At 40.6% G+C, this 257,630-nt stretch overlaps 15 protein-coding genes and 1 pseudogene across 20 annotated transcripts in view; 11 read left to right on the top strand and 5 right to left on the bottom strand.

Annotated features, from left to right (window-relative positions):
• Nucleotides 1-10,116: 10,116 nt before the first annotated feature.
• Nucleotides 10,117-21,162, top strand: gpr142 (G protein-coupled receptor 142). Its single transcript, XM_084937048.1, has 3 exons — nucleotides 10,117-10,229; nucleotides 16,147-16,301; nucleotides 18,217-21,162. Exons 2-3 carry the CDS (start codon nucleotides 16,163-16,165, stop codon nucleotides 19,173-19,175), a joined length of 1,098 nt encoding a protein of 365 aa, XP_084793174.1. The 5' UTR covers nucleotides 10,117-10,229; nucleotides 16,147-16,162; the 3' UTR covers nucleotides 19,176-21,162.
• A 9,973-nt stretch (nucleotides 21,163-31,135) lies between these two features.
• Nucleotides 31,136-41,439, top strand: gprc5c (G protein-coupled receptor, class C, group 5, member C). 3 transcript variants are annotated; one of them, XM_084937046.1, is made up of 5 exons: nucleotides 31,136-31,370; nucleotides 33,932-34,966; nucleotides 36,902-37,002; nucleotides 38,961-39,087; nucleotides 40,288-41,439. In XM_084937046.1, exons 2-4 carry the CDS (start codon nucleotides 33,994-33,996, stop codon nucleotides 39,051-39,053), a joined length of 1,167 nt encoding a protein of 388 aa, XP_084793172.1. In that variant the 5' UTR covers nucleotides 31,136-31,370; nucleotides 33,932-33,993; the 3' UTR covers nucleotides 39,054-39,087; nucleotides 40,288-41,439. The 3 variants fall into 3 exon arrangements, with proteins under 3 accessions (XP_084793172.1, XP_084793171.1, XP_084793173.1); XM_084937045.1 differs by having other exon boundaries at nucleotides 38,958-39,087; XM_084937047.1 differs by lacking the exon at nucleotides 38,961-39,087.
• An 18,449-nt stretch (nucleotides 41,440-59,888) lies between these two features.
• On the top strand, nucleotides 59,889-62,811 carry oxld1 (oxidoreductase-like domain containing 1). 2 transcript variants are annotated; one of them, XR_014800998.1, is made up of 2 exons: nucleotides 59,889-60,109; nucleotides 60,869-60,964. XR_014800998.1 is itself a non-coding variant. In XM_084937044.1 (2 exons), exons 1-2 carry the CDS (start codon nucleotides 60,059-60,061, stop codon nucleotides 61,214-61,216), a joined length of 396 nt encoding a protein of 131 aa, XP_084793170.1. In that variant the 5' UTR covers nucleotides 59,889-60,058; the 3' UTR covers nucleotides 61,217-62,811. The 2 variants fall into 2 exon arrangements, 1 of the variants encoding a protein (XP_084793170.1); XM_084937044.1 differs by having other exon boundaries at nucleotides 60,872-62,811.
• Nucleotides 62,812-68,421: 5,610 nt separating this feature from the next.
• pde6gb (phosphodiesterase 6G, cGMP-specific, rod, gamma, paralog b) lies at nucleotides 68,422-71,716 on the top strand. Its single transcript, XM_084937042.1, has 4 exons — nucleotides 68,422-68,531; nucleotides 70,073-70,294; nucleotides 70,390-70,430; nucleotides 70,516-71,716. The coding sequence occupies exons 2-4, from the start codon at nucleotides 70,149-70,151 to the stop codon at nucleotides 70,590-70,592; spliced, it is 264 nt and encodes an 87-aa protein (XP_084793168.1). The 5' UTR covers nucleotides 68,422-68,531; nucleotides 70,073-70,148; the 3' UTR covers nucleotides 70,593-71,716.
• Nucleotides 71,717-73,303: 1,587 nt separating this feature from the next.
• Nucleotides 73,304-105,009, bottom strand: LOC146381118 (uncharacterized). Its single transcript, XM_084938577.1, has 7 exons — nucleotides 104,656-105,009; nucleotides 98,206-99,517; nucleotides 93,326-93,512; nucleotides 84,697-84,886; nucleotides 82,277-83,431; nucleotides 79,009-79,194; nucleotides 73,304-76,825 (listed from the first exon to the last, which is right to left on the bottom strand). Exons 1-7 carry the CDS (start codon nucleotides 104,774-104,776, stop codon nucleotides 75,363-75,365), a joined length of 4,614 nt encoding a protein of 1,537 aa, XP_084794703.1. The 5' UTR covers nucleotides 104,777-105,009; the 3' UTR covers nucleotides 73,304-75,362.
• A 491-nt stretch (nucleotides 105,010-105,500) lies between these two features.
• On the bottom strand, nucleotides 105,501-110,139 carry LOC146381117 (uncharacterized). The gene is made up of 2 exons (XM_084937034.1): nucleotides 109,885-110,139; nucleotides 105,501-108,001 (listed from the first exon to the last, which is right to left on the bottom strand). Exons 1-2 carry the CDS (start codon nucleotides 109,994-109,996, stop codon nucleotides 106,824-106,826), a joined length of 1,290 nt encoding a protein of 429 aa, XP_084793160.1. The 5' UTR covers nucleotides 109,997-110,139; the 3' UTR covers nucleotides 105,501-106,823.
• Nucleotides 110,140-112,155: 2,016 nt separating this feature from the next.
• nploc4 (NPL4 homolog, ubiquitin recognition factor) lies at nucleotides 112,156-125,797 on the top strand. The gene is made up of 17 exons (XM_084937011.1): nucleotides 112,156-112,356; nucleotides 112,981-113,061; nucleotides 116,474-116,583; nucleotides 116,732-116,959; nucleotides 117,037-117,085; nucleotides 117,164-117,258; nucleotides 117,334-117,457; nucleotides 117,961-118,140; nucleotides 118,287-118,373; nucleotides 119,654-119,725; nucleotides 119,814-119,940; nucleotides 121,782-121,942; nucleotides 122,090-122,161; nucleotides 122,266-122,358; nucleotides 122,864-122,980; nucleotides 123,313-123,415; nucleotides 124,531-125,797. The coding sequence occupies exons 1-17, from the start codon at nucleotides 112,342-112,344 to the stop codon at nucleotides 124,689-124,691; spliced, it is 1,875 nt and encodes a 624-aa protein (XP_084793137.1). The 5' UTR covers nucleotides 112,156-112,341; the 3' UTR covers nucleotides 124,692-125,797.
• Nucleotides 125,798-125,890: 93 nt separating this feature from the next.
• LOC146381115 (uncharacterized) lies at nucleotides 125,891-132,061 on the top strand. Its single transcript, XM_084937043.1, has 3 exons — nucleotides 125,891-128,603; nucleotides 129,866-129,995; nucleotides 130,755-132,061. Exons 1-3 carry the CDS (start codon nucleotides 128,504-128,506, stop codon nucleotides 131,023-131,025), a joined length of 501 nt encoding a protein of 166 aa, XP_084793169.1. The 5' UTR covers nucleotides 125,891-128,503; the 3' UTR covers nucleotides 131,026-132,061.
• A 401-nt stretch (nucleotides 132,062-132,462) lies between these two features.
• On the top strand, nucleotides 132,463-167,042 carry rnf213b (ring finger protein 213b). Its single transcript, XM_084936991.1, has 65 exons — nucleotides 132,463-132,551; nucleotides 133,105-133,253; nucleotides 133,343-134,226; nucleotides 134,304-134,462; nucleotides 135,523-135,692; nucleotides 135,797-136,071; nucleotides 136,155-136,399; nucleotides 136,726-136,932; nucleotides 137,021-137,234; nucleotides 137,331-137,386; nucleotides 137,459-137,624; nucleotides 137,710-137,859; nucleotides 138,132-138,230; nucleotides 138,375-138,503; nucleotides 139,788-139,956; nucleotides 140,052-140,219; nucleotides 140,430-140,579; nucleotides 140,676-141,304; nucleotides 142,197-142,356; nucleotides 142,463-142,680; nucleotides 142,777-142,920; nucleotides 143,020-143,172; nucleotides 143,524-144,787; nucleotides 144,875-145,059; nucleotides 145,161-145,313; nucleotides 145,934-149,734; nucleotides 149,820-149,956; nucleotides 151,016-151,114; nucleotides 151,215-151,327; nucleotides 151,441-151,554; nucleotides 152,155-152,213; nucleotides 152,309-152,465; nucleotides 152,637-152,772; nucleotides 153,186-153,374; nucleotides 153,744-153,877; nucleotides 153,978-154,153; nucleotides 154,488-154,691; nucleotides 154,776-154,963; nucleotides 155,052-155,172; nucleotides 155,749-155,849; nucleotides 155,992-156,168; nucleotides 156,596-156,741; nucleotides 156,833-156,932; nucleotides 157,092-157,203; nucleotides 157,418-157,622; nucleotides 157,766-157,953; nucleotides 158,137-158,259; nucleotides 158,626-158,727; nucleotides 158,828-159,073; nucleotides 159,619-159,703; nucleotides 159,789-159,823; nucleotides 159,944-160,044; nucleotides 160,145-160,289; nucleotides 160,385-160,541; nucleotides 160,632-160,726; nucleotides 160,813-161,061; nucleotides 162,387-162,519; nucleotides 162,624-162,707; nucleotides 163,609-163,792; nucleotides 164,190-164,391; nucleotides 164,471-164,548; nucleotides 164,703-164,900; nucleotides 165,091-165,180; nucleotides 165,541-165,719; nucleotides 166,197-167,042. Exons 2-65 carry the CDS (start codon nucleotides 133,152-133,154, stop codon nucleotides 166,333-166,335), a joined length of 15,531 nt encoding a protein of 5,176 aa, XP_084793117.1. The 5' UTR covers nucleotides 132,463-132,551; nucleotides 133,105-133,151; the 3' UTR covers nucleotides 166,336-167,042.
• A 413-nt stretch (nucleotides 167,043-167,455) lies between these two features.
• On the top strand, nucleotides 167,456-190,837 carry cep131 (centrosomal protein 131). 3 transcript variants are annotated; one of them, XM_084936998.1, is made up of 30 exons: nucleotides 167,457-167,593; nucleotides 169,743-169,939; nucleotides 170,026-170,114; nucleotides 172,755-172,866; nucleotides 173,351-173,478; nucleotides 173,810-173,914; nucleotides 174,057-174,236; nucleotides 174,372-174,489; nucleotides 174,613-174,729; nucleotides 175,258-175,453; nucleotides 175,955-176,049; nucleotides 176,130-176,249; nucleotides 176,386-176,581; nucleotides 176,681-176,775; nucleotides 176,880-177,059; nucleotides 177,147-177,338; nucleotides 177,704-177,841; nucleotides 177,919-178,044; nucleotides 178,350-178,466; nucleotides 178,653-178,682; nucleotides 179,079-179,181; nucleotides 180,684-180,885; nucleotides 181,929-182,036; nucleotides 182,202-182,319; nucleotides 182,435-182,509; nucleotides 183,008-183,150; nucleotides 183,531-183,708; nucleotides 183,869-184,065; nucleotides 188,500-188,560; nucleotides 188,667-190,837. In XM_084936998.1, exons 2-30 carry the CDS (start codon nucleotides 169,754-169,756, stop codon nucleotides 188,736-188,738), a joined length of 3,777 nt encoding a protein of 1,258 aa, XP_084793124.1. In that variant the 5' UTR covers nucleotides 167,457-167,593; nucleotides 169,743-169,753; the 3' UTR covers nucleotides 188,739-190,837. The 3 variants fall into 3 exon arrangements, with proteins under 3 accessions (XP_084793126.1, XP_084793124.1, XP_084793125.1); XM_084936999.1 differs by lacking the exon at nucleotides 167,457-167,593 and adding an exon at nucleotides 168,366-168,483; XM_084937000.1 differs by lacking the exon at nucleotides 178,653-178,682 and having other exon boundaries at nucleotides 167,456-167,593.
• Nucleotides 190,838-195,587: 4,750 nt separating this feature from the next.
• On the top strand, nucleotides 195,588-212,722 carry st6galnac (ST6 (alpha-N-acetyl-neuraminyl-2,3-beta-galactosyl-1,3)-N-acetylgalactosaminide alpha-2,6-sialyltransferase). The gene is made up of 10 exons (XM_084937037.1): nucleotides 195,588-196,106; nucleotides 197,069-197,388; nucleotides 201,645-201,939; nucleotides 207,012-207,177; nucleotides 208,600-208,774; nucleotides 208,883-209,021; nucleotides 209,109-209,212; nucleotides 209,942-210,025; nucleotides 210,275-210,374; nucleotides 210,726-212,722. The coding sequence occupies exons 2-10, from the start codon at nucleotides 197,252-197,254 to the stop codon at nucleotides 210,894-210,896; spliced, it is 1,371 nt and encodes a 456-aa protein (XP_084793163.1). The 5' UTR covers nucleotides 195,588-196,106; nucleotides 197,069-197,251; the 3' UTR covers nucleotides 210,897-212,722.
• A 1,746-nt stretch (nucleotides 212,723-214,468) lies between these two features.
• LOC146381111 (uncharacterized) lies at nucleotides 214,469-219,624 on the top strand. Its single transcript, XM_084937039.1, has 2 exons — nucleotides 214,469-214,646; nucleotides 216,697-219,624. Exon 2 carries the CDS (start codon nucleotides 216,733-216,735, stop codon nucleotides 218,083-218,085), a length of 1,353 nt encoding a protein of 450 aa, XP_084793165.1. The 5' UTR covers nucleotides 214,469-214,646; nucleotides 216,697-216,732; the 3' UTR covers nucleotides 218,086-219,624.
• A 4,072-nt stretch (nucleotides 219,625-223,696) lies between these two features.
• Nucleotides 223,697-225,078, bottom strand: LOC146381110 (uncharacterized; annotated as a pseudogene).
• A 2,076-nt stretch (nucleotides 225,079-227,154) lies between these two features.
• LOC146381109 (uncharacterized) lies at nucleotides 227,155-231,141 on the bottom strand. Its single transcript, XM_084937038.1, has 2 exons — nucleotides 230,855-231,141; nucleotides 227,155-229,569 (listed from the first exon to the last, which is right to left on the bottom strand). Exons 1-2 carry the CDS (start codon nucleotides 230,964-230,966, stop codon nucleotides 228,311-228,313), a joined length of 1,371 nt encoding a protein of 456 aa, XP_084793164.1. The 5' UTR covers nucleotides 230,967-231,141; the 3' UTR covers nucleotides 227,155-228,310.
• Nucleotides 231,142-231,600: 459 nt separating this feature from the next.
• Nucleotides 231,601-241,521, bottom strand: LOC146381108 (uncharacterized). Its single transcript, XM_084937033.1, has 2 exons — nucleotides 241,117-241,521; nucleotides 231,601-236,718 (listed from the first exon to the last, which is right to left on the bottom strand). Exons 1-2 carry the CDS (start codon nucleotides 241,217-241,219, stop codon nucleotides 235,319-235,321), a joined length of 1,503 nt encoding a protein of 500 aa, XP_084793159.1. The 5' UTR covers nucleotides 241,220-241,521; the 3' UTR covers nucleotides 231,601-235,318.
• A 9,459-nt stretch (nucleotides 241,522-250,980) lies between these two features.
• LOC146381107 (uncharacterized) overlaps nucleotides 250,981-257,630 on the top strand; it is a 10,131-nt gene continuing 3,481 nt past the window's right edge. Inside the window, exon 1 of the mRNA XM_084937036.1 lies at nucleotides 250,981-251,215. Coding sequence (XP_084793162.1) covers nucleotides 251,095-251,215 — 121 coding nt within the window. The 5' untranslated portion in view covers nucleotides 250,981-251,094. The remainder of the gene's footprint in view (nucleotides 251,216-257,630) is intronic.

Below are 257,630 nucleotides of genomic sequence, written 5' to 3'. Positions count from 1 at the left end.
GTGACTCCTATTATTAATATTTTACACAGGATAGCAGTAGGAAGTGTCCCGAAGGTGTTCTAGTTTGGTGGTGAGGATGTTGAGTTTTTGAGTCTTTTTCATTATCAGTGTAGTTTTTTTTCCCAAAAATGACCCCAAAATAAATTGCATATTTACAGGTTAATATTACATTTTTTTATTTTTTAGAAAAAAAGATTAATAAATACTCCACTTTCAAAAACTTTACATTTTTTGTAATTATTTCGTGGTTCAGGATTTTAATGAAAAATGAAACTTGACAGTGTGTAGTTATTTATCAAGTGAAATAAAGACCGGTGAACTGACATATTTAAAGCGTAGCAGTTTTATCAGGGATATCCTCCCGCCTGCATTTACAAAAGTGTGTCAGTCTGTTCACCCCGTTCACCACATGTGCGTGACACAGAGACACAAGCAATTTATTCACAGCTCCAGGCTACAGCACGCTTCATCAGGACCGTGAGTAAGTTAAACCGTCGATAACTGTCTCTAATTAATCTCCTCATAATCTCCTTTTAAATATGTATAAAAGCAAACTAAAACTCACAGCCGATGTCTTGGCTGTTTATGTTTATCGTGTTTAGTGCAGTCGATCCTAAACGATGTGATCATGTGACTGTTCTTATCACGGTCTGACTCTGGATAGAAACGAGGTCTCTGTGTCTGGATGTTTGCCAGCAGGTCAGTCAGTGATAGTAGCCTTTTAGTGGCCTCGCCTTCCTGTAACATTATTTACTTAAATTATAGGCAGTCACATTCATGGGAGCAAACATTTCCATCCTTTAGAAGATTTACAACCAGTCGGGCTGGTCGTCTGCCTCCACGCTTCCAGGTACCTCTGATTTATGTCATAACATAATAAAGTGATAATGATAAAATTTCCTCCTGTGATGCTCACAGTTTTCTTTTAATTCAGCAACATTTCTTTCCATAAGTAATGCTTTCGTAAACAAGTACAACACCTTTTAATAAAGAGAGAATCAGACTAAACAGATACAAAGAGGGAAGCAAAAAACAATGTTAGAGGACCGTTCAACCTCATCAGCCAAAGCAACGGCAATATTAATGTCACTGGATGCAGAAAAAGGCTTTGACAAACTCTGGTGGTCCTTCCTACTTGGATATTTAACTCCACACCTACAGTCACCACATAGAACTGCTTGTTATTTTAGTACGTCAAAATTTCAGCATCAAAAGCTATTTAGTTTAAAACACAAAATTAATTTCTACACTGATCGTCATGTGGGCCAAACAGACTCAAGTGCAGATTCAAAGAACTTGGAATAAAAGTCAAAGGGTTTATTTAGAGAACACCAGGTGATAGATACAGTGTGCAGGGTAGAGGGCACCAAGGGTCCACGGGAAGGAGGGAAGGGTAACGCACGCTCGACTGCGACCACACACGCCATGCTCTTTCTCGCTCCACGCCACTCTGCCAAAACACTCACGCTCAGGAATCCAGGAAGGGAAACAAGGACAGGTCCAGGGTAATCTATATAAACAGACGATTATATCAGCGCTAGAAAAGCACAAGAGATGAGAGAGTTGAATTAAGCCAGAGCTACACTAACGCAGATTGCGCAATGATCCAGCGATGAGAAGCAGTGAGCCACTGCCTTAAGTAGTGGCCATGAGAGTCAGGTTAGTGAGCGGCAGGTGAGTAAACGATCACAGGTGTGTGGGTGCAAGGAGCCAGAGGAGAGAGAGAGAAACATATGCCAACAGAGTGTGTTTGCCGGGGAGACACAGGGACCATGACACTGATAATATATTATTGTATCTAAAAAAACCCACAAACTACATAACAACTTTATAAAAAATATCAGACTTTCTATAAACTGGTTTAAATCAATAATTCTTCCAATAACAGAGAAATCCTGGAATCCTGCACAGCAACAGCCACACTTCTCGTTCCCAACAGGCAACATCAGGTACCGAGCTATAAATGTCTCCTCCAGACTGTCAGATTTAGTTCACCTAAACGTCACTCCAGGTATTTATACAGGTAGTCCCATTGCAACCCAATGTCTCATGTACAAGAGAGACTTATAAGAGAGAAAATGGGTCTGCAGGCACTTCATTTTTAATAATACTAGCTAACCAGATCATCAGATGGACTCATCTCAGTGAAGCCCCCAACTCTTGGATAGATTGTAACAGCGTCAAACTTCCAGACCTATCCTTTATCCTTCTTCTATTAAACTCCATTAAAGTGTTTCAAGAACCCGATGAGGTTGGAAACCTGTAGTCTTGCTTCAATTTCCAGATGAAAAGCTCATGACAGCCTCTAATCTCATTCAAAGATTTGGATTGGGCAACAATCAAAGGCTTCCTACACTTCACAACCCTTCACCCTCTACAAACATCTACATTTGTAAAAGAGATCTCAAATCTTTAACTTTAACAAGCAAACAAAACTCTCTCAAAACTGTACAGAATAATTTCAGTCACAGAATCATTATCCATCTCCCAAAGGACCTTTCAACTGTCTTTGGAGCCTGATTTTTGGACATAGAAATTCACAACTCATTCAATGCAAAATCTTAATCACATAACACAGGTTGAATAATATGGGTTTCTCTGATTCTGACATTTGCGCTCAATGTACTTAAAACACCACAGCTGCATATTTCCATGCATTATGGCTCTGCTCACCTTTGCAGCATTTTTGAGTTGAAATCCCTGAAAAGATTTCCTCCTCATTTGTGCTTACTTGGTAGCATAACCTCAGTTTATCTTCCAACAAAGCTCTTTAATTTCACACTCACTGCTCTAACCATCTACAAGAAAAAAAAAAACTTGTTAACTAGAAAAATTAGCAAATGCTTAGTATTGATACCCTAATAATCTCCTAATTAATCACACATCAATGGAAATAGTTTTTGCCTCCATTAAAAAGAATCACAGCAAGTTAATTGGGTGAAATGAGATCTCTGTTTAACACACAACGTACAAACTACAAATATTATTAACTGTCAATGATTGTAAAGACGTATAAGTGTTACTGTATAAGACGGTAGCACTTACTGTAGTTACATGCTGCGTCCACTAGAGAGCAGACTGACTGCAGCCAACATTCAGGACTGCTGTGCGGGATCACTGCATGGAAACACCAGGGATGGAAAGGAGTGCAGCACTTTATCACTGTCTGACATGTAGCAGATCATGTAGCTGCAGATCAGCTGGAGACTTTGAGTCTGAATAGAATAGAATAGGCCTTAATTGTCGTTGTACATGACATTATGGGTGCTCCACAACAACTGTGCAGGAATAAATAACAAACCGGAGAAATATATACAAACCAGAGGAATATGTATACAACAAGACAAAGGAACACATTGGAGGACAAACTCCTTGGAAGTGCAAAAGAACTTGGTCTGAGTACAGAGACCATATGTGAGTGGACAGAGTGATGAGGGCCACTCAGACCATGGCTCAGATTGGTGTCATGGGTCCAGGTGACATCAGCAGAGATGTGGGTGCCCTGAAGGTGATCTAGTTTGGTGGTGAGGATGTTTGGTATTATGATACTGAATGCTGAGCTATAGTCCACGAAGAGCATCCTCATGTAGTGCTTCCTGTTCTCCAGATGGCTCAGTGCTCTATGAAGGGTGATGGTGATGGTGATGGCATCCTCCGTGGACCGATTTGCTCTGTAAGCAAACTGGTGGGCTCGGGTGAAGGGGGAAGAGAGGCTCTGATTTGCTGAGACACTATGTGCTCCAAACGCTTCAGACCTGAGGTCAGCCTGGTGAGGATCCCTGCCAGTTATAAATAACACTACAAATAAAGCCAAACCTTAAGGGATACAGATGCTTATGCAGTGTGAAATTCTCACACAGCAGAAATTCAACAGGACCTTAACAAAGCATCATAAGAACAGGAAGAACATAAATACTAACTGTCGAAAAGTCAGGTAATCATATGCATCTATATTCATTCAAAGTTAATTATGGCCATGTGAAATTAAAAAGGGAAGAAAAAAGAAAGAGAAGTAGAAATAAAGCTGTCAGGGTGAAAAAAATAGTGAAAAAAGGTAAGAGGAAAAGATGCAATGGTTTTAATCCCGTATCAACAGACTGTGATGGTGTCGGCTTTCTGTTTTGTGTATTTGATGAATATTCTTCCTTGTGTTGTCATATCTTATGTCAGTTTCTCTTTGTGGTTTGGATCACAAACACTGCTCTGCTTTATTTTGGTTACTGGTATTGTCTGAGTCCTGTGTCCCCTTTTCAAACTAACAAGGACAAAACTATTAACTGTCATTATTGATTCCTTAACATTAAAGTGCAGCAGCTGCTTTACTTCTCATGCATAATTAATTCGGGTTTTTTTTACTGTTAAAAATCAATAAAATTATAATTATGTGTACTAATGATTAGTAATGTATATTTATGTTGTGTAATAAATCGTTAAGATACACTATAGCATAGCTGATAAGAGGCAGTTACTATTACAGTTTGATATTTACACACAGATTATGGATTTGTTTACTTTCCCCCTGTGTCGAATATGCAGTTTAGTCAAAGTGAAATCAAAATCTGTCCGTTGTTGCTGATCTCAAACCAACCTGTTCTACTTCCTGTGGCTCATAAAGGAAAGCAGGTCATCTACGTCTGAACGCCCAATATCCTTGACCAAGACACGAACCCCAAGATGCTCTTCGATGCATCCATCAGCGTGTGAATGTCAAATAAAAAGCATAAAGTAATCTAAAAAAGAAACAACTGCTTGATATTGTTAGTTCATTTTTAATATGAGCATCCATCACTAAAACAGCACAGAAAAGTGACGCAGGTCCCCTATAAGATCATTTTTCAGCATAAAAGGTTAAAAATGTTTTTTAAATGGGTGCGTTTGGAAGGTTTTAGTTTCTACTGAGTTAATAACGCCACGTTAAGTGTTTTTAGAGTTTGTGTTTTGAACCCCCAAATACACTTATCATAACCCAACCAAGCTTTTTTTTAAAGGAAAAGAAAGGAAAGGAAAAGATCTTCTTTAAAGAAAACTAGATGAAGAGCATTTTAATATTCCCACATTTTTTACAGCACGGTCAGAAACTGATTTATAATTCCAGGTCAGTGTGGCTGGGATGGGGGACCCAGTTTTCCATGGATGCAGGCATGTTTGAGAGGGCTGTAAAACATGTGATTTATAAAACCAAAAGCAGCGAGTTGTAAATTCATATTTACGGACATTTAAGTCAGGGTCGTGTTTACATTTCTAAACTACCATAGATTTGGGACGAAAGGCAAATATAATGAAGTTCAAATTCAGAGCGAAATAGTTTTGCCAGAGGGCCAAATTTGGCTCACATGCCTTCCACTGTTATAAAGTCCTGTCTTATTATTAATGATATACTCAGGCCTGGTTGTGTTGTCCACATCGATGTGTTTAAATCTAACCGTGTAATCAGATTAAATAATGATGTTATCATGATGTGCTTGTTTGCTTTACTGCAAAATGTCACACAGAGGTCGTTCTTAAATAAATAACAGAGAATCGGTGCCAGATAGACTCAGTGCTTTGGTATGACTTGAACAAATAACACAGAAATGTAATATCAGTCATGGCAGGGGCAACTACTGATTACTGCTGCACTTACGGCAAACACACCAATTATTTTTATTTCATTTCGCCTCATATGCACATGTGCAAGCATGAAAAATAATATAGTATGAAAACACGCTAATGAATTCCAGCCAAAAGGAGAGCATGAAGTCATGAGTGTGTGCGTGAGCGGTGATAAGGTGGTCGTGTTTGTCTCACGTTTCAGCCTTTGAGAGTCTTACTGTCTGAAAGCTGCACAGAGTGACAGTGTGGGAAGCTGAGGCAGCATCCTGGTGGAGGTGACCTGTGAGACGGGCCCAGCCTCCGCATCAGTTTATCTCTCCGCGGCGGCTCCATCACTTCTGCTTCTGCTTTCTTTTTGGTCGTCCCACAGCTGCCGTTGTTTTCCACCGGTTGATCTACAGCATCCAAACAAAGGCTGACTATAAATCACAGCTGACTCTACAAGCATGAAATCAGCTCGGTGAGTTATACATCCTCCACAGATAAGGTGACTAAATAATTGAATACAACCGCCTGGTGTGTAAACACATACAAGAAATAAGAGTATCTTCTAGAAAAACATCTGAAGGGTTATCATTTCATGAGTAACAAGGAGCTATTAAAGACAATAACCATTAATAAAAAATACAAAAATGTCTGATTAAGACACAGACGTAACAAATCAGGGATAAGGAGACGAGGGAAGTACGATGCACATGAGACAAAATAAAGCAGGAAACAACTTACGCCAAGATAAAGACTCAAATATCCAAACGTCACATGGAAACACACCTACAAGGATGAGACTGGAGGAGCAGAATGGGAATTCACAAACCTTTAACCATGTAAAGCCAATAACTAAAGGCACAAATGACAAAAAGCACAGAGGAATATAAAATAAAACAGAACATGAACCGAAGAGCATGCACAAGCGGTGTGATATAAATGACTTTACAAAACCCAAAAGAAATCACAAAACTTAAAAATTGTGGCATTTTGCTGCCATGATTTTGGTCCGCTTGTCCTTTGAGGTTGAAGGGTCACTGCAAATCAATCCAAAGTTGTTCTGGGTGATTACTTCTGTCCAGTGACCAAATATTTCTGATCTGATCTTCTGGGATTACAAAGTCGTAGGGAACAGAGGGACACGCTTGATTAGGATAAAAGTGATGTGACTCACCAGATTTCAACCCAGATGAACACGTGTTGAACATTTTGAACTAGCACGTTTGACGAACTTGAAGAATATCCTTTGAGGAATGCTTTTCTATCTCCTCCGATTCGTAGAATCAATACAATAGCATGTGGAAGGTTATATAATGGAGCATGTCATTCTCATTTTAGAAAGAAGCAGGTCACTCCCCAGAAGTAAACTGCTGTACCCAGTCATATTAAGCAGATATAGGAAGGAAATTTAGTGGCCATTATCCCATTTATGATTACCTCTATATTACTGCTACCATGAATGTAGCTTTGTATTAGTACAGGCTGTTGCTTAAGTGATAAAATGTGGACGTATCCTGCCCATAAAAGGAGCTGCACCTCGGCTCGCTTCACCAAAATCAGCAGAAATGTGTTCTCTGTGCATCGTCCAGCAGGACTGATCAACAACAAGCTGCGTCTGTGCATGAAGGCTCATTATTTGCTCGAGTGACCCTCGGGGCCACGGCGGCGTCCGAGCTATAACACGCTATGTGAACTAAACACACAATGACATGCAGCTGCAGGGCGAGGGCAGCCATGCTGGGTCAGAGCGAGCTCACGTAGGGATCAGGTTTGCAGATGGTTTGTCAGCAGGCTTTGGATGAATTAGTTCTTGAGATCCGCTCGTTTAACGCGCTGTTTGCTTTGGAGCTTTGCTATCATCAACAATTTGCGGACGTGAGATGGGCTTTCTCAAAGGGTTTAGCTAAATTAAGGGTGCATTTGTCATGTACGAAACAACAAGTCAGCTCCCAGATCCCCTGATGTCAGTGATTTCCTCACTCATAATCATGCTAGTTTCAACTGCTGCTGAGAATAAATAGAGGAAATTAGAAAGCTGTTGCAGCTCAAAGCCATTATTCTTTCTAGTAATGAGACAAAAGGCAGCATACATCATAATAAAGACTCTTTGTTATTATATGTTTATTAGAATGTAATTGTTTCTTCTTTATGTGCTTAAGATTGTGTTTTGTGAATCTTTTGCTGATTTGGGGATTTAGAAATCAATCCTGACGTTAACGTTACTTGTTCAGTTATTTCTTCCAACATTTGATTTTTGTTACATCGCCGACAGCAACATGTTTGGATTCTCCATCTTTTCTTGCTGTAGGTGGAGTTTATGTTTTTATGGTGCACTGAAATATGGGCCACCAGCATCCGTCGACATCATCGTCAAATTTAATCTAATAAAACAGTAAAAACAAAATCATATTTTCCCTTTTTAGTAAGCGTGACTTTAAATGTGTCACAGGATAAAAACCTTAACCCTAGCATCTCCTGCCCCCCCATCAGTGGCCTAAACCTAAACGTGACCTTTTTGTTTCTAATAATGAAAATGAATCACAAAATTAACTTAATTTTTTATTCAGTTTGACTTCAAAGCCATAAACTCATCGGGAAAATGATTATTGAGGTCACAGAGAAATGGAGATGAGGGTCATTTTCTAGTAGACTTGCATACAATCCAAACTTTTTTGCATCCAGAAGAGTCGCCATCTACTCATCATTAGAAAGCGAGCAGATTTATAGTACTTCCACTTTATTTTCCAGTCCTGAAAACTAAACTATGGCCATCTTTTAAAAACCGTACACACTCAGGCCATCCTCGGATTTCCCCACACAACCATCTCTATGGTTTACAGAGAATTTTCCAAAAAGGAGAAAATGTGGTGACAGACATGTGGGAGAAAATATCTTGTTGATGTCAGAGCTCAAAAAATAAATGGCCAGACTGCTTCGAGCTGATGGGAAGGCAACAGTAACTCAAATAACCACTCTTTAAGTCAAGGTATGCAGAAGAGCATCAGGAGCAAAAGACCGCATGGGTTGCCACCCATCATGAAAGCATGGATCCATCCTGTCTTGTATCAATGACTAAGGTTGCTGGTCTTGGTGTAATGGTGCAGGGGAAATTTTCTTGAACCACTCGGGGGCCCTTAGTACCAACTGAGTATCATTTATATATCACAGCCTTTGAGTGTTGTTGCTGACCATGTCCACCCCATCTCCTGATGGCTGCTTCCAGCAGGATACCACACCAGCTGAAATCATCTCAGACTGGTTTCTTGAGCATGGCAGTGAATTCACTGTACTCAAACTGCTTCCATAGTCACCAAAGCACCTCTGGGATGTAGTCCAACAAAAGATTCATTTAATGGATGTGCAGCTCACACATCTGCAGCAACTGTCATGTCAACATGGACCAAAGCTCTGAAAGCAAGAGTGACCAATTCAATACCAATAAGGTGTACCTAATAAAGTGGCTGGTTAGCTATATATATGGTATAAAAGTGTATACTTTTATACCATATATATATATGGTATATATATACCATATATATATGGTATATTTATACCATATATATAAATATATGGTATAAATATATGGTATATTTATACCATATATTTATACCATATATGGTATAAATATACCATATATGGTATAAATATATGGTATAAATATACCATATATTTATACCATATATATATATGGTATATTTATACCATATATGGTAAATATATGGTAAATATATGGTTTATTTATTTATACCATATACACAGCGAGAGGCCTTGCCTGACAAATGTATTTTTGATTCATATTCCATTTGCTGACATGAAAATGGAATTATTACTGATGCAAATAATCTCCCTTTACTAATTCTCACTAATATTCACATTTTAAATGAAAAAAGAAATGCTGTGAATTAAAATTATACAAATGTTTGTGTCAGTGCTTCTGTGTTTCTGCATTTCAATCTCTGCATTTTAATAAGATAATAATAATAATAATTATTATTATTCTAACCTCATTGAAAACAATTCCTAGGATGGCCCATATTTTGCTGTATATTCCATCTGCTAACATGAAGGAGGTGTGACCAAATTCACTGCAACAGGCCTCTGCGGGGTGATGGAGACACTTCCGTTGGAGACCTGTCACATTTGTCATCAGTATTTAGTGTTTATGACGTAGCTGCTGCTTGGAAATGTTTCACATTCCCACAGCCTGCTTTACGTGTCGTCCCTCATGTTGTTCGTATATACTTTGGAATGTGGATCAATCCGACAGCTTTGACAGGTTATTTCGTTTGTCACATTTCCAGTGTGAACGCACTTCACACCGAAATCCCGACGAGAAGCTTCAACATGAGAAATGATCACTTTTTGTTCCCACTCGAACTCACTGTGGTTTTCCATCTTTTTTCCCCCCACCCTCTCAATTTATTTTGATCCATTTCCTGCTTCCTTCACACATCAGTTCCCTCCCTCACCCTCCCCTTTACTTTCACTCCCCTCTTCCTCATTACTCCCCTCTCTCATTCTGTTCACTCATAGCAGTAATGTACCGGCTGCCTGGACTCTTCTCCTCCTCCTCCTCGTCTCCTAACCGGATTGTCCAGCAGGGACTCTGTAGGAGCCTCTGGGGGGAGTGACATTGAAAACTGGATGTGAAGGTAAGTCTGCTGGCGATGAGACTAAGCCAAAGAAAACCCCTGTTTGTGCAGAGTATGTTGTAACAGGATAAAGGTTTCTGTTTGTCCTGCAATTAGACTTGTTCCAACTTCAGATGATGGATCAAAGTACAGTTATTATGAAGTCATTTGGAGAAGCGGGTCTGGATTGTGTTGCCTCCAAATGTTTCATAATTGGCTTTGCTTTGACCTGAAGTGTTTTTCTTGTTATTTCACCCCTTAATCTGCTACGAAGCAGGTGTTTCTCATCATACGTGCCTGTTATTTTCTGCCAAAATGCTCTTCTGGATTCTATCTTCTTAACAGCCACAGCGGTGACCGTGGCTCAGGATCTTGCAGCATCTGCGCTCCTGATCAGAACAGCTGGGAGATTTCTCTCCACTGCTTCCCGCCAGGTTCTGATTTTCACAGAAAATTATTTTCCTGATTTTAAACACCAAACGTCTTCAGACTTGCTGCCACGTGAAACCCTGATATGTTTGCAGTACAGTTATGCTGCCAGCATCTCCACGCGCTGCTCTTTCAGGTGCAGCATCTCTTGATGAATAATTAAGTGGAGTACAGATAGAGTTCATTTCAGCTTCGTGGGCACTGACCCCCCCTGCAGAGCTCCAATAGCTCCAGCTGCATTTGGATCCTGGGAAAACTGTCTCCCTTCAAAAAGATAGCCTTAATCAGAAACACGCCTCTGACGTGCACTGACTCTACTGTCCCGTCTGTGCTGCTGACGTACTGAAAAGACTGTAAATTTTAGGATTTAATAAAACACCTCTAAAGCTCTGAGCTGCATTCCCACCTCCAGAATCAATAGCACCCATGGGACACAAGGTGTAGATGTGAATGTCTGCACGAGAAATTTCTCAGCTAGTGGAGACACAGAACTCTCCAAGCTTCAGGATTTAAGAGGTCCTTGGCTGGCGTATAACACGTCTGCTGGGTTATTGACTGCCGGGAGTAATTACGGTCCCCTGTGCCACGTTTTTCTGGCAACCTCTCGACTTTCATGACGATCATCTTTCTCACTGCGGCTGCTGCAGGCAGCTCACGAGGAAACAGATCAGGTGTCGTAGCAGATAAGACCGAGTGAGTCTCATGGGTCCACAGTGGATATTTCACCTTTTTTCATATCCAGCTTATTTGGCTTAATCTGTGATATTACACTGTAGTTTCCATTTAACCTAGGAAGAGTACTTCTGCAATAGCAAACATTAACGTTTTGTCGGAATGCAGCTGTGATGTGGAAAATGTGATGAAGTGTAAAACTGTACCTGCTGCACGGTCTTCTGTGCATGTCTTTGATGGTGAACAGTTCCACCTGCTATCAGTAAGTAAATAGATAAAATGTCAGGGCTTTTATAGAAATAATTACACAATGTCAATACAATGGTGTGCATTACAAAACAAAGTTGATTTAGTGATAGTGTTCATAACTTGAGTCATTTTTTACACATAAAATTAACCAAAACAAAATAGAGAAACTAGATTCTTCTTCCAGTAACACTAAATTTCTGAACTATGATACGGTGGCCCTGAGGTAACAAAGCCAAACCCAACATTAAAACACAAAACAATAAGATCAAAAAGAGGAATAAAAGTAAAAAGTGTCATTTTGTTGCTGTTTTTCTTGTTTTTACAGCCACCGTATTATTCAGACAGCACAAACAGTTTGAAGGACTTAATAAGTTTATACTCTGTATTTGAAGTTAGCCATAAAAACATCTCGTTATTCATCTTCAGCGCAGCAAACATGCATCATTTTGTCTGAGGTCAAACACTGAATGCATCTCTGCATACACCTTACACCTCCTATGGGAGCTGAGCATCTATTAATACTAAATAAGACATCCTATCTGAGCACGTGGGAAGCGGTTCCATAACAAGCAATGACATAAGAGAATATTTCTAATTATAAACAAAAAAAGGGTTGTAATGATTCTATTTTGTTACTTCAGAATCTGGGAAAAGTTAAAGGACGCAGCTTTTAATTTATAGCCTGGACTTAAATCTACTTAAATGTAATTCTTAAACACAAACACTCTGGAGCCTTTGGTCATTTAAGTACAACACATAAATCCTCATACGTATTTCTTTTCTTTACTCTTTTGCTATGAAATTACAGAAGCTTCAGAGTTGAGGATTTTAATATATTTGTAAAATACCTGTTTTATATCCCTTTAAGTGTAAATAAATTTAATTTAACCCTAAGTTTTAACTTAAAAGATTCTCAAATATCTTTTTAGCAGGTGAGTGAAAGACTCTCGGGTGATGTTAGAATAAAATGTTATAGGTTGTGGATGAAATGTGCATATCTCTGTGAGTAATTCGCTGGAGAGAAGACCCAAATGCACTGAAGTAGGTTAAACAAACAAAAGAACATGCCTCTAACGGCTGATAGAAAAAATAATAATAAAGATGCACAAAGTCCAGTACGCTAGTGAAACAAAACAGGGGAAAAGGGGAAGGAGTAGCAGGACAAACAACAGAAGGACAAACTGACGAGTGACACGAGCAAGCAAGATCGTATTTACACACACAGGGTGTCATGAAGAAGGGATAAAAAGGAAGCACAAATGTTATTACCCAAATAATACAGGAAGTCACTGAGAAGATGAGGAAGACGTAAAACAAAAGCACACATGGCACTGGAAGGAAACCAGAAACTTCTAAATGAAAAAATAAAATAAAAACCCAATGGATCGCACAGGGACCTGGACAATCTCCAGTTACTGATTTCCACCATGAGACGATCACTAAACAGCATCCTGCCTGATCCCAATCTCATTCACAAAGTACAGATTATATCACGGACAGCTCTCTGATATATAAAGCTAAGAATATCTTTTCAGACTGTCCTTCGATTAGAAATGGTTGTGACAGCAGCCAGAGCCCGTCATAGAGCCCGTCATAGAGCCCGTCCACTTTACATTAATGCCATTATTTTAAAAAATGACTGCAGTTCACCTAGAGGGCGCTGATGAGACTGAAAGAATTAAATGCTGTCCTAATTAATGAAAACATCTCATACAAAAAGCTGTGTGGTGATTAAAGGTGATGTACCAACCAGCTGTTACTTACTTGACAGAAGAAATAAAAAGGGCAGATGCCAAAAAATGGTTCTTGGTGTTTAAACTATATACATTGTTTCTTTCCCTGTTGTCTAAAATGTCACCTCAACTTCTAGTGACCAAAGAGTTGGTGAAAGAAGGGGTGCTCAAAAAAATATCATAACATCTGGAAACAAACTACATAACCTATCCTAAAACAGAATTATTACAAAGCTAGCATCTGGAGTTAAATACAGATTACTTTGTGCCCAAGTCTCGTTTGGTTTAATTTTCACACGCTAATACTTTCATCGAGTTAGATTACGGCTTGGGTGTAACAGCATCCACCACAGCTAAAGGTAACATCAGACAGTAGTAGTCCACAGCAGTTTGTGGAGTGGGGTCTAGTATACTTCTTCTACTGTCTAAACTAAGACACTAATTCAGAAAACACTTCATATCATATCAGTGAGGTTTGGAGGACTTGTGGTGAATTTCCCGTGGGACTAAATTAAGACTCTATTGAGAAGAAAGGGCAGCAGGCAGCCTCCTTCATGTCGACCTCTCTCCTTTGTACATCATTGATCTTCATGATTGCGTTTCTCTCCTGCTGGTTTATCGGGCTGTGGTGAATTAAAGCTGTCGTGCACTAAGCTATTCGATGCTCCTCGAGTTTATGATCATATTCCTGCTACGGGCCATAAAATGTGCCAGTCATATAGTTTATATGCAGGGCTTTGGCACATAAATAGCATTTGCAAGGGCAGTAATTTAAAAATGACTACACGTTAGTGATAGTGATTGTCCCGCTTACATCATGAAAACACTGACAAATGGGGTGATTGTGGCTCTGTGATAATGTGTATGTTGGTTGAGCAACTACAAATGGTTTGTCACTGAAAGCTCGAGAGATAACGCAGTCCAAATATTGCCTCATGGATGAGGGAAGTAAATAAGGAAAGCAGGCAGATGGAGAAAAACAGGATGGCTGGCGCCCAGGTGAAAAGGTTAAATTGGGGACGGGAAGATAATGACCTGTGGTGGTGAGAGAGTGGAAGGGTCATTGCTGTCAGCCCATCTGCTGTTGTTGTCAACCTGCAGTTTAATTGACTGAGTCCAAACTAAGTGGATTTAGCATATTTTTGTTTCCATGGTTTATTTCTGAAACAGTTTGGCTGAGCAAACATCGTTTATCAGACGTCACCGAGCAACTCAGAGAGAGCGGTGCATCGTCTGCAAAAGAAGATCTGTCATCATCTTGTTCCTCCGAACCACATCCATGTAAACCAGATCATATCAAAGAAATATTCCACTATGGTTTAAATTGTGCTTTCTTAACAAATATTCAATATTCAACAATGAACACCTTTTGATATTTTAACATTGTTGTCTGGCTATTTTCAGCTCACCACCCAGTCTGCTGATTTTTCATTCGCACCTGGGGATTTTTGTACAGTCAGTGTGAGGCAGAAAGATGCCTGGTTAGCGTTAGAAAAATAAGATGAATACAATTTCTTGGTTTCCAGAATCAGGGATCCATACTGAGGAGTTTCAGGGACATCCATGTTGCAAACATCAATGTCTGCCTTCATATAAGACATTTAATCTCATTAGCTTGGGTTCTACCGTTTTCAGTTGTGTTATCAACTAAAAAAAAACCAATGTGAGGTTTGTCAACTCTGTTACAAAAACAGGTTTTTAGTCTCAGACACTCAATTTGTTAAAAAATAACTTGAAAACATGAAATACAGAGAATTCAGAAACATCCAACACTCTCTTAACTACAACTTCAGTCCTGCTCAGTGTTATAGATAAAAATTACTTTGGATGCTCCTTTATGCATTTTAGGGGGCAGCTCCACATATTTCATATGGCCGATTTTTACACCGGATGCCCTTCCTGAAACAACCCCCAAGGAATTTGTATCTCCTCCCAGGATCAAACTGGGGACTTGTTGGGTGATTGTGCAAACCACTGCACTGTGGAGCCACTTCTGCTCAGTGTCACAGATGGCAGGTTTAAAACACAGAAAAAGACTAAAGCCAACAACGTATGTTGGTTTTGTATGTTGGTCTGCAGACTGTCTGACAGCAAACTGCCTTTGGCTCTCACAGAAAGTTGGTAAATCTTTAAGAAAAACAATTCCACGTATTTTCCAATTACAGAACAAAATGTGCCAGTAAATGGAGTGTGTGTTGAGGACTAATTTTGAGCAGTGGATGTATCAAGATTTGTTGCTCTAGTGAGTATTTGAAAATAAACTAAGTTAACTTAGTTAATGTTGGTTAATGGATACGAAGGAACAGGTCACCCAGTGGAGCCTGGAGAGACATATTTAGACAGAGATGTGTCTTTAAATCTGCATTTGGTTGAAAATGAAAAGACACTTTTCCTTCTTAAAATAGTCTAGCTTGTGTAACTCAGTCATGACCATTTTAGTCAATCAAACGTTGTACAAAAAAAACAGCAAACATAAAGATGTATTTACATTTTAGAAGCAACGGTTATGTGATCTTCAATAACATGAGGGGTGGGTGGGTTACATTTTAATAACCAGTTTAGTCTGGTTCTGGCACAAAGAGCTCCAGGAGGGAGGTTTACACATGTTCACAGTGGTCTCCAAGGGTCTGCATACGTCTTCCAAAATCTGTGACTGAATGCACTTCAAAACTGAGCTTTTCGGTGTATTTAAGGGGGAAATAAGGTCTGCGTATGAAGTGCATCAACCCCAGATGTGCTGAAAAAATGCTGAAAAAGTGGACTGAACTTGTTTTTTGTGTTGAGTGACCCGATGTTTGTAAAGCTCTCCTTGCTAATCAATTGCAAACATAATTCTCTCTTTTTAACTTCGCCAGGGGAGCCGCCAAGGTCATGATCGACTGGCCCAATGTGACGGCGTCCGGCAACCAGGAGCTGGGCCTGAAACCCGAAGAGCTGCAGAAGTCCAAATGTGTCCTGGGTTTCATTCCCGTCATCTACTACAGCATTCTGCTCTCCATCGGAGTACCAGGTACACTTTTGAACCGAGCAAGCACATAAACCAATCAGAAAACAGGGAATCGCACATGACTCAAGAGATCAATATAAATGTGAGTTAGAGGTACATTAATGCTTCTATAATGGGGACTGGATAGTGGATAATACACTCAGGGATGTCTGTTTTCACAGATTATGTTAATTTCATTAGCTGATAATGAGGTTGTGTGGGAATTTACCCAATTATTATCCCTCACTCCAGCCAACCATGTTAGGATCAACTTGCTTATCAGACAGCACTCACACCAGCTACGGCTTCATTATCATGTTTCACTTTTACAAGTCAGCGATGACGTGAAATTGAGGCATTCAGATGTCCTCTTTGCTGTTTCACATAACTGTTCCCAAAGGGAAAAAACTCTCAGGGCCGAAGAGCCAACGTCTGCAATCCTAGAGGGTCGAAAACTATGATCCAAATAGCTGCAGTGGAAATATCTTACTGCTGACAAGATGTCTGAGATGAAATAGTACAGAGGAGATTGTGTGTCTGACAGCGTGCAGAGAGACAATAAAAACAGTGTCTTGTAACATGTTTTTTTTTAACAGAAGCAGAAACTCTGAGTTTGGAAAACAAGGATTTAAACAGAAACATTTAATGATTTATTATTAACTGTAACGTTTAAATATTAATGTGATCCATCTCAGTAATTTAGTCTCTCAAGTAAACTGCAATGCCAAATTGATTTAATTAACTTTTGGGCTGATTTTATGTTTCCTATGTGATTTTATACTAATGAAGACAAACTCACAGTCAAATGCTACACAGCTTTAGATACTGTGCTTTTGCCACTGACCTTTCATTGGCATCACCAACTGTTCTTTAGGCTTGTGTGAGGCCTTAACTTGGTTGTATTTATCCTTCCCAAAGACGCTGCCATGCCATAATGTATTTTTCTTTGCTAAGTTTGCTGTCATTACGAATATCCATAAAATACTAAACAACGATATTGTCATGAATTACAAGATGAGAGCCCAAATGCAGACTGTTAGCAAAATGAAGTAACAAAAGGCAACATTTCATTTCAGCAGATAAAAGTCTAACGAAAAATGAAGGCAAACAGCTGATATAAAAAAATAAATCTTCACCTGCAGTGTTGGTTTGTCCTTCAGGTTGAGGGCCCTGCACACTATCTTAGAGAATAAAACTGATCATTTTAAAACACAGAAGACAACTAATAGTAGTACAGCAAGTAAAACATGAAGAAAGTAACAATTACTAAGCAGCAGAATGCATGCACAAAAGTAAACTTAGCTTGATGAAAGCACAGAAGGAAAACACACCGGGGAAAACTGAGGGAATTAATTAATATAAACAGTAACTGGAACTAAGAACTAAAGACTCAGAAGACTGAGGAAATACACAAAGAAGCCCCTGCCACAAATGTAAACAACACGCAAACTAAGAATCAAAAAGAAAATATTTAATAATAAACAGAATTAGAAGGTCCAAAACCTAAAAGCCCCTGGGTTTAAGTCTCGGACTTAAACTCGGGATAATGGCCCAAATATTGATTTAATTTCCCCTCAAATTCCCTGAAAGTTGTGCAGACATGCAGCACAGTGCAGCGCTTGTTCTCTCCGCCTTTTAAGAAAAAGATGAAGTGAACTGTTCCTATTTCACAGATTTCTTTATGCAGCTAAACCAAAATCCTTGTAGGATCTAGTCTTGCCAGAAAATCTTGGGGGGTTTATTATTTGGGCCATTATCCTTAGGTTGCTTTATTTCAGTATTCACTGGGACATAAAAGTGATCACCAGTGTCAACAGTCAAATCGAATAAAAACCTCTTAAAAGGTTTATTAATCTACTCCAAAATACAGATTTAAAGAGCTTTTATTTTCATGACTTTTATCCTTTTAATCTCATTTCTGCTTCTTTGTTTGTCCCAGTAAACATCCTCACAGCAGTGGCCTTGTGCAGACTGGCGTCCCGCACTAAGAAGGCTCTGTACTACTACCTCTTGGCAGTGACAGCCTCAGATATTCTCTCCCAGCTCTTCATCATCTTTGTCGGCTTCCTGCTGGAGACGGCAGTTTTTCACCGGGATGTCCCCGCTCTCCTGCTGCACTCTGTCAGCGTCGCCGAGTTTGCAGCCAACCACGCTTCCATATGGTCCACCGTACCGCTCACTGTGGACCGCTACGTGGCGCTGTGCCACCCCCTCCTCCACCGGCAGATCAGCTACCCGGCACGAGCCAGGAAGATTATCGGGGTGGTCCTGGCAGCATCGATCGCATCGGGCGTGCCTTTCTTCTGGTGGTCAGACATGTGGAGGAACAGCCATCCGCCCACAGCGCTGGACGCCATCCTCATATGGACACATGTGACTATCATCTACTTCCTGCCGTGCAGCATCTTCTTAGTGCTGAACTCTCTGATAATCCACACACTGAGGGTGAGGCAGAGAGAGCAGCGCTGTCAGGAGGAGCAGGGGACCAAGTCGGTCCCACTGCAAAGACTCGGGAAAACCACGGCCATGCTGCTGGCCATCACCTCAGTGTTCTCAATCCTGTGGGCGCCCAGAACCATCGTGGTCATCTACCACCTGTACGTGTCCACTGTTCATCAAGACTGGCGCATCCACCTGGCCTATGACCTCTCCAACATGCTGGCCATGCTCAACACCGCAGTCAACTTCTTCCTCTACTGCTTCGTCAGTAAGCCTTTCCGCAGCGCCGTGCGGGATGTCATACTGCTCAGGGGGTCACCGCTCTACTCTCGTCGCGCTCTGCCCCAGCAGCAGGTCCCCACCAACGCCTCCATTTCCTCTCTGTACAGTGGGAACAGCAAGCGGTTTCAGCGGGACTTCACCCCCTTGTCACTTCATGGGGCCAGAAAGCCCTCATGACCCTGTGACTTGTCCTCTTAATCCAAAACACCCATCATCCCACGGTCCCGGTGCACTCCTCACCCCAGGGACGCGTACTGTGTTCCAGCTACGACTGTGGGCAGCGACCGGTCGGCCCTGGGGCGCTCTCAGAGGGCCTGATAGCGGCTTAGCATGATTTTCGTCTTACAGTGTTTGACCTCGTGTTGTTTGTCTATGTAAATCAGATAACGTGACAGCCTATTTATTTTTCTTGAGAAGAATCTGAGGAAATAAAAGTAGTTTTTATTTTCCCATAGATGGTAGTAATGTGACTGATTTGTTTATATTTTTACAAAAAAAAAACAGAAGGACAAAATCCCTTTTTGAACAATAATGCAAGCCCAGATGTAGATTCATGTTAATATTAAAGAATTTTTGCATATTAAGTGCAATCAGTGATCGTTGCTGTTCCTTTGGTCATGTAAAGTGGTGTGACATTCACTCTGGAAGCTGCAAAGATGTCAGAATAAGAGTGATAATGTTGAATAAACAGTTTTTTTCTGCAGTTGTATAAAGACAAGGAGTGAATCAATAGGCAGTGTGACAGGACTCTGTCACTGCACTGTGCGCCCAGCCATTAAAAACCATCCAACTTGACAAAGCCTCAAATGAAAGCTCAGTCTTTTAAGCCACAGGCCTGCTTTTCAGACAACTGTATCACTCACCAATGTGGCCTCAGCTCTAGCCTGATAGTCTGCACTAACACTAAGACTACACTCACAAGGAAGCGTGGACGCTTTTGCATGCACAGCCACTGCATTTCCACCAAACGATGTAAAAGTTAGCTTCAGTCGCAAATGTTCTACCATCTAATTGTAAATATGCACAAATTAAGACTGTTGTTGACCTTCAAGGAATTGAGTTCTATTCTCAGAGTTTATATGTAGTCCACTTTTGATGACAGAGTATATATTAAACATCGGCTGTATATAAAAACTGACCATAGCCACTGTGACATCCCCCATTGATCACTGAACATTAGTTGTAAAGCCTCAAAATAAGGCATTAGGTATCTTAGTCTTCTGAAAGTAGACGTGACTGCACACCCCTGTTTGTAATTTACCATAATTTACAAATGAGCTTAATGTTGTGTTCATTAAGACTTCAAATACGCGATTGAGTCAATGCACTCATCACAAAACTATTTACTGAAGTCCTATCACGAGGGAGCCGAGGGAGGTTTTCCCCTGGACATTTATATAAACAGATGTGTTTTGCAACCAGAGGCCTCATTTTCAGTCGGATGTTCCTGGAAAATCATTTACTAATCATTTAAATGGTAGAAAAAAGAAATAAATCAGAGTAGTTACTGTTCTGAAATAAAAAAAAATCAGCAAACGGTTTAAATTGTGTACAATTTTATGGACATTTTTAAATATTTTATGTACTAATATTTCAAGTGTATTTAGGACGTATTTGAATCTCGTTCCTCGATGGTGAGATTCTGTGGACTGCACACTGTGCATGACAGCAGCCTTCGCTCCCTGCACACACACAGCTCCAGTCATACCAGTTCACTCTGACACAGCTGTCATATAACCGTCTATTATGTAGGTTAAAGTAAACCTACTGCAGGACGGCACTGATTAGAAAAAGCTAAATTGGTACTGAATAATAATTAAATATGATTAATTAGCGTAATAGGCTCGTATTTCTCTTGCAGAATAGTGAAGGCAGCAACATTTTAGCATGTAAGTTGCAAAAAGGGCACATTTCTACTTGCAGTCTTAGAAGTTCCAGCCTTTATATACAAACTATGATATAAAAGAACAAATCATTTTCTTCCTCCACACTGCTTTCAACATCAAACAACACTGGAGCCTCATTTCATCCTAGTGTCCAAGGATTGAACGTAAATTATCAGTTTCCATGAACGAGCTCAGAGATGAGAACAACTAGTGTAACTTAATGCATTTGTCAGTTTTTTTATTTGTATGGGTGAATTGTTTTTTCTTGTGGTTGGATTTTCTTTGATGGTCAAAAACTGTTTGCATTCAATAAAAATCGAAAATATATTTAAACTGTCAAGAAGTCTTGACTCGTGTGACTTTTGAAATTGAGTGACAGAGGGGAACCCGGTCAGAGGGGAGGGGTCTGTGGGAAATCAGAATTGAAAATTGGTTGAAAATTCAAATAACTGTAATTGTGGGAACACTTCCCGCTTCTATCAGGGAAACTTGGCATCATATTTGGTATATGAGATTCAGCTGTGAGGTGACGGAGCGGTCTGCTTCTGTCTTATTCTACTGAGCAGTGGAGCAAAGAACAATGTCCCACACATTCTTTATTTTTACCTCTTCATATAGATTTCAGTTGCATTTTAACCACGTGATAAACAAACAGTTTCAAGAACTAAAAGACTTTACTTTTCAAATTCCTTACATTAATTTTAACCTCAGACTTCTTTTATAAATCCTCATTTGGGGATTCAGAGGAGCTGAAAGCTCCATAAACAGGTCACTGGTGACCGTGTGGATGTTAAGAGTTTTTGGATTCCATGTGGTTGCTTGTACTTTGCTGGAGACACCTGAGTGCTTCAGATCTGTCTCAGGATCAGGCAGAACAAGGTTGGTGATTTTATGCATTTTGTGTCCGCTCACATATTTGTCAATTCATTTTTAGTTGATTTACAGAGGTAGCTGTCATGGATGAGCCTAGATGTAATAATAATATAATACAGTTTTTCTCAAATGCTAAAACACATGTCACAAACGTTACCACCAGGTCCCCCAATGTCCAAACACAACACCCTTCTCTAAAGCTACATAAACACAACCACACCTTCCCACTGCAAAACTCCCACACCAAGAGAGCAGCTCGAAGCTGTCAAAACTGTAAACACTATACACAGCATTACACACTACAGCAAAACAATTGAAAACACAATGCTCAATTTGTGAGAAGGTTCTTTGGTTCATAACTGCCAATGCATATTTTTATAAACGTACAGTAACGGATCGTCATAGAACCCTGCAGAGGATTAGGCATTTAGATTTGTGAGTTTCACATGAAATCTATAAAAACATCCTGCATGTACGTACACTACTGTAACACAACTCAATGCAAAAACAGAATCTATCGCACACAACAGTACTCTCGGAAACATGATCAGGGTGTGAAGTCTTTTTTATTGTCTACACGGTCTTTTTACAGTATTACACACAGTCACTGTGCGGCATCATGTCGCCGAGCTGCATTGGGCCACATCACCTCATCCACATCACAGGCTATATTGTCCCTTGCTAGGCACCGCGGGAAAAACGCCCTGGAATGGCGAATCCATCCCTGGAAGGCCTCCACTGGGATGTCAGCACAGGCCAGCTCCATTGCCCGTACGAGGTTCTCTCTTGTGTATGGCTGTCTGTCATACACCTTCCATCTCCATGATGAGAAGAACTCCTCTATAGGGTTCAGGAAAGGGGAGTAGGGTGGCAGACAGACGTTTAAAAAGTGGTCACTGTTGGTGGTGAACCACTCTCTGATTTGGTGTGTTTTGTGGAAGCGGACGTTGTCCCAAATGATCACATACATGTGATGTGCTAGCCTAGGATGGTGTTGTTGACGGTCCAGGAGGATGTCTTTTAGCTCCTCTAGGAAGGTGAGGAGACGTTGGGTGTTGTAAGACCCAAGGACAGCATGCCGGTGGACAAGCCCCTCCGTACCCATAGCTGCACAAAGAGTAATATTACCCCCCCGTTGGCCAGGAACCTCAGTGATGGCTCTTTGGCCAATGATGTTACGGCCTCTTCGCCTTCGTTTCTGGAGGTTGAAGCCAGCCTCATCCAGGAAGAGGTACTCATGGGGTCTGGCCATCGCGTCCAACTGCATTATCCTCTGTGAACATGGAAAAGCGTACAGGTGTTCAGAACGGTCAATCAGGTAGCACAGTATTGTCCAGAAGTAATGTAGGCCACTAAGCAACACAGTATGTCCACTAACTGTACTGTGGACATGGATGTATACGTACTTGCACATACTCGTAACGTTGTTCTATGTGTCGCGCAGAGTTGCGCTCAAAGGGAACCCTGTAGACCTGTTTCATCCTCATCTGTTGGCGCCGGAGAACTCGGTCTATTGTGGACACGCTGACAGCATCAATGTTCTCAAAGTTTACATTATCTGCAATGACTTTGTCTCTGATCTCTCGGAGTCTAATGCAGTTGTTCTCACGGACCATATCTGCAATGAGGGTTTCTTGTGCCGCTGTGAATATGGCAACCCTCCCACCTCTATGTGGCATCCTTTCAGCTCTAAAGAAAGAAACATGTGTTGTCAATTGACTGATTTATATGTAAAACTACATGTAAAGTAACAGACCACTTTCACAGGCCTGTAAAACTGTAGTGTGACAAAGAAAGCAATAGCGTACTATACCTGTTGTGTTGTCTAAATGCCTTGATAACGGTGGCCACGGTGAACCTACTCAGGTTTGGATGTACTCTTCGTCCCGCTTCAGCCATTGTCATGCCATGGCCAATGACATGATCAATTACTGTTGCTCGCATATCATCTGTTATGATGGTGCGAGGTTGTCTTCTTCTCCCACCTGGACCTTCTCCTCTCTCTTGTTGGCCTCCTTCTCTTCCTCCTCTACTCCGAACTCCTCTTCTTCTTAGGCTTTCACCTCTTCCTCCTCTGATCTCAACCCCTCTTCCTCTTTGGCCTGCAGCTCTTCTCCTTCCGCACGCTCGAATGCCTTCATCCATTGTGATTGTTTGGCATCTTCACCAAACTATGCTTTTATAGGTGGGGTCACATCATTAGCAACAGGTGTCTTCAATTTTGAGTCGTTGTGTGTAGTGACTGACGCCAGGTGTGTTCCCTGTGTTCAAAGATTGGTGACTGTGGCAAGCATTTTGCATCACATGGGCTTTCATTTGAGAATATGAGCAGAGTTGTTTTGCAACATGTGTTTTAGCAAGGAAAAATGTGTTTAGATTTATGAGTACAGAGGGTTGTGTTTTGTGAATTGTGTCTTCATGTGACATGTGTTTATGGTACTGGAATATGGTGGCTACATTTAGTAAATGTGTTTAGACTACTGGTCATTTGGGTTACAGGATTGGCTTTTGTGTTTTAACATTTGAGAAAAACTGTAATACATTTTATTTGAGGGTGCCTTTCTAAAACCTAAAAGATATCACTACAACAGTAGATTAAAATAAATTTAAATGCAAATAACAACAAATAAAATTGAGAAAAACACAAAAAAAACAAATAAACAAGTTTTGAAAAGTAAGTAAGATCTGTATTAAAGCGAGTAAGCCAGTTTAAACAAGTAGGTTTTGAGCTGTGACTTAAATAAGAGGAGAGAATCTATATTTCTTAAGACTGAAGGAAGTGAGCTCCAGAGCCGAGGAGCAGAGCGACTGAAAGCTCTGTGCCCCACAGTGATGAGACGAGCAGAGGGAACAACAAGATGAGTGGCAGATCTGAGAGAGCAGGAAACAGTCAAAGACACACTGACATCAGTATCTGCAGTAGTGACTGTGACAACGTTATTAGTGAACGTGTGTGGGCTACATAAATAGTGTAACCTCTCTAAATATCAATAACTATCAAATCATACCAACATATAGATGACAATTTATTCATTCATTACATTCTTCTTCTTCATGGTTCAAAGTTTTTCTATAAAGAAAAGCATTAAAGTAATGGCCAAGTTTATGCTGACCATAAGGAAAACCGAAACATGAAATGTTTTCTGTCTTCCTAAAAAATGAACTTTTTTAGGAAAAATATTCCTAAATATTTTGAATTGATGGCAGTGACACAACCTGTATATACACTTCAGCCACGATGGTGCCTTTCCAGATGTGCGTAGGAATTAATGCACCCCTGTACCTTTGAACCGAGTGCTGAAAACAAGCTGGATGGTCACCCTGTTCTTTAGGCTGGACAGCATGGATCATGTTGCCTCAGTTCGTTTTAAATTAGCTTTTTCATGTTCACTTACTAGTGGCGTGATGGAGCTTTAACCTGCATTTGTGGACGACACAGTCAGCTGTGTTTCTGAGCCCGTGCGTGTCTGTTTTTGGTGCAGTGCTGCTCGAGGGCTTGAAGATCACGGACGTCTACAGTTTATTTCTGGCCTTGTCTCTTGTTCACAGACAGATGAATTTTTTTAAATTATGTACTGTGGCTGATACTGTCTACCACAGACATTTAAAGTCTTTGCAATTTTACATCAAAAAACATTATTTCTTAAATTGTTCTACAAGTTGTAGATGCAGTTTTCCTCTCTAACAAGTTCCTTTTATACCCAGTCATGCTAATGACCTGCTGCTAATTAACACCATTGGCTGCAAAATGTTCCTCCAGCTCTTTCTTTTAGAATCACTGACTTTTCCAGCTTTTTATTTCCCCATCCCACCTTTTTTGAAACATCCAGCTACCATCCAATTAAAAATTGAGTAAATACTTTTCTGGGAATGGAACATTTTCTTCTTTCAAACATTTGATGTGTGTTCTGTGCTCTATTGTGAATAAAAGATGGGTTTATGAGATTTGTGACTCACAGTATTCTGTTTTTATTTACACGTAATACAAAATCCCAGATGTGCATACTGGGTTTGTACATCTGGCCATCCTTTCAGGTTAAAAGTTTCTAATCCAAGCCCCCTGCTGACCCTCGTCCATCCTGAGTCTTCGCCGTGTTTACTGTAACAGTACATGACGCAGCGTTAGAGCCCCACCAGCAGGCTCATGTGGCCCTGCTGTCGGCTCAGGCTGAGTTCTGAGAGTTCGTACGGAGATGCAGATACAAACGGTTTCTTTGAAGATGACTCCTGCTGCCTCACAACAACAGAGGGGGGTGAGAGAGAGCGTGTGGTGGCAGCAACCTTACGGTGGTGATGAGAGTGGGAGTCAGAGATGAATGATCAAACATAATACAGCGCAAAGATGTCCAAGCAGGCTTTGATTTACTCGAACAGAGCTGCTGCTGATCGTATTAGGCAGCAGAGTGGTGACGCTGGGGGAAGGGCATTGTAGAGGAGGTAAACCCCGGCAGCCACACGGCCCCCGTCTGCCTGACACCTGTCCTTTGTGCCTGTTCAAACACCTGCTGATGGCCCCCCACTCTGCTCCTATTGAGCCCTTCCTGTTGCTTAGCAGGTGTCACAAGGAATCAAATGAAAAGACAGAGCACAGCAGAGAGTGATGGCGTCCTATCAGATGCACTTATGCAATAAACACAGGAAGTTTACGCTACAGAACAAAGGGAGGAAGTTTGCCCAATTTACTTACTTAAAGAAAAGTTCAGATTTTATGTAGTTTCAGTAGCAATGCAGGAAGTAACACTGGCCAAAAGACATTTCATTCACTTTTCCCTGAGGTTGCTGGTGCTAAAAAATGCTAAGCTGTTGCAAAGACTTGCATTCAGCTTGATTTCAGCCTTTCATCATTAATAATTTTATGCTTTGATGATAGGAGTTTCTGCCACACAACATCCACTCAAGAAAAAAAACGGCTTTTTAAATGTCCGTGACTTTGAATCTAAAGACAATGAGTGCATGTTGGTTTGAAATGTATCTGTCATGCAGAGTGATCCTGCATGCAAACACTGGGGTAGTTTCATATGGAGGGAAAATAAAGGTTTAACAAAGGATCGGTGCAGTTTAATTTCCATTGTGTCGTTTCAGGTGAGGACGTTGTGTTAATTTCAATCTGGACATTCAGACAAAAAGAACTTGTTTGAAATCTGGCCTTGTCATAATAATAATAATAATAATAATAATAATAATAATAATAGCTTCATTCATTCATTCATTCATTTATTTGTTCATTTCAGGCACAACAAAAATACATATATTGAACATAAAGTGCACAAAAAGAAAGAAAGTAGTATTGGTTCAATCTCATCAGGATGAAAATAAAGCAATGACACAGTTATACACCAATGACTTCACAGCTTTTGATCATATTAGTAATAAAGGAAGATGCCAGGTGATAAAATAGGTTTTATGGGCACTTTTTAGTCCAGCACAGTGAATCCGAATAATTATTTTAATCTGTCTTTACTTTATCTGTCTGCACTCTGACTTTTTCTTCGGTTTCAGATTTAATATCCTGTTGAAATAAGAGAAAAAAATCAGAGTGATGAAATGGGGCTTGCCAGAACAAAGAATAATGCATCACTATCTCTGCAGGGATTTGCTTTAACAAAATATGTCTGATCTTTATCTGGAAACAGACAACTGATGGACACCAGGGCTCTGCTGGAAGGAAGCAAAGAGATGTTTAGTTCTCAAAGAAAAACTGTTTGGTTCCAAGGCCAGGTGAAGGACCTAATTTTAGAGAATGGAAAACTGAAAGCATAATTCCTATCAGTGATAGCCAGATGGAGGAGCTGAAAAGTGAGAATGAGAATCGTGAATAAAGAAGCCAGCAGCCTCACTAAGGGTAAATGAGGCAGGAAGCATCCGAAGTTGATTTACAAGCATGAGGGTCTGTGTGGACTGGTCTTTTAATCATTCCCCCAAAACCTCACATGCACCTAATTCTTCACCTGTACTGTCAGCGCTTACACATCAATTTCAAAAGAGGTTTTTTACTCCATGAGAGTCACAGAGGGTTGATTATAGCACATATATGCACATTTTTCACCTGCAGCGAGCATCAAAACATTCTGTCACTGGTGAAGAGCTTTTAAGAATTTCTAGCTTCTGTCTTTAAATGTTGAGGCTTTAAATAATAAAAGTGTTGACATTTTGGCTGCAGTTGCAACAATGTAACAGTCAGAATGTATTATATTATCAGAGTCCATCCTTTTTCTGAACTATAGAGCGAGCTCATTGCTCCAGGTGGCCTGTAGCCTGACCCAGGACAGGTCACCGGTCCCACTGGTCACAGGGCATCGCAAAGAGGCAGGCTGCCTCATTATCTCACATCCATGGGTGATTTAGAACCGGTAATGGACCTAATATACATGTCTTTGGACTGCATGAGGAAGCTGCAGCTTCTTACTGTGAGGCCACAGTGCTAACCACAGCAGCTCTTTTTATCTGAGAAGCTGCATTAAAATGATTGAGAATGAGCAGAAAATGAGCTTGCTGCCCTCTCTGGGCTAACAGAGTGTGGCGGAGGTGTGGTCCCGGGCGCGGCTGCAGGGGAGGAGTGGTGCAGTGAGCTCAACGGGGCGGTGCTGGAGATGCCGGTGAGAACAGCTGATGGCGATTTGGACTGATGGTGGTTTCCTTCCCTTTTTATAGTGAGACGGAGAGGAGCGGGGAGAGAGGGAAATCAGCTGGGACCGACAGCTGTCAGACGGTGTTCTGTCATAACCCCGTGGAAACTTTAAATAAATGTGGAATCTAATGATAAAGACCTGTGTGTGTGTGTACCTGTGTGTAGTGCATTTCACACAGAGGTATTGCCAGACAGCAAAATAAAATAAAAGCTTTTCTTGAATTGTCAAAATTTGGGCAAACTGGCAGCTTATCACATAAACCATTTAATATGAAATTGTGCTTCGTCTTTATTGAATTCTGATTTACTTTTATTTATTAACTTTACTTGGATTTACTGTTTTTTATTTTCATTTGATGGTCAAGAAACTAAAAATGAAATGACGAATGAATAATGAAGAAAAGAAATAAATGTGCTGTCGTGAACTTTACAGCCTGCAGAGATGGAGCTCCTGGGTTTTTAACACCATTCTTCCCACAGTCCTGAAGGACAAGCTGGAGAACTCTGGAGTGGACCATCACCTCACTACATGGATTCTGGACTACCTCACTGACCAACCACAGTATGTGAGAACTCAGGGCTGCGTGTCGGACAGGGTCGTTTGCAGTACGGGGCCCCACAGGGAACTGGCACTGTTCCTCTTCACCATCTACACTGCAGACTTCTCCCACAACTCCACCCAGTGCTCCCAGCAGAAGTTCTCTGATGACTCTGCAATAGTCGACCTCATCACTAATGGGGACGACAAGGAGTACAGAGAACTGACCCATGACTTTGTGGACTGGTGCCAGCAGAACTACCTCCAGATCAACACTAATAAAATCAAGGAGCTGGTGGTAGACTTCCGCAGGCACAAACATCCTCCACTGCAACCACTGAGCATCCAAGGTATAGACATTGTGGCTGTGGACAGCTACAGGTACCTTGGTGTTAATCTGAACAATAAACTGGACTGGACTCATAATTCAGACGCCCTCTACAGGAAAGGGCAGAGCAGGCTGTACCTGCTGCGGAGACTCGGGTCTTTTGGAGTGGAGGGCCCACTCCTGAAGACCTTCTATGACTCTGTGGTGGCCTCAGCCATCTTTTATGGTGTGGTCTGCTGGGGCAGCAACCAGTCTGCCTGGGACAGGAAGAGACTGAAGAGGCTGATCCGCAGGGCCAGCTCTGTTCTAGGATGCCCTCTGGACCCAGTGGAGGTGGTGAGTGACAGGAGAATGGTGGCTAAGCTGTCATCCCTGTTGGACAACATCTCCCACCCCATGCAGGAGACTGACAGCACTGAGCAGCTCCTTCAGTGGCTGCGGCACCCACGGTGTGGGACGGAGAGATTTTGCAGGTCTTTCCTCCCCACTGCTGTCAGACTCCACAACAAAGACATCAACTGATTAAACACACACATCCACACATGTGCAATAGCAATAACACTAAGTGCAATACTCTTTCTGGCATCGTTGTATTATACTCATATTGTATATAGCATCTTATCTTTTTGAAGTATCTCTGAGCATTGCACAGTATAACCTTCGGGTGAATTTGCTGGGATGTCCACTCCTGGGAAGATTGTGCCGATGTGTTAACACACACCTGAATGCTTCAGACCAACAAACTGCCAAAACCTCTACAGAGGTGCTAACAATTGATAATGAACTGTTAATCAATTGATTAGAAGTACATTTTTCCCATGAAAAACGCAAAAAAATTCTCTTTTTCACAGGACTGCATTCAGATTTTCTGCAAAGGAGATTGGAGGAGAGATTCTTAAAGATGATTTGTAGGAATAAACACTTGCAGGTGTTGGCGTCCTTCACCTTCTGCTGAATTCTTCGAATCCTCCACTAGATGTCTCTACACACCACTCACACGTTCAGGTAGCCCAGCTGTTCACTCAAAATGTCTGTTTATCATTATCAGTGGAAGAGTGACTTAAGAGCTGGTTGTGAGCAGAGCCACATAAAATGGCCAATACTGAGCCTCTGTGTGTGACCCTTACAGGGACGCTTTCAGTGGGGAAAATGTGGCAGTGTCCTGGAAGCTACCACCATAAAGCAATAAAACAGAAACTGTTCCCATGAGTGAAGGCTGACGCTGAAATTGGCTGAGCTCACAGCTTCTGTGTGGAAGCCTTTCAGAGGAAACAAATAGAAACGGTGTCATTTAAGGTGTGAGGTACTCATACAGAACTGAGTGGCCTTTCACTGGAGAAAAACATGGTCATGACAGTGAAGGGGGCCACAAATACTTTTATTTTAGGAGTATTTTGTTGTTAAAAACTTTTATAGAGTATGATAATGACTTCTATCAAGAGTCTAAATGCTTCTTAAATTTCTTTGCAAATGAGTTATTTATACAAAACAGTATTTACTCTCTTTTTCTGAGAGTAAATCTGCACGCATTTCTAACACCCTAACACACCTTCTGCCGTTTTTTAAAGTTTTTAAAATGTGTTTGATTTACAGCGCAGCTGTAGCCTTGACGCTACAACAGATAGGAGTCAATAACATTCAGTGTGTTAGGATGTGATTCATTAATATTAAACAATATTTTAAAGACTGTTTGTGACCTGGTTTTACGGATATTTGTGCTCCAAGCTGTGTAACATGATACATAATATCCTAGAATATTTGATACAAATCAGATACTGCCGGGCCATAAACGCTTTAAGAAAATCATTCGTGGGTTATAAGTCTCCCGGAAGTGAGGGTAGGTCGCTGTAGTGTCCTTTGAAGTGATGAACAGCAGTGCGCGCGTGTGCGTCTCCGTGCGTGCTCGGAGAGACGAAGAGGGGAGAGGTGGAGAGGGGATGACTGTAGTCACACCGAGAGGAAAAGCTCGTGAAAGGATTCCTAAACTTGGGAGCGGTCGGATCAGCTGTGCCGCAGTTTGCTTCTTCTCCGAGTAATTTGTGGCCAACTATAGCGGTGCGTTCGCAGCAGGTGAAAACCAACGAGCCGCGCCCAGCAGAAATCTGCCGAGAACAGCCAGGTAGTTAAACTCCTCACAGCCATCACAGCCTTTATTCACGCTCACTGAAGCTTTACTGCCTGTTTCTGAGCTTTGCTTCAGATTGATTTCTGTATTTTCTGTGTATTTAGACAGAGAGAGCAGGGTATCATTTATGGAAGACCGTTTGTGCCACTAAATTAACAAGTAAAGAAAAGTTATTCACTGAAAACAATTCTATTAAAATAGATTTTAAATAGCTGTGTTTAGGGAGAAATCAACAGTTAGACACGTTAGCTCGTACTTTCAAATACTTAAGTTATACATTGTTGTGTTTGATTCTTGTACAGCTGAAAGGAGGGGTAGAGAATATAAGAAAGATTCAGTTGCATAATGTAGAAAATCAGATTTAAGTAAAGTTCATCCCGACCCTTGTTGTCTTGTAGAATTGCAGCATACTCTTCAGTTCATTTTCCTGATGGAAAACCCACTCCTGTGATCCCATGGGCTCACGATAAGGTTAGATATCAGTACGAGAAATACACGACAGAGTTATACCTAGACCTGAGGACAGTACCTGAGGACAGGACCACAGCAAATAGATTAAAGTGTACTATACCTGTGCAGGATGCAATATGTATTACCTTCAGTCGCAGTATTGTGTGTCTGCCACTTGGCTTGTAGTCATAGTAATGCTAAACTTGTCGTCCCATTTTAGTGTCACCTCTTAATTTTGACTCACTGAGTTATTCTTACTGTTATAAGTGGCTTCTTTCTTCATATACACGTTTTTTAAAGCTACAGTGAACAGGATTAGTAGACTTCATTAAAAAGGCCATATAAGTGTTTAAAGGAGTAGAGGAGTATGAGTTTGGATGCTAGATTGTGTACCTGGAGTGTATGTTTTGTCTGTGCTGGTCAAAGTGTAGAAGCCCGATTGAGTCTTGCCTGGCAAAAAAAAACAAAACATCTGGCGGGGCACAAAGTAGGTTTTACTTGTGCGAGTTTGTGGTAAAGTAGCTAAACATATATCATAAGTTGGAAAAAACTGAAGAACCTTTTGACTCTTGAAAATCCACTTTACAGATTACATTTCTGTGGTTACATTTCCAATTATTGCAACAATCAGATTCAATGTCTTGTATTAATTCAGGGATGTAGGCCACATATACCCCACTTTGATCCTAAGTGGGTCGAACGGGTGAAAATCCACTTTCTGTGAGTGTGAAGGAACTTAACTTCACATTTAAACCCTGGGATATTTCTATATATAAAAAATAAGTCCAATATCAACAGTACGTCTCAGTTTGTCCACATGATAAAGAAATGCTACTGACAGAAATGAAAGAAACCTGTCAGCATGACTTAAATTCTTAAAATTAAAGCAGTTAATGTCCAGAATTACAAAAAGTCTGGTAGCTCATTGTCCAGAATGGCCTGTTAGTATAAAGTTGGACGATTTTTCTAATTCACAGAAAAATAGAAAAAAAAATGGATATTTCTTTAGAATATAGTCAAAAAACAGGAATGTCTTTGTTATTTGATTGTTTTTACTTTATTGCTGTAGTATGAAAAAGATGTCACATTTATGAAAATAAAGGTAAAATCCCAAAATGTATGCCCCACATTTTCCAAAGATAGCCATCAGACTGTGTTGGAGTCTTTGCCAGGCCGACTCTGGCAAGACATCATTTGACATTCTCTAAAGTTTCACCGGCACAAAAATCCTCAAAAAAAGCCTAAAAAGTTTAGAAAACCAAAGTATTGAAATTGGAGATGTGCCTTAAATATGCTTATAATATTTCCCCCTGGCAACAGTTACAAAAAACAACTCAACAAATATTAAAATGAACGGTATAAGAACTTTGTTTGATCAGTGGTCACACCCTGAAACTGGGAGTAAATGTGTTAGTTAATTCTGTCTGTTTGAGGAGTGACAGAGTGGAGGACATGTAGAAAAAGAATATATTTGCCTCTTTGTTCCAGAAAGATCCGTCTTCCTGATTGAGTAACAGAAGGTCAGAAAGACTGAATATCTGCACGCCGCGTCTATCGATTTGACTCAGAGACCGTCCTCAGTTTGGTGTAATTGGATCTGATAGGGACGAAAAGAAACAGCCAGACGAGGCAGAAAGACAAAACCAGGATTGCAGAGATGTTTATTCACAAAACAGATGCTCAGATTTTATGTCATTCAGCAGAAAACACTAAAAAGCAAAACCTTTGGATTTGATTTGACCAAAGTTTTAGCAGGTGAGCCTCAGGTTCAACGCACTTTTTCCTCACTGTTGTGTAAATGTGCAGAAACAATGTCTGTTGACAGATGTGTTAATCATTAACATTAGAGTTGGGAAAAAGCCCAGCAGTGACATTCCTCCCACATTTTTGGAGAGTGATGCAGATCCCTGATTCTCTGAAGCTCTAAATAAAAGCAAAGCACCTTTTTATAGAACGTTTTCCAGGATAACATGACGACGTTCTGTCTGTTGACTCATGCAAGTGTGATATTTGCTCAGCTGGGTGTAGACAACTGTATCTTAATGTAGCTTTGGTGACGTGGTTTAGCTCTTTGTTCAAATCTGTCCCTATCGTGTCTCTCCCAGACATTCCCTGTTTGTCCATCTGAACAGGTGCTGCTAGAGTCCCAGAGCATCTCCCAGGCTCCATGGCCAGCAACATGACTCCTAAGGGCTGCGGCCCAAACGTGGATTCCATTTATTACAATCTGTGTAGCACTGAAGCTGCATGGGGCATCGTGCTGGAGGCCTTAGCGGCAGCTGGCGTCGTCTTCTCCTTCGTGCTCTTCATCTCGCTGCTGGCCAGCCTGCCCTTCCATAAAGACTACAACCGCAAAAGCTCGGTAGCTCTTCACGCCTTCTTCCTGATCTGCACTGCTGGTCTCTTCTGCCTAACCTTTGCCTTCATCGTGGGAAAGAACTTCTCCACATGTGCTTCACGGAGGTTCCTCTTTGGGGTGCTGTTCAGCGGCTGCTTCGCCTCCCAGCTGATGCAGTGTGTGAGGCTGAACATCCTGGCCAGACGAAACAGCGGTCCTCGAGTTTGGGTCTTGTGTCTTGGGGCATTGGGGCTGTGGCTGGTGGAGGTGATCATCAACACAGAATGGCTGATAATTACAATTGTGCCTTCCAACACCACAGCTCAAACTAGCAAAGCTATAGCCGTGCCTTGTGACATTGCTAACGAGGACTTTGCCATGGCGCTCATCTACGTGATGGTGCTGATCCTGGCTGTGGTGGTGGCGAGTCTGACCATCATGATGGGCAAACACGCACAGTGGAAGAAGGAAGGCGCTTGCATCCTTGTGACAAGCCTCTTTTCAGTGGGTATTTGGGTGGTGTGGATCGTCATGTACGTGTATGGGAATGGGAAAACCGGGGGTCCAACGTGGGATGACCCAACCTTAGCCATCGCTTTGGTAGCAAACGCCTGGGTCTTCATTATCATGTACACCATTCCTGACGTCTGCTGTCTGAACAGTGACGATGAGAGTCAACAAGACTACACAGAAGATCTTTACCAAAACCAAGGAGTCGGATACGAGACGATCCTGAAGGGACAATCCTCCCAGAATGTGTATGTGGAAAATAAGGCTTTCTCCATGGACGAGTCCAACCAAGGTATGTAGCTTAGCCTTGGAGTTGCTGTAGAAAACCTTCAAACAAGCAACTTCACAAGTACGCTTAACTTTAAAGGGTTTTTTCAGCTGTTATAAAGGGATTGTAACATCGTCATGAGTCTTTATGGTTTCAAAATTTTGCACCTTGTCCAAAATAGACCTTCAGATAGGACGCCTGAATCCACAAAGGCATAATTTAAAAGGGTCCCAGGACAAATAGACCCAAAGCTGGTTACAGTGGTCAAAATGACCTAAAATTAGATGAGGAACACAAGACTGAGCATAATTTTGACAAGGGGGATTATAAGAGTATAAAAAATGAGTACATAAATGTCAAAACCAACACGTGAGATCAGTTCTCCAAGTGCTTAAGACTGTTTAAAATACAGTTTACAGATTTTTTTATGGATGTTTTGGTGATTTTTTTACTGAATAGATGAATTCATGAATGACTCAGTGTCACATTTTTACAAACTTACAATTCTGAAACTTAAAACTAGTCTAAAGTTTAAAAATCATGTTTTGGAATTTATAAGCTATGATTGGGTAAACCTGTGGATCTCACATCAAGGCCAGTTTAAGGTAAACCAGAAAAACTAAAAATCATTTGGATTTGGGCAATACATGAATTCATCGATTCATCTTCTCTCCTTTTTGAAAGAGATAAAGACTACAAGCTGGGGTGATTTTGTCCTTGTAATTTCCAAGAAGAAATGTTGTGTTGCCTCGAGGTATTCAGTGTTATTTGTTTCATCAAAGCAAAATGGAGCTGATGTTTCTGGTGGTAGTTTAGCTCCGTCTTTTATTTCCTTGAATATGATGCAAGAACATTTACATAGCAGCAATAAAACCAAATCAAATATTCCTGATTTTCCTGCAGCAGCCATATACAATATGACCGTGAAATAAAAGTTCTTCAGAGCAGCTACGCTCGGTTTGTTTCCTAAAGGCAAACATTTCCCCGGTCAGCTATTTGTCTGCAAACCGAACTGTGTCTGAGCTCTTCAGTACATTCACCCTGACACATTTTCAGACAATAGCCATCCTTATGAGGTTCGCTTTAGTGTTATTACAAACTCTGCCTCTCACAATGACCTTGCGTTGATGAATGAATGTTTTCTAGCCCTCGAAAACACAAGAACAAACAAAATGTGCAGCAAAATGTCCTGAAAAGGTTGTTTTCTGTCCACATGATGACACCACAGAATCTGATCTGCTGATCTGAGCTCAGTCCGATCAGAGCAGTAAGTCTGATAGTTATCACAGATCGCTAATGGAAGATGGTTATTTGTAGCAAGGAAGGTGATGTGTCTCTGCTTATAAGCTGTAAGGGACTTTTTTTTGTATTATTAGGTAGCTGTGGTGTAGAGGTAGAAAGAGTAGCTTTGGCTTTGTGCTATTCTATTGTAAGGAAAATATGTTTCTATACAGATAAGCACAATGTGTAAGAATGCAGAGGTTCTGCCTCTTACATTTTTCCTGATTAGCACAGACTAATGTGTGTCATAAAAAGTCTCAGAATTTGCTTTGAGCACATTTGACTTTAATCATTAACTTACATTAAGTCCTACAGTATGACTAAACTGCCATTAACTGAAAATCATCATTCCCCACCTAAAATTTTACCTTCTGAATCATTCTTGTTAATAAGTGTCTGACTGCATCTATGAATGCTGTATCACTCCCACTAGAATCATTACGCCATCTGTTTGCGCTGTCTCCACGGCGACAAAGGTGTGGCAACTGTTTAATATGGGGGTTAGTTATATAGTGCCATCTCTGCAGGGCACTTTGTAAAAGATGGAGGGCAGGCAGGTTGTAATATAAAGATAAAGGGGATTATTGCCAGGTAGCACTTAAGAGGGCCACAGATATCACACACCGATTGTTGGGTGATTAAAAGATTTATTTTCTTATTTCTATCTGTTCATCACAGATTCCAAGCCCGTGTCTCCATACAGCGGCTACACCGGTCAGATGCGTAACTCGGTGTACCAGCCCACTGAGCTGGCTCTCATCAGCAAAGGAGTTGGAAATGTGAGTATAAAAGTGATACATTCACAGAAAAACACATTTGAATATGACCAGTCCACTCGCACACATACCTGTTTCCTGCACTAGGCAAATTTTTATGGAAATAAGTGGTGACAGTAACCTTTTACAGAGCGTGAAAACCTCATCAACACCAGATTCACATAACACCAGCAACCATCACTGCCAAGGTATTTTAGTCCATATTTGCATTTTAATTAACAACAGGCAAAGGAAAATGAATAAAACAGGTGGACATTTAAAAGTTGTCAGGAGCACATGTGGCCTAAATCACAGCTTTAATTCTATTGTCACAGATGCCAGGGGTTAAACATCCAGCTGGAGGCGTTTCCTCGGGTTATAGAAAAAAGTGCATTATATAATCACTAGATTCAAAATGGCATTTATTTTGTAAATTATGCGCACCGTTAGTGTCTGTAAAAACCACAACACCAGGTGTGCTTTAGGGTTGAGCCAACCTTGTGACTAAAGAGCACTTGTTCTTCTTAGAAAAGCAAAAGCGCAGAGGTCACATGGGAAGATTTTCAACTTCTGACCACAGTCGGTATATAAATGAGAGACTTACCCAATAAGGACACAAAATAAACATCCAGTCAGCATGTGAGGCCTGAAACTACTGACTAATATCACAAACTCCTTAAAAATGGTGCAATGACGTCACAGATTAAAGTAACTGAACGAGCTAACGTTGTCCACCATATTGCATGTGATATAACCCCCGGTTGCTAGTGAAATGTTTATTCGCCGGCTGGTTGGCAGTAGTTGGAGGTTTCTGGCTGTCAGTGGATGAAATGAAATTTTCTGCTCTCAGTCCCCAGCACCAATCACAACAATCTCAGGGAATGCTCATTTTTCCCGAACTACCTTTGGTTACTAGATGGTCGTGGATCGGTCTGTAGGCCTGTTTGCCTGTTTGCATGGGCACAATCAGATTTCCCCACGCTGGTGCTGTTCCTATGTCATTGTAACAGTTTTGGTCCAGGATCAACGTTGCAACTGACCAATCACATTGGCTGAGCAGTTAGCGTTAGCAAAGAAGTTAACTGTTAAAAACTTTCTAACATGACTAATATCAATTTGGCTAACAGCAAATCTAACTTGATGAAATATTTATTATACTCCATAAATGAATAAAGAAAACACTTGACATGCTGACCATTTGTTCCAGAAGAGCCCTTTATAGCATCTTTTTTCCCCCCCATGTTCCACAACTAACACCAACACCGGGATATCAGGGCATTATTCACTTGATCCGATACTGTCACCATGATTGTCACACATCCACAATGACCGAAGTTATGTAATGTAACTTTTTTGTCTAACCATAAAAGAGAATCGCCCCTGCTGCAAATTAAACAGAATGTCCACTTTTTATACAAATTATGAAGTAAAATCTGTGACAGAAGCTTTTTTATACAGTGTTTATGTCAGTGGTATCTGAGTAAGTGCTGGAAAGTGAGACTGAGTCCCTTAATGACTTTGTATACAAGGTCACCATTCAAATGCATTTTGAGTGTAGTATCAGTGCAGTCAGGGTTTATTTAGTGGAAAACACAGAGTTCTCAGTTAACTCCTTGCAGCTATCTAATTAGTTAATACTACAGTTGTACATGCAGAAATCATATACTGAAAGGTTTTAGTATATTTTTCCTTTCTGTGCCGCTTCCTTTGCAAGAAAAATAAAGTCAGCTCTGTCATACTTTTTCAAATGTCCGGTACCTGCTGCGGAAATATCTCAAGAGTTAGTACGCGATTTCTGTGAAAAGTTTTTTAAAAAATGACCCGTTTGTTTTTAAATGCAGTGAACCACCAAAGGCATGACGGTTATGTTTCATGTAAAAGCTTTATGAAGTCATTTGAATTCAAGCAGGCAGTTGTGAACACACTTCGTCCCTATTCTTGGATGTTTTTGTCACGGCCCTTGTTATGACTTCACGCAGCAGCAGCAGCTACCAGACCCGTCCTTTGACATCTTCATTCCCAGAGCTTCCATCGGCTCTGCGGCCAACAGCGGGAGCAGCACACCGTCAACGTAAAAGGAGACCGGGAACACAGCACGCACACACAAGTGTAGGTCGAAAGCAGCTGACTCGCCTCCTTCGTCACTCTGCAGTTCTCCTCTTAATCACCTGCTTGACTCCAGATGCTTTTCTCTTCATGGCCTCTGCTCATTTCCGACCTCTCAGGTCCTGCTGTATCCATAGCAACTTCTTCTACAGGTTGACTATGAATCACTTCTTTGTCTGGATTTTTTTTTTCTTATCTTGCGCCGTTCACTCTCTATAGGCCTTGTGTCTGCCTCTTCTGTGCATATGCTCCTGGACTGAGCACACTAAATCAAAGAAAAAGATGTTGATGAAAAAGGTAGTGCTTGATTTGGGGGACTGGTTTTCACTGTTTGTCGTTTATCTTTAAAAAAAAAAGTGAAATTCTTGCCTAAAGGCTTTAAAGGTGTCTCTGAAATGTGTGCAGCTCTCTCATTCATGGAGGAAGGCAGCTAATGTTTCTATGTTTATGGGCTACAAAAACGCAAAATTAGACTTTTCGTTGTCACCTTTATTTAATATAATTGCATTAGTTAATGTAGAGATTGACTTAAAGATGCTAAAATATGTATTTAGACTTTTTCAGGAGTGCTTAGGATTTCTTTGCAGGAAGTCATGATATCTATATGCAGGTGGGACTGTGAGCGTGACATTAGAAGTGTTGCTGGTTTGTTTTGGTTTTTAGATTTGCAAAGAAAAACAGCCACGCACGTGCTGCCATGTTTTAAAACATGAGCATGTGAATGGTTTCCAGTCAGTTTGTTATTTTTAAGTTTCTATAAATATTTCTTTTAGTTTTTCAACATCCAGTCAGGTTCAGGTTAGTTTGTATCCGTAGGTTTTTTTAGCCGACAGTAGGTGATCGTCCATCCTCACATGCCCAAAACTAAAATAATCAATAATGGTTAATGATCCACATCATACAATGCCACATTTTGTAGGATATCAAAGATGCTATTTGTTATTTGCAAGTTCTACAAGTAACTTGAATAAGTTTCTGTTCTTTACAAAGTGTGACGACAAACGAAAAAACAAAAAAAAGAATAAGCAAACAAAACAGTAATAAACCCACAAAGGGTGCAAAAGGGAAACTAGGGAGTGGCTGCCAGTGATCATGTAACTCATGCTGACGATATCCTCCATTAGTGAGCAAGCTGAACGCTTTTTAATCCTTCAGAGGGTATATAACACCAAAAGACAAATCATTTCTTTCTTATTTTTGCAGGGGCATGGTCTGCAGAGGACATCCCAGTGGTGAACGTGCCACAGCTCGCCAGACCCCATCAGAGTAACTTCGGTTCACATTTTCTCGTTTATACTTGCTGACCTTTTGTTTTCTATTGTTTGTGGTTCCCTAAGCTGGTCCTAAGAGGAACCTTCATCCCCAGTACATGGAGATGAATGGGAGGTCATCCCACTGAGGAACAGATAAACCTCCCATTGACTGATTTATTATGTTCCCCTGGGTATCAGACAGTCAAGAGCTTCATTTGAAAGTCAAAGCACGGAATGAAGCTGCGGCTTTGCTGCAGAACAAAAACTTGTGCAGTGGTCGGCTTTTTCTGACAGGGAAGCGTGAGCTCTCTGCTGGACCCAAACACACAGATGAAAGTCACGTTACTGATGCCACAAAAACCAGGAAATGTTTCAAGTGTCTTTGACTCAACATTATTTTCAATTTACGCATTAAAGTTAGATTGCATTCACTTAGATTAGAAGGATATTTTGCACAGTTAAATGTAATTATTGAAGTCATGTTTTTGAGCCCGGGTTGTGATTATTGTTGATAACCACAAAGTTAACACATGAAATGAAGTTTTTGAATTAATTTAAATGTACAACGCTCTCAGTGAGTCATGATGCACGAATGTACTGGATAAATGTATATATGTAATACTGTCTAAAGCACTGCTGTGCCATTTAATTATGTTCAATACATGTTACACTGAAGAGACCTGCCTGTGGTTGGCCTGTTTTGCTAGCTTATTATTAATCAGTATATTTCATCATAGAAGACTTTTTTCATTTCTGAAAAATCAACTTTTCTGTCAGTATTTTTTTGGATAAAATAAAAAAACATTTCAATTTAATTTGAGCAAAAACTGAAAAAATAAAAATAATAATTATTCTTGAAGAAAGTTTATCATAGAGTTGAATGTTGTAAATGTAACTATAAGAACTGCTATTGTATGAGCAAAATTGGTACTGCCACCAGAGAGGGGACGTTATTTAAATATGTGGGTGTTAACGACCAGAATCTGCCATTATGTCTTTTACATTTTAGCTTTCAGTTACCTTTACTAATAGTCTTATGCATTCTTTGTTGTACAGTAGTCGTCCTATAAATGTCATATACCATAAAGTGAACTCTACTCCACTGAAATCTGTAGTGCCTGTTGTTTTGATGGGTGTTCCCATATCCCTTTCACAAAAGCTCGAGCTTGAGCTGAGAGTCCAGCTGCTTTTTTTGGTTGTTTTTGCAGCTCACGTTAACAAGTGAATAATCTTCAATGATTTATCATCTTAACGCATACGTTTTCTCTCACCAACTGTCATGTGACGGCTGTGTGCAGGCAGGAATGGTGGACCCAAAATGCAGACTCACAGAAACGAAACATGAACTTAAAACAGCTTTAATGCTGAACTCAAAAAGGTAAAGCTAGGAATACAAAATAAGCGTACACAGACAGACCACAGCAAGATGAAGGTAGATCACAACACCGACAAACTGAAACACGGGGCTTAAATACATAGAGGGAGCAATCAGGGAATGGGCAACAGGAGGGAAACACAGCTGGGGCAAATCAGGCCTAACGAGACAAAGGAAGCAAAACCAGACGCATTTACATGAGACACAGACTTTCAAAGTAAAACAGGAAACATAACACAGACTGAACTTACAGACACAGAGCAGACAGGGGAGACAGCAACTAAGGATTACACAGAGACATAAACCATAAGACAGAACTCCAACAAAGAAACCAAAGACTAGAAATGATAAATAATATAATGAACTCAAAACCCTGGATCAACGACCCAGGCATCCTAACACTAACCACCTTGACCAGCATGTGATGTGGAGGAATTATTGTGCAGGATCAGGAACTCCTTTGGAACATTAACCAAGAAAATGTGTGGTTGAATAAACGAGCCAAGTTGAAGCCGTGGAGGCTGCATCCGCATTATAACATTAGCATATATGAGAAATAATTTGGTTGACTCATTGCAGTAAGTTTAGCTGTTTTACTAATACCACCTTTATTTTTCACTAACATTTTTAATCCCTGGATGTGGATGCGGCACTGATCTATGGTGGTGAAGAGAAGGCTGAGCGTAAAAGCAACCCATGTTTAATTCAGTACGATTTTATTTACTTCGTGTCAAATTACAGCAACAGTTACCTCGAGGAACTTTATATTGTAAGTTAAAGACCACCTACATGAGCTGTAGGTAGTGACGAAAAGAATGAGATCATGGATAGTAATGGCACAAAAGAGCTTCCTCTGAAGGTGGCTCTCCCTTAGCTATAGGGCAGGGGTGGGCAATCTCAGTCCACGAGGGCCGGTGTCCCTGCAGGTTTTAGATGTGTCCTCGAACCAACACAGCTGATTTAAATGGCTAAATTAGCTCCTCAACATGTCCTGAAGTTCTCCAGAGGCCTGGTAACGAACTAATCATGTGATTCAGGTGTGTTGACCCAAAGTGAGATCTAAAACCTGCAGGGACACCAGCCCTCGTGGACTGAGATTGCCCACCCCTGCTATAGGGTGAGGAGTTTAGTCATTTGGGAGGGATCAGAGTAGATCCACTACTCCTTAACATCAAAAGAAGCCAGCTGAGATAATTTTTCCATTTGACCAGGATGCTTCCTGGACTTCTCCTAGGTGAGGTGTTCCAGGCATGTCCTGGTAGGAAAAGTCGCCAGGATAGGATATACTGGAGATCTCTCGGATGGCCTGAGATCACCCTGGATGAAATGCAGATACAAGCCAGAAAATTGATGGATAGATTTTTGATTTAAAGTTTCTACATTTTCTTGTCATTTTGTCATCATCTTTCCTTTCTTTCTATGAAAGTCACCGCATTCCACTAGTGTGAAGAACTGCTACATTGATGCAACGATCAAAGATCAGTAACAACAACGGTGAGATTTAATGACATGAACAATGTGCCAGAACTATCTACAGTATATTCACAGAATAGGGGGTCATATGAGTATGGAACATTAGCACTGACTTGTTAGAGTGATGGCATCTTAATGAGTATGTTTTCTTCCTTTTGCTGCAAGCTCTGTACAGTTTAGCATCAAGCCTGAAGAGTTTGATTTGACAGTCCTAATTACAATGGATGTCAACAAACTAGTGAAATCTGTAACTACAGTCACTTCAGTGTGAAGTTGATGCCTCGTTTGAAAGAAGTCTTCAGTTTACAACAGCTTATGCAAATTCAGTTTAAATATTGACACAGAAACACAATTAAACATGAAAGAAACGTTTTCAGGGGAAAGCGTGTCTAACTGTGTTTAAGCAAGAGAAAGTGGACTTTACTGCCTTTACTATGTGGGATTACAGTCTGCTAGCACAGATAGTTTCTAATGTACAGCAAATAAAATTATCTTGTAATGTTAATTACATGAATTGCTCATATGTACACACAGTTTCTAAGAAAAAAAGATGAATAAAATGGCCAGTTGGACATGTACTCTACTTGAAGTTTGACTTTTTTCTATCGCAACAATACAAATAACATATCTGTTTGAATAAAAGTGCAGCCACTGGCTGTCCAGTAACATGAGAATGTAGTTGTTATCATGCTGTGTGGATGTTACATGAGAGACATAACCACAGGAGCCAAATTCAGTCATGTTCATCAACTGTTGCAAACCGATTGATTGATCCAGCATCCGACGGCTGGCTTCATCAGAGGAGTCTGAACTCATCAAGGTCATCAAAGGAGAGACATAATTGGTTCTGGTTTCAGTTATATTCCACAAACATCAGATGACTCTCTGTTTAGAAAAAAACAAAGCAGAGTGACATATTTCAATCAGCCAGTAGCCTCTAAATATTAAATCTGGAAGGATTCAAGGAGGTGCAGAGAAAGTTCACAGAAATCTAAAACAGTGTGATGTTGACAATGTCAAACAGCCTCACATGGTGTCTGTTTACTCAGTACAGTCCAGCATATGTGAGTCATCTCAGCTATTTAGGTGCCAAATGCCAGATCTCCTGATACACCTCGGAGCCTTTCAAAGGCAGACCTGCTGACTGTGTTGCACATGCCGTCTCTGAAAGCACAGATTAGATATGGTTATCATTAAAACTACATGTGCTTTTGTTTTTGGCTGTTAAACTGACAAAACAAACGCTTTGCTTCAAGTGTTAATGTTTATTGTGCAAATTTACTTTCCCACGAGACACAGCTTTGCATTTTTAACTGACCTTACTTTTTTTGTTTATTTTCTTAGAAGATTTTCCTTCCATACTTAAATATTTGTATATTTAACTTACTGCATTAAAAGGAAAGCGTAACCAGTGCTGCTATGGTTCCATAACCCTCAGCCATTTAAAGGCTGTGTTCCTCTGACAGAAACATGTGAGTGCACTTCCTGATTAGATACGATTCATATCAGACCCAGGGATGATCACGCTGCTCCCAATTTCCTGCTGATCTGTCCTCACATTAATTTTTCCCTCGGACATTTTCATCAATACGACACTTGACTTAAACCCACAAGAGATAAACATATTTACACACACACACACACACACACACACACACACACACACACACACACACACACACACATATATATATATATAGGAAAGGAAAGATCATTTGGAGAACATGAACATGATTTATTCAGACAGAGAGTTTAAATAAAATCTATGCAGTGATGAGAATTAGATGAAGCATCACAGCAGAGCTGAGATCCAGCAATGCTAGAAAGTGGAGCAGGATCTCCCAGAGTTTAGGTGTTGGTGGTGGTGAAGATGAAGATGGAGGTTAGGATGAGGCTTGGGAGGCTGGTGAGTCTGAAAGCCACAAATGAAAAAAGAGCATAGCAGAGACTGACTGGCTTGCAGAAGGCTGGCAAGCCATTGATTTAGACCTTAACACACTGGAAAGCAGGCAAATGAGTGAATACAGATTTTCGTTACTGAACTTACACATAGAAAAAAGAGAAAACCATACTGCTGTAAACACTAAACGAAATAAACGTGATTGTGTGGTGTGTGAGGGAGAGCTGCTGGGTGCACAGGTACAGGTTAACATTTGCAAACGAGAGACAGAGAAAGGAGGAAAGTGAAGAGAAATACATACAAAAACCCTACAACCTACAAATGCAAGGGTCGCAAGGTGGAAGAAATATAAAGAAATTAAAAATAAATGAATAATTTTGTTTTTCTTTCAGTCCCCACAATGTAGGAGGAATCTGTCTATGGTGCTCGAGGTTATGATGTCTGTAAAGAAAAAACTAACTGTGTAAATTTTTGTTTTCTTTTTCATATTTTTTGTTATTCATCCCTCAGATTTCCTGGAAGGAACTTTTATCGTCCTGTATGCCCCTTGTGGGGATTCATAGGTTAGTATCAGGTGGATCGTGTTAGTCATGAAAACAAAGAAATAAAATTAACTTTCAAAAACTGCTAAAGTAAAGGTATTATCATAATTATCATAATTTAGATGATAGATGTTTAAACGATAGTACATAAGAGTATATCATCTAGAGCAGGGGTGGGCAATTCCAGGCCCCGAGGGCCGGTGTCCTGCAGGTTTTAGATCTCACCTTGGGTCAACACACCTGAATCACATGATTAGTTCGTTACCAGGCCTCTGGAGAACTACAGGAGCTAATTTAGCCATTTAAATCTGCTGTGTTGGTTCAAGGACACATCTAAAACCTGCAGGGACACCGGCCCTCGTGGACTGAGATTGCCCACCCCTGGTCTAAATTATTACTGATCATTTGGGTAAGTCTCTCATTTATATACAGACTGTGGTCAGAAGTTTCTAGAGATCTAGAGTTTCTCCCAGGCTGGAAATAATACAGTGTTGATATCGAGGTGTTAGTAACAGCAGGCAGCACCTGGACTGTAAAACCTCTTCCCTACATCACTGATCTGAAAAAAGTCAGACTGGATACACTCAAGACCCAAGAATCATAATTTATTAAACCCACTAGTTTTTCATATTTAGTACAATAAAAACAACAGTTCAAAGGCGCATTTTACCACATTTTCAATGCTTTTACATAATTAGAGGCTAAATGCTTTATTTGATCCTCTTCCTGCTTCCCACTGACTGTATCCCCACAGATCTTGACTACCTTCCCTTATGCTCATATTTCACTTGTCTTTATTAAACCAGCTCAGGCCACTTGATGCTGTCGGCTGTGATTTATAACCGAGCCAACTGCTGTGGCCTGATAACCTCTAACTGTCCCGAGGCGGTGATGCAAGGCTGCGCTGTGGATCTATTTTAGGCTGAAAGGTCCCGCCTAACACACGTGTGTTTTCACCAGAGGTTATCGCATCCATATGATGGAAGGTGTAATAAGAATTCTGTTCAAAATGTCGAAGCTGCTGAACAGATAAGACAGGACAGGAGAACATGTTCTGGAAAGAGTCAAATGATAAAGCACTGACCTCAACTTGTTATTACTAAAAACAGAACTTACATTTTATGCAAGGTTTGCAGGCTCACAAGAGGACGTGTAGTTCTTCATTTGAATTAAATGAACTTCTTTTTGATAACAAAAGCACTTTCTGTGTCTCACAGAAAAACTGAAAATGAAGGTTGGCATGATGAGTCACCTTATCTCCCACCAAAGGGGACATTTTAAATTTGAATCCAAAAAATGGAATGAGACGAGAGCCCATCAGCTGATTGGGGGCAGTTTGCATTTATAACTGATTTCATCAGTCTGTAATACTAACACAATTTTTATTTAAATACACCAGCAGGTTAGAGAGTTTAATTTGGTAGAGAAGCCAAACATTCACATAGATACCCTAGTATCAATAAACATATACACTCACAGTCATACCTAGAACCAGTTTAGAAGCACAGATTAACCTAAATGGGAGAGAACCCATCCCAGAACCTAAGGTGGAACCCTTGGAGACAAAATTAAATATACAGCTGAAGGTGTCATGATCCGCAGCTCAGGGGTTTTGCGTTTTGTCATCAGGATGGTTCCCTGGCTACTCTCCTGGGCGGCGCCTCCTGCATCACACCTGAGCCCCATCTGCTGTCAATTACTGGAGGACTATTTAAGCCAGCGCTGCCTGCTACTCATCGCCAGTTCGTTCAGTCACTTACTGTGGTAACGCGGCCACGTCTGCCCTCGCCCTGTCTTTGTCTGTATCTCTGCTTCCTGGTGTACAGGTCTCTGCACCATCCCACCTTTGATTCACCGCCTGTTGTTCGCTTCCTCCAGTGCTGGCTTTCTCGTTCCACCTCCGTCATCAGCTCTCATTAAGGAAACCATCATCCAGTTACTTTCCAGTTACTCTTCAGTCTGGCTCTGCATGTAAGCCAACGTATTCTCCCTATCCCTTACCTGCCAGTAACCACTTCTCCCTCTGTTGCAGAGCTCCAGTGGACCCGATCGCAGCCTCTCGGGACGCCTTCCCTATAAGCTGTGCCCGTTCCCACCGGCTCCTGCTTCGCTCTTGTTTATCCTTGTTTTGTTCCCATTTTTTTTCTGTAAATAAAGTCTTGTACCTAATTCTCAGTGAGTGTATTGAGTCCGCTTTTGGGTCCTTGCACAAACCTCGGTTCATGACAGAAGAACAGTTTAACGTTCAAAATACAAAGACAAATGCTGTGTTACGTGTTCAGTCCACATGGACAGTGGTTTGGCACAATGGGAGATCATACATGCAGTCTTCCTGTAGCACATTTCATGCAGCCGTGTGCTGGATAGAGGATCAGAAAATAATGCTCTTGGTTATTATTGTTTACTTTGGCTTTTGAATCTAATTAGTTTGGCTTTTATCCGGTCTGCTCTGCGCTACGCAAATGTGTTGTTTGATCCCTGTTCGCTTGTTCTGTCCCGAATTTTATCAGCCTTGTGGTCGACTGTGAAGCACTTTGAACATTTTATTTTTTAAATGTGTTATAGAAATAAACTTTGATTTGATATTATAACTGCACAGATTATTAAATCATTATTGTATTTTATTGCATGTGATCTTTCTTTTTGTGTTTATGCTTGTATTGTATAACTGTTCACTGCTGCCCACATCAAAGATTTTACCCACTTCTACTCTTATTTTACATATATATATATATATATATATATATATATATATTGTATCTTTTGTTTGCTACTTCCTGATTTATTTTGGTAATTGGTTTTACTTCCTGTCCTTGTCTGTTTCCCTCCTTAATCCTTGCCTGCCTGCTCTCAAGTTGAATGGATACACTTATATACTATATTTATATCATCCTTCCTTACTCTGTGTATTTCTTCAATGTGTCCGTTTTCTCATTCCCATTTCTTGATTTTATTTTTTTTATTTTTTTTGCTTATTTAAACTGTTTGTTATTTTTTGTGGATTTTTGAAAATTGAATCAGTTTTAAAATCATTCTATTTATAGCTCAAGTTTGCATTTTAGTCTCCTTCTTGTTTGGTGGGGAAAAAAGGACTAGAAGCAGAAATGCAGCTCTTGAATATCAAATCACTGTTGTGGTGCATGCAACATGCAATTCAGACAGAGCATAAATACCACTTAAGGACTGGTTAAGAGCTAGTTCTTAACACCTGTGGAGCATCCAGGGGTGAGACCTGTTTTCAAGGATTACTTAAAGAGTAATGGACTGATTTACCCTCTCAACTCGACATGTTTGGTCTTTCCTTCCTTTATTAAAAAGTGGTGCATAAAACATAACAATATTCGACAATGTGAGAACATCTATGGCAAGAGTGAAACAGACTGTGAGCTACTGGCAGACCAGGTATGTGAGAGACGGAGCAGTCTGTCCAATCAGTCAAACACAAACACAGCTTGTTATTGAGCCTGAAAATAAACTGAGGCAAACAAGAAACGACGCTGCAGCTGAGCCTTTAATATCCATAAATGCCACTTAGGTTCTGTAAACACAGAGGATGTGACGTACAGTAATGGACTGTTTACACAGTGTGAAAGGCAGCGTCATGAGGTGAGGCACACTTTCCAAGGGGTGCATTAGCAGATAACCAATTCAAACACCCTAACAAGCATTTACCAAAATTCACAGTTTTCCAGAGCTGATACTCGCAAACGTTGCAGCACTAAGCATCTTTGGGATTTGTTTGAGTGAGCGTATTATTAATCAAAATAAGAGCTCTTGTAAGTCATTACATTTATTCTGTCTCGATAAATTCCCTTGAGATCTTATATCTCATTTTCATGGGGTCCAAACAAACATTTATAGAACAAGCAGTAATAAAATGATACATAACATTGAATATAACAGAGCAAAGACAGGAAAAAACAAAGACAGGGTCACAACACAAATAACAACAAACTTCATACAAAGCACGCCTGGTAATTTGTTCACTTAACATAAAATAGAAAGTTAGTGTTTAATTTCTTATTCAAACAAAACATGTTTCAGAAAAGAAATGACAAAGAGCAGATATTTGAAGTTGAAGCACTCTGAGAGCGCAAATCTTCACCAGCGCACCTCGCTCCCTTCTATTTACGTTTATGCAACAGTGTTGCATTAAATTTTGTATTTATTTTTCTTTTCTTTGGTTTTCTAAATGTAATTTAGGAAGTTGCAGCAAAAATCAGATAACTCTAACATGTCATAGATAATTAGTGTTGATTTGTAAATAGCTGCACATGAATAATTTGAGCATATTATAAACTACAGTATATTTCTGACTAACCAGGAAACTCATTCTCTTTCTCTTCACAAGACTTTATTTAAAGATATTTTGGGATCAACTTGATAAAAAGGCAGGTGTGAAATTTAAAAGTGAGGTCAAAGGTCATATGTTACATAATATTTGGATGTGGACTATAATGTATAATATATTGTATTATTTCCTTAATGTTCCAAATAGAAACAAAGATGGAAGAATTTTGAGCAGAATTTTAAAGAGTAAAGACATTTTATGACAATTTGACCTTAAAGAAGAGGTCAGAGGTCAAATGTGGCATGATATTCTTATTCTTTATATGGCACTTTCTGTACATACCACACTCGTAAGATGATATAAGGCTTTTTTCTCAATTTTTGACCAATTAATCGTTAATTTAACCTTGAATACCTCCGTGGATGTGAGCCAAATTTTAATGGATTGTTAACATGACCCCACTCATCACCTCTACATAGATTTGTTTTTTGCTGCCAAAAAATGACAAGAAACACATATTTTAAAGGGAATTTATTCCAACTGGAGCAGGCCTGAAACATAAAGGCTTTTTTTACCAACCTTTGTAGACAGAAAAGTTAATTAACAACTTCAAATACATAAAACTAAATTTAAAAAAAAAATTAGACTGCAATAAAAGTTAAAGTTAATACATTTAAAAGGACAGCTTGATCAGAGTCTCCAGAGTCCATTATATGTAATATTAAGAGGATGAAAATCAGTTTCAGATGCAGGCTAAACTGTCACTGGTAATAAAAGCAATGAGGCAAGTCTCTGTCAACATTAAATAATGTCTGTAATGATGCAAAACACCAACACTAAGGTCAGCTTCCTTCCAGACATAGTCAATATGTAACATAAAAGTAATTTGACTTTGTCCTTTATTTGTTCCAGGAATGACTGATAGACTCGGCTCGGTGTACTTGGCAGCCAGACCCATACTCTGCCACTTCACAGCTCCAGTCAAAGCACCTCTGTCCCTTCAAAATATCTCCCACCGCTCTGCTGCCTTCCAGCCCGTCTCACTAAACCAAACCGAGCAGGACATCACCTGGTGGCCTCACGTCAGCATTCAAATACACTGTTATGTTAACACTATAATAAAAAAAGATTAAACCAAGCCTGTCTTTCATGAACATTTTCACGTCCTGCTGTTCCTATCGAGATAGTTGCATCAAGAAAGGCATCTCTACCAGCTGAAACGTGCAGAGCTAAAAGTAGCCGTCTCCTTTAGTGATAGTGAACTGTGCTGGTGGCCCAAGTGTTAATATTTAAGGCACCTGGTTGGTCGGTGTACCTGTGCTTCCCTGACAAACACTAAAAGAATTCAGTTTGCTTTTGCTCAACCATCACTGACCTTCATGTGACCTCAGCGGCAGCGAATGATTTACCAGCTGGCGCACCTGAGGTGAAAACACAGAGTTATACCACAGTCTGGTTGGAAGTTCAGTCCGACACTATTTAAGTTCACCTGGGAAAGAAAAGTACAGACTTTTCAAAGAAGCTTTTTTAGCATTTATATTGTACTACAGTGGTGGATGTTCATATTAAACATGTATAACCCTGGTTACAAATGTTACAATAACACGATAGAAAAATAGAACAATAAAAAACATAAAATTGGAGGTCATAATGAGTAAAATTCTTCTTCTAACTAATTCATAAAAGGCAGATCAGACTGGCACTGAACTGACTGTATGATGCTCTGGACCAGGACATCGAGTGATGTCATGTCCTGATGTTAATTTCTTGTTTTAATAAATCTAACTTGAAGGGTCAATGCAAAACAGTGATTTCTGATAACATTTGATTGCTCATACAAGAAAAATTAACTCACACCGCTAATGTGGCTTTATTGGCTTTCACACAACACACCAATCTTATATTCTCTTATATTCTCCTAGATTCTCATAAAAGAAATAGATTGTAAAATACCGAAAGCTTTAAAAGGATTACGTATACATTTGTTTTACAGTGGCATAACTGCTACAAATGGTCAAAGTTTAAAATATTGAGGTCAGAGTATGAGCCAAAAGCCAAAATCTAAAGTTGGATACAGGGGATGAATGAAAGGGCTACACGAAGGCCCAGAATAAGATTAATAAGGTTTGTTTTGTTTTTTACTTTTAGCTGCTGCAATTGTCCAAAAAGCATACAGTAAACACACTTTAAAGCACAGCAGTGTAATAAAATAAATGTGACTACAGCAGCTGACTCTGAGTTCGCTTTATTAAAACTTGAAATGACAGGTGATCTGTTTGGAAAAAGCACTTGTTATATTGTAACACACAGTGTGCACAACCCTCTACCACACATATAATCTCCTCCTCCTCATGTATGCACTGCACATGTTCAAAGTTTTCAATAATGAAATTACACGATCACCCGGGTTGATGCAGCTGATGCGCACCTGCTGAAACTGTAGCAGCAAAAACAGCTCATTATGCTTGAGGTTTATCTTCTGACTGCATTTCTGAAAAGCTCTTTTCACCTGAAGGAGCTCCTTCCTCATTTGGGCTTAATTAGACACTTCCTCCGCCGCCTCGCTCTTGTTTACTTTGTTACTGCCTCGTCCTCTGAGGGAAAAACCCCTCATTGTGCTACAAAGTTCAGACAACATAAGTGCAGTGTGGTGTGTTTTTGTGTGGTGTGAGGGGATAAACAATATAAGCAAAGCAGATTTCAAAGACAGTTTTTACAATCATATTTTTGATAGATCACCTTTTTTAAGTTACTGCCTAACATAACACACAGACACCTGATAGATGAGGTGTTTCAGGCATGTTCTACTGCAAGGAGTGCCCAGGGTAGATCCACAAGGCACTGGAGAAATGATGTCTCTGCCCTGTTGCCCTCATGGGATGAAGAGCAGCAGGAGGATGGATGGATGGATGGACTTGTCAACGCTAGTTTAAGTCTTTGAAACTCTAATATTTGGGAAAATGTTAAGGTTACATGTCTGATCTGCACAGAAGTAACCTCTAAAATAACTTATAAACAATAATGTTGCCATGGATACAAGCTACCCAAGAAAAGACACTGGACTGGACTGTGTGCTGCAAACCAAGCCTTGCTTACATTTCAGATAACAGATGACCCTAAACTGCCTGTTACATGTTAGTAGTCATGACTGCAATTTGTACACTTCCATTCTGGATCCTGATTATCAGACATTTTCAGATAGTTTTGTCATAAATGAAAGATAATGTGCAATAAAGATGATGTAATCGGATTAGGTCAACAACCAGTTTGTGCTGTGATGTAGTTTTTTCCATCACCAACAGCAATAATTTACACTGATTTCTTATTCAAAAATACACTTAAATGCAATTCAACACTTTATTTGTTTTCCTGGTAAACTGACTCGCATACACAAATATTTTTCTGCCACTTCTGACCGTTCACTGTTCACTTCCTTGTGATTTTATGGAAGCAGCGGCTCCACGAGTGAGTGAACAGTGTGGTCTTTGTGCGCTCAGGACAAAGCTGGTGCTGTGAGTCAGCCATCAGGACCTTGAGGAAGGACACCTGAGCACCAAAACACCTCCATGCTACCTGTTAGACTGAGCTCATCGTCGCGGACTCACAAAACAGCGGGAGTTATCAGTGCCACTCTTCCCTGTTTGCCCAGACTGTTAACACACCAGCAGCAAGAAACTGTTTCTTCAGTCATGCAGTGCTGCCCTATCAGAGGTGCATTACCAAATAAACCTATTCTGCACCACCAACCCGTAGGAGAGGAAAATATGCGTGCCTCATATCTGAGGTCAGACAGCATGACAGAAATGATAATCAACACTTTGCTGCCAGTCTGAGTTTCTCTGTGGTCATTATGAGTCTTTTTTGTGCCTTTGTGACTGCTTTTAGTCTCTTTCCTGTCATTTTGAGCCTTGTTGAAAGGATAACAGAATCCAGCAGATGACAAAATCCAGGAGGAACCATAGAAGCAGGAACACAGAACAACCAGAAACATTACAGGCAGTGTTAACTAACGCACTGACAAAGAAATAGGAAAACTTAAGCTTGTTATTCACACGGAGCTACAAAAGAAAGTGATCGCAGCTGTGGGGAACAACAGAGATGCCGAAGAAAACCAAACACAAGGCACAAAAGACAACTGACAAAATAATACAGGAAGTGAAACGTGATAACTCAACAGGAAAACACAGACACAAAAGAACCCAAAACAAAGGAGCTGGCATGGGAGAATGGAAGTGAACCGTAAACAACCAGGAACTGAGAACAGCACCAACCAGGAAAAATACATAAAGATAAATATATCAAAAACTATGACCAGGAATGGAGGAAAAGAAAAACATGGAGCTAAAGACAGCGTAATCTAAGAAGATACCAGAAGATAATTACATAAAACCAAACTAGAAAGTTCATAAACTCAACTCTTGTTTTGGTCCCTTTACCTTCATTTTGAGTCTCATAGTTCTTGTTTTGAGACTCAACTTGTGCTGATTTTATTCTTCTTTGTGGGTTTTTGTGCTTTTTTTATGGCTATTTTATGTCTCCTTGCTATCACTTAGAAGTTAGTCTGTGGTTGTTTTATGTCTTATCACATTTCTCGCACTTTTATCGTTGTTGGAGTTGTGTGCCTGGAAAATATTTCCCATAGGGTGACAGCACCGCGCGTGTGAATGTGCAACAAGTTGTTAGAAATACTCCCAGACCTTTTGTGCACCCAGGCTTTCGCTGGGATTATCTGCGATAAAGCTAATCCTGCAGAAAGCCTGCAGCCACTGCAAAGCTGCATGTTGTTTGTGTCAAAGCAGTTTCTAAAAAGTCAAAATGATGTCTAAAGTTTGAGGCTTTTTTCCTTTAACCCTATTTAATTTCACTGAACACTTGTCAGCTGTTAAATTAAGAAACTCCCAATAAAATAAACCCAAACAAAAAATGTGCACACCAGTTTTACTGTTGGTTTGTTTTTTGGTCCTTTGGGCCCCTAATCCAAAAACTGAACGCACATTTTGCTTCTGTTTGGATATTAAACATCGAATCCCTGCTAATGAAAACGTCCTACACACAGAGAAACTTTGTTGTAGTAAAATAACTCAACACTCATCTTTGCAGCACCTCAGGGAATTCCCAGAAAGCCCAGAGGAGTGCTGAGACTGCACTTTGGGGCCATGTGAAACTTTTCCTAAATCAAAAATAGGGGTGAGGCTGTTCCTGAGGAAAGAAGTGGTGGCGCTCTTGGAGAAAACCGACCCCTTGGCCTCCACTGCACTCAAATGCCTGGCATACTTAAAAGGTTCTCAAAGCTCCCTGATCATCTTAACCATGACTTTGCATTCCACAAATGAATCAAACTTTTGTTTAAGTTCATGTAAAAACAACATTTTGTGTAATATTTATTAGTATTTGTTATCATGTGTGTATACTCCTGTGCACAGACTGCATTCAGTCAACGCAGTTTAAAAGGCTTTTGTGTTTAGTTTTGTGGCAGCACGTGTAGTGATTAGCAACCTGTGTCGGTGTCCCCGTTTCATCCCACAGTCCAAAGACATGCACGTTTAAATGGTGATGCTAATACAGCTGTGGGTGTGGATGTGTGTGGGTATCTGACTCTGTGCACTGGCCCTGTAATTGACTGGTGACTGGATCTATTTTCAGTTGTTTTCCATGTCTTGGTGATTGTGTCTCTTTGTTTGTTTTGTATCATTAATTTGTAACCTCTATTTTTATATATGTTGTCATTAAGGGATTGTTTTGTTTCTTTGTGGTTACTTTGTGTCACTATGGTGAGTCTGATATGTTTGGATCTCTCTGTGTATTATTTGTATTTCAACAGTTTGAGTGTTTTACCTGTGTTTTTATATCACTGTGGGAACTGTGTCTGTCATTATTTTGAGATTGTGTTTGTTTGTGGTCATTTTGGGTCTTTTTGTGATTGTTTTACACTTTTTGTCACCTTTTATGCCACTGTGGCCATAGTAACCGTCGCTGTTACTTTTTTGTGTCTTGGTGTTTCATTTGTCTCTTTTTGGTTGTTGTGTATCACTGTGGTAATCACGTGTGTCACGGTCTTTGTGATCATTTTTGCCTCTTTGCTTATCTTTCTGCATTTCTATATTACAGTAGGAGCTGATCAGATGACCCTGTGTAATGTAAAAGGCATCTTTCTATGTGCATTATGATGTGACTGCTTTAATTAGTATGTTCTTTTATTTTGGGAAGATCACAAACTGTCGGGCACACTTCCTGATAACAAAACCTTTGTGGGGTGGACTCTTTTTATGAAAACCATAAAACCGTTATGATAAAACGGAACTATTGAGCCATTTAAACATTGGGTGTGTAAACAGCTACCATTCAAAGACTAATTGTTACTCTTGTCTGTTTGCTCTTCTTTCAAATTAACATTGGCAGCCCTTAAAGTGAGCTTGTCTTTAAGTGGCCGAATAAATGTTTGAGTTTTCATGCAGCATGACGGCGGCTGAGGGAGCGCCTGTCCTCAGGATAAGTCACAGAGGGGACTTCTGCTGAGATAACATGCCCCACCACACACCTGGTATCTCATGCCAGGCTGAGCAGCTGCTGTGTTTCCACACACGTTACCATGGATGTGGACTGCAAACACTGAAGTCTGTGGGGACCTCAGACTCACACTACACACACACACACACACATATCCTCCATGCATCAGGGAACTGGTCAAACTGTTAAACCACGGCCATGCAGAGAACAACGACATCAGAAGGTTTGTCTTCACGTGTGGAGACGTTTCACCGACCAAATCTGCTTTACTGTGGCTGTAAAGCTCTTTCAGGCCACTGAGCCGTAATTCACCTAAATCTGGGTCATTGAAAATACTTTGTGGAGAAAGCATTTGAGCCTTTTAGTACAGTAACAAAAAGAGTCAGTCAGTAAGGCCGATAATCCAAACAAGAGGCAGGCGAAGGGCAGTGTCCATGAACGGGTCATTTCCACGCATGAGAAAATCTAACAGGAACTAAAAATGAGCAACAAACAGGAAACTTTTACAGAAGAATTGTGCTGGAAAACACAAAAACAGTTTAAAAGTTTGATATTTGCAGAGTGCTGCTCAGGTAGAATAAATACTGGAATGACAAATGATCTAATGCTACAAAGGTGTGACACAAAAGGGCAGAGCACAGCACAAAGGCTGTAAGAGAGCTGAATGAAGTGTTTGACAAACAGAGATTTCAAAATATCGCCCTGCAAAGCAACCGAGGTGCTTAGTCTGTGTAGATTCTCAGTCATCCAGGTAATGGAAGTCTTAAGAGCTTGAGAAAAGAAAGCAACTGGACTTCGTTGAGCTTGTAAAGATGTTTTGCCTCTCATCCACAGTTCAATTCAAAACAAAAGGTGGAGAGTCCCAGGTAGTCCCCTAGTGAGGGTTGTCCCCTTTGAAGGTTGTCCTGAGGGTCACCTTGCCCCAGATGAGCCAATAGGTCACATGATAGGGTGGGGTAAAGTCCCACAGTGGTTTCACCCTTAACCCCCTGTGATGAATATAACCCATCCCTTTTTTTACACCTTGGCTCATGTGCTGAGTCATATGATCAGCAGTAGGTCAGCGACCCCTCAGGACCACCGAGTCCAGGTGTTCTCTTTTTTCAAGCTCTTAAAACAACCGAGACACTTTGCTCCTGTCTTCAAGTAAAAGGATCATTTGACTTTATTCTTAAAGCATTTTGTTAAAAACAAATCAGTGTGTATCATCTCTACTTCATTCAGAATGAAAAATATACAATCAGTCTGAATCAAATACCAGACAAATCACCAACAGCTGTGACATAATGCAAAATGTAAGGATACATTTCAGAGGACTAGAGGTCCCACTACAGGGTCCCAAAAAGTGTTTTACATCAAGAAAAATCTCATGTTTATCCATTTAAACATAAATTAAAATCTTTTTATCTACACATGAATCCCCTGCAGAAATTTTGGATACTGCATTGTTTTATGTCTTCCAGTATAGCCTAGCAGTTAACAGACGGCCAGCTTGATCCAGTGAATTAACTTTCATTAGGTACTGAGATCATTTTGTCTGTCTCGGGAGCAACTGAGGCAAAAAATTTTAGACTCCAGTTTCCAATTACACACTTCTTATTTTTAGGAGTTTCTTCTTAATCAAATTTCTGTTTTTAGCCTGAGGATCTCAACCCCCTGATCCTTGATCTTAAACTCCACTAAAACACAAGGCCAAACGGAGAGATGAAGTTAAATGGAAAATCTCCCCCTCCTTTGTTTGTTTAAATGGGCCCGCTCTTAATCCATAGAAGGAAAGAGATAACTGTGTGTGGGTAAAGTGCACAGTGCATTGAAAAGAACACGTAACCCTCATCAAAATGTGGCGGCTGAATAGAAGCTGTCTGGCCTGATTGGCCACATGCTTTCTGGTCAGTTGGTTCAGTGTGTTTACCTTTGTATGTAAAAGTGGTGCACGGCAGTAAAAGCCAGTAAAGATGAACCAGTGTTACAGTGACTACTTCTAAACCATCTAATCTCTTCTTACTGTCAGAAACAGCTGATTTGTTTTTTAAATAAAGGTAAGTATACCTGAAGTACTCATCGCAGAAACAAGCTCCTCTGTGACTGATTATTTTAATATATGTGACATTAATGTGTGTGCCTGATTTCACCACTGTAGCTGTTGAAGACAGTAACTTTTACTAGTTTTATTTCAGTGCATGTCCATAATAACGTTCCACCACTAAGGATAAATATATATTAAAAATAATTATGTTCTACAGCATTCAGAAATTCACCAAGATAAGAACTTTATTCATCCCAAAGGGAAACGCTATGTGTATCCACTATCCCTCCTCTGCTCATGTCCAGACCATCTCAGCCTCGCCTCTCTAGCTTTGTCTCCAAACTGCTCAACCTGACCTGTCCCTTTGATGTATGTTTTCAGGCAATTTTTGTTTTTTTGTTTTGTGCATTTTATGTTCAATATAGGTATTTGTTGTGCCTGAAAATGAACAAATAAATGAACAAATAAATGAATGAATGAATGAATGAATCCACATCTAATCTTATCCATTCTGGTCATCTTCAGCTCTGCTGCCCCCAGCTGTTGTTTGGTCAGTGCCACAAACCGTACACCATAGCAAGCCTCACTACTATCTTGTAAACCTTCACTTTCACTTTTGATGCTATTGTTCTGTCATAACTCAATCACTCCATCCGGCCTGTACTGTCTTCTTCACCTCTCTTGCACACTGTTTGCTCATCCACTTCCACCTGTCTCCTTCTCATTCACACATATGTATTCTGGCTTCTCTTTTCAAAGTATACCTCCACGTCTCCAGGCTCTCTTCCACCTGGTCCCTTTTCTCACTATAGATGACAGTGTCATCTACAAGTATCACAGTCCACGGAAATTCCTGTCTGATGTCATTTCTCAACCTGTCACTAATGCAAACAAGAAGAGACTCATAGCCAATCCCTGATGTAATCTCATCCCCACCTTGAACCCATCTGTCATTCCTACCACACATCTTACCACTGTCCCTCTATATGTCCTGCACCACACTTACATACTTTTCTGCCACTCTTGAGTTCCTGTACCACGGCTTTCTCTGATTCACCAAAATGCAGTGAAGCTCCTGACCTTCTCTATACTTCTCCATCAACACTCTCAAGGCAAATATGGCATTTCTAGTACAGTAAGTGATCAAACACTATAACTATAAAATGAATACTGTAGTATTAATAGTAATCATCCCGTCTAGTGAATACAAATATTATTTTTGACTTTTAATGTGTGTCTTTAATATTTGTCTGGCTTTACTGCCGTTTCTGCTTTGTTTGTATTGTAGAATACTGACACCTGCTGGCCAGATGAGGGAAATATTTTTATGTCCCGCCCAAAAACCTAATCAATGCTTTCAATTGGTTTAAATTTTACAAAGCCCCCATTTAATTGGGTGATATGCTTTATATTGGCCAATCACCGCTTTTGTTTACAACCAGCCTCAAAAGGTCAGAGTTGAAAAATGGGAAGCAATGCAGCTTTAGCTCTCACAGCAGCTAACATGGTGGAAGTTTTAAACTCCAGGAAGGAACAGCTTAATTAAACATTCACTCTAGAAAATGAACCACACAGACGCATAACCGCCCGTCCTGCCCGACTCTGCGATGCTGCGTGCGGGTGTTAAAGCCGTGAGGTCGTCGGTGTCATTACGAAAGGTTGGTGGCTAAGCTAACGGTTCGTTTAACAGCTGATGATGTCCGTTATGTTTTTAACACTGGAGTAACTTTACACGGTCACTCGTTTGGGTTGGGAAAGCCCCGGTGTCCCTTCCAGGACAGCTGAAGGACGTTACTTGAGAAGGGAGCTCTCCTTAGACTGCCGAACCGAGATAAGCGACACAAACTGGAGGGAGGAAGGAGAGAGGATTTCAGAGAGGCTGGAGGGATTTACAGACCAGGATCAAACCTTTAAACCCTGTAAAGAGCAGATAGAAAATGTGTCATCCTTATTATTATTATTATTATTATTATTATTATTATTATTATTATTGAGACCATACTAGGATCAAGAAGTTACAAAGCCCCGGGAACAAATGTTTGGTCCTGCTTTCATCGTCAGGCTTTTTTTCCTTTCTTCAGTAATTATACTCCTATATGAAAGTGTACTTACTGTACATGTACACAGAATAGCTTGATTTTCACTTACTGAATCCACCACAATGCACAGTTTCACTAAAATGTTTACAGTGTCTTATAGAAAATGGAAGATAGATAGGACTTTTATAACCCTATTTCTAATTTAAGTATCTTTACATACACACACCTGAAATATGAAGAGATTATTTAATATTTATAGTATTATTATTATTATTATTATTATCATCATTAGTATTTAAGAGACTAAAATGTAAAGACAGATTGATGTGTCCTCACCATGTTTCACATGATTTTCACTGGTCCTCTCACTGTCCTCAGTAGTTATGGACGAGTCATCTTCACAGCGGGATTGTTCACCACCTCCCTGCAGGACCAGATTCGCCTGCTGCTCCTCCTGTTCTGACGGACTGTTCTGAGCCCGCCGACACAGAGCAAAAGCGTGACTCCATCTCCACTTGGACCCCCGCCCAGGGTCCCCCGCCGCCTCCCACGCACTGCTGCATGAGTGGCTGTCACAACTGCGTGTGGATCGAACACGCAGAGCAGCTGCTGGAGTACTACAACGATGGAAGCGAGCGGGCGCTCGCTGCTATTGAGGAGAACGTCCTCGATGAGAACCTTAAAACTTACCTGAAGATGGAGATCAGACTCTTAAAAAAGACGTGACCGTCGCAGCCAGTGGCATTGACCGCAGTGCTGCCAGAAACAGATTTTACAGCACACAGTGTACCTCCACATTTTCACTCCTCCTTCATCCTGTGGGGCCCACAGTATATGTCTCATTTTAGAAAGCTGGCAGACGTTAACAGATAAGACTTTGGGTCTTTGGTGGTCATTGTTATGTTTCACTTAACTAATATTTGCTTCTAAAAAGCAGGGAAAAAAAGGAGTCGCCATCTGGTAGGTTGCTGGAAATCATAAATATTCAGGATAAAAATACTCTTTGATTTTTACTGGAATCTGTTCAGACCTGCTTTGGCCTTTATTTCATTTAGACAGTGCAGATCTGTCAGGATGTCAAGAAATCTCAACCATGAAAGAAAAAACACAAACACTGAAATTTGGCTGGAGAAGCTTATTAGGATTATCAAACTACTTCATTTGAAAATGAAAGCAACTCATTGTAAAAGAGTTGAGTCAGGAAGTCTTTCTCCAAACTTCGAGTGTTTTTAAGTTATCTAAGGTTACAGCTTCCTCTGAGGCTCCACAGTGTACAGAGAACAGATGCCAGTCTGACCCTTTTAGATCTTGACATGTTTGTTTTTTTCTTAAGGAAGTAGGGTTCATGAAAGTCTCAGTGTGAAATGTTCTTTTTCTGTTAGAACCTTGTTTGTTGGTCCAGTTCAGTTGTGGTCTAATATTTTCTAAAAACGGTCGTATTCTGTGTCTCCGCCTGACGGTGCTGCTTAGTAACACCAGGGCAGATGTTACTGATGGAGGCGTTCTGTTGCAAAACTACAGAATCATGAACCTGGACTACAAACAGGTCCTCTTAGATTTCTTTGCTGGTCATGCAGGCTGACCAAAGACAATCCAGTGAAAATAGCACTTTATTACCAAATATTTGTCATAGGAAATGTCATTCTCTCTGCTGTCTACTCATACTCAGTGCAAGATTTTCTTATGTGGGTCATATGAGTTGTTGGAAGGTATTATTTCTTTTAATAAAGTGTGTCTTCTGTTAAAGGAGGTGATGAAGTATTAAAGCACATTTCCTTAGTATTTGGAGAATTCAGTGAGGTCTGATTATTGAGGCCTCACTCAGATAAACAACTTTAGTTTCCAACAGTCTAAAGTTGTGCACAGACTGCAGTCCCAGCCAGTGGTCTGCTTATAAAGCATAACATTGCATCATAACACAGTCCAACGATTCTCTACATGAAAGACCATCGTTACTGTGAATAAACATAAAACAAACTAGTCCAGTGAAGAAATAAAAAGCTCGAGCTTTCAGGGGTCTGAAACTGCAGCTTTTTGAAGGTGTGATGAGTTTTTGTCCCTTTCCAGTGGATGTTTGCAAGTAATAGTTATAATGTGCACAGCATCACGAGCTGACAAGAGGAGCAATGTTTTAAACTTCAGGGATGTCTGAATTGTTGTCACGTGCTGTTTGGCGTTTGATTGGTTTGCATTGTGTCTTTACAGCATTTGCACATTTGAAGCATCGAACAACACTTTGCCTCTCTGTATTTGACTTTATTTAAATTGTATTAGAAATTAGTTTTAATCCAATGCTTGTTAAATAAATATTTTTTATTTACTGTCAGATTCAGAGTGCTTTATTTTTATGCCGAGAATTGGTGCACACAACCACACGTGCAAGTTCAAGCCTGAAAAACTTTAATAGCCCCTGTGGCCACTAGGAGGAGCTACATATGCATAAGACTGTCTGCTGTACTGGGGAAATGATATGTATGACGACCTAACTTGTTTATTTCATCATCATATATTTTTATCCAACCAGCTCCAAGTGTTGTTTATATTCTAATGTGATTATAGTCCGAATATTTAATAAATACAAAATCTTTGTGGCTTCAGGAAATTAAACTTTGTTCTTAATTGATATTTACAGTAAGTATGTAAAACACTGCATTGTTCTCATGATGTTAATGAGATTTAGATCCATTCTTCGGTAATAATGACTGGTTGTGTCAGAGAAGAAGCCGATCACGTTCGGTCCTGCCACCTTGATGACGTCTTTAGTTAGCCTTCTCCCAGTCTCTCTGGACCAGTATCTGAGGTGACCCTGATCTCACTGAGTCAGCATTAGTCCAGTAATAGTGATGCACTATAAGTCCTGATTACTCAAGGTTCAGTGCTGCAGCCAGCCATACAGCGTGCAGAGTTATGCTTTGATCTAGGTTATGCAGCGGATTAAGAATGAGACGTTTCACTGATCATATGTAGAACAATGACTCTGACGTGATGGAAAACATTCAAGACAGATTATTGGCTGATGCCAAGGCTGCAACATGCCACTTTGCATCATCGCAGTGGGGAACGTTCTGTGAACAGTAAGCTGCAAGAAGTCACGAGTTAGCGCTAAACAGTTTTCTTGTTTCAGTTTCTTTCAAACTGGCATAAAATTGGACCTTTCTGTAGTTTAATAAAGGCAGACTGCCTGTAGCTCAAGAACTCATCGAGAATGATTTAGGCACCAAACGTAGTCAGATTCACGGGGGTGGGTGGAAAACATTCTAGTTCAACTTGTCAGTCATAAAACTGATAACTTGAAAGAATTAAATGTTAACTGCAGATGACTTCAATATTCCCTCTAAGCTGCGCGCGTGCGCAATTGCGCATTGCTGGCACGGTCTCTGCGCACAGAAAATCTGTGTTGCGCACAAAAAGAAATCTAACCTGAATTGAAATTAAAATTAAAACTTTAACAATTCTGTTTTGCAGTGTTAGTCAGTAAGTGACTGGATGTATGGGATTAGAACGATGCCACCTTATCCCATAGTCCAGCCAATGATGCGATTCACATTCGTATATACCCAGCTAATCAGCGTCGTTGCCAGGCTATGACAGCGTCCTTATGTGCCGACATCGGTGTTTTAGCTAGCAAAGCGGCTGATGTGGAGTGAAGCCACGTTAATGACAACGTGTACAACCATTGGAGATGTGAGCAGGACAGACGGAACAACTGACGGACAAAGTGTGGACTTTATACCAGTTTTTAAATTGTGTTGATCGGCCACGTAAAACCAGAGTTATGATAAAAATATCTGCAATGTTTGGTTTTCTTCCTGAACACTATCGTTATTTATATTTACTGCGGAAGAAACGGTAAAAACGGCGTTTTATAAGGAAAGCGCTCTCCGCCTGTGAGCAAAAACACCCCCCCAGCCTTTCCTATTGGTGGAAAAATGTACCATGTCGACCAATCAAAAATTGATATGGCAACATGGCCTTTAGTTGTTTAGGAAGGGGGAAGTTTTAGGAGTGACGGAGATGTGAGAGATTTGCGACGTTTAGCGCAAATCTTGTGTAGTTAGTGTGTAGTGTAGTCAATAGTTTTGTTGTGTGTGTCAGAACAATGAGGCGACTGCTGAATGTTACAGCAGTGATACATCTCCTGTTGTCAGGCCTGCAGGTATCAGGCTGTTGTTCTCCTTCATCTCATAGTGGACAGAAATTATTTTTTGGAGTGGCACAAATAATTTGTGTGGCATCAAATTTGATGCAGAACAGCTGATTGTTCTGTAAATAGTTTGAAATGTTTATTTAAAAAAACGCCTTGGCTGCATTTTTAGGTAAACAGCTGCAAAAAACTTTGTTTGCATAACTCAGTTACTTTTTTGCAAAACTCAGTTACATTTTTGCATAACTCAGTTACTTTTTTGAAGAAGTAACTATATAATTAATTGCCCAACATTGGTCATTATATACTGTAATTTCCAGACAGAGAGTTACAGACTCTCTCCCAGACCACAGACTCATAATACAGTCAGAGCTTTATTAAGAAAGAAAGAAAGTTGTGTTTTCAAAATTGGAGTTCAAGTTATTTTTACTTCCAATAGTGTTAACATGCTACACAGGTCATGAACTAGATTTTTAAAAATATTCATTGTAAGTGGGATAAAGCAGTTAATTAAAAGTCGTCTAACATAAATGTAAATGCTGTAATTTGATTATTTTAATAAACCATGTAACTTGGATGGATTCGATGCTGGCGTGACCACAGTGCACACGTCTGCTGTTGCTCACAGTGGTCCAAGGGATGTTTGTATGTTCGCTCAGACACGTGAAACATTAGAGGGAACATTGGTTCAAATGTATAAAACTGTGTCGTCTACAAAGAAAAGGAAGAAATGTGCCAAGAATAGGGCCCCGCCGAACTCCATCAACAATCACTTTTCTTAAAGGATCCTAAAATCAAGCTAATATTGAAACAAAGAGGAAGGATTATCTGATTCATTGTGATTCTTTTTTCATTAATTTTTACATTTAGATTAGTTTTTTCTTTAAAGCCACAAAAAGATATGAATCAAGGAGTATGAGACAGAACAGGGTCTAGAGAACGTGGCCAGTACTTCTCCCACATTAGTGTCTTTAAATCTAGAGTTGAAGTAAAAGTTTAAGAGATGAAGTAAACTCCTTCTCCTCACATGCAACATCTGATCCCATCACATCTTAAAAATCTTATAGCCCTTTTATCCCAACAGAGCACTTCCCTCTCAGAGTGCAGGATTACTTGTGGCTCCAGGTGTTTTTAAAAGTAGAACAGGAGGCAGAGCTTTCAGCTTTCAGGCCCCACTTCTTTGGAACCAGCTCCCAGTTTGGGTTCAGTCAGGCACCCTCTTTACTTTTAAGATTAAGGTTCAAACTTTCCTTTTTGATAAAACTTCTAGGGCTGGACCATTTGACCCTGAACCATCCTTTAGCTTAGGCTGCTGCGGGATTTCCCATGATGTACTTCTGAATCTGTTTCTTCTCAATTTGCCTCTTTTCACTCCAGATATACATGTATATACCCTGACTCCACATATTAACATTTGTCTTCTCTCTCTTGTAGTTTGTTATTTGTCCTGTTTACCTGCTCTCATTTTTTCTTTTGTCTTTTTCTTATTGTTTATTAAATTTTCACTTAAACTTACATGCATTGTTTTGCAGGTTTTGTTTAAAGCTGAAGGTCAAATGAGTGAAGGATTTCTCTAACAGTGCTTTGTGATGGATGGTTCCAGTTCAATTATTAAAAAACAAATCCGAGCTGCTGTTTGGGATGTCTCCACATGTTCAGTGTGTCTCTAGCATGAAGATAGGAGCTGCTGATGTTGGCTTAGTCCCCTGTTTAATGGAGAGTACTCCCACTGCAGGGTGTTACACTGACAATGTAAAATATTTCTGTGGGTTGGAGGATTGGAGGGTTTCACCTTAAGCAGATGGAGAGATTGCATAACAAAGATGGAGTGGGACTGTGGGGCTTTCGGGAAGCTTCCAGCTTCATCTATAATCTGTTTGAACATATTGTAAGCTGTGTGATCTCATCCTGCATCTTACTGACTCAAATCACTAATTGAATTAGCATTACCTAGAGGATTTCTAAAGACATTTCTGGAAAACTTCATTACAAATACTATAAAATACATAAAGATAATGTTTATATGGCAAACTGCATTTATCACAGAGCATCTTTCCTCCATAATCTATCATTTCCAAAGTGATTCTGGAAGAAATACTCAGATCCTACTGATGCTTAGAGCTCAGCATCAACCATTTATTTACAGATGAAATGTGTTTAATTAGCTCATTAAACAAAACTGTGAGGCTGTTAGACAAACGCTGCTCTAAAAATAACTTCAACTAATAAACTATGCAAATAATACATTTAAGTTTAAACTAGTTTTTAAAAATCCTAATATTAATTTACAAGATAAGCAAATTAAGTAATTTACTCTAATGATACAAATGCCTTTATCAATTTAAGCCATTTAGTGAGGTGCAAGAAAAAATGCTGTTATTACCTGAGTCCTGCATCAGGACTGCAACATAATTTGATCAATTTGCTGATATTCTGTCCTATTAACTGCTATTTTTCTCCAGCTATATAAGGGACACTTTTCTTATTTAACCTAATCCAAAATCCCAAACAGCATTCATTGTTGCACGCTGTTTGGCTCTGGTGGAAAAGGGAAAGCAGCTGGTTTTCACTCATTACTTGATCAGGTTTAAGCAACGAAAGCAATCAGTTTAGGAGGTGCAGGAGGAGACTGTGGCCTGGGTTTAAATCATGGACGTCACCACAGTAACGTGACCCATCGGCAGCTTTAATAGCATCACAGGGTTTTGGGAACCAGGTGTTACTATAGAGGGACATGCTAAGTTGTCAGCTACATTTGCCAGTTGTCTTAAAATATACAGGTGCAGTGCACAGACATATTTACCTGCTAACTGTTCCTAAGTAACAGGCTGATAAAATACTAGAAAATCACTGACCAAAACTGAAGGACGAACTTCAAAACATATTATTTATTAGATAATTATTTATTAGATAATTACCACAGAAATGCTCAGAAAGAGAAAGGCCATAGCTGACTGCTACCACTGAATGTGTTAATCAACGTGGCCTCATGTATGAGTTTAAGGCTTAACAAAATCAATCAGGTGAGTTACAAAAAGAGAGAAACTATTCATAGAGGCCAAAGCTTTGTAGCAGGCTGTAAACATGTTTACTTCTGCTTTAAATTTGCAAATGGAAACTAAAGGAACTACATTTCTGTATTATCTTCATTTTTCTAACATGATCCTTAAAGGAAAGCATTAAAACGCTAACAGCGATGTTTTTTTACAACAGGCAGTCTTATGCATGTCTTTCTGAAAGCATCAGTATTTATGTCCTGGGGATGGCACAGGGCTGATTTACACATATTGTGAAAAAGAACTTGGCGAGTGTAGATCAGAGGTCATCAATAATTTTAGTTCGTTTATGTTGTGTACAAGAATATCAGCTTTAGAAACCACAGCTGCCAGATAAATATAGTGCATTGAAAAAGTGCAAAATATCAATAAAATCAATAAAAAACAGATCATTTTTCCCAGTATGTTATCTTTTTAAAAATATTTCTGTAGTGTAGTTTCTGTAAAATACTCAAATTCAATGTATGGTTACAAAATATGAGAAAACATCTGTAAGACAATAATAATATCAACAATTGTATAATTTCACAGTGAAATTTCTCACTGAAATGTTGGAAGTTGACTGTAAATGTACACAGTTATGCTCCACCACTGTTCACAATGTGCACAATCCATTTTTGCACCTATGTACACATTACAGTTTAACCTAAACCTCAAACATGTGAACTGTCAAGAAGGGAGGCGGTGCCTCTGTAATCTCCCACGGGTGTCGGCTATAAGAGGGACCACAAGCCCCGACTGGCCCTCACAGCAAGCCTAGCATAGAAGTCCACTCATCTGCTAGACGGATCAGCGCTGCGCTCACACCCACTCGTCTGGCTGTTCTTCACCCAAGCAGCCGGTGAGTAGACCATCATCACCGATCAGTGCTGATATTCAGACACCGTCGGTGGGAAACTTTGTTGCTCTTCTGCAGCTCTGTGTGTCTCAGTGAAGAACATGGGTGTTAACATTTTTTCCTTTATTAGGAGAAAATAATCCAGATAAAAGAGTTTAGAGCTCCAGAAATCGTCCCGCTTGGGTATAAAAAAGTAAACAGCAATTTATGGTGTCGTTTGTAATGTGATTAAACATGACAGAGTAAATTAGTGCAGATGTTTCTGACGTCTGTTAATCAACAATTCTGCAATCTATAGACCGATGCTGTTTAACATTCAGTTATCAGTTATTTTTATAGTGTATCTAAAAACTGCCTATAGTGCAAACTTACTCCAAACCTGGATATAACAACTTGTTGTTTCATGTACAAGTTCTTGCTTCATTTATTTATCTGACAGATACATTTATCAGCAACCTGGACAGAAAAAATATTTAAAAATGATCTCAGAACAAGCACGTTCACTTCGGTTTGGCCTCTTTAAAGCTGTCAAAAAAGTTTCATTTTAAAACTGTGGCTCAAACAAAAGCAGATCTCTGAGTATGTGATATGTGAGTATATTTAACCCACACATACTCTTTTCTTTGCTTTCTTTCTTTAATTTACTTTCTATATCTTCATTTTTTTTTAATTGTCTAAAAATATTTACTTTTTTTTGGTTTAGTTTTTCTTAGTTTGTTTTGCCACTTTTATTGTTTAAATACACAGGGTGTTTCTCCGGGCAAAATTCAGAATAGAAATTACAGTTGAAACACAAACATTTCCATTAAAGCCTCCTCAGACAGGCTGTGATGGCAACTTTGACCAAACTGGAAAAACTAAAACTCAGGACGTTTGTTTGTTTGTTTGTTTGTTTGTTTGTTTGTTTGTTTGTTTGTTTGTTTGTTTGTTTGTTTGTTTGTTTGTTTGTTTGTTTGTTTGTTTGTTTGTTTGTTTGTTTGTTTGTTTGTTTGTTTGTTTGTTTGTTTGTAGTTAGCATCGTGCATTAGCTGTAATAACCTTGGTATTTATCCAGTATAACCACATTAATGGTTAAGACCTGTTCAGGGTTGTCTGTGTCATTGGGACATGGTGAGCGGATTTAATCGTTTAGACCTTCAGTGCACAGCTCAGCGTTTCTGCAGTGGTGTCCTTGCTTTAACAAGATTACAAGTTCACAATCAGCTCGAAACAGAGAAGGAGAGCGCACTTATTAACTTGAGCCAGGGATTATGGGTAATTGGGTCACCCCAGCAGGACAAGCTACAATGTGGTCCACCACATTCAGGTGCTGGGAAATATGAGAGTGTAAGTCCTGGCAGGTGCTCATCAGATCAGTAATAGGATTATAGATGATAATGTCAAACAGAGGTGACAGGAGCCGCCTGCTATCTGAGACATGGTTAGAGAGTTTTAGATCATTCGCTGCTTGACACTAAAAGGATTTGCAGATAATAACCTAGTGAGAGTTTCTCTTTATTTCTGTGTTTTTAATTGCTTTTTCCCCTTTGTTTCCAAAAATAAAGACTTCACCACCAAGACTTCAGAGAGGTGTCTAACGCTAACAGCCTGCACGCACATCCTCATACATAACTGCTCAAAATGAATCTTGAGCCACCCAAAGCTGAGATCAAGTCGGCCACCCGTGTCAGCGGAGGCCCCGCCACCCCACGCAAGGGACCCCCCAAGTTCAAGCAGAGGCAGACTCGTCAGTTCAAGAGCAAGCCTCCAAAGAAGGGAATCCAGGGGTATGCTGTGAATACTTTTCTTCTTCGGGGTCTTGTTAAAAACCAAATAAATCAAATCAAGTGGTTTGTAATTATTGCAATGCTCTTCTTTGCAGATTTGGAGATGATATCCCTGGGATGGAGGGCTTAGGCACAGGTAAGTGTATGCTACGGTTGAAACCATTGGCTTCAGTGCTCTGCAGAGACCTAAACAAGTTCACATCTGTGCTGTGTTTTTGCAGACATCACTGTCATTTGCCCATGGGAGGCCTTCAATCACCTGGAGCTGCATGAGCTGGCCCAGTATGGTATCATCTGAGCCTTCCCACATCTCCCTGCAATCCCCTGAGGATTACAGACCACCTTCATGCACTTCAAACCATCTGCCTCAGGATCCATCTCCTATCTTTATGTGGAACTACTGAACCATTATGAACTGTAACAAATACAAAAAAATGGAAAAAGAGAAAAAAAGCCACACAAAAAAAACTCTTTCTCTTTTCTAACTCTGGATTCTTTCTGTGATTCTGCATCTCACACACATCTGCTTATGTTTAGGATCTGTTCTTTTTAAATTCTCACCACTTCTCAAAGTAGACCTGCACCGTCGCCCGGCCGCTCTCCTCCTATCTTTCACTATCTCTGTCTCTCTCCTTCCTTTTTCTTCTGTCCTGTTGTCCTCGCGGACAAAAAACCAAACGAAACTTATGCAAGCAAGGCAGCCTCAATTTGAGTTTAAGTGACAGACCCATGAAGTGGGTGGGTTCCCATTTCATGTGCTTCGGCGCCTCTCTCGCCATCTCAGAGGCTTTTTCCATCGATGCCGAACCTATAAAATTCTAAACCTGACTTCTGTAGAGAGCAGACACCAGTTGCTATTGCTGAGCGTAACATTTCGATGGGATAAGCGTTAATCAGATATCCCTCTTTTCCCTCTGTTTTGACCTTTAACTGCACCCATCTTCACCAGGATTGCACAAATCTTCACCCTCATGGTATTTGGAAGTCTTCTGTTAGTTGACGCATGTGAAGAACAACCTGTCACCTTATTTTCACAACACAAACTAAGAAATAAACCGCTTTAATCTCACCTTAGCAGATTTTAAATGTTGAGGAAACCAGTTTCTTCCCTTCGACTATCAGGAGTGTGCGTGTCTCCATCATTTTCCACACTTTTGTTCTCTGTTAACATTATCCCTATTTGTATATCTCCCATATACATCAGTGTATATGAATCTATGTATTGTATATTTAATACTTGTTTATTTCTAATACTTGCACACAACACTACTGTGCCCTGTGTGTGTGTTTGTGTATTTGTGTTTTTAAGCTCATTATTTTTAGCTCTCATTTGTTGGTCTCATGTAGAGTAGGTTGTACATTTTTCCTCACTGTCCATCATTCGGTCTTATGTTTATTTTATTTCAACTCTACAGTCCTCTCTATCACTGTCATCTTTTTGGCCCATACCCCAAACTTGTGTCTTTCAAAACATTAATCTAATCAAGACAATGCTGGCAAGCTTTGATGATGTAAAGCTGGTGGATGCACTGTAGTAGTGAAAAAGATGGTGGAGGGATGAGTGGGATGGATGTTTCAGTACAGATCTGAAGAGATGTGTAGTGGAGCGTTGTCCTCTCTACAGGACGAGGGATAAAAATAAAGCATAAAAAGAGGAAAATAAAAAACAGTGTGTTATTTTTTCTATTCAGATTCTTTTGTGGGGGATTTAGCTTGGAATTAGCCCTGTTATGCACGTGTTTACAGCAGGTACACGCAGGGAGAAAAGTTACACTAAAGCACATTTAAGTATTACTGTATTACCTGTATTCACATGTATCAATTTATATTTATGGTAGTGCAGATACAAGTAATAATTCTGCACATACAGGACTGAGATGTGGACTTGAAAATATTTGAATCTACTGCTATAAATTTACTGGTAACAGGATTAAATGCACATTAAATCACAAAAAGCCATCCTGAGAATCCGAAATCCACATGAATATGAAGTCCAGAGGAGCAGAAAGACAAAAAGAGACCCTTTTTATATAAAGCCTGGCATACAGATAAAATGCTGTGAAGCGACACTATTTACACAGAGTGGACACGGGTGAAAACATGAGGATTGTGCTGGCAGTTACAAACAAAGAAGTGGAGAGAGGGGAAGAGAAAACTAACAGATCTGAGGTTACTGACAGGAAACTCTGGGAAAACATTAACATGATGCTAACATAAAAGGAAGAATGTCAATAAAACCAGTGACCCAGTTAACAAGAAGCCAGAACCCCAACATCCACTTTATATTTTACTTTATTGGTCAGCCTATTATTGTTATTATGTAGTGAATATACTTTAAGTTTTAGAGGTTATTAGTGTATTTATTGGAAGAAAATGACAGCTAATGTAATTTCAATTGATATTTTTGTAATGTAGGCTATTTTTGGTTCACTTGGATATAGTAAAACATTAAAAGTACTTGGGGGTATTCAAGTACACTTTAAGTGTCTTGTAGTATACTCAATTATCCTTCTTGTGATTAATTAAAGCACTGGATAACTAATTCTTTGGTGACATTGTGAGTAAAAAGAATAACTAGTTTGTACAGTGGTCCCTCGTTTATCGCGGGAGTTGCATTCTAAAAATAACCCGCGATAGGTGAAATCCATAAAGTAGTCAGCTTTATTTTTGAGACCATTCAGCATTAATGAATCAATGGTACAGTAGTAGAGGAAGCAAGAAGAATGAGTTGGGTAAAGTTTGACTTATGTGACTGTTTTGTTTCGCTTAATGTGCCTTATAATCCGGAAAATACGGTAACTTCTACCTTCCTTTAGGATGTCCAGAAGTCCACCTTTTTATGCGATGTTTGGCATCGTCATCTGCGTTTGACGGTGCAAAACGTTTTGTCGACACCAGCAAACACTGTGAAAAACCATGCATGCATTCTCCATGTTGATTTAACTGTTCTTACATTGTTTGACATGATATTCGCCTTAGCTTATGCAAATAATACACATAAAACATGAGTCTGTTCAAAGAATGGTGTTTTATTTTATTCACAGTTTTAGTGTGATTTATGTTTCTTTTTTTAACCTGAATGAGGTCACTATCTGTATTTGTCAGTGAAATGTACAGTATTGCAATATTTGCTTAAGAACCTGGGATTACATGAAAACAGTACAAAGACAAGTTATCAAATGTTAAGAAATTTTATTTGTGGACCTCAAGTCTACATCAGCTTCAGTCCATCAAGTCAAAGGAAATTAGAAACACAGTTGTCTTATACAAAATATTTATCAGGCAAATTTACCTTTAGAGCCATCATGAGTGGTTACATTGCATAGTAAAAAATAAATCTGGGAGCAATAATAAAAATCATAATACTGGTAAATAACAAAATGTGTATAAGGCTAAAGGAAGGAGTATTATACATTTTGATCAACACTGAAAGTACACTTTTTCTCGATATAACACTTTATTTTTAGCAATCGAGCTACACTTTCCTGCTGTTATTTGTTCTCCATCCAGCCTATTCTTATGTGCTTTCCTGTTATTAAAAGTAATAGTATTATTATTATATTTGATCTCTATATTAACTAAATATGTAGTCCATCTATCGTGTAAGGAGCTTGAGAAAAAAAGCGTCTGGACTTCTTTAAGTTGCTTGAAGACGTTTCACCTCGCATCCGAGAAGCTTCTTCAGTTCTAAGTTCAAATACCTTTGACCTTAGAACTGAAGAAGCTTCTCGCAACTTAAAGAAGTCGAGATGCTTTTCTTTCCAAGGTCTTTAGAATATGATGACCCAGATGACTGAGAACCTTCACAGACAGTACATCCATCCTTTTTCTTAACCACTTATCAAATCGAAGGTGACAAGGGGCTGAACCCAGTATTAATCTTATTTGTGTTACTAAATGGACTGCTCAAAAACATGAATTGACTACTATGAAAACGCGTCAGATCTCAATGGGAAAAAATCATAATGGATATCTAATACTGATATGGACTGGAGTAATGAGATAGGAATGAAAGGCTGCCTCATTGTTTGAGGAAATGAAAATTATCTTAAGGGGCTTAATTCAAAGACACCTCAAAAATTAAAGTGAAAAAAAGATGCTACACACTGGTCCATTTTGCCAAGGGCACCAGGGCACCAGTGTGGACCTGCCAATTCTGGTATTCGATGGCAACTGCCAATCAGGCACCACGGTGAGCACAGGGCCCAAGAGGACTTCAGGCTACCCTGATGAAGTCCTATTCTGATGGTTTGTTTAGAGACATTCACACCAGTGTCCTGCTGAAGATCATTTTGTAGCTCTGGCAGTGCTCATCCTGTTCCTCCTTGCGCAAAGGAGCAGATACCAGCCCTGCTGATGGTTTAAGGACTTCCTACAGCCCTGTCCAGCTCTCCCAGAGTAACTGCCTGTCTCCTGGAATCTCAAACCTTATGACAATGGCAAGTATTGATGTGCCATCCTGGAAGAGTTGGACTACCTATGTAACCTCTGTAGGGTCCAGGAATCATCTGCTAAGTGTAGTGACACTAACCCTTACCAAATCCCAAAATAGTGAAAAAAAATGAGATAAAAGGAGGGGAAAAAGTCATTCCTGTTTTGGGAGTTGTCTCATCATCGCCCTCCTGGTGCACCTGTTGTTAATTTCATTAACACTGACTAATAACCCCCTCTGCTACTTGACTGACCGGGTTAATATCCCAGTGGTTTAACTGACTTGATTCTATACTCTGATTAAAAAGTATTTCTTTAACTTTTTGAGCAATGCATTCTTAACTTGTAAAAGTTGTTTCACTCTACCATCACACGTGACTGGGGAGAATTTACTTCTTTCCATGGATGTTAACATTTTGTCAGCATCATCATTTACCTCATCGTTCTCTAGGATATTTCTCCCTTATGCATTTTTGTTTAAGCTTCAGAAGAGAGACAGTGGAATACAGTAGACCTGTCTGAGAGGTATCAACCTACACTCTCAGTTATCACGGTGCCATAAAGGAAATCCACTGCTCTGATCTGCACCAACACACTTTACAAATATTTTGGACAAAACCCTGTTACTTTACAGTTTCTATCGTGTGTGGACCCTCATGTGTCTCTTCAGGGTTCCCTGTCGTGAAAATGTTACGCCACAGACATTACAGCCAAATGGTTTCTCTCCTGTGTGAACTGTCATGTGTGCTTTAAGGTGTGTCTTTCGCTTAAATTGTTTTCCGCAGTCATCACAACTAAACGGCTTTTCTCCTGTGTGGAGTCTAAGGTGTCTCTGCAGACATCCCTTTTGGCTAAATCTTTTACCACACTTATCACAACCAAATGGTTTCTCTCCTGTGTGGACTCTCATATGCGCTGTGAGATCACTATGTAGTCTAAACTTTTTATCACATCTACTGCAACCAAATGGTTTCTCTCCTGTGTGCACTGTCATATGCGCCTTCAGAATTCCCTGTTGGCTAAAACTTTTACCGCATTCATCACAGTGAAATGGTTTCTCTCCTGTGTGAATTGTCATGTGCGCCTTTAGAATTTTCTGATGACTGAATCTTTTACCACAGTCGTCACAGGTAAATGGTTTCTCCCCAGTGTGAGCTGCCATGTGTATTTTGAGAGTGCATTGGTGTCTAAATCTTTTGCCACAATTATCACAACCAAAAGGTTTCTCTCCTGTGTGAATTCTCATGTGGATCTTAAGATGTGTTTTCTGGTTAAAGCGCTGTCCACAAAAATCACAACAGAAGGGTTTCTCTCCCGTGTGAATTCTCATGTGAGTGTTTAGATGTGTTTTTTGGTTGAACCTTTGTCCACAAACGTCACAGCCAAATGGTTTCTCTCCGGTGCGTACTGCCACTGATGAATCATCATTTTGTGATACTGTAAAGCATTTCTTTTTAGCCAAACCAGAGGAAGACATTCTTCCCCTCTCTCCCTGAAGTGACTGTTTGCAAAGAAAAGTTTTATTACATTCAGATACTTTAGAACTGTCTTGTCCTTTGTCACTATTTACACCTAATTCAGGTGTCCTGGTTTCCTTCCAGTCACTGTCACTGTCTTCAGTGTCAGGTCCAGAGTCTGATAAAGGCTCCTGCCAATAATAGTCATCATCATCATCCTTAATACTGACTTCAGTCTCAGATAAGCTGGAAGCCTTTTCATCACCATTTGGATGTACATAAATATCTTGATCTGGACTTCTAGCTGATTCCGGTCCTCCACAGTCATCACCATCAGTCTCCATTTTTATTCCTTTAGCTGGGGGGGCATTTAAAGCCTCTGCTTCTCTGTTGCATTTAGTTTTTCTTTGAGAAGTTTGTGAATACTCGGATTTCTCGTCACTGTCTTCATGTTTCACACTGACAGTATGGCCTGGAAACCTGGAGATATCCGCCACCTGCACCCCATTTAGCTGCTCTCCCACCTGACTGGTCCAGAGCTCCTCCTGCTCCTCTTTTATTTGGATGACCTCTGGGTCTTGCGGATCTGAGGTGGGGCTCCATTCAGGGGGAACCTCTTTAATTGCCAACAGTTGTGAGATATCTGCATGGAAAAATAACACAGACATGAGCATTATGAACAAAAAACTACAGCTGCAAAGGGAGAGATGCCAAACTGTGTTTCATTGTTCTGGTAACAGTGACAATAAAGATCTATCTATCTATCTATACTAGTGGTAATTAAAGTAAAATTGGTAAAAATGGTAGTGATAACGAAGTAAATGGAATGAAATTAATAACTAAAAAAACGTAGTTATAGTTATAAAGTTAATAACCAAGTCACACAGGAAGCTCATGTGTGACTCTGACGGTACATGACTGATATCTGATTTGACACTACTACCAGAACCACAAAAGAATGTGGCTGTTTTCTAATTTTACAATCCATCTGGAAAAGAATAAGAAAAAAATGTTATTATAGCTATACAGAAGAAGAATTGCTTATTTAGTGCTAGGCAATTCCACGTATGCTATGACACTTCTGATTTCACTACACAAGCAAACAGAAAAAGGAGAGTTTAACTGGTTTATCAGTAATAAAAAGAATAACTGCCCACTTGAAGCAATGAGAAGCACACTGAGAGGTGATCTGTATCAACCTCATACATTGGTCAAATCATATGATGCAGAAAAAAAATGCAATGAAATGATAATCATAATCCATTAATAACTTTTTCAGCATGGCAAAATTCCCACAAAGGCTGGTGAGGTGCAGACATTTTTAGCACTAATAATTGCAGATTCAAATGAGCTACATCCAAGAATAGTAAAGGGGGGTGGAGAATGAAAAAAAGAGAGCAGAGACTCTCAGCAGTTAACAATCTATTAAAGATCATTAGGATCCCACATGAGGAATTGGAAAGTGTGGCTAGGAAGAAGAATGTCTGCAATGCCCTGGTGGATGGATGAATGCCCTGCAGTGTGTGAGCTGCTGATGTTTTACAGACTTTGGCTTGTTTTCAGGTGATTACCAATGTCTGTTTTGATGTGGATTAATTTCTAAATAAAGGCCCATGCAAGAAGAAATAATTTGAATTATAATACTAGTACTACAATATACTGTGAAACCACCAGGGTCCTAAAAGTGCAGTGGCACAATTTTTAGGTCACACCACTTAAAGTTGAAAAAAAAAAAAAAACAGTCAGCAGAAAACAGGAAATAAAATCTGGACTTTGTTCTCAGTGTTCACTCTTGAGTAATCCATCCACTCCAGCCTTCTCTCTCTCTGCCAGTTTTTTGTCTCTACAGCACTTCCAATATATTTCTGCTTTAACCTTTTGTTATGTTTTTTTTTTTTTTTTTTTTTTAAGAAGAACATGGTTTTGGTTAAAGACGTCTTTTGCAAAAAAAAAAAAAATAACAGTCTCTTATTTGTTCAGAAGTATATTTATGCTGCACACAAATATTTAAGATATGAAGCCACCTTTAGTAGAGCCTTTAAGGACACTTAGAAGCAGACTGAATTTAGTCCGAGATTAAAGAGCTGCAGTTAGTCTAAAAACATTCTTGCCTACAATATAAACACCAGGCCTGAATTATTTCTAGAAATATTGATCAATCATGAAATGTGAAGACTAACAAAACATATTTACAGATTCAAAGTCCTCACAGTCATACACCTGACACATCAGTGATACTAAGTTCTGATGTCTGCACCTTTGCTCCACAGAAAATGTCCTGTTGTATGGAGGTTAAACTATAAATGGAACATAAATAAGAGACTGCAGGTTTTTGATGTAAACATTCATAATCTATCGTGTCATACAGGGGCACACTTAAACAATTAAAGGCAGTATAATCTCAGTAGAACAAGTACATGAGTTCATACTTATGAAATTCTTATATTTGTATTACACGCCTTATAACATATTAAAGGCACACTGACAGTTTGCAGTCAGGCATCCATTATGTTAGAGTCTCTTTGAGCTTTTAATTAAGTAAAAGCATATCACAAACTTTGGCTTGCACTGAGGCTGAACTACAAAATAACCCTGTTGTGTACCCACTGTAAACCGTCCGGGTGCTGCTCTGTACTGTTGCCGTTGAGTTCCGTCTTTTACAGCGTTTAAAAAAAAGGAAAAATAAAGTGAAAAACTGTTTTTGGTATTTGTGAACATATTCCGCTTTACAGAAGCTTTTTATGTGAATCTTCTTCTTTACTAAGCCCTAACGTCCGCCTTTTTACCAGTAGAAACACTCCACATTAAATCTGTGATGATCCTTACCATCTGTCTGCTTTACATGCAGCTGCTGATGGACTCCCAGCGGTTCACTGTCCGGGTTGTCTTTAAAACGAACACTTTCAGTGCCGTGCTGCTGACAATATTCCTCTTCGTTCATAGTGCCCGCATTTGTTCTGTTCTTTAAAATAAACTGGAGGCTCATTTGAGATGAACCAGGCCTGCGCAGGACCGATCACCTCCGCTCACAGTTAAAGAAGCGCTGGCTTCATTTTCTGTCCTGCTTCTACATAAGGGGATGTATTATATAAGAGCGTGATGCAGATTCCAACAGGGAATCCACTCTCCTGAATCCTTTTGTTAAAAGATTTGTTGCCGTCTCCGCTGGTTTTTGAGCAGGCATCGGCACGGACACCTTTAGTCTCCGTCACCATAGTAACTACAGGCCTTGCAGCAGCAGCAGTAAACAGTTACACCACATAAACGTACATGTCAAAGGCAAATATTAAAAGATAAATATATGTTTTAAATATATCATATTACTAGAAAATAAGTATTGTAAAAAACATAATATTATATATTAAATAAATAATAAAGAAACAAAATAAATTATAATATTATAAATACTGTAAAATAACAGTTAAATTCATTTTTTATTGTGTTTTTTTAGTTGTGTTCATTTTTAAGTAAAAAAGACCACAAATGTTAAATGTTTAGCTATGAACAAATTACATATTTACAATCATGTTGTTTGCAGCATTTGTGAAATTTTTCAGTTTTTATAGACACATTCAAAATTTTAGCGGTAGTCACTCAATACAAAAATGTTATTCCTGGTAGAACTTTGAATTAACAGGATTAAAAGGAAGTCGCTTGATTGCATTTGTGAACGTCTTCAGGGACGGACAGATCGTTTTATTTTTAGCAATGATACAGCTATTAAAGCTTCGGGGTTTTAATTAAGAGTTTAAAATAATATATTAAAATAGGCCCTATCCAGTCTATTTATTTCCCATTTATTCTTTCCAATCTTGCCATTTATTTTTATTAGTTCTAATTAGTAGCCCAACTAATGAGAATTTACTTACTTTTAACTCAACAGCTGAAACAATTTGGACATCTGTGATCCAAACAGTTCTTACTCTTTCCATTCATGTCTATAGAGCAAAACTAGTTTCCATCCCTTACAGTAAAATCAGGCCGATGTGATATTTCTGTCACTAATTTTAATTTGTGTGCTGTATCAGTCTCCATTATTTCCATAAACATTATCCACTGATTAACACTGATCAAAATGTGACTTCGTTTTTTTATTAATCCGACTAATCAGTTCTTTTCTCCATATATGTTTTATTGGAAGCCACAACCTCCCCTGTAGTTCAGGCAGATGTCGCCCTCTGCTGGCCTGCTAAAAGAAAAGCATGTGTCTTGTACATTTTCTGAAAGTACTACTCATATCAATTCAAATGTATCCTACCATGAATAAGAGGGGTGTGGCTGTCCTCTGACGTTTTCCGTTTTTGAATTAATTTATCATCCCAAAACAGAGAAAGAAAAACAGTGTATATGCTGTTCTTTACATAAAATATCTCATTTGAAAATCTGAGAAACTCTTACTTCACTGTTTGCCTCTGTAAAGGTAACGGTCCTTATTTCTCCATTCACCATGTACACACACAGTGGCTGGAAACAACACCTTTTCTGTCACTTCCTTTTATTTCTGGTTTTATTTACCAAAAGATTTCACAACAGTACAAAATAGACACATCTATATTTATGATTTCTATCCTCATTGTTTTCAGAAAGGCATCTTCTGATATACAGCACATTGGTAGCTACAGATTGGTGGACTAAGAGGACGTCTATTTAACTTAGGAATTGTTCAAAATCAATATTTTACTGGGTAGGCCTTGCAAATTCCATGCATCTATTTTTTTGTCCCTTTACCCATGTCAGGGTCATGGGGGTAGCAGCCTTAGCAGTGATGCTCAGACCTCCTCCAGTTCATCTGGGGGACACCGAGGTGTTCCCAAGCCAGCTGAGAGAGTCCCTCAGCTGGCATCCTCCGGTGGGATGTGCCTGAAGCGCTCACCCAGCATCCCAGTCACATGGTGAACCACCTCAACTGGCTCCTCGCAGAAATTAGTTCCTTTTCTGGATAAATTTTTTTATCATTGTACTTATTTTCATTGAAAATAAATACTGCCATTCATGAGAAAAGAAGATAAATTGCTTTCATTTACACATCTTAATGGCTCCTCAGCAAAGATTTCCTCCACACAGTGAAACTAAATTTCCAAATTAATTTCAGTCAGATGTTATTTTTAATCAGTTGCATTCCACTCAAGCTTCAAATACAATGAAGCTCATAAAAGCAAGGTATGTGCTAGACTTTGACAATTAAATATCAAATATTGTACCTGAGCACATTTGACCACCACAGCCCAGCTTGGTTGACTAGCGCTGACTAAACACAAACCCAACCAACCCAAGGAGGGGCATACTCACTGAGAGCACATCCTGAGCACTCTGAAGTACTTTTCAGTGTAAAAACAGACACACAAAGACTTGTTTTTTCTTTCTTAATTCCTTATTTATTGCACGCAGGCAAGTAAAAAAACCTTATATATATATATATATATATATATATATATATATATATATAAAATAAATCAATGTAAGACAATTAATTGTTGCATTCAGTGTTTCTTCATATTTCAACAAATTCAACTGAGAAGGATTTTCATCCAAGTATTAAAAACAATACTTAGAATTATATTTATGTTAAGTTGTCCAGTTTTGGGCCTCTGAAAATAGGGCACCAAGTATAAAATGGTTATGATTCCTAAACGTTTTTTTGTAAAACCTCTTGAAAGAAAGGTGAAAGTCAACCTCCAATCGCATATCGATTGATTTAAAATCCACTGTGCTCGTGTACAAAGACATCTTCTACTATCCAAATATTTATGGACACAGCTGTACATGACTCCGAAAGGTACAAAGGGCTTTCATTTACTTTTGTAAAGCAAATCTCTGATTTATACATGTACTTTCTCATGAAAGCAACATTAACAGAAGCTTGATTCAAATTTACTGCCAAAACACTTTTTAAACAACACTCCATTAACTGCAGTTTCTGCAAAGCAACTTCTTAAAAACTGACTTGACAATTCAATACATTTGTAGGACTCATCAAAATCAGATTGAAGGCATTTAAAAAAATTAAAATATTTAAAAACTCTGTGTGCTCCTTACCAAGGCACTTGGGTAATGTATCTTTCACAATGAACCCTGAAATAATGCAGCGTCTATCACTTGTGAAGCATCATGTGAGCCTTAAATCGTGTCTTTCGATTGAAGGTTTTTCCACAAACATCACAGCCAAACGGTCTCTCTCCTGTGTGGATCGTAACGTGACTCTTCAGATACTCCTGCCGGTAGAACCGTTTTCCACAAAAATCGCACCCGAACGGTTTTTCTCCGGTGTGCCGTCTGGTGTGCTCATCAAAATGCTTCTTCTGGCTGAAGTTGCTGGCACAGAAGTTACACTGATAAGGTTTCTCTCCAGTGTGGATTCTGATGTGTGCCTTGAGATGAGTCTGTTGGCTAAATTGCTTTCCACAAAACTTACACCCAAACGGTTTTTCCCCTGTGTGAGTTCTCATGTGTGTCCTCAGAACACCCTGCTGTCTATACTTTTTACCGCAGACGTCGCAGCTGAATGGTTTCTCCCCCGTGTGCACTCTCAGGTGACTCCGCAAGTTCCCCTGCTGTGCAAACTTCTCACCACAGACGTCACAACCAAAGGGCCTTTCTCCCGTGTGGGTCCTCATGTGTGTTTTAACGTGCATTTTGCGACTGAACTTTTTACCACAAATATCACAGCTGAACGGCTTCTTTTGTGGGTAGAGTCTTATGTAAGGCTGCTGCGTAAACCTTTCAGTGTTAACACTGTTAGGAAAGTGAGGCACATGCGTCTCCTTCTGATCTCCATCGCTGGTTTTTGTTTCAGGTCCAGGAGAGGATAAAGGTTCCTGCCAATCATCATCGCCGTCACTGATGTCAGTTTCAGAAGAATCAGAAGCGTTTCCATTTGCTTTCAGCTCTGCACAAATCTTTAGATTTGGGTTTCCAGCTGGTTCTGCTCCTGGATAGTCCTCTCCATCAGTTTCTGCTTTTATCCGATTAGTCTCTCTGTTGTAGTCATGTTGGTTCTGGTGGAGATCTTTAGTCTGAGTTTTCTCATCATCATCATTTTCAGTCTTCACAGTGGCAACAGCGAATGAGAACCTGGTGTTATCAGCTTCCTCCGACCTGTTAAGCTGCTCTCCCCCCACACTGGTCAGGAGTTCTTCCTGTTCCTCCTTTATTTGGAGGATCTCCTGGTGCTGATGGTCCACACCGAAGCTCCAGTCAAAGGGAATTTCTTCTTTAATCACCAAAACCTTCTGGACATCAAGGGGCAATACTGAAACACACACAGACATGGACAGTTGTGTAATTAACTGAACTATTTTAACGGAAACTAACTTTTTGCTCCTCAATTTAAAAGGACATTCTTTTTTTTCCTCTGCTACTCCTTTATTTCCCAAAGGGTCTCCACAGTGGAGTTTGCAGTTTACCTGGGTTTGTTAAAAGTACTAAGAGCACACTAGTTGGTGCTCTAAGGTTTGTCTCCTTCCAGCCTCAAGATGGGGATCTTTCACATGACAGCCAAACCACTACATCATGAATCCATGGGTGCATGAGACACACATGGTGGAAATTAACCTATTAAGAAACACGCAGTTTTACAAATATTGGAATAAATATTAGAGGCAGTGGATGCTGCTTATAAACAAAAGTATAAATGTTTCAAAAATGTATTTCGGGAAAGTAAGAGAGAACATCATCATAAGCAAACTGATAACAGTATTGCAGTTTTCCTATTAAAAAGTAATAATTAGGCTGGAAGCATGTGGTTAGCTGTCGTGGTATGACTTACATTTCTACAGCTATTCGAGTAAATATTTAGAGCTAATCCTTCCATCAGCCAAGATGTTAAAATCAAATCAAAAACATTCTCAAACTTCAAACATAACACACAGCTACGTTTAGCTTTGGGCTAAAATATCACATCTGTAAAGGTAAATCATGGTTTGGGGTAAAGCTATTAATTATGTTTTGTTTTGTTCTCAGATTTAAAACGTCCACATAAATAGACATAGAATTTGGAGCTGCATGTAGAGATGTTGAAAAAAGGCAGCTTATGGGATACAGGGTTTGTCTCTGCAGTGGGATGTGGTTTGTGGCTCAGCTGCAGAGGAGGGATGGAGCAGTGGGTTCAGGGGACAGAGCCAGGGAAGGCTGGCTGGCACAGCTGTTATCCATCACACTAACCACGCCTGCCCCAGTTCAGCATTATTTTTTTTTTTAAGTAATTAAAGCACAAACGCGCCCAAACGCTGCCTTGAACTACACTTGTGTGCACCCTTTAAACAGTCCGGGTGCAACACCGAACCCTCCCACTGACTTCCGCTCTTTTAAATCCGTAAATGTCATTAATAACTATTAACAACAACTGTCATTACCAAAGTCGCTTGATTGCATTTGTGAACGTCTTCAGGTTAAGACATAAAAAGGAAGCTCCGTTCCTACGTGAACAGTTCATCGACCCCCTAAAACGAGCTACCAGCCGCTAAGCAGCCGTTTCCTGTCCGAGAAACTCTCCACGTTAAATCTGATTATTCTCACCAGCAGTTTGGTTTACACCTTCTTTGTCCTGTTGAAGGACTGCGTGGAATTTCATTTCCGGGTTTTTCTCAGAAAGAAGACTTTCGTGGTTCTGTTTTTGAAGATATTCCACTGTGTTCATGGTGCCCGCTGCGCATTTGATCCTTTTTTCCAAAAGAAACTTGGAACGAGCGACGCATGCGCAGATTATCTCGCAGTTCAGTCCGTGCAGTCACGCCTCTGTTCGTTAATTAATCCACTGGCTTCCCTTCATTGGCTTCCTGTTAAATCCAGAATTCAAAATCCTGCTCCTCACATACAAGCAATGTTCCCTCTAAGTCCCCTCTAGTTAGTGTGTAGTGTAGTCAATAGTTTTGTTGTGTGTGTCAGATCAATGAGGCGACTGCTGAATGTTACAGGTGTTACAGCAGTGATACATCTGCTGTTGTCAGGCCTGCAGGTATCAGGCTGTTGTTCTCCTTTATGTCATAGTGGACAGAAATAATTTTTTGGAGTGGCACAAATAATTTGTGTGGCATCAAATTTGATGCAGAACAGCTGATTGTTCTGTAAATAGTTTGAAATGTTTATTTAAAAAAACGCCTTGGCTGCATTTTTAGGTAAACAGCTGCAAAAAATGTTGTTGTTTGCATAAATCAGTTACTTTTTTGAAGAAGTAACTATATAATTAATTGCCCAACATTGGTCATTATTTACTGTATTTTGCAGACAGAGAGTTACAGACTCTCTCCCAGACCACAGACTCATAATACAGTCAGAGTTTTATATAAAAAAAAAAAAAAGAAAAAAAAAAGAAAGAAAGTTGTGTTTTCAAAATTGGAGTTCAAGTTATTTTTCCTTCCAATAGTGTTAACATGCTACACAGGTCATGAACAAGGTTTTTTTTTTTTTTAATTTTCATTGTAAGTGGGCTAAAGCAGTTAATTAAAATTAGTCTAACATAAATGTAAATGCTGTAATTTGATTATTTTAATAAACCATGTAACTTGGATGGATTCGATGCTGGCGTGACCACAGTGCACACGTCTGCTGTTGCTCACAGTGGTCCAAGGGACGCTCAGGGAGTTTGTGCGTTTGCTCAGACACATGAAAAATTAGAGGGAACATTGCATACAAGGTCTTAAATAATCAGGCCCCATCTTATCTTAATGACCTTGTAGTACCATATCACCCCATTAGAGGACTTCGCTCTCACACTGCAGGTTTACTGTGTTCCTAGAGTATTTAAAAGTAGAATGAGTGGCAGAGCCTTCAGTTTTCAAACTCAATCTCTTCCCATCTCAAACACAGAAAACATGCAAGTTTACACGAAGTCTTACAGACTCGTGACGCACATACACGCCATTTCTGTGTTTCAGAAATGTTCGGAGAGGTGTCAGTGGCTTAACTTCATCTGGACTCGACTATTTCAACAATCTTTCTTCAGGTGTGAGTCTGTCACTGTTCACTCAAAAAGCACAGTTATTATCTGGAACATGGAAGCAAGACCACATATCTCCTGTACTGGCTGCCAATCAGCTTCAGAAATTATTTTGCTGATTCTTTTAAGGGTTGCACAGTTTAGCACCTTCTTACCTGTCTGACCTTTTCACTAGATCACCAAGGTCTGCAGATGCTGTGCATTAAAATACTGTGACTTCTGACTATAACTAATTTAATGTATGTACATGTAAATCTTCTGTGTATTTTTGGTGTGTAAAGATTGTAAACAGTGGTGCGTAAAATGTACTTGATTGATATACATTAAAATGATACCACATTTTCCTTAATGATTAAATAAACCCATTTCAGCTACTCAGAATTATTGCTTCCTGTTGACTGAGGGTGAAGGATCATTGTTGAGTGTGTGAAACAAACTGCCTTTCTCATCAGGACAACATTGGACACTTTTAAAATCTTTCTAAATGTCTTTTACTCGTCTAACTGTGCACGGTTTGGTTAACGGGTGCTGTTTCTTTTAATGTGCTTGAAAGTAAACTTGACTTGGCAACAAAGGAAAACCAGCAGCTGAGGTCAGGACCCAAAACTCCATCTGCACCTGAATGTAGAAACACATCAGAGCACAACAACTGGACCATTATGGCCTGATAAGCTTTCACTCATGTGCCTTTAATGTCTCCCACTGCTGTTGGGTGTGTCAGAATTTAACACAAAGGCAAAATGAGTGAATCAACGACTCTCAACGATCCAATCAGAAGATTAACTGCCGCCCTGCACCAGCTGTAGAGCCTTTGAGATCTGAGTTGAAGGGCTTCAGAAACTCAAGTCCAGTTGCCTCTTTTCAGCACAGTGTAGACCCAAATTCTCAAAATTATTTAACAGATTAATTAAATGATGTTTTTAGAAGCTCTAATCAGCACATGTGACATCAGGCACCACAAGAGGTTGGCGGTTTTTAAGGTTGACCTGTCGATCAACAGACGATGGTGAGTTTTCATTCATTCTGTTGTCTAAAACAACTTCCTGCTCACATTAACACGTAGCTGAGGAAATGAAATATTGCTTTTGTGTAAATGATTTAATCACATTAGTACTTGGACTAGTTATAGTGGACAGGAAATATTTGCATTCAATGTAATGTCCAGTTACGTTCAACCCCCTGCAGATTTGGAAACTAGGACACTGATACAAATGGCTTCAACAGCATCTTTAGCAGATAACGAAGATCCTTTGTTCCAGTGATTACATTAACATTTAAGTGTTCACTTTCAGTTCACGGCTGTGGTGTGAAAGACGAGTGAAGGAAGTAACGACAGTTATGCTGGAGTAACTGTTATTGTTCCAGGAAGCTGGACCCTGCCCCTCTTATCAGATACCTGCAGGGCATCCCAGACGACTCAGAGCATTTCACACCTTGACCGAACAAACCCAAATGGGTGAATGGGTGGGTCAACAACTCTCTGAGGCATCAGGAGAGGTTAAAAACCTGAGAAGTCACCAGAAGTCAGTCTGAACCGCAGGACGAGAGGAAAGATGTCTTCAACCATGGGTAAGTCCTGGCTGCCTGCTTTTTAGCACTTAGATGTTCCCTAAACTTAAGTCATTCTTATTACAAATGTACAAAGTGATTCTTTTAATTCTATCACTACTTTCATCATCATCTATTCCAGACCTAACCTAATTTCTTCCAAAAAACTTACCAAGTTCAGAAATAACCTTAACATTTATATTTTTCTGAAGGCTTCTTTTTAAAACAAAGTAGAAACATTTTATTTTTAATAGTTGCTGAGATGAAGTGATGCAAAACCATCAGCATGCACGTGATCTTGTCCTGTATCTTGGTGTTTACCAAAGAAACATCATGCAGGCGGCTTTGCTAATGACAGAAACGTCCAGTTTGAAGCTCCAGTCAGTGTACGAAACGATAACTAACGGCGATAACTCATTTTCCTAATGAGTAAAGAAACTTTGATTGTGTTTCAGGGCCACACAGAAGAATTTAATTTTGTTTCTCATTGCATTGTTGCTCATACATTTGTGATGTTTGTACCTTTCAGATATTCAGCAGCTGTTACCAATCAAAGAAGAACCAGATGACTGGAGCCCTGATATGGAGCTGCAAGTCCCACAGCTCCTCAGCATAAAGAAGGAAGAGGAGGAGGAAGCTGACATCACTGATTTCCCGCTCGCTGCTGCTGCGGTGAAGAGTGAAAATGAAGAGAAAGTGCACTCACCGTTTCATCATGTTAAAAATGAATATAAGGACGAGGAGGAGACTCAGACCAGCAGCTCAGGTAAAAAAAAAATTAAATTGAACTATGAAACTGCACCAACATTTTTTTCTCTGTGAGGATTCAGGTTTTATATTTTGTCTGCTTCTGTTGTGGCTTTGTTAGTTTCACTTCAGTAATGTTATTACAATATGGAGGGTATTTTTAGGGCGATATTTAAGAACAAGTGATGAAATCCATTGGATACAGTCACCTCACTAATTTGATTTGTTTTATTTTAGTTCCTCTTCGTTTTAACTTAGTTGGCTGTGATTAGATTGGATGATGTAACTCTGTGAGATGGGCTTTAGGTTAGAGTCCATTCTGCAGGATACTGGAAACCAGTGTCCCCATACACCCAGCATTTTGGCTTTTTTAAAATATGCTCATCCATCTGTGTGTACCTTGCAGGTGTCCATCATCTGTTTGATATTAAAGAAGAGGTTTCCCATGAATGGAGCCCGATTGAAGACTCAGACTTCTTGCAGGAAGAAGAGCAGGAACACTGCATTGGCCAGGATGGACTGCAGGAGGATGACACACGTGCAACAGCTCCCAGAACCTTTCCGATGCCAATATTCAGTGTTGCGTCCCGCAATGCATTGCAACGCCTCAAATTTGAACAGAGAGAAAAAATCAAATTCTGCGTGAAAACCAAGATATCTGTGAAGAAAACCTTCCAAATGCTTCAGGAAGTTTACGGCAGCAAAGCAATGAGCCGATCAAGATGCAAGGATTGGTATTTGCGTTTCAAAAATGGCAGAACATCCGTCGATGATGAAATGAGGTCAGGGCGACCCAGCACGAGCACAACTCCCAAGCATATCCGAGAAATCGATCGACTTGTGCGCCAGGATTTACGGATCTCTATGAGGGAGATTTCTGCCATTCTCAACGTGTCATTCGGAACGGTCCAGGCGATCCTGACGTCCACTTTGAACCTGCACCAAGTGGCTAACAAGTTTGTGCCCAGGCTACTGACTCCCGAGCTGAAGCAATATCGTTTACAAGCCTGCCAGGATCTCCGTCAACAGACGCGAGATGACCCAACGTTCATGTCCCGGATCATAACTGGCGATGAAAGCTGGGTGTACGGCTGCAAGCCTGGAAGAGGAAGGAAGGTGAATCCGACAAGGAGCAAGATCAAGGTCAAGCTCATCGTCTTCTTTGACATTCACGGGGTGGTGCATCGGGAATTTGTTCCCGACGGTCAGGCGGTTGATGCCCCGTTCTACCTCAGCGTTATGACGCGTCTCAGGAAGAAGATCGAGGCCAAACGACCTGAACTGTGGCAGAAAGGCGACTGGCTGCTCCATCACGACGACACACCCGCCCACGACGCACTGAAAGAGTGCCATTATTTCTGCTACACCGACACAAATCTCCTTCTTCACCCACAGCACTCACCAGATTTGGCCCCCTGCGACTTCTTCCTCTTCCCCAAAATCAACGCCAAGTTGAGGGGACATTTCTTTGACACGGTGGAAGAGCTCCAGCATGCGTCACTGATAGTACTGGATTCACTGGGAGAAGAGGACTTCCACGGAGCTTTCAGAGCGTGGCAGCAGCGCTGGGTGTGGTGTGCTGCTGTGCAAGGCAACCGCTTTGCAGCTGATGGTGGCCAGATTTGAATTGAATACATATTTTTGTATATTTGTTTCATTTTTTTTGTATTTCTATTCTTTTTTTTTCTTTTTTTTTTTTTTGCATTAGCATGCATTTTTACTGATGTTTGATCTTTTTTTTATTGTTTAAGTAGAGTGAAAATGGTAGGTGGTACATTGCCATTGTAAATATGTCAGCATGTGCATATTTACAATTGGATCACTTTATAAAATGTAAATAAAAACAGAACAACAACAAAAAAGAGAAGGATGGGTCTTATTGTCATGATCAGAGCGATCCAATATTAATTCTCCAGATCCTCTGAATCTTTTGATCATAGGTGGTGTTGATGTTTAGATTGGCAAAGTCTTCAGTTTTACATTGATAGTTATTCTGAAACTGTTCCACAACTTTTAGATGTTTCTTGTTGTTTTTTGCAGACTGGTGAAACTTTACTTGTGAAATGTTTTTTTTTTTATTCCAGTCATGTTGTTGACCTGTTGCTGTAATTAGTCATGAAAAAATTCCTCCAGCTGTTTATTTTTAGTCCCTCTTGCTCTTCCAGCCTCTTGTGTCCCTCTCGCAGCCTTTTTGAGATGTGCTGCTGCCATAAAAGCCAAACTGAGCGAATGTTTTTCATCTCAGGTCAAACATTTGATGTATTTTGTTCTTTTGTGAATAAAAATATGGATTTGTGAGATTCGGAAGTCACTGCATTCATTTATTTTACACAGCATAGTTTTAGTTTGTAGTTTGCTGGGCTCTGGGAACATAATAGAACATAATAGAGGGTAGATTTTGCAAGAAATTCATTAAATCATTCAAAACGTTTTGAATGACTGTCAGTAGGACTGAGTACTGCTCACACTCCTCTTCCACATAATGAGGAAAAAACTCTCAAACTCCCATATTTGAACAATCATATGCAGAGATTTTCTTCATGTGGTACCAAATCACAACAACTGTTGCCTCAAGGTCCTTTATATTGTGAGGTAAAGACCTTAAAACAATACAAAGGAAACCCCAACTATCATATGACCCCTATTAGCAAGCGCACATAGGGGTCAAGGAAAAACTCCCTTTTACAGGAAGAAACCTCCGGTAGCTCAGGCAATCAGCCAACTTTGACACAAATGAATCCCAGCATTTTATATCTGCAGTCTATATCTCCAGACAATCTGAACAAGGCTACAAGGGAAACAGCTCAGGGAAATAGGACACAGGTGAAGTCAATCAGGACAATAACAGAGGGGTAGCAAAAGTCAAAGCCACAAGAGACGACTATCAAAGCAAAAGAGGAAATAACCCAAAAGATAGCAAGAAAGCACAGAGGCAAGAACCTACCGCTGACCACGAAACACTGACGATGCAGGAAGAATAAAGAGAGGATAACTTACAAAACTGAGCGATCATCATGATTAAACACAAAGCAAAACTCAGTATTCCCAGAGATCCACAGCATACTGGAATTTAAATGGGAACAAATAAACATGAGCCTAAAAATACAATAAACAGAAAAGTGTAAACCTTGAACACTGGAGATGCAGGAAAACCGCAAAGAAGCTCAAATTCAAACATATAACCAAAAATGTCTAAACTCCAGAGCACAGTGAAACCCAGAGACCTGGTTTGCACCGACTAGCAGACATTTTTTCCCATCATTCTCCACTGCTGACTCAGTGTCTGTCCTCCACATGCCTAAGACAACATCCACACATCATTCTTTAATTTGGCATCCTCCTTATGTAATCTGTGACCCAGTTCCCTTCTGCTGACTCAGCTCGCAGCTGCCAGTGGGTTTGCTGCATACCTTGGCAGCGTCCATCCGCCATTTCTTTTCCTTCTCTTTGGGAACCAGACCTTTAAATCTCTCCTGGACTGGACCGGCAGCTTTGGTTAGCGTGGAGCACTTTCAGTGACCTTCATGGTTAGTGTCTTAGCCATTTATGACTCAGCTGCTGGAATCGCTGACGGGAAACATCGACTAATTTGATTTTGTCTTTTGGGAACATCTTGTGCAACATTTTCCTTCAACTATTGTTGTCAGTAATTTTGGGTGTGTGTTACAGTTGGAAAATGCACCGCTGGATCCCAAAGAAACCAAATCAACCACCAAACTGTACTGACTGTAATAGCTGCCACTGTATTCTTCACTTTCCCCTCATTTTTAGATCTGAAACTAGGTGTGTTACTGTCTCATGTCACCGACAGTCTGAAATTATTTATTCACATAGATCTCTGGTGGTGGCACCAGAATGAGAGATGTGATCAGAGGGATGCACACTAACACATCTGGAGCTGTGGGCCTGAAGCAGCTCACAGGCCTCGCTCGGTGTCTTGCACGCAGCCTTCTCAGGATTTCATGAGAACTTGTTTGCTTTACCAAATTCTCCAGAAATAAGAGAACCTGCACAACGTTTTAAAAGCTTTATTAAGCTGTATAAATACATTTACTTTGACTCACATCAGTACAGGTAAACATCACAGGTCAGCACAGCCGTTTTAATAGTTTACAGACATGTACAGTACTTAAAACATTACAGTGTCGTATTAAAATACAGTTACACGTTCGATTTAGTCTCCTTAACAGGAGCAAGTTTTAAAACAAACTGAGCCGAGCAGGTCAGGCCCGAAAACCCTTCACATCACATCAGTGTCGTTTAGAGCTGCGTCAGTTTAGTCGTTTCTAACGTAAACCATGTAATGTTCTCTGACATGTGAACATCTGCTGCTTTTCTGTTTTACTTGTTTGAGACAGCTGATTAGACAAACCGAGACTTTTGAAGATGACTTTGTTTTAGTGCCGTTCAAAGACCAAACCATTAACTGTTTAAATAACTGGTACAATGATGAGTTTCAGTGCATATACAGAGGAAAAAAGAAGAGCAGGGAGAGATAAGTGGGTTGCATTTCAGCTGAACACTTAATGTAAGTCAGCTCTGCTGCACATCAACACTTTTTTGAAAGAGTCTCGTCCTCTTCCTGTACACTTCTCATGTTGTTCAAAATGCAGTGCAGCCATTGTAGTCGCGCTGACGAGACAGTCACTTGTTTTTTTTTTACAGGAGATAACATTTCTACAGAATATGAACTTACAGCAACACTGCTGGTTTTACATGTTAACCTCATATTTCAGGCTTCTAGTTTTATTGCTCCGTCTTTGTTGGTGTTTCTGTCCCGGCCTGCTTCCATCCGACACTCGGGTCTGGTTTGAGGACGATGGAGAAGAGAATTAAGGCTTCCGGGGTTCAATGTTAGTCTTTTTAGTGCTTCTGGACTCAATGCATGGCTGGCGTCGGGGCGATCTGCTCTGCCGGTCCGGTATCTGCTGCTCCTCGTGCTGAGCTGCTCATGGCTCCGTGGTTAAGGGTGACCAGCGGCAAAGCGCTCAGCAGGGCCTTCTCCAGCTTCTGCTCCAAAGCATCCAAGCGGCGGTCCATGTGCTCCTTCAGCCTCTTCTCCATCTCCTCCAGACGGCGCTCCATAGCTGAGTCCAACTCCCTGAAGGGACATAAAAGAAACAGTAACACTTTTTGAGAAAGTTGGACTTAATAAAATTCACAAACCAATATCTCTGGGGTGATTGAATTGATAAACACTTTTGCAAGAATATCAGATTACTCAATTAACTGGTCAAAATCTACATCCTCCCGATTAATTGCTCCTTCTATAATTCTTCTTCTACACCACTGCAATCGGGAAATATAAAATATTTAGGTATTAATGTTTCTCCCAAGCTTGCAGATCTAACTAAATTAAACCATATCCCACTTTTAAAGAAAGTAGAAGGCGATCTGACTAGATGGAAATGTTTACCCATATCACTCATGGGAAGGGTTGCCGCTATAAAAATGATGGAGTTACCAAAAATAAATTATTTATTCTCAATGATCCCAACTAAACCGCCACAAGATTGGTTCAGATCTCTAGATTCATGTATGTCCAAATTCCTTTGGAAAAATAAACCCCCACGTATCAGCTTAAAAACACTTCAAAAGACCAAGGATAAAGGAGGATTAGAACTACCTAACTTTCAGCACTACTTCTTAGCCAACAGGCTTCAGTTTATCTCAGGATGGCTAAAACACACCCTCTTAGATGAACCTTGGCTAGATGTAGAACAAGCACTTTGCAATAATCTAGAGATTTCAGATCTACCATTTATCAGCTCAAACATCCAACGACATGAATGCTTCAAAAGCATCAGCATCAGCTCTTCTCTGACAGCATGGTGGGAGTTTCTAAAATTGACGGAGTCTTCATTAATCCCATGCAAACGTACACCTATCTGGAACAACCCTGACATATTACAAAACAATAATACGATAAACTTTTCAGATTGGAGTGGTAAAGGAATCAAATACTTAGAACATATATTAGAAGGAACAGAATTTATTCCATTTGACAGACTAGTTACACAATATGGGATCAACAAGAAAAGATTTTTAGAATATCAAAAAATTAAATCCATAGTAAAAAAGAAATTTAAACCGGGTCAAGTTGAACTACAAACACCACCAAGTGTGGTTCAATTTCTTACTCTTAAAACCCCAAAATTACTTTCCAAAACATACAGAATGCTTTCTAAAACAGATGAATCAATATCACTTCCTATTGCAAAATGGGAAGCGGATTTATCAGTTAACTTAGACCAAAACTTCTGGTCTCAGATTTGCTTAAAAACCTTTCATTTAATTAGAAATCCCAGTCTTCAATTAATTCAATACAAAATACTACATAGAGTGCACTATACAGGTCATCGGGTGTTCAAGATGGGCTTTACGTCTACCAACAACTGCTCACACTGCCAAACCAATTCACCGGACAGTTATATCCACGCTCTTTGGTTCTGTCCACCAGTTCAGAAGTTTTGGCGCGAGATATGTGAAGACTTATCAAAGTGTCTGAAATGTAACATTCCAACTTCCCCTTTAGTGTGTTTGTTGGGCAGCTTAGATAATGTCACTACAGAGAAGAATATAGCCCATATGGTTTTCACTGCCCTATGCAAAGCCAAGAAAACAGTCCTCATGAACTGGAAAAATAAAAATAATCTTAATTCTAACCAATATAGAAATTATCTATTAGATTACATTAGTCTTGATATCAAGATATGTAGGCTGTTACATCTTGCAGGAGCTCTCCTCTCTTCAGGAACTCACTCTGCAGGAGGGGGAGATACAGGAGAGGTGGAGGAAGATCTCAGCCTGGGCGTCTATTGGGGTCACTTGCCCCTCCCTTCCTTCTCTCCCCATCTCCAGCTGCCTCCCTCTTCCCGCTCCACCACAATCACCCACACATGCAGATCCTTGGGGTAGAGGTGTGTCACCAGGGTGCAGGGGAGGCACCCTACTGCTGCGGAGTCGGTGCGGTCTGCTTCTCCCCACCCCAGGGAAAAGGGTAACACTACCTGGGTCTGGGTGCAGTTTCCCCCTCCAGGGGCAAGGGTACCTAGACCTGGGGTATAGAGTACGCTTGGGGAGTGTGATTGTGTGTACAGTGTCTCTTTGTGTCTGTCTCCACGTTGGGTGAGTGTTGAGTAATTGCATATGAGAGCATGAGTGTGGGAATGGATGTTTGTATCTGTGTGTGCCTGTATGTCTGTGTCTATATGTCAGGTTGGGTATCAGACGCCACCCCTCTAGGGACATCTCAGGCCCTCCATGGTATGGAGGCCTATCTCCCCCCACCACTTCCCCTGCCAGTGGCAGACGCCCTCAGACATCAGTGCATTGGTGGTTCTTTGTGTCCAGGGATGGGCGTCCGGGTACGCACCGGCTCACTCCTGGTGGCTGCTTGTCGGGGCCTGGAGCCTGGGGCTCGCTCGGGCCCCTTCGGGGATGGGGTGCCTTCGGCCTCTCGGCCTGGGGCTCGGTCACTCTGGCACAGCTGGCTGCCGGCGGAGCTCACGGGCATATCACTGCAACCCCCCCTGGCTTCTGCTCCGCGGCTGCTGAGTGACCCCTCATCTGGGGCTCTCCTCAGCTCTTTCTGGGATAGTGGCGCGGCTGCCCCTCTGTTGGTCTTCCTTGGTCCTCTGGATGTCTGGAGTCTTGATCTCCTCCATACCTGCTTCATGCCCTGGAGGACGGGGCTGTGGCCCCCCCACACCCTCTAGCAGATCATTACATGAAGGAACCTTTTAAATACAAGCGCGTCCATGCTCACAGGTGTACACACGGGTGCTCACACACACAAATTACACCCTTTTTGGCTCCTACCTCAAAGCACACTGTGCGCTGTCGATCTTACGTGCTGCACAATAATGTTTAATATTTAGTATTTACTGTTATATTCCCATAGATCATCGTGATGTTGTTTATTATGTTGCTCTTCTTTTTTCTTCTGCTTGTTTTCTCTTTGAAAACAAGCAGAAGAAATCCAGGTGATCCAGGTGATTGATATATGTATTTTTTTGTCTGCTTATTTCGTTGGTTTTTGTTTTTTGCCCTTAATTACCGTTCCTCTTCCCCGCTGTTTTTCTTTCCCTCTTTCTTTCTCCCCTTTCTTTTCCCCAGTCAAATTTGTCCCGTATTTAGCAAGTGAAAATAAAATAAAATAAACAATAAAAGGTGAATCAAATAGACCAAGTAAAAAAAAAACACAACAACATTTAATGTACACCAAAATCATATAAAAAGCACAAATATGCACACATGGCAATAAAAACACAACACTAACATTCTTATCCAGTGACGACGAGTAGAATCTGAAATAATTATACATTCATAACACATTTTTGAAGTAGTTCTAAAAAGTGTTTCTATATTGAATACAAAATCTGGTATTTAATATGGAAATGCGTAATAAAATAATACATTTTAATCATTTCCAAATGATAACATGTCCCACAGGACCCTGACTGCTGTTATGCATCAGTGGGTCCTGTGGTCACAGACACAGGTCCATTCCGCACATTATGACACATTACATAACATGATTGATGATTTTGGTTTTCACTGAGAATTGTTACATTTTCTTGTCAAGAAATTTCACATTGTATATAGGGGTGGGTTTCAAAAATCAATTTTCCGATTCAAATCAATTTTAGCCAGAATCTCAGGTTAAAGCTCACAAAACTATTTCAACAACCGCCAAACAGCTAAAAAAGTAAATGCGAGCAGGTAAACGGATTCTGCACAAAGATGGATCGTTCACTCGATGGCATGTACACAGACACACCATCGGGGCTGAAATTCAAGTGTCACTCGCCAACCAAAATTCACTGAACCAGCAGCAAAAGAAGATCAAAACTACGCTTCACGTTTGATAAACATAGTCATGAATTCCCTCTTACTTTTGCTGTTTTGCTTCCACCATGATAAAAATCACACTTCCTGCACAGCTCTTTCTCTCTCAGTGTACTTCAAGAACAGCTTCCCATCTAAAATCTTTGTTTTCTGCATTATTTGCTTGCTTATTAAGCACCAGTCTACTGTTGTGTACAATGCTGCCAGGTGGTAGGGTTTTTTTTTTTAAGGACCTCCGACATGACAGTCTAATTTCTGCTGTTCAGTACTGAAGACATTAAAACTTTTGCCAAATTGCAAAACGCTGTGTCTCTAATTAAGCCTCTGTAACTTTGCTCTGCTTCAGTTCAGCAGCATCAGGTAATGTAGTTGTTGTTGATTCGTGGTTTTCTTCCGTTTTTGATCCACTGCAGAATATTTTTAAGGTTATCTGCTATAAAAAGCCAGGCCAGGAAAATCTCCTTTGTGTTTTTCTGTGTTTCATCGTCAGTTACTTTGACACAAAGGCATCTGCTCTGAGGCTTACACCTCTGATGAAGTCTCACAAGCGTCAGTACTGATAAATGATCAGAATTATAATATTTCTGACTGTCTGACTCAAAATTGAAGTGAATCGAATCGAGGATTGTAGAAATCATCGATACCCAGCTCCAATTGTATATATGTGACTTAAGATTTAAGCAGTGTATTAACTTACCTGTTCACAAGAATATTGATTTTATACCATTCCCCTGAAGTCTCTGATTTAAGCAGGCAGGTAGTGCTCAATTGGTTGATTTTATATGAAAGAAGGATGAGATAACATGTCAAACACCACTTTTTCACCTAAGCCTGGGCTAACGAAGAAGCTCAATGTTATGATATCAGTTACTTTTACATATCTACACCCCGTCACCTCCAAACGGGAGTTTTGGTTTTCTCGAGCCAGCTAACCAGCCCCTCATAAAGAACTCTCCTCGGTGTGAACTTTCATGTGTTTCTTGAGAAGTACACTTTGGTTAAATTTCCGTTCACACTTATTGCAACCAAATGGTTTCTCTCCAGTGTGGATTCTCATATGCGTTTTGACGTTACACTGATGTCTAAATTTTTTACCACAAACATCACAACCGAATGGTTTCTCTCCTGTGTGAATTATTCCATGTTTACTAAGCGACTTCTTTTCATTAAATGTTTTACCACAAATATCACAGTGGAACGGTCTCTCTCCTGAGTGGACTATCATATGCCTCTTAAGCCCACATTGAGCTCTGTAGGTTTTTCCACAAAGCTGACAGCCAAACGGTTTCTCTCCTGTGTGGCATTTCATGTGTTGCCTAAGATCGTCCTTTACATTAAATCTTTTATCACAAAGATCGCAATTAAATGATTTCTCTCCTTTGTGGCGTCTGGTGTGTCTTTTGAGACTGCACTGTTGTTTAAATCGTCTACCACAAATGTCACAACTAAAAGGATTCTCTCCTGTGTGAACTCTCATGTGTCTTTTAAGATTAAAGCGATGTCTGAATCTGTGTCCACAGTCATTGCAGACGTATCGTTTCTCTACTTTGCCTACGCTTGTCTTTGAATCTGCTTTCTGCTTCACCCTGGAGCATTTCTTATTAAGCAGATGGCTGGAAGGTGTTCTTCCTGAATGACTTGTCACGTGACTCTGAAGAGACCGCTTGGAGAGAAAGTCTTTATCGCACTCGGAGCAGCTGAAGGATGTTTTAGCAGGATTTGAATCCGACTCCTTCCGATTACTGTCTCTGTCTTTAGTTTTAGGTCGACAGTTGGACAAAGGTTCCTCCCATTCATCATCATCATCAGTAGCATCATCATCACTGTTGTTACCATCAACACTGACTTCTGCCTCAAAAGCAGCTGAAGCTTGTTTATCAGTATTAGGCTCTGAATCTCTGCGTGGATCTGAGTTTGTGGTCGTTTCTGGTGCTCCACCTGTTTCTGTTTTTATGTGATTAGCTGAGCTGCTGATTGGAGGCTCATCCTCTTCCTCTTTTTTAACTTCAACTTTAACCTCTTTTTTAAAACTTTGGCTTTGATGCAGCTCTGACAACTGAGGTTTCAAATCATCACCATCTTCACTCTTCACAGGAACGCCAGTGATGAGGAGCCCATTAGGTGGCTTTTCCTCCTGAGTGCTCCAGGTTTCCTCCTGCTCTTCCTTTATGTGGAGGTTTGGATATTGCTGCTCCAGAGTTTGGATCCATTCAGGTGAAACTTCTTCTTTTTTAATAACCAACAGCTGTGGGATATCTGCAGGAAACAATGAAAAATGTAGGTAAATTGTGTGGTGTTTATATGAATTCTACATCAGCACAGAGCTGTCCCATTATCTAAAAAGAAAAAAGACAAAATAAGAAATATTAACATATTTTAAAATATGGAGAAAAGAGCCTTGTAATGCATTTACGGTGGTCCTACAGAAAAACGTGTTTATAGGCCTGATGTCACAGTTGTTGAAGGAAATACAGAAGTAGCACAGCATCTCTTTAATGATCAGTCCAGAATGCTCAGAATGAAAAACAATAAAATATGATTCATTAAAGTCAGGTGAGGCGTGCCCGACATGTTCTCTCAGGTGGAGACCCTGGAGTAGGCCCAGGACACGTTGGAGAGATTACATCTCTCGGCTCGCTTTGGAATGTCTTGGCGTTCCCAAGAATACAGGGAGTGCAGAATTATTAGGCAAGTTGTATTTTTGAGGAATAATGTTATTATTGAACAACAACCATGTTCTCAATGAACCCAAAAAACTCATTAATATCAAAGCTGAATGTTTTTGGAAGTAGTTTTTAGTTTTAGCTATTTTAGGGGGATATCTGTGTGTGCAGGTGACTATTACTGTGCATAATTATTAGGCAACTTAACAAAAAACAAATATATACCCATTTCAATTATTTATTTTTACCAGTGAAACCAATATAACATCTCCACATTCACAAATATACATTCCTGACATTCAAAAACAAAACAAAAACAAATCAGCGACCAATATAGCCACCTTTCTTTGCAAGGACACTCAAAAGCCTGCCATCCATGGATTCTGTCAGTGTTTTGATCTGTTCACCATCAACATTGCGTGCAGCAGCAACCACAGCCTCCCAGACACTGTTCAGAGAGGTGTACTGTTTTCCCTCCTTGTAAATCTCACATTTGATGATGGACCACAGGTTCTCAATGGGGTTCAGATCAGGTGAACAAGGTGGCCATGTCATTAGTTTTTCTTCTTTTATACCCTTTCTTGCCAGCCACGCTGTGGAGTACTTGGACGCGTGTGATGGAGCATTGGCCTGCATGAAAATCATGTTTTTCTTGAAGGATGCAGACTTCTTCCTGTACCACTGCTTGAAGAAGGTGTCTTCCAGAAACTGGCAGTAGGACTGGGAGTTGAGCTTGACTCCATCCTCAACCCGAAAAGGCCCCACAAGCTCATCTTTGATGATACCAGCCCAAACCAGTACTCCACCTCCACCTTGCTGGCGTCTGAGTCGGACTGGAGCTCTCTGCCCTTTACCAATCCAGCCACGGGCCCATCCATCTGGCCCATCAAGACTCACTCTCATTTCATCAGTCCATAAAACCTTAGAAAAATCAGTCTTGAGATATTTCTTGGCCCAGTCTTGACGTTTCAGCTTGTGTGTCTTGTTCAGTGGTGGTCGTCTTTCAGCCTTTCTTACCTTGGCCATGTCTCTGAGTATTGCACACCTTGTGCTTTTGGGCACTCCAGTGATGTTGCAGCTCTGAAATATGGCCAAACTGGTGGCAAGTGGCATCTTGGCAGCTGCACGCTTGACTTTTCTCAGTTCATGGGCAGTTATTTTGCGCCTTGGTTTTTCCACACGCTTCTTGCGACCCTGTTGACTATTTTGAATGAAACGCTTGATTGTTCGATGATCACGCTTCAGAAGCTTTGCAATTTTGAGACTGCTGCATCCCTCTGCAAGATATCTCACTATCTTTGACTTTTCTGAGCCTGTCAAGTCCTTCTTTTGACCCATTTTGCCAAAGGAAAGGAAGTTGCCTAATAATTATGCACACCTGATATAGGGTGTTGATGTCATTAGACCACACCCCTTCTCATTACAGAGATGCACATCACCTAATATGCTTAATTAGTGTGAATGCTTGTAAAAGCATTCACAGTATTGTTCTTCTAATCTTTATTCTTCTATTTTATTATCTATTCCGTATGTTTTTTGTACTCTATCTCCTTCAAAACCGTTCAACTTAGAAAAACCATTAAAACACCATTAGATTCCTCTTCTTTTGGACATGACTGCTTCTACTTTTCTCATTTTTAACATTTATATTTTTAAAATTATTCAACTTTATTCAACAAAAATTTCCCATGTATTTCAATGGAGAGACCCTTCAAATTCTCCTTCAACTTACTCCTCTTTAAACTGTATCTACTTCCACATACATTGACGTAGAGCCACCATTCAAACATTAAAACGAAGACAAGACATTCAACTATTCAACTTGTATTTATCTTTTCAATATCTATTATACTTTTTCTTCAGTTCCAGTTTAAGTTTCATGATGTTTTTTCACCCGTTTCAGAGTTTATAATGGGTGTGTATGGGACGGAATGTTGGGGCTAGAGTGAGACAGCTCAACTGCTAGAGTGAGAGGAGCAAAAAAATGAATCTTAAAATCTTTTTTAAAAACTGCTGCTGTGTCCACAGCGTTTGGTCTACAGCCATCATTTTACCCTCAAAACGTAGCCATCGCTGTCCTCTTTCATCCAATGTGTGTATTTTTGTAATAGATGTTATGGTTCTTTCATAAATGTCACCAATGCACAGCCTCCTCCCTCCAACTCCTCCATAGACTCTAATGTTAAAATGGCTCAGAAGGTTCGTTTGAAAATGAGAAGAGCATGGTGTCTTTCCACTGTCACCACGTCCATATAATGAACTCCACAGGCATGAAAACTGAGAATTCAGTAGACTAGACATTGCTGTCGCTCACGGTGAAAGAATTTCGTCAATACGACTTGTACTTTTCATTTGGGAACGATTTGTTTCGGCCTGACTTTTCTGTTCATTTTAAGCAGCAAAAGTGAGGTGCATGTCTGTGTCCCTGTGTATGGAGCCATTGGGTGCAGTCACTATAGCAACCAGGCTCACACCTGCCTGCTTAACGAGCTCTGCCTGCCACTGTGCCAAGATTCATCTTAAACACTTCTCTTTCAACTGCTGCTGTGTCCACAGTGTTTGCTCTACAGCCATCATTTTACCCTCAAAACGTCGCCATCGTTGTTCTCTTTCCAACACAGTGTCTTTGAAAGCTCGGAAATGTATACTTTTTAAACTGTGTGGATCCAAGTGGAGGGATCACATTTGAGTCATTCAGTGATTCAAAGAATATGAACTTTTAATATTCATTCAGATGTTTTCTTTTTTGTTTTTCTTAGTCTAAATTACTTTTCTCATTTCTTAGATTTTTCTCATTTACATTTAAAACATTTTCAGCTATTTTCCAACTTCTTCTGTGTGGATGTCAGCTTTTAGCAGTTCAGCTTTTTTGTTTTCAGGTGCAAATTTCTGTATTTTTCATCTCATTCAACATTTTTAACTTAAAATTCAGCAATTAATTCATTTCAGTGCATACATTCAGATTCAAGCATTCACACTGCAGTTTCTTCAGAAAATGCACTTTCTAGTTGGTAGTAGGCTTTCGAGCCTATACAGCTTGGAGTAAGACAACATGCATGAAGAGGATGATGTGGACAAAATACTCATTTGCCTAATAATTCTGCACTCCCTGTAGATGTATGGATAGGTATCAGACTGGCACTCAATATCACCAAATTTCCAAAGAAAAGGTGTTTGTGTGGTCTCGGAAAGGCTGGATTCTTGCAGCCCTAACTTATTGTGATTGTGTAGTTCTTCCTGTTATGTTTCATGTAAATGGGTTAGTAAGGTTCTCGCTATGATAGAAATTCAAGCTAGGCTATCAAAGAGCGATATCGTTGTTGTACTTTCTATACTAAGTGTGTGAATTCCTGATTTGTTATATATGAAAAAACAATTCTCCCCTAAACTAATTGTGCAACTTTTGGCAAAAGCATCTTAGTCAGATTTGAGCCTGGACCACTGCAAAGGCTCCGTTTTGTTTTGCTTCTTTGAGCCATTCGGAGATGGACGTACAATACTGATGTGTTTTGGATCACTGCTCAAGTGCTCTTGAGCTTGAGTTTTATGCTAGATGTAAGGGAACTTGATTTAACAGGCAATAATCAGGCCTCAGTGTGGCCACTGAAATTGAACTCAGCTTTCCAAAAAATGTGATTAATCAGTTAATTCATGATTTTTTTACACTTTTCACACAGGGCCAGGTAGGTTTGGATATTTTTTTCCCTTGTTTTTGATGTGAAACGTGTAAATGTGACAAATATACAAAAAAATAAAATAAGGGGCAAATGCTTTTTCCATAGCATACACTATGACAATGTAATTTGAGTGCATTTTATTTTGTTTTCTAACACTGTACAGTTTGCAGAGACGCCATTTACCATATGTAGACTGGGGTGTACCTGAGAAGGAATCCAGTAGAATCTTTGTGTCACCTCTCAAAGAACTGAAGTAATGATTGTGGAAAATTATATCATGAAATATCACATTTTACAGTTACCATGGACTGACACGTGCTAAACTTGAACATTAATAAATTTTTAAAAATTTAATTAAATTAAAAATTACAGAAACATATTAAGGATTTTCTGAAATTACAGTTCAAAAATAATATAACAATGTGGTAATTTAAACTCATTAGACTGATTATTTGCTGGCTGTGCCTTTATTTTGTTTTTACAAAATAATTTTGTTTTTAATATATAGCAGTATTATATGGCAGTAACTGTGGATAAATGTGTGGACAACTTCAAATCCACTTCTCTTGCATATTTCCACAACCATATCCATAATCACATACTGTGTATGCTATCGTTGTATATAGTGTATTATCTTACTTATTTTATATTTGTTCGTATTTTATTTGTATTTTCCTTCTGCTATCTGTACCTGAGATGATGTAACACAAAGATTTCCCCACTGTGGGATCAATAAAGTCTTATCTCATCTTATCTTATCTTATCTTAATTTTGTGTGACCTTTTCTTCAGACAGCATTAAAATGTTTGATATTTTATTATGATGTGTAACATTATTAATTATAATGTATTATATGTGTCTAAACCTGTACTGGTCTAAAGTAAAGTTACTTTTGTAAATAATATAAAAATGACTGCTTTCATTGTGTTTCTGCATTAGCAGCACCGTAATGTCGACAATAGAGGAGCAAGAAAATTTGACTTCGCTGATGAGGGTAATCGTTTGCCGTAACGCGATGCAGCGATTAACCGCAATGAAATATGATTGTTCTTACCAGAGGTTTGGTTTACATTAGCGGCCTGCTCCGGCTGGACTCCGAGGGTTTTAATATCAGGTTTTTCTTCTAAATCCAGACTTTCTCCGCCCTGCTCCCGATAATAATCCACCTCCTGCATGCTGTCTTCATTTGTCTCGTCTCCAGAATAAACTGCAGGTTCGTCTGAGAGAAGCTGGGCCGCGACAGAACCGAACACTGCACAAACACATGCCGATTACATTCTTCTCCACGTGACTGTATTATCAGAGCCGGACACAAACAGAGCGCACGTTCTCATAAATTAGCACAGGCATCCGCACGGACACCTTTGATACCGAAACTTGTCCTGAAGCGAGGGTCTTTAAAAACCACTGTCACGTGACCAGTGACGTTTCACGTCATCAGCCCTTCACTGCGACTTTCTTCGGTTTGACGCTTCTGTTAATAAACACTGTTTATTAAACAGTCCCAGAAATAGCTGATAAATCAAACTTAATCTTTTTTAAACACTGTTATAAGACTAGACAAGACTAAGAAAAGAAAAAAATAAGACGTTTGGGACCCCATCATCAGCTGTGAAGCTGCAGCAGGTGTGTTTTTAAGTGAAACTTTTCTAAATCTGTTAAATAAGTTTAAACTGGAAAGTGTTTGCGGAGTATTGTTGGTGTGTGGGTCTGCATATGTCGTGTCTTTTTACCATTTTATTACCAGCTATTTAATTCAGAGACGACACTGAAGACTCAACAACTTGTTAACTGAAGTTAACAACAAAAAATTAATTTCAGTGTATGACAATGATGTATTTATTAATTAGAAATTAAAAACGGACACACGGTCTTTTCAGAACTTTTATTGATGACTTGAGATTGAAACAGTAAGCCGCGTCAATGTTTAAGTTGTATTGCCTTCAGTTATCCACCAGATGTCGCTGTTATTAGTGACATTTTTTTTAACTCCGCTTTAAACCACTGAAAACATAAAAAAATAATAATAATAAAGTAACAAAAATATGAAAAGGAAAAAATGCAGTGCATGGTCTTCACACCACAGGAAATTAATCTTTTCTTGCCGGTATGGTTGGCTTCATTTTATTTATATATGGATTGTCTGCAGGCTGTGCAAAACGCTGCAGCTAGGCTTTTGATAAAATCCTCTAAGTATTCACGTGACACCATTGCTATCTCAGGTACACTGGCTTCCTTCCCATTTTAAGATCCCGGTCTTGACATTTAGAGCCTTGCATGGACTGGCACCAGTCTACATCTCTGATCTGCTACAGCCCTATGTCCCTGGCAGGTCCCGGAGGTCATCCAATCAGGGCTTACTTGCTATAAAAAAGACTAAGATGAGATCTAAGGGTGATAAAGATTTTGCCACTGTGGCCACTAGGTTGTGGAACTCTCTCTCCCAAACCTTAAGAACTGTGGACTCAGTAGTTGTTTTAAAAAACAACTCAAAACTCACCTTTTTAAAACTGCTTTTGATTAATTTTTGCCTGTTTTATATTGTCTGTTTTACCATTTATTATCTGATATCTTATGTGCAGTACTTTGTGACTCTGTCTAGAAAGGTGCTATATAAATATATATTTTTATTTATTTATATACAGTTCAAGAAAGTGACCCCAGCTTTAAGTTCATACATGCAGTTGTAATGTTGTAATCATAAAATTTGTACTCCAAATACATTTTCCAAACTACACCTTCTATAATTATTCATAGTTGGACCACTGCTCTACATCAGAACAAACATCAGAAGCAGTAATGAGCTCACTGATTGTTCCATGCAAAAGTTTTATGGCAATTTTCATTTTAATGGAGAGAAACAGAATATCATCTAGAAAAAAACAAAAACACATTACATAAAATCTGTAAACTTGTCTGGATTCTGAATCCCACGATTGGAATCTGTGTCAACAAATCAACACATCACTGATACTTCTGATCTCACCTTAAGCACAGCTATTTAAATAATTAATACAAACTTATTTAGATATGACAAAACAAAGCTGGTATTTTTTTTAATAGGAAGGTAGAAAAAATATCTCACATTTCTTCTTTAAACATTATAAAAACCTTTTACAAAAACATTTCTTTCTCCAAATCAGGGAAAACTGATCATTTGTTTTCTTGCGTGTCGCTTACCAACACAAACCACACAGTTAAAGACACTTTGTGCAGTTTTTCTTATATGTGGACTTTCATGTGCTTCTTCAGATTTTCCTGTCGTGAAAATTTTTTATGACAGGCACTACAGGAAAAAGGTTTTTCTCCCGTGTGGACAACCATGTGTCTCCTAAGGTGTGTGTTTCTCTTATAACGTTTCCCACATTCATCACAAGCAAACGGTTTCTTTGTTTTGTCGCACACAATAGCGTGAACGTTCCTGCAAGCAGGTGCATGTCTCTTAAGGTGTGCCCTTCGATAAAAATTTTTATCACAAATATCACAACTAAATGGTTTCTCTCCCGTGTGGAGCACAGCGTGCCTCAGCAGACTTCCCTGTCGTGTAAATCTCACGCCACACTGACCACAGCCAAATGGTTTCACTTCTGCGTGCGCGCTCATGTGCACGGTAAGATCACTTTGACGTTTGAATCTTTTACTACAAGTGCTGCAACCAAATCGTTGTTCTTTAGTATGAACTATCTTGTGTGCGTTCAGAATTGCCTGTTGGTAGAACCTTTTACCACAAACACCGCAACTAAATGCTTTAACTCCTGTGTGAACTTTCACATGTGCTGTCAGACCACTCCGCATACTAAATCTTTTACCACATTCATCACAACCAAATGGTTTCTCTCCTGTGTGAATTGTCATGTGGCTGTTAAGAGATTTCTTTTGCTTAAACTCTTTCCCACACTCAGAACAGCTAACTAGATTTTTGTTTTTACAATCAGGTGTCCTGGTGTGCTTCCAGCTATTGTCAGTACCATCAGTTTCAGTTCCAGAATCTGATAAAGTTGTCTGCCAGTCTTCATCTTCATCATTATCATCATCAGTACTGACTTCACTCTGAAGAGACTCAGAAGCCTTTGTAAGAGGTGAATGAATGTCTGAATCTGGGTTCTTGGCAGGCTGTGGTCCTCCACAGTCATTTTCATCAGTTTCTGTTTTCATCTCTTTATCTGAGCTGCTGGGTGGATGCTCTGCCTCGCTATTGTTGTTAGTTTTGCTTTGGTGAAGCTCTAAGAATTGAGGTTTTTCTTCTTCATCTTCGCTTTTCACAGAAATAAATGCCTTTCCCTCCTGACCGTCCCAAAGTTTTTCCTGTTCCTCCTTTATGCGGTGGTGCTCTGGGACCTTCTGCTTCACACTAGGACTCCATTCATGAGACATCTCTTCTTTAATCAGCTGCTGGACATCTGCACGAATAAAACACAGTAAGCACATTTGTGCTCTCCATTCAGAGCTATTCTGTGTACATATATGTACACAGCCCTGTATTCTCTGTTTAACTGCTGAAGAAAGAGGGAAAAAATTGTCATCAGGCCAAACATTTGAGCTCAGCAGCCACATAAAGTGTGCTGCATAATTCTGGTAGTGCAATACTAAAGATTTGGTATGGCTCCGAAAACGAGTAAATACAGGGTCAATATTGCCGATATTAATACCAATACTTGTAACACATGAATGCAGCTTATTACGGGAGAGCAGTGTGTTGGATAGCACCATTGGTTAACATAATAAAACACACCTTTTTTTTTCAAAATAATCAAGATGTGCCTGTTTCTAAAGCACTTTGGTTCACTTTGCTAGTGTTGTTTAAATGTGCTATAGGCTATAAATAAAATGTAAAAATTTGCACATCTTGCAAACACTCCCTCTGGCGCCCCCCCCCCACACACACACAAAACATATTAAGGATTGTACATTAACATAAAGCTGTTGTACACACACAGAGATATGAAGAGAGAGAGAGTATACATAGTATGCAAACGGCTACCAGACAGCCATCATAATTCGTCATACAATGAGAACAGGACAAATCAACAATTGACAATGACTAATTAATATTAAAATCTGTAACATAATGTATTGTTTGCAGTTTAGTGTGTTACTGTTGCTATTTTTACCATTTCTTCTTGGAGCAACTGTAACGCACATAATTTCCTTAGGGATTAATAAAGTATTCTGATTCTGATTGTTTCAGGATACATGACCTGTCATTATCCAATGACACATCTGCTTACCTGTATCTTTTGCTCATTTCTCTTCCTCTTCGTTTCTCTTTTCGCTGATGGCTTTGACCTTTTCTTGTCCATCTTCCATTGGTTTTAATTTTGCACTCCAGTATGAACACCCATCCCTCAACCCAAGAATCACCACAACATAACCTAACAGACCTACACCTTAGTTCACAGATTCACTTTGTCTAGGGTGCATTTCTGGGATTTCACACAACCCAGGATTCAAATCATGAATACATGATGGGCTTGGATTTACAACATTATAAATGAAATGTGCTCTATTTGGAAGCAGCAGGGCCCCCCTCCCCCTTTCGACGGGTTGTGTGTGAGACTTTAAATCATCAAACTGTAAATTTTAAATTGTTATTGATCCCTTTACCCCTGGTCCTAAAGTGTATATTTATTTTCTTACTCTTCTTATATTTATTGTTTGTTTACTTGCACTGCTGTAACTGGAGCCTCGTCGTCTCGTCTCTGTATATACTGGACTGTATGTAGCGGAGATGACAATAAAGTTTACTTTGACTTCGGCAGCGAGGGCTCTCGCGCTCACTTTTCGTGTACAGAATTTCGAAAAAACATCGGTGCAAATTATAAGTCTGTATTATAATGTCTGGTGTTTTCGTGTTTGTTGGTTTGTTTTTATTTTGTTTTATTTTGCGAGCTGGTTATTAGATGCTGCTCCAGCCGGTCAGAGAATCCCCCGCCGCCCCGCCCTCTCCTCTCTGCGCCGCAAGCAGCAGGCGCACCTCGCAAACGGAGGGCGCCCTTACTCCCAGCAAATGGGCGATAGAAAACCGATCGGTGCCTAAGCAATTCCTAATATGCGCTGGCTGACGTCGGGGCAGCATACGAGCATTTTTTTTTTTTTTTTGCCGATGCCCGTGATGCCGCCCCCCACCACGATGCCGCCCCGGGCAACCGCCCGTGTCGCCCGTATCTAAAACCGCTACTGACAGTAAGACTTGTTGCTGTAGAAATCTCAGCCACCCCTACAACAGGCTAGCATCACGCCAGCAGTTTGCGCCATAAAATCAAACATCCGTGATTTCTCTCACCTGCGCTTCGTTTTATTTCGTCCTGCAGCTTTAGGGCTCCGAGCAGTTCCATCTCCGGCTTTTCTTCAGGATTTTGATTGCTGTGCTGTCGAAAATCATCCGCTTCGTTCATGCCGACCGCTTTTTCTGCTCTTCTTTAGTACAAAATAGGCCGTTTCTCAGGGTGAAGTTTTGCATGTTTGTTGGTACTGAGCAATGCCCCAGTGGTTACCGTGCGTAATTGTAGTTCAGTCAGTTTTTGTGTTATCCTGCAACAAGGAACTGAAACTGTACAACAGAGAAAAATACCAAAAGTTGTCTTGTCAAACTAAATAAATACAAATAAAAACTGATACATTCACTTAAAAAAAAATCCAGTTTTTCTGAATCTTAATTAGATTTTTTTGAAAAGTCCGGCAACACTTTTGATTAAAAGAGAAAAAGAAAGGCTCTTTATTCTGAATTAACACTGTAAAATAGTTTCTATAGACTTGAAAGATTGATTTCATCATGTGCACTCATATTTCTCTTTGTGCTGGGGAGATGATCCGATGAACATCCTGCTTTTATTAAGAATGAAGTTCAGCTACTTTCGGCTGCTCACTCACAGCTGCTCGCTCCGCATGTTTGATTTTTATGCCGGATGCTCTCACTGAAGCAACCGACCCCAAGGGAATGGTGTCTCATAATTTGTAATCCTAAAGGCTGCCACAACAGCATCAATGAAACCAAATTATTGCACACATTAGATTAATTTTGATTGTTTTGTTACAACTCACACTCTTCATTCATAAAGCACATTTCAGAATCAAAAACATAACAAGCAGAATTTATAACAACAGTGTGACATTCATAAGTGTAGCAAATTGTTCCTCTATACGTGGCTGAGCTATGAGGTCCGCTGACAGAGCTCAAGCCACAAGGTACCTCATATAAATGAGTTCCTCATGAGTCTTGTAGGGATTTACTGATAACACCGGTTCTCTAATTCTAAGGCGTTTCTGTCTTTTCCGTGGCCTCACAAATATTCTGCATATGCAAAGTACATAATGTCACGCAGGTACTGTGGTTTGTTCCCTTGATGTTGAAGGAACATCTAAGACCTGTGTCACTTTAACTTCATAATGAAGACATCCACATTTAAACAGGGGGCAGGTACTTAAAACAAGCCAAAACAATAATAAATGAACAGCGTGTAAAACTACAGGTGTTGTTATAATGGGAACTTTTTTGGATTTAGATTATACACAATACATGTCAAATACGAGGCTCAGTGCCAGGAATCATCAAATTAATTAAAAACACATTGATTTTTTTAATTAATTTATTTCAATAAATGCTGTTTCTTCTGTAGTGATGCTCTGGGAAATTTAAAACATTTTCATATCACATTTAAAATAGCAGTTTTACATACATGAATGAGAGAGGTTTGGTATCATAAATTATTATTCCCAAATACAGCTAGTGTGAGTAAGTGTAAGAGTGACCACACTGATGGTTTAAAAAGTACAAAACGCTGCAGAAAGTACAGTAAGTAACATAAAATCACCCTCCTTTGAACCTACAAATAAAAAAAAACTAAAAGTAACTGGGACATAAAACAGCAAAAACTAAGCAGAATATAAATTATCTGATTACTGACAGCTCAGTCCATCACATCTCCTTTAAATGCTTAATTACTGTCCCGTCCCTTTAAACACTGTACAAAAGCTTTAAAAGCCAGAGATTCCATATTTTCATGCCATAGTGTTATAGAGTTTAGGGTTTGGGCTACTTTTCATCATCATAGACCAGACAGTAGTCAAAGGAGCTTGCAAAGAAAAGCGTCTGGACTTCTTTAAGTTTACTTGAAGACGTTTCACCTCTCATCCGAGAAGCTTCTTCAGTTCTAAGGTCAAATGGTGGAGAGTCCCAGATATAAACCTAGTGGGAGTATCGCCCCACAGAGGGACAAAAGGACCCCCTGATGTAAAACAATGCCTCATATTTTATGATAGTGATTTTTTTAAATGAAAAATGTTAGTTATTGTTAAGAATTCAGAAAGCAGAATAAAATTAAGATAATGTTGTGCACTTACAAGGAGGGCTCAAACATGCTGTAGTGAGCCTCTATCTCTGAAAATGTTCAGTGTGAAAGGAAGATTTTGTATCCCACCTTTCAGCATATTTAATACTAAAAAGGATCTGACTCGGGGGGGGCTCAGGTGGGAGGCAGTCACTGACGGGAGAAAAAGAAAGAATGATAAAAGTGGAACCCTTGTTTCCAGCTCAGTTTCTTTGTTTCGACCGTGGTCGCTCCGCTGTGGGATCGATGGGGGCGCTAATGTGTGCAACACCCGGTGTTTGAGTTGCGGGATGGAGTTTCGCTGACACACACACACACACACACACACATACGACAGCGTTACGGGATATTTGTTTTGACCCTGTCTGTCCACTAACAAAGCCAAATCTACCGGGCGCACCTACCCGAGCAGCATGGCCGATAATATTGTAAGTACAGCGGCGGGTGGGCTCCGGCTAACGTTAGCTAGCCTGTTAGCCGGACTCCTGAGTGATGAGGCAGCAGAATTAGCTTGGCTAGCATTAGCCAGCTAACATGAGCTAAGAGTGACCAGGGCCTGTTTAGCTAGCCGGCTAATATGATAGCTAGTAGGCTAGCTGACGACATCCGAATGAAAAGAGTCATTGTTGGCTAACGGGAGAGCGACAATAACGGCCGGCTTAAAATGACTGGCATATTCTTTCAGCTCTTTAGCATGACAGTACCACGAATAGCTCGGTAACGATGAGAGCTGTGATGTTGCACATTCACCACGAAAGTGATATTTAGTTAGTCTGTGAATGAGCCAGTACACACTGACAGCTTTCCAGAGTAGTTCAATGTCAACATCGTCATGTTGCAGCTAAAAACCAGAGATTGATGAGCTAACATTAACCCGACTTTTCTTTCTGCACTGTCACGGTTGTCATAATACCCCGACACTGACACCGGAGGGGGGCAGAAAGGGGGTTGCTGCGTCCTGGTTTTGACTGACAGGTGTTTGAAATGCTACAATGGATTCGGGCTTGTACTGTAACGGCTGAATTGTGGGTTTATTTCTGTCCCTCCTTTAGATCATCAGGGTGCAGTCCCCAGAAGGGATGAAAAAAATTCCTTCTACAAAGAGGGAGACAGCTGCTGCTTTTTTAAAGAAGGTAATGTGTTAAATATAACAACACTCAAGCATCTTGTTTTCTTCTGTGCTCTAAGGGCTGGTTTCCAGCCTCAGGATTTATCAGTTTGGCCTGGCACTCCAGTATAAGGGGGTCAGTTCAGCCTTTAAATGAAGGTGGTGGCTGACTTCTGAACAATGCAGGATTTTAATTAGTCATGGCTGCTGTCTTCTTCCCTAAGCCCCATTCTGCCTTTTTATAAGGATCCCTGCTGACAAACCCACTGAATAGCTAAGAAAACAGTTTAGTTAAAGACACATTATAGTTTTAATTCAACTGTAGATAGTATGCTTTATTTGACGTTTGCATAAGATAATGAAAAATGATCTGTGAATAGTTGTCCAGCAGTTACAAACACAATAACATCTAAGCCTGGGCCATCATATTCTGTTCTGCTTATGACCTCTTTGGGTTTCCGAAGGCGTGGGAGAAGATGAGGGAGAGTGAGCTCAAAACAGTTGTCCTCAGGTTTTTCAGATGTAAAGGAGGGGAAACAGGTATTTTCTGTAGCTTGTGTTTCCATAAACTGCCAGGCACCAGCACTCCTTCACCTCAAGGCTTTGTCAGCTCATCGTTATTATTTACTCACTTCATCTCCAGTTCACAAAGATTACCCATGTTTGCTGCCTTCAGGGTACAGTGGTGCCACATTGTTTTAAATTTCTATGCATTGTAAAATTAAGCAAGAATAATAGACATAAAATAAAATGGTCACAGTTTTCTGGCTGGAAGAATGAAAGGCTACCTGAAAGCCACCATATAGTTGCAAAAAGACTTTGATCCAATAGAAATCTGGGAAAAAAACAACTTTTTGTTTTGACCTTTTGGTGACACCATGTTTCAAAAGGGGGGATTATCAGCTCTCTCAGTGGTTATTAGACCCATCACATGCAGTTACTTGTGGCCAAAACAGCAGGAATGTTATTCTTGATGCTTCAAAACAGGTCTTTTTAAACCAAAGGGCTATGATATGCTAGTCATGTTAATACTGTCAATCATAAGGATGTACTGATATATGAACCAAATATAGTCATTAGCTGATATTGGCATATCAGCAAGTACGATGGCATTTATCCACATCAGTAGCTGATATTTATCTGTTGTGTCACATCGGTCGTGTGCTGGCAAAAAAGCAAAGAATTTCCCACTCTCTGCTTTCCTCCACACCAGAACTGGATCCAAGCCTTCTGTACGTTATTTCCACAGTACACTGAAAACCTGTGCAGGCCTTTTATTTTTTCCACAAAGAAAACTGATTAGAAAATGTTTTATCTTTCAATCAGTACAGGAGTGTTATGTGTTGTGTGTGGGCTTTGTTTTGTTTTTTTTCCTCCTCTTGTGCCTGTACATGCATGAAGCTGTGTAGGAAGTAACAGAGCAGGTCGGTCCTCCACCGCTCCTGTGCGTTTTTGTGGATTGTGTTTGATGTTTTAGAGTCCAGGCATTGCTTCACATCACAGAAGGCGCAGATAATCAATTTTTTTATAGGACTTGAATTTTACTGAAGGCCTGTTAATAATTTAATCCACTTCCCCAAATCTAGTGCATAAAATACAGGAAATTCCTGTATCCATTTACAGCTGTCTGGTAATGTTGAACCCAACATTTGCACCAGTGGTGAATCACTGCTGAGCTGGACTCACATCAGATTTTGGACAACTCCTAATCTGATGCCAGTCCAACTCTGCAGGACTCTGAACGCCCTTTGGTGTTTCAAGAAGTTTGGCTGACACAAACAGGCTTCAGAGATGTGAATTTGAAGACCTGCAAACATGAACTGTAACTTAAAACTTTAAATCTAAAGACCTTCTTTACCAAAAAGGACAGAAGCCGGTGAAATGACAATAAAAAATGAAGTGATCTGCTTGATTTGTAAAATATCAGGTGTTCAGGTGACGAGAATCAGCAAAGCAAAGATAGGAAGTTTTAGCAAATTGACAACAAACGTGGTAAAATACAGTGTGAGGTAAGAATAAGGCACCGTAAGACTTATAGTAAAGCTGACAAATGGTATTTCTCCCAAGTTATACAAGTGTCACTTAGCAAAGGACTTAAGAGCCACTCTGTTTCTGGGGAAATTTTCTCTGTTATGCTTCAATTTTACACATGAGGATGGGAAATAATTACATTTGCATTTTAATCACTGTCTATGAAAAGCCTAAAATAGAAGCATATAACGCAGACAGAGCACTGCAGCAGCACCTCATCAAAAATGCATTTGTTAAGGCAGGACTGTGTCGCTTGCAATTCAATGGAAAGTTTTCACTCTGCACTGAAATGCAGCTATGAGCCAGACAGAAAAGAGAGGAGCTGAAAACAATGTCTGATTGTGTACTTTTCCCATAGTGATGAGATCTTACGCTGTTCTTTTGGTGTGTCATGAGAAAAGTGATCCCCAGACAACCTCTATGCTTCTCACTGCTCTTCTGTTCTCTGCTAATTTTATTAGTGTGGACTTTAAAGACTGAATCCTTCCCAACGTCATCAACTGGTTTAGATGTTAGAGGAGGGAATGTTCTGCTGAGCATTCTTTCTCCTGAGAAAATCGCTTTTAGGTGGTTGTTGAATGAAGTACTTTTCAGACATAGGTGTAGAGTTCTGGAGTGCACCGGATCAATGCCACTTTCTTCCTCAAAGTGATGAAATAAAATATTGGTGTTTAGCAAAATTCTAGTGAAATCCAGTTATCAGTTCAGTATATTTCATGTAAGAGAGCCATTAAAGACTAATCAGATTTGAAGTCAGTATTTTTCTCCTCTGTCTGTAACTAGTAAACGTAACAAGGTGCAAAATATGCAGCGCAACATGTCTCAAGTAAAACAGTGTTTATAGAATGACACAGAATACCAAAAATAACTTCTTTTTTTTCACACAACCCAATATGTAAGTTTTGGGGGGGGGGTTTACCATCAGTACAGGTTAGAGTCAACTATTTGGATTTGTGGAAGTTTCCTTTGGTTCTGTCTAAAGCCTCTTTATCAGATCTGAAAATGCGGAAAAAAGGCCCACACAGGGAAATGATCAGCATCCCGCTGAGTGTATTACAGTTACATGATGTGATGTAAAAGTGCTACGAGGGAGACCCTCCTGTTCGATCCGCTCAGAGTGCTTTTCTTAAAATGTTTTGGCACAACCATAAAGAGGTGTTCCTCCAGGCTGACGCTCTTTGCTAATCTGCTTTGAGTGATTGGTATCTTTTCAAGAGCAAACTGTCTTTACACAAGAACCAGCACATGTGATAAGAATTCACTCCCAGCAGCACAAGGCTTTGACATTTATGCTTAATGATGAATTTAAAGTGTCTTGATGGCTATCAATGTTTTTGTTCCAGGCTATATGAAATGTGTGTCGTATCGATATTCTTGTCAAAATCCGGTATCTGCTTCTCCCACAGGTGGCCAAAGAATTTGGGTTCAACTCTAATGGGTTTTCGGTTTATCTGAACCGCAACAAAACCGGAGAGCTCGTATCCCAGAACAAAACCCTCAGCCTTCTTAAGATCAAGTAAGTAGAAACAAACAAACTTTAACCTTTAATTAGAGTCTGAATTTCACTCTTGCCTCTCCGGGGAGTGTTGGTTTCCAGAAATACTGTCTTCTTTGTCGACCTCCACAGCTTTAATCGTCTTATTCTTCTCTCTCGTGTTTTGTAGGCATGGGGACATGTTGTTTTTGTTCCCTTCAGAATCCTCCACCTCCTCCGGGGAGGTTATGGACACGGCCACCCCTCACACATCTTCGTCGCTACCATCCGTCTCGTCCTCTTCTTCGTCCTCCATGATCCCCCGGTCCTTCTCAGCGCCCCAGGTCCAGGAAGATGAGATCGATCAGTATCTGGCCAAGCAAGATGGCAAGATCTACAGAAACAGAGATCCGCAGCTGTAAGGAAGAGGACCAGCTGCACACATCTGACCTCAGTGCAGATGTTGGATACCTAATCATTCTTTTCTTGTTCCAGATGTCGCCATGGTGCCCTTGGGAAGTGTGTGCACTGTGTACCGCTAGAGGTAAGATATTTCATTCCTGTGCTTTGTTTCTTAAATGATGAATGTTAGGGCTATAAAGCATGTTTCTTCTGATTCCAGCCTTTTGACGAAGACTACCTGAATCACCTCGACCCACCAGTGAAGCACATGTCATTCCACGCATACCTTCGCAAGCTGACGGGTGGCGCTGATAAGTGAGGAGCTGTTTTTAATTTTCCAGTTTGGTTGCTCATAATGTCAGACTCTGACACTGTTCTGATCTCCTGCAGGGGGAAGTTTGCTGCTCTGGAGAACATCAGCTGTAAGATAAAGTCAGGCTGCGAGGGTCACCCTCCCTGGCCGGAAGGCATCTGCACCAAGTGCCAGCCGAGTGCCATCACATTGAACAGACAGGTATGTCACGGTAACAAGTGTTGGGAGAAATATTCGTTTACTTCTTTTATCAGCAAATATGACACCGAAAATACTTGAAGCGAACCATCCTGTCCTGGGAGTACTCCATATTTCACCATATGAAAGATGGAATGAGCTCCAGAACCCTGAAGTGGTTTAGAAAATGAATGGATTGGATTACTCTGCAGCTGTTTTACTGGAAATGTGCCTATTTGCTTAATACTGCACACATTTGTAATGTTTTCTGTCCCTGTTAATAATTTAGATCACAGTAAAAGTTTGGTGCAGGCGCATTAAATGGCAGGTGTACATTACAGTTAGCTTCAGTACAAAGTGCTGAGCAACACTGGGAATTTAATCCCCAAGTATATTTTAGCATGCAGACTCCTCCTGAGCGGCTGCTTCCACATCTTCAAAGAAACTTGATCCATGTCTAAAAAAACCAAACAGTCCTGAGTATCACACCGTGTATGTGAATGTAGTTCTTCTTTTTTCCCCCCCAGAAATACAGACATGTAGACAACATCATGTTTGAGAACCACACTATTGCTGACCGCTTCTTGGACTTCTGGAGGAAGACGGGCAGTCAGAGGATGGGCTACTTGTACGGCAGATACACGGAGCACAAAGACATTCCCCTGGGCATCAGAGCGGAAGTGGCTGCCATCTACGAACCCCCACAGGTGGGACATTCTCACTGAGCGTATTACCGCCTGATTCTGCTCTGCAAGTGAAATTGTGTCTTAGTTTATTTGCTCAATAAGGTTAAAGTCCTCACTGAGCATTAACTGCATTTAAAACTATGCTGTTTTTCTCGGCTGTGTTTCAGAATGCCACCCAGAACAGCCTGGAACTGTTGGATGATCCCAAAGCTGCAGCCGTGGACGAGATTGCTGCCAAACTGGGCATGTGCAAGGTTGGGTTTGATTTCCCCTCAGTGCTCTGTTTGACCTCACATTGCTTTCATGTTTGCATACAGGCAGAACTATATGTATGCACATATATACCATATATACAAAAAATAGATGCCTCTACAGTCAGACCTTAATCCAGTGAATGGATTCCAACTCCACCACTTAGGCTGCAGCTGGCAGACGTCCTTGTTCTGCTTTGCAGCTTTACTGTGCTCAGTACTAGTTCTCCTCCTGGTAGAGTGGCCTTCCAGCTACTAAAGGGACTACTGTCAGTGTCGAGTTGGAGTCTGTCAGAGAGCTCAAGACACCTAAATGACCCTGATTAGCCTGTTGCTGCAAGTGGGGCATGGATGACCAGGGAGAAAAATCTGACATGAAACTTAAGGGTGTACTCAAAACAGGCGGTACATAACATGCCTGACCACAATTGTCCCCCAGAAGTCGAGTTAGTTTGGCTGTTGTGATCTCTATCCCCACCCACCCTCTTGACTCCAACACTTCTTTCGTTAAAGCTGCAGATTTTCTATGAAAATCTCTTTAATTAAATAACATCTGTAAGGCCTGTCAGAGGTCAGCCTAAGATTAAAAACATGGCAATAAAATAATGAAAGTCATGAAATGGATTATTTTTAATGACAGTTTCAAAAATACCTTTCTCTGCACTGTTTTTAGCTCATATTGTGCTATTTTTGTAATCATGGTGGTAGTTAAAAGAAAGCTTTCTATGGAGCTTGGTTTCAGTCTGATATCTCAGAGGCCACAGCACAGGCAGGCGTATGTCCAATCAGGTGTAGCTCGGTGTTTGGAGCTGTCAGTCATCTGTCACCATTGTTTAGTGGCTCACACATCATGTGTTTAGTACTGTGATGCACGGTGACCTTCACATGTAAAACGGGAACAGCGATGGGGAGACGCATGCTGTTGCTGTAATGATGCGTTAGTGTGGTGGGAGAAAATCATGCAGGGATATTTGGAGTATTGAGAAATACAAATTTATTTTAAAAGGTTGAAGAAGCACAAAAATATTTTTAAACTTCAAGAATCGGGCGTATGCAGTGATGTTAATCCTTGCATGTGTATGTGTTTTTTGAGTATCACCTGGTGTCTTGTGGTTTTTGTTTATCTAAGGACTGTTTTTGTTCCATTTGGATAAAAAGATGAAACTTTGAGAATTGAGTTTAACTTATAGCTTTGTTACATCATGTAAAATCGCTGAATATTCGAGCAGATAATCTTATGAGTGGACAAAAGTTGGTAATTATTATGTTTGCTTGTTCTGCAGGTGGGGTGGATCTTCACGGACCTGCTGTCTGAGGATACGAGGATAGGCACCGTCCGCTACTCGAGAAACAGCGTGAGGATCCATCTGACTCAAAGATGATCTGTTAGTCTTAATTGTGGTGTTTTCCTCTGTGTATCCTTAATGTCCTTACTTGTGTTAGGACTCGTATTACCTGAGCGCGGAGGAGTGCATCACAGCGGGATACTTCCAGAATGAACATTCAAACCCCTGCAGACTTTCTCGAGACGGACACTTTGGATCCAAATTTGTGACTGTGGTCGCGACAGGTTGGTACTGTTTTTTTTCTTGTGAGTGGTTTATGAATGAGAAACAGGGGAACATTTTCTTCATTACTTTATCAATGCAGGTATGGTTGCTTAATCATAAACCACAAAAAAGCATCTCTTCCCAAAATGTCCTTTTGGCTTTTCCAATGGGAACACAGTGGCATCAAATCCTCACGTCACACCCCAACTTGTCGTTAACATGGAAAATTATGTAGTGAAAAGCAGAAGGGGGTCGATGTCCTCTTATCTGCTGAAGTTATAAACATACTGGACAATTATGCAGGTAGATAACCTTTTTTTTTTTGGTCATATAACTCTACCACACCTGTAGAAAAATATTTCAGGTAAAGGTGGGCACACAGCAACTCATGCAACTGGATTTTTATTTCGTATTTGTATGTTTTTCAAATAGCAGAGCCCTTTATTTTTGAGCTGTTTCCATCAGAGCCAGTAGCGTACTGCAGTTTGGGGGAAGTTGTAAAGTTTAATCATTTCTTTTTGTTTGTGTCTGCTGTCGGTTATAGACCTTAGAAAAACATTCAGTATCTGCAGGTCACATTTATTTGGGTCAGTCTAATACAGGGTGTCCAACTCCAGGCCTCGAGGGTCGGTGTCCTGCAGGTTTTAGATGTGTACTTGATCCAACACAGCTGATTTAAATGGCTAAATGACCTCTTCCATGTGTCTTGAAGTTCTCCAGAGGCCTGGTAATGAACTAATCATGTGATTCAGGTGTGTTGACCCTGGGTGAGATCTAAAACCTGCAGGACACCAGCCCTTGAGGCCTGGAGTTCCCTGCCCCTGATCTAAACAGACTTAAATCATTCATTAATCTGCACATCCCAGAATGCAACACTCAGCATGTTGTAGCCTCTCCTTTCATAAATCCATACAACTCTTACAATCTTAAAGAAAACTGGTTTGGGTGTTCAGTTTACAGCTTTACTGTAAGGTCTGTCAAGTGTTAAACTACGACTTGTGCGTCCGTTTGAAGCCAGAGAAGCCAGACGTTGTGCAGGATCAGGGATGAATGTTTTCACCGCCTTTTGTATTGGTTCCAAGAAAACACCCAGCAGTGACCTCAACACTTTTATTTGCATGAGTGAGGCCCCGGCAGCCAAAGCTGATGTCATGGCTACACATCTCGCAGCAAGCAGGGGCGAAGTCCATCTGTTTTACTGTTTGTAAATCACTTGCATGTGTAATGCTGAACAGACTTTACACACTCAGTGTTATACACTAATACACACTATAGTGTTATTGCAGTGTGCATGATTTCCTTGTTGATATTTTTAACTTCTCATCAGGTTGTCCTTGCTTATTAAGATTGACTTTATTCTGCTTTGTCAAAGATTACATTTTGTGGTAAACTAATCAGCTTATTTATATATTAGTGGATGAATAGAAAGCTATTTAAGGAGAACTTAAACAGCTCAAAATCACTTTGTTTAGTTCAGCTTGAGCTGCTAAGGTGACTAAAAAATAGAGCATTCAGTCAGCAACATCTACTGAGAAAGGGTGAAACGCTTCAGGTTCTCAGGGGAACCTGTGGATTATTGATGGTTGGGTTATCTCAGGATCCCTGATCACCTGATCCACTTTATACAGCACATCACATGTCACTGCTGTCTTTGGCTCTCTTGATAGTCTTGTGGTTGTTGCACAGCTCTCCTAACGTGGGCCTTTGTTAGTGACTGGCAGTTGCCTTAGCAAGACTAGTTTTAAAATCATCACCATCCCTAATTTTTTTGCAATGGAAATAATATTTTTGTTTTTCGGCGAGTGGTTATTATTTATTTATTATTATTTATTTATATTTCTCTGTGCTGTTTTATGTGCAGGTGGTCCAGATAACCAGGTGCACTTTGAAGGATATCAGGTGTCCAATCAGTGCATGGCTCTGGTGAGAGACGAGTGCCTACTGCCCTGCAAAGACGCTCCCGAGCTGGGCTACGCTAAAGAGTCGAGCCCTGAGCAGTACGTACCAGACGTCTTCTATAAGGTGAGGTGCCGTATAAAAAGCTCTGATGTGATGAAGTGTGCATGTTTAAGAAAAAAATAAATATTAGGTACTTATTTTGGGGTTAGATGTTACTTATCAGCTCATCCAGATGTTGAGATTGATTTGTCTGATTTTCACATCCAACAGGACAAAGACAAATTTGGAAATGATGTCACGTTTCTAGCTCGACCTCTTCCCGTGGAGTATCTTATTATAGATGTGAGTATTTTTAATAATACTTTTTGTTTCTTTAGTGCAGCAAACTATATTCTGACACTAAATTTCCAGAAAACTTGTATAGAGAAATATTATTTTCTTCGCAGATAACCACAACTTTTCCAAAGGACCCCCAGTATACCTTTTCTTCTACGCAACGCTTTCCCATTGAAAACCGGGATATTCTTGGAGAGACACAGGTAAGTACTGTCAGCATGAGTTTGTATTTCCCTCATCCGATTCAACAAGGTATAAAAAGGCCATCAAAGTATTTGGTTTAAGGGGAGGATAGATGGTCCCAGTTTGGGAAATGGGTGTTTGGAAATTTAACTGATCTCTCATCCCCTTCGTCTTTGTACTGTTTTCACGCTAATGCATAAAGACAGTCGCTCGTCCGTCCGTAGTGTGGCTATCTTCTACAGATATCAGAGACACTGAAGAATCCATCACAAATCTGGCATTCCAGACAACCCACAGTGGAGGTTGTGGGCAAGCAGGGAACAACAAAATCCAATAGCTGAAAACACTCTTCATCTCCCGTGTTGTGGTAAAATCACAGAGTGCACGGCATAAGTGTTTAGAAAGGAACTCTCAGACAGTGTATTTAAAAATAGCAGCCATGCTGGAAACTGTGTGGACATGCCGGAGTGACTGACTGTGAAGGTGTGGTTTAATAATTCATTTGTTTTTCTTGTTTATTTGCAGGATTTTCACAGTTTAGCCACATACCTGTCCCAGTGCACCTCCACATCATTCCTGAACATCGTGTCAGACTTTCATCTTCTCCTCTTCCTCGTCACCAATGAAGTCATGCCTCTGAGAGTAAGTTCAAAGCCTTGACGCTTTCAGGTTTTCATTTGTTTCCCATTTGTAATGCAGACGATGGGTTGGACCGCATTCTTCTCCAGTCTGGAAGTAGTTACTCCTCCAAGGATGTTTTCACTCAGACCTTTCTGCTCATTTTCAAACCGGCCCATCACGACGGTCGCAAACATTGTTTTTCTGTAATGAACCGCTTGATCAGACTTGGATGTCCTACATAAAGCACAGACTTGCCAAACATAAACTCTCTGGTGTACTGTTTTTGCTTTTAACTCCTCAGTATCTTGAATAATTTTCAGCAGATAGATGAAAGCTTGTGTTTGTATCTGCAGGACAGCATCGGGCTGCTACTTGAAGCAGTGAAGACTTCTAATGAGGATCTGGCACAGACCTGGAAGAAGTCTGAGCAGTGGGCCACCATCGAGCAGCTGTGCAGTAAGTCAGGTTTTTATATGAACCACAGATTTAAATTCTGTTTTTGAGGGCCTCTAAACTTGGTGTCTTGATGGTACAGCTGCAGCTCATTATTAAGCTTACATGCTCTTTCTAAAGAGCGCCTCAAATAAACCATGACTGCACAAAAAATGTTCGATCACACGTGTGTGTGATATGGTTGGTATTAAATATTACTAATAAATATGAATAATTTACTATGGTTAAAAAACGAATGTGTCTCTGGACTGACTTTAAACTGCAGCAGGAGGAAAGAAGCTGCAGGCATTTCTATAAAGTGGAAAATCACTCAGATGGTGTGTGCTGCTGATTTGAGCTCATTAGTAAGCAGATTATTGGGGATTATTTAACTCAGCAGACCACAGAAATAAACTCTGCCTGCTTGTGACCTCTCCATCGTTACCACCTGTAATTTTCCAGGTTTCCACCAGTGTATTACAAGCTGTGTCTAAGGTGACGCCCTGTTAATACTAAGTTAGCTTGTAACTCGTTATCTTGGTGTTCTTGTTAACTGTTTTAACATCTATAGACAAGACTTAGGTTTCAGTTTAAAAACAGGGAGTAAAGAACCAAACAGATGTTATACCCGTATACTGTTTCAGCTGTTCAGCTGACTCACTTATATCCACTTATTACTGAAAGAATCCTGAATGGAAGTCTGTAGGAGAAGAAACAGCAAAGATGGTGGTAGCTTTTTCAACCTTATTTCAAGTGATAAGTTAATTATAAGATGCTTTAAGAGTGAGAGGACAGATGTGTTTCTAGGAGGATGCTGACTGTGTGTTACTCTGCCTTTGTGCAGGAAATGTGAAATGCATCTAAACATCTGTAGAAAGTTTTATTTTAATACTAGTTTAAATAGACTGCTGGTGCCACCATGAGCATGATCGGATTAACCAATCAGCTCCTGAAAATCACCCTGAAAGAAGTCCCTACAGAGTAGCTTCCTGTAGTGGGAACGCTCATAAAGGTGTAGGTCCACTCAGCAGTTGATCAGAGAAAAGATGGCGGCATATCTTCCCAGAGAGGCTGCTGCATAAAACCACTTCTACTCTTCACTGTGGTAATATCCTGATTTTCCTCTGCTGTCCTTCCAGGTACAGTGGGTGGGCAGCCCTCCAGCTCTCTGGATTACGGGGCCATGGGCGGCCCCTCGGTTCCTGCCTCCTCCTCCGCCATGTGGTCCTGCCTCCACTGTACCTTCATGAACCAGCCCGGCACTGAGCACTGTGAAATGTGCAGCCTGCCCCGCAGTTAAAACCCTTCGCCCTCGGCCCTGCTTCCACACCCTTCACCGATCGAGCTCAGTCACTGCACCAGGACCAGCTGCGAGACTCTGACGGCGTCAGCGATCTTTTCTTTTCTCGCCTCACGTCGAAGCCTCTGCCCTTCCCATCTCACAGGCTGCTGTGACGTGCAGAGGGATTTGCTCGTTTACATCAATTTCACTGAGTCAAAATAAAGTTGAATCAGAGTTTTTTTTTTGGTTTGTATCCCTTCACACTGTTGCTTTTCTGAGAGGCAGAATACATTTTAGATAAAGCACTCTGTGGCTGAGACCCCCTTTCACTCAAATAATCCCGCCGCCCTCCTCGGCTCAAAGAAATCCTGCTGTGACTCAGGACAACAGCGAAGACTCGAGTGTTTGGATTTTTTCTCACACCAGTGCCCCGCTCACTGTCACAATGTCTTCTGGAAAATCTTGCTGTGTATAAATACATTTAAGAGTTGATACTGTTAATTTAATTAAGCATTTTTCTTTTTTGGTTTTTTATCAGATTGTAGCGTATACTTTAACATTTTGAATCTTCAGAGTGGGCTCGGCTCCGTCAGGTTTTCATAGGTCTCTTTGATGAGCCCCTTAAAGTACAATCATCAGTCAAAGCTCAGACCTGGAAACGCTACGAGCTGCAGAGTAATCCCACTTAAATAGAGTTTCTATTTTCAGTATTAAATTTGAAAAGACGCCCTCCTCTGATCGAACACGTTGGTGATGATCGCCCCTTTTTTTTGAATGAGCCTAAAGTTGTTTTTTTGTGTTGCTGGTTTTTTGTAGCGTTTGAATTTGGTGGTTTGAACTCGAGCAGGCACAATATGTAGCTTCTTATTTTATCAGCTGTATGTTCTGTATCTCTGTTAAACTACATCCCCAGGACAACCACCCGCCTTCATCGTTCTCTTCACCGACTCGCAGAGTATCATCCGTGAGGTGCTTTAGAAACAACCGGTGCTCGCCACTTTCACCTCCCTGCCTGCCAGCCAGGGCAGAACTGATGTTCCTCCACTGATGGTCCCCTGCAGGTTTTCTTTTCTTCTTAATCACTCTGTGTGCGAGGGGTCGCAGGTGAACACGGGGGGGGGGGGGGGGAAGGGAAAAACACCCAATTTAAACCTGCAAACACGATGGCACCACCTCCCAAAATCCACGTTAAACCCAGATTCTGTTCATCCAATTTACAGCAAATTACTTTGAAGTATTATAGCAGGAAAAGCTTTGGGTGTATTAGTGATTTTTGAAATCAGTCCACCTGTATTTTACCTGCTTACACCGGCAGAGATGTCGGCTGTAAAAGAGGATCTGTGGAAGTAAAGGGAAGTTTGTGGTGCTCGGAAAATTCCCAGTACCTGTTAAAAATACCCTTAAAAATCTGACCATCGCTGATTTATGACGATAGTTTTCAATTTTATTTCTGCATCAAATATTGGGACCAAGACACAGCATCATAAGAAAAAAACCCTCCTTTGTTCTGGTGAACATGCAGTGCTCAAATCTTTTCTAACATCTAAGCAAAAAAACAAAACCAATTGATGTTTTTTTGTTAATAGTGTTGTTTAAAGGGAATTTTGGGGAGTTTGACACATGTGGCCAACGTTAGCTTTCACGACTTTGCATTTTTCTAGTACTTCTGGATGTTTTGACCTGTTTAATACATTAAAAAGGGACACAAACACCATAAAGCTGCACAGTAGCTAATGTACACCATCTTCAGACTGTACATAAAAGATGGACCTAGCCACAATATTTAAGTCCCAGCTGAGGGTCTCCTCTGCTGCAACATTTGCATCTGGAAACTGAAAGGGACTTGTGTAATCTGTTTGTGACTCTAATAACAAACAAAATTTCCTAAATGAGCATCACGTGTTCAAGAAGACCTCAAACAATCAGCAGAAAACTGCTTAATCAGGTTTTAGATCCATGGAGCTTCTATATATATGGAAGTCTTTCTGAGTCGCCCCCTGCTGGCCATTACAGAGAATGCAGGTTTAAGGCAGCACTTCTATGGCCAAAAGCTCCGTCCATCTTTTGTTGCCACCTTATAGGTTTAGTTTGGGTGTTTCTTTTTTCCCCACCCCAACACTTTTTTTTTTGCCCCAACAATGGTCCACATTAATGAAATCAGTAATCAGTAGTGTAGAGTTGAACTGCAGCTTTTGAAAATAGGGGGACGAGTCGTGGGCGCCAGATTCCTGCTATTTATGAGACGTGTGCTTCTTTGTAAGACGGTAATTCCATTGATGGAGTGAGGATATATTTTTAGTTGTAGATTGAGTTCTTTTCTTTTTGCCCGGTGGTATCATTATCGCCCCTCCTGAGCGTGATTTCTCTGATGTCATGCTGACAGACAGCGGTGACCTTTTCCTTTTGTATTGACCCGGGGGCCGTTTGCTGAGCAAGCATGCTCTTGGACTTGCAGCCGTTCCTCACTTTCCACAGAGCTAACCGAGGACCCTGAAAGTTGTATGCTGTTGACCTGGATTTGAAACAATAAAAAAGGAGTTGATGGAAAAATGCTGTCTTTGCTTTGTTGGTCTGCCTGGTTCAACATAAATCGATCTCTGGAGGATGAATCTATGCTTCATTTTTTTCAGTGGCACCAGGCTTATCCAGAGCCTTTCGGGCATCTTTTTCCTCTGCAACATTTTGCATTTAAACCTCAGTGATCCCGATGTGCTCCCAGGTCAGATGACAGGTTTTCTCCAAGTATTACATCCTGATCAGATGCTGAACCACCTCAGCTGACTCCTGAGATGAAGAAACGGTGACACCATACATTTTCAGAGAAAAATAATTTGAAATTCATTTGTGACATCGTTCTTTCAGAGCTGATGGTCATATGGTAAAATACTGGTAAATGGAAAGCTTTACCTTCTAGCTCAGGCCTTTGCAACTTCTGCATGACTGGTGACTGCTGGAAAACCGTCAGTGAAGCCAGGCAGGAGAACCTCGCTGGGAGCCCCTCCTGAAGGCAGACCTGGGAAGATAGCCATGTCTTGCTCTATGGCGCTCGTGAAGAATTAACATGAGTCTGCTGTCCTGTGGACAACAGCCTTTATAATTTAGTCTTACATTTGTTTTGTAGACGTTATTTTATAACTAGGTATCAACTGGTTTAATATTTCCACACATTAAAACACATTTATGTCACCATGAAGGCATCTCTCAGTAAATTCCCATGATATGAAGTGGTATGTTTACATGCAGATAAAATGCTAATAAAGTGACTTTGTTTAATTGCCATGATTAGACCCTGTGGAGGCGATCCGGGTCTGGCTGGTCTCCTGTGAGCTCACATGGACAGCAGATGAAGAGCAGGAATTTTTAAGCTGACCTTAAAACATCAAAGACCTCCGCTGAAGCTCTCAAAGGACTGAGATCATATTCCAGCTTTTACATTTTTACATATGCTGTTTTGTTTCCCTCCTCTCAACATTTTCTGCCTCATTAAATATTGTTTCTAAGCTTGAGGTTATGCAACCCTCTTTTCTTCTGTTATTTTGACCCCTCAAACTTAAGAGTTAACAGAGATAGAAAGCAGGTTTCCCTCCACTGTGAAATCCTGATATATGATGCTCCGGCTGATGGGAGTGAGGACTGAAGACCCTCCCTCTGCTTCAGATTAAAAAGCATCAGTTTTATCCAGATCTCTTTGTTTTACCTCTGACTGCCAGAACAGGTGGGTTTCCTACACGTTAACTACTTCGACTGCTGTTTTCCTTCATGGCTTCACACTCGGTGACTGAGAGCTCTCAGGGGTTCATTTGTGTGTTGTTGGGCTTTTTTTCATCAGGATGAGAATCGCTGGAGTTCTGATCGTGTTGTCTGCAGCTCTGTGCATCGCTCAGAGACAGAAAACAAGCTGGAGACCGGAGTGGGATTACAGGAATGAAGGCAAGTTTAACAGCTCAGTGTAATGAGCTCGACATTACAGGGAGCTTTTTGAGAATCTGCTGCTTGTTATATTTATATCTTCCATAGAATTTTAAGCATAACCTGATCACACTTTGGAGCACAAATAACCATTAAAATATAGAATATTAGTATTTAAATGAAACTGAATTCAGATATTTATAGTTAAGCATCTGAAAATGTTTACAGTTTCAAATAAACTCTTTTTACATACAAATCTGGTAGTTGAGTTACCATAATTTATGCATTTAGCCAAAAAGATTTGTTTCCTGGTTTTTTTTAAATGTCCTTCTTTCAGCAGAGCTTTAGCTCATTTTACTTTTTTGGGTTTTTTTTTGTGTTTTTAATCTGACTAAATAAATTTCAAATAAATAAATACATTTCTTATAAAACCCAAATGCTTAGAATAAATGTTACCAGAAGTGTGAGGTTTATAATTGTTTTCAAATAATTATTCTTAGTTTTCCTCATTTAATGTTTGTCCTGGTAATACTGAGTGAATATTAACAGATCTGAAGGTTTACACATCAAGAGGGTTTCCTGTTTTCAGTTTTGAAGTAACCTGCTGGAAGTTGTAAATGGTAAATCATTGATTCCAGTTTGTCAGCTATATTCAGCAGCTCAGTGTTTTTCAACAGGATTTCAAGCATCTTTGTGATTCTGTGTGTTTTTAAGAAGAATCTCATCTACCTAACTAATGTTAAGGATTAGTTATCAAAAACCTTTCTATTCTGAAGAAGCAGTGACTCAGACCTTTTAAGAAAAAAGAAATTCCTAGCGCTGGAGCTCGTTCTCTGTTATTGTGGCTCAGATTCATTGGTTCTGTGAACTTAAAGTTTGTATGTTATTTTAAAAAAGAAGTGCTGCTGAAGAGAAAAGACCTTCCCCTGCTAAGATGATGTTCATCTGCTTCCTTCATTTTCAAACATGTTTTATAATTCCCAGGAGAGCCGCGTCTCCACTAAAATCTACACCCATGGCAAGTTTTACACACCAGCCAGTTTATAGAGAAACTCATCCACAGTCTATGAAAACTATTATTAGTTGCAGCTCTGCACTGACTTCCCCACCACTCTTCCCTCCCTCTTTTTTTTTTTTACTTCTTTTACTTTTTTCTACAAGGTTACAATAATTCATGATACCTGTATGAATGAAGTCATGTACTACAGTACAGTTGTTGCTGATGTAATAAGTTCAAAAGCAGAAAATAATAAAGTTTGTTTTCCTGGCTTGCTCACCTGCAGCAGAGAGAGTGAACACCAGAGGATGTGCCAATCTCACGCTGGTTTTAGACAACTGGAAATACGCCATCATGACGCAGGTCAAAGATCTGCTGCTGCATGACCACAACACTGTGCTGCCCGACTATGGCAGGTGAGGTTTTCTGTTTTAGGGCCTTTTCTAAGTCTCCTGCGGCACAGTTACATCAGTCTGGGTCTTCGGGCTTTGCGCGTCAGTCGAAATGTAAAGAATAACTGTAACATTAAAAGGTCAGCTTTAATTTGAGCAGGTTTACGCAGATATAGAAAGTAGAAACGAAATGCAAATGTTCTTGTTTCTTTTCTTCTAAATGTGACCACAATTATTTTTTAAATTAACATTTGGTATTCAGTATGATTTCAAAGTAGCGACTGAGGCCATGAACTCATCAGGGCCTTTTTCTTACATGGACTAATGCAGCGGTCCCCAACCTTTTTTGCACCACGGACCAGTTTATGCCCGACAATATTTTCATGGACCGGCCTTTAAGGTGTCGCGGATAAATACAACAAAATAAAACTAGTACCGGTACCGAAAAAAAGAAAATTTATTCATAACACACTGAAAAGACCCAGGAAAACCGAGTAAACGATAAAAACGATAAAAAAATAACACTGAAAACCGATAAAAACCCTGAAAACTATACATTTCACACCTGAGCGTCAACTCTCGCGGCCCGGTACCAAACGACTCACGGACCGGTACCGGTCCGAGGCCCGGGGGTTGGGGACCGCTGGACTAATGTACTTGGACACTGCTTTCCACAACCAAGAGGTGAAAGAGAAGAGACAAAAAAGAGGGCGCAGAGAAGAAATATAAAACTGAAACTGTTGGAGAGGAAAAAAACACTTTAATTTCTTTGTGCTCTTTCAGGATCCAGCCTCTGTCAGAAGCTCTGGGAGATCTTTACAAAGAGTTCAACTCCCTGAAGGAGCGTCTCGCTGAGCTCACGGCCAAGTTTGATGGAGTGGAGGCTTTCGTGGACGATGTGAGATTAGGGAGGAGCCCTGCACCACTCCGAGGTGAACCCCGACCCCCAGGGTCACTGCCAGGGGAGGCAGATGGTGCTGGAGGTCGGCCCAGTGGAAGGAGGAGCCGGGTCGTAATTCGGAGAATCAAGAAACCTGCCGGCTCACAGGACTGAGGATACAGCATCATACTGTGAATGCCGGGCCGAGACGGGGTTACATGTTTGTCTTATATTTTACCTCACTGTGTTTTCTGGTGCAGTTTCACTTTAAAGCTGTGCAAATCACATTTATAACTTGGACTTGAGAAGGAGAGACTGTAAAATAAACTTAATTTACACCTTAACGCTTGAGTTAACACACATGTTAATATAACAGCAAAGAAAGCCCACACTGAGTCCACACGAATCTGCACAAAAAAGTCTCAGATGTTGGACCAAAAGCACAAAAGTAAGAACATAAATAAAGTGCACTGTGTTGGCACTCTTTCTGTTTTGTTCAGTCCATAGTAATCAAAACATGCTGCTTCTTATAGCATCTAACTAATTTTTAATAAATGGAAAATTACTATTTCCTCCAGAGGAGTTGTTATACTCTTCTTCACCAGCAGATGTCTCCCCAACATCACAAAGATCAAAACAGTGATTTAGTTGATTGAGAACTTGGTTTTCAATCAACTTAAACTTGTTGTGGTCAATAATAATAATAATAATAATAATAATAATAATGATGATAATAATGACATGGTTTTCTTATGTTCTTTCAAAATAAAAGCCTATTTGCTACAAGGATTGAGGATTTCTAACAATCTTCAATTAGTCAGTATCGGTGGTGTCAAAATAAAACATGTTTCAGTTTTGATTCTTCTTTACTTAGTTTTATCGGTGCGCAGTATTGTTTGGATCATTTTTGTGTTTGTATGTGTGTGCATTTGTTCTAGTTAATTGAGCCTAATAGCCTTAGTGCTACTTCACTTAACCCTTAACCAGGATTTTAATCAAGTTATCTACACATGCAGGAAGTTCAGAGGTTCATTAAATAAAAGTTGTTATGAACAATACTTACCCATGGTTATTAATACCATTCATCCATTCATTTTTTAAAAAGTGACGTCAGATACTATTAGTAGTAGTAGTAGCAGCAGTATCCTTTAGTGCGAATAATGTGGATATATTACACATATTTGATGTGATTTTTGTCTTTTTCTTCAAAATAAACCTTGTGCTTTTGACACGAAGTAGTTTGTTTTTACTATAGAATAAAACATAATAAAGATAAATGTAATTCACGGTAATAATGTCAGAGGCTGGGTTTCTTTGTTTTGGTACTGAAAGTGAAACTTCCGATCATCACCTGAACGCGGCATAAGTTTCTTCTTTGCAGAGAGTCACACAGAAACGAAACTGAAAAGGTTGCTTTCCGGTTTAGGGACGCTCAAGAACTTACCTACAGAAACAAGACGAAGAAATCTGTAAAGACTGCATTATCTAACCAACTGCTGACCTAAACGGATTTTTATAAAACCGGGTAATATTTTACAAATACAAACGTATATGTTAGATCAATAATGGGGAGATTGCGGGTAGGCTTGTGAGTCTTAACCTTTGGGGACGGTCCCTGTGTGTGGGCGGGTCCATCAGGAAGTTAAGTAAACGTTTGGCAGATTTTTAGTGTACGACTTGCGAAGCTAACATACAAACAGGTAAGCAAGCACATCATGAACTTTATGTATTTTTGTCTTTATTTAATAAATGTCACTTGGTTATTTCAGATCTTACGGTCATTCTTGTCCTTTTATCCAGTAATAACAAGTGTACTCGATTATTTTTATTGTATTCTTATTACCTTTAATGCCACAGTCGCTTCTCAGCCTGTTTTTGTGCATCTCTGGTACTTTTTGGTAGTTTTTACTCCTTGTATTAGACTTTATGATTCTATTTTGTCAAAATATGATGCTGTCATTTGCTGTTCTGCTTCACTTTATCATAAATTAATTGTTATCATATTCAGTTGTACTGCTGATAAGATGAGGCAACCTAATAGGGTGTTTTTATGACTATAAAGGAAGTCATTGCAGAGTGTGTGCCATGATATGCTGTGTGCAGTATTTTTAAGGTATTTCTGCTCTTATAAAGAAGACCAGTTGCACTAATTTTGCCAGCCCCTTATTAACTGTAATGCAACAACCTTGACCTGAATAGTAAGCCTCACAGGGATTAAAAGCTGTAACTGTGCCTGTATTTTTATATTTAAAGACAGTTCCCGCAGAGCAGGGGCTCACCTGAAAAAGGTGCCCCTACAGATGGAGGAGGGGGGAGGAAACCCCCACTGTGCCAGTGGGCAGCAGGTGCAAACCAAGGAAGCTGAGGATTCTGCAACCAAAAGACCACGGAAGACAAATACGGTAGAAATGCAGTCACAACAAACAGCTTTCAGGGGCCTGTTAGTGGTGTTTGAGCCGTCGTGAAATATATAAATTAATGTGTGTTCCAGGAACATGGAGCTGGAAACCCCGGCAGGAACAGTCGAGAGAAGGAGAGGAGAAGAAGGAGAAATCAAAGAAGAAAAAATGCTAAGGGAGAGGCAGATGTCAAAAGTGAAAACATACATAAGGATCAGAATAAGGCTATGGAGACTGAAAGCAGCCAAACACAGGACAGCGAGTCTTTAAAAACACAGCCTGAGGTTCCCCAGACTGAAGACAACTTGCAAAAAGGGGAAAACAGCGGTGAACAACCACAGAAAGATCCTAAGATGGTGCAAGCTCAGACTCGAACAAGGAAGCTCAAAGGCTCATCTAAATTCACACAGACTCGAGTTGTTACTCAGAAGAATCAGGAAACACAGACAGACTTTCCTGTGCCAAAACAAGAAGAGGGAAAGGGTGAAAAGATGGTGCAAGCTCAGACTCAAATAAGGAAGCTCAAAGGCTCAGATAAATTCACACAGACTCGAGTTGTTACTCAGAAGAATCAGGAAACACAGACAGACTTTCCTGTGCCAAAACAAGACGAGGGAAAGGGTGAAAAGACTCAACCCGCCACAGAGAAAGCTGCTGAGGTGCAAGAAGATCAGAAGAAGCACACATCTGGACCCAAGCTGCAAGGAGACAGCTCAGTTCAGACTCCATCAGAGCAAAATCCAGAAGGAGGAGCATCATCATCATCATCAGAGCCAGCCAAGAAGCAAAGAAGCGAGAAGGAGTCAAAGCCTAAACAGGAGAATCCCTCTGCAGAAGGTTCAGGTGTTGCATCTCAAACTGAAGAAGGTGCCAAACAGAAGTCTTATGCTAAAGCTGCAGCTGGAGTGGGAGGGAGTGACAAACAGTCCACTGTGGCAGCCACTAACACGGCAGAAAAAACATCCCAAATCACACGGTAAGAGTGATTTTAACTGTTTATTTAAACTCTGGAGCTGAAGCTCACATTTGAACGTTTATCTTTTTCACTCACAGTGATCGAAGCCCAGTGAGACCTCCACCCGGAGTTCCTATGTTCACCTTTCACATCTACGCTGTGCTGGACAAAGCGTTTAGATTCAACCTAGAACTCGACAGGCTTCAGCTTCAAAATCAACAAGGGTATTTCCCGCCCCTTGTAATAACACATTTTGTGTAAGTATCTATGATGTATTACATGTTGTATTTTTTATTGTTCTTTATGTTAGATTTTAGGACAGTAACATACACAAGAGGTTAATAGCAAAGCTCCTATGATTCCACAGTTTTTTCCTGCTGCTTAGGATGATAGTGTGATTCTATTTTGTGTTTGGCCTTTTTACTTTATACATCAAAGTTCCTGTACTAACATAGGTCCATAAAGAATTTCTTTCCTGGTTTGGTGTGGAAGGATTTCTGTGGTTTGATCAAACCCCCAATTAACCAATTTTTTTGAAAATATACATTGGGGCATTTTAGCCTCTTTCTGTTTTTTTGATATGACAACGAGGGAAAAATTGTGTGGTAGGGCACGTAAAATCACAGAACGAGGTCAATGCATAGTGAGGTTCATAGTGGGCAGAGGTCACCAACTTTCTGCAGAGTTATTTGCTACAGACCTCCAAACTATGTGTGGCCTTTAGATTAGCTCAAGAACAGTGCGTAGAGAGCTTCACCAGCTGCACCCAAGCCTTACGTAACAAAACACAATGCAAAGCATCACATGCACTGATGAAGTGGGGACAAATTAGATTGGCCCGGGGAGAGTCTGCAATCCAGCAGAACACCTTTGGGCAGAGACTGCTAGGCCAGGCCTTCTTGTCCAACGTCACTGTCTTCACAAATGCACTCCTGGAAGAATGGTCAAAAATTCCTATAAACACTCCTAAACCTTGTGGAAAGCCTTCCCAGAAGAGTTCAAGCTGTTACAGCTGCAAAGGGTGGGCCAACATCCTTTTAAATCCCGTGGATTAACAATAGAATGCCAATCCAAGTACATATGTGAAGAAAGATGAGCAAATACTTATCAATGCAGTGTATTTGGAGAGTAGCTTGTGTAGATTGTCAAGCATTTGAATATAGCTGTTAATATATTTTATTTTATTATATTGTTTTTTCCTGCATTCCACCTGAATAAGTTCTTTTTTGCTCCAGAGGATGTTGTGTTTTTATCTAGATAGATAAAAATTTGGCATGAATATCCCTTTCACTCAAATCTTCAATATTTTATCTTTAGTGGACTAAAGCAGGAAGGTTATCTGGTGGAAGCACGCCTCTCTGTTGAAGAAAGCAGCTTGCGAAGAGGCAACTGGGTGACTTATTGGTATGGTGTAAAGCAACGAGTCAAAGAGATTTCAGGAACTGCCAAAAGACATATTTACATTCCTTCAGACCCAAGTATTAAGGGTAAGACAAACACTGAGCTTGAGACTGTTATTATGTTATTTGTCCAATTCTGTTTCCTGGATTTCCACATAAACTGATCCCAAACCTGTCTGTGTTTTATACAGAGATGCATCTTTATGAAGGACTCATTAGCCGTTATGATGAAAAAGGTTTTTTGCACAAAATATTTAGCTGGAAGAACACAAAAGGTGTGGAGATTTCAAATGCCTGGCAGTCCTCAGCTACAACTCTGCTGAACAGAATCTTCCAGAAATGGACTCCGTCAGATAAACAGAGCACTGAGAGCTTGTGTCAAAATTTGAGGTATTTTATGGGGAGCCTTGGTTCTGCTCACACTAGGATGGCATACCCAGATGATTCACATCCTCCTCAGGTCAAGGTGTGTTCAGCAAAAAGAGAAAAAAAAAGAAATTATCTACAGTAGCTTCGATATACCACCGTTAATTCTGATTTGATTTTCAGGTGTCAGAGCTGATTTCAGAGAACTTGCTCCAGATCTTAAAAGGAGAGCCGAAGGAGAAGCTCCCGAGGTCCTGCAGGGACACTAGTCCTCTCGTTCTGGGGCTTTCTGTTTTCATGGTTACCCAAAGTTGTAGCATTAACCTTGGAGTTAAAGGCTGGGCTGAGCTGTGTCTCCTGGTCTCACAGTCTGCACTGGACAACAAAAACCTGGATGGGTCGCAGAGTTGTTTCACAAACACACAACAGTAGGTTTTTACAGACTTTAAGAAAAGTAATTCTTGTCCTGGTTAGACAACAGTTTCTCACTGACAAACGTTTTGTTTGTTTGTTTAAAAAAAAAATCCATCTAATTGATGTGAAATAGATGTTGCTGTTTGCTACATTTTATGGACTAATAAAAAAAACAGCATAGCAATTCAAAGGCTTTAATTACTTTAAAAACGAAATTAAATTAAATTAAACTCCACTTCTAAGTTAATTTAACCTTCATCTTTAAACATTATCTTGGTGTGCTGATTGAGGTGTTGACATTTGAGCTTGTATCCTCACATGGTTCGGTTTCCCCCCTCAGCACTGTGCTGGGTCTGATAAACCGCTGTGCCCAGTACATGGTGGCAGAGGTCGTCCTGCTCGTTCCTCTCCTCTTCAGACTCAGACAGCCTGGAGCTGATGCAATGAAACTGGGTCCCACTGTTGAAGAAGAGAACTGGTCTGGACTACAAAGCATCAATTTCAGTGGATTCAGAGAGAATGTCAAGTTCTTTCTGGACAAAAGAAGGTGAATCTGTCTCAAACCCATCGTAGCTTTCTTTATTTCCCTGAAGTGTTGATCTGATTTACTGAATTATTTTATTTTCCATCCACAGGAGGATGCTCTCTCTGATCCAGGAGCACTTATCACTGGCTACAGAGACGCCTCTGCTCCTGGTGAGCTGGTTATCTCTGGTTGCATTTGAGGACCTTCCTGAGTTTTCAGACGTGACAGGAGTATCTGCAGAACAGCTGATCCAGAGTCTGTTGTACAGACTGAGAAAATGTGGTGAAAGACCAGATTTAAAGAAAGAGGAAGAGAATTTAAAGGTGAAAAACCCAACTAACTAATATAAACTTGCAAAATGACCTTGTTCCATCTTTAATACAGTCCTCTGTGATCACCTTTGTTCTTCCTACATGCAGCATGCTCAGAAGTGCTTTACCCACATCCTGCTGAAGGTAGACAGAGAGAAGGACAGGTAATGACACCTGAAATGTGCTTCATACATTCTGGTGTTGTGCTTTTTGTAACTTTAACTTTGTCTCTGCAGAATTATTGAAAGTGAAACCATCAAACATGCGTTCGCGAGCAGCATTGATGTTGCAAAGAACACGTGCCGATTAGTGCGAATCGTCCCGTGGTACCAGGCCATCGTCCTGTCCTACCAGCTGGTGCTGAAGGTGGCAGCGATTTTGGAGGCTAAACAGAGAAAAGAGGTAAAACCCTTCATGTTATATGTCCCATAATGCCTCAGTGTGGTCTGTTATCTTAAATTTGTTATCTTTGTTTTGTGTCTTCTAGTCCAAAGAAGATGAGTTTGAGACCTTAAAGCAGCAGCTTCTGAAGGACTTGTTTGCAGTGCAGGACCGAATCAGAGAGAAGAGAGACGAACTGCTTCCAAACCCGCTCCTGACATCATCAAAATCACTCAGCTATCCAAGGGAAATCGAGGCATGTAGCAAACACAGCTGATAAAATCAAACTACGTTACTAATAATGATTTTTAAATGTATTTTTGTTGGTCAATAATTGCACATTCTAAAGACATTACTGAAATGTAAAAAAGGGATCCTCGATAATGTAACTATAATCTCTTTGCACTTATTTAAATGTAATCTGGGCTGATATTAGTAATTTATTCTGATTAGATAATCAGAGTTACCCATCAGCCCTGCCTCTAACCACTCAGTTCACCTCGTTTAATGCCTGTGATGAATTATCAGATGTGGGACGCGCTGCTGAAGGTCGAGTGCTCTTCTGAGGAAGTTTCATCCCGCTGGAGGCAGAGCCTGGAAAAAGACCTGAGGAAGAGGGTGTCCAAGGTCAGGACCCGTGCACCGATCGGTGTCAGACCAACATTACTGGTCTCGTTTTAGAAACACCTGAGCTCTATTCTTTCAGACTGGTGTCGGTTCAGCATGTAGATGTTTTCCCTCTGAACTCACCTGAGCTGTTTTAATTTACAGATAAGTGACGAGGACAAAGTCATGCTCTGCTGCCTCGAGTCGTCCCAGACTGCATTAAGTAAAAACCATGAAGTCATACAGGCCTGTTTGGACGAGCTGTGTCGCTCTGCGATCAAGGCAATCTGCCAGGTACACTGTGAATTAATAAATGACTCAAAGCACAGTTTCAATATTTGCTTTTAAAACCTTTAAAGAGCACTTCCAAAGTTATAGACTTTATTTTTCTTTTATCAAACACGTAGAGATTAAGATGCACTTTTAAGTGTTTTTAAGTGTCACCAGGCTCACAATGTAGTTCAGATCAAAAAGCAACCGTACTTTCACGTCCAAGTGACCCCTCGCTCTGTCCCACAGTCTGTGTCTCGAGCTTTGACTTGTCTTTTCCCTACATTACACTCAAAAACCTCAGAACAACAAATAATGTAACAGAGAGCTGGTTTAACAAATCAATCAGTTGATAGATATGATTTTAAACGTAACTTTTTATTCTATGGTGCCGAGCTAGGTCAGTTAGCTTTTAGCAGGTCAAATGTAAGATTTAGTTTTTGTGTTTTTAATGATGATCTCTGAGCTACAAAACTGATTAACTGGTTTCTCGTTCATTTTTATTGTTAGTTTATTACATATTAGTTTCACTATATAATATGATATAAAATTTATACATTGTAACAGTAGTCAGGAAAAGATTTAAGGAGTTCTTAGCAGGAACTACGCCCCCAAACTTCACTCACAGTAGTGTAGACGTCCATGTCAACACAGGCTCCTCAGACTAAGGGCCTGATTTACTGAGTACAAACTATTTAAGCTCAGTGACAGGGTTGTGTGTAAGAGAGAACGCAGAGATTTTTGCACCTGACTCTATTGTTTATGCATTTCAGAGAGTTCCTCTATCAGGACACCAAAAATAGGGCGGGGAAATTTAAAACAAAGGTGAAAATGACTTGCTGACATTACTGTTTATGACATGCAGTTTACTGCTGACGGCACTGATATTTAATGCTGAAAAAAGCATGTTTTTTGCACTTGATATTGCCTATAACATTGCCTGTGAGCTTTATTTGGAGATCGTGCACACTGCATTTTGCCCCAATCTGGCCATTGCTGTCTTTGCAAATATGACCCTATTAAAAAAGACTAAAACTTAAGATACATATTTTTTGTTTAAGTTAACTAAAAGGTTCATTTTTGGTTATAATAAACTTTTCTCTCTCAAAATTTGTAATTTTTCTCCAGTAAAATTCTTTTTATGTGAATGTAAAATGTCAGCTTTGAATAAATGTGTGGAGTTTGGACTTTAACACCACTCACTGGAAAATTCTCCCATTCACATTAACGTCAGTATTGATAATGTATGCTACACTGTATGTAGCATACATTATGAAGTAGGAGAGTAAACATGGGTTCTGTTTTTAGAGAAGGCAGGAGGGAGACCTGATGCGAAGTCTGACCTCTAAGGTCAGATTAGCACTTCCTGCTGCTGTTGTGTCTGCTGTGGTGGTCGAGTCAGCTGCACGGTTCAGAGACAGCGTGGTGGTTCAGCTGCTCGACCCTCAGTCCGCCGTGAGCCATCTCCTGATGAAGGGTACGTTATTTCTTTGCTCATTTATGTCTTCTTTAAATTTTTACTCGCTGCTGTTCGGGTTTCGTGATGGCTGCGGTGTTGCTGCTTTGGTCCAGGTGACTGGAAGGCGATCCAGGTGGACGACACCGCAGGGCAGGTGGTCCACAGCTGTGTGGAGGCCGTACACTCTCTGGTGGGGTCTCTGCTTCAAGGAGACGTGGCTCTGGGAGACCTGCAGACCTGCCTGAAACACCGGGAGCAGTTTAAAAAGCTTTTCCAGCAATGTGAGAACCATCAGAGTCTGCTGTTCCTTCATTCTGTTTTTAATAATGTCACACATCCTGTCCTTTATATAAATGAGATATTCAGAAGATTTAAGTACAAGAGGGATGCAAAGTTAATTAGAACACCCAAACGAATTTTCTCCGTTTGCCTCTTTAGCTCATGCTTGCAAACTGTCTTGATTAATATGAGCTGCATCGTGTTTTCCACAGACAGGACAAACACTAAATCTGAGAAGGTTCCTGTCAGTGCAGATGATGTTTTAGCTCAGAGAGAGAAAGATCTGAACACGTTCTTGCAGAGGAAACAGCAGATTGATGCTCTCATAAAGATGATAGCAAAGGTTACAGAAAGCATCACAGGTGAGTTGAATGTCGTTCATTTCATCATTTTAAATATTTTTTGCCGTGTGGTGGTTTAATGGCTTCTTCACACTAACGTGGTTCTTATGTAAATAGTTCCTGAGATGTTGGCCCTGGAGGAGCAGCACAATGCAGATCTCCACGCTGTGAGCCTGAACAAACTGATGCTTGTTCAGCCCTTTGATGCTGAAGGCAAATTAAAGAGTGCTGGCTCTCCACGCGTCCTCTGGTATAAAACCAGTATGAATGTCTTAAAAATGGCCACAGAGATGCACAAACTGCGAGACAGCAACCTGATTCTGTCCTCGTGGGTCAAAGGAGCTGCATCTTTGGCAGCCAGAAATCCCTTCCAAGCTCCTGTTTCAGTGAACCTAACACAGGTCTGCGACAACATCTGGAACCCCCTGCTCACCGAGTTTGTTGACCTCGCCGTGAGCATTGCAGAAGCAAATATCACTTTTAGGCAGCTCGATCAGGTTTTGCTTGAGTCTGGGGACCAGGGTGATGGGAAAATCATAAAAACAGAGCTGGATCTGATGTTGGAGATGTTTTCTGAGGCAGGAGGGTCCAAACCTGAGGTCAACTGGATGAAGATGAGACTCGATCAGATCCAGAAGTATAGACAGCTCCACGAGGCGGCGGCTGCAGCCAGCGCCGTGCTGAAGATTGCAGGAAAAATGAGGCTTTCTGGAAACTTCACTGATATCAAAACACTCAGTCAACTGGTAATACTTTATGAATATTACTATTTACTTAAAGCATGTTCTCAAAGTCTCGTCGACGTGGTGACCAAAACTGAAGACGTTTAATAGATTTGTGTAGGAAAAAAAAATATACGCTACATTTTCCAGAATTTGTTTTTAACAGTTTCTAATGTTGTAACCTGGAGTTTCAGTCAGGCATCAGTCTGGAGGGACTCTCGGGTTCTAGCCCTTACAGAGCCTGGAGGGGTTTTTTGGCTCATTCTCCTACTGAAAAAACAAATGTATTTCCCTCTGAGCTTGAACTAGATGAGACTGTGTGTCTCTGCAGGAACAGTGGTAGTAGCAAAACCCCCAGACATCATCACAGCTCCTCCTGCACATGTGCAGATGCCATTTGTTCACCTTCTCTGTGTCATGGCAGTTTTCTTTTTCTTTTTTGTCTCAAGAAGGCGGGGCATCACGTAGCACTTTCATCACACAGGCCTGCTGATACAGTCTCCTCCCAAGAGCTTTTACTTATATCTATTTGCTGCTTGATCTTTGAAAAGCAGAGAGAACATTTCTGGACCTACTGACCTTCATGTATTAATGTAATTACTGTATTTAAGCTCACTGAGCAGATCTTGCCACAATGTGCATGTTTACAGTAGCTGAGTCGCGCTTCTTTATTTAACTTCTGCACAACTGAACTGAAGTTCTTAAAACCATCAAGGAGCAACTTCACGTGCTAAATGTGTGCAAAGCTCTCCTCATAGTTTTGGTGTCTTCAGCTATCTTGACTCCTACTGTAAAAATAAATACTAAAACAAGTGATATTTGTTGGATAAACATAAGTTACACAGAAGCCCAAACATTTATATTGATATTAACTAAATAATGTTTCATTCTATGATGATATTCGTACCTTTCACAGGAAGAGGACAGCTTTAAGCACAGGCCTCTGAGCTCTCTGAGTGACGACCTGTTTCATGCCAGACAGCAACTCTCCAAGGTCACCAAGCAGCACACCGCCTGTCTGGAAGAGTTTCTAGCGAGCCAAACTCTTGTCACCTGGGTCAAAGAGAACCTTAAAAGTAAGGTGATCTCATGAAAAACACAATACGTCCCTTTTTTGGTTATAAATAATCTTGTGGCCTTGCAGAAGATGCCTCCATCCTCACTTTGTTCTCCCGTCAACAGACATGAGCGATGTGAAGGTTTACGTGGATCTGGCTTCCATATCTGCTGGAGAGAACGACACAGAGATCGATCAGGTGGCCTGCTTCCATGATGCAGTGATGGGCTATGCCCCTCTGCTCTACTCCCTCTCCCCTCAAGCTGGCTTTAATGAATTCATGAGGTGTGCTCGGCAGGTGTGGGACGCCCAAAGTAGAGATGAGAAGCTCCCTGACAAACTGGTAAAAACTGGTATTTACATCTTCTCTCTTATTTTTACGCCTACATCCTGGCTGATGTTGCAAAGCAGCTATAATAGTGTTTGGTTTGTTTTTCAGAGCGAGTCTACCCGCTTACTGAGCTGGCTAAAAGCACTGAAGGAGACTCACGGCTCTGTCGAGCAGTCCTCCCTCTCCTTGGCTTCCTCTATTAATGCTAATGGAGTTTATCACATAAAATGGTCTGATAAAAACACACAGAGGGTGAGTGCACAGTGTTCCTTTGACAAACAGAATATGGGGCTTACAAACTGAAGTGATTTTCAAATTCTTATTAGTCAGTTTTTTCCGATTCCTTTGCAGAGATGTCTTCAAAACATGGTGAAGGTCACAGTGAGAAGCAGCAGAGAAGAGAAGAGCTACAAGCTTGAGGATCTGCTCGAGCTACAAAACAAACTCATGCTCATGTCATCCAAAGGGGAGCACGGCAGAGAGCAAGTCAACAGGTTCACAGAGGTCAGCGGCTTTTAAACGGTTAAATTATGACTCTTCTTAGCAAAGGAAACTCACTGGAAGGTTCTCAGCTTCTTTATTGTGTTTCATCTTATTTGTCAGACTTGTGTACCTGTTGTGTCCTCGAATTAAAGCTTTGACTCCACCACTTTTACAGCTGAGATAATAGGATGCAGGAGATGACGATAAGTCATCATATCTGACACCATCACTAGTTTTTTGTGCAATAAATGCAGTTCTGTCCACTGACACTAGAACCTAAGCTAAAGAGAGTTAAACATTTTAGCTGTAGACCCGGTGTCTGTGGTTTAGGATAGTATTAACGGCAAAACTCCTGCTGCCATGTCCTTGTAGGTTTTTGAGGGAGTTCAGAGACTGGGCACCATCCTTCTTCAGATGCAAACATCTGGGAACATGCTCTTCAGAGACTGGCACGCTGTGGTCGAGTGCTGCCAACAACAGCAGCCATGCATCAGAGTCACCTTCTTGTCCCTGAAAGGTAAACAGATGACATACTACGGTGAGGTGACAGTGCAGCTGCAAAACCTTGCGCAGTCCATGGATACGTGCCAGAAGGAATGGCGTTCCTTCATCAGCAGCATGCGCTCCCGCTTTGGCTTGCTGAACCACTACACCTCGGAGCAGATGGTTTATTTGTGCCACTGGATACAAAGAGTGTGTCAACGCCAGGCGTCTGTTCCTCAGCAGTTATGGCACTTACTGTTTCCCATAAAACCCGAGTGCACGCCAAATGATGTCAGACACGCCTACAGTAATGCAGCAAGAATGAGCTCGAACGCTGATGAGTTAGAAGATGTTTCATCCGATGACGACGACATGTATTACAAACCTTCAAAAGATCTGATGCCAGCACAACAGGCTGAAGTGGACATGAAAGAGGCTTCCGACTTGATGGAGTTTTCTTCAGATGATGAAGAAGATGAAGAGGACAGTCTTGAGAATCTCTGGCAGCAATTCAAAAAAGACATGAGTCTTTACCTGAGTGAGTCGCTGGATATCTTGACACTAGCCAACTTCCTCTCATGCCTCTCTGAGATGAACCAGCAGCACACGATCAGAAACCTTCTGTCATTTCTCCAGGAAGGAAAGCCCAATCTCGTTCTGTGCCCCATTGCAGAGGTTTTTACCACCACCCTCTCTTTTTACATGGAGAGTCCAGAGCAGCCTCTGCCCTCTGTTGATGAGGTTCTAGTCTGCAGAGAGGAAACCACAGAAGAGGAGGTGGAGATCTTTCTGCGCTGTGCTCTGAGTCAAGGCTCCAGACAAAACTGCCAGAAGATATACTCTCTGGTGAATCCAGGGCTGCTGGGATATGATGTCAGTGTAGCTTTAGGGGAGATCTTCGACAGTCTTGAGAGAAGTGCCGGCCCGCATTATCGTCTGGTCATAGTGAGTCCGGTTGTGCACCAGCACAGATACGTGCCCTCTTTCTTCAGCAATGATAAAGTGCAGGCTGGTGTGGGTATAACAGCGGACACTGCCAGGAAATATCTACGTCACCACTTCACAGAAAACACGCTTCAGCGAAACCCCGTCACACTGGTTTCTCCAGACAAGCTCTCAGTCTGGATCGTGTCATCTGAGCGCCCTGCAGTCGGTAAGGACGACCCCTCCTTGCACTAAAATCCATTAAAAATGCAGTTCAGTTACAATATTTAAATGTTGGCATCTTTTCTTTTCTTAGGGAAATCACTTTACATTGATCGTTTGTTTGAGAAGTTCCAGCAGATATCTCCCAGAGCAAAACATATCAGCCTCAAGCTGATTGAGCCAAGCGTTGACATAGACTCACTGATTAGGAGTCTGTCAGAGAAACTGGAACCTTTGAGAGAGCAGGATCTTGTCATTTTGCACATTGACACTGCTGGAGTAAGTATGCAAGCATTTACAGCTGCAGGCCGTTTGTTCTGCTGTTGCTTGTGCTTGTCTTTGACAGTCTGTCTTATTTTTTCACTTTGGACACCTCTCAGGTTCGTTCAGGTTTGGAGGAGCTCTTGTTCCACCTGTTAGTTCTGGGGTGTTTGAACGACAGCCATGGCATGCTGTGGAGAAGAAATGTGGCTCACTTAATCACAGTTGAGGTCCTGAAAACATATGCATTCCTCCCAAATCATCAACAAGAGGTAATGAGCTTTTTAGACCCTCATTGAATAGAACTTCAGAACTCGTCACACGTCACATTTCATGTCTTTAAGAAAAACTCATCTTTTTAACTAGATTTTTTTTAAAAATGGATTTAACTTTGAATGCTAAAATATTTTAGATGGTAAAGAACTCATACAAAACCATCATGTGTAAATGATATTGTTATTGCCTGTTGGTTAGTGAAGTTGTGAAACCTCATGATGAGTCTTTTTGTTGTCACAAGTGAGCGGGGAATCTGACCACAGGACTCTGATTTTGAGGGTTGTTTAGACTTTTATATAGCTGGATGCTTTGCAACCGGAGGAGTCGCAACAGTAATGTGGTAGTGTAACAAATTACTTTCCCTACCAAGTAATTAAGTATTATATTGCATTATTTTAAATAAAAGTAACAAGTAATGTGCAATACATTTTTTTTGAGTAACAACTCCAACATTGTCTTTGAGTCTAGTATATTTTAATTCAGTGCCCTAAATCTGCAAGCTTATTATATCTGTAAACTTTTAAAAGGTTCAAATAAATCATTTGCCAATTTGAGAACATTTTGTGAATCTCCTGTTGATTTAATTTTTTCTTTAATGTTTGATTTTTTCATGCAGACGAAGCTTGGACTTCTTGATGTTTTGCCCACCATTTGTTGTAAGCCTCCAAGAGAAGTGATGCAGTTATTGGCCAATCGAAGGTCATTAAGAGTTAAGACCTTTGATCCACTGATGGATGGTCAGGAGTTTTGCAGTGAGGGAATTCAAAGACCCTATCAGTACTTAAGGCGTTACAAGGAGAAACAGGATCTGGATCATTTTAACTACCAGGAGGGTTCCAGAATGGGGGATCCCAGTGACTGTCTCAATCTCTTCCTGTCCTACTGTGGAATGCAAGCTCCATCATGGGGTGATCTGAAGAAGTTCTCCTGGTTCCTCAATGTGCAACTGAAAGACTGTGAGAACTCAATTTTCTGCGATCGAGAATTCCTTGCTGACCAGCTTCCTGGTTTCAAAGGGTTCATTGTAAAGTTCATGATTCTAATGGCAAGAGATTTTGCCTCACCATCTCTGGACATGTCCGATGAAAGTCCCATGCCACTCATGGAGAACAGTCAGGAAGAGGAACTTCTGGCCCGTCTGACAATTCGTAAGCGCTGGGAAAATGAGTCTCATCCATACATTTTCTTCAATGCGGACCACATGTCAATGTCTTTCCTCGGCTTTAATGTACAAAGATATTGGCAAAACACACTCAATGCAGTTGATCCTCGCAGCAATGCAGTCCTGATACACGATGTGATGTCACAAGAGCTTTTTCAAGGTTTGCAGCAGCAGAGGATATCTCTCACTGAGGACTTTGATCAGTTACCCCGGGCAGACAAAATCAAAAGGATTTCTTGCGTTGTTGGAGCAAAGAAAGGAATTGCAGACAAGCGATTTGATCCAGACCCTACCTATGAGCTCACTGCTGACAATGTGATGAAGATGTTGGCCATACATATGAGATTCCGATGTGAAATTCCCGTTGTCATCATGGGTGAGACTGGCTGTGGAAAAACCAGATTGGTTCGTTTCCTTTGTACTCTACAAAGGGAGGGAAGATCAGTCGAGAACATGGTACTTGTTAAGGTGCATGGTGGAACCACTGCAGAAATGATCTACAGGAAGGTGAAGGAGGCCGAGGCACTTGCTCACCAGAACCGTGTGAAGCACAATCTAGACACCATTTTATTCTTTGATGAAGCCAACACCACAGAGGCCATTTTTGCCATCAAGGAAATCCTGTGTGACCGAACAGTGAGAGGACAACCTTTGAAGGCTGACAGCGGTTTAAAAGTAATAGCTGCCTGCAATCCTTACAGGAAGCACTCACCTGAAATGGTGGAACGCTTGGAACGTGCTGGATTGGGATACCGAGTGAAGGCTGATGAAACAGAAGACCGCCTTGGCAAAGTCCCTCTAAGGCAGCTGGTCTACAGAGTTCACCCTCTGCCTCCTAGCATGGCTTCTTTGGTGTGGGATTTTGGTCAGCTGAGTGATTCAACTGAGCTTTCCTATATCCAACAGATTGTCCAGAAGAAAGTTGCTGACCATCATTTGCCACTATCATGCAAGAGCATCATTTCAAATGTGTTAGCAGCCTCCCAGAAATACATGAGAAGTCGTAAAAACGAGTGCAGCTTTGTGAGTCTCAGAGATGTGGAGAGGTCCATGAAAGTGCTAATTTGGTTTTACCAGCACAGCAATGTCCTTTTAAGCAACTGCACCCGTCTCAGTGAGGATGATAAAACACTGAAGTGCCTGATTCTTGCAGTTGGAGTCTGCTACTACCCATCTCTGGTGAACAAAGAGGAGTACCTGGATAACATTTGCAGGTACTTCCCGGATTGTTACCGCTCTTCAGATGCACTGCAGACAGAGATTTCTTCCTGTCAAGACTTCTTCCTTCAGAACATACAAACCAGGGAGACTATAGCCAAAAATGTTGCACTTAAAGAGAATGTGTTTCTCATGGTGGTTTGTATTGAGCTCAGGATCCCACTCTTTCTGGTTGGCAAGCCAGGCAGCTCCAAGTCACTTGCAAAAACTGTGGTTGCTGATGCCATGCAGGGACAGAATTCCCACTGCGAGCTATTCAAGAATCTCAAGCAAGTTCATATGGTCTCCTTCCAGTGCAGCCCTCACTCAAGCCCAGAGGGCATCATAGGAACATTCAGGAACTGTGCTCGCTTCCAGAAGGACAAAAACATGGACGAGTATGTGTCAGTGGTAGTGCTTGATGAGATAGGACTAGCAGAAGATTCTCCTCAGATGCCACTGAAAACCCTTCATCCTCTCTTGGAGGATGGTTGCATCGACAATGACAAGCCAGATCCACACATGAAGGTCGGCTTTGTTGGCATCTCCAACTGGGCTCTTGATCCAGCCAAGATGAACAGAGGGATATTTGTTTCCAGATGGGATCCAAGTGAGGATGAACTTGTTGAAACTGCCAAAGGCATTTGTTCATCCTCCAACCCAATTCTCCTGAAAATCAAACACCTCTTCCCAGCTTTGGCAAAGGCCTTTCTGAGCATCTGTAAGGAGACCTCCAAGAATCAGTTCTTTGGCCTGAGGGATTATTACAGCCTTGTCAAAATGCTCTTTGCTGCAGTCAAAACTACACAGCATGAGCCGGATGGTGAGGAGATGGTAGAGGCCATCTTACGTAACTTCAGTGGACAGCCAGAAGGTTTTGACCCTGTCATATTTTTCCAAGAGATTCTCCAAGACCTTAAAGAAATTCCAAGACCAAGCACCCTGCAAATGGTAAAAAAGAATCTTGATCATGGCACCACTGAGGAGAGCCGGTACCTCCTTTTACTGACCACCAACAATGCAGCTCTCCATATCCTTCAGCAACAAGTGTTTGCCAAAGGAGACTATCCACAGCCAGAAATCATTTTTGGTTCAGGATTCCCAAAGGACCAGGAATATGCCCAAATCTGCCGTAATGTGAACCGAGTGAAAACATGCATGGAGACTGGACGTACTGTCATCCTCCTCAACATGCAGAATCTCTATGAAAGCCTCTACGATGCCTTAAACCAGTACTATGTTTACCTCAGTAAGCAGCAGTACGTTGATCTGGGTCTGGGCTCCCATAGGGTCAAATGTCGTGTTCATACAAACTTCAGACTGGTGGTAGTGGAGGACCAGAAGAAGGTGTATGAGCACTTTCCAGTGCCCCTTATCAACAGGCTGGAAAAACACAGAGTGGATAGGAGCACCGATCTGGAGCCGTGGCAGCACACAGTTCTTGACAAACTGAGAGAGTGGGTGAAGGAGTTCTCCGGCGAGGCGTCAGAAGATTTCAAACAATTTGACATTTTTATTGGCTTCCATGGTGATGCCTGTGCCAGCGCTCTGTTGCAAGCCCTGGAAAGGAGAGCACTAAGAGTGGAAGACGCTCAAGAAGCACAAGGCACTCAAGAAGGACCGCAGCAACAGGGAGAACAAAACAAAACACTTGAGACAAGCACGCAGAAAGATGTAATTCAGCTGGAAGATGATCAGGTGGGTGATGCAATGGAAACAGATCAAGAAACTGAGACATGTGAAAAGAATGATGATGAATCCATTGAGGTATGTAATGAAAACAAAGTGTTGCCAGAAAGTGAAGCGATGATGGACGCAGAAAGTGATTTTGAGTCTGCAAGACAAAATGAGGAGGACGAAGTCTTGGATTTAGCCAAAGGTCTCTTGTTAAACTGTGCCACTCCTGATGCCGTGGTGAGGCTCAAGTATTCAGATTTAGCAAAGCAAGAAATAGACAAACTCCAGAGATTGTACTTCCAGCAACAGCATCACCACTCACTTCGGGATTTTCTGGAAGATTGCTTGAAGGTGTATCAGGAGTCCAGCAAGTTTCTGGAGGTAAGGCGCAAAACAAACCTCTAGTTTGTTCTTCATATTCCTTACAGTCTGTTTACTGCACTGTGTGCTTTGTGGTTCTGCATAGGTTACTACATTCTCCAGCTTGTTAACCAAATCAGATGTCAAGGTTGTAGCCCACGCTCTAGGACTGCACACAGACAGGATCCTACTACTGTCGCTCCACCAGTTCGACACTGAAGTCTCTTTCTGCAATAAGATACGGTAACGATTTTTCAAATAAAGCAGGATTTACAGCGTTTTAACTAGTTATTTTTCAATGAGATCTTTGTGCAAAATAAAGCTGCTCTCCCATGAGTCTTGACCTGCCACTGAGCTTCAATCATTTTGGACCACAGTTGGTATTCCTTGTGCTACTCTGCAGTATTGGAATAGTAACACGTGCACCAATTCTCCACTTGCTGCAGAGTCTGATTGGAACTGTCCTTCAGCTTGTAGCAGATCTCCAGACCAGAACAAGGACTACAGTCCAGGAGTTTGTTTCTGGGATATCCTCTCTGGGGAAACACATAAATGATATAAACAACCACCACAACAGTGCCTGGCCAGCAAGCCAGCTGGTAGAGAAATTGGACACTCAAAGGATGTCGCTGCTAACCAGCTTATCCCTTGTAAATTCTATATCTTTCTCCTGGCTGACTTGCTGCCCAGATAACTGTTGTGGTGCTTGTTGACATCATTGTTCTTCTCTGGAGATCTAATGCGAGCTGATGAGCTGCTCGAAAGATTTTAGTCGAAACCTTTCGAGTTTTCTTCTTGCTGTTATTCCCCTCCATGAGCTCTACTAGCAATGCTCCTCGTTTTTTCTTTTTTTAAGATCGAGGAGGATTGTGCAGCAATCACAGATGGTATTGTTATTGTAAATGGATGTGCAGTTGTTGTTAAAATATCTGATCAGCCTGCCAAAGTAAAGTCTACATGTGTAAAACATTAAAAATGTCAGTTATTGATTAAATCCAGGCTGCCATAGGGCGAGAGGCGGGGTGCTGGACCTGGACAGGTTGCCAATGTCTCACAGAGCTAAAGTGAAACCCAAGTTATTATTGTAATTGAAAAAAAAAACAAAACAGTGTAATTTCAAGTTTTAGTTGATGATGGCAGAGTTTCAATGTTGCAGTGTCTAAACACAGACAGTGATGCAGAAATGAGCAAGTTTGGCTTTGCAGGTGCTTACCGGTTTAGTTCAGAGTAGCATTTTCTTTGCAGCGGTATCAGAGACGCTGATGCGGATTAATCTTGCTCCTGCTCATCTGTCTGTATTAGGGGTTTCCTTCAAAACGCTGGCCACTCTCTTCATATTCTGCTAATCCAAATGGACCTCGAGGAATCACGCTGCAGCAGCGAGCTCATTGCATCAGCAAAGTAGGTCTCAACCTCAAACTCGTGAACAGATCTGATTTAAAGCAGGGTCGGTGAGAAACGGGACATTGAAGGCATTTGCGTTGTATTTGTCTGCCAACAGATACTGCACCATGAATTATCTGATGTCACTGGAGGATCACACGTGTTGGGTGATTTTCATTGTGAAGGTTTCAAGGATCCCAAGTCATTCCCAGTACATTGGTTTCCAAGGAGGTGAGGACCAAGTGGGACAACAGTTATTGTTCCACCACAGTTATTTGCATGATTGCAGCATTATGCTTGATGTATTACAATAATAACATAATGTTTTATCTTTTCTATCAAAGGAGTTTGGCACTCGGTGCATATTGACGACCTGAGAGATTCGGAGGACATGAGCCTGAACCTGTCGGCTTTCTGTGGAACTCTGATTAGCAGCCTGCTCAAACCTGCCCTCACAGGTAAACACTGTGCAGGAAGTATTATACTGTATCCAAACAGATAGTTTTAGATCTCTGCTCTGTAATGACAGAGAGTACGTCAAGGAAATAAAAACCTGTTTTCACGCTACCTGGAGCTTATTAATCATCATTACATACAACACTGTGTTTAAACCCAAAGTACCCACAGAATAACAAAGGATGAAAGATGCTATTGTTTATATTTCCTGGTCATTTAACCTAATTAGCTAGCTAGGCTAGCTCTCTTAACAACAGTACCTTTTATTTTTTACAGTTTCATTCATGTAAGTTTCTGCAATTTTTCTGTGATTTATCAAACTGTTACTGAGACGTTTGATGTTAAAGACTTTAAATGCAACAGGAGAAAGTGGGTGAATTACTTATAGTTACTAACATCTCACCGGCCAGCTTTAATAAGCCTGAGTGCCGTCACAGGTGTTTGGTTTTAATATACTGTTATTTATTCATTTAATCTAAAAAGTAAAATTAAGCTCTTGACTAGATTTTTAATAAATATATAGTTTTGGTTAGTTTTGCCTTCAAAAGGCAATTTAAGCCTCATTTTCTTGTTACATAAACAGTATTTTTAATCTTCATCAGCAAACCACGATGATATAGAAACCTTGAGGGGAGGAGAGGCCTCTAAAGAAGACAGACATGTGAGTTAATGTGAAATGAGATGATAATGAAACCATGTTTCATTATGTTTAAATGTTTACACTTGAAAAAATTATATAATTCTCTTTGCTTACAGAGCGACAGAGCGCAGCTTGACAGATTGTCTTTAGTGAGGTCTTGCATCCAGAAAGCAGTGGGTTTGCTGAGGGACCCCGACGGCGTGGCTCCAAGAAGTATGGAGAGGATGCACGTGCTTCTGAACCTTCTAGGAACTGGTGAAAACCACACAGGAGGTAAATATCCAATGCTGATCTCTATTTATATATCGCTGAAGTACGCTTTCAGTGCCTGACAACAAAAGATGCTCTAAATATGCAGAATTTTGAAATGGTTTGATGACTTATATCACTCGACTAATCTTAGATTCTTCATTTCTTTCTAATCAAACTGCTCTCTGTTTAAAGCTCACTTTCAGAGGTTGTTGTTGAGCAGACTGGTTGAGGCGTTGGCACAAAGAGAAGAAACGATGTGCGCTCCTGAAGAGTGGGTGTGCTTAGAGGCCAAGAAACGCCACGCTCTGCAAGAGGGAGGGACTCTGAGGTAAAAGTCTCCTGCAGATGTGATAACAAACCTCACAAGATCCTGTGAGGCATCATTAACTCAGTCAAAGTATTTGACTTTATCCCTGTCTATGCAGTATGAATCCATAATTGCAGTAAATCCAGTAAATTGATCAGTTTTTGGAGGTGAGGTGCTCCAGATAGAATTGGACATTTTTATTATTTGTTCATGCACTTGTACAAATTAGGCACACATATGCTATGATTTTCTGTTTTATGTATAAACAAAAAAATACTTGTTTTGATAAACAACTGTTTCAGAAAATGTTCAAGTAAAAATGTCAAAACAACACATTTTACGTTATTTTGTGCTCATTTCTATTGTCAGTGCAGTTCTCTGAGACATTTTCAGGAATACATATAAAATAAACTTGTCATATCTTTGGATTTAAGACACACCCTGTGGCGCTGTCTTCAGTCCGCCGTGACACCGATCCTGGCCAGCATGTTGGAGGTTATGGACCGGTATGCGAATCTGGATCTGCTCTCTGATGACAGGACCGGTCAGGGCCTGATACAGCTGTGGTTGGACATCCTGGGAGACTCGCAGGTTTTACACCTAACACCTCTCCAAAAACAAAGGTACTTTGCATTACCTCTTCTGTGAGTGAACATTATCACCACCTCTCTAACAGTTGCTGTTCGTCTTTTGTGTGATTCCAAAGCCAGCACGTAATGTAAGCTATGTTTTGGAGTTACACCACATGCTCCACTGTGAAAGCTTTGCACTTTCTGAGAAATCGGGAGCCGGTCTAACTTCCTCTTCCTCTTACATCTAACACATTCATTTTATTAAAACCAACTATTTTCTTATTGTCTAATATATCACAGAGATATTCACGTTTAATCATGTCACCTGAGAGTGGTTCATCTGTTTGGTTCATCTCTGTAATAAAAACTGCATTTTGTGAACATAAAGCAATTTTTGTCTCTAATTATAATATTTTCCAGTGAGTCTGATCAGGAGGTGCTTGTGCAGCACCACTTCATGCTGGATGGTGAAGAGCAGCCCTGCTCGGCCCCGTTCAGCTGGCTGGTCAGCATGCACCTCGAGACTCTGTGGGAAGAATCTGAATTTATGCCAGGTTACTGACAAACTCAAACACAAATCAAACAAATGAGGTAGATGTAGAGCGCGTTGAAATGGACGTCTGTCTGTCTGTCTGTCTGTCTGTCGCTCTTCAGTAACAAAAGAGGGTGGTGCAGAGAGGATTCTCCAGTTTGTGAGCACCTTCAACAACAGCAGGCTCGGCAGTCACCTCCAGAAACTCTCAGATGGGGACCGTTTGGATTACGCCCGCCGCTATCTGCATGACTTCCTGCTGCTTTCTTTGAAGATCAAGTCAAAGGAGGAGCTTAAGGTACAAATATTATCAGTCATATTTCAGTAAAACATGTTTTGGGTAAAATAGTCTTGGAGTTATTTAAGTTTTTGCAAAATCAAAACTCATTTTTGCCAATCATCTTTTTATCACAATAAGAGCTTCTTGCCATTAAACAAGCAATATACTGTATGTAAGGTGGTGAATGTGAAGATCATAGTTTAAAAAAGTCATGAAAACAACCATGAACTTTAAATTAATTTTGAGGAAGAGAAAGAGGGCCTGCAACAGCTTTTGTTTGTTTCAGCAGCAATGAGAAATGAGCCTGCTCTGATGCTTTTACAGTGGCCCTAATTATACGTGTCACATGCAGGTGTTCACCAAGGCCATGCTGGGCTGCGTGTGTGAGCTTCAGACGTCCACAGGCACCAAAGCTGACATCTCTCCTGCTTGGATAATGGCAGCTTCAAAGCATTTTGCACCCAGACTGGACACCCTCTGCCACATATTTCTGCTGCAGCCCCAGCTAGCCAATCATGTCGCTCAGCAGGGGCCAAACTGGGAGCCGGAGGAAATGGTGAGGATCATGTTTTTGGCTACATTTTAAACATTCTCGTCACACTTATCTGTTCTGTGTTCTTAAGTATTTTATTTCTGGCAGGTGGAGGACATTTTAGCTCTGGGTATCTGTGTCGAGGAGACCAAACTTCTGACCGTGGCTTCCCTGGACGAGTGTGAGACCTTTATGCGCAGGGTGGAGTTGCTGCAGCCGTGTTTGGATAGAGCATTCGGTCAGAAATACAGCGCCCTGTGTGGCCCTGCCAGTCTACAACACCTGGACTCTATCAGGTGAGTCAAGGTGACAAGATCTAGAGAAGGAAAAGAAAAACATTTCAGTGTTTCTTGGGTCCATTTTTATTCTCATCTGCCATTTCAGGTCACTGTGGCATGGCATGCTGGTCATTGCATCTTTCATCCAGCATGTCACCTATAAAGTTAAACAGGACGACTCGAGATTGAAAGATCTGGCTCTCAAACACTGCAACCTTCACCTGAACGTATGTAAAAATAGTTTCTGCATCTTCTGTGTTTCTCTGGATTTCACAGATTTATTGAGCAGATAACAGCATGAACACTTCTCTCATTTTGACATTTGCTGTTAGAAGGAACAGATCATGAAACTTAATGGCTTTTTTGATTTAATAGTTTCTTTTAAACAGTTTAAAAGCTGTAACAGAAAGTAAAAGATCAGAGAAATGCAGAGGTTGAACGTGACCTGGAATTTAACACCTGATGCAGGAAAAATGTCTCGCTCTGACAAAACTGCAACTAATTATTTAATGCATACATATGGCAGATGTTGCTGAGCTTAGAAATGAGTACATCAGAGGGTCGACAAAGGTAGAGAGGCAAGGCTGAGGTGTTGTGGACATGTGCAGAGGAGGGATAGTGGATATATTTGACAAAGATTGTTGAAGATGGAGCTGCCAGCCGGGAAGCAAAGAAGACGAAGATTTATGAAGGAGGACATGCAGAGGGTTGATGTGAGAGAGGAGGGTGCTGGATAGGAAGAAACAAAAAACTAATTGTTGATGACTCAAAAATACATGTTTCCACTTCTGATCTTCTAACAGCTGATGCAAGAGTCTCCTGATATAAAAAGCGTGGACACGCTGCAGCAGCTGATCCGCATCCTCAATTCTTTCCACGAGGAGTGCATCAGCAGGGACCTGAGGTCAGGCTCCAGACTTCAGTTCAAGACTTGATTTTAGGCCTAATCTCACAGCAGTATTTCTGTTGCATTGATGGTGTGAATCTTAAATTAAATAATTTCTAATAAGATAATAAATATCTTACCTGATCATGTTTCTGTGCAGGTTTGGCATTTCTTGCCCGGTTTGCCTCTCTGAGTTCAAAGAGCCGTCCGTCCTGCCGTGTCAGCACGTTATCTGTCTGCCGTGTCTCCAGCGCTGCATTCAGGCCCACAGGCGGTGCCCTAAATGCAAGAAGGAACTGCCATCCAACTTCAACCCCACTGTTTCTCCCACCATCAAGTGAGTGGGGAAAAATAATGTAGAATCTACAGTGGGTCATGTACCGATCAGTCTGTGCAATAATAGTTTAATGGACCACCTTAAAATACCACTGAGGGGTATTTTAAGGTGGTCATAGTGAGGTTTCACATTTATAACTCTCTTACTGGGAGCACCTGTCACCGCTGTGCTTGCCCCACCTGGGCCACAGCCAATCAGAATCCAGCCACAAATGTCCTAAGATGAAAACTAAACAACCACATACTCCAGGTATACAAACAAATAATCCTTCGGTTAAACATCTGTTCTTTGAGCTATGTAGTTTGACCCTGGATGCCATAATTTCATGTTAACTCTCATAGTCAGTCTTAAGTCAGTGATGCTGTCCTGCAGTGTTTGAAAGCTTTCTTCTGATTAATGGCTAACTGTATGAATTTGTGTGGCTCAGGAAATCACTAGAACAGCAGGCGGCCATCAGACGCTGCTGTAACGCCTTCTTCCTGGAGGTGGTGTCCAGGTTCTGCCTGTCGGAGGGTCAGAGCCCAGAAGAAGGGGTCGTGGAGCTACTCTTCTCTTTACTTGTGTTCGCGACCGGTCAGTGAGCAAATTACTCAGTGATATTAATCAGATAACTGATGATGCTGTGGCAGTGAGGCATTCTCTGTTGTGCCTCTGTGTGCTGCAGGAGACGTGTACAAGACCAGAGAGCTCACTCCCTTCCTGGAGTGTGTGGATAACAGTCCGGTGGTCCGATCTGTGCTGCTGAAGCTGCTGCTGCAGTACAGGTGAGGTCAGGGTAAATTAGAACTGACGCTGTAGAAACATGGCATGAAAACTAGAGTGTGAAAGAAAAACCAAGGCTCAAAGAAGGGATTTCATTGAACATCCTGTATGTGGAGATCTGGTAAGAATCTGTTCCTGGCTCATTGGAGTATATGTGTTAGCTTTGCCCAGGTGAAGTCTCACATTCACACCTACCTGAAGAACCTGGAGGAAAATCTTCTAGATATAGAAGACCGCACTGAACTCTACCTGCTGTTCGTCAACTGCTTCCAGGTGAAAACAGACAGACTCTCCTTCCCCTTTAGTGGAATTTTCACCTGGGTTGTTTATATTTGTATATTAAGTTCATGTAATTTAACAGAAGTGAATTGTTTCACATGATGAGAGAATTCAACTTTGAGTTTTTGTACATAGTCCTTCATTTCCCAGAAATCAAAATTCACATTTTGCACTAATTTTCAGCCTAAACTGTCTGTTTGCCACTCAGGATTCTCTGTTGTGCTTCAATGCGAGAGACGTGGAGAAGAGCGTAGAACAGCAAACACAAAGCGATATCAGCTTCCTGAGCAGAATCGCCAGGAAACAGACTCCAGACAGACAGGAAGACCCGGCAGAGTTCCTGCTCAACACCGCCAGGCTCAGAATCTGTTTGAGCACCGCTGCAGAGCTGCTGGAGAGAGCCACAGCTCAAGGTGGGCTACACTTTGAGTCACATATATGTATGCATGCGTGCATGCCTGAAATGTTAAATCCAATACTGTGGTGCTGTGAGCTCGGATCAGGTGTAAGTCAGTTATCCCAGGCAGGTATTGAGTGTTTCGTCTTGCATTCAAAGGTGGAGAAATGGAGGCTAATCAGTACCTGCGACAGGTGAGGGGTGTGTGCGAGTACAGCGGTAATGATTGGCTCAAGGTTTACCTGCTGCGAGCCCTCCACAGACGCTCTGGCATCGAGCGCATCCTGTCCCTGATGAACAGTCCGGCCTCAAGGTGGATCTTCCCTGGAGAGGTGCTTCGACTTCAGGTAAGAAAATATCTAAAACGACAGAGCTCCTTCCACCCATCCATCCATCCATCCACCCATCCATCCATCCATCCATCCACCCATCCATCCATCCATCCATCCATCATCCATCCATCCATCATCCATCAGAGGCTAGGTTACAGTATTTCAAAATTAAACATTGAAATCTTTTTTTCCTTACAGAGAATGATTCCGACTAGCGTGGATAATTTCCTTTGCTGCGGGGCTTCTTATCGAGCCATGAGAGACGCTGTAGCTCGAGTTCTTCTGGAGAACACCTCTGACACCTTTGTGACAGAGCTAAAGGTGAGGAAGATGCCAGGAGGTGGATGAGGATCTTATGTTGACTTCTTTTTTGGGGCAGTGTGCACAGTTCAGAAGAGGAAAGAGCTTTAATGCTGTCTGTAGATGTGTCATGTCTCCCTATGACCACCAGGGGTCAGTGAGGTCATTTAAAAGAGTGTTTGAAAGGAAATAATCAGTTAATCATTGAAGGAACATCAACATTTCATATTAACTCAAATTTTTAGCACTTAACATTTAACAAAAGAGATTTAGGATGATTTATTGACTGTTTTTTTCATGTGTTTTTAAATTCTACATTTAAAACAAGCTCCTACCTTTAGCTTGTTCACTTGTTTAACGTAATATTTGTTTTGTCTTTCTCTACAGAAACTTGAAGGTTCTCAGATCAGCCTCCTGGCCCTGGCCTTGTTCAGACAGGTCACCTGTCGCTACAAGTCACCTGATGTCAAAATACATCCCTCCAAACAGGTAAATGTCTGACTTAATCATTTATGTGTCTGACTAAAAGAACCTTGTATATTTAATGTCCATCTACAGTTTTCTGACGTGTTGCACTCTGAATATACAGGACACAGCAAGGCTGGAAGAGCTCCTTGGAAAAAACATCAAATCAGGGGAATTCAGGAATTTCTGCACTTCACTTCTTTCCAGTCACATTGGCGGACCACATTCACGTCTCCATATAAGCCAGAACCTGCCAGCTCAGAGGCAAACCCTCCTGGAGCTGCTGGTCCATCTGGTCTCTGTGCTCCTCAGTGAAAGTCCTTTGCTCGTTCCTCTTTGTCAGATAGCCTGCCAGCCTGGGAACATCACAGTAAGACACTTCTAACAATCACTTACACTATTTTTTGTCCCACCCTGCTAGAGTAGCTTTGCATGACTCAAGGCTCAAAATAATCATTATTTATTTGATGCTAAGCCTTGACTCTATCTGGAATATTCACTCTGCCTTCCTCTAGAGGCAGAAAAAACAGAGAAGCATGAATCCTGAGCCTTTAGCTCTCAGGGATTATCTGCACTTACAGTGACCTTATTGTGGAAACTTGAACCATGTTTAATGTGAGTGTCCACCATTGGAATATTGTATACAAAGGAAAATCAGAATAAATGTCAGTTTACATGGTTGTTTCATGTCTTCTGGATAACCTGAGAATGACATTTGAATTTTATAAAACCAGGAAATAAAAGATTCAGTTAAGTTTCATTATGTTGAATGTAGAATTTTGTTTTTTAAGGGAAAAGTAACTGCAGATTTTTAAATTGTCTCGTGAGGTCATACATTTGTGTTCATAAATTTAGCTAAATGATAAAATTCTGAGGAAGGGGATCAAATTAACTCAGTTTCCTTCTTCCCGGCAGAACGCCTTCCTGCCGACCATGCCGGATGATCACACAAATGAAGCCAGACAGTGGTTGACAGGCGAGAGGAAACTACAGACCTACAGTGAGTGATTCACATTCTGAAGTTTGTTACTTTTGTTACTGACTCTTTCAAATCTGTCTTTTTTTTCTCTTTTTTCTTATTTTAGCGTGTGTCAACGGGCATGTGTGTTTTGTGGGAGAGGTATGAACTATTACTCTTTCCTTAATGCTTGAATTAAAAGTAAATTATTTAACAAGTAAAATATTTCAGATTCAACAAAGCAAAAACAAAATTAACCAAAATCCATGTGCTGTCCCATAGTGTGGAAGACCAGTGGTTACATCAAAATGTCACTGTGGGATGCCAATCGGTGGAGAACGACATGTCCCAGTGTCTGGATTTACACAGCACACAGTGCAGGGGTATTTCTTTGTTCAGTTAAGCAAACTTGTTACAGAATTTGTCAAATATCTCTCTATATATCTAATATCTGCTTTCCTCCATGTTTGTGTGACATGTCAGAGATCAGACGCGGACAGGACACATTTTAGGAGAAGCTCATCAGCGCTCTGAAGCCCCAGAAAGGCAGATGACGTACGCTCAGTCCTGCATCCTGCGGCTGCTCACGCACCTCTCCATGCTCCAGGGTGCCATAAAAAATCAGAGAGTGAGAATTTACCTGAGTGTGGCTTTGCATATCTGTGGTTTTAAAGGCTTGCATCATGTGATAATACTCCTGTTTTTTGGCGGGGGTGTTTGTAGGAAGTCGGTACATTGATCCACCCCACACCGAATGATGTCTTTAAATTCCTGTGGCAACATCTTGAAAAGGACATGAAGGTTTTGGGGCAGACTCTGGATCAGAACATGGACAACACAGCGATTACAGTTCATCTGATCCTGGCACGATTCCCTGCAGGTGATACTGACTCGACCATGATTGTTAACATGCTGCTTGTAATGTCGCTGTAGAATAAACGTGTTTTAACTGTGCTGAACGTTAACAAAGGTTCCCGCAATGCAAGACCCGATCTGTCCTCCAGACAAGGACGGCAGCAGTGGGAGAAGCTTGTTTGTGATTCTGCCATCAGCCCAGTGCTTCAGGTAAGGAATACAATGTTTTTCGAAGACATGAAAAGACATTTTGTGCTTCAGATTGATAAAGTTTTGTTTCTTCTGCCTGTTTTCAGGATTTGCAGAAAAATCTGACTGAAGCTCAGAACAGAATTGGAGCTGATGATGGACTTGCTGGAAGCCCTTTGCTGAATCTCCTCTTTGGGGATCCTGGGAAAATGCTGTCCTCCTCCTCTAACTGCCCGACACACCGCTCGTCCTTCTGGACTCTACCCGAGATCATCACAGTGGAGCGTTTTTCTCAGTTGGTGGAAGAAAAACAGGGACAGAGTGCTTTACCTCTCCTCAGCTTGTTTCTTAAGAAGGTATCAGCCATCATCAGGCCGATGTGCACCACATTTCACAGATTTTACCTTAACAGATTAGGTACTGTGAGGATGGCACAACTCTCCCCTAAATTTCACTGAAATCTGCTGAGGAGTGTCAGAGAAATTGTGCTCAATATCAGAAAAATTCAACTAAGAAGAAAAAATCAGAAGTGATCCTGAACGCTTGTCTGTCACAGTAGTTTAGCTGGTGATCTGGCGAGAAGTGAATGTCAAGGCAGGTGGAACCAGAGAGGGTGATGCCTCCAGGGATCTACACACAAACAGAGACAAGATGTGCACAAACACAGAGGGAGAGGGCACAAGACCACAGCAAACAGCACCGGAGGAACAAGACCGCTTTTAATAAGATAGCAGAACAGTAGTTTGCTATATTATTGAGTCAGCATGTCACCATCAAGCTAAGAGTCAAAACAATGTGACTACGCTTTGAGGGCGTTGCATATTCAGCGGTTAGTTCTACACTGAATAAACAATGTCAGGCCTCCTCTTCCTCCTGTTACTCTAAACTGTAAAGCCCTTGTACTCTTTCAGTCTCTTCGATTTATGGCTTTCCTCAGACTCAGGCTTACACTATGCAAACAGTGGAGAGGACTTTCAGATGAGAGGTGAAACCTGAAAAAAGTCCAGTTATCTTCAGATCAAATGCTTAACACTACAATGGCCTGGATGACTGAGAACATACACAGGAAAGCAAGCCGTGAATATTAATGCCCATTGCATTAACAGGCTTTATACAGTATTTCCCATGTTTGCTGTTAGGGTGTTGAATCATAGCACTGATCTCTGTGCAAAGATCTGAGGTAAAGACCTGACAACATTACAGAGAGAAACCCAACAGTTGTCTTTGAGCAGCAGTTAGTGACAATGGGGAGTAAAAAAAACCCAAAACTCTTTTTTAATTGGAAGAACTGTGTGAAGCAGCTTAAGGCGGGACAAAAGGGGAAAAGAAAGCATATGCCAAAACGTTAAGGACAGCAACAACAAGAGCATACTTCTGCAAAGGCTGAAAATCCCCCCACACCATTAAGTCTCTGAATCCAAAAGCATATCTGGATACGGATGATTTTGTAATGTTTTGTTGGGAACATCAGGAGGATGTCTCTAAATGTGTCCTATTGGGTCAAGCCCCATATCCAGAGAAGCTTCGTGCATATCCATTTATTTATTATTTATCACCTGGCTAACAAACAGAATCGACTGTATAACCTCCTTGTCTCGGGGGATAATAAAATTCTCTGAGGTTGGTGGAGCCATTAACTTGCAGAAGAAAAGCTGACGCTGGCTTTGTGTGTTTTTCCCAGATTCACTGTGTGCGGCAGTTACATCACCTTCCTGAGCTGGCTGCTTTACAGTCTGACCTGCTGAGGGTGTTTCCTCTGGCGTCACACTCCACACCGCAGACTATTGCGCAGAGGTTACAGCAGATACCAGCAGGTACATCGGCCTTTCATCTGTGACTGATCAACACCAGCAGCAACATAACACAGACACAAACACACTCACAGACACAAACTGAATTCTTGTGTCATCCTCACTAGGGTACCAGAAGAAGATGCTGAGTGAGAGAGTGGGCAGATTCATCACAGTGTGGAACTCCCTCAGAGCAGAGGTGGCAAACAACTGTAAGCATCTGCATGTCTGCTTTAAACCCAAGCAACGAATCTCCATCTGATGATTATCAGTGTCGTTTATTTTATATTATAAACTGAATGCATATCCACCAATTTTATATATAAAAAATAACACTTTATCAAGCAAAGTCTCATTTAGAGTAAACATAAAGATGTAACTAGGTCCAGATGTGCTTCATAATAGAAAAATAATCACTCACTGGCACATATTTAAACATATTTAAAGCTCAGTCACGTGATTACTAAAAAGAAGTGAAGTGATTGTTGGGGTGTTTATTGAGTGTCAGAGCAGTTTTCAGTTCCAGCACAGTGTTTAATATAAACAGTGGGAAGTCTTCAGTGTTTGGTTTCATAATATTTAGTTAAACGGTGGAAACATTGCATTTTGACTTTTATTTTGGAAAATGAAAACCTCAGGTACAGTTGTGTTATTTGATGTCAACATGGTTTGGGTTTAGAGTTCGTATTGCAATGAACGAGAAGGAGATTTCTGTCTGGGTAATCGGTTTTCCAAAATCATCACCTGGGCTCATTCTGACAGCTGTGAAGGACAAACAGTCCAGTATTAGGAGACTTACAGTTTACGCAGGCTGGTGGGGCCAAAGAACATCCAGCTCCAGAGAGTACTGGTGGCACTGCTTATTGGGAAGAATGTGAAGTCTTCAGTCTTCATATGATTCTGGTTAATGTGCACATGTGTGACTCCTTTCAAATGAAACAACAAAATGCACAGATGATGAAGGAACACTGTGTTTCTTGGCAGAAAGATTCAGTTGTTTTGGGAAGATGTCAGAGCTACGTGTCAAAAATAAATTCGACTTAAAGAAAGATGTTTTTATTCAGCTGAGCCGCTGTGTGTTGTTTCATTCTTCTGACTTCTGTGTGTATACAGCAGCAGACTTGGGTGTGGATGTGAACTTGTGTGAGAGGGAGGTGACAGCCGAGAGCTCTGGGGAGTTTCTGACTCCGAGCCGACACGGCCCGGGGTCCGTTCTCCAAACTCTGATCGACTTCCTGTCGGAGACTCACAACAGCCTGGTGAGAGAGGCCAGGCGAATGAGCGGCACCGAGGACAGGTCAGTCCAACATCAGCTGCAGAGGCTCGTGGGCCACAAGACTAAATCAAAGTGCCGTTTTCTTCTCAGCTTCCTTAATTAAATAACTGTTAAATTACAGGTGAAGCATAATTGGCAAATAATCTTTTGTAGGGATCGCACTGAGATGAATTATCTAACAAGATTCCAGATAACTATATATAATCAATAAAAATAAATGAACAAAATTCTTGTAAATTGCTGCTAGATTTTGGACATTAGCAGGAAAAGAACTTGCAAAGTGATGCATGTGTTGCTGTGTACTTCATGCTTCAGAATGATAAAAAACTACATTTTGTCACCAGTAACTGATGTAACATCCTGTTAGACCCCCTCTGGCCTCTTTAACTGTTAAAATCTTCTCCTGTTTTTTCCTCAGTGAGTACAGCGTTCCTTTGGAGAGGATATCAGAAACCCAGCTGACACTGTGCCACCCAGAGAGAGAGCTGCTGCCCCTGGTTTTAGCCCATTGCCAGTACACCTTGAAGAAAGGGGGCGAGACTGACAGCAGCTATGACCTGCCAATCATCCAGACCCAACTGGCACGCCGCTTCCTGGCTGGAAAACCACTTATCAAAGCGGTAATAATCTAAAATGCACGTGGATGTCAGGTAAAGCCAAACTCTCTACTGACCTTTTGTCCTCTTTGGTCTAAATCAGGACACCTCGAGGTACCTGAACCGACACCTGCAGGATTTCTCCATGGTTCTAACTGAAGTCAAAAAAAAGATTCCTCAGGTAAAACCATTTTACACACTGCTGTTGTTATCTGGAACTGACAAATGCCAGCTGAGGAATGTTCTCACTAGTTCCTGTGAGGCCACTTTGTTCAAGTTAAATTCCTCCCCTGACGTTCTGCTCCTCGGGCCCACTGACAGCGTCTGTCTTGCAGGAACCGCTGAAGGGTTCGGTGAGCAGTGCCATGAAAACGGTGCTGCGCTCTTACACGGATGTTTGCGATGCTGTGTTTGTGATGGAGATCGGCCTCCGATTCCTCGGGAAAACAGGCGGAGAGCCCCAGGGTCAGCTTTTGTCCTACCTCACTGATTCACTGCAGATGGGCCCGCAGATTTCAAGCACCGTAGCCAAGGTATAATGTTGCAGATCTGCAGCTTTGTCCACTATGCAAAGAATGTTTTTATGTTTCTGTCTTTGAAAACTCCAATTATCGTTTGAATTTTGACATACATCTGTTCTGTAAATCTGAAGTATACTTGAGCTGTGACTGAGAGGTGAAAACAGCATTTCAAAGGTCTTTTAAAACTTCTGTTTCTATTCAGGGTCTTGGCCAAAGCAAACTGGAGCACAGCATATTCACCTGGCAGCTTCTGACTTGCTGGAAATCAGAGCTGATGCTCAACAGGAAGCAAGTAAGTGTGAAGAAAATCTTAAAATTCAAGGAATGTTCTCGGTGTGCTCGTTATGCAGTGTGCGGCTTCACCAGCGCTCATTAAAGAGCCACAAAACTCCACCCATGGTGACCACACAATTTGTTTTCGAGTCAGTACTGTTACTCGTGACCCCTGCTGGCTGCCAGGGACTGACCCCAAACCAAACCATGGAGAGTGAATTTTTCACGGCTGTAATCTGTGGAAAGTGTGCCGTCTGACACGGCAGGCGCCCAGAATCTCACCCCAATAAAAACAGAGAAGAATTATTTTCTCTTTAAAAACTCTCTTGATACCTGAAATCAAGCAGAAGGCTACATCTAATTCATGATCATGTTGCAGGATCCGTTTCAGAAACTGCCGTCTGAGTTCCAGGAGAAGCTTTCGGAAGAGCAGAAGAAAGACCTGAAGGCCTTCCTCGCTGTCACAGACGTCGACACCTTCTCTTTGGAGCTGCATGAAATTCTTCTGCTGAAGACGAGCAGCGCTGTGCCTGACCAGGCTTACCAGCCACACTGGGAGTAAGAGCGTACACATCACAAATGCACCATTTGTGAGATTAGTTGTTGTATGAGGTAACACACCAAATGGTAAAACAACACAAAAACAATAGCATTATTGATGTTTTTACAGCTGAGATTACCCAACAGCTATTTTTGGACTTTCTTTTTTTCAAAAGTGTGCCTTTTGTTAGCGTAAGATTACCACCCCAGTCTAAAGGAATCCATTGATTGTAGACAGCTTTAATGAGAGTAAAGTGTGGCGGTGTCCCCCCCTGGGATTTGGAGCCTTTTGACTTCCAGGGACAACAGCGTGACCCCTCCAGGCAGCCATCTGTCAGAGGAAAGCAGCTTAAGTTGTGTCCCCTCAGCCACAGGTCATTTCTATTGCAGCAGCAGCAGCTGGCTGGGAAGTGAATGGGAATGCTTAAGGATGACAACAATGGATGCAGTGCTAACAGTTGTTTTCTTCATGTCCTCCCTCCCTGCTGTGTGCAGCATCAGGTCCACCTTAGAGATCCATCTGGAGGTGAAAGACCTTCCACCCCTGCCGGAGCTCGAGTCTTTACCAGAGGAGATCAGGCTGGGACAGAGCGCTGATGTGTGGAGGGCAGCTGTGGAGTTTAAAAGGAGATAGAGAGCAGAAATGTTTCTAGAGTTGGCTGCCACTTATTATTCATTCCACATTATTGGATACGTTGTTATTAAATGTGCCTTTATACGATGTAAATATTGTAAATAATTACAGTTGTTAAATTTCTATTACTTAATTGTGCCACGTGCAATTAGGGAACAAGTTGATGAATAAATGAAGGACCTAATACAGATGAGGTATTTCCCAGCATTTTCACAATCTTTATTTTAAACTTTCATCACATGCAGAGTGATTAGAAGCCATGACAATCACTCACACACACAGTATGAAGCATCAGGCGGAAAACCAGTAAATCAAAGATAATAAAGAAATGTTAGCATGGGAACATGCTCACTTAATTTTAAAGATATTGCACACTTTTATTTCTTCTATTTTCCTTGAATGCAAAGAATGATAGATTTGGAGATTTAGTGCCAAATAAAATAGATTGGGAAAAAAATGGTCTGAGTCTTTTAGTATGAAGTGATAAATTCTCTTGGTGTGAACACTGCACATTCTTGCTCTAACTGTACAGCTATTGAATTTTATATACAAATTATAGACACATTTTAGCTCAACTTGAATGTCTGGCTTCTTTCTCACGCTCTTATTATGTAAACCAGACTGCTGAGGGTAACCTGTTATATTAGCCATCATAACCACAAGTACCTAGAAGGTAAATTTATAGTTAATATTTAATAATTGCTTATTAGTTGTTGAAGACTTTGTGCCTGGTCTCTTGCCTTTCCTGTCAGCAATACAAACAAAGTTAGTAGCATGTAATGAATATAAAGAATGAAGCCTTTATTCTGGAGCTGTATTAAAGGAAAACTTTATGTAATGCTAAATTAAGTTGGGTCAGCTCACTCTCAAAGCGTATAACGGTGCTATGTGCGGATTATTTTATAATAATTTAGAGAAAATCTTGTTTTTTCCTTCATGTCTCCTTTTTTGCAATGTCAACCTAACCGTGGTTTGAGACGCGCCCCCCCTCCAAGCCCCCTGAAATATGCGCAGCATACAGACGCCTCTGAACTACCAATCAGGTGCAAGAATGAGGAAGCTTTAGTTTGGTTTCCGCCAATCAGAAACGTCGAAGGGAGGCGACTATCAGTGTTGCCACAGCGATGATGTTAAAGCGTTATATTTGTGCTGTGAGTCAACGGACTACTTTCACTGGTTATCAGAGGATTGTGTTGGGGATTAACTATCAGTGAGGCGTCCTCAGGCTCTCCAGCTATGGTGCCATCCAGCTTTTAAAGTAAGTACTTGACGCTGACGTTATTGCTTTTACGACGGGCGTTTTTGGCAGGTTGATGGGACAACATTAAAGGAGTGAACAGTTAGCTCTGACCAGACTTCAGTTAAATAACAGCCGTTTTTATTTCTCTCCAGCTGAGCTACATCAGAGCTTTACAGATTTGATTTGCAAATCAGAAGCAGTGAATTGATAGATTATTGTGTTTTAATGCTTTTAAAGGGTAAAACAGACAAACACACCGATTTTCACAGGTTTAGCCAACGGGGAGACCAAGCTTACGCAGCTGTAATAACTGCGTTAGCTTAGTGTAACTAACGTTAGCGTGCTGGGGGTTTGTTTTGCTTCAGTTTCTCGTTTGTAACGACCAATAGAGACTTCTGTGGTTGAGAATAGACGTTTGGCTAATGTAGTTAACAAAGGTACACCTGCCGGAGTGTCGGGAGCGAGCATGTTGTAGGAGAGCTGCTCGGAAAGGTAAACATTCACGGTAGCTTCATGCCTCAAACATGCCTTATTTATGGCTAAGTGGGCCGAACCAATCTAAATAAATAAAAGGTTAAAAAAGAATTCACGGTACCGATACTGTCGCGTTATTTATAGCACGACGTTTTAATTGGAGGTATTTAAAACTAACGTGACTGGTGTTATTCTTCATTTGTTGGGGGGCATTGCAGCTGACGTCAGGTGAAGAGTCTCAGGTGAGCACCTGTGGCAGGAAGCACAGGTTGATTGGAGGTGTAATTAAAGGTTTGGGAGCATCACAGAAGATTTTCAGATTCCAAAGTTTGGGAATATTTTTCAGAAAAATTAAGATAACTGCGCGACTTTGTTGTGGAAGGTGTTTCGGTATTTTGACCTTCCTTCAGTCCAGTGGTTCTCAAACAGTGCAGGTGGGGAGCATTTATCATAAAATGTCATAAAATGACTTAAGTAAAGTCATTTTGTTTGTTTGTTGGATTCTTTTTTTTAACTGCTGAGTTATTCATCCACGAAGCAGGTAGATACGGTTGCTTTAAAGCAATTACTGAAAGAGAAGAGTTGTGATAAACTCCATCCCACTCATTTCTTAATATTTTGCTCCAATGACTCAGAATGTCTTGCCATTTTTAAAGTAGTCTTGAACAATCGTTCTCCAGGCTTTCTGAAGGTCGTTCAAATTGTTTCTTTGGGAGTGCATTTCAGCCAGTGGACTGTCAAAATTGATAGAATTATGCAGTAGCTTCTGGAAAAAGCCTGATTGGCAGTTGCTTCATTTTGCAGTAAAAGCATATCAGACTCAGAATCACAATCGGAGAGACTTTATTTATCCCCAAGGGATATGGAAAGAAAAACACACACTGTCATGGCTCAGTCTCCACAGAGCCTGGACATCAGCATTACTGAAGCATTGTCAGATCATTTTGACAGAGAAAGAAAAAGCAGCGAACATCCACAGAAGAGCTTTGAATGTCTTTAAGAAACCCAGAGAACTATTCCTGAAGATGCTTGGAAAAGAGTTAAGGCTGTGCTGAACAATACAGGCAGTCTTACCAAATATTAACTGTGCAAACTGTTTGGTTTTTTTTGCCTTTTATCATTGAGTTAATTACACCTCTAAATCATTCCCCTTTTTTTAGTGTAATGATGCAAACTCAACTAATTAATGGCTCTCTGGGAAAAACTTTGCCCACCCTTGATTAAGAGCCTGAGATATCTAAGTGCTTGTTCAATATTATTTAGCAATATGAGTCTATTTTTCTGTATTCAATCTGCTCAAATGTAAAGCTGTCAGTTGTTAGGATTATGGAAAGAAGCAATAATAGTATTTTACTTCTTTGTGATCCAGACAACTTGTGAAGAGCGGTAAGCGCTTTTCTCCTGTGTAGTAATCCTGGAGTAGGAGTGCATTTTAATTATAAAATTCACGTTATCAATGCAATATTACCACTATGCAGCTGTCTGTCAGGATCATTCGTTAGTTTTCACATCTCTCTCTGATTTTGAGCTGGTGTAAAAGTAGTGCGTGGTGGTGTTGTTGTTGGTTACCACGGGAAACAAAGCGGCCAGAGGAAAAAATGGCTGTTATTTCCTCTATTGTTGTGGTTTCACACATTGAATCCTCAGGGAAATGGCATTTGTGGCCGACCGTGTCGATTCAACTCTGTTCCAGGTTTTTAAAGGATGCATACAACACGCAGCCCTTCGTCCATCCCATCAGGTGTCTCAGGAGACGCCCTGGATCTCAGCTTGTCAGGCTCCCAGCTGTCTATGTCCAAAAGGCCCAGCAGTGCGTCGCCGGGGAAATACTTCTCTCGCTCTGTTTCGGTCTCTGTGGCGGGCGATAGCAGAGGCAAACGCAACACTTTAGTGAGTCACAGATAATTAAATCAGAATGTAGAAATGCTTGTTTCTGAATTCTTCACATAATGTCTGGAATGCTCTTTATTCTGCAGAGCGACACCAGCTTTGGCAGCTCGCGATCCATCAAGAACTTGAGGCGGTCCAACAGCACCACGCAGGTCAACCAGCAGGCCAACATCAGGTACAAACATAGAATCTGGGCACTGTACAATGAAGCACGTTCAACATAGCCAAGATGTCTTTTACTTGCACTTCTGCTGACATCAGCAATCAGGCTAAGCAGTCACGTGATTATGATTATTAATGTCATAAATCAACCCAGCTTTTATCAATCTATCTGTGAGCGCGTTCACATGAAAGGGACGATGTTGGCAGCATCTTAACTGGCAACAGAGCGACTGATTTTAACAAATGAAGATAAACTATTGGAAAAATATGTGGAGGTTAAACACAATACAGACTGAAAGTAACACAACTGCTGCAGGTAAAGCAGCAGGAATGTGAGTGTGTGCAAGAGGGAAAGTATAGTAAGTGCTGCTTGAATGTGTGTGGGCTTTACACAAAGAGCTGCTATCCTAATAAAATTCAGTCTATTTAAAGCCAGGAAGAAAAGCTGAATTTGTAAATTAACAAATTTAATTATTGGTATCACAGCTCCATCATTAAGATAAAGGCAGTTGCGTACTCTCTTAAATTCTTTTTTAGATGTGCACACAGTCTTAGATTGTATTCTTTCATCTGCAGTGACAGTGATGTTGAACAGTCTGTGGGTGAAGAATAAATACAAAAACAGAATTCAAATAGAGACTTAGCCTACATACATGATTAACAAGTACTTTAGTTACTTTTACTTATCTGGTATTCTATATTGAAGGATGGAGAAAATAAAATTGTTTGTAGCAGCAGAAAAAAGCAAAGCTGCACCAAAGAACGCAGAGAAAGGAAAAGACGTCTGAGGGACCTTCCAGGAGTGGTGATGCTGTTTTCTGGAGAACTGATTATGATTTGATGTTTGATGATTTCTTATCTCAGTAATACTGTGAACCAGAGCAATGCACCCCAGTAAGAAGTGCGTTAAACCTGGAGTTATCTGGATAAGCTCCTGCTCCTTATTACAAACCTCTGTTGGTAATAGCACACTGTGACTGTCCGACATTTGCAGCCCTGAATTTCTATTTCCTTATCTCTGACATTGACAATCTGCAGTTTATACAGAACACTTTGTACTGAGACACATACTCTGCTAATCAGCCTGGGAAAACCTGCTTTTGGGCTCTGTTAGATCATCAAGCATCATTCCACTAACGCACAAGATCTGAAATCTGAAGGTCATGTTTGTAGTCAAAAAGAATGCGTACATCTTAGATAATGTGCAGGCTTGAAGCCGTGTGTGTCTCTTTCACCTTTCCTCTTTAAACCAAAGTGTCTCTCTTCAGCGAGCAACAGCTGGCAGCCCTGAAGCTCCAGCAGCTCGGACAATGGGAATTTTGGCGCGCCGGCTCTTGCATGATAAAGAGCGGAGGGGTGGCGGGTGGCTGTTGCTGGGGGTTGCAGTGTGCATAGACTCGCTTTGTCCCTCATTAGAGGGGGAGGGCTGGTACCTCTGGGGTCAGGTTACCCCCTTCCACAAGGACACAGTGAAGGGAGAAGAAGTGTGTGTGCATGCTGTGGTTGCATTGTGTGGCAGCTGCCGCCCTCCCCTTCCTGCCTCTGAGGATGCAAAGCTGAGGAGCTTTAAATGTAAAGACATACTAAGCACTCCCCTCACCCTCCAAAAGTCTCCAGAGTCCTTTTCGGGCTGTCATTGGGTCACTCGCCAGCCCTCTCCCTCTCGGCTGCTTCCTCCTCCTAAAGCAAAAAGTAAAGGAATGTGCAGCCTGAATAGTGTTGTCAGATTTCTTTTCATTGGGCCAGCTGGCTTCAGCCCCCTCCCTCACAGACACACACGCTCATTTATACACTTACACAGACGGAAACACCAGCAGAGGCCGGGCCAGACAGGAGGTCACCCTACATCTGTGCCTCACGACGGACAGCTTGGTGCATAAAGCTATTTGAAGGCTGCATGATGAGCCGTGGGATCAGCATATGCATGCGTTTACATGGGATCCATAACCCAGCCCATACTCCCCCCAGCAGACGGTCATTTGCTGCATATTGAATTCCAGCGCTTGGGGCTACAAGAGTAAGGATGAGACACGTTTCTGCAGCTGTCATTACAACATTTATCACAGAAGCTCCCGCTAAAAGCCACAGCTCAAGTTTCTGCTTTGTGTCACTGCTAAGCCCCCGTGCTGCACCCAGATAGTGCTTTCAGCCACATTTAATGATGTTTTCAAGAATTTTTTGGCTTACGGGTAACATTTGAGTCTTTTAAAAATAGCAAAAAAAGCAAAATCAAGTAAAGCTGCAGGTAGTAGAACCAGAACCGCAGTTCAGTTCACAATTCTTGACCACTCTTTAAACATTACAGCTCTCAACCGACTAGCATTCTTAACCAGGTATTAATAGCCTGATATCATTATTTTGGGAAGTTGAGTCTACGAGTGTACGTTCGTGCCAGATTTAACCGATTTTGCTCTAATTTGCACATTATGGCACACCCGTAGCTACATTACTATGTTTTTTTATTTTGTCCAAACAGAAATAAAAAGAAAATCGTGGTAACAGTAGCAGTAATGCGTCATGTTGCAATGATAAAGTAATGTGAGCACTACTTCATAACACTCTGTTCTCTGTGGTATCCTTCCATGCAGATGTTCTTTCTGATATCATCTGTCTGTGTTCGTGGTCTAACTCCTGCCTGGTTTGTTTTCCTCAGTGAGGACCAGAGGGAGGACTACTTGGCCCTGTTTGACAGCAGCTCCGATGGACGCAAGAAGTTGGCGAGCCTGAGCAAGACCTCGCCAGACAGAACCACATGGAACATCCTGGTATTTACCTTCGATCTTATTCCCACTCTGTCGTCATATTTACACCTTTCATAGAGGAATTATTTACCGCGGCTCGCTGCAGGTTTCTCTTCTGCAAAAGTTTTATTTTGTCAAGTTTTCTGCTATAACTCCACAACGGCCGGCAGGGATTCTTCTCTGAAGCATTCAAACATTTCTCGTCTGGAAATGTTTGAATGCTGAAGACGTGATGAACACAAAGAGTGCCGATAAAAAGCTGATGAATGAGACGAAGCACTGAGGCACACTGTAAGGACAAGATCAAAGGCTGGAGACACTTGAATCTTGAAAAATGGTTGAAACAGTACGGCTTTACAAGCAGATACATTTCAGTTATTTGGCAGCTGAAGTAACCAGTAACAATGTTTAACAAACTCTTTGCGTCTTTCCAATAATACACACTTTCTAGATTGTCGTGTTTTGCAGTATTTCAGGGTGTAATGACTGTTTGTTTTCCACCGTTAAGGACGACCAGCCGAGAGCTTTCCTCCCGCACTCGAGCTCCCGCAGCACCGGCAGCGTGGACTCTCCCACCAGCCTGAAGAAACGAGAGCCTGGCATCGCTCTGGCTGCCAGCTTCACTGCCAACAACAGGTGGGCCTCGTCTCCCACACACACACACACACACACACACACACACACACACACACACAGTCCAGGTGTCTCCTTGCATTGCTGAATTCTCAATGTTTAGCCGCTTCTCGTATTTCATACCTGTTGATCACAGCAGCTGATATTTCCTCAGAAAATTCCACCCACACAGAATATTTCTTCCATGAAATATGTCAGAAAAAAAATCCTGCGTGGGCTGAGATTGTAATTGGATAAGAATATGTCTTAGTTATTTTAATGCCTGCGGGAGGATGAAGTGGGGAAAGATGAGCTGATGAGAGTCTGATTGTCCTGTTTTGTTATTTTTGCACAGGAGCAACAAGGGAGCTGTGGGTAACTCCGTCACCACCATCTTACACAATAACTACTCGGAGAAGCCGCTCACACCTAAGAGCTCCAACCAGAAACCTTCTTTCAAGTATGTCCTGAAATCAAAGAGCTGCTCCCTCACACAGCTTCAGTGACAAGTCGTCGATTATCTTCACATTTACAGTCCGTTTTGCGTCTCGATTAAATTGTTGGGCAGTTTTTATGTTTTTTATTTTCCGTTTTTCTTTCAGTAACATCCTGAAAGCCACAGCGAACGACGAGGTGTCGCTGGAGAGCGGCTCCCTCACTAAGTCCCAGAAAAATTTCTCCACCACCTCCCCCGCCTCCAACAACAAATCCCCAGTGTCAGCTCAGCGCGGCAGCCCTGTCCTGCTACGGAGGAGGGAGGTGACAGAGGAGGAGGCTGAAAGGTCAGACCCACATGACAGTGTTTCCACTGTGTGCGTGTGAGCTGCTCTGTTGTTTTCAGTCTGGGCGACCTGAAAGTATTGGTAAGACTGAAGTTTGTCCAAAAAACCACAAGCACTTCTCTTGTGTATCTGCAGGTTTATTCAGCAGGTGAATCATGCGGCGGTCACTATTCAGCGCTGGTACAGACACCATGCCAAGAGGCGACACGCTAACCAGGCAGTGCTCAAACGCATCCTTGACAGTAAAAGAAAGGTATCTATGTGCCCCTGCAGGCTGTCTCACAGCTCCCCTTTTATTCGGCGTAATATTAACTGGGTTTGTCTTTCTCCTTGTTTTGCGGCTGCGCTGAAACAATCTGCATCTCTCCTGTCGAAGGAGTGGGAGGAGAGAACAGAGGAGGAGAGGCGCCTGGAGCAGCAGCAGAAGAAGGACGAAGACAGGAAACGGATTCGTGAGGAGAAGGCTCGTCTTGCCCGCCTCGCTGCCATCCAGGTGCTCACCTCTGATTACACAGCATGTGGTTCCATAAAGCTATGAGACTGAAGCAGAACAGCCTCAGATAGCTTTAATCTTGGATGTTATATTTTATAATGCAATTGTGAAACATGTTTTGTTGGACCTTCGTAGTAAAGATTTTCATTTAAAAACTGCAATAGCAACCACAGACTGTATGTCAAAGATGGATGTCGCCACTGTGAGGTCACCCATTGGTTTAGGACTCAACATTAGTGCTTTTGCTGTAAAGTTGGACATTTTAAAATTGGAGTCTGTGGACTGAGTTGTTTTTATAGCCAGCCTCAATTATTGGATTTTTGGCACTAACTTCATTTTTTCCGGCCTGCTGTTTGCTGTTGGGTGTTATGCAACTGTGTAAAACTAAGAGCACCGTGTCTATATATGAAAGGAGGCTTTGTGGATCCAAGTCTACTTTGTAAAGACATTGATTGTCACTTTGTGTCTGAGTGCTGCACAGTTTTATCATCAGCATTACGTTAATCTCCCCCTGCTGGTCTGTTACAGGAGCTGCAGCAGAAAAGAGCTCACAAGGCTGCAGCAGACACACAGCACGCAGCAGAGGCGGAGCCTGAAAACCTGAGGCAGACCGCCGTGGTAGGCCGAAAGAAACTGCCCAAGATTTCCCCGACCAACAAAAGTCCAGCCTCACCAAGCAACAACAGCCCGATGTCGCCCACAGATGTTAAGACGAAGAACACAGGTCCACATTGTTTCACTTTACAGTGGAATATTTCTTATATAGTGCTTTTCTACTAACATGTCTCATTAATACACACGTTCATAAAAGGCCTTTTTCCTGCATCTGAGTGCTTTCTATCAAACATATCACACTCAGTATCTTTCAGTATCACGGTTCTCGAGCAGCAGGGGTTGAACCGCCATCTTTCCAATTAGTAGATGCCCTCCTCCACCTGCTGAATCCCACATAATCACTGTTAATGTGTTTGCAGCTCATTTTAGGACACAATGTCTCATTATTTTTCATTAACAAATATTATAGGAAGTAATTTATATTCAGTGGAAAATCCAATGTAGTCTTTAAAAATATACAGCGTATAAGAGCCCTGGTTGTTGTTATTCAGCACTATAATGCAAATATTACAGCTACCTACAGTCCTGTCTGATTGCCAGGAGAGTGTTATGAGTAAGCATGAATAAATTAGCAGTAATATGTTTATTGATTTATTGTTTGTTTCCACAGACTCTAATCTGAATGTTGTGGCTGACTTGGGTGATCTGACCTTCAGAGCCATTTCCCCAGCTTTGTCCAATCACAGAGGCTCTCAGTGCTCTCAGGTACCTGCTTAGCTCTCCAGGTAATCGATTCTTTGTCTTCCTTGTATTGATATGTTAAATAAATATTTTTGGGTTTGCAGGAGGACAGAGCAGAGGAAGACAATTCCCAGGAGCCACATCAGACAAGTGAGAGGAAGCCGATCCGTAAGGAGAAAGCTCGCCTGATCCGCCCCACTGCTTCCAAAACAAACACGCCTGATGTACGTGCTTTGTGGTAATCCCTACTTGAGTGTTTAAGTGATGTTTTAAATGAAAATACTATTTGTATAGTCGTGATGTAAAAGTCTCCCTCTGTTTAAAAGTTCTCCTTTGTCTCCCTCTGGTGGTGTGACACAGGGACTGCAGCACATAAAAGTGCAGCAGGCCGCAGAGACGCAGCACACTCTGGAGGCGGAGTTGGAAAATTCGAGGCAGACTGGTGTGGGAGGACGTAAAAAAACGCCCAAGATTTCCCTGACCAACAAAAGTCCAGCTTCACCGAGCAACAACAACAACCCGATGTCGCCCACAGATGTTAAAACGAAGAACACAGGTCTGTGATGTGTGTCTCGGTCCCAAAAGACTTTATTAAAGACTGAAACGAAATTGAACTACGTTGCATTTAACATAAATAGTGTCTTTGTTTCCACAGACTCTAATTTAAATGTTGTGGCTGACTTGGGTGAGCTCAGCTTCAGAGCTGTTTCCCCAGCTCTGTCCAATCGCAGAGGTTCTCAGTGTTCCCAGGTAAAAATGAAAATTTCCAATATTCCTTGTTTTACCATGCATTTTCTGTTGCTAATTCTTCCATCTGATCATTTTTAAACACATTTGCTCTCTTTGTGCTCCAGGAGATCCTGCAGAGGTCGGTGAGCGTGGAGGACCAGAGGCAGGGAGCCTCGTCCAGCAGGGCTCAGTCTAAAACCACCCTCAATGAGCTGCTGGACACCCTAAAGCTGTTGGAGGAGGAGCCGGAGAGGCTGTCAGAGCCGAAGTGCTACCGCAAAGAGAAATACGCCTGGATCGATGAGGTCAGCGCGTTACGTTGCACTAATTTTTATGGTTTTTCTTGTAAGAAATATTGTGAACTAACAATGACGCTGTGGCTGTAATTAAAGGACGGGGACTCCAACTCTTTGACCACTGATAACCTGGAGCGTCACGGCCAGCTGAGCCACCACCCTGCGCTGCCAGATGGGGGCGCCCTGCTCTCTGAGGCCAAGCTGCAGAGTATCATGAGCTTCCTGGATGAGATGGAGAAGTCAGAGCAGGAGAGGCCACGCTCTGTCACCTCAGGATCACACCGAGAGGTCAGAGTTTATTGGCTAAAGCGCCACAATGTACTTCATTTAGCAAACTGACACAGATTTGAACGTTTCTGACCAGTTTGGGTTCTTAAAAGGTTTGATTTAGAATATTTAACAGAAGTCATGAACAAAACATGTATTATGTTTAAGTAAAGGAAACACAGTTAGGTATACTGGTTAAAAAATGACCATAAATCTCTGTGGGCTGAGAATAAACAGACCGTGACTGTGTGCAGGTGTTTTTCCATATAATTGCTGAGGACCATCCAGTTAAGCCAGCCCATTTATGGATAGATGTTCTGTGAGTCTGTGCCTGGTTGTGTTATCTAAAACTGAAAGGTGACATGTTGGCTTTGCTGTGCTTTCAGGCTGTTTTGTCTGAGGAGGAGCTGGCCGGTGTTGAGCAGGCGTCGGCCACTGCTGCCGAACTCACCGGCTCCATGATGAGGATCAAACTGGAGCTGGAGGAAAAGAAACGCACCGTCAACATGCTGCAGACCGCTCTGGTAGGAGAGATTAACACTTGTCGCTGTTTTTACCTGCTTTAGATGGTCGCGCTTACAGCTCGTGTCATGTCTGTCAGGCCCAGCAGAGGGAGCTGACGATAAGACACGTGAAGGAGACGGAGAGGGAGCTGAGCAGGAACTTCCAGCTCCAGAAGGAACAATATGAATCCACCATCCAGAGACACCTCACCTTCATCGATCAGGTATGCACTCGTTTCATCTTTGTTATTAATTTATGTGGTTCGTCTTCATATTTGCAGCTATAAAATAAATTGTTTCCATATCTGTTCCATTTTATTGGTTTCTACTCGAATATTTTCAAACCTTGTTTGTGTAATCGGGCCAATAAAGGTTGATGTTGGTCCAGACAATGATGAAGCAATACAGCACACATGCAAAGAGTTGGTAAACAAGATGGGCTTGTCTCGACGGTCTTCGATGTTTTCCTGTTGAGTGTTTCAGTGTTTTTTTAAACATCACATCTGAAAAATGTTTGATGTTTCTTCAGCTCATCAATGATAAAAAGGCTCTGAGCGAGCGCTGTGAAGGAGTGGTGGGAGAACTGAAGCAGGTGGACCAGAAGTACACCAAGAAGATCGCACAGATGCAGGAGCAGCATGAAATGGTAAGAGAGGTCCCGAGCACTTCTGCAGATATCTCCTGCCTCTGCTTTGCCTCCTGCGTGACTATGTCGTGCTTTCTTGCAGTGCTGCTTTTGTTTAATTTTCTCTTTTCTCTCTATTTCCCCTCCTTCTTCTTCTTTACTGTCTTTCTTTCTTGTCTGTACACGTGTTTTGTTTCCTGCTTTTAGGTGTGGCAAATTCTCGGTCCCTTGTGCGAGGTAACTTTTCTTCCCCTCTTCTAACTTAGTCATCTTTGGAACAGTCATTTCCTTCATTCTTCCATCATTTGTCATTTCATTTTTCCACACACTGTTTCTCTTGGCCAGTCTGTTTGCATGTGAGTCTCTTTCATTTATCTCTACATTCAGATGAAAAAGCTTACACTTCTTTATGTTATTAAAGTTTTTCTTTGCCAAAGATTTTAACCCTACTTTTCCTTTTATTACCTTTCACCATCGCTGTCCCAGTGTCAAAGTCACCTAAGAGCACCCTACTTTGTTTAGAAAGACAGATACTGTGGTGCTTGTGTATTAAAGATCTTCATCATTTTGGTGGCGCTCAACTTTGATACCATAATTTTACCCTCTCCCCTTCCCGACTCCCTCGCTCAACAGGAGATCAAGAAGTTAAAAGACCTGATGAGTGCCACGGAGAAGATCCGACGGGAGAAATGGATCGATGAGAAAACCAAGAAGATCAAAGAGATCACAGTCAAAGGTAGCGCAGACAGAGCCTGGAAATCTGAGCTTACAGCAGCTTTACCAAAGCGCTGCTTAAACACACAAGGGAAAGAGGAAGAATGCCACCCTGCTCCAGGAAGACGTTTTGTTTTTATCAACACTTTTGTTCACTTTATATCAAGAAAATAAATATTTCTGATTCCACGCTCTCAGATTCACATATCGCCTTTTACTCATTCAGATTTCATATGAGATCTGAAACACAGTTTCCTGACAAAGGTATCAGACGGTGTCATGGAATTTATTTCCATTTAGTCCGTTTTATTTATATAGCACCAAATCACAACAACAGTCGCCTCAAAGCTCTTAATAATTAAGGTAATTATTAAGAGAAACCACAACCATCAGATGACCCTTACATGACCAAGCACTTTGGCAACAGTGGGAAGGAAAAAATCCCTTTTCAACTTACCGGTTGAGGCTGACAGGAGGAAGACAAGACGAACAACATGTGTGGATATATATTCATATATGTAAAAGCTCTGTTTTGGTTTAGTCTTAACAGGCCTTCAGCTTTTCTTCTGTGCTGATAAAGTCTCAGACTTTTCACGTCCCTGAACTTTGCAGGTTAATGTTGCTACGCACTTCAGAGATTCCGCCTGCTTAGCACCTGTTATATCACAAGTGCACAACATGACAGCTAAAACATAAGCAAACAGTGTAATGAAAGCAGCACTTCGATAAATAATCTCAATGCAAATGAATGCAATCAGTCTATTATGCTGTTTAACAAGATACCAACAGAGGGCGCTCCACTTATATAAGCGCATCCACTTCTTTCTTTTGAACTTGAAGGCCACAGTCAGCCTCAAAACTGGTAGAAACTATTTGAGTTCATTCATGTTCTGGTTTTGATTTGAGTCTGGGAATATAATTATTTTATTTAGAGAGGTGTGGTAAATATTAGCTTGTAATGCCTTGCATCTATATTTGTAATATAACACAGTCTTTTTCACTGTTGAGCTCTGCAGTGGTTCATGTCAGACAATTAGCTTTATGGAGACTAATTAAAAAGGTAATACTGATTTAATTAGATCGTTTAATGTCAAGGAACCTCAGAGTGCACGAAAGTGGACTTACAGTTGACCAAAAAAACGTCTTCTAGTAAGGATGTCTTGCTCTTTGCCAGTAGTCTCACACAGCCTCTGGTAAAATTATCTGCTGTCTGCTGCAAAATGAACAACAGTTTCCAAAAGCTGACCGTGCTGTTCCACTGCTCTGTCTGCTGTGGGCCGCTTCCATGAAACGTCACAGGCTGTTGTCAGCCAGAGCCGATGAGGAGTTTGTGGCAGGCCCGAGGATGTAGAACTGTATTTCAGAGGCATTTCTCTCCTGTGTTTGCTTCTACTTCACTAACACGTTCGGGTTTTTGATTAAAGAAGTGAATATTAAAAGTTTGTCCTGTGAGCTTTAAACATCGTGCAGACCCTGTCCATCTAAAGCTCGAACATTTTTTTCTTCCTCCTCTCCTCCTCTCAGGCCTCGAGCCCGAGATCCAGAAGCTGATCTCTAAACACAAACAGGAGCTGAAGAAGCTGCGGACGCTCCACGAGGCGGAGCTGCTGCAGGCGGACGACCGGGCCGCCCAGCGCTACGTCCGGCAGTGCGAGGACCTCCGTCAGCAGCTGGAGAAGGAGAAGGAGGAGCAGTGCCAGAGAGAGCGGGAGCTAGCCAAACAGAGGTGGGCATGTCACAGTATACTCTGTCTACCTGCCCAAGGCTCTCTATGCTCAAAGAGATGCAACAGAAACAGCTAACATCAGCATTAAACTGTCTTGGAATCAGTTTTCAAGACTGCATGAATTTCCAGCACACAATGTTTTATAAACTTTTAGATCAGGCATTTATGGGGGTGACACTCAGTGTGACATTCAAACCTTGGATTAGAGAAGATCTGAGGCAAAAAAACCATCCAAAATGCCCTTTTCTTGTGCTTGTGCTACAATCAGCTGACTAACACGTGTTCTATATTTGGATACATTTGACCCCATTTTGGTTTTAAAATAAGGTAAAACCTTCTTTAGTTGCAGTCCTCGTGATTTCCTTTTGGTGAAAGGACAAAACCTCTTTCATGGGCACCAGTGCTTTTATATGCAGGAAAGCCCTGCTAATGCAACGGCATCATTAAGGCATTAATACTTCCACTAATCCTTTCCTGTTTTTATAGTTTTAAATGGATTAATGAGATACATTAGCTAATCTAATGGTTGTAGCGCACACCAATAAAAACATCTCAATGCTGCAAAAAAGCCCTCAGTCAGCCCTTTGCTCATGCAGGGAGTCAGTGCTGGAAATCCTGAAGATGATGGAAAATGCAAACTTGGAACAATGGGCTTTCATTTGGTACAAAATTGAGACTTTTGTTTCCATTTTACATTAATTAAATCTTAAAATAAACTCAGACATTCAGATCAATGTGCTTACATAAAAAAGGTGAATTTTATTTACTTACGCAGGTTTAGTTTTAAATTTAAAGTGAGTCCAGCTGACGTGAAGATGACCTTCCATCATTAAAGTTTACTCTGCATGTTGCTGATGAATATTTTTAGAAGTGTTCACATGGCTCAGATGAGAGACAAAAAAAATATTCTGGCTTTTCATGTTACTCACATCATGGCACACACCAGTCCACGTTAGCAGCTGTTTCTTAATTAGACGCCTGCTTGTTTTACAGGCTTTTGTGCAGATTTAGTCATCGTCTGTGTTTGTGTGTCTGTCTCTCAGATATGAGAAGCATCTTCAGGAGGAGGAGGTGTCTCTGCAGCAGCAGCGCAGGCGTCTCTACAAGGAGGTCGCTGATGAGAAAGAGAGGCTGGCCCAGCTGGCTGCAAGGTAAGGTCAAAGGTCAGGTTTATCTGCACGAGCTATTTTAATGGATCTTTACAGGATCCTTTCCCATATAACGCATCCTTAATGAGTCAACAGTTTTTTGGCATATGGGATGAGTGTTGATGTTTCTGTCCATCTCCAAAGCACTGGTTTGTGTTTGTGTCACAGGCAGCGCGCTGAGCTGGAGGATCTGCGGCGGCAGTTGGAGGAGAACAGCTCTCTGGCTGGACGAGCCCTCAAAGAAGAGCTGGACAAGACCAGGGAGGAGCAGGAGAGGAGACATCAGGTGAGGACTGTGAACACTGCAGAGCCGCGTCAAGAGCCTGAAATAAGTCTGCGTTCTATCAGCATCACGAGCATCCATCTGAAAGTCTCACGCTGAGTGTTGTTTGTGCGTTTAGGTGGAAATGAAGGCGTTACAGGAGCGTCTGGACATCGAAAAGCAGACGTGGGAAGAAAACTACAAGAAGAAAGAGGTTTGTGCAGCCTTGTCCTGTAGCTGCTCTCATTCGCTTCTTCTTTTCTTCAGATTGAAGTGTGGCTGCTGTATACTCTGTCAGTGGGAAGTGTTTGACTAACTGACATGTAGATATCTAGGTTACCTTCTCTTGCTTGTTTGCCTGGGATTATTATCCCTTCCCTTTCCTTTTTCCAGTTTGTGTATCAGTTTCAGATAAAAATGTTGAAATGTGCGTGACTCATGTGAGAAAAGCGGAGCTTGTTTTTTTTTCCTTTTTATGTCACAACACAGGAATGTGGCAGGTTTCCAGCTGACCTCTACCCTCCAGCTTTCTTCTCAAATCAAACTGTGGATTTGTAGCAAAACACGAAACTGTTTCTCAGAGAAAGTGGAAACACTGACAGTGGAAAAAGAATTAAAAAGGGCGCGATGACAGATGAGGCTGAACTGACAGTGTTAGAATTCAGTACCATGTGTGTAGACTAACAGCATGCGTGTTTCTGTGTGTCCACAGGAAGCGTGGCTGCTGACCCGTGAGCGCGAGCTAAAAGAAGAACTGCGAAGAGAACGTGACAAAGAGATAGAGCTCGCCATCTGGACGCTGGAGGAGGAGACCAGCAAGGACAAAGAGGAGTGTGAGAGGGCAGCGGAAAACAGGTGTGTGTGTGTGTGTGTGCCTAATTTAGACAGTGTGACATTATTAGACATTAAATACGATACAAAAAAATATAGCAACCAATCGTGTTGTTGCCCAGTAAAGATTCACTACAGTTTCTGCTGTTGGTGGCAGATTTATCTGTGTTTTTTATCATAGATGTAAGATGTAAAGATGAAGGGTCATCGTTTAGTGAAATAAAAGTAAAAGTACCCTTTTACCTAAATTTGGATCCAAGGCCCATTTAGTAGCTGTGACTCCTTCTGTGTCAACATCATTTGTAATGTGGATGTGCTTTAATAGTACAGCATTGGGCATTTTTTTAGTTTGTTTTTAACAACTATATTAAACCTCACATTTGTGTTCTGCATTCCTTTTACAGGCTAAAGCGCGTGAGGGAAAAGTACGAGACCGAGCTGAGGGAGCTGGAGCGCTCTGAGAGGACGGCGGTGGCGAAGCAGCAGGACCTGAGGAAGCAGCAAATGGAGACGGAGGGAGAGCTGATCAGACTGCAGGCCGCACTTAGACAGAAAGAACAGGAAACTGAAGAGATCACGCAGGTGAGGAGCATCATTCAGAGAGAGAAACTAAAATTGCAGCTTAGAAGTGATTTGAGATTATTTGCCGTGTTATACATTTACTAGCCAGTGGAAAGTAGACACAGAAATAGAAAATATGTTTAGACAGATCCAGTAGAATTCCTCCAACTTCCCTCATCAGGCCAGGGACAAGTTGGCGGAGGAGCGCCGCAACCTGGCGGAGGTGATAAGGCAGGAGTTTGCCGACCGCTTGGTGATGACGGAGGAGGAGAATCACAGGTTGAAGGTGGAGGTGTCAGAAGTCCGAGCGAGGATGCGGCTGGAGGTGGAGAGGGTCACACGGGAGAAAGAGGAAGAACTGGCAGAAGTCCACCAACGGTAAGCTGGAAGGGACAAAATGATTTAAGTAAAATGGTAAATTTTAAAAGTGAATTGTATTATTTTTCAGTTTTAAACCCCTAAAAACACAATTAAGCTTCAAATATCAGGTCTAATTCTTTACTAACACAACCTTTAACTAGTATGGACCATTGTTGAAACTGGGAACTAATGAGAAACAACAAATATTACATCCTTTGGATTTACTGGGAAAATCCAACCTGATTCCTGAGTGCGCGTAATAAAAATCTCAGACAAGTTTGAATCTCAGTGAGCTCAAACTCAAGGTTAGGGTCAGAGGTCAGGTTTCCTGAAAATCTTGTGAATGTGATAAGTGGAGAACGAGGTGACAAAGGGTTTGATACCATAGTTGTACCTACTAGGACAGCGGTCCCCAGCCCCCGGGCCCGGTCCGTGAGTCGTTTGGTACCGGGCCGCGAGAGTTGAGGCTCGGGTGTGAAATTTATGGTTTTCAGGGTTTTTATCGTTAAGAGAGGAGGACGTTACTCTCAGTGTTGTTGGCGCATTTCAGGAGGACGCTGCTAATAAAGTTACACAATTATACAGTGAATTTGCGTTTATTATTATATTTACAACATACCACAGTTTTTGTCTTGGTCGTATCATTTTATTTTGTTGTATTTATCCACGACACCTTAAATGCCGGTCTGTGAAAATATTGTCTGACGTTAAACCGATCTGTGGTGCAAAAAAGGTTGGAGACCGCTGTACTAGGAGGCTGAGCGGTACCACTGGTCACCACCTGTAATTTTTAAATGATCTGTTCAGACATTAGCTTTATGTGTGTAACCATTTTGAAGCCAAAGCTGTGAGTGAGTCACCATCTCCAGCTGTCTGCCTGTGGATTTAGGTCAGCAGCAGTGTCCAAACATTCAGTAGGTCTTGTCAGAGGCCTGCTGGCTGCTTACAGATTCACCCTGTTGAAGGTGCAAAGAGGAATGTTGGCACGCGGCTTGAAAGTGAAGCTCAGACTTAATAAAAGGTGGAACCTTAAGCAGCTCCACTGAATGTCTGCCAGTTTGTAAGAGATGCGAAACACGAGAAGGACAGAGGGTTGGAGCAATTCTGAAGGTGACCTGATTAACGTGAACGCGACGTTCAGTGCGGCTCTGAAACGTTTGTCTCCTGAGCAGAAGGCCGGCTCTGTGACACTGAATCTGATTAATAAACATTCAGGTACTGTGGCAATTTTCCAGATGTTCAACCTGGCTGCAGCACTGGTGACATCCAACACTGGTGCAGGATGGCTTCAGTCGGCGTTTCAAGTCATTAAAGTAACAAGATGATTCAAGTCAAGGGATTCCTGGGAAACTGGAGCTGACTGGCTTACAAAGGCAGCACACACACGATTTCCTAAATTATCAGCATATTATTTAACAAGGCTCGCATTTCAGTTTATTCTTAATGTCAGGAAATGTCACAAGGAAGGCAAACATACTAAAGTGCAGCACCTCAGTTCATTCTCAATCTCAAAACAACGTTAAGCAGACTGTCTTCTCATTTCCTGTGCCTCACAAGACTTAAACAGAGTGTGGGTGGGGTTAAACAGAATAGGAAATGCTGTGTAAAGCCTGTGTACATACACTGGCCTCATTATTTGAAGCTTAGGCTGTGTTTAATATCAGCAAACTTCACTGTGACAGCATATATCAGACACACAGATTAGCCACTTAAACACATTCCCAAAGCACCTGGCAGTGTAGCTTTAGGAAAATATCCCTGATGTGTGACTGTGAGGGTCTGATACACAGTCAGGATCACTCTTTGATGCTTTTAATGATTTTTTTTAGTTTGAGGAACATATTAAGAGCTCTGCTTTCTTTTCTTTACTGAGGTTTAAATATGCAGACCAGATCGTGACACATGTAAACCAGGGGTGTCAAACATAAGGCCCGGGGGCCAGAATCATCCCAGCAAAGACCGGATGGCTTTGAAAAATGTGAAGTACCCCAAAGAAAATAAATATGAGACAAACAATTAAATTGGAGAAAAGCTCCAGCTTTTCACTGTTGGCTATAGAAGCTTCTGCTCGTTACAGTGTGTCCACAGTAAGAAAAAACAAAGATCAGTGAATTAATGGAAACTTTCTGTTTTCTAAGTACAGTCTGACACTGAGGCACCAGAACTGCTTCTGTAGTTCTTTCATTTACTACAGCAACGTTTCTTTATTATGTAGAAAAACTAAGAAATGCTGTTGAAATTACAGATTTCTGCTTTTATTTTTGTAATTAAAGTTTTTATTATTTTTGAACATTTAAACAAACATAACATAACAATACAAAACAACAAAAACCACACTCAGTGAGGGGAAAAAAGAGGGGGGGGGTAATTATAAATAAACTGTTGCACACACAAGTCCCTTAATTCTTATTCAGACTGTATCTCACATTGTCATCATGCTGTAGACCCATAAAAACAGAAGCTGTCCCATTGTTCTGTTAGAGTCTCTGTCTTGCTGCTCAGTCTTCCCAGCATTGTCTCGCATGCGGCATTTTCAGTCATTTTCTCCTTCCACACTTTCAGGGTTGGAGTCCGAGGTTCTTTCCAAAGTGTTAAAATAAGACGAACACAAGTCACAAGCCCAGTGTTTAACACTCTGAAGCCTGCTTTGTCTAACTGTGGCACCTCGCGTCTGTCCCCCAAAAGGCACAATCTCGGTGATCTAGGTCATTTAAATTTCACCCAGCTCTTCATATATTTTCAAACATTTTCCCATATTGGGGAGACCAGTGGACATTCCCATAAAGCACGTACTAGCGTACCTTTTCCTTCTTGGCACTTCCAACACAGGTCATCTTTACTAATTCCCATTTTATAAAGTCTCGTTGGTGTGTAATAGTACCTGTTGAGAATTTTATATTGGACACATTTACCTCTAGCTTCCCTAATGTAAAACCCATTTTCAGAGATGATTGAATCTCATGTTCCCTCGTCAAAGGAACAATCCAGATCTTTTTCCCAAATACTTTTAAGACTTTTACATGTGTTGTTTTTAACCCAGTGACATAAATTATACCATATTAATGCCTCTGTAAGTAAGAGTGGAAGTAGAAGGAAATTCTCTATGAGATTATCTCCTGAGACAACTTTATTTGATCTTTCAGTCTCTCATTTGTTAATATCACCAGAAATGGCCGGGTTCTTCCAAGTTAAACTTTAATGTCAGATCTTTAAAAGACATGAGTGTGTTATCTTCATATAAATCACTTATTAATCTTATGCCTTTTTTGTGCCACTGTGGCCAATAAATTCTTTTTGTTTACCTTTTCTATTTTTGGGTTGTGTCACAGGGGTGCATATTTTTGAAAGTATGGGGACAGATTGTTGCCACACCATTTTTGAAAACTTTAAAATAGGGTTATCTACTCTATTCCCTTTATTGTCCGGTTTTGAGCCAACACCTCAATGGGGGTAAATGGAAAGGCCGATTCGCCTTCCATTACGACCCAGTCCAGGTTTGAATTTGTTGCTGCCCGGTGTTTACACAGCTTGGACATTTCAAATGACATGCTATAATGTTTTATGTTGGGTAGGGACAGACCCCCTTCTTTTCTCAGTTGGTACAGTCTACCAAGATTGATCCGAGGTCCACCACCATCCCAAAGGAAGTGTTTTATCATATTATCATATCCTAAGAAAATTTGTGATGAAATACAAATTGGTGTCATTCCAATGAAATAATTAATCAGAAGAGCTACTGCCATCGTTATTGTATTTACTTTGCCCCATAATGTCAAGTGCAGCGTGCCCCACTTCTCCAGATTAGTTTTAATCCTAGTAAGTAGTTTTCCTACATTATCAGTCATAATCTCATCAATATTCGGATTAAGTGTTATTCCTAAATATTCCATCCATTTTGTAACAAATTAAAATTGAAAGCTGATAATGATTTTTTTTTTCTTTTTTTAAGATATTTCAGCTAAACGTGTAGTGTGTGTGTGTGTGTGTGTGTGTGTGTGTGTGTGTGTGTGTGTGTGTGTGTGTGTGTGTGTGTGTGTGTGTGTGTGGCACTAACTCTATCAGCAGAATGTGAAGAAACAGCTCCTGTGACTTTATACCCACAATTTTGTGTTTGTGTTGAAGAGGTATCAGCAGGAGCTGAACTATCGTTGGGGCTGTACATTTGTGTAATCACACTTCATACCACAAGATGGTGCAGCGAGTCGTTTAACCTTTGATCATTAAAAACACATCTGTATTTACAGCCCGCAGAGAAGGAAAGCCTCTTCAAATGGGGGCCAAAAAGAAATTAAAAACCCTTCAACACCCCCGCCACTCTTGCGCATATTTACAAAAAGCATTTTTTACCAGTTTAACATGTTTCAGCTCCCATTGTTGGGAAGTGAAATGAGCAAATCCAAACCTACGACCCAGCAATGTTTTATTAACGTCCTCTCGTCTGTGCGTTACCAGAGTGAAATCGGCCATCTTGAAGAAGGAAGAAACCGTCAACAATCTTCGGAAGCAGCACGAGGTAGGACGGGACGTGCAGTCTGCCTGTCGGGGCGTGAATGATATGAAAGCACAGTGATCAGGAATGACTGACAGACGTGTCTAAACAATGCTCTCTCCTCTGATAGGCCGCCCTGAAGAGGGCGGATCACCTGGAGGCCCTGTGGGAACAGCAGAGGAAGCAGCTGCTGGAGAAGTGACTGACAGGATGTCCAGTTTCATCTCTCTGTGGACCTTTTCATCAGCGTGCCCGTCCCCGACACGCCGGGGTCCAACCATTGCGATGCTGCTTTTTCTTTTGTTTGTTTGTTTTTCCTGCAGCGAGACAGGACCTGTGGACCCTTTGAAAGTTGAACAAGTTTCAGAATTTTGCCCTACCTCACTTTAAAAATACAAAAATTGGTAAAAGCACTGCATACCCCCCCTCGCTCCGTTCCCCCGACAGTCACAAAGGAGCATGTTGTGTTTGAACGTCCTCATTTAAATGCCACAGACCAGGTGAACTTCCTGTTCCTTCTTTTTATTTTTTTTTTTTTTTTTTTGGTGAATGTTCCTCCTCTTTCCTCTTCCTGTCTGGGGAGCAGAAATGTTCCCCACAGATGTGCTTCACCGAACAGTTCCAGATGTTTCTCAGACCAGCCCAGGCCTGCACCGGTGTGAAGTGGGACACAGTGGGGGTTGTTCTTCTTTCGTCTGGAGGGCCGCTCACAACCAAGGCCTGAGATCAGCCATGAGCATGAGAGCTGACGCAGAGCTTCTGCCTTTTTTTCTGTTGAGTCATGCATTTTTGTCCCAGCGTCCCCTCAAGGCCAGCGCTAATTACAGGACCCATACCTCCCCCCACTTCTCACTGCAGCCCAGCTCTGAGCAGTTTGTTTTTAATGGGTCTTCGACCAAACTTTAGACCTAACGAAGCGATTTGATGAAATTTACTAAGACAGATTTCAGACGTTAGATAGAGAGTGTGTAGGATGTTGTTAGAAAGAGCGATGAGACGTGTAGGCAACTTAAAGGAAACTGAGCTGAGGAGAGCTTGTGGTCAGATGATTGCAGAGTGGCTTCTGAATGTAGGGAAGAGAAAAAAGAGAGAAGAGGGACTGAGGTAGATGTTGGGTGAAGCAAAGGAGGAAAGTGCATAGAAAATGTTTATAGGGTTAGGAAAGCAGAGCTGGGACCGAGCAGGGTGGTTAGGTGGATTTAAGGGGGCACAAATCATGTGACCAGAGCTTCAAAGGCGGCGCTGTGACAGACCATGACTCAAACATGCGTAATATGTGCAAAAAAAAGTCACAGAAAGTCATTGGGGGGAGGGGATCTATCGGTTCGTAGACTGAGTAGGGGAGGGGTGTTGCAGAGAGAAACTCTAAACATGGAAGTAAGGCCTGTTATTTAGGTACAGCATGATGTGACTGCAAAAGCCCCGGCAGTCTCAAAATTAGACCCCAGATGAGAAAATATTTATTCTTTCATCTTGCTTTATTTATTTTAGGACTCGTACACGACCTTTGTGGTGTAATATGTCCACAGAAAGGTCAAGGTTGTGAAGGAAGCTTTTCTCAAACCTTCTCAAGACGAAATTGTATTTTATTCCTTCTGTGAGGAACATTTACACGGTTACTAAGTGTGACAGTGAGACCTTAACCGGTCCATTTTTAGTCGATCTAAATACAGTATGTCGGGTTTTTTCTGACCTCCAAGTCGTCCAAGCCACAATGTGTGAAACGTAATCCACCGGGACCCTGCTGGTTTAAAGTCGGTTTAGTTTGGCCACATAGTTAACCATTAAACCTGAATCAATGTTAACCCTCTCTGCTTAGCACAGATAATAATAATAAAAAAAATCCCACATGGGTGGCTGATGTGTCACACGCTCCCCGAGTTTCACTGTGAGTCAGCGTGGAGGCCTCGAAGCTGATCCCGCCACTGCGGCCGTCGGCAGAGCAGGCGGGGGGCAGCTGGGCTCGGACACGACAGGGGCGGCGATGTGAGTTGGCATTCCTCACGCATGCCCGTCCTACAAGTGCCAGTGAGCCTTTCTTTTGTGTGTTTGCATGTGTGTGTGTGTGTGTGTGTGTTTGTGTGCTTCCTCTCCTCCCCATTGTGACCTGAATTGACCCCCACACACACACATTCACTGCAACATTATACGAAGCATTCCAGCTCTCTCCTGCTCAGCATTACGACATCTATAGCTCTTGAATGCACTAGTTTATTTTGTTTTAGTCTGTTTTTTATGATTATTCATTGTGATTCTTTGAAAAACTGTGAAGAGAATAAAAGGCAAAGAATGTTTGGAAAACACGCCGTGTTCCTCGTTTCTTCTCGCTGTAGGAAAAAAGACAAATGTTTACTTGTTTCTGTCCTCCGCCCTCCCGTCGTTCCTCGCTCTCCATAACTCATGAGTAGGAGACGAAGAAGCCTTCAGTCTCAGACACGATGGAGTCCACATAATGAGGTTAAATTGCTGTCGGTTTGGAGCCTGAAATGATTTATTGACGCTTTCTAAACGTTTAATTACAGAATTTAATTCTTGAAATATCTGTAGACCAGTATTCCAGCTGTTACCACCCCTCCCATTCCCTCTCGTTAAAAACCAACTGGGAGATTTTTCAGTCGTTTCAGCTGGAACAATGCATGCACTGCTCCAACCAGCTCAACTCAAACTGTGAGAAGCATGTTGACTGTTGTTTCTCACTTAGCTTGGCTTAATTTTAGTTACATAAAAATGTAACTAAGATTAAATTTTGACAAAAATAAAAATAGTTGTTGTAGTTTAAACTGAGGAGTTTACTGAAACTGGGAGTCAAGTGTTTGGATTGTAACGCTTGCTCTATACTTCTTATATTCTGACCCTGATACCAATAATAATAATAATAATAATCTAACACCAGAGCTGTCATTTTAAGTATAAAGGAGAAAAAAAATCAAGTGTAAGGAAACATTTTTAACAGAAACTAAACGGGAACAAACAAAATTACTCAGGGAAGTATTCTGCAACACAAAGCATTATGTAACTCAAGTGTGAACACTTTAAAACCTTATTGTTACAGTTTTCTTTCAGTGCCACATCTCTTACACTTATAATGTTTCTGCTTTAAAACCGCTGAAGCAATTTTAGCCCCTGCGTCATGTCAAATAGACCGAGGCTATCGGTCATCGGTCAGGAATGCCCATTATCTGCCCAGAAGTGTCTGCAGCTGTGATATCGAATCAAACAAGGACGTATGTGCAAGTGACTGAACTGATACGGCCAGCTCTCACCCTCCCACACTCTGAGGCAACACTAAAGAAGGTCTTGGCGTTTTCAGATGCCCATTTGATAAAGTTTTGTTCTTCCGCTGGTTTAAGCCAATCCAGTCCAGGCCCTTTGCAGTCCCATTACAGCCGACGTCCTGCGGATTTATGCTGGCTGAGATTCTGTTAACGTGTGTAGAGAAATATTCCCACTATTTCATTAGTACAGTTATGCAATAACTAATAACAATTAATCCTCTCAGAAAATAAGTGTGTGTCAGGTGATGATGGTCAGCAGACCACAGCGGCTGTGCTGCCAGAGGCCTGACTGAAATGACGTGTAGTAAAGTGCAGAGTTGTTTTTTCACTTACTGTATTTAGTTTCATATTGTCAGCTTAAAGGTGGAGCTTCTTGCTTATTTCCACCCATCTCATATTTTGATTGAGGAGGAGGAGGGAGTGGGTGGGATTTTCCATATTTAAGTAGGGCAAAAGTTTTAGCTTTTAGCAAAAGTAAGAGTACTCATGCAGAACCATATACATGCATATCACTTAAATGTGGCTTCTGTAGATGTTTTTAATGACTTATATGTCACGGCGGGGTGCGCCGATAAGTTTAGTTTACAGGACCCAGAAGCAGACACTGAAAGGCGGAGTTGCTGGCTGAACAGAAGACGATCCTTTATTTGGATGTTGGCACATGAAAAAGCATGAAGCTATGAAAACTAAGAAAACTGTGAACACTCAGAAAACTAAAGGACTAAGAAACTCAGTGAAAATACTATGACAAACTATGAACACTGAGTAAACTATGACAAAACACTATGGGGATGCAAACAGACAACCTGGGCCCTATTTCAGGAAGCCGGTTTAGAAAACCCAGAGTGAAAAACGATACTCAGGGTTGAGTAACCCCGAACTGTCCAACTCGGAATATTCGGTTTCAGAAAGGCTGATAACAATTAGTTCAATCAACGCGGAGTTGCTTCAACCCCAAGTTAAGCGCGCGCACGAGGATACATAAAGCCCTGATTAGTGGAGCACAGATTAAGCGAGTCACCATGGAGACGGAGGGAAAGAAGGCGCGGTCAATGTATTTTACAGCGCTTGAGGCCGAAATTCTGATGGCAGCATATGCCGATAACATGCAAATTTTGCGGAAAAAAAGTAACACAGCCTCAGCTGCAAAAGAAAGGGAGCATGCATGGCAAAACATAGCCGACAGAGTCAATGCGTGAGTGTTAATTTAAACATTGATCTAGGGATTTCCACCCATTTAACACGTTATTTTATTTTATTTTATTTTGTATTTTATACATTTTATTCTGTGATGTGATGTGAGCGCAGGTGCAACCCAACAGGCCCAAACGTTCCTGGCAGCAAGTGAAAATGAAATATAAAAATATAGTCCAAACAGGTAAGGTGTAATTGTATTATGAGCCATAGTGCTTGGTCTGTTTGTCCTATGTAAATCAATTGCAGTTAGAGGCTACATTAATATTCTTTCTGTAAGCACTTATTGAAATTATCTGAGCACATTACAAGTACATATTTGCTTACTCTGTATGCTCAAATGTGACCCGTTATAGCCAACAGAAAAAAAGCGGAGGCCCGAAAAACAGGTGGGGGTCCTCCACCACCACCACTCACAGAGCCTGGCCACTTGGCTTCCGCATTTGTGATAATGTTGGCAGCATCACATATGATCGTCACAGTGCAGAGAACACAAATTAGCATCCATTACTATAATGAAATAATTTGTTAGTTTGAAATGCTACAGGGAACTATGTACCTGTACATTAATGCTGTGGAAAGACTTCCTGTTCACATAGTCTCCTTCATTTACTGAAGGAGCAATGATTGGAATGTGAGTGCCATCTATACAGCCAATCACGCCTGGGAACCCTGAAAATAAATGTAAAATTTAAGTAGTAGTTCAAGTATCACCACATCATGAATTAAGTTTTGTTCATCCTGATACCTGCAATTTTGTGGAATCCCTCTTTGATCAATCTTGTGGGTCTGTGACCGGGGAACACCACAAACGAGTACAGGAGACGTTTCAGTGCAACTGTAACATTCCTGACTGCCCGACAGACGGTAGCCTTGGAAACGTGCTCAGCGTCACCAATATTATACAGAAAGGTCCCGTTTGCAAAAAAACGAAGTGCAATACAAATAATATGTACAGAACTGAGAGAATGTCCGCGATGTGTCACATGAGCAATATTAGGCCTGAGGATGTTATTCAAATGAATTATAGATTGTGCTGAAAAACGGTAACGTTCACACAGAAAATCATCAGGAAATGATAAAATGTCCAAACGCGCTCTAATCACTCTCTCCCGGCGGAGAGTTCTGCGGAGAATTTGGGCTTCAACATCTACTGGCTCTTCAAGGAAGGGGCACGCCATGTCTGACACTTCCTACAGTCAGGTTTCCGACAAAGAGGCGGGGACAGTCAGGGTTAGTTGCAGTAAACCTGCTAGGGGGCAGGTTAGCTTCACGGAGTGTGTAGTCATGGTGACTCACTCAGGCTTCATCTGAACTCGCTTTGTGAAACCGAAGACCCAGAGTTTTCGTTCACTCAGGGTGTACTTACTCAGAGTTTGCACTAAACCGGCTTCCTGAAATAGGGCCCTGACAACGAAACATAGAAAACAGAGGACTTAAATACACACATGAGGTGATCAGGGGAAGTCGAGACACATGAGGAAACAGCTGACAAGGATGAACATAACGATGCACAGGAAATGTACACTCAAACGCAATGACATGAAAACTGGACTTTCAAAATAAACAGAAAAACATGACAAGACACAGGCATGACAGCATCAACCAGAAACATGACACAATAAACAACAATGGGAACATTAACACATGGGAACACCACTGACACACATGAACCTAATAACAGGGCAGGGGAAGGGAACCTAAACACAATGAACAAAGAACATACTGGACTCTGACAACATAACACAGGAAACATGATGAGGCAGACCAAACAACATGGGCTTGACACATGAGACATGAAACAAATGGCAGGTGAGACCTAAGCCCACGGAAAAGGGGAAATGCGGGGATCAATAACAAAACTAAGGCTGAACCACTCAGGGGTTTTACAGGAGCTAGATGAGCTTAACCCAAACGATAAATGACAAAACATGAAGCCTCAAGTTCTAACTAATAATACAAAACAAGAAACTAACATTTCCCCATACTAATAAAAGAAATACACAATATATCATGAACTCAAAATGCTGGGTCACAGACCCAGCCCATGACATTATATAATCCTTGATAGCTTTATCTATAATAATAAACCATCAGATATCAGTATTTTAGTAACTAGAGCTTTAAAATAATGCTTCTGAGTAAAAAAAAAAAAAAAAAAGGTAATCCAAAATACAACTGATATATACTAACTCGCATCCATGCCCGAGTGTTTGTGAGAGTCGATTTGGGTTGTAGAGTGCAAAACAAAAAGCGAGCTTTATTTTAAAAAACTGACTCACGAAAGGTACAAAACTAGGAAAACAAGAAGATACTGGAGAAAAAGGAAAAAAAACAGACAAAGCAAGGTTAAAAAAATAGACAAGAGCAGACCAGGAAACAAGACAGATGACATGAGAAAGGAAGTGACAGGAAGTAACTCCACGAAGACAAACTCAACATGAAGATGGAGAGGTCAGAGGAACTGGAGTAAGTTGAACCACAAACGAGCAACAAAATCACACAGGCCGTGTCAGGGAGTCTGATTACCAGACACTCTGATTCATTATGGTTGCACTTCAAATATCCCAAATAAACGTGGATGAGGAGCCTCGTGAGATTTTCTTCACTGCAAGAGATCCAAGGAGAGAAATAGATGTGACTCAAATGGGGCTTTTCTCACTTCTGTACAGGTACATGTAACACACACACAAAGCGTCTAACTCGTGACACATTTTGGACACCACATTTTGCACCATGCCAACCACAGGAATCAAATGTTAAGACACGCTGCATGAGAGCTCGTACATCAGGGCTTTTGTCAGTGTAGACAAGCTCATCTGTTTTCCTCTGAGTGTTTCTGAGCTGCCTGCTCATGTCTCACTAACTTTATTGCTGCCTGCAGTGGATTCCCTCCCCTCCTCTCGTGCTCTGGAGTTCAGGGGGTTGACCAATTGCCAGCAGCTGTTGCTCATTTCACAATGGTCCCGCCCATACAGTGCAAGGCAGACAGCACAACCGCTTCACAGTAGATGAGCAATAGAGAGCTAAGTTAGAGGAATATGTCTCCACTGTGAGCACCAGAAAGGAAATACTTAAAGGAAACAGGAGCTCAGCTGCTGGTGAGTGAAGCTTCATGTTCTTCATTTCTCAAAAGTATTCAGAGGTTTTTTGAAGAGTTTTCTGTTTCTCAGAGTCCTCTCATTAAAGGAAGGCAGATTGAGTCATGATTTGTCACAGGCTGATGCTTTTTGTTTCCTCTTTGATATTTTGCTCTAAGTCTCTGTCAGACATGTTATGAATTACTGGATGACTTTTGCAATGTTTTACTGTGTAAAAACAAAAACCTCCAGTTTTTGGGGTGTGGAAGTGCTAATTCGCTCTGTTATAACTGCTATCAGAGATGCTGGAGTTTATCACATTCTTTCCATTCCCCATTTAGAGACTCAGCCAGGACTCCCACATGCCTAGGAACCTATCGCTCTCTCACTCACTCACTCACTCTCACACACACACACACACACACACACAGTCATCAGTGGACGTATTTATCAGTTTCTGGACTTTTAAGAAAAGCAGCTCTGGACTTGAGAGACGTTTAGTGCGCAGACTGAGTTTATTACAGAGGGGTGCAGCTCACCGCTCAGTGCTAATGCAACTTCTTCTAAGAGTTGGAGAAACATGTTGAGTTGACCAAAGCACTAAAGACGTCAGTTTCCTGTAAGATAACATTTCTGGCTTCCTGTATTTTTCCTGAAGCTATCGTCATCCCCTCCACTCCCAGCCTCTTTATTTTTCCTTTTAAACTTTGCTCAGCATATTTTTAATGTGTGAAGCTGTAGTGTTTCCTCTGTTTCCTCTCTTGTCTGTAAGAAGACTGTAAGAGCAGAAAGTAGATAAGTAAGAGCAGGATGTAAAAGGAGATGAAGATTGTGACCCTGAGCTTTGTGTTCAGGGGCATGAAGGCAAAGACTTCATTAAAAAGGGATTATTTGGCACTCTGTTGACACTGAAAGATAAAGTTTCCCCTCCTGAGTCTTTACCCTCGTTCCAACTCTCTCTTTCTGTCTGCCTCTTGCTGTAGCTGTGTTGAGAGAAGCTCAGAGGAGAGCCCAGACCCTGTCGTGGGTAAATCCCCCGCCGTCGACACTCGTAGCTGCCCTGTAGAGTGGCACAGCATTCACATCCTCTTGCTCCTCATGTTCCTGGGAGCTGAGTGGAGGGCAGGGCGAGGAGACGCAGCCTGCCAGCCAGAGTCACAAGCACCATGATTGGGATGGGGCTGCACAGGAGGCTGCTTTTTGCCATGCTCACGGTCTCGTGCGTCCTTATTGTCTACATTCTGGCTTTGACCCTGGAGAGGCCTCTGGTGCCTCTCTACGACTTCATACAAAGGGCGAGCGGGTGAGTTCAGACTTTTACTTTGAATCTCAGATATGATAAGATAGATATGAATCTTCTTTGATAAGATATTAATTTTCTTTGACTTGTAGACATTTTTGTGCATCATCTTTACGCTTTTGGGGCACACAGGAGTACAGTGATCCTAAACAAATGATTTAGATTCAGCTCATCGTGTTTCACCTGCTGAAGATCAGAATAAAGTGGGGACAAAACTCAAAGTTGCAGCTCAGGCCTGAGAGGGAAAAGTTACTGAGTGTCACCTGATGACTTGAACAAGGACCGAACTGCCAGGTGTGGATTTCAGGAAGGCAACACGATATTTATAACGTGCACCTGACACTTTCTTTAAAAGAAAATGCTACAATCAGCAAAGCAACAATACCTCTGATGAAGAAAGACACCAGTGAGTTTATATAAACTCCAAGATATGAATATGAATGAGTATAAATATTGGTCTGCTCAGTTATGGTTAAAAACTGAGTTATTTTGGTCAGTATGGAGATTTAAAGCATGACATCCAAACATGTTCGATGCTCTCAGAAGGGAAATGGGGGACCGATGACACGTTTGGGATGTACGTGGACTTAACCAAGGCTTTCGTTTACATCACCGGCCCTGAATTCTCAAAAAATATCCAAGACATTTAAAAGCAAAAAACATTAACAAAGAGTTGGGCTCCGTTTCAGATCCCCTCGTACTTTATTCCAGGGTAAAGGTGCAGCACATTTTAAAAACCACACTTTCCCCCTGCATCTGTAAACCATTCAGAGAACAATAAAGTGATGCACAGGATGACCAGTAATAAAATCTTAAGTACACCAACTGTTATGAGGACGCATCAGAAATGCTTGCAGGGCAGTTAAATATGTAACACATTTAATGCTGCTGAGTACGAGTAACAGAAAGGAACCAACCTTTGGACTTCATCGGGGTCTTTGAGCTTCTTTTGGGCGTAGCCCTTATTAAAGTTTTTGTTGTCACAAAACTACTGTTAACAACAGGTGAAACACTCACAGCAAAAAGGCCATAAAAAAGTGCAAGAAGACATTTATAATACTCATATAATCTCAAAGTAATAACTCTAAAAACAAATTTTTATTGCTGTTTATTAGTTTTGCAAATTCTTCGTCACTCTTAAACAAAGGTCAGCGGATGCCAGGATGTCTGTCACTGGATATCCTGGGTACGTGGAAGCCCTGAAAAACTTGTCTTATTAATATTTGCATTAAGAAGAATACAAATAGAAATCTAGAGACTCAGACATGTCTGTATTGTTAGAGAAAAAGCTTCTCATTCAAGGTCCAAGAAGGGTATTAAGAAGTTAAACATTAAGCAGCAAGCACAGACATATCCCAGGTTTACTCCCTTGTCCCAGTGTTTTGATATACTGGTGTTACTACCAGCACAATACTTTGAAAAGCTCACCAGAACACGAGGAGCATTATAACAGTGATTCCCACAACATCTGCACCATTCAAATATCGTATGATCTTTTTTTTTTTTTTTTTAAATGCAAGTCTTTAAAGTTACAGATGTTGTTGCTGCTAATGATGTTTTAAAGTTCTTTATCTTTAAAAATATTTTGTGTGCATGACGACGTTCTTTTCCCGGTCAAAACTGGATCTGTGAAAATAAAAACTGAGGCTTTCCAATCAGAACTATATTTATGCATTTTTATCTTTTTGAATAAGCATAAAGCTTCAGTTTCATTTCAGCTATTTAATCCTATTGTTAAAAACAGGAAACTCCGATGATGACGCGAGTGAGTTATTAAACAGGATTGCCTTATCTGCTCTCAGCTCCCCCGGACATGCACACGATTGGACAAAAGGGGACTTTAACACCTGAAAAGAAACTAAACATGACCAGTTAATTCACCTTTATGTGAAAATCAGGTATTTATCAATATTGTGCACTGAAAATATGGTGCTACATACCTCTTGAATCAGTCGTCTGGATCGTATTTTCCAGCTAAACAACATTTTTAAGCCTGAGCTGCTCTTGCATTTAGCATCCTGAAATTGACACTGCCTAAGAATTTGGTACAGTGACCTCCTTGTAAAAGGGGAAAAACTGAAGAAAAGGCGGCTTTCCCTCCCTGAACACTGTCAGGTTCAGACAACAGTCCACATGCAGAGCTGTATCAGACGGTGCAGCGAAACTGGTGTGAAGGGTTAAACTCTGAGATCATAAGTGGTACGAGGGGTTTTCTGTAACCGGCACTTATCCCCCTCCCTTCCACTTGTATCATTGTGGTTTCAACAAAGGAGCCACACAGCGCTCCGGCCACACTAATGAAAAAAATCCCCTGGAGTTATTTCACTGGAGGTGGTCTCTCTCACACACGTATGTGAAATGTAAGCTTTGTAGCGACGGGCAGCAGTCCAGGTTTAAAAAGCCGACGGGTCCACATTAGATGCATTAAATTGAGGGGGTGGAGAAAAGATGGCTACTTTCTAAGGGGGCTGTTTGAGACACTCGGGAGTGAGTGTGGGCTTTTTGAGCTCAGAGGTCTCTGATTTAAAAAAATCTGAATGCCTTTTGTAAGAATCATAATGTGAATGTCCTCTTCACTCGCCTGCAGCTGCTTTAGTCTGGAACTGGAGGTTAAGATCATGAATTTAGACACTGAAGCAAAAGATATTTTACAGCCATTGGTGTTAAAGCCTCATGTAGAAACGTGAAATGGTCAAAGAGCAGAAAACTGAAATCCCCATAAGATACACAAATGGATTAAGGCACAAAGGGGCCCTGTGCACAGAGAAGTAAAAGGCCCCAATTCCCACCTTTGAGACTCCCTGTGATGAGTGACGACTGCTTTACAGTCTTTTTTTTTTTTTTTTTGTCTATTTTGAAGTCAAAAGATAACTGCTCCTTCCAAATGCAGTCGTTTATATTTGGCAGTGTGGCTCGGTGACACCGGCACGGAACAGGAAAGCGTAAAAGATCAAATTAAATATGTACTGAGTCCAAACAAGACCCCAGCAGCTGTGGTTTCTGTGCACGCTGTGTAAACACAATTGATTAGAACGATGAGTTAAGCCAACCTGTCCGGGCGGAACTCTCCCAGTCTTTTATTAACTTTATTCTGTTGGAGGAGTTTGCAGTTTGTCCTCTGACTGTAATGTGGCAGTTAGTGAGGCGCAGGGGTGGAGGAGGTGGTTGCCAAGCAGCTTGCAAGCTCAGCCGGGAAAATTGGACTAAAATGGAGTAACCAGATCGCCCTGTACGAGATTCACCAACTGAGTATGTCAGGATCTGAGCTTTGTGACTCTGGACGTCTTTATCAAGTGTTTCAGAGGCTTCCCGATAGTTCAAATAATGGTCAGCTAATGCTTGATGCTCAGAGAAAACAAAGTATTGATATATGAGAGGATATTTTCTTTAACAGAAACGTGTAAAACACAGAGCAACCACCAGGCTCATGAAATAATTATACCACAATTATCGCAATGTCACACTTTAGCACACAGGATTTTACAGGGAGAATAAAGCAGAAGTTTTACGGTGAGCAATGAGACTTTTACAGCTCATGACTTTGGTTTGTTGTTTCTCCTTATGTTACCAGTTACAAAAATAATACTGATCAAGAGTAAGGTGGGAAAAACACTGATATCAATACTCAATAACTTAACAGAGTAAAAATATCATTTTTTATTATTGAAATCTCCGTTGGCTCTTTCCACCTGCCTAAGTGTGATCTCTTTCTGCCTTTCTCTGCTTTACAACAGCACACACTTTGGATTAGTTATCTTTTAAAACATGACATGTAAAGGAAACACTTGAGTGTGGGAAACCTTCACCAACCGAGTGAGGAAAGCACAAATGCTCTGAAAAGACATGAACAACAAAAGCTGGGACTTTGTTCTCATGTAGGCGTCAACTTTTTATTGTGTGGATTATTTTATTTGTTTTTTTTTTGATGTGGGTGTTTTTGCTTTGGTTTCACTTCCAGGATTATCTTACATATGAAAAAAATAATCATTCCAAGCACTCGAACATGCGACTTCCCGTTTTGTGCATTAAATGGAAATGCACACATAGAAGCAGCTCGTATCATAAGATAACCCTCACACCACTTAATTTCATAGCTCATGTATTTGAATTTTTGATTTTCATATTTTATTCTGGGCTGTGCTCTCTTAAGCCACAATAGGAAGTTGAAGTTGAAGTTGAAAATAATGTGGAGCTGTCCTTTGACTCTTGCTTGGTAAGTGTTACATATGATGTGTCGGTAACTCTTCTGTCTCCCGCAGCATCTCATCTGAGGAGCCTCTCAACGGGCCTCTCAACAATGCCCACTTGACCTTCCTGCCCCCAGTGCCCAGCTCACATCCAGACAGGGATGTAGGGAATTTGTTCCTAAAGCATCACAAAGTGCAAAAGCAAGACCTGGATAAGGAGACATCCAAGTCCAGATCTGATGATGCCAATAATAAAACCAGGATCGATACCAAACGGCCTACAGTGAAGCCTGCTCGGCCAGCCAAACCTACGGACCCTCCCTTCATAGGAGACTCGTACATGAGCGAAGACGTCCCTCCACAGACGGTGAGTTCTCCTTAACTGTGCTTAGTCTGCTGGCTTTGATTTCATCTGCTTGCGAAAATGAAACCCCCTGAGAGCAAAACGTTTATCTGATTTCAGCAGCTGTCAAAGAAATGTTTGCTGTTTTTAATCCAGGAATCAGAAATCTAATCTGTCTATATTTTACAGGCTGTTTTCCCTGTGACATGTGACATGTGACATATATGTCTGTGCAGTTTGTCCTCTGACTGTAATGTGACAAATCGAGACAACTGTGTCGATGTCTCGACTTGTACAACTTCCTCTACATTTGTTTCTTGTTGTGCTTCTTCTCCCATTACTGTGCTGTTGTACATATTGTACAGGATGTAATGTTTGCGTGGGTCCTGCATGTAGCCCTGCAAAAACACTCAAAAGAACTGGACAACATGCAGAACAGCACAATCAAAGACCTCAGAATGACAGGAACTCGAGCACTCGAAGCACTTTCACCCACTTAATTGGTAATTTGGTAATTGGCAATTTATAAAAAAAAAATACTATACAAATTACATACAAAAAAAACGTTCTGATTAATTTACATGTTGAAAGGGAAGAAGTATACACTTATTTAATCCCACCCCTTTGCCATAAATTATCAGTTAATATTTAGTCAGCTTCCTTACTGATATAATTTGTAATAAAAATAGTGAACAGATTTCTGATATACTATATACTATAATATCACATCATGAGTTTTTTGTTTGTTTGTTTGTTTTTAAATAGAGACATTCACTTAATTTAAATATTTTCCTTTTCTTTATAGTTCGAGAAGATCATATTTTTATAACTCTTTTTGAACAGTTTTATGTTTGGACGTTGCTTTAATTCCATATTCAGACTGTTCCATAGTTTCACTCCATGAACAGAAACACAAAAGCCTTTTCTTGTAGTACGTACCTTCATTGTTTCGAAGTTACAAAAACCCCTTAAATTATAACTTCCTTCTTTCAAAAAAAACATACTCTGAATATTACCTGGAAGTTCTTTATTTTTTGCTTTGAATAGAATTTGTGCTGTTTGGAATTTCACTATATCGTCAATTTTCAATATTTCAGACTGCAAAAATAGTGAGTTTGTATGTTCCTGTAACCTGCATTGTGGATGATTCGAATTGCTTTTTTTTGAAGAGTAAAAAGTGAATGTAATGTGGTTTTATAGTTATTGCCCCAGACCTCTGCACAATAGCTTAAGTATGGTGAAACCAGTGAACAGTATAGAATATGAAGTGATGTTCTGTCGAATACCTGCTTTGCCTTGTTTAGTATTGCAATGCTTCGTGATACTTTGGAATGAATATATCTTACGTGAGCTCTCCAGTTAAATTTTTCCTCTATTATTACCCCCAGAAATGTATTTTCACTGACTCTTTCAATATCAACACCATTTATTTGAATCTTTGCATTTGTATTTAAACTACTATTTCCAAATAACATCAGTTTAGATTTATTCAAATTTAATGATAATTTATTTTTATCAAGCCAGAACTTCACTTTACTTATTTCATTAGTCATATCCTCCAATAAGTTCTGCAGATCATCACCAGATCAAAAAATGTTTGTATCGTCAGCAAAGAGAAACATTTTTAATACTTTGGACACTTTACAGATGTCGTTAATGTACAAGTTGAAGAATTTTGGACCCAAAACTGACCCTTGGGGTACACCACAAGCAATGTCCATACATAAGGAGCAACCACCATTTATTTTCACAAACTGCTTCCTGTCACTTAAATAACTCCGGACCCAATCTAAAACTACCCCTCTGACACCATAACGTTCCAGTTTTCTTATTAATATATCATGATCTACAGTGTCAAATGCCTTTGTCAAGTCTATGAATAACCCAGCCACATATTGCTTTTTGTCTATGGAATTTGTGATGTATTCTATTGAATCTAATAGTGCCGATGATGTTGATCTGCTTGATCTGAATCCGTACTGACTCTCAGTGAGTAGTTTATGTTTATCTATAAATTTTACAGTCTGTTTTTAAACAGTTTTTCAAGAACTTTTGAGAATTGAGGTAGTAAAGAGACAGGCCTGTAGTTTGTGAAATGGTGTTTGTTTCCCGATTTGTATAGAGGTATAACTTTTGCTATTTTCATTCTGTCTGGAAATCGACCAGTTTGAAATGATAAATTACAGATGTATGTAAATGGTTTTATAATAGCCTCAATGACTCTTTTAACCACTATCATATCAATATCATTACAATCCAAAGATTTCTGATTTTTACATTTTTTGACAATTTCAAAAACTTCATTTTCATCAACGGCTGTGAGAAACATAGAATATGGATTTCTGTCTATCGGTGTATCCGGTTTTTCCTGTGCTTTCCCAGGATGAGTGATTGTTCTTGCTAAATTTGGTCCAGCACTTATCCACAGATAAGAGTGCTGTATGTGCAAGGTGAAGCTCAAGACTCAGGATATTTTGTCACGTAGACAGTACGAGCTGGGGATCGATCCAAAAACAACACAAACCATGATTTCCTTTGGGATTAATAAAGTATTCTGATACTGTGGCTCATTCATGTTTTAAATAAACAACAATTAAGCTCTTTGGCGACAGACAATATATCAGACTTTCATATTCACAAATCCACACAAATAATAAAGGTAAACATCATCGTTACGGTGACTGACTGATGTGGTGAGAAAAAAGCCAGCGGGTAATAAAAGTTGTAATTTGAACCCTGTAAACCAGCGGTGCCCATCACATGACTTGGTTTATCATCCCTGCAGCACTGTCACACATCTGCTTTTATTCGGGGCTGAGATGTCATAGGGCGGCTGCCATGGTTACTGGGTGGATCTGTTTTTTCAAGTAAATGTTTAGTAGAAATATGTTTCATGTTTTTTTTTTTTTTTGTTTGTTTGTTTGTTTGTTTGTTTTTATGGAGCCTGACTTCCACATTTCCTCACTATGAGCACAAACTCATGGTGTCATGAAGATGGAGGAGTGTAAAACTTAATTATCAACTCTGACTGTTATGGATATCATTGCATGTTTTTGTAAGACTTTAATGATGAGGCCATATCATAAATCGCCTCTGTCAGTGCGCCCCAGGGCGGCTGCGGCTACAATGTAGCTTACCATCACCAGTGTGTGAATGTGTGGATGACTGAATGTGTAAAGCGCTTTGGGGTCCTTGGGGACTAAGTAAAGCGCTATACAAATACAGGCCATATACCATAAATGATGATCTGTGCAGACATTGTAGTTAATGATAAATTTAACAAAGACGGGACAACAAAGACTAAAACCGTGGTGTACTACCCCAGAGGAAAAATGAAAACAAAGAGGAGCCACTTATACCAGAAGCAAGACTACAAAACAAAGCTGTTGTTATTGTTGAGAATCTAAATACTGAACAGCAAGTTTCAGGCCATAAATAACATGACTAACATAAATGGACTGCAGAGACAGCCAGGGAGAGAAGACGCGATCGAGATAAACTAGTTGATGCATTTCTTTAATTATTTTTATGCCACTGCATTCATTTTAGAGGTAAAGGTTGGATATTATTGGCTTTAACTTAAAAATGTTACAGCACAGGAAGTGTGCCTGACATAAAGAGCTCTGGTGGTAGTGCATCAGTAGCACTACCATGCTACTGATGGTAGTGCTACTGACCATGCTGGTAGTGCTACTGATGCACTAGGACGTGACTGTGGTTCAGGGGGTTGGGAAGCTCATCTGTAACTGGAAGGTTGCCGGTTCAATCCCCCAGCTGCTTTCTCTGTCCTGTGGCTACAACTGTAGCTGCCTCCACCAGTGTGTGAATGTGAGAGTGAATGAATAGTGGAATTGTAAAGCACTTTGGGTGCCTAGAAAAGCGCTATATAAATGCAATCCATTATTGTTGTTGTTGTTATTATTGTTGTTGTTATTATTATTATTAGCATTATTAGCATGTAGGTGTTACACACACCTACCTGTTGTTTCTGTTACAGTTTACTGCCATGTTCCAGAGAACATAGATCATCACTGCCTTTCTTAAATTGCGAAACCTATTCAGTCATGTTTTCTTATTAACGGTGCATTTTGGTGTTGAATGTTTTATTTTTTTCTTTGGTTTTTATCTGTTGAAATTAATGCTTTCGATCCGACTCAGGTTACTTCATTTTTCCTCTGAGGAAAATAATAATAACAATAACAGTTTATTGTGATATAGATATCTTAAAAAAAAAAAAAAAAAAAAAAAGAGGTCATAGACGACCCTACGCTGTCATTTTGGTCTCTAAAATAGCGTCTGTTGCTTGAGGGTTACCCAGAAGCCAAGCTGATATATTTAGTGAGTCAAGTTTATTAAGATGCCTGAATTGATAAGAAAGCAGGCGTCTGTTGCTCAGGCGATACACCTTTATCATCCACTAACTGAAGCGCAGATCGGTTAGATCAGCAATCCAGTTTTATCCAACAAGTTACTGAACAAAGAGTGAAAAGCTTGTGCGCGCGAGCATGTGTGTTGAAGTATTTAAAGTATATGAATAAAGAGCGATGTGACTGTGCATGATTGGCTGCAGCGTGCAGTATGAGGCACTTTTAAAGCTCTTAGTTTCCCGGACTATCATCCGCTCACTTTCAGTGGTTAGATTTTCTTTGAGTACCCTTCTCTGATAACATCTGCATGTATTTTCCTATCTGTTATTTCCACTCTTGTATTTCACTCAAACAGAATATTTCTCCTCCACTAACATCTACTTCCTTGTCTACATGTGTATATACTTGTAAGGTTTTTTTTTGGTTTTTTTTTTTTCATCAGCAATGTCTGCCTCTGTGTGTTACTTCATGCCTCATGCTGGATGAAACCTCCAGCATCTGTCCTGTCGTTAGCCCTGTTCTCTCTCCGCTCTGTAATTACCAGGTAATTGCGCCCAGTGAGACTCTTATTAGGAGGTCAATATTGAGGTTGAACTTCCTGCCGAGTGAAAGTAATGATGTTGGCTTCGTAATGATCGTGAGGGACGTGCAGTAACTGCATTTAGGTCTGGAGGTAGGAGTGTCTGCATGAGGTCTGATAACAGTTATGTTGGTGTCTGCTCCACACAGGGCTGTCCAGACAGCATCCGAAGTTGGGTGGGGAAAACTGAATTTGGAGAGAGATTTCTGGAAAGTATTCCAGTTTTGCAGTGGGCCAAACACGTGACACCCGAACAGCACCGGCGTCTGAGCCATTATCCTGGAGCACATGGCTGGGGAGGGATCGATTACGACAGTGAGATTTTGATTTTATCTAAAATGTTTTCCTTTCATTTCACTGATTGCTCCTTTTGAACTCTCCAGTTTCTTGTGAAACATATTTTATTTTAGTTTCAGTTTAACGTTCATGATGGAATGCAGCCATCACAACTCTGCAATTTTTCTCTACCCAACCAAATGAATCTTTTTTTTATCCTCACCTCTGTGTCCAGATTTTTATTCTTAGACTTTATTAAAGCAGCTTTGCATGAGTCCATGATTCAAAATAATCTTGTTTATCTTATGCTGGGCCTTGGTGCACCCACACACCACCCACCCAGTTCCATATAAACACATCGACACTGTGACATCAAAGAATTTTAATAAAACTGTCAGGATCCGACTGTTTAGATCAAACCTGAGCTTTTGCCTCATACTTAGACTGACATCATCATTTGTAACTTTGTAACATCCACCGTTCTAACAGCACATAATGGGAAAACAAGGAAAATCGGTCAAAATAGGTAAAATTCAACTAATTGTATTTTTTTTTTTTTTTTTTTTTTTTTTAATATAAAGCTGGATTTGCCCCAGTTCAAAATGAGGTGCGTATGTGTCCTGGCTTTTTTGTTTGTTTTATTTAAACATACATTGACATGGTCCTGAAAATAAAAGCATTTAAATTTTATTTTGAAAAAGGAGTGTCTTAGAGTTATTTATTATATAAAACAGACAAAAAAACATGAAATTGAAAATGTAAATACAGTAATACACCGTAAATTTACAGTAAATGTACATCAATACATTAAACAATTGTTCAGGCTGAATAATCCACAATAACTGTCTGGCAGGAAAATATCCTCCTCTAACTATCCTATAAGAGCCAGACGTAGGACTACAAGTACTTCTGGATAATTTCATTGGGGACATGCTGGTCTCATCACAGCAAAGATGTTTATCATAGAGATAAAAGCAGCTTCCTGTCTGTGTGCCCACATGGAGCCTCTGGGATTTTTTTCTGTTCTTTCAGGACAATCCATCCATCCATTCGCTTCCACTTAACCTTTTCAGGGTCGCGGGGGGCACTGGAGCCTATCCCAGCTGTCATAGGGCGAGAGGCGGGGTACACCCTGGACAGGTCACCAGTCTGTCGCAGGGCCAACACACAGGGACAGACAACCATTCGCACTCACATTCACTCGCACATTCACACCTAGTGGCAATTTCGATTATCCAATTAACCTAACTCCACAAACTGTGGGAGGAAGCCGGAGTACCCGGAGGGAACCCACACAAACACGGGGAGAACATGCAAACTCCACACAGAAAGACCTTGGCCTGATGGTGGAATTGAACTCAGGACCTTCTTGCTGTGCGGCAACAGTGCTACCACCGTGCCACTGTGCCGCCTATATTAAATAAATCTTACCAGATTTAATCAGTTCTTTTGTGCCAACAGCACTGGTGGAAACACTCTCTGTCCTCAACTCTCCTGCTAACTGGCAGATGTTGGACAACTGGAAGGCTCCTGGCAATAAGTCGGCGTGCAGTCGCTGTGCAGTGGTGGGGAATGGAGGGATACTGAAGAACTCCCAGAAAGGGAAGGAGATCGACAGCCATCACTATGTCTTCAGGTCAGTTCTGACGCCTTCCTTCCTGCTTCCTTTCATTAATAATGAAAATATAAGAAAAATAATGCTGATTCTATTTATTATGTGTCTCTGGATTGTTGTGGTCTTCAGGACCAACGGGGCAATCATTAAGGGCTTTGAGGAGGACGTAGGGTCTCGGACCACCCACTACACGTTCTCCACAAACACGCTGATGAATTCCATGTTGAGCTACGCAGGTGTCGGGTACAGACGACCCCCCGTGTCTAAGGTGAGGACGGAAATAAACATCTGTCTTTATTAAGTGACAACGTTAAAACGGTCTTGTCATGCTCGGCTGCTCCCTCCTCTCAAACAGGAAACGCGGTACATTTTCCTGCCGGATCACGACCGAGATTACCTGCTGATGAAAGCGGCGGCGACGCACACCCTGGTGGACAGGGGGCGTGAGAAGGGCAAAAAGTAAGCGACACTTTACAGACTGCAGCTTCAGTCCTGTTTTCTTCTGCGTTACCCGTTTTTAATTTGATTATTATCAGCATCAAGGCCCAAGGAGTGGAAGCGTCCTCTGGGTTAGTCCACTACCACTAGCAGGAGTTCTCCACACTTTATGAAGTTTTATCAAAGATTTTCTTTGGACACAAGCTGCTTTTTCACTCATTTTCAGTCCAATTGTTGTACCTGACCTTGTTCAGAGGAACAGTCATCTCACCAGAGAGCAGAACAAAAGGCAGAAAACATCCAAAGAAGAGCTTTGAATGTCCGTCAAGAAGCCTGGAGAAGTATTTCTAAAGACTACTGAAAGAAAGAAAGCTGAATCGCAGAGCTCAGACTGTGTTGAATAAGTGTGATCATAACAAATATTGACTTTCAAGCTCATTTAAATTGTACAAACTTGTTTTTTTGCCTGTATGTCTGCAACTCAAGACTTGCACAGCCAGCTATGTTTGTGCAGAGGTGCAGAAACGGAGTCTTACTTTTTATAAATATAATTGCTGAGATGAAGCAGATGATATTTCCTGCAGACAATCCAGCAGATTAAACCTGACTAGTCTGTATTTGTTTATAATGTCACAAGATCAAATATGTCAGAAGTGTCACTGCTCATCAGTGATCAGTTCTTTGAATGTTAATACTTGTGCTCTCCAGCAGTTGTGGTGTTTTTATAGTAATGCCGTATTTCCTTCACAGTCCAGTAAAGTACTTTGGTGAGGACGTGTCAGCAGAGAAGTTGAAGATGTACCATCCTGATTTCATCCGTTACCTCAGAAACAGGTGAGCAAATTCTCACTCGTGAAAGCAGAGCTCGTGTTTCAAAAGCTGTAAGTGGGATTAAAGGAGAAGCAGCGACTGAAACCAGAGAGAGCTGGTGAGGGAAGATCCCCACACAGCCACACTGGGCCACAGAGGTGTGTGTGTGTGTGTGTGTGTGTGTGTGTGTGTGTGTGAGAGAAACTTCAAGCTTCAGTTCCTGAAAGGCTCACAGCGCAGGCTTATTCATGTTTTGTGATCTTTTTGTTTCAGATTCCTCAGATCTAGCACTCTGAAAACCAGATTCAAAGACATCTACCGTCCATCAACCGGTGCCACGATGCTCCTGGCGGCGCTGCACACCTGCGATCAGGTACATTTCCAACAGTCTGTTGTTTACTTATCATGAGACAAGGCCGTACTTGCCCGATAGCGTGAGAATGTTTTGACTTTGAGCAGCTGAGCTGCAGAAGCATGTGCTGTATTTCTGTTAAATTGCTGTGTGTCAAAAAGCCTCCACAGAGTTATGTTTTTGATCTTTACTGTGGTGGCAGCGAGCCTAATACATCGTGTCCAGATTCCGTATCCGGTTAATTGCACATGTTAAACCTGTTTTCCAGCCTGAGAAAATGAAAATGAGCCCAGTGGGTCAAATTGAACCAAAACTGGCATTCTGCAGTTTACGTGTCACCAGATTCCTAATCTGTCTGTCTGTTGATTATAGGTAAGTGCGTACGGCTTCATGACCCCAGACTACAAGAAATACTCAGACCACTATTACGACAAAAACTATCACCCCGTGGGCTTCTTCGCCAACCACGACCTGCGTATGGAGATGAATCTGTGGCAGCAGCTGCACAAGGCCGGCCTCATACGGCTCTACATGCGCAACTAAACGAGGATGATGAGAAATTTCATCACTCCATCTGCACGCGGATCACCAGCATAGTCACAGGGAGACGGGATGTGCAGAAACGTGGGACTGTGCCCGTCTCAAAATGACACTTCACAACTTTCTGAAATAAACGCAAAACCAGCAGATGATTTATTTTCATGAAGGAAATGATGATAAATTTGATTTCTAAAAGACAGCTGCTGTTATTGTTCAGCAGAGAGATCAGAGTTATGGGACTATTATTTGTTTTGCCTCTTTTTAAAGGAACCTTTCTGTCCTGGGAAGCATTATTTTGGTGACTGGTAGGGAAAATGGATCATATTATGTTAATTTAAAAGAAAGAAACGATTTTTGGATTGAAGGGCCTGCTGGTCTGGACCACGCAATCCTGTGACGGTAAATCCAAACGGTGTAAGCTGTGAGTCACAATCTCTAAGATACTGTCAGACTGTTAAGATGCTTTCAACAACCTCAAAGGGGAGCTCTTCTCCTCCTGCTCCTCCTCATCCTCCTCATCTTCTGTCATACACAGGCTCTTCCAGTGTTTCACTTACCTGCTGGTTAAACCATCTGTTTATGAGGGGCAACCAATAAGAAGAAAGGTGGCTCGAAGGAAGCTAACGTGGTTCATTTCAAACAGAGAATAAACTGAGGGGCTGCACCAGCGTAAGATTTACTTTGAACTGGTGCTACTCTGGTAGAGTTCAAAATCATGACTGTAAATCTGGGAATCGGCAGAATTTATCAGCTTTAGTTGGAGTTGAAACACTCCAGATATGCTATTTGTTTTAAGTGTTATTTCCTCTCTTTGAATAGATGAGCACAGATTCTTGTCTAGTTAAAGAGGGAACTGATTTGCTATTGTAGAAGTTTATGATTGTTTTAAAATTATTTCATTATCTCTGCAGACAATCTGTGGTGATTTATGGTAATATTTGGCTTTCCTGTGAACCTTTCTGCTGCTGCTACAAGCTGAACTGAAAATTGTCCCTTCTGTCTTGTTATGTATTTATTTTTAAACCAGCAAACCACCAAAAAAATTGTTTACTCTGAGAACTTTAGATCGTATCATACAATCGGTCTCTGGCAAAGCTCAAGTTATTATTGTTTGACACAGCGAGACCGCTCTCGAGTTGGCAACGTGCTTAAAATATCCCGTCCCCGCCCTAAGTGAGCGGCCAGAGCACTGCTGGCAGTGACCACGGCCCATTTTTATGTGTTTTCTTTTTTTCTGTGTGAGTTTACTGTGGAATGAAAAGGGAAATACTTCACTGACTGTGACGTTAAAGCTCACAAACAAATTAAGTATTTAGTTTAAGGGACGTAATTTATTCTCTTGTTTTAAACATATTTTAATTTCTGTTTTTTTAACACTTAACTACACTTTGTGGCCTCTACTGGACTTTCAGTGCCTTCAATGTGAAACAGCAGTTTGGGTTAATTACTGTAAGAACTGAACTTTATTGCCAGACTCCTTCAGCTCTGACTCATCAGCTTCTATCTCTGAACTGACCGTGGGGGGGTCTGCCCTCGACTACATGGATGTACTGTCTTCAAGCTTAAAGGGGATTTTATTGTATTTTATTAACAATACTACAAGTTTGAAGTGGAAGGAAGGTAACCAAACCAAAAACAGTCACATCAGGGAACGTGTGTATTTAAAAATTAGCCTTCTGTGTTATTAAATCAGTGCAGAAAAAGCAATGCAATATTTCCAGCATTTCTGCAAACTGTAGAGGGGAAGGGGACTTCTGGTTTATATACAGTGCAATGATTTATTGTGATTTTATCCTTTTTAAAAAAAAATTAAATCCATATCTCAGTGAGTTTGAGTCTTTCTGTCATAACCTGAGAGTTTGGTCACACTTTATTTTACAGCTTTGATTCATTTTTTTCTACCAAAGATCAAGAGGAAGGTTCTAGAAATTATCATTTACTGTTACTAATTATAAAATGGAGAATTTATTTATCGGTCTGTTTTCTTCATTTTCTAATCCCGGGTCATGAGGAGTTCTGGAGCTTATCCCAGAGGCCTGGACTGGTCACCAGTTTATCACAAGCCTCACACAGAGAGACTATTCACACTCACAGCCAGTTTACCCAGCAAGCATGTCTCCGGACTGTGGGAAGAAGTTATGCAAGCACAAGGAGAACATGCAAACTCCCCAGACAGCAGGCAGATTCAAACCCAGGAGCTGTTTGCTGTGAGGCAACACTGCTAACCACTGTTCCACTGTGACCCAGACAGTATTTGAGAGCTTTTCAGATGTTAATCAGTCTTCAGCTGCCTCGCACCCTTGTATAAAGTCAGTATCATGTCTGATTACACAGAATAGCCTATGACTTAATAACATGCAGTCCAATTTTATTTATATAGCACCAAATGACAACAACAGTCACCTCGAGGTGCTTTATTTTAAGGTAAGGACACTACAATAAAACTAGAGAGTACAACAATGAAATGACCCCCTGTGAGCAAACACCTTGTGACAGTGGGAAGGAAAAACTCCTTTTAACAGGAAGAAACCTTCATCAGGAGTCTTGCACCACCTTTTCCATGTTGTTCTGTTTTCTCCACTAAATTTTGTACGCCGTAACATTTATTTTAAAGCTTTAGTTACTTCTATCCTAAAATCTCCAAAATTCTAAGTACCAAAATATATTAGCTCTATAAACATTCAAAATTAAATATTAATTAATGCATAATATCATGATTCTGCATAATGAACACTGTTTCTTTATTTTGATCCTAAATCTTTTGGAATATAAATTAGAATTATGCTGATTTTGGCTGCATGACAGCCAGAAATTTGTGCCCCAACAGGCACTGAATGATTGTTTCCAACTTTTTGAAACAAGTCTTTTAAACTAAATTACACATCTCTCTTGTGAGAAAGATATCTATTCTTTAACTTAAGATCTGATATGACATAGGGCCTCTAAATGTGCTATGCCACCTTGCTGATATGCATTGAGAATAGCTGTGTGTCAACACATGATGTGTAAATGCATTCGTTTGGCACAAAGCCATCAGCTTAAAAATGAAAGAATGTTTTCTCCAATTCATAAGAAATATCCCCTGCCTTTAAGCCATATTTATAGTTTACTTGTTCATGCACAAGTAAAGCATGTGATCTATATCATGTTTATCTTTATCAGAGATCTAGGTAGGCAGGAAGCACCGAGCCAGACGTATGTGGTGAGATTTGGTCACATAATGAAACCATGAGTCTGGCACATGCCACTGTTTTAAATTTACTCATTTCACCTCTGCATTCTGTATTTAGACTATGCATGGCCAAAATAAGTCCCAAGAACCATAACAGGCTTGGTATGATCTCAGTCTGGACCAGTCTGATGCTCTTATACTGAATTTGAAATAATCTTTAAATAATTGTTTAATATGTTTTATTTAAATTTACATTCATTTATATTTGAGGTTATCGTTATTTTAAATGAACTTTTACTTCAAGATATTTTTTGTCATACTGAGTGACATACCATCCCACTTGTACGCCTTTTAACCGGCGCCAAAGGTTTCAGTTCATACTCCAATCCAGAAGGTGGTGCTAACGCACCTGAAGTCAGCTCCCCGTGCACTGTTCACCAAAGAAGAGCAGCAAAAAGGAGACAATAAACGAAGTGGATCTTCAATACCGCAACACTGAGACGGTCTTTTGAATTAAACCCAGAAATTAAACCCCTCGAAGTCTATCAGCACCAGGAGATCGATTAAAAACGAGATCGCTGGTAAGAAAAATCAGATTTAACGCGCAGTGACTCTCCGGGAGGAAATGGCTAGCTGCTAGCTCATCGTAGGGGGTGGATGAAGAAACGAGTTACACAAAAACGGAGCATCTCATCTCTTGTCAATCCCAAACGGCACACAAATGACAAAAGATCATAGTTTGGCTATTTATTAGTTAATAATGAAGGATTAACGCGAATGAAAAAGGCGGAACCCAATAGCGAGGATTGAAGCGGATACCCGGACGGTTTACAGCGCGCACACAGCCAAGTTATTTTTACAGTAAAAAATCTTTTTTTATTCAGTCTGTGACAAAAACCGCGATGAAACGCAGTATTTGGGCGCTTTTGTGGATTATATAGGCCCGAATTAGATGAGCTGAGCCTGAATTGCAGGCCGCAGCCACAGGGGGGAAGAGAGCAGCTGGCGAGTCGGACGGTTTCCAGCTCTTTGTCTGAACCGGAAGTGCAGAAACATTGACATCCTGTTGAGGCCGATCCCCCCCCCCCCCAAAATCATGATTTTGTTTTTTTTTTTTTTTTAGACTGCAGCAAATCCAGTATTATCCAATATTATCGTACTTTAACGATTATTAATAAACATATGAAAATACAAACAAATTAAGAAAAATGGCACCTCAGAACTTATTACATATCCAAGGATATTGCAGGACTTCTCTATAAAGGACAAGAAGTCATTAATCTGGTGATTTAGCCTAGTTTATTCCTAGTTTGTACTCTGTGTTTCCAGCAGTGTAAAATATTCATCTTTTTATAAAGGTATAAAAACATGGCACTTCCACATTATTTTAAACTGAAACTCTGAACATAACTTGCTCCCAACAATTTGTTTTTATTCTGCTGGCTGCAGATTTGGTGCTGTTTAGGGTTTGAGAGTAAAGAATATTATATAAAAACAGAATTCAAACATAGGCTTATGTACAAGCAAGTAAAGTGTAGGTTAAGATCAGATGATGCTTATAGAACAATAAAATTGTTTGCTGTTGAGGATCTATTTTTATTACTGATGCGCATCAGGGAAACACAAAGACTTTAGAAGCTACTGAAAATCTTTAGACCCTCCCACTGATTCCCCAGAGGTCTGCAGCAGGTAACACAAAGCAGGATTTTGTATTTCATACCCCTAACCCTCCAGATTAGAGATCAGCACGTATGAAATCTCTGTCTACTGACCAATCAATTCACCATGAAATAGCGTCATCATTCCTGGAAGATCCCTTGGACCTCTGTGTGTGAACAGTAGAAGGTTCTAAAGAAATAAATGCAATTTTATTTCTTGCCTGTTTTTTTTTTCCTGTTGGTAGCAAACAGTTTTACAATTTCATTGTTTTACTGGCATGATCCTAAAACAGGCCATGTAAACTGTACTTGCTGTTCTCATATTAAATTTGTACGTAGACTGAGCCTATGCTTGAAGTCCGTTTTTATATTTAATCTGTACTCTCAAATGAGTCTGAAGCTGATAGAATAAAAACTAAAACTGCTAGGAGCGAGCAGGTTTGATTTAAATCAGCTGGAATCACCACATTTTCACTGATTCTTTTCTTTACAGCATGTTTTATGTGTGCAATTTGTTAAGCCGTGCTTTACTAAAATCACTGACTAAAGTGAAAACTGTGACTTGCTTTGTTACAGGAAACTGTGTGTATTAATTTGATGATTTAGAAAATGTACAAATGTTATGCTTGATTCTAATCTGCTGCTGTTTATCCTGATCATCAGTGTTAGGAAAAGTGAAAAAGCCTTCAAAATTGATGTGCAGGGAAAGAAGCATAAGCATCATATTGCATTCAGGGGCGTTTCTTAAGACGTAATGTAGAAAATCTAGCCTTAGTTTGCCTATCGGCCATTCATTAAAAAAATAAGAAAAACAAAAGGAATAAAAGTGTTCTGCATAAAATTGGCTTTACTTTTTTATGGTTAATGCTACATTTTTGTTCAGCCTGTTGAATTACAGCTGAGAATCTGCTCTTCAGCTGGATTTAACTGTCGACACAGTTACATCCCTAACTTGTTCCTGTTTTTCCTGCAGATGTTTAATAGCTGTCGGTGATTAAAGAAGTTCCTCATGAGTGAAACCCCAGTCTGGACCAGCATGAACCCGGAGACCCTCCACATAAAGGAGGAACAGGAGGAAATCTTGACCAGCCACGAGGAACAGCAGAGTAGTGGTCTGGAGGAGGCGGATATCATTAAGGTCATAATCACTGCAGTTCCTGTGAAAACTGAAGATGATGAAGAAAAACCTCAGTTCTTACCCTTTCATCAAAGCCAAGCTGAGGACAACAGAGATACAGAGCCTGAGAGCGATGGACCAGAACCGAGCAGTGACCCGGATCTTCAAAGTGAGTTTAAACCTGATGCTGATGAAAAGGCTTCAGACTATTCTGAGACTACTGATGAGTCTGGACCTGAAAACGAAGACAGCGATGGCGGCTGGAAGGAGGGCAGCGCACTGGAGTCAGACTTAAATATGGATGTGGACTGTAATGCGGCAAAAAAATTCTTAAGCTGCACTTTGTGGGGTCAGCAGTTTATCTACAAGCAGTGTCTTCAGAAACAACTGACATGCCATTCAGGACAAACTCCTTCCAGCTGTTTGGTTGATAACAGCTGCGAGGTAAAGCAAAACGTAGATTCCCAGGTGGTGGCCCCAACAGGTGTGAAACAGTTTATCTGCGAGTTGTGTAGTGAAGTATTTTACCGAAAATCAGAATTTAAGAGGCACAAGAAAATGCACAACGGGGGGAAGGCATTCAGTTGCGACTATTGCGGTAAAGGATTTAACCGAACGTCAGATCTGAGGACACACATGAGGGTCCACACAGGTGAGAAACCCTTTAGCTGTAGTAGCTGTGGACAGAGATTCAACCAAAAGATACACCTTAAGACGCACATGAGAATTCACACCGGAGAGAAGCCGTTTGTTTGTGAGGAGTGCGGTAAAAGGTTCAGCCAGCAGGGAAATCTGACAACTCACATGCGAGTCCACACCGGAGAGAAACCGCTAGCCTGCGAAGACTGTGGGCAAAGGTTTAACCAGCAGACGCATCTTAAGGCACACATGCGAGTGCACACAGGAGAGAAACCCTTTCAATGTAGTGACTGTGATAAAACGTTTAAACGAAAGACGCACCTTAAGACTCACATGAGAGTCCACACTGGAGAGAAACCTTTCGGTTGCAAGGACTGCGGTAAAAGGTTTTACCGAAACACAGATCTTAAGACTCACTTGAGAGTCCACACGGGAGAGAAACCGTTCGGATGCGACGAGTGCGGCCAGAGGTTCAACCAAAAGACGCATCTTAAGGAGCACATGAGGCTCCACACGGGAGAGAAACCCTTTCACTGCAACAAATGCGGCAAGAGATTTAATCGTAAGACGCATCTTAACTCACACATGAGAGTCCACGCAGAATGAAAACGTCAAGGCTGCTCGGTTTGTTGTAAGAGATTATTTGTCATGTGGAGGCAAGTCTGCAAGAACCACAGCATTTTTTTCTATTGTCCTGTAACGTTTACGTTTTTTAAGCTTTCTTTAGTGCGTAGTTCAGAATATTTTAAACAAAATGACATTTGCTTCATCTGCTGGATGTTTAATGAAATACTAATGCTGAGGCTTCTTTAGTTTCCCTAAGCTAACCTCAGGTTTTGTTATTTAAAGAACTCAAGTAGAAAACAACTGTACTGTTACTAAAAACACTTAATTTAAGCCTGCGCTATGTATTAACTCTCTGTTGGGCTCTGTTGTATGTCAGTCCACACCAATACTTGTGCTCGTACAAAGACTTTTTTATAATGTGTTTTGATGTTTAAGCAGTGAGTCTGAATGAAACTAATCTGAACAGAAAACATCATTTAAAAACTGTTATGGTCGATTATTATGGTAGTCCCTATTAGGGTTGGGCAATTGGACGAATATATCAACTAGTTTTACAAGAGCGATTTATTTATTTGTTTGCCCAAGAGTAAGTTTGCTAATAATGATGGAGCTAATAGAAGCAGTCAACAGAAGAAAAAAAATAACGCTGTTTTAACAGCACCCTCTTTCATCTGCGAGCAAATGCCCCCACCTCAGAGGGCGCCCAAGTGCTTGTTGATGCGGCTGCAGAAGCTGTTGATAGCCTAGCATACTCAGCCAGATTGTGAACACTTGCATGCTCATGCAAGTTAGTCGTGTTTGAGTACTTTGCTCGAACTATACGTCTGCACAAGCGGCACACCGCTTTGGTTACATCCTTAGGTTTACCTCTTTCATCTGGTTTAAAGCCAAAGAAATCCCAAATTGGCAACTTTTAATTTTTTAGTGCTGTCAGCGTTAACACTCCTTCATCATGACTAACGCGATTAACAATTAACCCATCTGGAGCACAGACTGAGTCAAAATCCCTGAAATGTCTCTGTCAACGCATTTCGGCAGTTTGTCCTAATTTTGTTCATTCTGCACTCCAGATGGGTCGAGAGCGTTAAAAATTTTAATCGTGATGACCGCGTTTAAGCCGCGTTAACGCTGACAGCGTTTTTTTGTTTTGTTTTTTTGGAAATTAGTTCATCCATGTTTGAACTTCTTCTGTGGTGTAAACGTGCATGATTACATAGCCCTGCCCATCAAGACGTCTGCGCATGCATGAATATATGGCCCATCTGCGATTGTTGGACTGACGATTGCCGGTTGGAAAATTTTTACATATCGCCCAACCCTAGTTCCTATGTAGCATCACTAAACGAATGTTTTTTTTCTTTTACTATGTGCTACTGGCAGGTTCACTGAAAAATACTACTTTGTAATGTAATATACATTTCAGCCAATCCTGTTTGTAAAATGTATGTACTGTAATGTAAATGACTTTCAGATTCCGCTGCCTGTTGACGAGAACACTACTACATGTACTGCTGTATTTGCATGTTGTCTCTCAAAGTGTTTTATTAAAGGTGTGTTCCTGTAACGCATCAGAATGTTCTCAGACTTACCTTTTTGTTACAGTAACAGGATGTGATTCTTCTTCTTCAGTGTTTTGGTGAGACTGTCCTCAACAAAACAGCTGGATTGTTTTTGGTTTTTTTAATTAAAGCTGTCATTGGGACTAGTTAGATCTTAAAGGTAAGTGCAAAATATTGGCAGAACTCAAAATCCTGTAGCCTAGAGACTGGAGGAGCTTGTTAACATTTTCCAACGCTACCCGGATGTTGTTTTAACAAGTTTATCAGCATGTGAGGTCAAGTCATATAACCTTCATTGGATGTAATAATATCAAATATTTGCAAAGCACTTAAAAGTTATAAAACCACACATAAAGATGAATACATGTTCCACGTGGCACAGGTGGGCAAAAAGAAGCTTTTGACCTAACTAAAGCTAAAGTTTAGTTAGGTCAAAAATTAAAACTATACAGGGAGTGCAGAATTATTAGGCAAGTTGTATTTTTGAGGAATAATTTTATTATTGAACAACAACCATGTTCTCAATGAACCCAAAAAACTCATTAATATCAAAGCTGAATGTTTTTGGAAGTAGTTTTTAGTTTGTTTTTAGTTTTAGCTGTTTTAGGGGGATATCTGTGTGTGCAGGTGACTATTACTGTGCATAATTATTAGGCAACTTAACAAAAACAAATATATACCCATTTCAATTATTTATTTTTACCAGTGACACCAATATAACATCTCCACATTCACAAATATACATTTCTGACATTCAAAAACAAAACAAAAACAAATCAGCGACCAATATAGCCACCTTTCTTTGCAAGGACACTCAAAAGCCTGCCATCCATGGATTCTGTCAGTGTTTTGATCTGTTCACCATCAACATTGCGTGCAGCAGCAACCACAGCCTCCCAGACACTGTTCAGAGAGGTGTACTGTTTTCCCTCCTTGTAAATCTCACATTTGATGATAGACCACAGGTTCTCAATGGGGTTCAGATCAGGTGAACAAGGAGGCCATGTCATTAGTTTTTCTTCTTTTATACCCTTTCTTGCCAGCCACGCTGTGGAGTACTTGGACGCGTGTGATGGAGCATTGTCCTGCATGAAAATCATGTTTTTCTTGAAGGATGCAGACTTCTTCCTGTACCACTGCTTGAAGGTGTCTTCCAGAAACTGGCAGTAGGACTGGGAGTTGAGCTTGACTCCATCCTCAACCCGAAAAGGCCCCACAAGCTCATCTTTGATGATACCAGCCCAAACCAGTACTCCACCTCCACCTTGCTGGCGTCTGAGTCGGACTGGAGCTCTCTGCCCTTTACCAATCCAGCCACGGGCCCATCCATCTGGCCCATCAAGACTCACTCTCATTTCATCAGTCCATAAAACCTTAGAAAAACCAGTCTTGAGATATTTCTTGGCCCAGTCTTGACGTTTCAGCTTGTGTGTCTTGTTCAGTGGTGGTCGTCTTTCAGCCTTTCTTACCTTGGCCATGTCTCTGAGTATTGCACACCTTGTGCTTTTGGGCACTCCAGTGATGTTGCAGCTCTGAAATATGGCCAAACTGGTGGCAAGTGGCATCTTGGCAGCTGCACGCTTGACTTTTCTCAGTTCATGGGCAGTTATTTTGCGCCTTGGTTTTTCCACACGCTTCTTGCGACCCTGTTGACTATTTTGAATGAAACGCTTGATTGTTCGATGATCACGCTTCAGAAGCTTTGCAATTTTGAGACTGCTGCATCCCTCTGCAAGATATCTCACTATTTTTGACTTTTCTGAGCCTGTCAAGTCCTTCTTTTGACCCATTTTGCCAAAGGAAAGGAAGTTGCCTAATAATTATGCACACCTGATATACAGTGTTGATGTCATTAGACCACACCCCTTCTCATTACAGAGATGCACATCACCTAATATGCTTAATTGGTAGTAGGCTTTCGAGCCTATACAGCTTGGAGTAAGACAACATGCATGAAGAGGATGATGTGGACAAAATACTCATTTGCCTAATAATTCTGCACTCCCTGTAAATGCTCGAAAGGAAACAGGCTATTCGTGCCCAGTGAAGGGAATCCAAGGAACAGCTTACATTAATTAAGCTAATGATTAAGAGGAAGGAAAACTATACAACTATACAAATGACTATCAAAAGAAGAGTTAACCTCCTAGGACCTGGCGTCCACATATGAGGTAATCACATTTTGGGTTATTTAGACCAAAATACTCAATTTTGCTCTACAAGGGCCTGATATCCACTTACGAGGACATTATACTGCTACTGTTCTATCGAAATTTTAAACGAATATCCTCATATGTGGCTCTTATTTTTCTTAGAAACAAAAATTAGGTAAAAAAAAAAAAAACAAATCTGGTAATTCTTTGCTTTTACATTCATCAGGTCCCAATCAGCCCAAATATCAAAGAGAAATTAAAAATGCATTCTGTGGAAGAGTTCGGGTCTCAGGATGTTAAACAAGATACAAACAGACACTAGAGGAGGCTAGAATAATAAATATGAAAATATAAATAATAACAGAATAATCACCAAAAATCAAAGAAACAAATGACTCAGTCCATGGAGCTAAATCGGGGTCAAAAGTTTTATTCATTTGAAAAAGTGATTCAAAGTTTTGATATTTAAAAATAATCTGTTTAGAAAAATGATTTATTTTGATAAAAAATTTTTATGCAAATCTTCTTTTTTTTTTTTTTACACCTCCATTTATCCATATTTGTCCCAGGCACGGATAAATTTGTGACAAATTGCATCACAAAGGGCATCCAGCATAAAAACTTTGTCAAATCAAACAGTGAGCTACATTAATCAAGGTGGGAAAACAGTCACTATTTTGCCACAAATATTTTGTCATGCTGGCAGCATCAGACGGTGCCTGCAGCTCCTCCAGGATGGCACATCCACACGTGCTATCATGGTGTCTCCCAGCACAAACTCACAAAGCCATTACAAGAAAAGTGCTGGGCAGTGCTGTAGAAGGACATGAATCCAACAGCAGGGCTCATATTTGCTCCTTTGTTTGAGGAGGAGCACAAGGTTGCAGCATTGTCACATTTTGAGCACCTACGCCTGTGTGCTCCCACATTTATCACACTCTATCCCAGCTGCAAACTGGGGTGGAACACAATAAAACTCTGCTGTTGACCAGATTATGTGTTCAGCAGTTTTGATTATATGGAGAACAACATACGAGCATTCAGAGAAGTACAATCACATCCATTTTTGTAAGTCGCTGCGCCTTCATGACTCGGAACGTCTTTAAGTTCATCACGCCATCACTAACTTAACATGTTCAAAACAAAGTATATGCACAGTCAATATACATAATAATCATACTAAAGACATATAATAGTGTGCAAAAGTCTTGAGCCACTTTCATGTCTTTTTATTTTGTTTCCAATGAGTTTAACTTTCTGTGAATTAAAAAAAAAACAAAAAAAAAAAAAAAAAAAACTGCTCTTGAGCAATACTTCTCCAGGTTTTGAAAGTTTTCCTTTGGACAGTCCAGTCCTTGTACTTGACAATTTTTTAAAAATGCTTTTCCTTTTTTGTTTGTTAAGCCACTTAACACTGGCCTATGAGTCATTCAAGCATAAAAAGACAACTTATAAAGTGCTTGGAGTGCTCCAGTAAAACAGAAAAGTGCTTTTAAATAGTATTTTCAGGTACTTTGTTATTAGCAGCCTGTCAAAACCCCACCAAAGAAAAAACAGACTGATAAGCATAAAATATTCCAGCAAAGGCTGGAGAACGATTCCTGAAGACTACTTAAAAATAACAGGAAGCTTCCTCAGAGAGTTCAGAGTGTGCTGAAGAACAAAGACACCCATCATCACACTAAATATCAACTTTCAAGCTTTTTAGAATTGTACAAACTCTGTTCTTGCTAATAAACTGCATTTTCATGTCTCTTGACACACGTCAATGAATCACTGCACGGTGTTGTTACAGACAAAGAGTGCAACACCACAACCAGCTTTTCCGGTCATTTATTCAGCCACAAAACAGCAGTTTGTGCAAAAATAAGGACATAATTATTCTCAGACAGTAGTTTAAAGGAAGTAATTTCTTTCTTGTTGCTGTTAGCATCTTACATCAGCCTGCAAAAAAGCATTTTACCACTCTCTTAAACAAAACTCTCCAAACTGCATCTGGGCTTTGAAGCCACAATTTCTGCATTTTTAAAGCATCACCTGTGGGGTTTAATAGTGTGATCAGGACCATCATTAAACTCCTGTTTAACTAACTTGGATGAAATCACATCCTCTGAACACGTACAGTGATGATGACCCTGAATCATAAAATGTCCACCGCCATGCTTCACAGGTGGTATGAGGTGGTTCTCCTGAAAAGCTGTCTTTGGTGTGTGTCAACATGTTTATTACTCCAGTTGCCAAATAACTCCACCTTAGTTTTTTTTTAAAGCACAGTATTTCAAAAAACCTGGTCCTAAATGCTGATCCCGGCGAGAAAAGTCTGACCCTTGATGATGAAGTTTCACCTTTTACTCTCTAAGGTGGTTCTATTCACTGACACCTAATCCAGCTCTCATTGTATTTCTGAATTTGTAACAAATATAGAAGAATACTATGTTATGTTGTTAAAAAACAAATAAACAAACAAAATTCTATCACGTATGGACCCTCATATGTCTTTTCAGATTTACCTGTCTGGTGAATCTTTCGCTACAAACTCCACAGCTAAATGGTTTCTCTCCGGTGTGGACGCTCGTGTGCCTCTTGAGATGCGCATGGCGACGAAACATTTTACCGCAGTCGTTACAGCCAAATGGTTTCTCTCCTGTGTGAACTCTAACGTGTTGTTTGAGATGAGTCTTTTGGCTAAACTTTTGACCACAAAAAGAACACTCAAATGGTTTGGTGTGTCTCTTAAGAGTATTCTGATGTCTAAATGTTTTGCCACAAATGTCACAACCAAACGGTTTCTCTCCCGTGTGAACTATCGTGTGTCTCTTCAGAACCTCCTGTTGTGTAAATCTTTCACCACAAATGTCACAAACAAAAGGTCTCTCTCCTGTGTGGACTCTCATGTGCCTTATGAGATGCATATTGCAACTAAATGCTTTACCACAGCTGTCACAACCAAATGGTTTCTCCACAGTGTGTAACTTAGCATCTGACAGCTGTATACCTCCATCCTCTTCTGGATTCCTCCCTTTGGCTGAGTTGCTGTTTGGAGCTTCAGCCTCTGAGATGTGTTCAGTTTGGCTTGGCTGAAGCTCCAAGGACATAAATTTCTTTTCATCATCTTCACTCTTTACAAGGAAGTTGGTGATATTGGTCTCCTCCAGGTCTCCCTCCTGACTTCTGCAGAGTTTCCGCTGTTCCTCCTTTATGTAGAGATGCTCTGCTTCCTACTGGTCCAGACTCGGGCTCCATGGAACCTCTTCTTTAATCACCAGCAGCTGCTGAACATCTGCAGGCACCGATGAAACACGCATGCACATTATGGACTGTAACCTTGGTTAAAAGAGCCAATATATTATGTTTTTAATAGCCATGATAAGCAATGCATACAGAGGTGTTCTGAAATAAGTGTTTTTCGATTTTTGTGTTTTATGTTTCCAGTTAAAAGTATCTTCTTTTTATTTTTATTAAAACAAGGGGACAAAGACAAACAACATCCTTTTATAGATCTGTATAAAGGACAGATTGCTACTATCTTCTAGAAGAAACAAGAATCTTAAAGTTGATGTTAGATGTTGTTTTAATCAGTGAAGAGATTTAGTTTATTTTAGTTGCAGCACTTCAGGGTCAGCAGGGGCTGTTGTACTTGTATCCCACATGGCAGCCCATCATGGTGATTTGCTGATTCTGAATATAAGCCTTGCTACGAAGCGAGGCTGGTTTATATTTGCTTTATCTGTTTGGGATTTTTAATTTTATTCCTCAGTTTTAATCTCACTGCACTGCCAGTATTTTCCTACCTACTGCTGTTTCACATTTAACTTTTCTTAAATGTTTTATTGCTGTAAAACTCAGCTCTTGAAATGTACTACATCAATAAAGTTTATTATGATTATGATCATTGTTATTATTACTTCCAAAAATGGAATATAGACAATAGCAAATAATAATAATAGCAAAAAATAGTAAGAAGTTCTAAAGATTTTTTGAAGAGCATCTGAAGACTTCGTCTTCCTCTGATGAGAATCTACAAACACACTGACTCTTAAGAGCTTCTTTATTCCAGCTTTTTTTTCATGCTCCTAAAACACGTTTAGTGACACGTTTGTTAAATTACACACGCTGTATTTTTTCTTGCCTTTAAAAAAAAATCTCTATTTTGTCCTAATGACAAATTCACTTCATATAACTTCTTTTATTACTGGAAAGTGATTTTCTTTTCACACTTTACTAATAATTAAAACACAAATGACAAAACACATGCGTCTAATACATCTAATATTATAATTCTACCTTACTTTATAAAAAAAAACACTAGACCTCTTCAGGTTTCTGATTGGTCAAAAGCAGCAACTCTGCCTCTTTTACCTACTCAGCGAGATTAAGAAACCCTGTGCTTACTTATCAAGCTGATAACCACTTTTGTATGACCTCTTAGTCTGACTGCAGGCCAGATAAGGAAAAGATATCCTGGGTAAACTCAGGGTGTTTTGTAGTATAGGCCCCAGAAGTGTATCTTAATCAGCATATATAAATACAATGAAAAGGAAAACAACATATCAGCAAACTGCCTTGCACTCGAGTAATTTCACATTTTGATGTTTAAATTGCTGATGTTTTTCCTGCCAGAGGAGGTCTGCTATTATTAGTTATTAGTCAGAAGTGTGTTGGCAACGTGTTACGTGGTCAGCCACCACACCCTGTAATGTCACACTGCCAAGTTCTCATCTTTTTCATTGAATCTTTGTGTGGCAATATCTAGATTCACTGTAGGTGTTTTACATGAGTATTAATGTAAACAGAAAGAAGAGATGTGTTTGTTGTCATACAAACAAAAATAAAAATTAATAACATTCAAAATCCAACCAGAATTATTCTTTAAAGCCAGCCATTTTAACATCATCTCTTATATTTGCAAGAACTATGTTATTTGAAAAATACTGTATATGTACAGTTTCAGACATCTAGATGTTCATATTTGTAGATCCACAGTTTCTGTCTTCTTTGGACTCTATCGCCTTTCCTGGACTGTTATTGGGGCTGATGGTGACCCCTGTTGACCTGGTAATAGACGTGCATTTCACTAAACTTTAATTTCAGGCTTTATTATAAACACACCTTATGGGTGGAGGACAGTTTAAGCAAATAAACTGCAAAATAGAGAAATAGAAAATACATATTGTATTTTCTATTCACTGTTAGATTGTGATCCACTGTTAGACTCTCACTGTTAGACAACCAGTGTGCTCATTTAAGTGCAATGAAAAATCATCCAAATTAAAAAACAAAAATCCTTATTCATACTGCTAATGCTCTATAACCACAAACAAACCCAAAACATTGTTCAATTATTATTAGTGTAAAAAAATTAAATGTGTGGTAATCTGCAAATAAGGAAGCAGCTGGAAGAAACAGTTTTTATTCCATCTTTAAGACAGTTAATTGTGAAGGAAGCAACAAGACTGAAATTCCAGAGGCCTGCACTATGAGGAAAAAAAAAACTCAGCATATGCAGGATTTATTAAACTAACATTTGCAATCAGGATCAATAAGTCAGCCCAGTCTAGCTACGAGCACTTTTACATAAAGAGGGCAGTGTTTGCAGCATAACTGTCACAACTGGGGTAGCAGCCGTGTGAAGTGTGGAAGGAGGACTCAATTGCAGCACTTATTAAGATGTGAGGACAGTTTATTAATAATACCGAACACAAAGTGGGGATGGCAAAACAGAACTAAGGATGAACTAAATTGGGAGAAACTAAACCAAAGAGTAGCAAACCTGAACATGAAGGGAGGACAGCAGGGAGAGCACGCAGGGGATTCACAGAGTAATGCAGAGAACACAGAGGATGAACACAGACGATGCGACGAGGAACAGAGGCAAACACACACTATAAATACACAGAGGGACACTGGGAAATCACACACAGGTGGGAGACACAGCTGGACCTGATTAACCTGACGAGACAGGGGAACACTAACACCAGGGACCAACAGAGGGAGCACAAACCCAGAAACCCAGTATCTAAAATCCCAAAACACAAACCATCCCAAAACAGCCCACAAATAATAATAATAATAACAATAAATACACCAAACACAAAATCACTGAGTCATGGACTCAGGATCATGACAATATCACCAGGCACAGACAGACAGGTCTACTGGCAACAGAGCAGCATATTTTACACATGAAGAGCAAACTACAAATCAGAAATACTAGTCACAAGAACATCATCTGTGAAGTGCTCTACAGGCTGTCATTCACCTACTTTTCGTTGTATTGGGCAAATACTTCAAAATATCTACTAAAAATAATCATTTCTGCATGTCCTTGTTTTTTTTAGGTTTTGTGCAGGTATTACTTTATAATGCATTAGTGATGAGAAATGTGTAATAAAAACTTTAGATTACTGTTCAGTAGAATTAGTACTTCATATTTAGCACAGCCAGCAGACAGATTGTCATGTAGTGTTTATACATCCGATCAAAAATCAGTGAGACAGACTGAAAGGCGCCTGGTCCATCAAAGGCCAGAAAACAGCTACAGAAGTCAAGTGTTTATAACCCAAAAGGTTCGAGATGTTCAGGCACAAAATGACAGGCATGTGATTCAGTTGTTGAAGCTGCAGTTGTGTGTACACTCATGTGTCTCTTCAAACTTCCCTGTCTGGTATATCTTTCGCCGCAGACGCCACAGGAGAATGGCTTCTCTCCCGTGTGGACGCTCATGTGTCTCTTGAGAGTATTCTGCTGTCTAAATCTCTTTCCACACAGACCACAACCGAAAGGTTTCTCTCCTGTGTGAACTCGTGTGTGACTCTTCAGAACCCCTTGCTGTGCAAATCTCTCGCCGCAAACACCACAGCTAAATGGTTTCTCTCCCGTGTGGACTCTCGTGTGTGTCTTAAGGTGCGTATTGGAACTGAATGTCTTTCCACAGTCAACACAAACAAACGGTTTTTCTCCTGTGTGGATTCGCATGTGTCTTTTAAGAGTAAAATTAACTCTAAATCTTTTCCCGCAAGCATCACAGCCAAATGGAGTCTCTCCTGTGTGGACTCTTAAGTGTTCCTTAAAATTTGACTTCTGGCTGAACCTTTTACCACAAAAACCACAATCAAAGGGTTTTTCGCCTGTGTGAACTCTCATGTGCGTCTTAAAATGTGTCTTCCTGCTAAATTTCTCGCCACAAACAGCACAACAAAAAGGTTTCTCTCCAGTGTGGATTCTCATGTGTCTGTGGAGAGACTGCCTGTGGAGAAAACATTTTCCACACTCAGAGCAGCTAAAGGGTTTTTTGGTAGTGTCACATCTCACATGACAATTTACACCTGACTCAGGTGACCTGCTTGCCTCCCAGTCATTGTCTTCAGTTTCAGGTCTAAAATCTGACAAAGGTCCCTGCCATTCATCACCATCGTTACTGAGTTCAGTCTCAGAGGAGTCCGAATCATTTTCCACTTCATTAGGTTGTAAAGTACTTTTTGTATCAAGGTTTCTGGCTGATTCTGGTCCTCCACAGTTGTCTCCATCAGTCTCAGTTTTTATTTGTTTACTCGTTTGATGACAGTAAAGCTCTGAAGAATTAGGTTTCTCTTCACCATCTTCACTTTTCACAGGAGCAGCAGTGAACAGGAGCCTGCTGGTATCAGCATCCTCCAGCCCTTTAAAGTGTTCTGCTGTTTGAGTGGTGCACAGTTCCTCACGCTCCTCCTTTATGCGCAAGGGCTCTTGGGACCACTGGTCATCAGAGGGGCTCCATTCTGGGGGAACCTCTTCTTTAATCACCAACAGCTGTTGGACATCAGCATGAAACTCTGAAACACACAGAGACATCACCTGGAGAGCACTTATTTTACAAATATCACAACACAATAACCTTATAAAACACAGATAAAAAAAATAACAGATAAAAACAAGAATAATCTGTCATTAAAATGTGAATAAAAAGGGTTAGAATAGTGACTGTTGTATGAGACAGGTTATTAAAAAACACCGCAAACAGTAACAAAAACAAAACAAGCCCTTGAAACAATTACAATAAATAGAGGTCAACAAAAAAATACAGCAACCCCTTCATCACCGCCCCTAATCATGTGATCATCTGCTAACTTATCACCAGCTAAATGTCAGTAAAAAAAAAAATCTAAATTCATCTTAAGAGCTTGTTGTTTCTTTTGTTTAAAATAAAGTTCCCTTTTTCATCTTCCACCTTTTTGCTGCTCTTACTGCTTTTAATAGGAGCCACTGTTGCAACAAATGACTTGTTGGGGTATAATCTGTCTCTGGTGAATAATATCAAGTCATTTTGAGCCAGAAGGGACAAACTGAAATCAGTTTTTACCAAGGTGACTTTCTATTTTACTTTTTATTATGATTTCTTATTATGTTTTTTGTGTTTTCAGGAGCAACCTGACCAAAAGGGAAGCAGAAATTTCACCAAATACAACCAAACAGTTCTATAAAGATAATTTAAGTGGCCAAAAAGCACTAAATTGATTACAATGTAGGTACAGTAACAGGTGTTTATTAAGAACAGGACAGGGCAGTTTAAGCAAATAAACTGCATAGGTGTGAGTACAAATGGTTGTCTATCCCTGTGTGTTAGCCCTGCGACAGACTGGCGACCTGTCCAGGGTGTACCCCGCCTCTCGCCCTATGACAGCTGGGATAGGCTCCAGCACCCCCCCCCAACCCTGAAAAGGATAAGCGGAAGCCAATGGATGGATGGATGGATATATAAGTGAGCTGGCTTTATCCTACATAAAGCCATCTCACTAAAATCTATATTTATTGAGATGAGTAAAAATATTAGACATTAAAACACCTTGAATCAAATTTCGCCCTTTTACTTACGCTGAACTACAATATTAACGCTGTTGTTGTGTGCCCCGTCTAAAACGCCCGGGTACTACACAGGACCACCGATGGGTTCCGCCGTTTTTAAGCCGTTTTAACATCGATTTGTGGCAGATTTACATCATTTAAAAAGCCCGGTTTGTAGGTGAAAAGTTTATTTCGCCCACCAGTACAACGAGCTAGCAGCTAGGAAGCCGTTTCCTTCCGGAGAAACATCTCACGTTAAATCTGTGATTTTCTCACCGGTAGTTTGGTTGAGATCAGCATCCTGCAGCTGATGCGGTTTGATCTGCGGCTTTCGTTCATAAGGCTGACTCTCGATGCCGTTACGTTGACGATAATCCGCTTCATTCATTGTTCTCGTCTTTAAAATCAACTGTAAGCTCGTTTGAATTGAACCAGGCGACTCGATCAGAAGATCGATGGCCGTGTATTCACACTTCTATACGACCTCATCAATAGTTGGACAGGGCGCTCATTTTTCAGTGTTGTTGTGAAATGTATTTATTGGGGTGTTTTGGGCAGGCATTTGCGGAGGCACCTTTTTTTTTTAATAGGAAAAAAACATAACAGCCACTTTTAAAATGTATTTTTAAACATTTAATTATTTTTCATGCAGAAATTATAGACAAGAACATATGAATGATAACAAAATATAAGAAACAGTGTATATAATAATAATAATCATACTCATAATAACAACAACAAGAGCAACAACAACAAGAAAAACAATAATAATAATAATTATTATTATTCATATTATTATTATAAGGCTTATAATGCAGAAAACAGGACAGAAAGGGGCCAATTAGTTTTTAAAAATGAAACTTTAAGTCTTTATAAATAGGTGCTCTGTTGATATTTCTTTAATTTCTTAAAAATTGAACTAATTGTGATGACGGCGTTAATGTTGAAGGAAAAACTCCCTTTTGACATTTAAATGGAGCAAGAAAATTTCTAAAAGCTCCCTTTAAATGCTTTTAGAAGCATTTAATTATTTTTTTTTTTTACCACATTGGTTCTATTTTCTTAGACTATTGTATTCCTATTATTATTCAAGTTCACAATTTCCTTACTCAGGGGTTGCAGTTCTCATCTTATATAGGACTCTCTTAACCCTTTAAGACCTACCATAGAACCAAGTCCGCCAGAGCTTATATTATATTTTTACATGCTGTAGTGCCATTTTTGGGAGCATTTCAAGTTGCTATACATCAATACAACCATTATAGCCCAAATTTTAATGATATGTATGCATTAAGTGCATAGTAATTACATAAATTGCAAAAAAGTGCAATAAACTACAAAAACATTTAAAATCGTTTTTGTTTTTTTTGTTTTTTACATATATTTCTAGTTAGAGAAATTTAAGAGGCTTATCCCTCAAAACTGTAAATACAAAAAAGTTGCACAAAATAGTTTCCCACCACAGGAAATTTATTTTAAGTGTCTTCATAGTTTTATTTTTTATATACTGCAGGAAAAACGAAAATAAATATTATAATGCAGATTTCCAAAAAAAACAGCATATGCATCAAAATAAACTATTTCCAGCAGTGCAATATGAGTCCTAAGCATCCCAGAAACGACACAGAAAGTCATAAAGTCAAACATAACTTTTAAAAACACAAGTATAGGCTCATAAGGTCCTGATGGTAAAAAACTACATTTCCGCAAAATGACGTCACTTTTGGTTTCGGGCAGGTCATGGCGGACATGCGATAGTTCGCGCTGATGGACGTAGGAAGTGTTACGAACAGCTGATCGGATTGGCAAAGCGTGTTTCTGGAATATTATGTCTTTGTTGCTGCAAGTGGTTTTTATGCAATTTTTGCAAAGCTATATGTGGAAGGAAACCGTGACCTAGGACAAGCTGATGGCATAAGATGTAAGTACAACTCCTCCGGTTTCATATGCAAAAAAAATATTGCGCTATAGCTTACGTGGTTGCAGTGCTACCGGGATTTAAAAATAGTTAAGCAAGACGGAGCGTGCCCACTCCGACCGGCTTTAAAGGGTTAAGTGACCAGGTTCCCATTTCAACTTTTCTTCATTTACTTGGTCTAAACTTTTTCTTATTTGTCACTTTTAATTTTTGTTACTATCCTTATGTCTCTATCTGTTATTTCTTTAAATGCAAGAGGTTTAAGAAACAGTGTTAAACATAAGGCTATTTTTTTGTTTTGCAAGCAGTTCAACTCAGATTTTGGAAGATTTAATGGTATAATTTTGAATTCTGACATAGATAAAGATGGTCATTACATTTTTCTAATAGTTGAGGCTGCACACTCTATCTATATTTTAGACAATGTGTATGGTTTTAACTGTCAGAGGGAGAATAAATGGTAAATGGCCTGTATTTGTATAGGGCTTTTCTAGTCCCTAAGGACCCCAAAGCGCTTTACACAACCAGCCATTCACACACTGGTGATGGCAAGCTACATTGTAGCCACAGCCACCCTGGGGCACACTGACAGAGGCGAGGCTGCCGGACACTGGCGCCACCGGGCCCTCTGACCACCACCAGTAGGCAACGGGTAAAGTGTCGTGCCCAAGGATACAACGACCGAGACTGTCCAAGCCGGGGCTCGAACCGGCAACCTTCCGATTACAAGGCGAACTCCCAACTCTTGAGCCACGATCGCCCCAAAATAAACTATATTTTGATACGTTGGAGAAGCGCCTACTATGCTGGTTATCAATTATTTACAAGATTTATTAACGAGAGGAGTCAACTTAAACAAGAGCAGAGTGATGAACAGAAACTCTGCACAGGTGCCGTGGGAAACCAGGGGACGGAGAAACGGTCGGGCACACAGAACACAGGGAGAGCACGGGCTGGAACTTCTGCAACAGAGGAGAGAGGTGTCACAACGAGTGAGAGAGACAAGGCCAACTTTTACAGACAGGTGAGAGAGCGCAGACTGTCAATAGCATCACAGCGGATTCTTTTGTCACACATTAGGTGATCAGTCAAACAGCTCTGTTAAACGTATGGAATTCACATTGAGTATAGATGGATATTAAGAAATATAAAACTTCCAGTCCTGAATGGACATCAATGATTAAATTTAACAGTAACTATAGCAACAAATCACATCTGTTGTCCAGAGGCGCTTTACATTGGAAGGCAGAGACCCTATACTAGGACTGGGCGATATGACCCAAAATTCATATCTCGATATTCTTTAGCTGGTTGGCGATATATGATATGCATCTTGATATTTTTTAAAGCCGTAAAGTAAGAACAAAAAGAGAGCTCTTAGTCAAAGCTGTGTCCCAAATCTCACATAAGCACTTTTATTAACATACAGCGCAGATGTACAAGAAAAAATTACTCAGAAATAAATTATCAGCATTTATTAAATAATAATGCTCCATAAATAAAATAAAACAATGTTGTTTTTGTGCATAACAAAAAGCTCACAATTGTGCAGTCAAAATGTAAACTAAAAGACGCTAAGCATAATAACAAAGACAGATTTCGCAGCTGCTCTGTTCCCAAGTTCTACTGCGTGACTGACAGCTTGGAGTTTGAAATCCTCTTTGTAACTGTGTCTCTTAACAGGTGCCATTTGCTGTGTACCACATAAAATCGGTTTGCGGCCAGTAAGCACAACCAGAATTTATACATAAGGCGCACTGTCGATTTTTGAGAAAATGAAAGGATTTTAGGCATCAACGCGTTAGACCGGTTAGCTCGTTAACGCGTTGATGCCGTCCAGCCCCACGCACGGAGCGATCCGCGGTAACTCGTCAACAGAGATTATGTATCCTGAAACAAGATAACATTCATTAGTAGAGATTGGGATAACTTCTGTTTACCTTTGTTAGCCACTTGGCTATGATAGTAAACAGTGGGACAGAGGGACTGTTCGCCCAGGGCACCAAACAGGTTAGGACCGCCCCTGGGTGTATGGTAGGTGGGGCTGGCTCTACATTGGGGCAAGAGGGGCCAACCACTGTGAGCCTGTTGGCTGTGGTTTAAACATTTTTTGAGGCTCACCGATTTGTAATGCTCCTGCTCACAACAATCGCGTAATTTCACTGGACAAATTTGCACCATTTTATTTTTTTGGAATTAGGCTCATTTTTTTGCATGTGAATAAATAGATCCGACCAGTGAGCGCGTTGGATTTGGCAACACGTGTGCTCATAGCTTAAAACTCGTTCAGATTATTTTTACACTCTTACTGATTAAGTTGTGTTTAGAAACAGTTTTTAAATTACAAAACACTTCTGCTTATGGGAGGCAAAAAAGTGCGTAACTTCTCACGTTCAATAGGTTTCTTTTTTTATATAATTTCTTATAATTTTGAAGCTGTTTAAAGTTTCATTGATATTAAAAATCATAATTCATCTAATGATGAATGACTTTACTATAAAAGCAAAAACGTGTTAAAACAGTAAAAAGGGTAACTTAATATAGTTACAAAGATTTATTGCCCAGTTTTAAAAAAAGATTACTTCATACTTGAGATAGCTTCAGTTTTCTACATATATGTTTCCATATATTTTATATATATATGTATGGAAACATATATATATATTATTTATATAGGCAAGGACAAAACCACAAATTTTGTATTCAGGGATATTTTTTGGTTTATTTTTTAAGTACAATGAAGACAAACATGAGGGCGGAAAAGGAGAAAAAAAAGACCAAGTAAAGCTTGTTAATAATACAAATACACTTCACAACAAAACCTACAGCGTTACAGTATCGATCTGCAGTAACATGTGTGAACTTTCATGCTGCTTCAGCTGTTCAGATGTTGAACATTTTTCACCACAAACGCCACACAAAAACTGTTTGTCTCTCCTGTGGATGCTCATGTGTCTCTTAAGTCGTGTATTGGAACTAAATGTTTTCCCACACTCGTCACAGCCGAACAGTTTCTCTCCCGTGTGGCCTCTTAAGTGCTCCTTAAATCGTGTGCTGCGGTTAAATCGTTTTCCACATATATCGCATCCAAACGGTTTCTCACCTGTGTGGACGCTGGTGTGTCTTTTAAGAGCATTCTGGTGTCCAAATCTTTTCCCACATATATCACAACCAAATGGTTTCTCCCCTGTGTGGATTCTCATGTGTCTTTTCAGACCTTCATGTTCTGTAAACCCTTTACCACAAACACTACAGCCAAAAGGTCTCTCGCCTGTGTGGACCCTCATGTGTACTTTAAAACTATACTTAAATTTAAATGTCTTTCCACAAGAATCACAACTAAATGGTTTCTCCTGTGTGTGTACTCGCATGTGATTCTTAAGATGAGTGTTACGACTAAATGTTTTTCCACAGTCTTCACAACCAAATGGCTTCTCTCCTGTGTGGACTCTCATGTGCGTTTTAAGAGTAAACTCAAGTCCAAATCTTTTTCCACAAGCTTCACAGCTAAAGGGTTTCTCTCCCGTGTGGACAGTCATGTGTCTCTTAAGATGTGTATTGCAGCTGAAGGTTTTACCGCAAACAGCACAAGCCAGTGATTTCTCTCCTCGGCGTTGTCGCTTCTGAGATTCCGGTTGGGTAAATGTTTTAACGCAAACATCACCGACAAACTGAGGCTCAGTTGCAACACTCTCCTTCCACGCTATACCACCCACTTCAGTTTCAGGTCCAGAATCTGACAGAGGTTCCTGCCAAACATCCTCCTCCTCCTCCTCATCTTCATAACTGACTTCAGTCTCGGAAGAGTCTAAAGCCTTTTTCTTATTATTTACTAATAAATGACAATTTAGATCTGGGCTCCAGGCTGATTCCAGTCGTCCATATGCATCTTCCTCAATTTCCGTCTTGATCTGTTTAGCTAAGCAGCCGATAGGCGGCTCTGTCTGTGTGGATTCTTCTGTTTGGCTTTGATGACGATATGAGCACTGAGGCTTCTCTTCATCGTCATCATCTTCAGTTTTCACAGTAACAATAGTGAACGGTAACCTGCTGAGATCGGCCTCCTCCAGCCTATTGATCTGCTGTCCCTCCTCACTGATCCAGGGTTCCTCCTGCTCCTGCTTTATGTGGAGGAACTCGGCGGCTTGCAGGTCCCGCCTGGGGCTCCAATCTTGAGGAACTTCTTTAATCACCAGCAGCTGCCGGACGTCATCAGGTAACACTGAAACACACATGGACAGAAAAGACTGACATTAAAATTCTACAGCAGCATAGAACACCCATAAAAACCCTGATATACAGATATATATTCATTCATTGGTGTCTAATTATTTACTCCCTTTCGATGGCATTACCGTTATTTTTTACAGTAGGTCCTTTTAGTCACGTTTTTAACAAATCTGTAGGATTGTTTTTTAAAATCTGTGTGATATTGTCAAATTTAGAAATATCCTGACTCAGTGTGATGCTAAAAAAGTCATGCTAGGCTGAATTGTAGTAATTTGTTATTATCAGAAACCTTCAGCTGATGCAAAATGACACAATCGGAGTACCAACAGGGACTAGAAAGGGCCAATCTTCTTCACATTTTTCTTCTTTTCCTTTAGGGGTTGCCACAGCAGATCATCTGTCTCCATCTCTCCATCCCACAGAGCATACCTCCACCTCTCCAGGGTCTCCTCCACCTGCTCCTTACTACAGATCACAATGTCATCTGGAAACATCTTCAAATATCCTCATGGTGTGGCCCATCAGCTTTGTCCCTGTGTAGTTTCTACAGCTCTGCATGTCACCCTTGTTCTTGAAGATCAGTTCCAATACACTTCTCCATTCCTCAGACATCCTCTCACTCTCCAGGACTGTTAAAAAGTCTGCCTTCCCTCTTAGACACCTCCATACCTCCACGGGTATGTCATCAGTAGGGCTGCCACAAACGATTATTTTGATAGTCAACTAGTCCCCGATTATTTTTGCGATTAGCCGACTAATCAGATCCATTGGACATAAAGCGTACAGCTTATTGCACCAGCATGCATCTGCTCTTATATAGCTCTCATTAGCTTACAGCTTGAAGTGTTTAAGGTATGTGCTAACTAAAAATAAAGACAAGATGATAATTAGACAAGATTAAACTTTTAATGAAATTTGCAGATTGTCTCAGTGGACTTTAATAAACTCAGCCGTCTGCTCCTTGCTCCCTAAAATATAACAGGACACTAGAGTAAATTCTCGACCATCTCACATTTCTGTTTAATCAGTTTTCTGTTTGCGTTTATTCAGCTGTGTGAAAACTATAACTTTAATCTCAGCCAAACAGATTTACTCAGAAACAAATTAAACACTGAAAAAAGGCAAACAGTAACATTTTTAAGTTATCTAAGTGACTTGTATATCATCGACCATCCGGCCAGCGATCGAGCAGGTCTTTCTGGATCTTACAAAGCTTCAAACGACGCAACGACTATTAAATTAGTTGTTGACGATTTTGATAGTCGACATAATCGTGACTATTTGACTAACTGTGGCAGCCCTTGTCATTAGGACCAATACTCTTCACAGCTGCTCTTACTTCCTCCTTACTAATCCTCTGCACTTCCTGATTAGCGATCCTCCATCTGTCCCCCTCTTGCACTCTTCATCTTCATCCTTTAAAGAAAGGATTAGCTTCTCTGCACTGACTAGCCTTTTAAATTCCAAATTCCTGAATAATAAGATCCAATCATGTTTTAAAGATATCAAAGCGTTATATGATCCCAGCAGAGTGCTTCACTCACACTGCGAGGCCACATATGGTTTCTAGAGTTTCTGAAAGTAGAATAAGAGGCAGATTCGTCAGCTATGACGATAAGCTGATTGTGAAGGCTGAGTCTGTGGACACTCGAGACTGTGGTGGAGCGGACGTCACGGACAAATGGTTATCCATCATGGATAGTCCTGACGACCCTCTGCACCACTGAAAGGACATGTAGTGGAGCATCTTCTTTAACAGGCTGGTTCAGCTCCAAGCAGGACTGATATAGGAAATCTTTCATACCACATTATATCACCCTTTATAATACAATACATGTGTCTGACTAAAAGGCATTTGCCAGATACAAATTGCATTATGAATGTATGCATGATTATTCTCAAGGTGCGAGTTGTGACCATAGGAATCCTTCACACTCTGAAGCCTGACGGATCATTTATTATTAGTGATTATAATTATAATTAGTGATTATTATCACTGTTAGTGTAAGGTTTGTAGCATAATTGTGAAACATAAGCAGAGCTTTTACAAAAATACTGAAACGTATTTTTAAAGAAATTAACAGCTTAATATTCTCTGTCTCATGTTTTCCTCTTCAAACAAAGGTGATCCAATCAAATGTAACAATATATGGAAGACTAAAATCCCTCTTCCACTTAGTGCCACGTTGGCCAGCCGTGCCATAGCACCAACATTTAATATGAAACAAGCGGTGAGGACCTGCAGACCGAGGTGGAGCAGTGTGGACGAGCGACAGGCTCATCTGCTACTTTCCACTTTTACAATAATGGATTAAAAGTGTTTCTTATTTTGTTGCTGGAGCTGTGAGGTCAGTTTTAGATTCCGCACAATGACCAGTTCAATCTGTCACTGTGAGCGCTCTGTTTGTTACTAACACTAACACACTTTATCCAATGTTCATTTAAAACTTTTCTATAATGCTCTTCTTCTACAGCAACTAAATTATTATTGTTGTGTATTATAGTGTTGTTTGGGTATTGTGTTGTTTGTTGGACTCTTTGTTTATTAGTAGGTTCTAAAATACATTTTACCTTCACAATTTGTAATAAAATGGTCTAAATAGGTAGTAAAACAAATATGAACTGAAAATCTTAATCTTAACCACTTATTTTGTTAAATGTAACTTAGAATTGGGGGAATGAACAAGTTGAATGAACAAGCTAACTTTTTCAAGAAATGACTTTTTTACCATCACTTCCTCTCATAGAGCACTTTTCTACTCTGCCTGAGCACTCAAAGAGCTTATACAACTCTATGCAATATTTTTCTAAGCTTTTCTATGCTTAAATACTCTCTTCAAAAAAATAAATTAAAAAAAAAGAAAAAAGAAAAGCGGTTTGAATCATCCACAATGCAGGTTATAGGGAACATACAAACTCACTATTTTTGCAGTCTGAAATACTGAAAATTGCCGATCTAGTGAAATTCCAAACAGCACGGTTAAAACATTTGACTCCAGGTACACGACACCCAGCTGGAAACACTTCACGCAAGTCGAGCTGCCCAAGATTCACAGAATTTACAGAAAATGTAAATTTTTTGTGATTTATCTCGTTATCGGGACGATAGATGTTTTATCTCGGGATATGGGATTTTAGTCATATCGCACAGCCCTAGTATATATTATATCAGAAATCTGTTCACTATTTTTATTACAGATTATATCAGTAAGGAAGCTGACTAAATATTAACTTATGGCAAAAGGGTGGGATTAAATAAGTGTGTACTTCTTCCCACTTCCTTTCAACATGTAAATGAATCAGTACGGTAGCAATATTGAAATGTATTGACTTTTGTATAGTATTTTTTTCTCTCTTATTTTCTGTATATTGTTTGCATGTTTGAAATAGATTAACAATTAACAATTAAATACTATTCTTACACAGGATTGTGTCTGCTCCTCTCTGTCAGCTTATTGCAGCAACTGCACCATCATGCAACATTAAGAAACTGCATGTGTGATTTCTGGAGGATGTCTCAGACTGCCGGATGCAAAGCTGCACTCCAACAAGATGAAAGAACCAACCTCACGTCACCCTGTAAGGACTGATGTTACCGCTCTAGAAAGTGTCTGGCACACGGGATTTCTGAGTTTCCTGATGGTCTGAATTCGCCTTATTTCTCTTTTATTTAGAGAACACTCTGATCACCACGCAGGGTGATCTCTACAGGGAGGGGGGTAAAATTTGATCCCCACCAGGGATGTAAAACTATTTAGCAGAGTGAGGAAGGTGCAGACCAGACGATGGGAAAGCTAACTCTGCTTATTGGTATTATTATTAATAGTAGATTTCATCATTATTTTAACTGCTGAGAACAAAAACATTTCTTAAATACGGGACAAATAAAGCATTTCTCATCTCGTGATGTTTGCATACTCTGGTCCAGAGCAACTTATGTTCAGATTTCTGTTTTAAACGCAGCCGAAAGCGCTTTACTTTCACCAGTACAAGCAATTTTAATGATGCTCTATATGAATGATTAGCTGCAATATACAGGACCTTACCCAATTAACACGTTATTAACGCTTAATGAGCATTTAAAATCGGTCGAACTACAAAGACAACTCTTGTGTGCGCGCTGGCAAATCGTCCGGACGCCGCACTTTACCCTCAACTTTAAGTTCCGCCGTTTAAAAAAATCCGCCACAATAATTCTATTAAACGTTAATATTCACATTTGAGATCCACTGATGAAATAAAAAGCTCTGAGGTTTTATTTATGTGTTTATTTTTGGGCACTTATACAGATAACGATAACCGATGTTTCCGATGTGAAACATCTTTTCACAAACCCCACAGCGAGCTAACGGTTAACCCGATCAAACATTAAATGTGTTTTTATTCTCACCGGCGCTTTGGCTCGTTTCAGCATCCTGCTGCCGTTTAATCTCGGGCTTCTCCTCAGCCAGACTGTCGGCATTCAGCTGATGGAGATAATCCACCTCGTTCATGATGGTGTCCGTGTCTTTGCTCTCTTCTTTAAAATAAACTGCAGGCTCGGCGGAGCTGAAACCGGGCCTGGGCAGAATCGATCACCGCCGACCACCTTTCACAATCACGCCGCTTACGTTTCTGTCCGACTTCATCCATGAATACGTCATCGGAGAAGATACAGATTGAAACGGGACACTCAAATGATTCCTCACAACATTTATTGCCCTCTGCTGTGTTTCGAACAGGCATCTGCACGGACACCTTTCCTGTCCTCGGCGGTGAGACCACCGCTGTGGAGCGACGAGAGTGCAAAAATGAAATCACTAAATACATCAAATAATGATTAAATGTTTTATTAATTGATTAAATTAACCACGTTATGGTCTGTTGATCAGCCGCAGTGACAGTTTCAATTATTTCAAGATGGACAGCAACACATGAACCATGACATAATTAAAATATCTACTATTGTTTCTCCATTTAATTAACTAATGATACATTTAATTACTATATTGTGTATTTATTTATTTTTTAAAATTTGTGTAATGATGTTTTTTTTCCCGTTCTTGACCTTGGAGGGTTATTTCCTTTCTATAAAGGATAGGAGACATTTTTTTTTCTAAATTTTAAAAATTCCTTTTTTAAATATTTTTAGTTTCATTTTTGTAGAACCGGTTAAAAATGTCTCAAGGTGTTTAAAGGTTGTGTCCCTCTGGCACGCATACTCTTTTCTCAGTGTTTTTCATTGCGTGTGTGTGACGAAAAGCTGTCGTCATGAGTCTCCTGAAGATTTAAGTCACTGCAAAGTCATATTCAATGTAAAATAAAATGAAAGCTTCCACAAATAAAAAGAAATGCAGCTACAACACTGATTGCATTCCTAAATACAGTATTGTTCAAAAGTCTCGAGCCAAACCCCATGTAATTATATCTTGCTAGGAAAAATGGAAAACAGGTGCAGTAATTGTTTAAAACGTATACAAACATACACATAGATACAGTAAATAAGGCAAAAACAGATTTAGTAAAATTAGAATGAGCTTGAAATTAATATTTGGTATCATAAAGGTGGGCAGCCTTTATTCCTCAATACATCCTGAAATCTTAGAGGCAGTTTTTCTATCTGGTTAGGCTTTCATTATATTGGATTTGTATTTTTTTTTTTTAAATTGAATTTAGTTTCTACTCAGTAAATAGTTGATCAAAATTATAAAAATTCAGTAAAGTAATAAACATTATTTTAAAACAATATTAAAGATTAGTTGGCATAATGAGATTTGCTTCTAATTCTAAAATCTAAGGAAATAATGCTTATTTCCTTCAATTAATGGTAGAGAATTATTGTATTTGCAAAAGGAACATTGAAACAACAGAACACTTGTTTTATGAGTGTAAGACCGTTACACAAATGTTTGGAAATATCATCATAAATAAATGTTGTACAGTTCCAGAAGTAGATGTAGATTTCTGGTCTTTTCAAAATACTCGAATGGGTATTCCTCAAATATAGAAGATACACTTTTAATAAACAATATGATAATCATAATCACAAAATTCTATAATTCTATATACATGAATGTAACTTTTTTAGGCCAACCATGAGGGAGGACACTCATGGTTTTTGATTTACAAACAATGTGTAATTATACTTTCAGTGGTGAAATGGAATTGTTTGATATTGAGTTTGTTTATTTATTATTCTGCTTATGTTCCAATAAATAAAGAAGCAGTTTTTAGATGTGGAATGGAGCGGGGAGAGAAGAGCAAGGCAGAAATAATTATGGGTAGAAAACTGGTTTAGATCAGGCTCATGTGTGCAAATGAATTACTTGAAAAGTGGCTGCTTATGCTGCTGGGTCCACTCCCCTTTTTGTTGTGTAGCCTGCTCACACTGATGTCTTTCACTGTGTGTTGGATTTATTTTTTCCTGTCCCTTGGGACTCAGTTTTGCATGCGCTGAAAATAAATGTCTTACTTTTTAAACATTCTGCCTCTTGTGTCTTCCATTCTGGGTTCTTTGAAAACCTAAACATTACACACAGTTTGCACACTGTGACAGCCACAAGCTGATTTCTTCCATGCCACACTACACTGATGCTGTGATTCATCCTCAAGGAGCCCAATAAAGGCATAGTAAAATATAAACAGACATACTTTTATTGAAATTGAACATTTATGTGTCATAAATCCTTTTTGATTGACCGTACTTCATGCAGCGCACACAAAAGTATTAAACTAAAAGTTGCAGATAAATTCATTCTGCTCTGCTGCTTTGATGACGATTTTATGAATGAGGTATTGAATGAGTATCAAAGAGAAGAAAAAACCTGCCAGCAAACAGGTTAATCTTACAGACAGACTTGTTACAACAGTAAATGACTCGGAGTTTAAGTTTTTATTTAATTCATTTTTTCTTTCATGCAGGTAATTCCACTGAGAATTATCTTATTTACAAGAGCAGCAGGATTTTTTTGGACAACTTGGAGGAATAAGTTGTTTGCATAATATTTTGTGACAATAAAAATGAAATCCCCACGTATAAAAGAGAAAAGGATGGCTTTTGACTGGGTGTAATGCTGACTGTCTTAGATATGTGACAGTATTTTAACATATTGTTTGCATTATGGGAATTAGAGGGTAATTAGAGTATTTTAGAAATGTAATTTTGGACACTTAGATTTAGAGAAGGACAGTAAGAGGCAGTAAAGCGATATAAACTGATGTCCGGTGCCTTTAAACTCCCAAAGAAGCAGAAGAAGAAGGGCGTCCGTGTAGATGCCTGCTCAGAACAGAGCAGACGTAAACAAATCTTTCGTAAAATCACCGATGACAGCTGCTGTCCTGTTCGGGTCTCTGCGGGTTCCTGTAATGCATGGATGAGTGAAGGCTGACGGAGGTTCGATCAGCATGACCTTCACGCTGATCGGTGATCGATTCTGCGCAGGCCCGGTTCATCTTTAAGGAGCCTACAGTTTATTTTAGAGAACAAACACGGGCATCATGAAGGAAGTGGATTGTGTTCACCAGCGAAACACAGACAGTCTGCAGACTGGAGGGCAGCAGCTGCAGCAGCAGGATCATAATGCTTTAAACCAACCTGGTAAGAGAAGTCGCATTAATGAGATTCAGTGTTTCTAGGATGGGGTAAGAGTGGCTGGAAAACTCCCGACTTATAATAAAAGTTGGTCTTCTTATACAGTATGTCCAAAGAATCGATTCGCTTATTATATAATTATAATAACTTTGTAATGACGGACCGAAAAAGATTGAATTTAAAGAGAAGGTTTAGTGCAACCCGGACTGTTTTAGAGTGGGCACACAACAGAGTTGTTTCTGTGTGATTTTATGCGCAGTGCTTTGCTCCTATTAGTAAACTGACTGCAGTCAGTTTACTAATAGCTTCATGAGATTCATGAAGGGATATCTATCTATCTATCTATCTATCTATCTATCTATCTATCTATCTATCTATATAAAATTTAAACTTAAAAATTGAATTTTTAATGTCAATGACACTTTTTAGCTGGATAAAGAAAAAATATATAAAAGTCACTTTGCAAAATACCTATTGCAGCTTTAATCATCATGAGAAATATGTATATGTTTGACAAATTTGTCTCAGATTATAAGCAAACAAGTAATTTACAGCAGTTTAAATACAGGCATCGATTCTGACAGATGATCATTTTTTGGCACAACATCAGCAGCACAGATTTCCAGACCACTCCTCTCCCCAGAGATGTTCCCCAGTCAGCCGATAACCATAACCTGTCCAGTGTGTGTCGTGTGGGTTTAGCGGTTACAAAGTGATGTACAACTAAATAAAGTAAAAGAAATAAGAAAATGAAGTGCTAAAACAGCAAACAAACAAACAAATATGTATATATTAAGTCAAGACAACATGAAGTGAAGATTGCATAAAAACCAATAAGAAGTTGAAAAAGTTTTAACTGCTTTTTAAAAGAGTCCACAGAGTCCACAGATTTTAGGATATAACTCAGGAGGAGCTGTAATCATGGTCTTTGTCTTGTTGGCATTTAGAAGAAGGTAAATTCAAGAGAGTCAATCACTAATCCAGGTCAAAGAGTGGACTAGGGTTGACAGACCAGCTGGTGAGACATAAAACCAAGGAATTATCTGGAGCTGCTGTGGTTACACTTTATTTATTAATGTTTTTCTACCACAGCAGAGAAAAAGTGAGGGAAGGAAAGGGAAACTGTCTAAGTAGAAAAGAATGGCCGAGGGAGACTCGGTTACAGACACCAAGGATGAGCATTCCTATCACATTTCCCTGAAGTCCTCCTTGTCCTTGTCCTGCAGACGAGTCTGCAGTCATAAAGAACTGTAGCACACCTTTTACAAACAAACAATGCTCCTGCCTTATCTGTGCCCTCTGATAACTTTTTATTTTTATTTTTTTTAATTAAAATGGTTTAAAATTGTATTTGATTTGAGTTTTTTCTGATAAATAATCATGCAGCATTACAGTTTTGTTCACATCATGTTTTTCTGACTACGGTATTATTAGAAAAATGTAGACTTTTTTTTTTTTAATAATAAATAAAAATTTGGGGTGACAGTTGAACTTGTCTGTTTCAGTGTCTCCTGCCGAAGTCCAGCAGCTGTTCGTAGTTAAAGAAGAAATTCCTCCTGAATGGTCTCCCAGTTTGGACCAACAGGATCGAGAGCTGCTCCACATAAAGGAGGAAGAGGAAGAAATCTGGACCAGTCATGAGGGAGGACCGCATAATGGACAGGAGGAGGCTGAAATCACAGGTGTCCTGTTCACTGCTGTTCCTGTGAAGAGTGAAGATGATGAAGAGAAACCTGAGTCTTCAGATCGTCATCAGAGCCAAACTGGAAACTGCAAAGAGGCAGAATCTCCGACCAGCTGCTCAGCTGAAAAGATAAAAGCTGAAGCTGGTGCAGAGGACTGTGGAGGACCAGAATCAGCCAATGGCACAGACTTAAAAAGTAATTTACAACCAAAAACTGATGAAAAAACTTCAGACTCCTCTGAGACAGAAGTCAGTAATAATGACGATGAAGATTGGCAGGAACCTTTGTCAGATTATGCACCTGAAACCGAAGACAGTGATAACAGCTGGAAGGAGAGCAGTGCACTCGGGAGTGAAGTTTGTGGTGGAAAATGTAGCCAGTCTGAAAATCTAAAGGGACACAGGAGAGATCATACAGGACAGAAGGCATTTTGTTGTGGCGTTTGTGGTAAAAGATTCACCCGACAAGGGGATCTAAAGAGACACCTGAGGGTCCACACGGGAGAGAAGCCATTTGATTGCAGTTTTTGTGGCAAAAGATTTAAACAGCAGGGGGTTCTTAAGAGTCATATGAGAATTCACACTGGAGAAAAGCCCTTTGCTTGCGATGTTTGCGGAAAAAGATTTATCCATCAGTCAAATCTCAAGTCACACACCAGAGTTCACACGGGAGAGAAACCATTTAGTTGTAGCATTTGTGGTAAACATTTTACAGAACAGGGGAGTTTGAAGAGGCACAGAGGAATCCACACAGGACAGAAGCCCTTTGGATGTGGCATTTGTGGGAAAACATTTAGCCGGAAGACACATTTTAATATACACATGACCGTCCACACGGGAGAAAAACCATTTGACTGTGGATTTTGTGGTAAAAAGTTTAGCCAGAAGACACACTTTAAGATCCACATCAGAGTCCACACTGGAGAGAAGCCTTTCAGTTGTGATGCCTGTGGAAAAAAATTTAGACTTCAGTACAACCTTAAAAGACACATGAGAGTCCACTCGGGAGAAAAACCATTTGGCTGTGATGTTTGCGGTGAAAGATTTACAGAGCAGGGGAGTCTTAAACGGCACAGCGGAGTTCACACAGGAGAGAAACCATTTTGCTGTGACGACTGCGGTAAAACATTCAGTCGAAATACGCATCTTAAGAGACACATGCGGGTCCACACGGGAGAGAGGCCTTTTGGTTGTGACATTTGTGGTGAAAAATTTACCGAGCAGGGGGTTCTAAAGAGCCACATGAGAGTTCACACAGGAGAGAAGCCATTCGGGTGTGACGTTTGTGGGAAGAGATTTAGACATCAGTATACACTTAAAAGACACACGGGTGTTCACACAGGGGAGAAACTGTTCTCCTGTGGTGTTTGTGGCGAAAGATTTACGAGACAGGGGAATCTAAAGAGACACATGCGTATCCACACATAATAATCTGCACTTCCATGCTTCTAAAATCAGCAACTGTATCAGTAAGAAGTACGTGATTTCATTGTATTTGTAAACTTTTTTATGTGTGTATTTTAAAGTTTATAATAAAAAAAGAACTTACCCAGGATGGTGGGTATTTATGATGCTTTGCTTCAGATGATGTCTGATTATTCTGTGATGTTATTTTTTTATGCTGTGAGCTGTCAGTCGTTCACAAACTGAGACTACCTATATTACAGGTGTCAAACTCAAAGATCTGGAGCCAACTCTACCTCTTTACACATTTGATTCTGATTTGTATGTTTTTAAAATTATTGTGTTGAATGTTTCTTTTCCCTGCAGAAACGTCTCAGGTTCTTTTTCAACCCTTTTTCTGATTTATAAATTATTACATCATGAAGAAAGGTGAAGAAATGGCCATAAACAGCTGCGGTGTTTTCAGTTATGGAGAGGCCATATAGAGGGGTCATAGTAAGTGACCCCAGCTTTTGTGCTGTTATTTGCACTTCTACAGAAAATGTCTCTCCTGCTTTGTAGAATTTCAACTTTAAAACATATTTTAGCACTTTTATAGTTGTGGCTACATTTCTCTAAGTGTATTGTGGGTCTATGGCTGTACTTATGCTTGCTGGTTCATGGTGTGGTTTAAAATAGGTTGTTTATGTGTCAATTTGTTGTGTGACCTGTAAAGGTGGCCCAGTATACAGGTTTAATAATGATGTGGAATTACTTGTTGCAGTATTATTTTAGATCTAAATCTAATGGGTCTTACTGAACAGTTTAGTTGATAACCTCTTTTCTGTGGACATACCTTGTGTGAGTGCAACCCATGCCCAACTGCACATCACTGACAGTATGAATATCTTCTCAGCTTGTTTTTCAAAGTGAGCTGAGCCAAATACCTCCACCTGAGGCACAGGTGAGAAGACATATTTACAATTTAGGTTTAGGAATCATGTAAACAGTGTCCATTGATGTAAAAAGTTAAATATATTGGAAATGACAGTGAGTTATTTTATTTGTCATGTTTGGATTCATCAAATCAAAATGCATAAGAAATAAAACATGTTATCACCACAGCAGAGAACTTCTGAAAAAAATGTTTAGACAGTGTTGTAGATGATTCCATTAAAAATGCATCAGCAGAGCAAACAAACACTATACCCACACAGAGACTACAGATCTTCACCATATTAGGTGTTCTTTAAGTCTTTTATGGTCTCTGGTAGGGATGGGTACCGGTATCCGGTGCCATTATGGCAAATGTGCTGTATTTGATAGTTTGCTGCAAGACCTCACACCGAGCACATCTACTGCGGGTGGGTTGCCTGTTATCGGACCCGGAGTTAGCAACATCCCACAAAAACCCGAAGAGGAGAGTCCTGGCCCCTAGCCCTGCCAGTGTAGCAGAACTGATGACGGATGATGATGGCAGCAGCAGCCGTTCTTCTCTGCGTGAGTAGCTTAATGTTGTTCGTGTGTAATTTACGTTGAGTAGGCTAACCACGTTATTAAATTAATGCATGTAAGGTGAACTAGCAAACACCGTCATAGTTACATGCGGCTGTCTTCTTGTTTGATGGCAGATGCTCCCTTCACCCTGGCCAAAAAGGCTAAAATGACCAAAGAAAAAGTGGAAAACAGCTAAACATGAGAGGTTTTTGGACAAAGTTTGTGTTTTTCCATTGTTTAAGCACTGCTTCCAGCCAAGAGTGATGCCATATATGCCCCATAGCTGCAGAAAAGGCTAACATTGTTATCTTTTTACAAAAAAACAGCTGAACATGAGAGGTTTATGGACCAATTTTGTGTTGCACCGGTTCGAGCACCGTTTAAGCACCGGCACCGTTTCAAAAGTACCGGTTTGGTTCTGGTATCGGATAAAACCTAAACGATACCCATCCCTAGTCTCTGGAAATATCCAGTTTTTCATATTTAGCCAAAAACATTTGGACACAGGACCTGAGAGAAAAAAAATGTCCTGGTTCCAGCAGCCTGTTCTCCTTTGTTCTCCCTTGTTCCTCTTCCCCCCCCTCTCTCTGTCTTGCTCTCAGGTGGAGTAGGGGCAGTGCCTTGGCTCACTGTACCACCCGTGGGTGGAGCTGCCCTACTTTCTGGTCCAGCCTGCACATCTGCTTCCCATTTTCTCATCACCCCTCTGGAATAAAAGCCCAGCTGAAACATTCACTCTTTGCCTCTCAGGTTTCCAAACCTTATTACTTGTTTGGTAAGTGGTTCCTAGTTCTCCAGTCCAGTACTCACACTGGAATACTCACTTGTCCTCCCACACTCCACCCCTTCTGCCCTCCAGAACCTTCGTCTGCCTTCCCCATCAGTACATCTAAACTAATCTAATCAGTCAGCAGATACTGGTTTAAGGACCTCCTACTGCCCTGTCCAGTTCTCCTAGAGTAACGATCTGTCTCCTGGAGTCTCCTCCACGCTGGGAGACACAGCAAACCTTCTAGCACTGGTACTATTCATGTGCCATCCTGGAGGATTTGGACTAGCTGTGCAACCTCTCTAGGGTCCAAATATCGCCTCATGCTACCAGTAGTGACACTGACCGTAACCAAATGCAAAACTATTGAAAAAACAGTCAGAAAAAATGAGAGTGGCCTCCACCTGTAACACCATAACTGTTTGGGGGGTTGTCTCATCATTGCCCCTCTATATCCCAGATGTTTAACTGACTAACTAATTCTATACTCCGATTAAAAAGTGCTCTTTTAAGTTTTTAGGACAGTGTATTATGTGTCTGTCTGTGTTGTATACAGTAGCTCTTGAAAATGAGACACTGAGCTCAATGTGACGGTCTGTTTAAATAAAGGATTTAAAAATAAATCAACCAACCAACCAAAAAAAAAGAAAAAAGAAAAAAAGAAATATCATGATGTTTATTTCAAATTAATTACTCTTAAGAAACCAAATAATCAACTTTCCAAGCGAGGCTCAAAGCCACAACTGGATTTATCTAAGATTCAATATGAAACCTAACCCTTTCATTTAAGACAGAATTTTGTTGAAATGAAATTAACATACAGAAATTAAAAGTGCAAAAGATAAGCTAACGATAAGCTAATTTATATATCTAGAAAAATAAATGTTAACATAAATAAATGTTAAATGCCAGAAGTGATGCCAGAAGACATTTTTAAACAGACTTCTTTCCTGCGAAAAACACTTTTGACTTATGGTTCTATTTATTTCTTTTTTTAGAAGCCATAAAATTATTTTTAGAGTTAGAAAAGTTTTGTATCTAATTTGTGGATACAAAACTTTAAAGGAAATATCACGAGGTTGGTTACAAAGTACTCCTGTCAGGTACAATGAATTTTAATTTTCTCAGTGAAGTCCCACGCTGTGACAGGATTCATAAATCTGCAGGTTTCCCCACAGCTGTGATTTTTTTAAATCTCGTGGTGGCTGCGGTGACCTGGGATAAAGGTGCCCGAGCGGATGCCTGCTCAGAAAACGCAGGAGACACGTCAACAAATCTTCCCTCAAAAAATAAGTCAAGGAGAGTGGACGCCCTGTTGGAGTCCGTGTCTGTGACACATTCATGCATCAGGTCCGGACAGACATGCAAACATCGCGTCTGTGTTCGGAAGTCGATTCCGCGCAGGCCTGGTTCGTCTGAAAGAAGCCCACAGTTTGTTTTAAAGAAGAGGATAGCCGCTGACAGCATGGACGAAGTGGATTATCTGCAGCAGTACGCCGCTGACAGCCTGCCGTTTGAAGAAAAACCAGAGATCAAACCGCTCGGACTCCATCAACTGCAGGATGCTGATATTAACCGAGCCGATGGTGAGAATAATCTCAGATTTTATTTGGAGAAAACCGCTAACTAGCTGCTAGCTCGCCGTAGGGCTGGATACATTTGGTTTTAATCTAAGATGTTTGATATGAAGACACAATCAGGTCCTTAACGGGTCTTTAAAATGATTTAAAAACAGCCTGAGATGGATAGCAACCGATATTACACCGTGTCGTTTATTTATTGAACAAAAAACTGAACCCAACTGAAGAAACAGTATGTGGACAACTAAATGCACTCCACGATTCAGCCGCTGCAAAACCACCTTGAGCAGAAATAACTTGAAGTCGCTGTTGTGTGACTTCAGAGGAATTTTTGGCCCACTCTCCTTCAGGGCATTGAGGTTTGCGGCATTCATGTATGCACAGCTCTCTCTTAAGGTCCCCCCGCAGCATTTCAGTCAGTCTGAAGTCTGGACTTTGATTGGGCCATTGCAACATGTCCATTCTTCCCTTTTTCAGCCTTTCTGTTGCAGATTTTCTGCTGTACTTGGCATCGTTGTCCTGTTGCATGACCCAGTTTACACCAAGCTTTAGCTGTCAGACAGATGGCCTCACATTTGACTCCTGGCTGCAGCCTACTAAGCAGTAAGGATGTTCCCAGTTTTTCATGCATTGCTTCTGTGCATGCATAAAGAGTCTGTAGTGTGGGGTGTTTATTACCAAGAACATTAAATAAGCCAAATAATAATAGTTGGTTCTCACAACAAGAGAAAGTGATAACAGTGTCAAACCTGAATATAATACATTTAAATGAGCAACAGGCTCAAAGTATCACTTCTGTGATGTGCAGCTGTTGCATGAGAAGTTTTTTGCCATGTTTTGCTCTGTTGACTTATTTGCAGTGCTAGGGTGGCCTATACACAGGTGTGTGGTGTCGATGCATCGTTACAGGGACCCCAAATATCAATATTTTATGAAATTAATTAAAAAACTTGTTAAACATGCATTAAATTGGCTCAACTGAAAAACCATCCAACACTTGACCCTTAACTTGACAGATCTACCTCGTACTTCAGGGTAAGCTAATCGTTCAGTCACATGAGTAAAAATTGGACAGCAACCTCCTTACATCTACAAAAATAGTGATTGTATATTGTATTTTTCACATTCTGCATATTCTGGTTGCCCAGAGCTTGAGGTTGTTGCACTCATGACCACTTTTGGTTCCAAGGTCACGGGTAGTCTGATAGGAGGAAACCTTTCTGCAAACAGTTGCAGTCTGACTTGGACTTGAGTCCACAGACGTGTGATTCTTGACAATTTATTACATGCAATTGCATATAATTGCTAACCTGACTCCATTTAGCTGCAGACTAATTAATAATTGAAGCAAGATAAACTTTATCTTATTAGATAAAACGGATATTGAAGAAGTTTAACTTTGGCGACATAATTTGCAGTTAAAAAAGGCGATGAATTGAAATATGTTATTGCAGTACTCGGCATATCGCAAAATATAAAAAATTCAAATATTGTTTTATTGTGAAAATACAGCATTGTGGAGTGTCTGCTGGTGATTGCCACATCTACTTATTTCTGTTAATATTTTGATATTCTTTCTATATACCTATCACGTGTTCCTCTTGCATCTCTGACTGACATGACTGTGGTTTTAGGTCTTCTCAAGCCGGCTAACATACAGAAATCCAGGTTATGCAGAACTTGTTTTATAATACGCCTGACTGTATTCACAGCTTAAACATATCAGGGCATAATAAAAACCCGTGTGCTCCTTAGCAGGTGTTCAGACTATGTCTGACATGAACAGCAACACGTGACGTAGTCCACAGTTTCAGAAACTTAGCCTACATGTAGAAGCACTATGTGGAAAAACTGCCTCCACAGCAGTTTCAACGTAGCATCCAGGAGTCAAATGTGAGGTCACCTGTCTAACAGCTGAAGTTCGGCCTAAACTGGGTTATATAACAGGACAGTGATTCCAAGAACAGCAGCAAATCTGCAACAGACTGGCTGGAAAAGGGGGCAGAAAGGTGTTGCAATGGTCTAGTTGAAGTCCAGGCTTCAGCTTGATTGAAATTATGTAGTGGGACCTTAAGAGAGCTGTGCATAAATGAATTCCTGCAAACCTCAATAATCTGAAGCAACACAGTAAAGAGGAGTGGGCGAGAATTCCTCCACAACAGTGTGAGCCTGATAAAGTCATACAGAACATGATTACTTAAAGTTAGCGCTGCCATACATGCTTCTACGAGCACAGGCTTTTATCGGGTTGTTAAACCAACACAGGGTTTGGCAAACCAGCCACGAACATGTTCACATAATGGAGCCTTTGTGTGCCGTGCATGACAAAACGCAAACACAGACATGTGTACAGCAGAGCAGCGCATTTCACAAAGAGAAAACTAACATTAGAAAATGGAAGAAGAGGTTGAACACGTAATACACCTCACACACACTGTGTGTAGCATTAAAAAGCACTGTTTATAGTGAGTACACGTTAGTGTGCTGTGGGTTTGTAAGATTTTTAAAGTTATTTAAATTCAGTCTGTTTAACGCCTTCATTCTGAAGGAATGTGTCAAATACGAACTCAGCCTTCTTGCTTCCATAGGAGGCCATAAGTCAAATATGAGCCCATTTGTTTGATGGCTTAAAGCTTGGCTGAAACTGGGTCATGTAGTAGGACGATGATCTCAAGCACAAAAGAAAATCTGCAGTGGAATGGCTGTTGCAATGGTTTAGTCAAAGTCCGTGTGTGCCTGCAGCAAAGCAGAGTATTTCACAATGAAGAGCAAACTGTAGTATTAGGGAAAAAGTAGGAAGAGGTTAGATGCAACACGGATCACAGTGTGTAAGTGTGATGGGAAAAGCACAGTTATTAATCTGTGCATGCTTTGCGTGGTCACCAGTTCTGGAAAAAAAATTGTATACATTCAACAGCTGAAAGGAAAGCTGGCAAAAATGCTGACCGTGCAAGTTATTAGACTCATTAGTATATCAGTCGAGTCCGGACTGGGCTAAAGACTTTCCTCTTTAGGCTGCAGAGTCCATGCTTTCAAAAGGGAATCTCGAGTTTTGGTCCATCTGACCACAGAACAGTTTTCCACTTTGCTTCCGTCCAGTTTAAAGAGAAGACTTTAGCCTTTACATGATGGAGCTTTGACCTGCATGTGCGGATGGCACCGTGAGCTGTGTTCAGACAGTGATTTCTTGAAGTGTTCCTGAGCTCATGCACTGACTTCCATGGCAAAATTTCCTTTTAATTCAGTGCCGCCTGAGGGCATGAAGATTACGAGCACCCAATATAGATTTTCAGACTCTCCGTTGTGCACAGAGATGTTCAAATTCTCCAAAATTTTACATTCTTCTAAAAAAAGTTCCAAAGTTTCTGAAAAACTCTGCTTCTCTAAGACGTTCTTTTATAACCAATCATGTTACTAACCTGCTCCCACTGGGTTACAAAAAAGAAATATGGTTGCATTATGTTTCTTATTTGCATTTTAAATAACATCCAAACCTTTTTGGAATTAAGTTTTTTAAAATTTCAAGAAATAAAAGTTCTATGTTAGGGTTAGATCACCATATTGAGTCTTTATAGAAGAATTAATTAGATTTAAAGTTTAAAGAAAAAAAAGAAACTATATTTCTTTGGTCTTCAGGGAAAAACAGAGCTTAAGTTGGTTTTACAATCTTCAGACTGAGGTCCATCTGAGATCATCTGTTCATCTGAGAAACAGCACTGTTTTCCAGTTGGTGGTGGTTTTGTATGTCCCATATTTGACCATAACCTTCTGTGGAGGTTAGGTCTGCAGTAAGTTTTTATGTAGCCTGGTAAAAAGTTAGCTTGTAGTTCAGACTTTGTTGTAGAAAAATAAGTCTTGGCAGACTAGCCGTGTGGAGCAAACTGGAGCTTCTCATTGTTTAAACCACCATGTCAGAAGATGTAGATATATGTTTGTGGAACAGATGTTACTCAGCTTCAGATTGGCCTGAATTAAGCAGAGAAAATGACTGAAATTACTGAAAGTGGCACAGGATCTCTCTGATGCATTTCTTTTAAAACCTGGAAGGATATAGTGGTGAACAATCTTCTCCAAAAAATCTTGAATGATTGTGACAGGAGATGACTGAAGTGTTTGAAGTCAGATTGGGGAAAAAATCAACAGTGGAACTCTCGGCTGTGTTTTAATAGTTAAATAGCATTTCCACATGCACAATGGAAAGAGTATTCAAGGGATGGAGACTAAACAGCTGCTGAGCTTTAAGAAAACCACTAAAAAGGGCTTCAGTTTGGTAGGGAGCATACTGATTGAAAAAGGTCATGTGGTCTAAGTCCAGATTTACCTGACCCTGAGTGATGGCTGCATCTGGTGGTGAAGAGAGGCTGATTAGTTGATGCACCTGTCATCGGCCCTTCTACTATATGCAACCAGCTGGGCAGTGTTAAGGTCTAAGGTTGCTTTAGTGGTTTAGTTCAGAAACAATGTGTTCAAACTAGGGCTGCCACAAACGATTATTTTGATAGTCGACTAGTCACCGATTATTTTTGCAATTAGTCGACTAATCAGATCATCATCCATTGGACGTAAAACGTACAGCTTATTGCACCAGCATGCGTCTGCTCTTATATAACTATCATTAGCTTACAGCTTTAAGTGTTTAAGGTATGTGCTAACTAAAAATAAAGACAAGATGATAGTTTATTAAATTTTAATGAAATTTGCAGATTGTTTCGGTGAAGTTTAATAAACTCCTTGCTATCTAAAATATAACAGGACACCGGAGTAAATTCTCGAGCATCTCACACTTCTGATAATCAGTTGTCTGCTTGATGTTTATTCAGCTGTGTAAAAACTATAACTTTAATCTCAGCCAAACCGATTTACTCAGGAACAAATAAAATACTAAAAAAGCCAAACAATAACATTTTGAAGTTATCTAAGTGACTTATATATATATATTTAACCTGAGTAGCGAAAGACTGCAGTTGGTTTGAAAACGATTTGCAGGGAGTCCGGTGTTCTCACGGGCTCTAGTGAGCCTTGCCCCCGGCTAGCTATCGAGCTAGTGGGTAACAGACGTCTCCGAAAACGTCGGAGCGCTTTTGAAAATATGTGGTGTCTTGATAAACTGAGCAGATATTTGAGGTTTACACAGCTACATTCTCGCCTGAAAATATGTTAAACGTTTATTTTGTGACCCAGAAAGAATAATAAGAGTAATATTAAAACTAAGTAGCTGCCGCCATTGTTGTAAACTGAGCTGGGCTGCGCTATGAATTCTGGGACACAGCTTCTTCTTCTTCGGGGTTTAACGGCAGCTGGCATCCTTGTACATGCAGTGCTGCCATCTTCTGTTTCAGTCCGTTATTGCACTCTTAAATCCTACTAATTCCTGCGTCTTTTGTGAGCTTACAAAGCTTCAAACGACGTGTCGACTATTAAATCAGTTGTCGACGATTTTGATAGTCGATGTAATCGTGACTAGTCGACTAATCGTGGCAGCCCTAGTTCAAACACTAAGGTCACCTGACTACCTAAATATTCTGAATGACCTTGTCATCGTTGAATGTTTTTGTTCCCTAATTGAACGTGCATGTTTAAAAATGACAGTGCCAGGGACCATGAAACGCCATCTTTACACATGCAAGTAAAGGTATAATTTGCAAAAAAACCCCAGCTGCTACTATTGTTCTAGCAAGATATTAACTCAAATGGTTTTTAATATAAGATACACAATGATCATTGCATTACAGTAATGTTTATAATTACTAAAACAGTATTAAATGATCCTCACCCATAGAAATGTGTATACTTGTAAATGTGATGTGTATTTTTAGTTGAATGACTGGTGACTGGTAAATCTTGATATACTCTATTCCTAACATCGTACTTTGCTGTGCAGTATAATTTGACCAGTTTGTCTGGCTCAGACTCTGGGCACCACTAGCTCACTTGGAACAGTTTATGGATGCAGTCTGAATACATAAACTGTCGGCTTATCGTGAGCTGGAAGTAATGGCTGGTTATTGGACCCATACAGTGTGTGTAGAGGAATTGCAGGATCTGGCTGCGCGGAGAGACTGATTAAGGCTACGTACACGGGTATTTTTAAAACGCAGATTTTTCTGTGCGTTTGCACCTTTCGTCCACACGTAAACGGTGTTTTCGGTTACTGAAAACTGAGATTTTTAAACGCCTGCCAGGGTGGATATTTTTGAAAACTCAGTTTTTGCGTTTACGTGTGGACGAGGAAAACGGAGAAAATGCAGCGTCAAAGGTGTGCGCCTATTTTGACGTCACACTGTGCGCCACGTTTTTGTTTCGGTGAAATTAATTTCTACAATGGCGGACTTGAACAAAATACTGTTACTGTTAATTTTACTCTGCAGTGTTTAAATGCTGACATACACACACACACACACACACACACAGTTACTGCCCC

Source organism: Perissodus microlepis, chromosome 8 (assembly GCF_051167445.1).
Source record: "Perissodus microlepis isolate ML-2025 ecotype Zambia chromosome 8, ASM5116744v1, whole genome shotgun sequence".
Classification (NCBI taxonomy): Eukaryota; Metazoa; Chordata; class Actinopteri; order Cichliformes; family Cichlidae; genus Perissodus; species Perissodus microlepis.
Note: the sequence above shows the minus strand (reverse complement) of the source record. Positions and strands in the feature narration are given on the sequence as shown.

Bases quoted from the DNA above. Each gene is read 5' to 3' on its own strand.
- LOC146381118 (XM_084938577.1), bottom strand. From the start codon at position 104,776: ATGCAGGAGGTGGATTATTATCGGGAGCAGGGCGGAGAAAGTCTGGAT. The intron at 84,887-93,325 runs GCAGAGCAGATC...CTGAACTGCGAG, and splicing joins GAGCAGCAGATACCGGACCG to ATAATCTGCGCATGCGTCGC. The intron at 83,432-84,696 runs GTGAGAATAATC...TGTGTGTTTCAG, and splicing joins AGGTGTAAACCAAACTGCTG to TATTGCCCCTTGATGTCCAG.
- cep131 (XM_084936998.1), top strand. From the start codon at position 169,754: ATGCATACAACACGCAGCCCTTCGTCCATCCCATCAGGTGTCTCAGGA. The intron at 182,320-182,434 runs GTGAGGACTGTG...TTGTGCGTTTAG, and splicing joins AGCAGGAGAGGAGACATCAG to GTGGAAATGAAGGCGTTACA. The intron at 183,151-183,530 runs GTGTGTGTGTGT...TTCCTTTTACAG, and splicing joins GAGAGGGCAGCGGAAAACAG to GCTAAAGCGCGTGAGGGAAA.
- LOC146381108 (XM_084937033.1), bottom strand. From the start codon at position 241,219: ATGAACGAGGTGGATTATCTCCATCAGCTGAATGCCGACAGTCTGGCT. The intron at 236,719-241,116 runs GTGAGAATAAAA...TGTGTGTTTCAG, and splicing joins TGAAACGAGCCAAAGCGCCG to TGTTACCTGATGACGTCCGG.
- LOC146381115 (XM_084937043.1), top strand. From the start codon at position 128,504: ATGAGAATCGCTGGAGTTCTGATCGTGTTGTCTGCAGCTCTGTGCATC. The intron at 128,604-129,865 runs GCAAGTTTAACA...GCTCACCTGCAG, and splicing joins GTGGGATTACAGGAATGAAG to CAGAGAGAGTGAACACCAGA. The intron at 129,996-130,754 runs GTGAGGTTTTCT...GTGCTCTTTCAG, and splicing joins GTGCTGCCCGACTATGGCAG to GATCCAGCCTCTGTCAGAAG.
- gprc5c (XM_084937045.1), top strand. From the start codon at position 33,994: ATGGCCAGCAACATGACTCCTAAGGGCTGCGGCCCAAACGTGGATTCC. The intron at 34,967-36,901 runs GTATGTAGCTTA...TGTTCATCACAG, and splicing joins CATGGACGAGTCCAACCAAG to ATTCCAAGCCCGTGTCTCCA. The intron at 37,003-38,957 runs GTGAGTATAAAA...GACTTCACGCAG, and splicing joins TCAGCAAAGGAGTTGGAAAT to CAGCAGCAGCTACCAGACCC.
- rnf213b (XM_084936991.1), top strand. From the start codon at position 133,152: ATGGAGGAGGGGGGAGGAAACCCCCACTGTGCCAGTGGGCAGCAGGTG. The intron at 159,824-159,943 runs GTATGAACTATT...GCTGTCCCATAG, and splicing joins ATGTGTGTTTTGTGGGAGAG to TGTGGAAGACCAGTGGTTAC. The intron at 160,290-160,384 runs GTGAGAATTTAC...GGGTGTTTGTAG, and splicing joins GTGCCATAAAAAATCAGAGA to GAAGTCGGTACATTGATCCA.
- LOC146381109 (XM_084937038.1), bottom strand. From the start codon at position 230,966: ATGAATGAAGCGGATTATCGTCAACGTAACGGCATCGAGAGTCAGCCT. The intron at 229,570-230,854 runs GTGAGAAAATCA...TGTGTGTTTCAG, and splicing joins TGATCTCAACCAAACTACCG to AGTTTCATGCTGATGTCCAA.
- LOC146381117 (XM_084937034.1), bottom strand. From the start codon at position 109,996: ATGAACGAAGCGGATGATTTTCGACAGCACAGCAATCAAAATCCTGAA. The intron at 108,002-109,884 runs GTGAGAGAAATC...TTATTCGTGCAG, and splicing joins CGAAATAAAACGAAGCGCAG to ATGTCCAGCAGCTGATTAAA.
- st6galnac (XM_084937037.1), top strand. From the start codon at position 197,252: ATGATTGGGATGGGGCTGCACAGGAGGCTGCTTTTTGCCATGCTCACG. The intron at 201,940-207,011 runs GTGAGTTCTCCT...TGCTCCACACAG, and splicing joins AAGACGTCCCTCCACAGACG to GGCTGTCCAGACAGCATCCG. The intron at 207,178-208,599 runs GTGAGATTTTGA...TTGTGCCAACAG, and splicing joins GGGAGGGATCGATTACGACA to CACTGGTGGAAACACTCTCT.
- gpr142 (XM_084937048.1), top strand. From the start codon at position 16,163: ATGATCGACTGGCCCAATGTGACGGCGTCCGGCAACCAGGAGCTGGGC. The intron at 16,302-18,216 runs GTACACTTTTGA...TGTTTGTCCCAG, and splicing joins GCTCTCCATCGGAGTACCAG to TAAACATCCTCACAGCAGTG.
- pde6gb (XM_084937042.1), top strand. From the start codon at position 70,149: ATGAATCTTGAGCCACCCAAAGCTGAGATCAAGTCGGCCACCCGTGTC. The intron at 70,295-70,389 runs GTATGCTGTGAA...TCTTCTTTGCAG, and splicing joins CCAAAGAAGGGAATCCAGGG to ATTTGGAGATGATATCCCTG. The intron at 70,431-70,515 runs GTAAGTGTATGC...GTGTTTTTGCAG, and splicing joins GATGGAGGGCTTAGGCACAG to ACATCACTGTCATTTGCCCA.
- nploc4 (XM_084937011.1), top strand. The intron at 118,374-119,653 runs GTTGGGTTTGAT...CTTGTTCTGCAG, and splicing joins CCAAACTGGGCATGTGCAAG to GTGGGGTGGATCTTCACGGA. The intron at 119,726-119,813 runs GTGAGGATCCAT...TACTTGTGTTAG, and splicing joins TCCGCTACTCGAGAAACAGC to GACTCGTATTACCTGAGCGC.
- oxld1 (XM_084937044.1), top strand. From the start codon at position 60,059: ATGCTGCGTGCGGGTGTTAAAGCCGTGAGGTCGTCGGTGTCATTACGA. The intron at 60,110-60,871 runs GTTGGTGGCTAA...TGTCCTCAGTAG, and splicing joins CGTCGGTGTCATTACGAAAG to TTATGGACGAGTCATCTTCA.
- LOC146381111 (XM_084937039.1), top strand. From the start codon at position 216,733: ATGAGTGAAACCCCAGTCTGGACCAGCATGAACCCGGAGACCCTCCAC.